The 243,793-nt window shown below is 38.4% G+C and overlaps 18 protein-coding genes across 27 annotated transcripts; 11 read left to right on the forward strand and 7 right to left on the reverse strand.

Moving 5' to 3' along the window:
- The first annotated feature begins 29,833 nt into the window (after positions 1-29,833).
- Positions 29,834-32,495, forward strand: LOC126369825 (uncharacterized). Its single transcript, XM_050014389.1, has 2 exons — positions 29,834-30,052; positions 32,322-32,495. The coding sequence occupies exons 1-2, from the start codon at positions 29,834-29,836 to the stop codon at positions 32,493-32,495; spliced, it is 393 nt and encodes a 130-aa protein (XP_049870346.1).
- Positions 32,496-61,375: 28,880 nt separating this feature from the next.
- Positions 61,376-65,696, forward strand: LOC126369728 (bolA-like protein DDB_G0274169). The gene is made up of 3 exons (XM_050014310.1): positions 61,376-61,511; positions 62,093-62,292; positions 65,284-65,696. Exons 1-3 carry the CDS (start codon positions 61,460-61,462, stop codon positions 65,431-65,433), a joined length of 402 nt encoding a protein of 133 aa, XP_049870267.1. The 5' UTR covers positions 61,376-61,459; the 3' UTR covers positions 65,434-65,696.
- Positions 65,676-81,783, reverse strand: LOC126369634 (set1/Ash2 histone methyltransferase complex subunit ASH2). 3 transcript variants are annotated; one of them, XM_050014153.1, is made up of 10 exons: positions 81,486-81,783; positions 81,216-81,394; positions 80,795-80,942; positions 78,579-78,775; positions 75,217-75,434; positions 71,266-71,443; positions 70,624-70,780; positions 69,993-70,116; positions 68,613-68,867; positions 65,676-67,402 (listed from the first exon to the last, which is right to left on the reverse strand). In XM_050014153.1, the coding sequence occupies exons 1-10, from the start codon at positions 81,638-81,640 to the stop codon at positions 67,298-67,300; spliced, it is 1,716 nt and encodes a 571-aa protein (XP_049870110.1). In that variant the 5' UTR covers positions 81,641-81,783; the 3' UTR covers positions 65,676-67,297. The 3 variants fall into 3 exon arrangements, with proteins under 3 accessions (XP_049870110.1, XP_049870111.1, XP_049870112.1); XM_050014154.1 differs by lacking the exons at positions 78,579-78,775; positions 80,795-80,942; positions 81,216-81,394; positions 81,486-81,783 and adding an exon at positions 77,350-77,716; XM_050014155.1 differs by lacking the exons at positions 78,579-78,775; positions 80,795-80,942; positions 81,216-81,394; positions 81,486-81,783 and adding an exon at positions 77,006-77,099.
- On the reverse strand, positions 71,890-74,448 carry LOC126369629 (piggyBac transposable element-derived protein 2-like). The gene is made up of 2 exons (XM_050014144.1): positions 74,205-74,448; positions 71,890-74,035 (listed from the first exon to the last, which is right to left on the reverse strand). The coding sequence occupies exon 2, from the start codon at positions 74,032-74,034 to the stop codon at positions 72,133-72,135; it is 1,902 nt and encodes a 633-aa protein (XP_049870101.1). The 5' UTR covers position 74,035; positions 74,205-74,448; the 3' UTR covers positions 71,890-72,132.
- A 531-nt stretch (positions 81,784-82,314) lies between the features above and the next one.
- On the forward strand, positions 82,315-84,437 carry LOC126369710 (chromosome partition protein Smc-like). The gene is made up of 3 exons (XM_050014281.1): positions 82,315-82,691; positions 82,845-83,181; positions 83,278-84,437. The coding sequence occupies exons 1-3, from the start codon at positions 82,466-82,468 to the stop codon at positions 83,432-83,434; spliced, it is 720 nt and encodes a 239-aa protein (XP_049870238.1). The 5' UTR covers positions 82,315-82,465; the 3' UTR covers positions 83,435-84,437.
- A 3,569-nt stretch (positions 84,438-88,006) lies between these two features.
- On the forward strand, positions 88,007-97,969 carry LOC126369683 (2-acylglycerol O-acyltransferase 2-like). The gene is made up of 5 exons (XM_050014245.1): positions 88,007-88,193; positions 91,555-91,782; positions 92,462-92,905; positions 94,233-94,432; positions 96,417-97,969. Exons 1-5 carry the CDS (start codon positions 88,144-88,146, stop codon positions 96,572-96,574), a joined length of 1,080 nt encoding a protein of 359 aa, XP_049870202.1. The 5' UTR covers positions 88,007-88,143; the 3' UTR covers positions 96,575-97,969.
- Positions 97,970-99,002: 1,033 nt separating this feature from the next.
- LOC126369599 (uncharacterized) lies at positions 99,003-128,995 on the reverse strand. 2 transcript variants are annotated; one of them, XM_050014087.1, is made up of 25 exons: positions 128,737-128,995; positions 114,834-115,016; positions 114,467-114,607; positions 114,194-114,226; positions 112,757-112,939; positions 112,267-112,410; positions 111,996-112,178; positions 111,503-111,634; positions 111,090-111,404; positions 110,589-110,903; positions 110,199-110,513; positions 109,847-110,035; positions 109,589-109,729; positions 109,056-109,376; positions 108,756-108,938; positions 105,233-105,364; positions 104,834-105,157; positions 104,269-104,457; positions 103,981-104,118; positions 102,711-103,025; positions 102,444-102,600; positions 102,202-102,368; positions 101,765-102,091; positions 101,504-101,683; positions 99,003-101,345 (listed from the first exon to the last, which is right to left on the reverse strand). In XM_050014087.1, the coding sequence occupies exons 1-25, from the start codon at positions 128,984-128,986 to the stop codon at positions 101,158-101,160; spliced, it is 5,145 nt and encodes a 1,714-aa protein (XP_049870044.1). In that variant the 5' UTR covers positions 128,987-128,995; the 3' UTR covers positions 99,003-101,157. The 2 variants fall into 2 exon arrangements, with proteins under 2 accessions (XP_049870044.1, XP_049870043.1); XM_050014086.1 differs by having other exon boundaries at positions 102,711-103,040.
- On the reverse strand, positions 107,016-108,494 carry LOC126369689 (protein PFC0760c-like). The gene has a single exon (XM_050014254.1). The coding sequence runs from the start codon at positions 108,306-108,308 to the stop codon at positions 107,304-107,306; it is 1,005 nt and encodes a 334-aa protein (XP_049870211.1). The 5' UTR covers positions 108,309-108,494; the 3' UTR covers positions 107,016-107,303.
- Positions 128,996-131,238: 2,243 nt separating the features above from the next.
- On the forward strand, positions 131,239-185,867 carry LOC126369602 (myosin heavy chain 95F). Of its 3 annotated transcripts, none has more exons than XM_050014092.1 (27): positions 131,240-131,438; positions 157,237-157,430; positions 158,888-158,961; positions 161,179-161,308; positions 162,618-162,782; positions 163,169-163,431; positions 163,849-163,998; positions 164,556-164,666; positions 165,212-165,357; positions 165,976-166,133; positions 167,105-167,269; positions 167,783-167,903; positions 168,654-168,756; positions 169,209-169,406; positions 172,527-172,751; positions 173,234-173,441; positions 173,567-173,808; positions 174,652-174,764; positions 175,086-175,193; positions 175,688-175,825; positions 176,439-176,531; positions 176,957-177,001; positions 180,856-180,976; positions 181,952-182,069; positions 182,401-182,598; positions 183,101-183,252; positions 183,813-185,867. In XM_050014092.1, the coding sequence occupies exons 2-26, from the start codon at positions 157,244-157,246 to the stop codon at positions 183,250-183,252; spliced, it is 3,732 nt and encodes a 1,243-aa protein (XP_049870049.1). In that variant the 5' UTR covers positions 131,240-131,438; positions 157,237-157,243; the 3' UTR covers positions 183,813-185,867. The 3 variants fall into 3 exon arrangements, with proteins under 3 accessions (XP_049870051.1, XP_049870049.1, XP_049870050.1); XM_050014093.1 differs by lacking the exon at positions 131,240-131,438 and adding an exon at positions 147,479-147,686; XM_050014094.1 differs by lacking the exon at positions 176,957-177,001 and having other exon boundaries at positions 131,239-131,438.
- LOC126369720 (myophilin-like) lies at positions 133,761-134,449 on the forward strand. Its single transcript, XM_050014297.1, has one exon. It carries the CDS (start codon positions 133,818-133,820, stop codon positions 134,379-134,381), a length of 564 nt encoding a protein of 187 aa, XP_049870254.1. The 5' UTR covers positions 133,761-133,817; the 3' UTR covers positions 134,382-134,449.
- Positions 185,868-186,841: 974 nt separating the features above from the next.
- LOC126369704 (trypsin CFT-1-like) lies at positions 186,842-189,600 on the reverse strand. Its single transcript, XM_050014272.1, has 4 exons — positions 189,513-189,600; positions 188,903-189,074; positions 188,172-188,433; positions 186,842-187,204 (listed from the first exon to the last, which is right to left on the reverse strand). The coding sequence occupies exons 1-4, from the start codon at positions 189,556-189,558 to the stop codon at positions 186,908-186,910; spliced, it is 777 nt and encodes a 258-aa protein (XP_049870229.1). The 5' UTR covers positions 189,559-189,600; the 3' UTR covers positions 186,842-186,907.
- Positions 189,601-195,889: 6,289 nt separating this feature from the next.
- LOC126369622 (vacuolar protein sorting-associated protein 51 homolog) lies at positions 195,890-198,252 on the forward strand. The gene has a single exon (XM_050014131.1). The coding sequence runs from the start codon at positions 196,029-196,031 to the stop codon at positions 198,132-198,134; it is 2,106 nt and encodes a 701-aa protein (XP_049870088.1). The 5' UTR covers positions 195,890-196,028; the 3' UTR covers positions 198,135-198,252.
- Positions 198,253-199,017: 765 nt separating this feature from the next.
- Positions 199,018-208,896, reverse strand: LOC126369597 (uncharacterized). The gene is made up of 5 exons (XM_050014082.1): positions 208,771-208,896; positions 207,863-208,540; positions 207,493-207,556; positions 200,425-206,761; positions 199,018-200,247 (listed from the first exon to the last, which is right to left on the reverse strand). The coding sequence occupies exons 2-5, from the start codon at positions 208,525-208,527 to the stop codon at positions 199,793-199,795; spliced, it is 7,521 nt and encodes a 2,506-aa protein (XP_049870039.1). The 5' UTR covers positions 208,528-208,540; positions 208,771-208,896; the 3' UTR covers positions 199,018-199,792.
- Positions 208,897-209,121: 225 nt separating this feature from the next.
- On the forward strand, positions 209,122-209,859 carry LOC126369732 (uncharacterized). Its single transcript, XM_050014314.1, has 2 exons — positions 209,122-209,392; positions 209,482-209,859. The coding sequence occupies exons 1-2, from the start codon at positions 209,254-209,256 to the stop codon at positions 209,706-209,708; spliced, it is 366 nt and encodes a 121-aa protein (XP_049870271.1). The 5' UTR covers positions 209,122-209,253; the 3' UTR covers positions 209,709-209,859.
- Positions 209,860-212,302: 2,443 nt separating this feature from the next.
- On the forward strand, positions 212,303-223,430 carry LOC126369640 (transmembrane protein 181). The gene is made up of 13 exons (XM_050014174.1): positions 212,303-212,327; positions 213,245-213,405; positions 213,596-213,699; positions 215,312-215,470; positions 216,891-216,993; positions 217,568-217,721; positions 217,990-218,070; positions 218,774-218,873; positions 219,320-219,447; positions 220,022-220,168; positions 220,757-220,859; positions 221,733-221,957; positions 223,245-223,430. Exons 2-13 carry the CDS (start codon positions 213,257-213,259, stop codon positions 223,373-223,375), a joined length of 1,584 nt encoding a protein of 527 aa, XP_049870131.1. The 5' UTR covers positions 212,303-212,327; positions 213,245-213,256; the 3' UTR covers positions 223,376-223,430.
- Positions 223,431-224,846: 1,416 nt separating this feature from the next.
- On the reverse strand, positions 224,847-226,815 carry LOC126369654 (uncharacterized). The gene has a single exon (XM_050014204.1). It carries the CDS (start codon positions 226,339-226,341, stop codon positions 224,926-224,928), a length of 1,416 nt encoding a protein of 471 aa, XP_049870161.1. The 5' UTR covers positions 226,342-226,815; the 3' UTR covers positions 224,847-224,925.
- A 454-nt stretch (positions 226,816-227,269) lies between these two features.
- Positions 227,270-243,545, forward strand: LOC126369637 (TBC1 domain family member 5). Of its 4 annotated transcripts, none has more exons than XM_050014164.1 (13): positions 227,270-227,481; positions 227,559-227,626; positions 228,236-228,367; positions 228,996-229,095; positions 230,055-230,171; positions 231,056-231,180; positions 231,350-231,400; positions 235,755-235,857; positions 236,656-236,774; positions 237,160-237,302; positions 238,725-238,881; positions 239,907-240,159; positions 241,179-243,545. In XM_050014164.1, exons 1-13 carry the CDS (start codon positions 227,479-227,481, stop codon positions 241,446-241,448), a joined length of 1,641 nt encoding a protein of 546 aa, XP_049870121.1. In that variant the 5' UTR covers positions 227,270-227,478; the 3' UTR covers positions 241,449-243,545. The 4 variants fall into 4 exon arrangements, with proteins under 4 accessions (XP_049870121.1, XP_049870122.1, XP_049870124.1 ...); XM_050014165.1 differs by having other exon boundaries at positions 239,910-240,159; XM_050014167.1 differs by having other exon boundaries at positions 227,271-227,481; positions 239,910-239,955.
- LOC126369687 (uncharacterized) lies at positions 231,422-233,737 on the forward strand. 2 transcript variants are annotated; one of them, XM_050014252.1, is made up of 4 exons: positions 231,422-232,415; positions 232,497-232,698; positions 232,971-233,549; positions 233,654-233,737. In XM_050014252.1, the coding sequence occupies exons 1-4, from the start codon at positions 232,233-232,235 to the stop codon at positions 233,671-233,673; spliced, it is 984 nt and encodes a 327-aa protein (XP_049870209.1). In that variant the 5' UTR covers positions 231,422-232,232; the 3' UTR covers positions 233,674-233,737. The 2 variants fall into 2 exon arrangements, with proteins under 2 accessions (XP_049870209.1, XP_049870208.1); XM_050014251.1 differs by having other exon boundaries at positions 232,971-233,716.
- Positions 243,546-243,793: the final 248 nt, after the last annotated feature.

Raw genomic sequence — 243,793 nt, forward strand, 5'->3', positions numbered from 1 at the left:
CTTTATTTGCATTGAACATAGGTACATAAAATTGGTGCTACAGGTTTAGGTTATAGTTCTCTACGTTCCACATACAAATAGGTATACAAATATTTAAATAATGTTTATAATTAAATGTAAGTGTCTATAGTGTGTGTGTGTGTGTGTGTGTGTGTGTGTGTGTGTTGTATGTGTCTTCTTCTTATCGTGCGGGTTGTGAGGTGGAATACCAACCTAATCAATCCTGGTGTCAAAGTTATTACTGAGACGCCAAAGGCCCCTGACATGGTTCATGTAACGACTACATACTTACATCAATAAGTAGTAACCGGGACCAACGGCTTAACGTGCCGTCCGAAGCACGGATCATCTTACCTTCGGACAATCAGGTGATTAGCTTGTTATGTCCTAACCAAAAAAGGGATAACAAAGTGATTTTTGTGATATGTTCCTACCGGGATTCGAGCCCGGGGCCTCCGGATCGTGAGCCCAACGCTCTAACACTGGACCACGCAGGCCGTTATGAAACTAATTGACAAGTCATAATAAAGTTTCTGCTAAAATAGGCAGGCACTCGACTAAACGAGGGGTACGACTGTTAGGGACAGTGTGTCGCTTAAGGGTCCAACATAAATGACGACAACAGCGCTCTCGACATAACACTGCAAACTCAACACTCACGACACTACATTCACGAGTGTCGCGACATCTCTTGCCGACACCTGAGCACATCAGCAACTGTCACAGAATGTTACGTTATTCATAATTAATCTGCTCCTTTCGTATGTAATTTGTTGGGACGCGCGTTTATGAGCTGCAGAGAGATGAAAGTACAGTCAATATAATAAAGAACGGTAACTCTCAATTGGCTGAGCTATACAGAATGTTTGTGACTTGATGATTCAGACCATGATTCTCTGTTTGTATCAAGTGGAATTTCCCGTCGCAAAATTCATGTTTCTTTAAATTATTTTTAATTCTATACTTTTCCGAGCCGAATCACTCCCTTTAGTATTCGTTATGTCACTTACACCCCGTACAAAGTACGTATTTTTTACGTGCTTTTGAGTGATAGAATTTCATGGAAGTGCAAATAATCACTTCCATATCATCTCAGACTCAGGATCATGGTCTGAATCATCCCTCAAAGTTTTCGTTACGATGTCACTAACACCTGTATATCCCTGGGTCTTATCTTTAGTTTAAATGGCAGGAAGGCGCTAAGAAAAAGTTTATCTGTCTCACTCGCACTGATGTGGTGACATACGGTAAGATATTTATTGTATCAGAGTGTTCGGGATTTTTATTTTAAATAAGAAAAAAATATGCCCTAACTACACAGCAGTTACTATCTACACAGCGGCTCTCTGCTTCACTTCATCATCATCAGCCCATTAACGTTCCCACTGCTGGGGCACGGGCCTTCCCTATAGATGGATAGAGAGATCGGGCCTTAAACAATCACGCGGGCCCAGTGCGGATTGATGGTTATTAACGACTGCTAATGCAGCCGGGACCAACGGCTTAACGTGCCTTCCGAAGCACGGAGGAGCTCGAGATGAAAACTTTTTTTTTGATCACCCATCCTATGACCGGCCTTTGCGAAAGTTGCTTAACTTCAACAATCGCAGACCGAGCGCGTTTACCGCTGCGCCACTGAGCTCCTCAAGTAGCTGCTTCACTTATTCTTACTTAATTACTTCTTTGTTTAATTGCACTTTATGCAGATGTAAACGAAAACTGGAAACTTCGAAGACACTTAAGACTCTCCCGTGATTTACAACTAAGTGACGCTAATCTGATGTCCAGAAGCCCTGAAGAAATCTTGGACACTATGACGAGATTAATAAAATTCCAACCTGTCCTTCTTGTCTGCCTTCTGTCGCCAACACGAAGATAGATGGAATTAAACGAAAAATGTGTATATAGCATTGTAGCTTAAACAGAATTTTTATTATATTCCATTTATTTTATTAAATACAAACTTATATAAATAGCTCAAATACACGTGCTATTAGTAACAAAATAATAATTCGAGTAGTCAGAGATATATCCATCGCAAGATGAACTAAGTACCCACAACTCACCGAGCTTTGTGTTGGACCAGCGTGATACGAGGTGAGACATATCGCTCAGGGGGGTTAAACCTAGCGGGTATGGTAGCGGAGAGTTCCCGTCTGTACGTAATATTATTCCTTATTCTACGGTTTTAGTATATAGATATACGTTTTCACGAAGTGAGCCACGGTTCGGTGGCAGGTGGCATAGTTAGATCTTCCTGCATCCAAAGAAACTTCTCTACTTATACGACTTCCAAAATCTTTTAATACTTTTGCACTTTACCCTGTACTTTAAAGGGAGGAGAGAAAATAAATGAAATAAAGTTTAGGTACTTTCATCATCACACCGCATCTTTTCACGGTATTTTAGAATAAGGCGAATGAAAGTGAAAGAGCTGGAGGAGAAAGGCATAGAAAAGAATAATACTACGTATAGAACGGTAACTCTCCGCCCCCCACCAATTCGTAGCACCGACCCCAGCCGCTTTGGGTTTTACTTTAGTCTCAAATGGCCGTAAACTAGTAAAGAGTAAGAGGGACAGGCAGACTGTCTGTCTTTTCTAGCATTTGCGTGTTAGCGGACACAGTTAAACTTCATTACCCCGATACCGACCCCGCTGGCGTGGTCGACGATTTCCCTCATTCAGCGCTTATCGCTATCGACCCAGGGTCGATTAATTCTTTCAAATATTTTTCCGCCCAGACGACGCCCTGAGCCGAGGTTCGCGCCCAGCTGGGCACCCTCAGGCCTGTTGTCTTAAACGTTGTACCGGGTGAGAGCCTTCAGCGTTCCCTATTTGTCCGGCCAAGTAGTTAATGCCATCTGCGGCAAAACTATAATAAGACACGTCAAAAAAAAAGGACACAGTAAAAATGAGATTTTTGTGTGCCGTATCCGCGGCGTGGTCTAGGCCAACATACCTCAATAGAGTACACTCATGTATGGAAATGTATATAGCAAGTGTAACTATCAAGGGTCTCTGATGATGCACGAACGTTTAAGTACCTGCAAAATTGCAGCGTGAATGCAGTTTTTGTACGGTTTACAAAACCGATTGGAAGAGTCCATTAAAAATTATGACGGATGGATATTTTTGCAATTAATCCACGATGGCTTTACACCCGGTGGATTTTTCTAATATGTGTATAAAACTCAATCGCAATCTTCTTATTAAGCAATCTTTTTTTATTAGAAAGAGTTTTCTCTATATATCAACACACCCAACTTTTCTGTATCGATTACAACAGTGCGTAAGTAAATCCTTTTTTGAGTTGAATTCACAAGTTTACATGCATACAATAAAAACGTTTAAACGAAATAATATGTACACGGTAATATCCGTACGGTGAACACAGTATTGCTTAACGATATATTTACGTAGTCACGTTAACAAACGCGTCACTCGGCTCGTAAAACTCGTAAAACGTTCTTGTATACATTTGCTGAGCTTCCGGCGCAGAGATGTGAACACATCAGGTACTATTGAACTGATATCTCACTCAATGTTCGAAGATATTTATTTATTTACAAATACTTATCTTTTGCATTACATTGAAGAATGGGTTACAACTCTCACAACCCACTAAGCAAGGACGGGACATCACTTTGTGAGACGGTCTTTTGTTTGGTAAAGGCATTGCAGGCTTGAATCACCTGCTTGTGCGAAAAAGTAAAATGATTCCGTGCAACGGAGGGCACGGTAAGCAGAAGAAGACCCCGTCCTTTGTTGTACTAGAACATTCATCATCATCTCCCTAGCATTATCCTGTTTTTCACAGGGCCCATAAGTTTTTTACAAAAGCGACTGCCTGTTTGACCTTCCAACACGCGAAGGGTAAACCGGCCCAATACAGGTGAGGTCACATACCTCCGAAAATGCAGTCGGGAATGTGGGTTTCCTCGCGATGTTTCCTCTTCACCCCTAGAACATTTTGCATTTTTTCTTTTTTTTTCTGTGCTAGAACATTGCAGGCTGAATTAGCTAATTGTCCGAAATAGTAAGACCATTGCGTGCTTTCGAAGCATCTTACTTTTCGCGCCAAACGCCTCTATCATACTGAAGCTATATGGTGGAGTATGCTCCACACCCACTTGGGTTGATTGAGGGGGGCTGTGTCTAATAGTGAGACGTATATAGGCTATTTAACAATAAATATGTCGAATAAATATTTTTTTCTTTCTTTCTTTCTTTCTTTATGTTATGTTTGGTATTGTTACCATCTTATTCGATTCACACGTGAATTTCGTTACCAAACAAAATGATTACATTGAAGAACACATTGAACACATTGATTCACTTTAAGCGATAAGGCCGCCATTTGCCATGTACTTAGTTAAGAGTCTTTTTGTAATTATTTCTCTTTATGTTGGTGCAATAAAGTGTATTTGTATTGCATTGGTGCTAATTCCTGTAAATACCATTTAATTTTATTTTAAGTTATATCTGTCATTTTCTTATCCGCCGAAAAGGAAAGGGACGGGTAATCGACAAGCATAAAATGTATGGAACACACGTCAATTTTAAACACAAATCTAAACCAACCGTATAAAAATTTTACATCAGTCAATAACCCGACACAGTTAAGTAGACAGCACGTCAAACGGATTGCATACCAGGGACGTACCTTTTTGATTCGCCCGGGTTATTCATTCATTTACTCATTCTTCCTAAAATTAAGAGCTGTGAATCATCCGTCCCTTTCCTTTTCGACGGATATGAAAATGACAGATATAACTTAAAATAAAATTAGGCGGTGTCTGCAGGAATCGGGGCCATTGTATTTGTATATCTTAAGTGCAGTTTTCACCAACACAGTTGGCTCGACCATTATAGCCGACGATACTGCTCACCTCCTATGTCGTTAGTCTAACAGAAAGCTCTGTGAGGTGTGGGTACTTAGTACATCTTGCGATGAATGTACTCTGAATACCCGAATTGAGATATAGTCGTGAGGTTATGTTATGCGTTATCTCATTGGCAATACTTGTCATTTTCGCACTTTGGGTAGCTGAATACATTTTTACGTGCGTGTTTACGACTGTACGGTGCTTGCGATCATTGTCCACAGCTATCGCACGAATACGCTCAATGGGTTTTTGATCACAATCTTTGAGTACCCACTCTTTATGTCGAACATGGATGTTTATTTTTTAAACTGTAGTATAATGTGATATAGCCAGCGGCTATTAAATATACAGGTTGTTATTGTCATAGGATGGGTGACCACAAAAAAAAAAGTTTTCATCTCGAGCTCCTCCGTGCTTCGGAAGGCACGTTAAGCTGTTGGTCCCGGCTGCATTAGCACTCGTTAATAACCATCAATCCGCACTGGGCCCGCGTGATGGTTTAATCTTTCGAACGCCGGAACGCGGATCTCGACCAGACACAATGTAAAATCTATTGTGTCTGGTATCTCGGCATATGAGAGGTTAAGGCCCGATCTCCCTATCCATCGATAGGGAAGGCCCGTGCCCCAGCAGTGGGGAAGTTAATGGGTTAATGATGATTGTCATACAGTTTGAGTTTCCACGAGTATTTGTGCATGCTCTCAAACAGGGAGCGCCGTTCGGAGCCCTGCTATCGGACTTGCACCAAAATCTTAAGTGCAATTTTCACTAACACCGTTGGTTTGACCGTTATTTATGCGATGCAAGTACATCTGACTACCCCATTACGGAATTTAGTCACGGTAAAGGTTCAGGTAAATTAAAATTCTCCCGGATTATGTCCACCATTGTTGTGCATTGAGCTTTAACCCTAAAACTTGTAACAGCCAGCAGACACTCTATTAACTGCACTATCTTGCTAAATATATCTATATTTTGTCTAAACTTGGCCCTATATTAGAACCGCAACATAAATCCGAGACAACAGTCGCTGTAAGGACGATAACATTATATCAAGCCGCTTCGATACGGTTTAACTGTCTCTTAGCCAGTTAACAGGGTTTAACTACAGTTAACTACTTACAGTTTAACCAGTAGTTACGGCGGGTCGGCATCGTTAGCCTTTTATGAACCTTAGGCCAAAGCTCGTAAGCAAATGAATACGTTTATTACTCCCATACTCTTTATTAAAGTTTATAGACACGCAAAGTAAATATTGTATAAGATTTATAACAGCAATATAAGTTTTGTTGACGGTGATGAACAGAAAAGGCTTTAGGGCGCCCGCCCATATAAGACTTTTTGTAGGACAGATAATCAGGCCGATTTTTCCTCCGATTTTGTGACCGACTCGCTAAGATTGGCGTTATATCAAGTGGTGACTGTGAATGTGGATTGGATACTGGCAATGTTAACCACATCTTTCTGGCTTGTCCTCTACATGACAATTCCCTTCTTTTTAAAAATCTTTTATTACAAAAAGTCCCTCTTCCTACATCTATTTCGGTCCTACTTGCTTCTAATGATCCTCAAATATATAAGTTGTTAGCCACATTTATTCGTGTAAATAATATTAAATTGTAGTTAAATATAATGTTTATTTTATACCTATTGATGTGTGTTAGTAAGTGCATTCCTTTATTTCAAATTTCGTAAAAAAAAACCGCACGATAATTTTAATTTTTCACCGATAATCGGATCGGTCGGGATGCACCGATTTTATTTCTGACCGACTTTTTGTAGGACGTCAGCGTTGCACTATTGCGAGCAGTACGGTTTTTCTCCTACAAAATGTCGGTCGCCGATTGTCTGACGTGGGCGGGCAGCCTTAAGCCCCTAGCACACCGAGTCGGTACTCTGAAAATTCTAGACCGGAGAACGGCATTTGTATGAAACTGCGCCACACAAGCACGCACGTACACACACACACACACACACGCGCGCAAGGATTTCAAAACACATTAAGCGTGCAGTACACGTTGGCCAAGCCTGTTGGCCAAGCACACTCAACACATTTTAATAACGGTATTCACACGTTGCCGTGTTTTATTTTACATTGTCTGTGAACTGAGTGTAACGTGTAGGCTATAGCTGGCGCTGCTAAGAATAATAAAACACTTTATTATTACTTACAACAATGAATAAAACTAAATCAATTTTATTTTATTTTTTTAAAGAACGTCTAGGGCCCTATACCGAGGTTTTTCTTGCAGCTTCTTTTTCCCGGCTATACAGGTTTTGAGAAGCTGCAGTAGTTTTAGGCGGATGAGACGTTCGTTATGCAAAAATTGACGATTCAAAGTGTAATATGTTATCTACTGAATAAAGATTTGTTTTGAATTTTGTGGCTTCTGTAACGAACACGGGACGACACTTCACTGATCGTCAGCGAGCGTTGGTTGCAAAAGGCAAACATACGCAAAAGGGCCCTGAGTACGTTGGGTGCGCTCGGCCAACAGGCTGGGCCAACAGGCTCGGCCAACGTGTACTGCTTCACGAAATTCCCACGCCCGGAACGCTCCCGGTGCCACCTCTGTATGCCGCTTGCTTAAAATATATTAACAAAGTACTGCGGCGTACGCTGAAAGGATAATTATTTTGACTGTGTTAATTAATATAATAGGTTATAACGTGTTTATTATTAATAATAGGGATAACAAGCGTTAGTAAATAGTTAATGCACGTGTGATAGATTATTAAATTTCATTTATTAAATTATCACAAAAGCGTTTAATTCACGTGTGCTCTTAATTACACGAAACTATTACGTTTAACGTTTATGTTGCATAATATGAAAATTTAAATGAAGTTGAAAGCATTTTTAGCATAGCATAAAATAATTGATATGTGTTATTATAAAGCATAAGCAATTTATATATTAATAAGTGATTTTTGCGTGAAAGAGTAACAAACATCCGTCCATACATACATACACACAACGACGTAGCGGGGGGTCGTAGCACTTTGCTACGCCGTAGCAACGGGAACAACGTGTTTTTTTTTTTCTAATTTAGAACCGGTCATGTAAAAATCGTTATTATAACATACATCGTAACGGAAACTTACGCATCTTACACATGCCTGTATCCCCGAAGGGGTAGGCCAGAGATGTGTAGTATACCCACTCTGTGTAGTGCAACAGTACTTTTACCTTGCAATAAACATAACAAAAAAAAATAGTATAACAGCGTCCCTTCTCTAAGGTCTGATAAGATAAATTGACCTTTTCTCTTCCGTGGTCATGACGAACCTTATTATGCTTTCCTTCGTTGTATGTTCATTAGCGCAATGTAAGTAACCCAATTTTTTGGGTTAGTTAATCAGACCACAGATATGTTGGTCGTGACATGCATCTGTAAAGCTATCGAAATACTTACACAAATCTTTTTCACTAGTTTTTATGGTGCTTTTCAGTAATTTTGATATATTTTTTCTTACTTGTTTATTCAATCGTTTCTATATCTTTATGTATGTGATTTTTTTTATATAACTATTATCTTATTATATATACAACATCAAATGCATAATATAAACAGCGTATATAATTCCCACTGCTGGGCACAGGCCTCTCCTCAATCAACCGGAGGGGGTATGGACCACTGTTCCACTGCGGACTTTATAACATTTATTACAACCTTAGTATGGCTGACAATTTACCAAAAAATACTTTTGTATGCAGTACCTTACGAAAAGTATTAATAAAATGTAGCCTACTCGTATCACATAAAGTATATATTGCCGGTAAATTGGTTATGGAATGTAGGAAGCAGTAGAGCTATTGTAGTTTTTTGTTTGCAGGAGTAGTAGTGAAGTAGTAGTGAAGTAGTAGTGAAGTAGTAGTGAAGTAGTAGTGAAAGAGAGTGCGGTTGAACCGGCGACAGAAATTCTCATACAAAATGCGCGTTAGGGCCTTACCAACCTCTTTCTTCTATGCCGTGGGGGCCACTATACTCTAAGCCGTAAGCCGTTAAGGAGTAAGGGAGCCCGCGTGAACTGCCTGTCTTACTCGCACGCACTGGGTAATTCGGCACACGGTAAGTATGAGATTTTTGTATGGACTGTCCGATTTGTGTCTTCGGTATCTGTAATTCCGAAAACCAAAGGACTGGAAGCACGAGCGCATATTGCGAGAAAAGTGATAAGTATGGTAATGGACGACGACCCAAGAAGAAAGTGTGGATAGTTTGTGTGGAAAGTGTGAGATACTGATTACAATGGTTCCGGCCAAGAAGTTAATGCCATCTGCGACAAATCTACAATAAGTCACGTCAAAAAAAGAATACATGCCGACCCCACTTAGAGCTTACACTCGTGTTAGATGATCTTCTTCTTATCGTGTGAGTTGTGAGGTGGAATACCAGCCTCATCAACCCTGGTGTCAGGATTATCAATGAGACGCCAAAGGCCCCTGACATGGCTCACGTAACGATTACTCACTTACATCAGTAAATAGTAAACGGGACCAACGGCTTAACGTGCCTTCCGAAGCACGTGTTAGATGATGATGGAAGCGAGGGCATTTTTTTGACGTGATTAGGTAGGTTTACCTCTGACTGTAAATACTTGCCCGGACAAATGGGGAGCGCTGAGGAGGCGGCGAGAGCGTGGTATTTACCTAGTGCTACCTTGCAGCACGGCAGAGATATTCACAATGGCTAAATGTAAATGTAGCCTTAAGAATGCACGCCGAGTGTCACTGGGCCATAGCCAGTTTCCGGCAGTTATTGCTCAGCCAAGTTTAATCCCATATCGTTAAAGTCACATCGGCGATAGTTCGCCTTTTTATTTTTCTCCGTCTTCGGTCACGTTTTCAACTTCAAGTGGAATCACGTGAGCTTCTCTGATAAGAAAAAGATCAGTAATGCCTGGAGAACAGTCAGCGCGGATTTCTGGATCGTTCTAGAACGCTCCGACGTTTGTCTCTCAGGGGTCAAACAGGTTAGAAACGTGTGGATTTCACGCTCAAACTAAATAACAGACGACGTTTGACAATCGCAATAATGAAAGCTTCATAGCAATAAATTCGACCATTTGTACTGTAGGTTATATGTTATATGTATAACTATTTGTATGTTTCGTTTGTCTATTTATAATATATAAAGTGTATTTGTGGTGAACCATAATTTTCTCATCATCATCATCAGCCCATTAACGTCCCCACTGCTGGGGCACGGGCCTTCCCTATGGATGGATAGGGAGATCGGGCCTTAAACCATCACGCGGGCCCAGTGCGGATTGATGGTTATTAACGACTGCTAATGCAGCCGAGACTAACGGCTTAACGTGCCTTCCGAAGCACGGAGGAGCTTGAGATGAAAACTTTTTTTTTGTGGTCACCCATCCTATGACCGGCCTTTGCGAAAGTTGCTTAACTTCAACAATCGCAAACCGAGCGCGTTTACCGCTGCGCCACCGAGCTCCTCAAGCATCTTCTCTTCAATTTTGTACCAGGTGAGAACTCTCAGCGCTCCGCTCGTTTGTCCGGCCAAGAAGTTAATGCCATCTGCGGCAAATCTACAATAACTCACGTCAAAAAAAAGTAGTAAAAAGTTAGTTCTGAGATACGACGATTCTTAAAATATTTTTTACCTCATAAAGTCACATATTATATTTATTATACATACATAAACTCACGCCCGCAATCCCCAACTGGGAAGGCAGAGCCACAATCAAGGACAACTTGCCTGACTGCTGATACGAAGGCCATATGAGCCAAGACACATATGATGAACTTTATAGTGACTAGGTATCAACCTATCGCCCATAACAATTGCCCATCATGTAACAAAGGACACAATCCCTCTGTCGGATTTTACGACATGCCCGGGCAGTTGAACGTGTTTTCAGTTGAGTGTTATAATTGTTATATTATATTAAAACAAAACAATATAAAATATTCGAAAAGCCTTCCTTCTAACTCGCACGAAAGTTGCTTTCCTTTGTTGATCGCTAGCAGATAACAGATAATATATTCCCTACTTCGCCAAATTCCGCACGTGAAAAGTAAAAGTATTCCTCCGAGAGCCTCATTTCCCGTTAAGCTATCTCTTCGGTAATACATTTAAAATCTCCGCAGCGATTTATTGCCATCGTCCGTGAGATTGCACACGTGTCGGGAATAAATGTATTTATTACAACGTCAGCTTCAACGGATGCCGTCAATTTTCAACTTCAACAACAGTTCTAGATTTCGATTCGGCTTGTGCTCAGCGGGGGAGAAAAACATCATAGGAAACGCATTACCCGAGAAATGCGTTTCTTATGATGTTAACTCCCACCTTCCTCGTTCTCAGTTGAGACGATCTTCCTCGATCGAACTCAAATCAAAATCGGCCTCAATGTTTACTCTAAAATGGCATGACCAAGTATTATAAGCCGCCATTGCTAGCCCTTGATGACGTAAGTGTTATCATTAAATTGGTATCTCCAACATTCCAAGGACGTAAATTTTATTCTTAAAAATTGAGTGAATCACTGACTTGTGTATTTAATTACTATTATTTGTCACATATACAAAAATAATTAAAACTGAACGTATATCTTTTACTAAAAGTTCAAAATTTCCTTGTAAAGTAAATTAAAAACATTGGACGTGGGTAATGTATTTTTTACGAAATGGCAACATAAGGTTGAATGACGTCAGCTGGGCTAACCTTGAAATGCTATCTGTCAGTTTTGTGCATACCTGGTTTTCTTATACCATAAGCATGACAACATTATTTTCGTATTATTATGTTGGTAGTATGATATGCTCGACTCCAGTGAATAAAGTCCTCAAGTACATAAATGTCAACTAAAATACTAAAAATGCTCAGCTAAGGCTGAGTCGAGTGTACACCTTAGAATACAAGCGCTGGTTTTCCCGTCGGGTTGGAAGGTCAGACAGGCAGTCGCTTCTGTAAAAAAACCGGACCTGTCAAATCTTCCAGCTAGGTAAACGGACCCTGTGAAAACGGAATAACGCTAGGAAGATGATGAACAACAGTTTTAGATTTCCGAGAATGTCGGCGTAATATAAAAAGTGTTTTCATCGGAAAAAAATCCTATTGATTTAAAAATACACACGTTCCAAATAGTAGGGTTGTGTGGGTAAACTTAATTAAATTTTAGTGTGACAGCACCGCCGAGATCCGTGTTGCACTTTGTAGTAAGTACCGTCTTTTATTTATGATAAGTGCAAGAAATATTATATATTATATCTGGGTTTAGAATTATGATTGCCATGTTTTAGTATAATTGAGTTACTTATATATATATATACATATAATACAAATACCAAAGGAGACAAATACTGAGAATTATTGAGGACAGAAAAGCCAAGATGATTAGATACCTAAAAGACACGACGAATTTATTAAAAACATCATAAAAGGAAAGCTAGAAGGAAAGAGAGGAAGGGAAAAACCAAGAAGAGCTTACATGGAACAGATTAAAGAAAAGGTTAACGTCGTGTCTTATAGGGAAGTCAAGGAATTGGCCTTTGACTGGAATGGAAAATGCTACACCGACAAGAGCGTGGCTCTTAATTTGATGATGATGATGATAATATATGTATAATATAACCATAAATATAATAATATATTATATTGTAGTAACACTTACAACACTGATATTATTTAGATATAAACTTCTTCTAACAATAAAATAAACTGATGATATCTGCAAATGAAGCATATTCTACTATACGACTCCAGTGAAATATTACGCTAAAGCATTTTTATATTTCCAGAAAAGGGAAACAGGTTAATGAAAATCCACTTAATTTTACAAAGCATTGTAATACACTTAAAAACCTTGCCTTTCACAAGGTATAGTCCAATTTAAAGGTAAGTTATACGTATAGCGAAGTTTTGAGGCGTTTTCGACGAAACGTACCGGTACATCGGTAAATTCAATTAAGTCTCCTACTTCCTCCCAAGTTATAAGATCCTGGTACTTTTTGAAGCTTACATCACGTTTTTTCTATATTTCAATTTTATCCATCAAACTCCTTTTTACCCGACTGCGGCGAAGCAAAAGGAGAGTTATGTGTTTGACCGCTATTTATGTATGTGTGTGTGAACGGCTTTTCCCTCCTGACTACAAGGTCTCAATAAATGCTTCCTGATTGTCTCTCATGCAGACACATGATAGGCTTTGTGACGTCACACAAAAAACAATATGACAAAAGAAAAATAAAGTTCATTTAGAGTTCGAGTTTTTGGCAGTCGGGTTTTAATTTTAAAACTTTTATTTAAATATTATTTTTTTTAAATATGACGATTGCCTACACCTTATATTCTTCTTATCGTGTGAGTTATGAGGTGGATTACCAACCTCATCAATCCTGGTGTCAGGGTTTATATTGTTAATAGATATGGAAGAGCGAGGCTACCTGTCATTTTTTTGACGTGACTTATTGTAGATTTGCCGCAGATGGCATTAACTACTTGGCCGGACAAATGGGGAGCGCTGAAGGCTCTCACCCGGTACAACGTTTAAGACAACAGGCCTGAAGGTGCCCAGTTGGGCGCGAACCTCGGTCCAGAGCGTCGTCTGAGAGGAAAAATATTTGAAAGAATTAATCAACCCTAGTGGGTCGATAGTTATAAGCGCTGTTTGAGGGAAGAGGTTACTTGACACAGGTATCGTGCTTCCTGCTAGGTAGGACTTAGCCGTGTCTGTGCTGCTTTAGATACACCATAAGTAAATAAATAAATAAATTATCCTCTACATCTGAAAGATAAAAAAGGTCATAAACTAAAATAAACAAATAAATATTAAATAAACAATTAAATATTCATTGCTCCGAAAAATTATTCCGCGAATCAATGAGCTGGAAAATTGCTAAAGAAGTTTAATATGAAGTTAAATCTTGTATAAATTCATAAAATAATTGATGTCTTTGATTGTTCTTAAATACTCAAAAATATGATATTGTATGTATTACAGATAAAAGCTTACCAGGCAGGCTTAGCAAGCAGACGCTTCTGTAAAAAAAAACCGGATTTGTCAAATCTGCAAGTTAGGTAAGCGGACCTTGTGAAAAACGGAATAATGCTAAGGAGATGATGATGACAGATAAAAGCTTCAATTGTAGTGTTAGAAGTAATACTTACGCCTAATTATTGTGCTGTATGTGATGTTATCGAGGATGTCTACCATATACTGATGGAGTGCCGGCGGGGTCGGTATCGGGGTTCAAGTACAGTACAGCGAACGCGAGAGTTTATATGGAACCTGTGCTCAGCGATTTCTTTCAAATATTTTTCCTCTCAGACGACGCCTTGAGCCGGGGTTCACGCCCAACTGGGCACCCTCAGGCCTGTTGTCTTAAACGTTGTACAGAGTGAGAGCCTTCAGCGCTCCCCATTTGCCCGGCCAAGTAGTTAATGCCATCTGCGGCAAATCTAAAATAAGTCCCAAAAAAATTCTGCTCAGCGGATTTATGTGTGAAGTGTACACGTGCATAACACCTCGTACATGTTCGAGGTGGTATGCGCGTGCGTCTTCTGCATTCACTGTGGTAGGCTTAAGCGCGTCCCTTAGACTGGTTTAGGGAAGCAGTCTCGCATGCCCTTCTAACATAAATCGAATCCCGTTAAATCAGCCTGGTAATTCTCACGGGGATATTGTTCCTTTAAAATATACTTAATTTGACAAAAATACGCTCAGTTCGAGTGGCATTTGGAATTAATTCAGCACTCCCCAATGGTAAACCATACCGTACTTATTTGGCACCAGGGAAGCGTTTCCGCACAGAATTATTGATTTATAAGGAAAAAGCATTCGCCATTCTTATCGTTCTAAAATGATTTAGGATGGAGATTTTGAGGTTTGTAACATTTGAGAATCTTTCCTAATACACTTACTTGGTTGGGTTATATTTACTCGACAATTACTTTTGATAACAAATTATCAAAAGTCTGAAATCAGTCGAAAACTAAACGCGCTTTGTTTTTTGAATTGTAATCTTTTTTTTCTTTACCTCTTTTTAGTTGCTATATGATTTTGCATGCTGTTAACGCACCCTGTTTGGGATGTTGACTGACCATTTTTGTTTGTAATTGTATATTTTATCATGTATTGTTAATGTCCTGTTGTGTGTTGTAATAAATAAATCAATAACATAACATAACAGCTCAGACATGTTCCGGACAGGGTAATCTTCAAATCTCGCATTAAACACATAATGCAAGCATGCCATAATAATTATAAATAAAAATGAAAGTTTAAAACTAATCTGTGAATCTGTCTCAAAAGTTTGCTTCGCTACCCAACATACGACCACGCACGGCTGTCTCCTAAATATCACTATTAGGAAGAATTTCCGAGAAAGATTTTCATGTTTCATATTTTTTAGAGCGTGGTATTTCCGTAGTTGGGTTTTATTTATTTATTTATTAAGTACTACTACATCATAATATAAAACATTAACAACTAAGACAATTACTAAAATTAAGACTTATACTGGGTGTTAGTGACATCGTAACGAATACTGAGGGGGATAATTCAGACCATGATTCTGAGTTAAAATCAAGTGGAATTTTCCGTCGCAAAATTCATGATTTTTTTAGTATTTTTTTAATTATTTTCAATTCTATACTTTTGCGATCGAAAATTCCACTTGATATTAACTCAGGATAATGAGCTAAATCAGCCCCCTCAGTATTCGTTACGATGTCACTTACACTCCGTACCAGTACATACAGGTAGCCATACAAGTAAGTATGGGGGGATGATTCAGACCATGATTCTGAGTTGATATTGAGTGTAATTTTCTGTCGGATAATTCATGAAAATTTTTGTGTTTTTTTAAATTATTTTCCGTTCCATACTTTTGCGACGAAAAATTCCACTTGATATCAACTCAGAATCATTACCTGAATCATCCCTCAAAGTTTTCGTTATCATGTCACTAACACCCTGTATATGTGTCAATTACAGTGTACATAGCATCTACAAATTAGTAATAAAATTAACAAAGCAATGGTTTTAGTTTTGGTTTTTCCAGGGTTTTAGTTTTAGACATTTTTATTTTCTTTATAATCGCACCATATGTCCGGTCATGTAGTTTTATTATTATGTTTTTCATTAAAGTGAATGCCATATGAGGTAAATCTACAATAAATCAATTCAAAACATATCGCACATAACGATGAGAAGTAAATAATAGCTTAATTACTTAGTGAAAGGAAAAAATATATTTGTGTTTGTTACTTAATAAAGTCAAGGTATGCACAATATATTCGTTCTACCAAGGTTCTACTATAGAAAGGAAAACATATTAAGTGCTCCTTTAGTACAGCGCCTACACTAGGGTCGGGTTTTCTCATAAATCTTCGTTTGCCTCTATTAAGGAGACATTACTTCGAGTTAGTGGGAAATCTACATGTTTATTGGTCGCAAGAGTTTATTTGCCTTTACAATTTGCTACGAAAATAGACAATACACTCGACGAAACTGTTTTCAGTAAGTTGAAATGTTTATGTACTTTATAATAATGTAATAAGGTTACTTTTGATTAGTTAACAATAATCGGGCTTCCAAAATAGGACGTCTTTGTTGTTTCTCCCACTGGACATCTACCCTTCATCTCATCTACCCTTCTGCTCTTTCTTGCTCAGGTGTTTTATTCTAACTAATGAAAGCAATAAGGTTTCGGTCCGCAGATGACCCGTAGACGCGATTTGGGTGTAGGGACTCTAGTAGAGTTCCTATCCGTAACCTAGATGCAAAAAAGTGTAGAACTCATTTTATCTTAGTTTACCTATGACAAGAAAAAACTTTTTCGATCACCGAATGGTGTGGCTACACTTACGCCATCTCACCAACACGGTAAAGTGCGTGCTTCGGAAGGCCCGTTAAGCCGTTGGTCCCGGCTGCATTCATCATCACCAGCCCATTAACGTCCCCACTGCTGAGGCACGGGCCTTCCCTATGGATGGATAGGGAGATCAGGCCTTAAACCACCACGCGGGCCCAGTGCGGATTGGTGGTTATTAACGACTGCTAATGCAGCCGGGACCAACGGCTTAACGTGCCTTCCGAAGCACGGAGGAGCTCGAGATGAAAACTCTTATTTTTGTGGTCACCCATCCTATGACCGGCCTTTGCGAAAGTTGCTTAACTTCAACAATCGCAGACCGAGCGCGTTTACCGCTGCGCCACCGAGCTCCTCAAGATCGCGTTCCGGCTGCATTAGCAGTCGTTAATAACCATCAATCCGCACTAGGCCCGCGTCATGGTTTAAAGCCCGATCTCCCCATCCATCCATAGGGAAGGCCCGTGCCCCAGCAGTGGGGACGTTAATGGGCTGATCATGATGATTGATTTATTTTATTTTTATATTGTTTTTTTTATGAAGAGATATTGTTACTATAATTATCTTTGCATTGCGTAAATACAACATACCTACTTACATCCCATAAAATAGCATAAAATACCTAGTTATTCTTTAAACCCACGTTTTATTGCGGTTATTCTTCACAACTGTCTCCTTTGTCTCATTTTACTATGGTCATTTACATATTACTATCGTACGCTCACAACTACCCGAGCATTCGTCAGACTTTTCAAGAAGTTTCAGAAAGCAAATATAGTTCCATACCTACTAAACTTTTTAAAATACATAATACATATATGAACTCACAGAGAGCCTAAAACCACCAGACGGTAATATCGTGCCATTCTTATAGAGCATCACACCTGTATTCCTAAAGGGGTAGGCAGAGTATATACACACTCCTCGCAGGCTGCGACATTACAGGCTGATCACCTGATTGTCCGAAAGACGATCCGTGCTTCGGAAGGCACATTAATCCGTTGGTCCCGGTCACTACTTACTGATGTAAGTACGTAGTCGTTACATGAGCCATATCAGGGGCCTTTGGCGGCTCAATAGTAACCGTGACACCAGGGTTGATGAGGTTGGTAATCCACCTCACAACCCACACGATAGAAGAAGAAGAATGGTCCGTGGTAACCATATAAGTAGGTAATCTGCCATTTACTAAAGCAACATATATTTTGATACACTTGCTGGTAACATCCTTTGACAGCTGGTACAAAGACCAAAGTTTAAGTAAGTAGCGCAAAATCTACAAAGAGTTCATATCGGGCTTATTAAATTCCCTCCAGACAACAGCTCTTTGTGGACTAAAAGTCAACTCAAGCTGTGTTACTGGCAACGTTACTTGCTACAACTGAAGTTTTCTTTGCTTTACTTCTCGTGAAAGTAAAATTCTCTCTCTATTTACTTTTCGTTGCTTTAGTCAATTACTTCGGAGAGTTAGTTGGGCAACATAGAAGTGAATTTATTTTTCCAACAGGAAATAATCTTACGGTTATGTTACGTCACAATATAATTGATATCAACTGAGTAGGTTTTCTTATAATTGTTTCGTTCAGCTGTTTATCAACTCAGACATATCGCCCCAAACATTGTATCATGTTAATATTTTTGGTAATAACCTTAGAATTACAGTTTTCTGTGTCAATGTCGTGTAATTGTGGGACATAGAAATAAAACGGGATATTTTAAATATCTTTACTCCATATATTTTAATTAGTTTTAACAAAACAAAAAAACGTCTTCCCTTATCCTCTAACCCGCAGACATCGCAACATCGACTCGCCTTTCTTACTTTTTAAAACTGCCTTACGTCCTATTCATTAACCATCCTCCATTCATACCATAAACAATCAAATTCTCATTCATTATCCTTCCATAGTATTCTCACTTTCCTACATATACGTGTATGTAAATTATAAGAAACTAACTTTTCGTTAAAATTTTGTTTCTGATGAAATGAAATGTATTTATTGTATAACTATAGGCACACATCTTTATATTTTTTAATTGATAAAGAAAATAAATAATAACAAAATAGCCGTTGTTTCTCCGAACATTAAATAAATAAATAAATAAATAAACTTGTAAGACAAGAATGTTGGAAACACGTTATTTGTCGAGTGTTGTGCGACTGTGTATAAGATCGATTCTCGGTCGTAATATCCGGACCAAGAGATAGCTACTGTGATCGACAAATAAAAGAAAAAGACAGTGTCTAACACCGCTTGCGATACTGTGTCGATGAGAAGGTTTATTTTTGAAAGCGCTGTGTGGCGCTGCCGTTAAAACTATTTCAAACAACCTAACCTTACATTTTAGTTCCTTCCGTAGAAGTTGATTGAATCATTGTAGTCTGAATTGTGTTGCTAGCAGTGATAGGGAACATGACATACCTATGTTATTTACCCACGCTATTACATTATATTTATGAATAATTATGTACCTAAGCAATGAGGAAAGAGGTAGATAATTATGACACTGAAAGTATACATCGCTATCTATTTTTTTTTTTGGAAACTACTTACCTCATTAAGCAAGAATAGAGTTTTTTTTATAAACTGAGTTGCGTGATATTCATTCCATCCACGTAGCGTAGGCACATCAAAATATTCAAGAATGCGCAGAATGCTTTTTAGGAAGCTACGTACTTACTTACCTACTATTCCATTTTTCAAGCTAAATAAAATTCATCCAGCATATTGCAGATTTTATATGTGGCCTACTTTACGAAATTGTGAGAGAGAACAAGGAGTTTTAAGTTTCGGTAATATATTTTTGGACGGGAAACTAAAAGATATTATCTTTTATGGAGGCTGCAGTTTACTACCTTTGATTTAAAAGTAATATCAACAATGGTTAAAAAGATTTAAAAGGTAATGAAAAAATTACTATTCGTTTTTATTGAAATTCAAAAACTCTTTACAGTACAATGATAAACATACCCAATAAGACAAATATATGAGACAGAAGAGGTACATTTGTTCAATAATTTCATACCATACGGCCTCCAAAAGAACTTTGTAAAGACATCTTGGGCCAATATACAAAGAAAATTCGAGAAAATCGATTGTGCTTGATTTTTTTACAGCTTCAAGGGACTACAGACGTAATTATCAGTTGTCAATTTCACCTTGATACCTCCTGACAGACAGACAGACGAACAAACGGACGGACAATAAAATGATCCCATAAGACTTCCGTTTTTCCCTTTGAGGTTCGGAAAATATTCCAGGGCCATACGACGATCAATTTAAATAATGATTGATGACGTCACATTGTATACCAATTCACGTCAACTACAAAACCCTTGATTCCACAAGTGTTCTATTCACCAATTTCATAATGACGCACTAAAAAGCAACCTTATTTATAACGCAGTCCCTATAGAGTAAGAAAAACAAGAGCGTCCCTTGTCAAACTGGCTAAATACATCATTTCGGTACGAAAGAGCCATGAGATCAAATATGACAGGAAGGGTCATCATTTACATTGAAAGTGGACGATTTCACGTTCCAGGGTTGAAATACTATGAAGATTTAAGCCCTTCACATACAGGGGTACGACTAGCGTTGCGGGAAAACTCCGCCCATGTAGTCATCCGGCCAAGTAGTCAACCGGCCAAGTAGTCATCCGGCCAAGTAGTCAACCGGCCAAGTAGTCATCCGGCCACGTAGTCATCCGGCCAAGTAGTCATCCGGCCAAGTAGTCAACCGGCCAAGTAGTCATCCGGCCAAGTAGTCAACCGGCCAAGTAGTCATCCGGCCAAGTAGTCATCCGGCCGAGTAGTCATCCGGCCGAGTAGTCATCCGGCTAATTAGTCATCCGGTCAAGTAGTCATCCGGCCAAGTAGTCATCCGGCCAAATAGTCAACCGGCCGAGTAGTCATCCGGCTAATTAGTCATCCGGTCAAGTAGTCATCCGGCCGAGTAGTCATCCGGCCAAATAGTCAACCGGCCAAGTAGTCGTCCAGCCAAGTAGTTAATACCACATAAGGTAAATCTATAATAAGTCACAGCTAACGCAGCTGATGTAACGACTATGTAACTACATCAGTAAGTAGTAACCAATACAAAAACGCTAACGGCCTCTGTCCAGTGGTTTGAGCGTTGTGCTCACGATCCGGAGCTCCCGGATTCAAATCCCGGCGGGGACATATCACAAAAATCATTTTGCGATCCCTGGTTTGGTTAGGACATTACAGGCTGATCATCTTACTATCCCACTGTTAGCCAAACGCCTCCCCTTGTTTCTGGAAGAGACTGGAACGTTTTTAAAACTATATACACACACATACAAATCACACACACACAAACACATATCTCTCTCTCTTTGTCTCTTACATTTATAAGCCTGAGAAAAAATAACTGCATTGCGTTTGATCCCAATCAGTTCTGATAAACTCGTTTCAGTCCGCCTAATGAAGAAATGCGTGTGATTATTTTATCAAAAGAAAAAACAACACAACCAAAATGAAAATTCAAGATTCAAAGCCGAGTGCAAAATAAAAGTCGTAATCAATAAACGGCTCGAATGGACCGAAATTACCAATAAGTGCGTTCTCTCAAAGGTTTATTGGTAAAATTTTGAACAAAAGCGCAGATTCAATGAGACCTTTCAAAAGGCAACATCCTACAATAAAGAAAAGGAGAGGCTCATTTTTCAGAATTCATCTCTACCTAAATCAAAGTCAAATCATTCAATGGACGATTGGATATATTCACAAAAAGGTAACCTAAAATATTAGAACAATGTTTTACTATACTAAAAACCGTTGACACTTTGGCTGTTCAAATATTTAAATATATATCTAAATTTCGCAACAAGCACAAAATATCTGATTGTGACAGATGAATGAAATAATTTTGCAACATACTTACTTTGTAATTTCAAGAAACTGTTGACAGAATTAAATCTGAATTGATACTTCTCTTCTTTAAATATGTTATTATATTGCTACTATGTAACAAAATGACATTTATTATTTTACTCAAATATCATCCCCCCTAACATTATCCCGTTTTTCACAGGGCCGCTTACCTAACCTGACGATTTGACAGGTCCGGTTTTTTACAGAAGCCACTGCCTGTATGACCTTCCAAACCGCGAAGGGAAAACCAGCCTAATACAGGTTAGGTCACATACCGCCGAAAATGCATTTCTCGGGAATGTGGGTTTCCTCACGATATTTTCCTTCACCGTGAGCACGTGATAATCATTTATGATCCAAACATGAATTCGAAAACAAATTCGACAATTATTGGTTTAGGCCTGTGCTGGATTCGAACCTGCGACCTCAAAGTGAGAGGCAAGCGTTCTACCTACTGGGCGACCACGGCTCAAAAATACTTATCGAAAATCACACAGGTGGTACCACTAACCAGGAACATTCCCATGAACGCTTCGGGAACGCAAGTATGTACCCGATAATAAAGTAACCGGGCGTGGTTTTATCTATACAACCGCGGCACCGCCTCTGTATGTAGACTCTCTTAATAATTTGCATGAAGTAAAGCAAGGTTTAAAAGTCAACAAAGCTGTGAAATATGGAAATCTGGATGAAGCACCTTCTCTGAAGCGGCAGGATGAAGTGTCGCCACCAGGGACCCACTGGGAAAATATTCTGTCTCATGATGACATGAAAAATATTATTTTATAACCCCTGTTTGCCTGCAGCTTCGTCTGCGAATTTCCAAAATACTATAAAAGAAAATTGTGTTCAAAATAATGACAACATTTCTTTATCTGATCGTGTTTCTGTCTCATTCGACTCTTTTGTTGAGAACAATAACAGAAATGCGAAATTCTAATTTAAATCATTCCCGATGAAATACCTCAGTGATGCATTAGGTAGGTGTAGCCGCGGAATTGTGTGAGCCACGACGCTGCTATTTTGAGCCAGCAGATAACCGGGGTCGCGGCTTATGCTGAGTGAGGTCTATTTATTGAGGACGTCCATCGCCACCATAATATGATCTTTCCGACCAGTATCATTATTTTCTTTTTTTATTGTCACTTTGTTTCTAAATCCGATGTTTTTGTATTGTTACTTTGTGTGGCGTCCTTTTATATTGTAATCATTTATTTCCTTCTCTCTGAATACTACACTATAACTGGATAAACAGAGCCGATAATGGTGAATGGAAGGCACTATAATACCTTAATTTTTTTTAAATCTCCCTAGTGCATTCCTGACGGCACATCTAGATATCATTTTTCACAAAAGCGCTCAAAAGCGAGCGTCAGAAAGTATGAAAAGGAAAAAAAGTGGAAAGACAAACCCATTAATCTGCTGACATTCGAGCAAAGGGTCGAGCTGTTGAATAATTCGCTAATAACTCACGATACCAACGAAAACTGCAGGTAGCGCCACTTTTGTATTCAACATTTTAAATTAGTAGTAGAAAGGTTCCTTCTTATTCGAAATGGTCTCAATTATCAGATATACATATTTCAGACATTTTTATGTTATTATTTTTTCATATAAAAATTCATAAAAGCAGTAGCAAGGGTAGGCTCAAGTAACGACGGAGTAACGGATACCTTTGAGAGGAAAAAAAGAACAAAGTAGAAGTGAAAGGTCAGGCCTTTAGCAAAAGCAGCATCTATAGTATAAAGAAGATTTAAAAGCTGTCAGTCGTCATCTCCCTAGCGTTACTTATACCGTTTTCACAGGGTTTTATAACCTGAAGATTTGACAGGTCCGATTTTTACAAAAACGACGGCCTCGCTGACCTTCCAACCCGCGAAGGGAAAACCAGCCCAATACAGGTTAGGTCACATACCTCCGAAAATGCATTTCTCGGGAATGTGGGTTTCCTCACGATGTTTTCCTTCACCGCTGAGCACGTGATAATTTAATCATTTATGATCCAAACTTGAATTCGAAAACAAATTCGACAATCATGGGTATATATAGGCCATATGCCTGTGCTGGATTCGAACCTGCGACCTCAAAGTGAGTGGCATGCGTTCTACCAACTGGTTTACCACGTCGGAGACAGACTATTTTCTTTTATTCAATTAAGATAAATGAAAAGTCCATTCCAACAGATATCAATCACATTATCGTTTTATTTGTAGATACTACTTAAGTATATGACAAAGAAAATGCTTCAACGGCTATCGCGATTTCTCTCACATTTTAATTTCCCATTCCTCATATAAATGAGGGTAGAATAAAGGCAAAATTCAAGTCAACCAAACATGAAAGCAACGGAATCTGCCTCGCACCGGATATTACGAGCCAGTTCGACGTTTTGTTTATGCAAACGAAATTCAGAAACACGGAAGCCTATCTCCAAGCCCCTATAGTGCTTTAAAATTGTTCCAAGACGGCGCTTTACATCGTATTTGTTTGAACACTGTCCATATTTACTAACATAACAATCACAAAGCATGTGAAATTAATTAAAACGTCAGTATTGAATAATTTATGGTACAGGATGTAATCTGATGTTCTTCTATCGTGTAGGTTGTGATGTTGATAACCAACCTCAACCACCCTCAGGATTACTATTGAGAAATCACAGACATTTAACTCCACTTAAAGTTCTTATTAAATATCTGTGTAGGAAACAGCCTCTGTAGTCTAGTGGTTAGAGTGTTAGGCTCAAGATCTGGAGGTCCGGGTTCGATTCCCGATGGGGACATTGTCGAAATCACTTTGTGAGACTGTCCTTTGTTTGGTAAGGACTTTTCAGGCTTGAATCACCTGATTGTCCGAAAAAGTAAGATGATTCCGTGCTTCGGAGGGCACGTTAAGCCGTTGGTCCCGGCTATTAGCCGTAAAAACACCTCCACCAACCCGCATTGGAGCAGCGTGGTGGAGTATGCTCCGTACCCCCTCCGGTTGATTGAGGGGAGGCCTGTGCCCAGCAGTGGGACGTATATAGGCAGTTTATGTTATGTTATGATTAATTTTGCATCTTTAAGACAAAAAATAATGTTTATATTGTATCATAAATATTTATTCTTCAAATCAAAGATTTTCAACCCATGTCTACTGAGACAGGGCCTAACTGACTTTTCCATTTAGAAGTCTCGCTGGATGGGACAGATGCCAGACTGGAGGTGATAGGACGGTCCCTGAAGGAATCCATTAATCTAGCTTGACACATGAATGTCAGGACGCGACACGTGGACTTATCGCGCCTTTGGACGTGCCTAAACTTTGATTTTACTCTTTAACCAACTTTAAAAAAAGGTGGTTATAGATCAAATCATTGCATAATATTCGTAGCATAGTTCGCCTTATAGTAACTACGTAAGCGCGTCAATGAAAAACCCCACTGTTTATTTTTTTTTTTTTTTTTCAAATAAACCTCGATTTGATAACTTGAAACCACATTTTTTTTACTTGGATTGAAACTAAGGTTGATTGCGAAAAGACAATGCTCAAAAATAAGGCCGCCCAAATTGTACTTTATTCATGTGTTATGTCTGATTGTTGAAATTTCAGTTCTGTGCAATAAAGTATATTTGATTTGATTTGAAAAATACCCAGGCCCGGCGCAAATTAAATGTAGTTTTACATACTTAGATAAAAATTAGTAAGTAAATAAATACTGTATTAGGCGGCATGGCCTGAATCCGTGGCTAAGTGTCTCAAATTGCTATTTTTATTTTCGCAGGCGTCATATAAATTAAATAGTGATAAAAGCATTAAATAGTTAACATTTCCATTATATATAGTATTGATATTTATTTATTATAACAATTATTATTGCTTCTATGCTGTTCTGGGAGCAAATAAAAAACATAGAAAACGTTCAGCTGCTTGTCTTCCCGGGCATGTCGTAAAAACCGACAAAGGGATTGTGTCCTCTAACATGATGGACTAATTTTATGGGCGATAGGCTGATCCCTTATCACCATAAGGTTCATCATATCCAGCTTACGACATCGTATCAACAGTGGCTGCAAGTCTTCTTTGATTACTTGTGGCTCTGCCCACCCCATTAGGGATTACGGGCGTGAGTTTATGTATGTATGTATGTATAACAATTATATGTGTATTATTATTATGTAGTTTATGTACTCGTAAGTGTATTATTATTTTATTTATTTTTATACGTACTTACAAGTATTCCCATGCTGCACTATCACGCTATATTACACAATATTCAATATCTCCTATACTTAAAGGTTGCCTGGAAGAGATTGCTACTTAGCAATAAGGCCACCTATTGTACTCATTCTATTTCTCTTTTGTTTTTTTCCTGTTTGTGCAATAAAGTATTTGTTATGTTATGTTATAGGTACATTCGAGTATAATAATGACCGTATAAGGTGGCCTTACACGAAAACGCGTCCTTTGCTAACAAAAGTCATATCCGAATGTGATATTATATCCGAACGTGGTGTTCATTATAAGGCAACGGCATGCTATAACATCTTTATTTTCTAAAGTGCCAACTATTTCACTATTTAAATACCGTTCCCCGTTTTATCTAAACAGTTATCTAAATAGTTTCCTGTAACCATCCTCACACCTAACTCTCACAAATTTAAATTCTCTCTCCCTTGAAGTCTGGTTATTAATTAAATTTAAATTTTAATATGCCTACACCATTGTGAAGTGGCTTAGCTATTATAGCCATTACTGTTTCCTTTTAAATTAACTTTCGGTATAAATTGGGGTGGTTGTTAAAGGCACTAGGGCCTTATAAAGTCATATAATAGCTGTTTTAACCCGAAAACGATAAAGAGGGGCCTGTTTAGCATACGGAGTTCGTTAAGGTTAATTACGATGCTCGCCTAACATGCTTATAATATATTTCGCCGCTCAGGCCCAAGGAAATTGCCTTATTTATTCATTTTACTCAGTTTTCTTTGTTGCGCTCTGCTAGTACAAGATAACTTTAATAAGGTTAAATTCTCTCCACGTTTCTGCAATTCTTTGCAGATTTCTGCTGGGCAACAGCCTATTAAACATTCTCTACCTTAACAAGACTAATTACTGGAAATGATTGATGTTTGAACTTGATTTTGTGACCTGTCATAGCAGTGTTCGTTAATGAAATTACAATACGTGCAAGAAAAAGATACAGCTAGTTTTATAAGTCATGCATCATAGCATCATTACGTTATTATTAATATTTATTTAATACTAAATATACAATGGTGCTAATTCCTGTAAATACCATCTAATTTTATTTTAAGTTATATCTGTCATTTTCTTATCCGCCGAAAAGGAAAGGGACGGGTAATCGACAAGCATAAAATTTATGGAACACACGTCAATTTTAAGCACAAATCTAAACCAACCGTCTAAAAATTTTACATCAGTCAATAACCCGACACATTCATTTACTCATTCTTCCTAAAATTAAGAGCTGTGAATCATCCGTCCCTTTCCTTTTCGACGGATATGAAAATGACGGATATAACTTAAAATAAAATTAGGCGGTGTCTCCAGGAATCGGGGCCATTATATATTAAAACTAATTATATAAAAATATACTAAATATATAGGCCCGCTACAAGGTGGACCGACGATCTGGTGAAGGTCGCGGGAAGCCGCTGGATGCGGGCAGCGCAGGACCGATCGTCGTGGAGATGCCCAGCAGTGGGCGTCGCACGACTGATGATGATGATGATGACTAAATATACATGTTTAAACAGTTTGTCTGCAGGAAAGAGTCTGTAATAATAACATGTGATACGTAAGTATATCACAAAAAATAGCCACAAAGTATATTTGATTTGTGTGTGATATTTAAAAGAAATTTGTAAGTATATCACAATAAGTAACATAGCATTAAATTCAAATTCAAAAATATCTTTATTCAGTAGGTAACATAGTTACACTTTGAATCGTCAATTTTTACATAACGAACGTCTCATCCGCCTAAAACTACTGCAGCTTCTCACAACCTGTATAGCCGGGGAAAAGAAGCTGCAAGAAAAACCTCCGAACAGAGTTATCACTGATTCAATGGCCCCGATTCCTGCAGACACCTCCTAATTTTATTTTAAGTTATACCCGTCATTTTCTTATCCGCCGAAAAGGAAAGGGACGAATTAACAACTGTTAATTTTAAAATGAATGAATAACCCGGGCGAATAAAATAGGCATCTCGCTTAATATGAAATTCATTTGACGTGTGCTGTCAACTGAATTATGTCGGTTTATTGGCCAATATAACATTTTGGAAGGGTTTTTTTTAATTTCTGCCTAAGATTTACGAGTACTACATAAATTTTATGGATGTCGTTTACCCGTTCCTTTCCTTTTCGACTGATAAAAGAATGACAGGTATAACTTAAACTTCACCTGTGTCACATTAAAATTAAATTGAGTTTGATTCCGCTAGAATCCGCACAAATACTTATTTACCTGGAGCTCCGTGGCGCAGCGGTAACCGCGCTCGGTCTGCGATTGTTGAAGTTAAGCAACTTTCGCAAAGGCCGGTCATAGGATGGGTGACCACAAAAAAAAAAGTTCATCTCGAGCTCCTCCGTGCTTCGGAAGGCACGTTAATCCGTTGGTCCCGGCTGCATTAGCAGTCGTTAATAATCACCGCCAATCCGCACTGAGCCCGCGTGGTGGTTTAAGGCCCGATCTCTCTATCCATCCATAGGGAAGGCCCGTGCCCCAGCACTGGGGACGTTAATGGGCTGGTGATGATGACTTATTTACCTAAACCTTGTTTAACGTAACATAAGGTCACGACTATATCCCAATTGGGGTAGTCAGAGGTACATCATACATCCTTAGCAATATGATAGCATGTACGTACCCACACCTCACCGAGAAACCGTATTTACTGCAAAGAATAAAGACAATGCAGTAGAAGCAGATTACTAAGATATTCTTTACCCACTGTAAATACTTTCTATGTTCCATAATGCAATTTTCAATTTCCTAGCCTGAATAAATATTCTACGGGCACATTTAAAAAACAAGCTCAGAATAAACTCTCTGTCTATTTTCACGTAGTTAGACCAACTCGCATGCTAATGTATATATTCAATTTATGGCCGTATTAGAGAGGTAAACGAAGCGTTCCTAGGCTTAGCACGTGCTTCGCTCACCGTGGAATACTAACCGTCCTTTTAGCAAGTCTTACTGAACTATGAAAATAATGCCTTGATTCTGTATAGGAATAATGTACCTACTGAAATACTACTGGCTATGTCCTGTAATTGAGTGCCAGAATAAAGAAAAAAAATGGTTTTGATTTTAAATTGAAAATCGAATTTAACTTACAAATTCCATTCCCAGGCAAAGGCTTCTTCTTCCTCTTCCTATTTTGTTTTTCAAAAATAGAAAAATATCCAACATAGGTATACAGAATGTTAGTGACACAGTAAAGTAACGAACACTTTGAGCGATGATTCAGACCATGATTCCGAGTTGATATCAAAAGTATGGAACAGAAAATAATTTTAAAAAACACTAATATTTTCATGAATTTTCCGACAAGATATTCCACTTAATATTAACTCAGAATCATGAGCTGAATTATCAGCCTCGGTATTCGTTACGATGTCACCAACATCCTGTATAAAATTATTATGATAGTTGTTAACAAAACCACGCAATAGACAAGCAAATTTAAACCCAGAAAAAAATATGGTCTCAATTTTTAGCCGGCATGAATAGTTTTTATAGAGTTTTCAAAAAGACGCTTACGTGGTTCTTCTCTACTTGAAAAAGAAGTGTGTCCAATAATGAACTAAAAGGGCTTATAGAGACGTATACAGAATTTTCATACTGTGCCATTTTTCGAGAAGAATTGAAGGAAACTAAATAAGAAGATATTATAATAACCCTGGGTATTTTAAATACCTACATTTTTAATAAATTATTAAGTACACCATAGTTTTTCTTCAAGAATAATTTTAAAAGAAGTTTTGATATCGAATTCCAATTTCAACTTTGATTAACTTTTGATTGACATTTAATTTATTTTGATTTCCTCAATTTTACTGATACTATGTAGCAGGAACAAATCAGCGGTATTTTTGTAGTTCTATTTTAAGTGTAATAAGAATTATATTTGTATAAAAATGGCTTGTAAGTTAGTAGCAGCTGTACGCCCGTGGTCATTGTTGCCGAGGTTACTTCCAATGAGGAGTGTTCTACAGAAACCGAAGTATCTTCCTCAAGCGATGACTGTCCGGTGCTCCGGTCTTCTGCCTCCGACGCAGTACGACACACCATTCCCTAAGAAAATGAAGCTAACTACAGTGTTGATCAGAAACTGGGAGATCATACCACTGTTCCTCACTACTGCAACCAGTATGGGAATTTTGGGCGCGTCTATCTGGTGGGCTGTAAAAAATAAGGTATGTAATATACAAATTTTCAAATTTATTTATTACAAACTTCACTATTATAACATGCATATTTCCTAAATCAATAATAATTGTGCAGTACAAAGTTTAAATAATCTATAGCTCTACTCTTTTGAATTTCGTCAGCGCACAAGTAAATACAGGGTGTTAGTGACACCGTAACGAATACTGAGGGGGATGATTTAGACCATGATTTTCAGTTGATATCAAGTGGAATTTCCTGTCGGAAAATTCATGAACATTTTTGTTTCTTTTTAATTATTTTCAGTCCCATACTTTTGCGACGGAAAAGTCCACTCGATATTAACTCAGAATCATGGTCTGAATCATCCCTCAAAGTTTTCGTTACGATGTCACTAACACCCTGTATATCAGTCCGTTCTGATATAATTATTTAAAATACCCCCTCCGGTTGATTGAGGGGAGGCCTGTGCCCAGCAGTGGGACGTATATAGGCAGTTTATGTTATTATATTTGTATAATGAAGGACTTTCCAGGCTAAATTCCCCAAAAAATATAGATGCGCTGGACAGATGTATCGTAATAATTACCTTTTTCACATTTTTGTGTACTTACATCATTATTCAAAAATATAATAATTATAATGGCAGAAGCATATAATAAAAATAATAAGTCGCTTGATATTTGAATTATGTATAGAATTTTTTGATGTCAAATAAGTTTTTCATAGTTTTCTTCTAAAAATATAACCAATATACATTTTGTCAACTCAAATACAATTCAATATACATTTTGTTGGAAATATATTATTACTCTCTTACGTGTATAGAATTATATTACTATCTAGATGTATATTACGTTTTTTTTTTGGGAACATAGTCTGGATACATTGTTTTAAGTTTACGCGGTAATTATCTAATTTAAAACACATACACGTTATTATGTGTGTTAATTACAGTCTGGATAGTATCTCATTATTTATCTGTGTTTCTTTTGTGTGCTATAAAGATTTATTGTAATGTAAATGTATTCTCGCAATGCCACAAGTCATTATTATTATTTATTTATTACATTTCGCGACTTTACAGTGCAGAAGCGCCAATGCGCCGTGAAACTTTAAATATAAACAGTATAATAAAAAACATATGAAACTTAAGACCACTAAAACTTAAGACTTTTTTATTATAAGACCTTTGATACAAAATCCCAAAAAAATGATAAACTGGTGATCAGCCGGTCACTCATATAATACTCCATCATCGCGATATGCCTCCTTATATGGATGGTTACCGCAGTATTAGGATGCTTTAAAATTCCTGTCCTAATTCTGCGATATTTTGTTTTCGGTTTTTAACTTATAAAATCAAATGCTAATCCAAAATTAAGTATAAGAATATTTTTAAAATATTGCCCATTGCCACACATAAATAGTTTTGATGATACCTAAAACGTAGCTTATAGATATGGGTACACTTAGCTAAATCGATCTGCGTTTGCATGGGGTTTTCATCGCCTTGTGCCATCAATAATTGTTTGCGCAAATCGGATGCAAATAGGATGCGCCGTGCTAGCGGAAATATGAATAAAACGTCTCTCAGGCATGCACATTTCATAATATCCTATTCTATGCACTGTCAGGGTGTTTTCATTCGTTCCAAATTCGATCCATGTCCGTGAATGATGGACAGTAGAAAAGTTACTTACACATAACCAGATGACGGATATCGGATGTCGTGCGTAAGCTAGTACCCTAGCATTATATCTTTATTATAATCTTTTAGTAAAAAGCCGTGGTCCTATACCATGGTAGTCGAACTCTTCGGATAAATTAGCATACGACCACGGCTAATTATCTAAACATCTCTATTCTGTAAAAGGGGAACAATTTTATGATGAATGATGTGATGTGATGTTGATGTGTGTTTATGATGTGCGTTAGTAGAGAACAGACGTAAATACACACAATATAGCGGTCAAACACGGAACCCTCCTTGCTTCGCCGCAGTCAGGTAAAAACTATAATAAAAATCGACTTCACTGATTCCCCCCAATCACTACCCCAAATTAAACGGAGCGGTCGAGATTGTCTACAAAGTAAAAATTCTATGTTCAAAAACCATTGACGTTCATAAATGAAATCTGTCATCTTTGTCTCACCACCTTTACCAAATGCTAGGGAGCATTTGATGTTTTCCTTTACCGCTGAGCATTTGATAATCATTTATGGTCACACAGTCTAAACAGTCTACTGTTATCATCAATAAGAATGAGTGATGTTTAGTTCTTTTTATTGTTTCAGGTGGACTATGTGATGCCACGCAAACGCAACAATATATCCAAAACTATGAACTTGTTAAACCCAACTACCCACAAGATAATCCTAATTGAACAAAAGTACGATCCTTGGCCTGAAATGCACGATGTTCTGTGTAAAATGAGAATTGCCAACCCTAAAACGAATAAAACAAAATAAAAACAACCTGAACGGGGTGTTGGGCAGAAGATAATGATTTGATCTCCAAATATAATAGTGCAATCGTTGATTGACTGAAATATAAAACATCAAATCTCTTAAGTTCTAAACCCCGCTTGAATAAAATTTTGTTTTCGGAATCTGAATGTTGTTTTTTTTGTATACTACATAAATCTGTTTCCAACAGATTCCCAAATAGCCGTCTCTACCCATTGTCCAATTACAAACCTACATATTAGTTCACTTGGGTGTTCCAATATTAATAATGATATTAATGATAATGATGAGGGTAATGGGCGAGATGGATTTTTAAAAAATAAGTTTAAAACCCGACTACGGAAAAATCGGGTACTATAAAATCGCTTTCAAATTCTTCCGAATAATAATCTTTTAGTAAAAAGCCGTGGTCCTATGCCATGGTAGTCGAACTCTTCGGATAAATTAGCATACGACCACGGCTATCTTCTAAACATCTCTATTCTGTAAAAGGGGAAAAATTTTATGATGAATGATGTGATGTGATGTTGATGTGTGTTTATGATGTGCGTTAGTAGAGAACAGACGTAAATACACACAACATAGCGGTCAAACACAGAACCCTCCTTGCTTCGCCGCAGTCAGGTAAAAACCATAATATAAAAATTGACTTCACTGATTCCCCCCAATCACTACCCCAAATTAAACTGAGCGGTCGAGATTGTCTACGAAGTAAAAGTTCTATGTTCAAAAACCATTGACGTTCATAAATGAAATCTGTCATCTTTGTCTCACCACCGTGCGCCCTGCGCCACTTTACATGGAGTAGCATATTTATCTTTATATAAATCGTTGTAAAAACATTAAGCATGGCTTCCAAATTACTGGTGAAGAGTATGCAACTACAGACGAAGTTTGCGACCGTTAAACCGTTAACCGGCCCATATCTTCCGCAAGTGCACCCAATCCGAAATATTGGACAACTTATTCCGCCGAGTCAATACGATACACCGTTTCCACATAAACTGAAACCTGGACCTTTATTACGAAAAAATTGGGAGATCATTCCCCTTTTTCTGGTCACTATGACCAGTATGGGAATCTTGGCTTTTTCTATTTTTTGGGCTATCAAGAATAAGGTACGTAAATAATCTTCTTCTACTGTGTGGGTTGTGAGGTGGATTACCGACCTCATCAACCTTGGTGTCAGGATTATTACTGAGCCTCTGACATGGCTCATGTATCAACTACTACATCAGTAAGTAGTAACTGTGACCAATGGCTTAACCAGCCTTCCGAAGGACGGATAATCTTACTTTCGATACGTAAATAATAAAATGACATTATTCGTAGATCAGTACTGTACGTCTGTCTGTGTTATATTACTTCTTGTTCTGTATTTTCACGTCTGCTGGTCGTTTTACCAACAAAATAACAAAGACACATGTCAACATGTTTACATCTAACTTGCTTCAGTGTGGTCATGGTTTTCTTTAGACTCATGTTTTTAAATAAATGTTACTTACATTAACCCCTCCGGTTGATTGAGGGGAGGCCTGTGCCCAGCAGTGGGACGTATATAGGCTGTTTATGTATGTTATGTTACTTACATGCCTTATTTTACTCATACAATATTTAAACTGAAAGACATGAAAGTGTACTTAGCAATTTTTACTTGTTGACATATTTTTCTTTAACAACCATGTTTGAAAAAAAATGCTCCTTTATTTCTTTACGGGACTTAATGAGGGACTTTCCAGGTTACATTCCCCAAAAACGAAACATAGATGGCGCTGTACAGTGCCTTTGTTTAACCTTCTAATTTCATTAATAACAGACATATGCATCTTTTACCTTTGTTTTTGGGTATAAATGATGACCCCTTCATTACACCCAGGCACAATTATATCTTCCAACCATTATTATTCAGATCAAAATAAATAAAAGATCAAAATAAAAAAAAAATCTTGCTCGTAAGGCCCGGATTTCCAGACACAATAGTTAAACAATGGGATTTGGATTTTAAAAGGACTTTGGGCCTTACGACCATATAGGTAGCAAAATAATTCTATACATAATGTGATCCAAATATCGAGCAAGAATTTTTTTATATTGCTTCTGCCATTACATTGTATTTTGGAATAATTATGTACCGGTGTAATGATAAAATAGGTACTTATCACGTTAAAGCTGCACAACGCCATCTATATTGTTTTTGGCGAACGTAGCCTGCAAAGTCCTTCATTGTAGATTTACCGCATATGCCAACTATTTTGCAAATGGGAAGCCATGAGGTGCAAGGCATCAAAATAATGTAAAAGGACAATGAGTCAAAACGTACCCCCTCTATCAACAAATTCCCGACATAAATATCTCATTCGAAGCGTCTTAGTGATTATGATTTGATTTGATTTTGATTTGATTTGAGTTACAACATAGAACACGTTCAGCTGCTTCTCTTCCCGGGCATGTCGTAAAAACCGACAGAGGGATTGTGTCCTCTAACATGATGGACTAATGTTATGGGCGATAGGCTGATCCCTTATCACCATAAGGTTCATCATATCCATCTTTGGAATTCGTATCAACAGTGGCTGCAAGTTGTCTTTGATTACTTGTGGCTCTGCCCACCCCATTAGGGATTACGGGCGTGAGTTTATGTATGTATGTATGTTGATTTGAGTTGATATTTGTGTTCTAGGGCGACTTTCTCGAAATTCGCGTGGTTTAGCCGGAATTCGGGTTTTTAGCTACGATTTTGGGTACCGCCTGGTACAACATTGTTTCAACCAAATTCGATTTTGGACAAACTTTTTTTTAATTTTATTTCTAAACCCTATGGTATTTGAAGTTATAACTAATTGGTAATATTTTTAAAGATACTAATGAAATCAAAATTAAATACAATAAATTATCTATTGGAGGGAGAGTTATGGTCATGATCCTTTCTAGACATCAAACGAATTACTTACGAGAAAATTTTTCCCAACATGCCGCTTTAGCGTGTAACAAAGAACAAGTTATATAGAACTGAATCTTTCAGGTGGATGTGCAGTTCACTCACACTCGAGACAATTTGTCTCGTACAATGGACCTTAGACACCCGGTGTCACACAAGTTGTTCCATATCAAACAGGAGTACCATCCCTGGCCAGAGATGCAGGATTCTCTAGACAAAATGCGTCAGCAGGAGAAAAAACTGAAACGAATGCAATCTAAAGCTTGCTAAAAAATTTCACGGTCCACCAGAGACTGAACGCTACCTTTAATACTTCAACTCTTCTACAGCACTCGATAGGCTGAAGCAAGGAATCTGTAATATAGCAAGCGGTCAAAAAAGGAGGAAGACTTTTCCATTCGCTTTCCATAACTATATTCGGAAGTGTCTAGTTAAACTGGCCACTCTGATAAATAACAAGGAAAGTGTTGGTGAGAGCCTACGATCGGCCAACAACCGAGATCCGTGGTGTTAACTAATGGACTCTGGTTGGTGTCCCTGTGAGTCCTCTTCATACCTCTTATTTTTACAAAGCTAGCAGTAGTAGTGAGCTGCAGTTAAAATATAACTAAAGAAGGTATAGTCTTGGATGAAGTGAAACTTTGGGCTTTTTGAACCTTTGTCTTTCATGAATACAAGCATTAAATATTCCATTTGCATTTTGTTATGTAAAGATATTTTAAACTGCTTTTGCAGTTGTGTGCTATTAAGTGCGTTTTTTAATTGGTGGGCCTCGATTTTTATAATTATTTTCTTGTTGATGTATGTTTTGTATTTGATTTGATGGAGAATGTAAATAAATATAATTCTCATTGGATATACTGTTTTTGTTATTTTATAATATTATTGCGTTTGGTCTTTTAGAAGGAAAGTGTGGGTGTGGGAAAATTAGCGTGAATTATGTATAAGCAAATTGATCTAATACTACGTAAACGAAGGGGCTTATCCCTATGGGTAGTAGAGGTTCTGCCCTTGCAAGGGTCATATGCTCGCATATTACGTGAACGGCGTAATTTTGAAACCTTACCTACTCGCTTCAGACGAAAGACTTTGCATGGCAATACGGATCTCTGGAGCCCTCACCCCAGCTCAGCTTCCCTTCTTGATGGCATAACGATTTAGGCATAAACAAAATCAGTCGGGACGAACTTACTATATTACCAAGAAACAACCATATTAACACGTCGACTGTCCAGTGATCCATATACGGGTCTTTTTTTTGACGTGACTTATTGTAAATTTGCCGCAGATGGCATTAACACTTGGCCGGACAAATGGGGAGCGCTGAAGGCTCTCACCCGGTACAACGTTTAAGACAACAGCCTGAGGATGCCCAGTTGGGCGCGAACCTCGGCTCAGGGCGTCGCTGGTCTGAGAGGAAAAATATTTGAAAGAATTAATCGACTCTAGTGGGTCGATACTGATAAGCGCTGAATGAGGGAAATCGACCACGCCGGCGGGGTCGGTATCGGAGTCCTAAAGTGTTTGGTGTCGCGAGCTGATTGGCTGCCTCTATGGCTAGAGTGATCGGGTCGTATCGTATATTACGTCCTTCGGACGTCGATACTTTTCAGTACCGTCCCTAAGCGAAATTTATTTGGAAGCCGCAACTACCAGGGGATTTTGGTGGTGCGGAGCAGAATCGAAAAACCATATACGGGTCATGACTGACTAGCTCCATACGTCCGTGACCCATACATGGGTCACTAAGAAACGACCAGGTACGCACTAAGGGCGAGTACTCCACTTGGATCCCAGGTAACTTAACAAAGGTTCAAGTAATATACAGGACTAACATGGACATTGAATAATGAAATATCTACTTTAGACTGCTTAGAACGGTTATGTCGTGTGAAAAAAAGTTAATTTAATAATAATAAAATAATAACGGTGCACCGGTTGGATTTTCGTTATTGAAGAAGTTATTTAATTTTAAGGATTCTTTAATTTGATTTTAAGTTATATTTTAATTGTAAATATTTATTAATAAATAATGTATAGAATTACGACTTTGTTTGGTACTGTACTTCTGCCGTTTCCAGAATTTGCCGTTTAAAGAATCTGCCATTTACAGAATCTGCCGTTTCCAGAATCTGCCATTTAACGAAAAAGGGGTCAAAACATATTGTATGGAGACTGTCAACGTGTTAAAAGATACTCCACTCCTATCTCCTCCGGCTGTGGGGCTATCAGTGGAGGACAGTCTGAAGGTAATTTTTATCCTAACAACCGATTGTGAATTTATAAAGCGACGAATTAAAGGTTTAAAAAAGTTACAAAACAGTCTAAATTTTAATTAAAACAGTTCTAGACTCATTTACAGCGAGGCATTGTGTTAAACTGATTACTTATTTGATTTCTTGTATAATTTAAATTACATTTAGCAATTATTATGAGACATGTAAAAAAATTAAAATAATTATGAAGTTTTGGCGGCTTTCCTGCAAGCCTCCCTTCTCATTTTGTGCAGAACTTCGTACATCTCAGGCCAGGGATCATACTTCTGTTCTATCATAATTATCTTGTGCGAAGTGGGGTGCAGTAGGTCCATGGTTCTTGAGATATTGTTGCGCTTTCTTGGCAACACAACGTCCACCTGCAACAGATTATATAAGATTGGAATTAGAGAATTGATTGAGTTACTCATCTTTGCCCGTGGTTGAGCTAGGTTTGGACCGGACAATTACTTCGGAAATGACGCTTCTAGAATACGCGCTCTACGCATTTTATTGCTTTTCTTCTTCTTCTATAGTGTGGATGTGGGTAGCATGTGATCAACTTTATCACCGACTCTGGTGTCAGGAGTTTTTATAGAGCCACACCAGTGGTTCAGTGCCCTGAAGTGGCTCGTGTAATGACTAAGTACTCAATCAAGTAACTGGAAGGCGGAATCAGAAGTGCCTTTAGATGGAATGATATATCTTTTCCTCAATGCAACCCGCAATCTTACAAATATCCATCGGGAATCGAATTCTGGTCGTTTAGATTATTAAGGATTAGACTCTTCTAACCGTAAGACCATGGGGATTGTTAACTTTAGAATACTGATTAGTTATTGACTGGCGCGATGAGATCTACACCTTCTTACAGGGCTTCTTACAGCTAAAAAAAGCACAGGACACAAATTCGCGAAAGAGGCAGGCTATGCCCAGTAGGTTACAGCAGGTTGAACAAGATTAGTTACCTTATTGTTTATAGCCCACCAGATAGCCCCAGCCAAAATTCCCATACTAGTAGCAGTAGTGACGAACAGTGGTATGACTTCCCAGTTTCTGACCAAGACTCTGGTTAACTTCATCTTCTCAGGGAACGGTGTGTCATATTGCGTTGGAGGTAGAAGGCCAGAGCATCGGACCGTCATCGCTTGAGGGAGATACTTCGTCTTCTGTGGAACACTCCTCATAGGAAACAACAGTCTGGGCAACATTGACCACGGACGCATGGTTGCTACTAACTTACACGCCATTTTTGGAAAATAACTATACCAAAATCACATGAAAATAATACTATAAAAAAACACCATGGATTTTCCCTACTTCATACCAGAAGACCCCTAGGACAAGAATATTCTTTGTCCTAGGACCAAGAAAAACTTTTGAAAATCAGATTAATATTTTGGAATGTCAACCCTTATTAGTAAAAGCCGAAAAGTCAAGTCAAAGTTGAAATTGGAAAAGGATTAACTAAAGAAGATTTATTTTACTATTTTTAGGAAAGAGATGTTTACAAAACGCATGAAAAAGACGGTTATTTTTGGACTTACCTTCTTGCGCCTGTATTCGCGTTATGATATTTGTAGTCTTAAGAAAGAAACGCGTCTGACCCCGATTCTACTTTTACAACAGAAGATGAACCTTATAAACTTGTCGCGCAAATAAAACAATATTCTATAAAAAAAAAGGCCACCCTTCATAGCTGGCGGCACATTGCGCTCCCAAGCACGAATCCTTACAAATTAATTTCGCGGACAAACCACACTTTTGTTTGCGAAGTGGCCACAAAAGGCTCGTTGAGGTGAAACAATTGGGCGGTTGGCGAGCCCCCAACCAGCTCCCGCCATTTATGTGCCCGTGTATGGTCACAAACATTTTCAATCTGTTTTATACACGGCCAAGCTGTGTCATGCCTTTAGAATGTGAGCACGATTTTTTGGCAGTGAGTTTGAGAACCTAAACCTAAATAGCTTTTATTTTTAGGAATTTTAAGGTTTAATACGCTCTACTCTGAATCGGCGTGCGTGTATGAAGCGATTGATGAATGAGGAGGAAGCAAGAGAAGTGTGTCAGGATCGAAGCAAATTCTATAGTTTCTACTTACCCCGGTGCGAAATAGGCGTGAGGTTATGTATGTATGTATGTTTAGGAATTTAAGTAAGTAACTCGTATTAGATATTCGTACTTTTGCACAACTCCACAAATAGTCTTGAGTTTCCAAAGGTTATAGAGCGCCAAGACCAGATACAAGCTACAAGCACCAGATCTAGTTACTAGTTCTCTTCTCCGTAACTAGGAATGAAACCCTTTTATCAATTTATTTTATTCACAATACAATACAAATACACTTCATTGCACCAAAATAAAAATAAATAATTACAAAAAGACTTAACTAAGTACATGGCAAATGGCGGCCTTATCGCTTAAAGCGATTTCTTCCCATAATGTGAGGAAAAAATATCAGTAAGTACTCACTTATATTATCAGTAAATAGTAACCGGGACCAACGGCTTAACGTGCTTTCCGAAACACGGATCATCTTACTTTCGAACAATCAGATCAGCCTGTAATGTCCTAAGCAAACTAGGGATCACAAAGTGATTTTCGTTATATCTCCCCACCGGGATTCGAACCCAGGGATTCCGGATCGTTACATCAGCCATGTCTTGGGCGTTTGGCGGCTCAATCATAACCCTGACACCAGGGTTAATGAGGCTGGTATTCCACCTCACAACTCACACGATAAGAAGGAGAATTTCTTTTGTCGGGAATTAAGCTAGATTCACACAGACGGGAAAACGGGATAAGCGAGCCGTCGTGCGAGATTTAGTTTTCGGTTTTATACAAAATTCCACTATATTCCGGCTCTATATGCGGCAAGCATTATTATTTTGTTTGTGCCCTATGAACACAGCAAGAGTAAGGTGCCTACAACAATGCCTTCATTCGCTACGGCGCGGAGGTCGCGTACATATTTGTTCTCTCTAACCAAACGACTCTACTGTGCAGTTTATTATAAATTAATAACTGTATTGTACGTAATTCCGACTTTGCAATATTTTTCACGTGAATTCACTGAGGAATATATTGTAGCTAAATCATTTACTGATAAAATTATTATCACGTGGTAAGCGGTGAAGGAAAACAACGTGAGGAAACCCACATTCCCGAGAAATGTATTTTCGGAGGTATGTGACCTAACCTGTATTGCTGGATTTGCCTTCGCGGGTTGGAAGGTCAGACAGGCAGGCGCTTTTGTAAAAAACCGGTCCTGTCAAATCTTCAGGTTACGTAAGATAATGATCATTCACTGACTGGCTGAAACACTGAGGGGTCTCGCCTGGTAAAACAAGGCAATACTTGTGCCTGAGGTATTCAGGTGGACGCGAGTCCTCGATGCACTATCTGAGTCTGGGAGGACTTTTACAAGTCTTTCGTGCTTTGGAGCACTCATAAAACGAATGTAGCATTATTTTTATTTGTGGCACGGCAATGAAACCAACTGTCAGGAGCCTTTGGTAGCTCAATAGTAACCCTGACATCAAGGTTGATGAACTCAATCATTGACCTCACAACCCACACGAGAGAAGAAGAAGAAGAATCGATAATGTACAATGTAAAAAATACATAAAAATAACGGACAATTTACCGTATATCATTACAGGCGTATACAGCTGAATGGAACCAAAGGAAATCAAATGCCCTCCTAAGACATACAGGATGTTAGTGGCATCGTACAGACTACTATAGGGGATGATTCAGACCATGATTCTGATTTAATATCAAGTGGAATTTCCCATCCCCAATTGTGAATATTAATCGTAACATAAGTTCATGACTAATATTCACAATTGGTCAGAGGTCTATATCTCACGGGAATCCGCTGGATTTGGGCAGCGCAGGACCGATCGTCGTGGAGATCCTTGGAGGAGGCCTATGCCCAGCAGTGGGCGTCGTACGGCTGATGATGATGATATCTCTCACAAGATTAACCAAGTTCACTGAGCTTTCTGTTGTTGTGTTTGTAGTCTTATATAATATGATAATAATCATTTTATTTACCAATTATCTTGTAAATACATTTTAGTTTGTAGTTGTAGGTTTCCTGCTTACAACTTTTTCAGTGTTTTTATAAACAACTAATAACAAACCTTATTACAAGACGCGTGGGACTAATTACTCATCACGTCTCTTATTTATATTTCTCTTTGCAGCTTTTCTTTTTAGCGTGCTCATTCAATTAACTTCATGTTTTGTTTTATTTACTTACTTATATTTTTGTACAGAGACGTAGTCAGAGTATGTTTGTGTAGTTTGTAAATTACCCGCCCTAAGCACTTGATTGATCAAAACAACAATCAATTCTTAGTTCCGAATTCAAATTACGATACATTTTATTATCCGGCCAAGTAGTTAATGCCATAAAATTAATGACAACAGCCCGGGCTTCCGTGATCATAGCTAATAATTGATTATGTGAATTAGCATTTGTATTCGGAATCAACTATAATTTGAAAATAGAATAGACGTATGTATGATCGATTCAGCGCAGCGGCCAATCAAACTCAAAAGACAACACCTACAAAGTAGTTGTTGAAATTTGAACGTAACAGAATCTTCGCAGGTGAAAAATATTTCGCGGTTTTTATGTCATTCTTTTTTCACAGTAATCGTCAGCGTCGAAGGCAAAGGATACTATCTAAGTATACTGAACTAGAAGACTGGAGGCCTTCGGCCACCTTCTCCCAGTCCAGTACTGTCTTAGGGGTTGCTGGATTATCAGGGGCGTCTAAACGGGAGCCTAGTTTTAATATAACAGGTCGGTGGTCGGATTGTAACTCGTGTAGTACTTCTATAGAACATAAACGTAAGTTTATGTTCTTTAGAAGCGCCAAGTCGAGTATTTCTGGTCTGTGGTTCAAGTCAGGGGGATATCTAGTGGGCTGCAATGGTGTTATTATATCATAATAGAGGGGCTCGGCTAGAGTTTCTAATACCCTGCCTCTTGTGTTTGTTGTTAAGCAACTCCAAGAAAGATGTTTAGCGTTAAGATCGCCAGCAATTATGACTGAATTACTGAGATTAAAGAGGGCTTCGAGGTCACTTCTAAGTAACCTCTTAGAGTTATTAGGAGATAGATAAGCCGACACTAGTGTGATTGGCTGATGTCCTGTCATGCCCACTCGACAGATCGAAGCCTCAATGTCAGTGAGGGCAGGCGGGTCTATAGGTATACAGTGAAGTGACTTTCTATAATAAATGAGAGTGCCCCCTTTGGGCGCAAAGATCCTGTCGTTTCGCACTAAATTATAATTCGCCATCTTGGGGTCGCGATTAGAGGGTTTGAGGAAAGATTCCTGCACTAATAAAATATCTACCTGATGATGTTTTACAAACTCGTGAATCTCTGCACGTTGACCTAAGATGCCATCAGCATTGAAAAAACCTATTGTAAGGGAACGCGGTTTGACTCTACTTTTATTCGTACAATCCATTATTAGGCTTTAAATTGGGACAGGGAGTCTAATAAACTGTCAAGTTGACTAAGGGCCGACTTAAAGAGAATACTAAATTCCCTAAACTGGTTGACAGGAAACGCAGAGGTCTGAGGGGCCATCGCAGGAACCGGATGAGGCGCAAGAGTGGCTGCAGGAATACCTAAGTTGCTACTAGGTTGGGCGCGGAGCGGATTTGTGGGTCGGACGATTGCCGGGGGACGAATCCATGCGGATGGACGCTGTGGCGCGAGTTTGGTTTGCGTGAGTGGCAGAGCCGGGAAATCGCGAGTAGAGTGCGAGGAAGGGGCCATATGGGCCTTAGTGGGACCGGGTTGGGAAGCTGCAGCGCGGGCTGCCCTTCGTTGAGCTACCTTATGGTGGGTGCGTGGAGCCTTGGTGCATCCGCGATAGTTCGCAGGATGACCTTGCTGACCACACAGCACACAGCTAGGGGGTTCCACCTCGTTTTTGCCTCTAAGGCAATCCGAGGTAGCATGATCACCTAGGCACTTTACGCACCTAGGCTTGGCATGACAACGCACCTAGGCTTGGCATGACAAGTGTGACAAGTTCAAAACAGGTTCCGGAGATGGAAGACCATCGCTGGAAACTGCCTACCGATATCCGTGATCTGCTAACGGAGAAAAACGCAGCCACCCGCGCATATGATTCCAATCGCACCGAGGAATGTCGCCGTCATTTGCGTCTCTTGCAGCATACTGTAAGAAAACGTATTAATGACATGCGACAGAATCGGTGGGATAATCTTTTGAGCGGCATTGAGCCCCACCACCAGGCCATCTGGCAGCTGTCTAGGTCTCTTCAAAAGGATACGGTTGTTCCTACTCCTCCTCTCAATAGGCCTAACCAACCCCCCGCTTTTGACGATGACGAAAAAGCCGAATGCCTTGCCGACAGTCTCGAAGCCCAATGTTCGCCCAGTACTCTCCCTATCGATCGTAGACACCTCTCGACGGTGAACTCTGAAGTTCAGCGTAGGGCTTCTGTACCTCCCACCGATCCTCCTCTTCCACAGGTTACTGAGGAAGAGGTACTAGGTATCATCAAAAGATTTCATACCCGAAAAGCCCCTGGCTCAGACGGTATCACGAATCGTGTCCTTAAAAACTTCGGTGCTCCCCTCATCTGCTTACTAACGGCAATATTCAACGTCGCCATGAGCAACTGCGTCTTTCCACAGCAGTGGAAAGAAGCAATTGTAATTGGTATACCAAAGCCTGGGAAACCTAAAAACGAACCTTCCAGTTACCGCCCTATAAGTCTCCTCAATACCATGGGGAAGATTTATGAGCGGCTCATATTTGCTAGATTACGGGACTACGCCGAATCCAATAGTCTTATTCCACCAGAGCAGTTTGGTTTTAGAACCAAACACTCCTGCGTTCAACAAGTGCACCGTATTGTTGAACATATCTCCAGTAGATTAAACTTAAAAAAACCTGTCGCTACGGGAGCGCTCTTCTTCGATGTGGCGAAAGCGTTCGACAAAGTCTGGCACAACGGCTTGATCTACAAGCTTTATTCACTGGGAGTGCCAGACCGTCTCGTGCACATCATACGAGACTTCCTCTCAAATCGAACCTTTCGCTACCGCGTAGAAGGGACGCTCTCGTCACCGCACCCGATACATGCCGGAGTCCCACAAGGCTCCGTCCTCTCCCCTTTACTATTTTCATTGTATACTAGTGACATTCCCAAATCCCCTAATACCGAATTAGCTTTATTTGCGGATGATACAGCCATCTATTCTTCGTGCCGTGGTCGAGTTATGATGACCGGAATCCTCCAACGCGCGGCCAATGCCTTGGGCAAGTGGTTTCGCAAATGGAGAATCGAGGTAAACCCGGAGAAAAGTGCAGCGGTGTACTTTTCAAAGGGCTATTATAACACGCCACGGTCACGCCGTCAACTTAAAATCATTAAGATGTTTGGCAAGCCGATCCCTTGGGAGGAGCAAGTCAAATATCTCGGCGCAGTCTTAGATAGACGTCTTACTTTCAAGGCCCATATCAAACGTGTGCGCGATCGCGCCGCGTTTGTAATGGGCCGTCTTCACTGTCTTCTTAACAAGCGAAGTAAATTGTCCCTTAGGAATAAGGTGAAAATCTACACGACTTGCATCCGTCCGATCATGACCTATGCAGGGGTAGTTTTCGCTCATGCGAGTCCCTCTCAAATCCACCGTCTACAGGTAATACAAAATCGTTTCATGCGGAAAGCCACGGGAGCTCCGTGGTTCCTTCGCAATGAAAATCTGCACATTGACCTAGGTCTGCCAACCATTGCCCAATGGCTCAAATTAGCTTCCAAACGTTTTTTCGATTCTGCTCCGCACCACCCAAATCCCCTGGTAGTTGCGGCTTACGTAATATACGATCCCGACGACCCGATTACTCTAGCCATAGAGGCAGCCAATCAGCTCGCGACACCAAACACTTCAGGACCCCGATACCGACCCCGCCGGCGTGGTCGACGATTTCCCTCATTCAGCGCTTATCGCTATCGACCCACTAGGGTCGATTAATTCTTTCAAATATTGTTCCTCTCAGACGACGCCCTGAGCCGAGGTTCGCGCCCAACTGGGCACCCTCAGGCCTGTTGTCTTAAACGTTGTACCGGGTGAGAGCCTTCAGCGCTCCCCATTTGTCCGGCCAAGTAGTTAATGCCATCTGCGGCAAATCTACAATAAGTCACGTCAAAAAAAAAAAAAAAAAAAAAAAAAAAAAAAAAAAAAAAAAAAAAGAAGGCAAAGGCCCTCGAGACGTGCCATTCTCCCCTCTAACATTTATTGCGTGTTCTTTTCCACCCACAGTTTTTCTTTACCTGTTTTTGTAGAACTGTAATCCGTCTTCATTTTTCGCTTTATTTTGTCTGTTGGTGGTTAGAGAAACTCTGAAAAATCTACCACCCCTTGGTGATTTAGGGTGTTTAGGGTTGCCGCGAAACTTTTTAATGTGCCATTTTAAGTTACTCAGGACATTGCCCCACAATCCACACGAGACAAACGAATCATTATCTCGTGCTGACTTTAATTATAACGTCCTTATCAACCATCGGGTCAGAGTTACTTGTCCAAAGAAATGTCTGAATAAAACGAAAATATACCAAAAATTGCTTCTGAGAAGTAGGCACAATTCCGATACTTATATCTAGAATTTAATCAAGTACTTATAATGAAAACCGCTTTACAGTGAGAAAAGTAGGTAATTCCATTCTTTCATTATAGTATGAAATATAAATAAGGCAATTTTATATTTATAGCTGACGTGTTGAGGAAAATAGCACAGGAAAATAACAGTATTATATTTTCGCGACAAGATAGATTAGGGGCGAAGAGTTCTATTTTTTCGTAATCCATGCTAATGAAATATTCTTCCACCAACATGAAAGACAGCTCTAAGGCAGCTATCACATAAAGGTGGATAATCTTACACTAAGTCATCGATACAGACGTTTCGGAAAGGTCGTTTATTACCCTTTTCAGCGCTGAAGCACTGAATCGCACATCGGATACTCCATACAAAAATATCATTGATTTTTTTTTTATTTAAATAGGTATACAAACAGTACACGTAAGTATTGCAAAGTATAAAATTCAAGTCTAAAGGTGGGTACTGATTGGTGTTACGAGGCTTAATGTAATGTGTTACACAGCGAGCGTTCGTGCTGTCAGTACAGGGAAATAAGGCGCTCGTAGCGAACATCAACACTGATTTTAAGCACATGACGTAAGATATCAAGCTCGCTGCGAATGGAACAATACGCCTCGTAACACCGGTCAGTACCCACCTTTAAGTACATTTTTGTATAAGTATGTGGCCCAATTACAGGTACACACGGCATTCACAATTACAACAACAAAACGTACTTACATACATATATCTAGGTATTATTATTTGAGTAAAAATAAATATGTATAAAAATGAAAAAGAAAAATTATAATATATTCTAAATGAAAACCGCCATAAATCTACTAAACAAACATAAGGGTTAAAAATATAACAAATATACAGGGTGTTAGTGACATCGTAACGAAAACTTTGAGGGATGATTCAGACCATGATTCGAAGTTGATATCAAGTGGAATTTTCCGTCGCAAAATTCACCCATAAATGCACAGATAAGCGGTTTTTGGGACGGGAAGCAGGAGTTTGTATGGTACCGAAAAGCGACCGGATTCGTCATAAATGGATATATACGATCTGAAATATTGCATATGGGATCCGCTTACCTAACCTGAAGATTTGTCAGGTCCGTTTTCTTTTACAGAAGCGACTGCCTGCCTGGCTTTCCAACCTGCGAAGGGAAAATTATTACAATACAAACCGTCTCTGTATGTATTGAGGTTTATTCCTAACAATCCACTTTCCAGGTTATGTTCCCTTAATAAAAATATAGCTGCTGTATAACATTTCCTTAATTTAACCTTTTAATTTAATGGATATCAGACACATGCATCTTTTATCTTTGTTTCGGGTAAATAATATAATATGATCACCCTTGATAATACACCCACACACAACACGTCTTCCAACCATTATTATTGTGATCGAAATAAAAAAAAGCATTATAAAGATAACAACATAATTCTATAAAATTCTGATCCAAATATCAAATAACATTTATTTTTATATATACCTCTGCAGTCACATTATATTTTTAGAGCAACAATAATAAAATAAGTAATTACTTACTTATGATTACGTTGGAGTTATACAGCGCTATCTATATACTTTTTGGGGAAGGTAGCCTGGAAAATCCCTCATTAAGGTCCCATTCAACACCTTTTGATGCTTTAAAGGCTGCAGTATGCATATTGATTTAATCAGCCATTTAAATAATTACCCGCTTTCATTTGCACAGGGCCTGCATCGAAATGAAGTTCAATATTCATGACCCGTCTCCGCTGAATACGAAATACTAAAATCTCTCTTCTGATGTAAGTATCAAAAGTGAAATTTACACCGTTTTGATTATTCATTCTTTTGACTCTATTTAAATAATATCCCGGTGATAAGATTTTTGTCTTAAAGCTTTTTAAGGTTCCGAACCTCAAAAGGAAAAGAAACCGGATCATTTTAACCCTATAACCTGTACTTTTTCAAGCCCTATACGTATATATATATGTATAAACTACTATGTGTATAGATGTATATACATATATAATATGTAACCTATAACTTGAACTTTTATACTTTTACTTTTTTCTCAAGGTTCAGGTTATACATAGGGTTAAAACAGATCCCGTTTTTGAATAATCAAAATGGTGTAAATTTTGTGTAAATTACACTAATAGAATAGGGCATAATAATATGTAGACTAAACTAACTATATATTCCTCTCGCTCAATCATAATTGAGAATTTTGAAACAGCACAGAACACTTTATACGTAAACTCACTCCCGTAATCGTAAAGGAGTGGGTATAGCCATAAATCTAAAGGACAATAAAGTTTCTTTTTGTAGTTTATCTTGGTGCAATTTGATTTTGAATTTGATAACTTGCAACAACTGTTGATACAAAGTCCTAAGATGGACCTTATGGTAACAGGGGATAAACTATCGCCCGTAACAATAACATCGCAGCAACCAATTCATAATGTGCAGTTAATTCACAATGAATAGAAACTAACGTGCAATATCGCTAATTGATTTCTAAATTAATTGGTGTTCATAAATGTCACGTGGCAGGTGCCTCTCGTCCGATAAAATCCATATGAATATTTGTTCGAGTGTGTATTTGTTAGCATACACGGAATTGAATTTATATTACATTTTATAAATATATAAGTATATCTATGTAGGATCCAAAACCGCAGCCACACATAGTTAATTTGTTCATTCCATATTTGGTCATAATTTGAATAAGACATGTTCTGATTGCCAAAAAATCATGGTTTGTGGTAAATTTTTTGGCAAACTGTACAAATAACAATCACAGTTCAATGATAATAAGGCCGACTATTCTTTGAATGATTATTATTCATGATTGACAAAATTATTGGAATATGTAATATCGGTCTAACAATGCCTTGCAACTCTTTTGACAAACAGTTTACACCCTACAAATAACGATCACAATTCAGTTAGAATCGAAAGTCAAATTTATGATTGATGAATGATTGAAAACTGTAACATCACTCTTCTTCTTCTTATCGTGTGGGTTGATGAGGTTGGTATTCCACCTCCATTCCATTCTTGTGTCAGGGTAATTACTGAGCCGTCAAAGGCCTCTGACATGGCTCCTGAATATCGCTCTAACCATTATAATATATTACTATTTGGTTCTAACAATACCTGCAACATGAGTCAAGAATACACGATGCGAGGAAACACCAGGTTTAATGAGTCTACCTGACGATCGGTTCGTTAGGACCCGACTGCCTGATGGTCAACAGCGCAATCAGGGAAATCGGGTTTGTCTCCAAAATGCTGGCAAATTGCAAGCGCTCATTTAAATTTCACGATAATTTCTGCACACATTGATCGTTCTGTCTGAAAGAAGCGACCGACTTTGTTAATATAAGTTCATGCCTGTGACAGCTAATGGGTTGAGCACAGCCACTAATCAGAAAGCAACTTGCAGCCACTTTTGATGTTGAAGTCCTGCGAACGCAAATGATAAACCGTACAAAACTGGTTCCTCGTTATTACAAAGAATAGTTACAATAATGATTTTTATTTGGTTTGAAATAGGACCATTCTCATCACCGACCACATCTTAAGACTTCGTATCAACAGTGGCTGCAAATTGAAGTTGTCTTTTTGTGACTCTGCCCATTTGTGAATGAAAATGCTCGAAAAATACACTCCACAATACTCGCTCTGAGCTTGAAATCGCCATAATCCCATGAGACAGACTCCGTGACATAAACTTCATGTCAATATTTCTTACTCTGGTTTCTAACCCCCGCGTTGAACAATATAGCAAACACAATCAAAAATAAACTATACATACCTACATACATAAAAGTCATTTTCGTAATCCTTAAGAACTTGGGGGACCACCGCCAACACCACCAGTAGTTTTTTTTTTTACTTATTGTAGATTTGCCGCATATGACATTAACTAATTGGCCACACAAATGGGGAATGCTGAGGGCCGGATCCGGTAGAAAAATTCAGACAACATTCCTGATTGATGGTGCCTAGTTGAATCAGAGCGTCGTCTGAAGGGATTATATTTGAAATAATTAGTAAACATCATAATTTTGACGTGACTTATTGTAGATTTGCCGCAGATGGCATTAACTACTTGGCTGGAGAAATAATTAGTGGGCCGATAGTGATAAGCGCTGAATGTGGGACCAGTAGGCAGAGCTTGCTCCTGATACTTAAGTAATTGAAATTATTCACATATCTCACAAGAGGTCAAGATGACGGGCCCTTAAGTTCCGCGTTCCCTAAAGCCGAGATGCCGGTGCATTCACTGTTTTCGCATTAGCATAATTATTTTCTTAATTTTTCTTTGATATGGAGCGTTCAAATCCCGATAGGAACATAATCTCATAATTCACTTTAGGTTCGGAAATTGTATACTGATCACCCGATCGTCCGCACACATTGATTCTACTTAGTAAATATGGACGGTTGAAGAGGTCGGTTGTTGACCTGGCAAACGACTTAGTTTATTTTATTTTCGTTTTTTTAGATAAATAGTTTTTTTAAAGAACGTGTAGGGCCCTGTGTCGAGGTTTTTCTTGCAGCTTCCTTGCTTGCTTAGCTTTGGTTTTTTTTCCTCAGTTAAACAGGTTGTGAGAAACTGCAATAGTTTAAAGAAGATTAGGCGTTCGTTATGTAAAAAGAAATGACAATTCAAAGTGTAACTATGTTACCTACTGAATAAAGATACCTAGTTTTGAATTTGAATTTGATACCGCAGAAGCTATGAATGATGGGAAAATTTGTATAATACGATTGTTGTCTCATACAATATGCTAATTTTGTGCATATTTCGGCCCCAACGGCTACGCTCCCGCGGCATCAGAAGGACTCTGTGGAAAAGTCCCAGCGCGCTGCAAACGCATTTACGATGCCGTTAGCTTGACACCATAGAATAAGGAATAACACTTTACGTATAGAACGTGTTCGTGATTATTTTACTCAAGTGTAAAGCCTATTTATACGAAAGAATAACCCGCGCGAATAAAATAGGCATCTCGTTGGTATGCAATCCGTTTGACGTGCTGTCTACTTAACTCTGTCGCGTTATTGGCCGATATAAAACTTTCAGACGGTTGATTTGGATTTCTGCTTACGTGTATTCCATAAGTAATTGTATGCCTGTCGATTACCCGTCCCTTTTTTATTCAGCGGATAAGAAAATGACAAGTATAACTTAAAATTAGATGGCGTCTGCAGGAATCAGCACCATTGTGAACCTTTATTGTTAAAAAATATTATAAAAGCATCTTTCGTAAGTAGTACTACTTACCTACCTAAGTAAGTAATAACGGTTAAATTAGGTAATGTAATTAGGAGCCCTCAGACAGCACACACACAGTTGCACGTGTTGATAATGTCAATATGTAGTGTCTGTGTAAAACGAGGTTGTTTTTTAAGAAGTGTCCGAGGTGCGCAGTACGATAACGTCAATGTGTAGTGTCTGTGTAAAACAAGGTGTTTTGTTTTATTGAACTATAGACCCGGGTAGACCGGGTAGAGGGTACAGTTAGTGGCATGTTAATAAATAATCTTATTCCGCGCCAGTGGACGTCCAACTTTAATCCAAAGCAGAACTACGGAAACTATTCAAATAGCGTCTGCGACAAAACCCAAACCCGTAGCGTGAAATTGTGTGCGTCCCAAGAGAATGGGTTCCGTCACCAGAGACAAGCCGAATGAAGATACCTCGTAGTCATATTCCGACTGAACCCTGTATTTACCTAACATGAACCCAATTTACATCCCGTGGGAATTCTTCTATCATGTGGGTTGTGAGGTGGATCAGCAACCCTAGTGTCTGGATTATTATTTAGCAGTGAAAGGCGACATTAGATTACGTACTTAAGTAAATAGTACCTGGGACCTACAGCTTAACGCGCCTTCCGAAGCACGGAATCATTTTATTTTCCAGACAATCAGATGATTTCACCTTCTTTTTGACGTGACTTATTGTAGACTGGCCGCAGATGGCATTAACTACTTGGCCGGACAAATGGGGAGCGCTGAAGGCTCTCACCTGGTATGATTTCACCCTATGTCCTGACCAAACAGGGAGTGATTTTATTGTTAGAGAATCGAATCCAGGACTAACTAACTACTGGACCACTGAAGCCGTTCTACATAAAATATACGTAAGCTCACGACCATGTCCCAATTGGGGTCCCACACCTCACCGATCTTTCTGTTAAACCAACCTAATAGGTGATGAGCCGTACCGCCGTCTATAATGGTCGAAGGCGTTGAAAGCTATACTAATACCTACCGATCGGAAATACAGGCGTGCATTATGTGTGTTTTACGTACTTAATTGGTACTTCACGTTTATTTTCGAAAGGTCAACCCCTTTACAGTACCCAAACTAAGAAATATTATTCAAACAACGTCCGTGAGACGTGAACCCGTACCGTGAAATTGCCCGCGTCCCCGGACTCCAAACTGCGTCCTAGACAAGCCTTGGGAGAATACCTTTTATTCATTTTCAGTCCCGCGACACGCGGCGTCGTGCGACGCCATACGACGTGTAAAAACACGTCACTGTGTAATGAGACAGGCGCGACATTTTCTGTTGATTTATTTTTCTTATTTTAAAATGTCCGTTGGGTAGGGTAAATATAAATTGTACTAAATTTAGGAAACGTCTGCCAAAGTTTGTTTTCCCTTTGCTATGATCAAAGAATCGTTCAAGCTAGACTGCCACGTTTGCTGTTTACTAGGCACCTAGGTAAAACTGTTTCATGTAAGACCACATCTCCACTTAGATAATGAACCTGCAATCATGTGAGATTCATGCAGATGCAGTGTGTTTGTACAGTCACGAGTAATCAATATGTACCTATGTACTTTAGTACCATGTCACATTAACTTCTTTGACATTTTGGACTGTAAGTCTCACTAAATGTCTAACTATGTTAGTGCGCCAGGGTTCTAAAGTGGGTATGATACATATTGGGTGACATTGCTCATGACTGGACATCCGTTTCAGCTTTTATTTATGTTAACGTTGGTAACCCGCCCTTTCTTTTTTGACGTGACTTATTGTAGCATATTTACCGCAAACGGCATTAACTACGTGGCCGGACAAATTGGGAGCGCCGAGGGCTCTAAACCTGGATCCCGCCAAGGTCCAAATTGACAATAAATATGATCTATATTGCCGCAAGTTGCCTTCAAACGACTTATTACTGTCTGCCCACCCCATAGATAATACGTGCGTGAGATTATGTATGTAAAATCGATATTCTAACTAATAATATATACACAAAGGCTCCAATTCCTGCAGACACCTCTTAATTTTATTTTATCTTATAAGTAAGTACCTGTCATTTTCTTATTTACCGAAAAGGAAATGGGACAGATGATTGACAAATGTTAATTTTAAAATGAATGAATAGCCCGGGCGAATCGAATAGGTACCTCTGCTGGCATGCAAACCGTTTGACGCGTGCTGTCAACTTAAGTCTGTTGGGTTGTTGCCCAATTTAAAATGTTTAGAAGTTTGTTTTAGATTTTTGCCTAAAATTTACGTGTGTTCCATACATTTTATGCTTGTCGATTATCCGTCCCTTTCCTTTTCGGCGGATAAAAAAGACAGGTATAACTTAAAATAACATTAGATGGTATGTACTGTAATCAGCACTAAAAATAAGTTTGTTACGCCTGAAATCAAGTGATGAAATCGAGCGTAGGAATACATAGTCAATGACACGGCTTGTACTCTACCTACCTCTTTAAGGATCACACACGCGAATGACGTATGCATACATAAGACAATGTATGCGTTTATAAGATCACGCCTATTTCCTTTGGGTGTAGGCAGAGACCACGGAATTTCACTTACTACGATACTGGCACACCACATAATGACGTATGTTATGGGAGAAATCTGAAATCTAAAAAGCGGCACAAAGTCGGCCAGGCATGCAAGGCCAGGGAACGTTGGTAGTAATCTTTTCTATTTGTAAGCAAATCAGTCACGAACGGAACGTGTTCAAGCCCAAATCTAACAGTTTGGGGAATAAATCTCCAACAAACGCGAAAATGTGCCGTTTGTATTTCACGGACTCGAATATACAAATATCTACACGGAACGTACTTATACACTTAGGCCTTGCCCACATAGGCCTGAAAGGACCGTGTTTGTTGATAAAAAGCTATACTTACTCACTTACTTGTATTCTATAATCCCTATTGAATTAAACAGACATCACTTCGTCAGAAGACAAACTGGAAATAGTTTTGATATTTATATCTTTAGTAAGCGTTGTAATCAAGCCTGCTTTGACTATAGATGACATATAAGGTCACCTTATATGTTACATGCTGTGTACTATATAATTAATTGCTCCTACTTTAAGATTTGTATAATTATGTATATTTCTAGTGAACTATTGTATTGGGATAGTCTTGTAAAGATAGTTCTAGAACATTGATAAATAAATAAATAAATAACCATAGAATAAAGAATACCTATAACTAATATTATAGAATAGAGAATATTTAATAAAACTCACCGGCCCGCACCAATTTGTATCGGACGCTGACCTCACCCCCTCTGAGTCTTAACATCATAAACATATCCTATACACGTCCCACTGCTGGGCACCAGCCTCCCCTCAATCAACCGGAGGAGGTATGGATCATACTCTACCACGCTCCTCCACGGCGGATTTTTTTACGGCTAATAGCTGGGACCACCTAATATGTCCTCCGAAACATGGAATTCAAATTCAAATTCAAAAATATCTTTTTAAAAATAGCTTGTTGTTGTAATTACGAATGTTGTGTGTACCTGTAATTGGAGCACATATACAAAAACTAATTTAAGACTTGTATTTTATAACTTTACAATATGTGTACTGTTGGTATACCTATCTAAATAAATAAATAATCTTTATTCAATAAGTAACATAGTTACACTTTGAATCGTCAATTTTACATAACGAACGTCTCATCCGCCTAAAACTACTCTAAACGAATCATCTTACTTTTTCAGACAATCAGTTCTGTTCTGAGTCTTACTTGAGTATAACCATGTATGTAACACCTAACTGCTTGTGACTTTGCAATGATTAAATGAATATGAATAACTTTATACTTAAATGGCCGTAGCCACTAAGGAGTACGGCCGGGTTTCCACTGACGCGGAGATGGGCGGAGAAGAGCGGAGATGTACGGATTTGACCAATCACAGCGTTCGAGAGACCGAAACACGAAGACGCTCTCTTTTCCCTCACGGTGATTGGTCGATTCCTGATCCGCTCATCTCCGCACAGCTCCGCGTCATTGGAAACACAGCCTAAGGGGATGGGCGCGCGGATTGTGTCTCGCTCGCACTCACGCTTTAAGAGGCACACATTGAGAATTAGATTTTTGTATGGAGTGCCCGAAGTGTACTTAGTCAACGCTGCTGGGCTGGGGTCAGATTGGATAAATAAATCTTACTTACACCACCTATACTATCAGGGCCGATGCGTCAAGATGGTGGACGAGAACAAGATTTAGCCATATCTACATTGTATACCTACACCGGATGCATCGGGCCCGATAGATTGGATAGTGTAATAAGCCCTTTACCAGTAATACCATTTTCGCGTAACCCATTTCGTTGTTTCCAGACGTTCGAGATGAAAGGATTAGCAACATTTGTAGTGTTACGCTCGAGAAAATCGTTAACTCGTAACACCCGAGACGGTTCCATCTCGAACAAATCCCAAATACCAACAGACCTTGCAACTGCGTGATTTCGTCTTATGATATCTCAACAACGAACTACACATGTCATACATACATAAACTCACGCCCGTAGTCCCTAATGGGGTGGGCAGAGCCACTAGTAATCAAAGGTAACTTGCAACCGCTGTGGATACGATTGCAACCATTGTTGATACGAAGTCCCAAGATGGATATGATGAACCTCATGGTGACAAGGGATCAGCCTATCGCCCATAACAATTGTCCATCACGTGAAAAAGGACTCAATCCCCCTGTCGGATTTAACGACATACCTGGAAAGATGAGCAGCATAGAAACTACATATATCTGAAAGTGTTAAGTTTTAAACATACAGCGTGAAACTTAATAGGATAGCTACATTTCGAGCAAAAACAAGGAATGAAATATGCATATTCATTAGAAATTGGTAAACACACACACACAGAACAGACATGACATAACATGAGCTTACGACTACGACTATATTAGAGTAGTCAGAAGTATATCCGTCACAAATTAACTAAGTACCAACCTCGCCAAAATGTAATCAAAGTTCTTTTAGAAATGTTAATCCAGATACATCAAAAGCTTTTATAACTTATCCTAGAGTCCTATCCGGCCGGGCAAAGTGACAAAAAAATCAAATGAATACATTCATCACGAAGTTTCCATCACCGGCTAGCGTCCAACTAATTTAAAACAAGGAAGCACCATTAAAAGCATACCGTGTAAACCACTTGCAAATTTATTCAGGACACTCATTCGCCACTCGTCAAAATAATATCGTGCCAACATTTTCATTTATCCCACTTGCTGCATTCTCGACCATGTCTCCACGTTCCAGAGTCAGTTTTAGCTAGTTTTATCAGGGAAAATATTTCAATTTGAGTATTATTCTAGCAATTTGCATTGCAGTTGCCGTTGTTTGGAAGCAACACCGCCGCGGCACAGAGTATGTGCAGTAGAGGACATTAAACTTAATCGTCCTTGATTTCTATGTCACGACACGTAACAATATTGGAACTAAGATAGTAGAGATGTTGGTTGTCACGAATGGAAACCTCGCGAAACATTTTCATTAATACACATACATACATAAACTCACGCCTCCAGTCAATCTCTGACTATGGAATTCCTTTTGCTTCGATACTGACACACTTCACTTGCTTCCTCCATATTCATCAATCGTTTGATACACGCACGCCGTTTCAGAGTAGATCATCTCACATTTTAATTATTTTTTATTGAAAATCAAAACTATACCTGCATAGACTTAAATGATGTTTATCGAGAATTTCTTTTCAGATTTACTGATAACTTATAAGTTTTATAAGTATGTTTGTTGATCTTGGGTGAGCTTACTTTCCACCGAAATCAAGTCTAATATTTAAAAAATATATAATACGTATAAAAAAAATATCTACCTTTAAAATACCGTACATTTTGTACCTATCAGTGAGCACACACAAATCCCCGTATTCTGTGCCCGGACTGACTACCCGGGTGTCCTCTGGATTTGGAATAATCACGTATTTTGCATTACGGGTGTACGTACGGCAGCCTGCATTATAGGTACCCACGTTTATATATAAATAAACATTTTATCCCGGCTCACGGCTACTCAAACATGAGTTTAGTCTGGTCGCTTTTTTACAGAAGGACTGATCCTTCTCGACATTTTTAACTTCCTACTTTAGGCCGTAGAAAATTCGTTTAATTTTGAAAATATGAAATTAATCTTAAAAACTCTGTCCATCTTTTGTTTCTATCGTGTTGGTTACTGTGTGATATACTTATAACTACGTACTTACATGAGTAAGTTGTAACCGGGATCAACCGAGTCGTTGATCCGTGTCTTCCGAACGGATCATCATACTTTCGGTCTGTCCATAGAAAGCTGCAGGTCTGCGCACCATAAATGGATTGCAGGCGAGGCTGGAGTTGGATTAACCACGTATTTTGCATTACGGTACGGCAGGCTGCTCTGTACGTTTGTACGTATGTAAACATTCACTCCCTTCATTACACAGGCCCTTGCAGCTCACGCGATACGACGGCTACTCGACAAACCTGAGGTTGTGCTTTTTTCTCGACAATTACATTTTTGTCATAACGGTCACGGTGAAATTAATAAGTAATTAGGTAGGTACGGTCACGAGTACTAATACATATTAGTATACATACGTATACACTTTGATACCATGTCACATTAACTTTTTTGACTAATTAAACCGTAAGTCTCATTAGATGTCAATTATGATAGTGCCACAGGGTTCTAAAGTGGGTACATGATATTACTCATGACTGTACTACTCAGTATTATATAAATAACGTAATACGAATGTGCGAATATTGAGAGTTATTGAGGACAGAAGAGGCAAGATGATTGGACACTTAATAAGACACTATGATTTATTAAAAACATAATAGAAGGGAAACTACTAGGAAATAGTAGAAAGGGAAAGACCAAGAAGAGCTTATAGAACAGATAAAAGAGAAGGTGAACGTCGTGTCTTCTAAGGAAGTGAAAGAATTGGCCTTTCATAGACAATTAGACAAGAATGGATAATGCTACACCGAAAAGAGCGTGGCTCTTAAATTAGTAATGTACTTACCTACCTGCACCAATCATCATCAACAGCATATACGTCCCACTGCTGGGCACAGGCCTCCCCTCAATCAACCGGAGGGGGTATGGAGCATACTCCACCACGCTGCTCCAATGCGCTAATAGCCGGGACCAACGGCTTAACGTGCCCTCCGAAGCACGGAATCATCTTACTTTTTCGGACAATCAGGTGATTCAAGCCTGAAAAGTCCTTACCAAACAAAGGACAGTCTCACAAAGTGATTTCGACAATGTCCCCATCGGGAATCGAACCCGGACCTCCAGATCGTGAGCCTAACGCTCTAACCACTAGACCACGGAGGCTGTTTGAGTTTGAGGCACCAATGAGTTACTTATTAATTTATCTTAAACTGCAGTGCAGTTTTCACTAACACAAAAGACGGCGATACGGCTCATCACCTATTACGTTGGCCTAACAAAAAGCTCGGTGTGGGTACTTAGTTTATCTTGCAATGGATGTGCCTCTGACTACCCCTATTGGGATATCAAAGTGAGCTTGTTATGTTAGTGGCAGAGTTTTTAATATATTTTTTTGCTTTTATGCCTGGTAGACGCCGCATTGTCAGCGGGTGTCAAATGATTCCTTCTTCTTTCGTTTGTCACTATTCCTTGGCTGTCGGTATTTTAAAATATAATATTTAATTCTAACAAACTTATGTTTCCATTATTCTCACAGTCCACACTTCTCGCTTGGTAATATTTTGCCTACCTAATTATAACTGCCTGTCTGTTACTTTTCCAGGCTTAAACCCAGATCGATCTATGTGAAAGGCCTTTTAAAAATTACCTAGATAGATCTAGTCTACAGATATATTTCTTCTTTTATTTGGAGGCTAAACCTACATATTTTGCCACACTATTGTTAATAAGTACGTAAGTATATATGATGAATAAGTTTATACTACCTCTTTCCCAGAACATGATAACTCGTGACTTGCGACATACCTAGACGTAACTTTATGTAAGAATTAACCGTAGATATGTCCGAAATTCTGGAGCTCAAAAGTGCCTCTATTTAAACTTATCTCAAAGAGACCTAAAGTTTCTGAGGAATGCAAACTCAGGTAAAAGTAGTGCCTTTAATTAGCAGCTCGCGAGACAGATGAAAAGTCGCACAAGTCCCGCTTCTTACTTTGACGTCTAAGACCTTAAATAATATAAAATATCAATACATAATTGTGCATAAAACAGTTATCGAGGTCTAGCCAATGAAGTTGCATACGGTTATGCATGATCTGCATTTCTAAGTGAAAAACATACAATAATTCTACCCAAGCAATGCGGAGGCGAGTCGCTAATAGGTGTAGCATGTGGGGTAGCTAATAAACACATTTTTACAAAGCTTTTCCATATCAAGTACAAGTTTATTTGTTCACGGTTAGTAGGTATAAAGTTGGAAACTTTTTCGGCACTATAACTATCGAATATGGATGAAATTGTTTGTGTGAGGCTAGGAAGATCTATCGTTACAATATTAATAGAAAAACGGTCGAGCTAGTGGAGCTCTAAAAATTTATGTTCCGTACCAACACAATACACATTTTTGATACCTACTTACATACAATTAGACACGGGACTTGACGAGACACGGGTGGATGGAGGTTGAACAAAAGCGTTAACGAAATGTTAGCCTAGAGAAGACCAGCAGCTCGGTGATCCGAAGACATTGCAGATATGGTCATGGATGAGATTAGCACAGGTCCATTCAGGGTGGCAAAATAACGAAGAAGGCTGGTGCTGTGTAGCAGGGTGTAAAAAAAGGCTGTTACCTAATGATAAATCATGCGTATGATGAGCAATGCAACCGAACAGACAACAAACCTATTTCTTTTTTTTTCGGCTGTTTCGACTTCAAGCGTTACCGTCCAAGAATATTATACCTACATTAAAATATAACCATTTCACATTTTATGGTACAGAACTCTAAAACGACATACCCACGCTTTTCATCTTCTATGCAACATTGCATAACTTTTTATATTATAAATAAAGATTCGGGTCTGTAGAGTCTGTATCGCAAAAAGTACCAATTTTTTTTTACACTTTCATTCATCAAAATATAGAACAGAGGCATTTTAAATAATATTACAAACATACCTAAAAATAATACCTAATATCCATAATACCTAATGGGGTGGGCAGAGCTAAAAGTAATCAAAGACAACTTGCAGCGGCTGAAAATAAAAAATGTATTCGACCCGCTAATTCCCGCGGTGTTGAATATAATTTATTCCATCATGCTGCTGCTGCTCCATTGTGGGTTAGTGAATTAACATTAGTAATAGGCAAACGGTAGGTACCTATTTGCGAAATATTTTACGTGCCCTTCTTTCAAATCATGAATGTACCCGGAACAAAATCTACTAAAAGCAAACTCATCAATCAATCAATCAATGACTGATCAACATTAATGAACAAACGCTGTTGGTATGTGGAACGAACTGCTCCCAATTTCGTTATTTAGACGCATTTCTGTATTTTCTATGGAATAATTCTGGAAACGTGAAATTTGTGTACGCTCAAGTCTGCATTTACTGTAAAAAAAATTGATAAAATAATTTACTTCGAAACTTGTGATTTGTGATTAAAACCAATTAAAACGAACTGTATGAATAAAATAGAAATGTCAAAGTCAAACTGACATTCGAAACAAATCGGTGCGGTGCGAGAACAGCTGATCGTTTATAAAAATAAGCTGTATTTATTGCTCAAAATTATAAAATAAATAACGATTCGCCAAAAAAATCTGCACTTATGGTTTTAACGAAGCAAATTTTACTTCCTTTTTACAGAATTTTACCATCAGGTGAGGTTATGACACAAACAATTCGAATAATGAAGTACTTAAATAACAAAAAACTGTATGTTTCTTTCTACAAAGGCTCCAAATCGATATTACACATAAATGTTTCATTTGATGTTGCCGGCATGTATAATGAGATACTGCCACCTAAACACACATAAATATTCATAAATTAAATGCTAATGAGCGTGATGGGCACATTCGGTCGAGAGGTGATAAAAGGGAGCATTTTAAATTGAGCTTTTTAATTTAGTTTTAGTAGTATAGTTTTAATCCTTATTTTTGCGTTTATTACCTATTCTTATTTTTTGTAAACTTGTTTATTATTGTTTCTATTATATTATTAAATTACTAAAATGTTAAAAAAACATTATAATTAAAAATATTTTTTAATATGAAACATGTTCGTTCTTATCTTCTTCGTTATTTTACTAAAAATAACATTAAGACGATGGCTGCACGGCTTTGCCTTTGCCTTTCCTCGCGGGGATAAACAAGTTAAAAAAATCAATCGCACAACAATCACATACATACTAAAAAAGACTTAAGTCCAGTATAGAACTCAACAACTTTTTTCTGTACAGTTTCAGGTAATGTCAGGAGCATGGCTACGAAGCCTGGAGTTGTTGAAAGTGCAATTAGGAACAAACTTGAAACAGAACTGAACACCAAATATTTAGACATTATCAATGAGTCTTACATGCACAATGTTCCGAAGGGCTCTGAGACACATTTCAAAGTTGTTGTTGTGTCTGATAAGTTCGAGGGACTTCCACTAATTAAGGTATTTTGGTTTTTTTTTAACAAATAAACCTATAGGATTAAGCAAATTTACTACAATTATTGTTTGTATCTATTGTTATAACTTTATTTTGATAAGGCCCTAGTGCTAACCTTATAATACTCAGTCATACATAACATAATTTCTGTACCGTCGGTGAAAAGTAATACAACTCGAGTTGTATCACTTTTGAGTTATTAGCACACACTTCATGTTCGAAAAATTCTCTTTCTTTCTGTCTAATTCTCGTAACTGTAGCTATTATAAATACGGAGATAATTTTTGTGTAAAGTGATATAAGTACTGTTTGTGAAGGATTCATGCTGTTATAACACGTGTAACATAATTCATCTTAACTTGCATCAAAGTGAAATGAAGATTTTCATTAAATATTTTGGTGTAAGTAAATGCAACTCAAGATATATTAAAATACACGCCATGCTTGAATTCTCACGGTCCGTGTTTAATGATATAATTTTAGTTGTAACATCAAACACCAAATTTATTTTTTCGTGAAAAGTAATATAAATTAATATATATCAAAATATTTCAGAAAATACGATCTTGGATATCAATAACATGTCGTGTATAATGATACATACAAGTTCGATTCTATGCGCCACCAGTGTGTATCTTAGGGTAACCTCCGCATAAACCTGTCTATGGGAAGCCATTTTGTCTAGAGCCACAGCAAACCATATCTGATCCGCATTGCGAATGGGTATAGTTTACGTTAGTACTTCAGACCAAACCGCCAAACTGTCATTAGTCTCCTTCCCTTAGCTCGAAGCATAGCTGTTTTACATAGTTTTCTTGATTACATGCAGGTTAAGCGGTGGCAGATTGAACGCTGCTTTCATTGCTAAGGAGGTTGTAGACGTGAAATAATAGCTCCAAATATTATCAAGCGCCAATTAATATGCAAGCCATTCAATACACGCTGGTTAGATCTTTGATGCAAGCGCCGGTAGTGGTATTTTTGAACCTACACAGCTGTAGATGATCGTACATACTTTTGGGTTTAAGGTCCCACTGGGATCCAGCTTGGCATCGGCAGCATCGGGATCTGCCACATCTTCTCAAGAGAAGATTACCAGTTTCTCAAACGCGTTGAATGGTGTAAATAATTGGTCGAGCTTTCTCGTCTTTATAAAGGGAACAACTACTCTGAACTCTGTGCACCACCGTTAAATTGTTTTTTCTGTATTTTGATTATATAAGAGAGAATTACGCACAGGACCGTGAAAAATGGAAAGAGGAAGGGGAGGCCTTTGCCCAGCAGTGGGATCTTGTAGGATAAATTAGATTAGAATAAATAATTGGAAACACCACGGGCACAACCCCTTAATTAAACCAGGTCACAAAGTTTGTAGAAGTCCCAGGAGGTATTTGAGCTTCTGAAAGGAGCTGGTTGGCTTACATAGTCAACAAAAGCACGCATAATGGACCACTTGCGTTTATGCGGAAAACTGAGCCCATTAAAGTAAAGTAACATTAGATATGGGACATTTGTCACAATAGTGGTCCATACGCGAGGATACGCGGAACGTGTGCTTACGTCTAAAGTTTTGTGGAAACGAACTCATTTAGCTTAACCATAACAGACCATGGTAAAGGTGATAAGACCTACCCTGAGGATAGCCCTGTGTAACCTATAGGTTTGAAGGTGAATCAATGATCTTCATTTTCTCTACCTATTCTTATCGTCAACATTGATTCGACTCCGTTTATGGTTCTGTCAATGTTGCGGTTGCCATTAGACCGGGAATTTTAATAATTCGAAGTATTGAATTATCAAAACCTCTGTGGAAATGCGCCCTTCGATCGCCGGGCTAGCTTTGCTCATTTTCTTCGTGATACATGTATACTTTAGGGGATTTTGATTGTGGAATGAGTTGTAATCTTTTAAATAGTTTCAGCAGGAATGAAGTAACACTAACCAGTTTGTGTGATTTTGGTTTAAAAGTACGTAGGTACATCACTTTTATCTCCAGGCCGTGCTGCCAGGCTAGCCCGAAACATTCCTTATGACCAGTCTTAATATGATTCCTCTTACCTTTATTTGTTAGGGGTGGAAATATTATCATAATTGAATTTGTAAGATGAACCAACAATGGTTTTGATTAGGGGCGTAGTGTGGTGGACAAAATGTGTTTGTAGCGGGCAGCAGTGGTGGTTTTGACCGGTTATTTATTAGTTTTGAGAGTAAAATCATAACAAAATATTTTATTATCGCCACCTTACACTATATATACGTGTACCATCTTTATATGTATTTATTACTAGAAATTCGTAAAAACATGTATCATTTTACACAATAAAACCGAAAAAATAAATCAAGTTATACCACTTGACACAAATTCGTTATAGTTTATCGTTTGTGTCAATTGATATAAGTTACGTTTCTTTACTTTTTAAAGAAAATAAATAGAATTTTGCCTTTCTACAACTTCATAAAATAAACTTTCTTCCAAGACATTTTGTTTTATGTACAATAAGACTGTAAAATTATTAATTGAAAATATGATATATCAACGATGACTTTTGTATAGTTATGTGTGTAAAAAGGTATATGTAGACTTGTATCAATTTACACAGTATAAAAGTTGGTGTCAACTGATACATGTAATTTATTTTGATCCTCTACCATTTCTGTTTAGGTTCTAAATATAACTAAATATTAGAAAAGAAACCTTCTATCATCACCTATCGACACATCTAACTTCTGTTCCATTATTCCTTATAAGTCACGAGCTAGAATATTTTTAACTTTAAACTCGATTTTCTCAAAACTTCAATTTTGGACTTGTATTACTTTTCACCGACGGTACAGATTTATTGATTCTCTCTCTGTTACACATTTCAAATGTAAAAAAAATGCTCCCATTTTAGCCATATTCTTAACCTGCAATATTTATTATAACTGATAATTTCTCGTACATTCTACTTTATAATTATTTAAAAACACTTATTTACTTACATATTTTTTTACAGAGACACCGTCTAGTAAATGATGTTTTAAAAGAGGAGCTCAAAACCACAGTACATGCACTATCGATCATAGCCAAAACTCCTGAGCAGTGGTTTGCTAGCGACAAGGTTGTAGAAAGTAGTCCAGCATGCAGAGGTGGCTTTGGGAAATAGGTAGTTTAAATCATGTTATTTAGTTTATGTAGTATTATGAGAGATGAAAATCGTGCTCAGATGTTTGGTAACACATATTTCCGACCTACAATGAGTATTCAGTAGCCAACAGCCTTTAGGGCCACCGACATAAGCCGGCATGTCGTTAGGTTTGATGTGTCTTGCGCTAGTGGAATTAGGTGTAGCTGCTCTATTACGGTTAGTATAATATTATACCATTACTATTAAATAAAATTCCAACATTAAATTATATTAAAACCTTTTATTTTGTTCTTATTACAATACTATTATTCGAGTGTATTGAATAGTATAATACTTCATAATTCATTACAACAGTAATATTTTAATTCTAAATACATCCAATAATGTTCATTTTACAACAGATGATTTTTCACGAATAATAGACCTATGATGGCGTCTTATGAGGCTGTGTGGTCCCATAATAGGTGATGCTGACCTGTGTTTATCAGAATGGCGTTTGTAGTGGTACAAATGGACATGAAATAATAATGTATCTAACCCACCTCGCCTGTATCTTACTCCACTTACAAAGTAATTCTTCCTCTTTGAATTGGGCTGTCTACTAAGATCGAGATAAATTGATACATTCTGATAAAACATTTTCTTTTTTCTGTTTTACAAGAAAAACGTAATAATAAGTCCGACATTTTATCACGTTTTTCTATGATGTCAGTGTGCTTTTTCATACAAATTCCATAGTAATTTCATGTTTTGACGTTTAGTAAAAAGTAACTGATTTGACTAGTTGAAAACTAGCCTATTCAGAGATGTTGCATAAAGACAACCGCCTATAATTTTGAATTTTTATTTTCATGTCTTTATATGTATAAAGAAATGTTTCTTAGATTCAATTTCTTTGTAGTATAAAGAGCATAGTATTTAATATTATACAGGAAGTTCATATTATTCTTAGGCGTAACAGTAAATTTCCAAAGATATATTTGTTAACTCTATTATTATTTAAGGACTGGAATACATAACTAACGCTATAATAGTACACTGGTAAGGAGCATATCAGATGCAACTGCTGTAATAGTAATATGCTGGTATATCTCATTTTTAAAACACTACTCTGCTTTCTACTAATATTGTACATTTCTCATATTTAATTTAATGTATCCTCTGTCGTAAATATGACATGTTACAAAAATGAGCAGCAGTATTTAGTGTTGCCACACTAACAATAGTTGTCCTATTTTTTTAGGTACTATTTTTTTCAATAAGAGTACTATTTTTTGGTATGGTCAAATTATTTTTTCGTGCCCATTTTTTTTTTGAGGCCGCTAGCTTGACGCACACGATGAATCTTGGATTACCGTTCGGCAACACTAGCAGTAGAGATACAATATTGCAAAATGTCTGCTTTATGAGTGAATGTTTGAAAATGTTTCTATCTGTAATTTGGCGCATATATATTTCCGTGCTTCGGAAGGCACGTTAAGCCGTTGGTCCCGGTTACTACTTATTGATGTAAGTAAGTAGTTGTTACATGAGCCATGTAAGGGGCCTTTGGCGGCTCAATAGTAACCCTGACCAGGGTTGATGAGGTTGGTACTCCACCTCATAACCCACACGATAGAAGAAGAGATTTGGCGCATATTTTTTTAACACATACATTTTCTTTTTTGAGAGTGAATGCGTCTTGGGATACCACTATATGGATCGGAATGCTCCGTCAACACTAGAAAAATATGCAGAAGTACCTATAGAGGCACTTTCAAAAATCCACTCTTATAATATGAACACTGTCCACGTTCCACATAGTTCAACAATCTCACACACAACACTGGTGTCACAACACTCGTTCATTCACTCATCACACCGGCTACCGGTGTTAGTAATATCAGAGGTTGAAGTTGTCCAGACGTAGCTTGCCCTCATTCTCCGTCAAGTAAAGTAGGTCTGCCATTGTCTGCTCACAGATCGCTTCTTCGGCTTTCTCAGACATCTGGAAAAAGCAACAACGTTAATAAAGTTCGAAATACGGGACTGGCTGTAAACATGTTGATCTCGAGGAATTTTGTTATTTATACAGTTATACAGGGGTTAGTGACATCGTAACAAATACTGAGGGGGATGATTCTGAGTTTAATCAAGAAAATGACTGGTATAACTTAAAATAAAACTAGGTGTCTGCTGGAATCGGAGCCAATACGGAGACATGTATTCCATAAATTTTATGCCAGTCGACTGCCCGTCTCTTTCCTTTTCGGACGATAAGAAAATGACAGGTGTAACTTAAAATTAGATGGTATGTACTGGAATCGGCACCATTAATTCTGTATTATAGACTACCGACAAATTTAGATAAATATGCTACCAAATTACCGACCTGTAGTCATTATGATTTGAGGAGCTCGGTGGCGCAGCGGTAAATGCGCTCGGTCTGCGATTGTTGAAGTTAAGCAACTTTCGCAAAGGCCGGTCATAGGATGGGTGACCACAAAAAAAAAAGTTTTCATCTCGAGCTCCTCCGTGCTTCGGAAGGCACGTTAAGCCGTTGGTCCCGGCTGCATTAGCAGTCGTTAATAACCACCAATCCGCACTAGGCCCGCGTGGTGGTTTAAGGCCCGATCTCCCTATCCATCCATAGGGGAGGCCCGTGCCCCAGCAGTGGGGACGTGATGATGATGATGAGTCATTATAAACAATAACAATTTACAGTGTAATTAATACAAATGACGGATGTTTGACTAAGCGCATTTTGTTTATAACTTCATAAATTACACATAGATTGTTTTACAAACATCGCTAAACCTAAACAGGTTTGTCTCGATGCCTTCTTCTTCGGCTTTCGCCACGCTTTCACATGATTTAAACAATGTCAAATTTAGTTTCTCATACTTTGCAAAACAACGTATCAAATGAAAATGAACTAACAAGCGAATGTGTGTTGTTGCGAATGTAATTATTTGCTTTTGTATTTGTGCTTAATCTTCAAGAAAAAGCCCAAAATCGGGTGGTGTGGGGTCTTGAGGTTATGTCATAAAAAGAAACATAAGCTCACAACTATACTATATCCCAATGATATAGTCAGAGGTACATCCGTCGCAAGATAAACTAAGCTTTCTGTAAGACCAATATATGGTGAGCCGTATCGTATCGCCGTCTATAATGTACATAAAGGGAAATAAAAAATGGGAAGTATCAAAACATACCGGTCGATAGGCGTATTCTCTGGACGGCGCATACTTGAAGTTGGGTCCGAAGTTGACACTGACTGTGCAGTTCTTGTGCAGTGACACAGATGGGTAGTAGCAACCCTGATACACATCTGTAAATGCCTGACCCTGACACTCCCCATTCTTGAAGTAATATATCTTGCTGCCAGCCAGAGGCTTCAGGTTGTTAAGAGATTCCTGTATGTTGTCCTTATCCTCGTAATAGAGGTGGCTCCTGAATTTGACTAGGGGCTGTGGAATAACAAACAAAATTGTTTAACTTTAAAAATAGTCCTTAGTTATATAACGTGTATCGCGGAACGTTGGATTCTAGCGAGGTAACGTAACTAGGCAGTTAGGTAGGCAGAGAAGTGTATAGTACAAAGGTATACGCCCAATCATGGCCATGTAATCCCATATAGTAAGAGACGAGCCTATCGCCATTAACCGGCACAAATCCTAAAACCACGTGATATCAATTATGTAAGATTCAAACATGAAACCAAACTCAAATTCTATTGTTTAGATCCCGAGCCGAGATTCGATCTCGTGACACTACGATATAAGTCTCCTCCGGACAGAGCTATTAGAGACCAAACACTTCCACCAACCCGCAGCGGCGCAGCGTGGTGGAGTATGCTCTATACTCCCCGGATGTTTGAGAGGAGGCCTATGCTCAGCAGTGGGAAGTATATAGGCTGTATATTTATTTCTTGAGGAAAGCTAACAGCACGGAATCTTAAATAAATACGTACAAACATAAGCTAGAATGAGGCCAATTATAAGCTTCCACACATAGAACTTAATTAAATCAAAAGAGAGTTAGGTCTACTTACAAAATTAAATAATGAAATTAAATACTCGCTGCTGAGTTTACCAATATAAAATTAGTTGCTTTTGGTAAATTTCGATATAAGATGTTTTTTGATGGTATATAAACTAGAATTAAATACAATATTATAATATATGTTATGTAATAATATTATTGCGTATGGCTAAATATTATCCGGTGTGAGTCATCTGAAAGGAGACACCATACTGTGAATGTGGTCACTTGGATCAAAACCTATCTCACATAGTGAACGAGTGCCCGGCTCCCAGGTGGCATGGCCGAGCTGCATAGTGTGAAGGATGCGACAGACTTGGTTGAGGGTGCTTAAACGTAGATACAAGTTATGTATTAAACGCACGGCACTCACACTTCGTTAGGTTCTCATGCAGGAACCTAACATAGCAGGAACATGCTAATTTACAAAGAGAAAATTAAATCAAAAAGGAATTCTGACTCTGACGGGACGAAGCTGTGCAGGAATCGACTAATCACGGATGAAAGCAGGGCTCACAAAGCCTTTAGTAAAACTTTGTTTGGAGACTCACCCGATCCTTGTAAGTGTTGGGGGTGTACTTGGTGTTGGCGTTAACTGGCAACACCACGAGGAAGCCGAGAGTGTCGCCCTCGCCGTACCCGTCGCTGTAGTGCTTGCCTCGAGACTCGTGAAACCTATCAAATATTTTTTAGTTAGTGGCATCGTAACAAAACTGAGGGATGATTCAGACTATGATTCTGAGTTGATATCAAGTGGAATTTTCCGTCGCAAAAGTATGGAACGGAAAACAATTAAAAAAGTTAATGCTATTTGCGGCAATTCTACACGTCACGTTAAAAAAGTTGGAGGAGCTTGGTAGCGCAGCGGTAAACGCGCTCGGTCTGCGATTGTTGAAGTTGAGCAACTTTCGCAAACGCCGGTCATAGGATGGGTGACCACAAAAAAAATTTTCATCTCGAGCTCCTCCGTGCTTCGGAAGGCACGTTAAGACGTTGCTCCCGGCTGCATTAGCAGTCGTTAATAACCATCAATCCGCACTGGGCCCGCGTGATGGTTAAGGCCCAATCTCCCTATCATCCATCCATAGGGAAGGCCCGTGCCCCAGCAGTGGGAACGTTAATGGGCTGATGATGATGATGATGACGTTAAAAAAGTAAAATAAAAGAAGATTATGTTCGTACCTGGTGCCCTTGCGGCTGCGCCAGGAGTATCCAAACTTGTCGTACCCGAGCGGCGCCTGCAGGTTGGCGTAGCGGCGACCCCAGCCCAGCCGCGCAGCCGCGCCCTCCGGCAGCTCCTCCACCGTCGCCTCCCAGTACCACGAGCCGAGGGACACGCCTGGAAGGACAATGAAGGGTTACAAAGGAGTTCCCCTACATACGTATGGTTGTCCCACGAGAGACCATAAATCAAGGGACATATCAGTTAGGTTATGCTACCGTTATGTAAAGAATCATACGAAGCAATAGCCCTGGCGGAGACAGCACGGCGTACGAAAGAGCGTGAGAAAAGACGCTCTGTCACTCTCACACGTGATGATTAGTCGATTCCTGCTTCCTGCATATCTCCGCTCGTGTCCGCTTCAGAAAAATTCACTTTTACCGTGTCATGTATGAACCAGTAGCGGCAAATAGAACATAGCAGACGATACACGTCCTGTCGAAATTTCATAAAAATAGCATTCCCAATTTAAAAACCTACCATTTCCAATTTAAAAAACTAGCATTTCCAATTTATAAAAACTAACATATCCAATTTGTTGAATTTTCAAATTTCTCCACTGGACCAGGATCATGTGTGTATACCTAGACATCACTACTGACCGTGCGTGGCGCGCACCATGCAGTAGCCCTTGTCCCCGGTGACGGCGAGGCGGTCCTCCGACACCTTGAGCTGCGGCGCGCGGTCATGCAGCGCCAGCAGGACGCTGCCCGGACACAGCGAGCGGTACAGCCAGCCCGGGATAGGCTTGCCACTCCACTCGTTGCTCTCGTCGAACTCCTAAAACATATACACATAAATCGTTAAAACCGTAGCACAGCCCGGACACTCCATACAAAAATCTCATTTTACCACATCTGTCATCTCATCGCACTTTCCTATGCTTCTATCCTTTTCTGCTACTCAGAACCGTCATTTGCTAGAGCGAGAGAGAGCGACCGCACGCGGCTGGATCGACGAGGCGATAGCGCACGTTAGTAAGCACGTTAGTACTCCTTAGCGGCTTATGGGCATTTACGACTAAAGTAAAACAGAAGGAGTGAGGTCGCCACCCGATACGAATTAATGCGGAGCATACGTAGTATTATTCTTCATTTTACTATTCTATGACAGGTTCAAAGATAAATGATACAATTCTAATCTAAAATGATAAAAAATTAGCCTCTTTTTCTTTATGGCTTTACGAACTTTAAGCAAGGATCAAGTAGCAATGAGTACGACTATTTAACCCTTAAATGCGCCAATTTTTAGATTTTATCAATTTTAATATATTATACGTATTACATGAAATGATTTACAGGAAAAATAATAAAAATAATAGTTTGGAATTATTTATTGTATTTTTAAGCCATAAATACAGCGTTGCAGATCTACAACATGGCGCAATATGAACATAAAAATAATGTACTTCACATAGCCGTAAATCTAGAAATATAGTGTAATAATAGGCAATTTAGGTAATTTTTATATTAATTTGTAATATGGTATTTATGAAAACAATTGTTCTTTTTGTTAAAACACAAAAAAACGCCACATTTTATACATATTGTTTGAGTGTAGCCTTTGCAAAAAGGGTACTTGCATCTCCCACGATCAGACCACACTGGCCAATGTGCAACTTTATCTAAACGAACATCTTTACCTGGTGCCGTTTGTCCTGGAACTCTTTTTCTCTTAACTTCTAGAATTGCCTTTTCAATTGAAGCATTACTGGGTCTACCGCGCTTTGTCGTCGGTGAAGAAGCACCAGAAGAATTTCCTGTATCATCTAACTCACAAAGTGTATCTGCCAACGCCAGCCTGAACTCAGCAAGTCTTAGACTTTTATGTCCCTTTAGAGCATTTATGTTTCTTGATAATATCCAAGCATTTATAATTGTCATATCGAGCATGTGATAAAAAAGTCTCATAGTCCATTTTCGACTCTTTATTCTAATTCTATAGCGTCCTATAAAACTATCCATCAAATCCACTCCTCCCATATTTGCATTGTATTCCCTTATTACCTTCGGACAGTCAATATCTACTCTTTTCTTTTGCTTTTTGTCGTATCTTTGTACAGTTGTTACTGGTAGTGCTCCTACATATGTCGATAGCAGAGTAACAGGTTTGTTGTCTTTCCAAATTGTTGCTGATACTTCAACATTATCGTAAGTGGTCGTATTTTCTTCATGAAAACCCCTTGGTATGTCTTTTTTCATTATTTTCTTTTTATCTGGTAACTTCACCTTCGGAAGCCGATTGAGCTGTACTGTACCTAGGCTATAGATTCCCTGTTTGTATAAGTAGGATACTAATGGCAGTGAAGTGTAGTAATTATCGAAATATATTATGTGATTCACTCTTCTAGGTACTATACGTGCCAAGCGAACAACAGTATTTCCAATGACGCCTAGGTCAGGTTCTCCGGGTAAGATTGTCTTGTTTTCTTCGCCACAATATACTTCAAATTGATGAGCAAATCCATATATGCTACAGATTACATAAAGTTTGAACCCCCATTTATGGGGTTTGTTTGGCAGATATTGTTTCATATAATGATGTATTTTTGAAGCACATACTTGTTCATCTACTGCAAGTCGCTGTGGTGGGGGTATCGTAGCAAATTTTTCATTCAAATGAGATATTATGGGTCGTACTTTATGCAATTTATCGTGTTGTGGATGATTTTGAGGCAAATGCTTATTGTTATCATTGAAATGGATAATTGATTTTATTTTTTCGAATCTTTTGCATGTCATTGCATTTTTTATGGAGGCATATCCATATTTATCAGACCAGTAAAGGCGTATACTTGGATAATGGATGACAGACATATAGGTGAGAATGCCTATAAACTTTCTGATATCTATCTTACCAATCAAAAATGGATTAGATACCTGCTTCTGTGTTGAATACATGTTGCTTTCTTCAACTATTTTATTTTGTATGAAATCGCTGAAAAAATATGTAAAGTACTGGTATGGCGAATCTAAAGACATTACTTCAGGAGAAAATTCAGTATTACCAGTGAATTCTAAATTGCTCGAAGGTATTTCTAAGTTTCTTTTCCTCCAAATGAGGTTACGATTAACCCTGATTCTCGTTGAAGATGTGCTAGCCGAAACAAGTTCGTTTACCAAAGGCGGATCATCTTCAGTATGATCTGCCTCCTCTTCAATAAGTGGTGGATCTGGCTCATCGTCATCCTGCTCCTCTTCATCTTCAACGAAACCTTGAAGATCTCGCGCGATCGCTTCAGAACTTTCATAAAATGTCTCCGGATCGTCTTCAGGTTCACTACCACTATCCTCTAAATTATCTTCAGAGACGTATCCAGCCTCTAAACGACTCAAATACGTTTCAATTTGATTATCAGATAAATGGTTCATTCTGTAAACAGAGATTTTATTTTTATGTATGCGACGGGCACTGTTGCATATCTACAACACTTGGTTTTAGGCAAATATGACGTTGTTTCAGTTATTAAATAAATGATATTATATCATTATCACTAATTTAAATATGTTAGTTTTACGTATGATTTATTTCAAACACTTACCTTGCGTTTTTCTAATAAAAAGACACTATCAAATGTTCACGTAAATCGGTACTTAGATGATTCGTGCAAACTACCTTCAAAATATAATAAAATACCATGATACAATTATAACAGTGTTGCCTGTTATTTGTCTAGTATTACTACTATCATATGAATAAAATTTAAAATAAAAAAAATATTAATGAAGGTTTTAAGCCGCCAGAATTAAGATGTTGTAGAACAACAACAAGGCGCATTTAAGGGTTAATTTAACCATGTTTATTGGTAATGTCGCAAAAAGGTGTTCCAAAAAAAAATTCACGGAAAATTTACGTTTTGATGTTGTTTTGTAGTTTCGTGAAAAGTAATCAATTTGAATACCATACCGATCAACAAAGGCAGTCTTTGGTTGGGTGATCGTTAAAGGTCGATTCAATAAACTTATGCGATACAATTTAAAATCTGGTGCTGATAAAGTAATGATCATGAAGTGTGCCCGTGGGAGTCCATTAGACCACAACTACCCACGACCCATATGATGAAATTCATCTTCGGTTAGAATCAGGGATCTAAAGGCATTGCATAACACATGATACATCTAAAAGAAGAAAAAATCCTATTATCGATGCCAATTTCGCACAGACTGATAAATTCTTTCTTGATCGATTTAAACTTGATCTTTCTTTAGAAAGTTGGACTGATTTGACAAAAAGCCAAATTATTCGTTGTTAATTTAAGTAGTTGTACATTTCACTACAATCCATACTAACATTATAAATACCAAAGGAATCTGTCAGAAAACGCTGCCAGAGTCTAAAAAGCCACACGTATCTGAAATTTTTGTCGAAACTTATTTGCAACTTTTGCTATTGTCACTAAGACACAAATTATTTTAGCAAAATATTGCAGATACGTCAGTTTGCAAAATCAGAGCACGATACATAGATTGAAACCCAGAGACAGGCATGGAGTATATTCCAAGGATGCTTCTACAAGTCGTGGGCGAAAAGCTGTTACTAAATAAAGTGTTTACCTGTCTAAACGGCGCATGGGGATCAGGTTCCGCCAAGATGTATCGGTAGCCGTCCTTGTTGAAGGGATGCTCCGTGGGGTACCCGTGTGAGGGCAGCTTAAGCGCCCCCACGTCGGCGGTGCGGCCCTTCTTGCCGACCGGCGCGCCCGCGTCGGCCGTGCTGCCTACTGCCGGCCGCCGCTTGCCTTGCCGACCCTTCACGTTACCACCTAGCGGGACTGGAAATGACGATGGATGTTTAGATACAGCCAGTGTAATAGCCCTTTTTTAAACTTATTGTTGTGCCCGAAAGTGTGAATCTGTGATGTGAAACTCATATGTGACGTACTATAATTACGTAGGGGGTGTGCTGACGTGCCCAAAATGTGTGTGCACGTTTTCACATAAAATTGGTTATAAGAGCCATCACAGAGCAGACTTTCCAAACTCTTGAATGACAACCTTCAATGAATCCACCAGCTGCTGTCGCTGTAGTCGAAATCGACTGTGAAGCATCATCACCAACTTGTACACCATCACAGTATGCAAATAAAGAATATTGAATATTATAGCGGCGTTCACTCACCACACGCATACTGTCCAATTTATTTCTTTAGACCTATACCCAGCAGTATATGTATGACTGTTTATGTTTCGTCTTACGAACGATGATCTATTTGGGTATAACGCCAAATTATCTTTCAAATCTAAATTCTTCAACTCAATTGCGGTAAATGTTATGTACGTGAGTTTCCTCACGATGTTTTCCTTCACCGCTGGGAACATGAATTTGAAATTAAACTTACGTCTGCAGTAGTTTTAAGCGGATGAGACGTTAGTTATGTAAAATATGTTAGGTACCTACTGAATAAATATATACTTATTATATTATTATTTCTTTAGTTGAATAGACAAACACTTTATAGTAACAACGAGACAACAAAACATAATACTCTTAGATTGGGAAAGTGTTGTCTACAATTCAACAGCGATTGTATACGGGTGTTAGTGACATCGTAACGAAAACTTTGAGGGACAATTCAGACCATACTTCACACTTTTACTTCATACTTTTTGTATTGCTTTTTCAGTATCATACTTTTGCGACGGCAATTTCCACTTGATATCAACTCAGAATTATGGTCTGAATCATCCCCCTCAGTATACGTTACGATGTCACTAACACCCTGTATACAAACTATACTTAGTTACAATAACAACTACACGAGGAACGATGTCGCTTTATCATTTGCTGACGTTTTCCTCTTACAATAAAAATCTTACATAGAGTATGTGCGTAGACGTAACTATGTATGTACGTATATTCGTTGTTGATAAGCAAGACGGAATATAAATAGAGTAATCGTAAATACACGAGGAAATCCAACGAGTCAGTGTTTTTAAATAAACTATGCTTACCTAATAACAAGAGCAATATTGCTAACTACATGTCCAGTTTGCACCCTTTGTTGCTCTATGACCAAAGGAGATTACATATTAAAAGAATTGCAACAGTAATAACGAAATATTCGCAAATACGGTTGATTTTTCTATTATGTAGAGTGATTGCCTCATTATGTAAAATGATAAAAAAAATGTTTTCCGGCGATTGTTCTCCGATTACAATCGTACGTACGGTGTACGAGCAACCATGAATAAATTCTCAAACAAATTAATCATGTAAAGAAATGGTGACTGATGTGTGGGTTTTCTACAAAACTGCTGTTTCTAATAAACAAACTTTTACTGTAACTCAGTAGATTATAAAGATCAAAATATTATGAAAAAAATGAGCAATTAAAAAACTTACGGTCCATGTCAATGCTACCGATACTAAATGAATGATAAAACTAAACTTTTCGTTTGGTGTACACAGCGATAAGATAGCGTCGCCGACGGATTATTGGTTCGTGTCTACGTATCGTCTGTAGCTGTACCCGAACGAGGTCTTCGTATCCGTTATGAACATTATAATACATAAGCCCATCAGTGTTTAATACCAAATATAAAAATGCCGATTTCCCCACAACCTCGAGATAACGAGTGTTATTGAATTTCAAATGTGTCGTGCGAACAGAAACCTGTTATCTGTTGATAACATAGCGAAAAACAAAACTGTGTCAAATATTGAAAATTGTTTGAGACGCAACTCACCCGCCATCAAGTGCTAAGTATCAGCGCGATTTAAATATAAAATCAATACTTCAATAGACGTGAAACCACAATAGCTCGCGGAGTTATCGAGGCAACATACACTGATATAATCGCATGTATATGTAGGTCCGTGCGCCAGTGTGCGACCCTCGCACGCTGTTTACAAACACCGAAGCAGAACAATGTCATTATTCAATAATGACTCCATAGTCTAGTCCAGTACATTGTGTAATACCATGCAGACACTCTTACAGTTTTTCAACACTCTTGGCTTCGATCCAATACAATTTAATGATTTTATAGTACCTACACAAGAAGGCAATGTAAGGTGACTATAGCGCGACAAAGACTGATTCTATTGTTTACAGACTATTTTTGTACTGAATCAATACGTACGAGTCGGTAGGTAATAAATAGCATCGAGTACGTAATTTATCGACCTTGACTTTTACAGCATACCGTAGAGCATCTACAATGATTTATAGAATGCCTGGAAATTCATCGTTGTATTTCAAAAATCAATTTTCAATTAAAATGCGTGCATATTCCCACAGGATAAGTAACAAAGTGGAGTTAATCTCCGGGCTGAACGGGAGGACATCACTAGCATTCCAGAGTTTGCCAATAAACGTAACTAGGTATAAAGACACGTTAAATATGTATGATGTGATGACCAAGATAAGGCTAATAAGGCTTTGTTAATCAGTAATCCATCGCTTAGGGATTTAAAAGGCAAAAATTCAAGGAGTTTTGGCAACTTGGCAGTATTTAGAGTTTGCGACATCGTTGAACCTACGTCACTCGCACTGCCATCTCAGAGAAATGGCGCCAAAAATCATTTTTTCGCGTTTGATTCCGTTCACAAAAGATTTAAAAAAAAGGTGTCTTCGTAAAAGTTAGAGGACAACATTATAAAATTGCCAGGTTTATTTCTGTCAATTTCTCCTTCGCAACAAAACATTTGCAATGGTTCTAATAGGCACTGCTGGGACTCCCCTCCATTAACTAGAGGGACTGTACTCTACCACGCTGCTCCAGTGCACGTTGGTGGGAATGCCTTTTTGGTATTGGTATTCGCGGGCCGTTTTCCCCAACTCGACGCGACGTCTCAGTAAGTAGGCGTCTACTTTGCATGATAGCTGAAACGGCTGGAGCACTCCAACCATGCAAATTTCGAAAAAAAAAACTAAATTGGTAATTAATAAAAGTGGCAGTTAAAAGAAACTCACCAGTTGCAACTCCCATGTCAGTGACTTTCAGCTGGCCCTGTTTAATCATGATCTCGTAATTGGGCTTGATGTCCATCAGGTCTAGGTTGTGTAGACCAAACATGGGGCCTTGGTTGGCATCCTCCTCGTAAGAGAACATCACTTGGATGTCCTTGATCAGTGCTCGCTGGACAGTCGCGTACCAGGACTGAGTCACCCTGGAAAATGATATTGATTGAACACTAATGTGATCATCCATCACTAATTTAAGAGCTACGCTTTTGTCGGTGTAGCATTCTCTATGCTACTTTTTAGGGAAAAATAGGGCAGTGGTTTCCCTCTTGCCTTCCGCCCCGGAGTACTCTGTCTGGCGCGAGTGGGAACTAGTATGATATAGAACGATAAATTTCCGCCCCGCACCAATTCGTATCGGGCGTCGATCTCACCCTGGGTCTTACTTTAGTTTTAAATGACCATAAGCTGGTAAGGTAGGGGGAAAACGCGCGGTACTATGTATTGCTCGCACTTACGCGTAAAACGGCACATGGTAAGATTCGAATTTTTTGTAGTATCTGGAGTGTGATATAGCCTTTTAGATGAGTAACGTTTGCGCACAATTTCCCAAGGTCCGAAAATGCATTCGGAGGTATGTGATCTAACCTGTATTGGGTTGGTTTTCCCTTCACGGGTTGGAAGGTCAGACAGGCAGTCACTTCTGTAAAAAACCGGACCTGTCAAATCTTCAGGTTAGGTAAGCAGCCCTGTGAAAAACAGGATAAGGCTAGGGGGATAATGCTGAACGTTTGCGCACAATGCAAGTGTCCTGAAGTCACAAGCAGACAAGTGGTATTGAAGATAGATACAGGGTTTGACCCACATTTAAGTGTTAATCCAGAATAGTAAAGTTATTGTAAAAAAAGTAAACATTTCCTATCCACAGTCCCATATCTACATTACAATTAGTAATGATATATTTTATATATTGTATATAATTGGATAAATTTAGAATTAGATATCAGGTAAAAAGTAGGTTACTGGTGTCTGAAGTTCTGAACTAGGCTAAGCCTGTATTTCAGATTGGAAGAAATGAAAGTCAGAGACTTTTGACTTTGAATAAGAGTTATGTAGAAAAGACAATAAGTTAAACTTTTTGTTTAGATATTGTTATTTTTACATTTAAGTTTTATGAAAATTCAAAACAGAGTAACTACTAGAAGCTTAGAGCAACAAGGTGCCCCCCTCTGCCAAAGTATTTGCCCATTTGTGGAATCCAACTAGTTTATATCCTAACTTACTAGTTGTTGATAGAAATGTCGAAGAGAGTCTACAATCTACATATTATAAAGTGATGGCTCTAGTGTAATAGTTTACAAATCATAAAGCTAAATAAAGTTATTTTATTTAGTTAAAGTGTAATTATTAAAGTGTAACGTAGCAATTTGTCCTCAATTGATTACAATAACCACCTTCATTATTGTAGTGTTTACATAAGTACATAAACACATCTTATTGTAATACACGTTGATATAATCAATTCACATATATATTGCCGTCTCGGGTAACGCACTACGCAATGGCCACAATTAAAAAGTTTACTGTACGGGGGTGGATTGAAGACATAGTGTGTACCAATGAGCCAATATTTATTTATTTTAAACCATAATGATTTTTCAGGTTTATCAATAAATCCTACTATCAACTGTTGATACAATAAAAAAGTAATGTGTTGTAGATGCCCCACATTTGTGTCATGCAATAACACTATGTAGCTACTGAGTAGCTAACCAGACGGGGAGTCACTCCGGTCTGTCAGAGGCTCATGCTACTCTACGACTAGAAGTAATAAATCAAGAAACGTAAATACTCTCTTACCAGAAACTTAATTTTATCTTGTTTTATCTTTTCAGCAATCACAGTTGCTAAAGGAAACAAAACATCTCAAATAAAAACCATATTCAAGACTATACAAGTCAGCTATTCACAGAGAGAATATAAATACTCTTGGGTATTCAAAGAGTTTGAAGTAACCTGTAGGTACAAAAAAATTAAACACTTCACTTGATAACAGACCTTTTTGAGACATTATACCTAATGTATTATTTTTAAAACATTAGCAAAATTGGAACTCATTTTAAAAAATATGAAAATATATTTTCAGCCAGTAAGAATACATAAGAAAATTATTATAGTATTAAAAACTTTTTTATAATTTATACAGATTACACCTTGGAACTCACCTTCTTGGCATGGTGGTCATGGCCTCCCAATATTGCTCAATGTAAGGAATTATCTCTCGGTCCTTGCTGAACATAAGTTTGTTACTGCCATCTTTAATACTCTCTTGGCGCAGGTTTGCTATGGCTGTGAGGCACATTTGAGGGAAAGCTGCAATAAAGATTGACTTAAAATAAATCACATATAAACTCCCGCCTATTTCCCATGGGGGTAAGCAAATTATGGAATACCATTTAAAATAAAAAAATCAAAGAAATATTATAACTGGGGTTAAATATAAAATGAGAGGATGTTCTAACTTGTTTTATTATGTGGACAAAGTAGTGTCAGGGTAATTTATTATTAGCTACTTGCAAATTATCGTTTAATTAACTTTAACTTATGTGCACATAAGTAAACAGCAATCTTGCGGTAGGTACTCACGAGCCTGATTTTTCTTAAATGTTTCTAAGCCAGTTGGAGAGCAGTTTTTGCAGATAAACAAGTAGTTGGTCATGAATGGTACCAGTTTACCAAGTTGGTACCCGATACAAGATTCATGGTACCAACGGTTGCATGACGCGCACAACAGCTCCACAATATTCAGATTCCTCTCTTTCCCGCTAAAAAATAAAGAGGTTATTGAACAAAGGAGTTGCATACAATCTCTTTGCATTTATATCAGAAATTAAAATGTTGTACATAGCCACACACCAGTAGCAGGTGCCCTGCGACTCGCCCGCCGGTTTGTTTGTTTTCTTCTCTCCATTATCAGCCGGCTTTTGAGATTCTGATAGTGAATTTTGGCCATTGTTTGAGGCAACATCTGTACCAGATTTCTTCGCACCCTCAGTAGATTGAGACGACATTTTGATTGATGAGCGTCTCGCAAATTAAAAATATCACATTAACTCATAATTTAATTAGAACATTTACAAAAAGTGTATAAATAAAAGGACAACACGATTTTTAACGAAATCACGATCGCAAAGTAGTTATTATAGCAGTAGTTTAAAAAAGTATTTCCAATGTTCTTTCCTTTTTTTAGGTATCAGTATCTCTTCGAGCTAAACAGAGACAAAATACAATTTCGACATTTTGTATATTACTCTTCAAGTTGGTTGGATTATACTATTTTTTAAGAGGGGGAATACGATAAGCAAAAGTTCATTTTTATTCTGCCCTTGAATCATTTGTATCGTCAATCCACGTCAAACCGTCAAACGCAATCAAAACCATTCATCATTGATTGACGAAGAAAGAAGACATAAAACTGATTTTTAATTTGAATATGTTTGTTTAAGTTGTTGCAATTGTTACAATAAAACCTATAGTAATAGATTTAGGAACACATAAGGTAAGTTATGCAGTTACTCCATTCGTTATCGTTATTATTATGTATGAAGTGTGTATGTCTAATCGTGTTGATTGAAGTAATTGAAGTATAACCTATCGTCTAACAGGTTCCTTAAGTCGAATCGAAACGTTTGACCGTTGACGTGACCGTGCTTGACGTTTCGTTTCGTTTCGCAAAACACAAAAGCTTCAGTTGAATTTGAAACGTGTTTGAAAGATTCGGTTTGTTTTGTTTTAAAAATAAAATATTGTACGTTTAGACTTAGTGATTATAATATATGCTCAGCGGTTTAGAAAAAAACTGATTTCATAATAGTACAAATCCGATTTCTACAATAATGGATTTTGGTACTAGTACTGAAGGACTATGTGCAGAGCTGAAACTAACTCAAGAGAATACTACTTTACTTGAAATTGTGAAGGAATTGTGCAGTGAACCTAATAGCAAGTTGTCTCCTAAACTAAAAGGAAAAGTGAGCAGAATAATATCTGAGTGTGACTTGAAGCATCACACTAGCTTACAAAGAGTCAGCACGGCAGACGATACCACTTCCACTTTATTAGGTTTGTTTACTTAGATACTCCACTAAGTTCTGTTTGGACCACTTCGTAGTAGAAGTATCGCATGTTTTTCCAGTTCCATAGTTGAAGGTTTATTATTTGTAGTTTATTATGTAAGCTTTCTTATATTATTAATACTATTTTTTTAAATTACAGGTTTTATGCATCAAACTGAAGCTGAGCTAACCTATGACGAGCAAGTAGAACTTAATCAAGCTTTCATTGATAAAATTGAGAAGAAACTTCCAGAATGTACAGCAGAATTGGAACAACTGAAGCAAACTTCAGACTCTTGTATTAAGTGTCGTGAAGAGCAATTGAAAGAATTAAAGGACAGAGATAGCAAATTAGATCTTCTTCAAGAGCAAGAGAGTGAGAAGATGGACCTAATGATGGAATGGTTGAACTTCCGAATCCAAGGAGTATCTAAATTCAGTGACAATTCAAGTGAACTTCTTGCTTTAAAAACTAAGATTTTGAATTTGAAATCTAAGTAAGTAGAACTATTAAAGTACATAAATTTATTAGATTTTATGTATCTGTAAACAAACATACTAATATAACACATCTTCTTATTTTTCTTTTTCAGAATTCTCCATATCCAAATTCTACAGAACATCTTCACTGAAACCAACCAGTCAATTAAGGCATACAACGAGATCCACAAGGACCTCAAAGAAAGTATTAAAGAAACAGAAAAGAAGATCAAAGATTATAGAGAGATCATTGAGAAAGATTTCAGTTGAAATTGTAAGGTATCTACCTACTAGAGACATTTTAATAAATAATTATTACTGTTTTGAAATCCCAAAAGGATTTTAAAGCTGTCCATTTTTAAACATGCAATTTATGTTTTTATATAAAAGCTAACTAAATAATAATATGATTTCATAGTCACCCTCCTCTATCAAGGGGGGGTGCAGTCTAGGTACCTGTGCAGTCTCGGTCTCAGCAGTAGGACATATTAGGCTTATGTCATAATTACAATGCATTAAAGATTTAATAATGTATTGTCCCATTTAAAATAGTTTATTATGCATTTCTGTAAACTGATAAATTATTTGAAATTAAATTGAACTAATGATATAATCTCATGAAAGTGATTATGGTGCTGTGTTTCACCAGCCTGCTTCTCAAATGAAGAGCACTGGTTTGGTACCAGGCTCAGTACCAGAATTGCACCAATGAGTTATTAATTTATCTTCATTGCATATTTCACTAACACAGTTGATTTAACCATTGTAGATGGTGATACAGCTCACCGCTTATCATGTTAGTGTAACAGAAAGCTCAAAGAAGTATGGACCTACACTTATTCACCTCTAGATTTAGCTCACATACATATATAAACAGCCTATATATGTCCCACTGCTGGGCACAGGCCTCACCTCAATCAACCGGAGGGATGGATTTACCTCTGTTTTGCCCAATTGGCAATTATACCTGTGAGCTTATGACATTTCTCATATATCAAAAGGATTGTTTTATTAAGTTATAACTGCTTCTATTTAGAATGCACAATTGAATTTCAATGTTTTTTTTTTAATGAAGATTTATTGTCTTGTCCCAGGCTATAAGGTTGTTTTGCTAGCAACTAAATTAATAACTTTATACCTATTATGCAAAAGTGTGACTTTCACTCATTGCATATTATTTTAACTTATAACTCACACAATTTGTTTTCCTATGTAACCTGTTTCATTTGATCATTAATTTATAAAAAGAATAATAAATTATTTATAAATAAAAGCTTTTTAAGTTCATTATTACATTACTTTAGATATTATTAGATGAGATATCTTTGCATGTAATAACTGCACAACTGTAAGTAGGTATAGGTACTAATTTAGAATCCTGTAAATAAGTAAGTAAGTAAAATATTTATTTTTCATAAAAAAATGCAGAAAATTTTGTTACACTAAAACCCCACAAAACCAATTCCTCGGTTTGTCTGTGGGAGTGGAGTTTGCTTAGTTATTATGTCTTAAAATACTAGTTTACAGTTAACTTAAAGCTAAGAGATCTTTTTCATAAGATGTTTAAATAAAGATTTACTAAATTTATTTATATTGCAGTGCCTAGGTATATCGGGAAATATATCTAAACTTTATTAGCGCGAAATTTTCAATTTCAATAATACATACAGACACTCATACTTACACACCTGTGAATTATACACACGTCTTTAGAAGCCCACATAGACTAACTTACCTGTACTAATATTGTGCAATTCAACAATATTATACACATACAGGTCAAATTGATAACCTCCTTTTTTGAAGTTGGTTAAAAATACGATAAAGTAATTGATTAGAAACCCTCTCCGGTTGATTGAGAGGAGGCCTGTGCCCAGCAGTGGGTATATATATATAGGCTATTTTTTTTTTATTAACATAGGTCTTTTGTATGTCCAGTTGCTTTGTACAAACTAATTAAACTGTAATAATAACTGTGGTACACTGGCTAGCTTCTCAAACGGGCGCCGGTTCGACCCCGGTACCAAACTTGCACCAATGAGTTACTAATTTATCGTAAATGCATTTTTCACTAACACAGTTAGCTCGACACTCTGGTCTAACAGAAAGGTCGGTGAAGCGTGCGTACTCCGTTCATTTTGCAATGGATGTACCTCTGGCTACCCCAACTGGTAATATAGACTTGAACTTATATTATACAATACAAAAACCCTTTATTGCACTTAAATCATATTAAAAATACATTAGGTATAATTAATATTAAGAGAGCTCGGTGGCGCAGCGGTTAACGCGCTCGGTCTGCGATTGTTGAAGTTAAGCAACTTTCGCACAGGCCGGTCATAGGATGGGTGACCACAAAAAAAAAGTTTTCATCTCGAGCTCCTCCGTGCTTCGGAAAGCACGTTAAGCCGTTGGTTCCGGCTGCATTAGCAGTCGTTAATAACCACCAATCCACACTGGGCCCGCGTGATGGTTTAAGGCCTAACCTCCCTATCCATCCATAGGGAAGGCCCGTGCCCCAGCAGTGGGGACGTTAATGGGCTGGTGATGATGAATACTAATTATTATGTTTTTTGGTATGTCAAATTGCTTTGTACAAACTTATTAAGCTGTTTAGATACCTAAATGTCGTTATAATAAAATATCACGCATCACGCACCAGGCCTTGACCATCACCCTTCCACCTTTGTCCAATCGCAAGTTATGAACGGAAAACATTACGCACGCTAAATAGGTAGGTACATACTTACAGATGATGTTTATGTTATCGCTTCGCATGTCAATACTATTTTATTTATATTTAGTATATTTATTATCATACTAGCGGCCGCCCGCGACTTCGTCCGCGTGGATTTCGTTTTCCGCGGTAAGAAGTTCCGATTGTTTTAAATTGTTAAAGCCTTTGTGTTATTCTGATGCATAAACTACATTATTATAAAGTTTCATTAAAGTCCATTCTGTAGTTTTTGCGTGAAAAAGTAACAAACATCCATACTCACAAACTCAAGAGCATGACTAAATATCTTTAGCAAGCCATAGTTTATGGCACGAGGTCGGTGTGCGCGGGCAAATTCGAAGTTCCTAGAGTCAATAATTATTATGGCGATAGAACTCTAAAAAAGAGACTTCCCTACTTACTGAATAGTTTTCCTGAGAACATCCGTCTAGAACCAAATAAAAGTAAATATAAAAAAAATACTTAAACAACACCTTCTAGACTCGTGTCCTAGCTAACTTATTATTCCTAGTTAACTTATGTTATTAATTGACTATTAGATATAAGTTCGTATTATTAGTGGAGACACTTTCCTGCAGACAAACTGTTTAAACAGTTTTGCAGGGCATTGACAAATTGTATTTTAGTATTAAGATTTAATAAATAAAAAAAAATAAAAAAAGTAAGAAGATATAGGTAGGTAGATTACTACCTACCTATATCTTCTTACGTCATCATCGGCTCCCTTGCGTTGCCTAGGCTAGGCTATTAAAAAGTAGGTATATCATCTCCCTAGTTATGCCGTTTTTCACAGGGTCCGCTTACCTAACCTGAACATTTGACAGGTCCGGTTTTTTACAGAAGCGACTGCCTGTCTGACCCAACACGCGAAGGGAAAACCAGCCCAATACAAGTTAGGTCACATCCCTCCGAAAATGCATTTCTCGGGAATGTGGGTTTCTTCACGATGTTTCACTTCAGCGCTGAGCACGTGACAATAATTTAAATGATCCAAACATGAATTCGAAAACAAATTCGACAATCATTGGTTTAGGAGCTGTGCTGGAAGATATAAGTAGGTATAGCAAAACTTAATATACATAATGTAATCTGTATTTTTCCAAATGCTAAAAAAATGTAAAAGAAGGTTCTCACGGTATGTTTTGTTTTGTTAAAATGATGTTTTAATTAGTATTTAGGTACCTACTGCTCACGAGTTCATTATATGACCTCAAGGATCAGATACCAGCGTCCTTTCAACTGAGATTAGGGGTACCTATTTGATTGTTTCAAATCAAAATTAGATAAATAGAAAATAATGAATAGGAAATGCATTTACGTCTGTTATCCTAATTTCTAATTTCATTAGAAAGTTAAACGAAGGGAAAACTGTACAGCGCCATCTATATTGTTTTTGAGGAACACAGCCTGGAAAGTCCCTCAGTGGTTGTAGAACTATTTGTATGGTACCTTACACACTACATCCGATATTTATAAGCACAGTATAATAAAACCACCGGATTTTCTTATACCATGTTTCTGAGTAAATTTCTACTATTTCTTTCTTGCTTTTGCATGCAACTTTTGGCCCTATCGATCGACCCTGGCCCTGCATAAGTTTTTTTAAATTTAATATCTGCAATCAGTCGCAAGACTAATCAGATTTGATGTGTGATTATTGATTAGTTAGAAGTAAAGCAACCAATGCCACCATCTTCCATAGTACTCAGCGCCCAAGAACATCCTTCCTTTTGAGCCTCTTCACCCTGTTGCTAGCTTCCAACAGCATAGTTACTAAGGAATTTGGATGGTTACTCAACCGTTCCTTATGCCTTTTGTTGTACTTTTGTCCTGCATAAGTAGTTTAATTAATTTAACTTTTATTAGGTATTTCTTTTCACAGTAATTTCACTTATTAAATGCATCTAGATTACCTAGTACCCTACTATTTAAAGTTAACGACCTTTTGAATGTGACCGTTACACTTCACTACCAACTGATAGATACAAAAGATAACGGGACGATTAAATGACGATAACAATAAATAAAATAATAATATTGCGCTTAACCGTTGAACCCTGTTGTTAGACCCTATGTGCTATCAAGAAGTGACTAATTCGTAACGTTCTGTTTGTGTGGAGGTCGGAAGACCGCTGACTAGTCGTTATCTCACCGCGCAGCTAGGCGCATGTGCGAATGACTCCTTTTTAAAAAAAAATATTTATATTTCCGCGAAGTGTCACATTAATACCTACTATAAAAGATGCTTGAAGTTGTTTGGAAAATCGTCAATGGCATATGGAGTATTCTAGTGTGAGTATTCATTTCATTATTTTATTTAGCAGTTATGTTCTGTACCCCCTGTTGAGGGGAGGCCTGTGCCCAGCAATGGGACGTATATAATTAGGCTGTTCATGTATGTATTAGCAAGAAAGCAGGAAGTAGTTTTAAAGGTTTTAGTTTTCAGGTAGCCTATTTCAGACAACTCATGCAGTAAGTACCTAATCCCAAAGATAACTTGCAGCCGCACTTAAAATGAATTTGTAAGATAGATACAAGTGTAATAAGCAGCATTTTGATAGTTTTAAGTTAGATATGATGAACTGCACGAAACCCACATTTCCGAGATACGTGACCTAAGCTGTATTGGGTTCGTTTTCCCTTCGCCGGTTGGAAGGTCAGACAGGCAGTCGCTTCGGTAAAAAACCGGACCTGTCAAATCTTCAGGTTAGGTAAGCGGACCCTGTGAAAAAAAACGGGATAACTAGGGAGTTGATGATGATAAACTGCACGGCAACATATCGCCAAGCTGTCATCGTCCATAGGTAAGTAGATATCCTAACTCGGTATAGACTACCTAGTCCAGCAAGTCAAAGTCAAAGATAGGTTACAAAAAAGACGAAGCATATTAAAATGAAAACTTCTCACAATACCTAATTAATAATTTATGTTAACATCTTAACATAAACAGACTATATACAGCCTGCTGGGCACTGGCCTCCCCTCATTCAACCGGAGGGTATATGAAGCATACTCCACCACGCTGCTCCACTGCGAGTTGGAGGTGAAATGAGAAATAATAAAAATAAAATACAATTAAATTACTTATGTACCTAAAAAAATACGATCAATTACGAAATACAATAAATGTTAAAACCATTTAATACAATTATAAAAAAATACAAAACTATAGCTACATAATAACTAACATAACTATAACATAACTATACCTACTTACATCATTTTTGCATGCGACTTACGACATATCTACCAGGAAACATAAACACTGAACGTATTTTTTACTTTAAACTAACCAACAGAGAAGTGTTAAGTACACACGTGTAGTTGAATTTGTTTGTCGAAACCTGTCTAGTGGCCTGTTAGTACGCAAACAGAACGACAATATTTATCATCGCCCTATGGTGAAAACTCCGTATTCGCATTTATACAAAATCATATTCGGATGTGATTTTTGTTAACAAAACTTCGCAATTCATCATATGATATCGGATGTCGTGTTTACGGCCACCGAAATTTACCTATTTAAATCTTTAAAAATGTTTTTACGGCCACATGGTAAGAGTTCTATGTGGCCGCAAAGTTAGCTTGCGGCCAGGGTAAACCAGTCTTGGTTGATTTTGCCACAATATATGCAGTCCAACAATGGAACGACAAGCCTTACTCGACATCAAATACTGTACAAAAGAACTGCTAAATATCCAGGGACTGATTGCAAGTTTATAATAAAAAAAAATATATAAAAAAGTTTCAAAATTCACTTGCCCGATACCTGTTGAAACGCAAACGATAGCCAGATAGCTTATCATTTAATACTTGATATAATTCCTCGAGCTACATAGTGTTATTGGCTGATAACAAATCCAAATTGATGTGTTCATGATTTAGTAAGTAAATCCTGTTTATGATCCGTTATTGAATAATATTAATCAGTAAAATAATCTTGACGGACTTTGTGCTTGTAATTAAAGAATTCTCTTCGTTAGGACCGTAGCCTTGTTGCATATCCTGGCGTATTTGGCTTACTTATCAATAGATTTGAAATATCTTTATTAACAAAAGTAAGAATACGTTTAGGTACTTACCTACAGAGTACAATGGTCACCGATAAGTTCTAACGAAGTTACTTATTAGAAAAATAAAATGGATACAAAATAAATTTTATTTATAAAAAAAATATACGGTCGAATTGAAAACCTCCTCCTTTTTGAAGTCGGTAATTAAATTACTCATCAGTTTATCAGCAGTCTCCGTGGTCTAGTGGTTAGAGCAACGGCTCACGGTCTGGAAGTCCGAGTTCGATTCCCGACGGGGACATTGTCGAAATCACTTTGTGAGACTGTACTTTGTTTGGTAAGGACTGCACGCTAGAATCACGTGATTTCCCGGAAAAGAAAGATGATTCCGCGCAGAAGGCACGTTAAGCCGTTGGTCCCGGCTATTAGCCGTAATAACACATCCACCAACCCGTAATGGAGTAGCGTGGTGGAGTATGCTCCATAACCCCTCCGTTTGATTGAGGGGAGGACTGTTCCCAGCAGTGGGACGTGTATAGGTTACTCATCGCCGCCTTATATTGAAAACCACGTAAACCTCTTTTTGAAAAATCACATTCGGGTGTGATTTTTGTTAATTACTTATAAGTACTAAGTAATAAGTTAGTTTCAATCGAGGTAAAAATTGTGGCCAGAATGAAATTAAGTAATCGTAGGAAGTCGAGGTCTATTCATGGAAATATTGGTTGATGTGTAATATTTATTTATAAATAAAGGAATTGAATTGAATTTTGTTGAAGAATATCCCATCAAAATGTGATTTTTCACTGTAAAACAACGTTATGTATATAGGTATAGGTACAGTGGCTGCAAGTTATCTTTGATTATCTGTAGCTCTGCCTATCCCATTAGGGGTTAAAGGCGTGAATTGTGTATGTGTACTTGCATATGTTTGTGAAGGGCGTATCTACCGGCATGGAAATTACCACCATACATTATTTTGTTTAGAAAAATTGGCTATTTTCATCGGAAACTTTCTAAATTGTCTTTGGCAAACATAGAATTCTCGATTATATTATATACCAGCAGTGGGACGTATATAGGCTGCTGTTTATGTATGTATGTATCATTCACATACGGTGAATCACGCAATAGAAGGTGGGTATAGTAGGCTACTGACCTGTGAAATTATTAGGTAAGTACCTGATTATAAAGTTGCCTGGAATTAATTAGTTCTCACAATTTACTAAATGCATAACTAAGTATGCACATGTTGTTGTTGTCGGCGTATCTTGTTCCTTCCCATAAATATAAAAGCTTCTGAGAAAAAACAACTTCCGACTGCGGCACAAACAAAAAGAAGGGTTATTGTATTTGACCGCTATGTATATACATATTATGTAGTAAATTATAGTGATGTTTAGGTGGTAGACGTGGTCGTATGCCAATCTGTACTAAGAGTTTGCTTACCACGGCATACGACCACAACAGCTATCTCCGAAACATTACTATTCGGAAGAATTGCAGAGAACATACATACGTAAGAGAGAGAGAGGAAGAGAGAGTAGATCGTACTAAACCTTTTCTAAGGACATCTCCAATTTGGTCAATATACTTACGTCCTATACTTATTTTTTATTTATTTTTTCGTACATTTTCAGTGGAATCTCTGAATCCCTCGGTATCCAATGGGCTCCCGTCAACCTGCCAATGGAACGTCGCCTGCAGACCCTCGGAGCTCTAGGATGGATCTGTCTGGTCCTCTTTGGAGAAATATTATGTATCTTCATCTTCCTCAAGATTGTCTACTCCGACTACTGGTGGGTCGGCGTGCTGTACGCGATATGGATGGTTAACGATATCAACATTTGCAATGAGGGCGGACGAAAGTGAGTAACAACATTACACATAATATAAACTATACGAGGTATATGCAAACGGACTAAAAAATTGGCTAGTTGATATGGAATTTTATGACTTGAATGAATATTTTCAACAACAATGATATTTAAAATTGACAAATGTTTATAATGTGACTAATTATTAGGTACTTACTTAATTCCTTGATGCTCAATAATGACATTATTTGTAATATTGTACGTCCGACATGGACATGCTGTTGAGACAATTTTATAATGTTTGAGACCTGCATGTATGTACCTACACAGCTTCTCAATAAATGTTTCTTGTTTTTGTTTCTTTGGACTCTGTGAAAAACGGAGAAACTGGGGACACTAAGGCACTATACTGCAATAAATTTATTATATATCAGGGTCAGGGGCCTTTGGCGGCTCAATAGTAACCCTGACACCAGGGTTGATGATGAGGCTGGTATTCCACCTCATAACCCACACGATAAGAAGAGAAGATTATATATTTAAATATTACTAGATACCGATAGATACAGTGTTAGTGACATCGTAACAAATACTAAGGGGATTGATTCAGACCATGTGGAATTTTCTGTCCTAATTTTGTATAAAGCGTACAATAAAGAATATATTGAATGATTGAAATAGTACGTACTCGTATTAGATACTTTATTAACCTGTTACCCTTTTCTTCCAGAATCGAATTATTCAGAAACCTTTCGTGGTGGCGACGCTACCGAGACTACTTTCCTCTCAAGCTGGTGAAGACAGCCGACCTGGACCCGTCACGCAACTATCTGTTCGCGTGCTTCCCTCACGGCATCGTATGTGCAGGAGCCTTCGGCGCCTTCGCCACAAACGCTTTGAACTTCTACAAGATATTTCCAGGAATGTCTTGCCATATGATCACTTTGGGAGGACATTTCTTAGTGCCGCTGTTCAGAGATTTCATCCTTGGGCTTGGAGGGTGCTCAGCATCGCAACAAAGTCTGATGTATCTTCTGGACAAAAGGAGGCATCAGGGGAAGTGCGTTGCGTTGATCGTTGGGGGCGCGGCAGAAGCGCTGGACTCACATCCTGGGGAATACAAAATTCTGCTGAGCAGAAGGAAGGGGTTCGTCAGAATCGCAATGAAGTCTGGGTAAGCAGCTTATATTTTTCAATGAGTCGTTAGTGATAAACATTCTTGAGGATTGTAACTGGTTCCAAGCTTAAATTTCTCTAACATCCAGCAGGCGAACTCTAATAAAATATTAAATGTTCAAGCAAGAAAGATTACGTTCTGGGGGGTTTGCCGCATCGAAGCAATTCACCTAAAAAGCAATATTGCTATTTGACATTTGTGTGCATTGCGAACTTACTTTTATATGTGCAAATGTCAAATTGCAATATTACCTTTTTAGATTAATTCTTCGATGTGGCCTTTTTAATTCGCCTGTTCTGATTCTGAGAGTGGATCTGTAACATAGATCATTTACGTTGTAGTATGTTTACTATTTTTATTTATTCATTTCATTTTATTATCAGCCAGTAACATATACGTAAGTCCAGTAGTATATACTTACCATTGAAATAAAGAAACTAGATATGATTAAAGGCGAGACATGAAGCTTAGGGTCATATCAGTTGAATTAATAAAACGATTCTTATCTCCGCGCAGTCGGTACAAATTAGTGTTTGTTGAGAACAAAAATATATGCTTACCTATGTGTACGTGTTCTTACTACCTACTACAATATTATAGAGAAAAATAACTGTACTCAGTAGGTACTAAAAAACTTTTAATTGTTTGTGCTTTTTCTCCTACTTAAACTTCTATAATATGAATTAGGTAGAAACATAGATCATAGAAAAATATTAGAAATCATTCTTATTAGGTACTTACTTATTTATCATCTTCTATCGTGTGGGTTGTGAGTTGGATTACCAACCCCATCAACCCTGGTGTCAAGGTTACTATTGAACTGCCAAAGGCCCCTGACTTGGCTCATGTAACGACTACTAACTTGCATCACTAAGTAGTAACTGGGACCAACGGCCGGAGGTCCCGGATTCAAATCCCGGTGGGGAATATCACGAAAATCACTTTGTCATCCCTAGTTTGGTTAGGACATTACAGGCTGATCACCTGATTGTCCGAAAGAAAGAGATCCGTGCTTCGGAAGGCACGTTAAGCTGTTGATCCCGGTTACTACTTAGTGATGTAAGTAAGTAGTCGTTACATGAGCCATATCAGGGGCCTTTGGCGGCCCACCCTGGACACTTCATACATACAACCTCGTTTTACACAGACACTACACATTGACATTATCCTACACGCGTATCTGTGTGTGTCACGTCCTCGCGTTCGATACATACGATTCAACTCTAAACTATAACCCTGACACCAGGGTTGATAGGGTTGGTAATCCACCTCACAACCCACACGATAGAAGAGAGGCTTGAACATTATCAAATGTTGTCCCCAGCGCCCCGCTAGTGCCAGTATTCTCATTCGGCGAGCCAGACGTGTTCAGGCCGTTCCAGAACCCTGAGAACAGCAGACTCAGGCGGTTCCAAGAGGCCTTCCGGAAGTACACAGGGGTGTCGCCCATGTTCCCCATCGGTCGAGGGCTCTTCCAGTACACCTTCGGAATATTGCCTCTGAGGAATCCTGTCACTACTGTCGGTGAGTAAATAAAATATCTACAATGTATGGTCACGAGTACTAATATGTATACACTTTGATACCATGTCACATTGACTTTTTTGAAAAATTAAACCGTAGGTCTCATTAAAATGTCAAATATGATAGTGCGACAGGGTCCTAAAGTTGGTACATGATTTACTCATGACTGTACAGCTAACAGATTGGGTAACTTCTTTTGCACGTCTAAGGAACGCTGCCATGGAAATATAATTTCTATTCCTTGTAAATAGCCAAAAGGTATTCGGTGCCTCATCGTGCTTATACAAACAACAAAACAAAATAACATTTTTTAATCACAACCCCCACTCACAAACCCACATTCTCTTACTCCCCATTCTCTTATTCCCAATAGGGTAGTTTCCAACTAAGTAGTCAAATCAGTTACTTTTTACTTTTTTTTACAAAACACAAAATTACTTTGGAATTTGTATGAAAAAGCAACCTGTGAGGTCATAGACAAACGTGACAAAATGTCGCACTTATTATTACATTTTTCTTTAAATTCACAAATAAGTTACCTAAATAGGAAAAAAAAACTTTTTATTGTCACCTTTAGAACTTTATTTCGTTCATCAGATTTTCATAATTTATCTTTGACCTAGAAAACTACCGAATTGGGATGTAGTCGTAAGCATATCTTATGTTATAATTATTATTATTATGTCTGTGTTAATTACTATCGACTAATGAATTTCAATACTACTTAGTCTTATTTTTCGTTATAATTTAAAACCTATTAGCACTAGCAGGCTCCGATCAATAGACGCAGCGAATGTTATCTACTTGTATAGACGTCATCGTACTTTACATATTTAAATGGTGTGTTCACATGCCCGCTATGTGCGAGGATCTTTTCTAATAACATTGGCTATATAAGCCACATGCGAGCACATGAACGTCGGAGTTGAAGCAGTCGCCGTAGCCGAAATCGGCTGGATCACATCACAATTCGCGACGCGCGCAGTTTGGTTGTCGTATCGCGGGGGCTACTACCGATGTACAATATAATGTCCCGTTGTACCGTATGCACCATTGACCTGCACCTTTAATGGTGCAAATGAAACTAATTAGTCTCATCTGCACCATTGATGGTGCAGGTCAATGGTGCATACGGTACAAATGTACCCATTTTAGGATTCTGTCGCACTAACATATTTGACATTTAGTGAGACTTACAGTTCATTTTGTCAAAAAACTTAATGTGACTTGGTACCAAAGTGTATACGTATTAATGCTCGTGACCGTATGTCTTCAGAGATACCTTTAGGTACAAAGTACATCATTAAGAGAGTTTTCTTTTAGCCCATTATTTCAAATATTATTGCCAAATTAAAGAAATATTTACTATCTTATCGTATCTTTCGGGTCACCCTCACCCCCGAAGGGATAAGCAGAGGTCTATAGAACACCTACTCCTCACGAACTAGGTATATTTAAGTCCCATGTAATAGAGGGCGAACCTATTGCCATTAACCAGGTATAAGTCCTGGAAACCACACGATATCAATTATTTATGATCCAAACATGAATTCAAACTCATGAAGTCGATTTTAATGGTTTCAACCCCAGACAGTATTCGAAACTACAGGTATAATGCTTTGAACAAATCATAGAAACTCAAAAAATATCGATTATTTATGATCCAAATATGAATTCAAACTCATTAAGTCGAATTCAGTGGTTTAAAATTATTACGTAATTAATTGGAGATGTCCTTAGAGGTTCAGTAAGATCTACTCTGAACCGGTGTGCGTGTATGAAACGATTGATGAGTGTGGAGGAAGCAAGAGAAGTATGTCAGGATCGAAGCAAATGGAATTCCATAGTCTCTGCTTACCCCGGTGGGGAATAGACGTGAGTTTATGTATGTATGTATGTATGTATGTTATTTACGTCTTTGGTATCTTATAGTAAATGCTATGAATAAAATGTTCAACCTAACCCCATAAAATATCCATTTCAGTGGGGGAACCGATGGAAGTCCAGAAGAACTTGGAGCCAACGGAGGAGGAAGTGAACGCTGTTCACGCGCAGTTCACCGAGCGGCTCGTCCAGCTGTTCGAGAAGGAGAAAAGCAAATACCTCAAGGACCATGAAAACACACGTCTTGTCTTAACATAATACTATTTTGGTGGAAAAGTAAACAGGTATTGTTCGGCATTCTTGGTTAGATAATCCAAGTAATAGTAGTTTAGTGGAAATGAGTCCTATACACTGAAAAAAATGGTTGCTTATTGTTTACCATAAATAGTGGCTACCCAACTATGTCTTACGTACGAATGGGCGGGGGGGTGTAGGCAGAGATGGCGGTACGCTTCGGGTGTCAAGCACCAAGTCATACAATAAAGAATAATACTGCGTATAGAACGGCAACTCTCGCTCCCCACCAGTGTCTGAGCTAAGTTTACCTCGACCCCGTCGAATATAGTTTAGACTTCTTCTGTCGTGTGGGTTGTTAGGTGGATTACCAACCCCATCAACCCTGGTGTTAGGGTTATAGTTTCGACTTGAATAGTATGGTATCAGACGTGAGGACGTAACACACACAGATGCGCGTGTAGGATAATGTCAATGTGTAGTGTCTGTGTAAAACGAGGTTGTTTGTATGAAGTGTCCGGGGTGTGACCACAACTAACACATACAACCAAAAAATACATTTAAAGCTTAATTAAACAGCAGCAAAGCAAAGCATTTAAAGCTTTAAATAAATTTAAAGCTCACGTGAAGCTTATGTTATGTAAAAAAGCTTATAATAAATAAATGATAAACATGTCTGGTATTAAATGTGTTCCTCTAGTTATTAAATAACTTGTAATGTACCCTCATTGATTTAAAAGATGTGTTGCTGTTACAGTTTCTTGTCATTTCTTCTCCTCAGCCATAACACCTTGCGAAATGACGTAAATTCAAAATGTTACATTGACCTATAACAAGTTTATCCATGATAATTACGTTGAATAAATGATTCTGATTCTGATACACATAAAATCGACCTCTATAAAGACGTTTAAGTGGTACTTGGAAGAGGAACGCCTAGGCGCACATACCGCGATCAAATCTAGGTTATTTTAAAGAAAAGCCAAGCTAAAAGTACGACGAGCATGTATGAAGAATTTGATGAGAGTGAAAGAAGCGAAAGTGGTGTGTCAGGATCGTACTAAATGGGATTTCGTCCTCTCTGCCTACCCCATAGGGAAATAGGCATGATCTTATGCACATATATATAGAAACAAGTCAAAAAAATATTAATCAAACATTTTTTTCAGTGTATCTTTTGCGTTATAGCACGATGCATAGGACAGCTATCATCATAGTATATTTTTACCCGACTGCGGCAAAGCAAAATGGAGGGTTATGTTTGACAGTTACGTTATATCTCTTTCGCACTAGGCTATACTGTATCTTTGCATCCTGCTGTCAAATTCATCATGCTAGAATACAAATAATAATCTAAGTAGTACTGGTAGATATGAGATACAAGTAGTTATTAAGAGATGTAGGGATCAATTAAATGTAGTAGATATATGCTTGTAGACCTAGCATTTATTTAAATTTTAGAACACAGGGTCTAAAATTAGATAAAGAATTTAAAAAGCTTGACATTTGCGCCGGTCCGCGGAGGTCCGTGTTGCGCTATGCATTTGCGCATATCGAGACCACTGTTTGTCAATACCAACAAATGTCAAATAGCAATATTGCATTTTTAGGTAAAAGGATAGGAGTAAAATTCTTCCTTTGCAACTGGTTGCGACGTCGGCCAAAGGAGAATTACTTCAATGTGACCTTTTCAACCACATTTAAACACACATTTAAACATTGCAAATAACAATTTAATTAATAAGAAGATTATAAGTTATTTCCAACAAAGAAATAAGCCTTCGTTTTGATTATTTTGATTATTCGAATTATATTATAAAATAGTTTACCTTTACCGATCCAAAATGTAACATTCTTCGGTGCAAGTTTAGTAATTATAATTTAATTTACTGATTCCACAAATAATATTAATAATTCAATAGGTGATAATTTTAAATAAAATTAAAAGTACTTACTTGCAAAATGTTCTCTTTATTTAGAGCGATTTTAAGCTGATAAGTAGTGATAACTACAGAACATGATCGATCTCTTTGTGATAACAATGTAGGGACCATAATTAATTTATGTGAACATATTTTTATGAATACTTATTATTACAAATTCCATCACATCTGATATGACTCAGACTGATATTTTACTTCTAATTCTTGTTAGTATTTTTGTTACTAAGTTGATATATTCTAGAAATAAATCAATTATAATTGAATAAACTGTTGTTCAAATAAGTCTTTTCTTAAGCTAAAACTTTCATTTCATTTTAGGGATCTGTTTCTGTCGATCGTAGCATTAACACAGGCGCACACACACACGCCACGCACGCTATCACGCACGCACGCATGCACGCTATCACGCACGCACGCACGTTTTTACGTACGCACGCACGCATGACGTTCGCTAGTACGCATTGACACACACTTCTTCACACTAGGCGTACCAAATAAAACAACGACGATGCTGATTTTACTATTTTTATTTATTTTATATTTACATTTTATATACAACGTAACTAATAAAGCGCTCGCTTTTCGCGCTTACTCTTTTGAGCATATTCGTATTAGCTTCACGTTTCCCTTACCGTTTTCTCGAAGGTATCATTATAATATACACACTATACATTACGAGCGGGAATGATGCAGAAAAAATCGGGCACATTACTACGTTACTTTAACCGAGGTAAGGTTACTTAAGTAAGTACTTTAAAAGCTCCGTTTTACGATCTGCTAAACGTAGCGTGAGTGGATTGCGTGATTCGGAACGTGTACATATTTCGAAAATAAAGATATATAGATATTCCTTATCGCTTCTGTTGCCGGACCTGTTAAATCTTCAGGTTAGGTAAGCGGACCCTGTGAAAAACGGGATAACGCTAGGGAGATGATAATTATTACCGACATTTGCGCTTGCCTGAACCGACGCTCCGTCACGTGGCCAGTCAAAAATGGAGTCTATATTTTGACATAAGGTTACCATGTATAATTATTTCCGGTATAGTCGACATTAAGGACAGAATAATTATGAATAAATTAGGAAACTTGGCTTTAGATTGGTAAGTCTAGTACCGTAGTAGCGTGCAGGTGTCAGTCCAGCTCCCGCCCATAAACAATCACCCAACAAAATGGAGCTCAATGACAATATCACCATACGTTTAAATAAATATATATGAAAAATAAATAAATATAATTAATAAAAAAGAAATTAAAAATAAATATAAAATATATATGAATATAATTAGAAGTAGTGTTAAAACTTTAATTATATAAAGTATTACTTGTTAAGAACGTACGCATGTATTTACTGAAAAATAAAAATTTTAGTAATGTTGATAAATATCTAAACGATTGTTTAAAAAGAGTTATTAAAGCTCAAATCACAATGATTTCTAAGATTTTGTATAATGATAAATAATGAATTACTTAAAAATATTCAAGATATTAAAGGTGAATGAAAAATTTATAAATAAATACTATAAATAAAAATATTAAACACAATATAAATATTGATTTAAAAGATGTTAGTTAGAAAGAGAGTGAAGTTGTCTTGGAGCTCCGTAAACTCAAACACAAACTTAACAAAAGGCTTAACGAAACCTAAAAGGCTATAGATTCTAAAAGTAGATAAGATCGGTGTAAATAACAGCAAAGTAGAAGACACGGATACTTAGAAAAGGCACATTTCACATTTACAGGTACCACTTTAGACACTTGACTTACTACTCAATAACAATTCACCAGCTCATAAAGTAAAGCCACGGGTATCTACAATGGCCCTGAATTCACTATCGAGAAGGTACAGTCTTAACGAAGATAACAGTACATAAACTTAAAATGCCATAAACAGAAAATGTTAGAAGTCAACAGTAAACACCAGAAGCAAACGATGAAAAAAAAAATACTGATTATAAATGATTATAACAATAAAAGAAATATGACTTGAAGAATTAAAAAGATTATAATTAGATATGCTGACTCATAGCGTTTACTGCAAACTCCAAAGAAAGTTGTCATTATTAGTAACGTTAAACAGGTCGAAATCAATTAAGTACTTCTATGTTACAATGTCAATCCAGTTTTTTGCCTATATCGAATCTTTATACTTCGAATACTAAAATTCCTCTGGGGTTTTCCACCCATTTACTTTTACATTCTGTTAGTAGCCAATTAAACCGCAAATATTCGTGCGGTGAATTTTGATCAGGTAAAAATCGTTTATTCAAAGCATCAATTGAAACTATTGAAAGTGATCTAATTTAATACCTAACACTATTTAAGAATGAATGAAGAAATAATATAATAATGGCGCGCACCCTTTTCTCTCATCCTTTTCCAAGTGTACCACTCACTAACAGAAGAAATTAATACCAGAGGATTATAGTCCGATTTCGTATTTAAATTCAAAAGAAGTCTAAATTCGCAGGCATTCGTATATTCTAAAATCTCTATCAAAAGTTTGATCCCAAGAACTTGTATTGTCTAAATCGATCCATTGTCGACCAAATCTTATGGATTGGGAAAATTTGATTGAAGCAATGGACTCGTGGACTAGCAAAGCATACGACCGTAGCCTTGCAAGTAGTCAAAATCCATATAAAGATAGTGTCTTATAGCGGCTCACGCCTGCTTGGGATGTGGCGCTGGTGCCGGCGGTGCGGGCTTGAAGCACTGAAGTAGGAAGGCAGTGTACATGACGAATGCTATCGACAGCGCTATTAACGCGTACATGAAGATGTTCAGCTCTGGCTGTCGGAACCTGTTCTTTCGCAGCCACTCCAACACTTCGTCTTCGTTCATCAAGTCACCTGCACAATTTTATTAAATAAATTAATCATTTCCTTAAGAATACAGGTATTTTTTATTACAGTTTTCCTGTGACCTTAACGATGTATAGATTTTTTCGATTAGCTGTACCTACACATCATTTTAGATTCATATTACAACTTACTTAAAGTGGACCTACCTCTGAATATACTGGGGAATCTCTTTCTAAAGTAGACGATGGCCGGCAGTTTGGTGACACCCCACTTCCGCGCGTATCGCGGGTCTTGCATCTTCACAAAAGTTATGTCTAAATTATCCGTCTCACTGTCGATGTTCTCCAACTTGTCTAGTACTGCTCGACTTTCGGGTGACTTTTCGTCTGATAAAGAGAGAATAATAAATAATACATCATGGATTTTATCACGTTTCATTCGTAATCGAACATATTAACCATACTTACAAAAATAGACAGCCAAAAATTCGTTTTCCTCTAACAGTTTGTCCAGCATTTTTCGGTTAACTTCTTCAATTTCATTTTTAATTTCAAAAACGTCCTGAGAAGTTAGCCATTGCAGGACTCTGTCGACTTGGTGTAAGTCGCCGTCGTAGAGCATCGGGACTTGCTTACGGAAGTACAAAAGAGAAGGGATGTTGACCACATTATACTTGGCTGCGGCTTCTGGGCTCGCTATCTTAACAAAATCAATACCAAACTGATCGACTTCACCATCTATCTGTTCCAATTCCTCCAAGATCTCTTCACACTCTGGACAATCTTCATCATCATCTGGAAATATTATGAGCTAAGTCTAAGATCAGCGAGAAGAAACATAAACAATCCCCCCATTAAAAAAAGTCTCGAAACGTATTATCAGTTTTTAAAGACGCTTTACTTACAGAAGAACACCACTAATAAGTGAGATTCGTGCAGCAATCGTTCTAACATCCTTTCGTTAACTGATTCAATTTCATCAGCCAACTCTCGGTTGTCGTCATCAATAAGCCATTCAAGGATTGATTCCTCGTTTTGTAAATCTCCTTCGAACAATAGTGGATTCCCGTTTCTAAAAATATATCAAAGCTAGGCACATCAATTGTCTTTTAGAATTTCAATTACTGTTCATTTAGAATCACTTTACCTAAAGTAGACCATAGCTGGGAAAGTCTTGATAGAGTATCTCTTAGCAAGTTGTGGATCTTGGATCTTTACCATATGAATGCCAAATACGTCGCATTCGTCGTCTATCTTCTCCAAGCCTTCGAGAATGGTTTCGCAAATATGGCAATTCAGTTTATCTGAAATGATTAATTCATTTATGTGTAAAAATCTTTTAAAGACCGTTCTTGTAAATTGCACATTTACAGACGAACACTACTGTACTTGCATTGTACTTATAAAAACTTACAGAAGTATACAGCCAAATACTGTGTTTCCTCAACCATTTTCTCAAGCATCACTCTTGTTATCAGTTCAATGCGATCCTCTGTTTTCTGTGTAATTAACCATTGCAACACCTCTTCCTCTTCTGCCAATGATCCTTCGTACACATTTGGTATATTGTTTTCAAAGTATACCATTACAGGAAAATCTGTTACTCCGTAAGCTTCCGCAATGGAATAATCTTGAGTCTTAACGAATTTTATGCCGTGTCTATCGCAGTCATCATCAATGTTCTCCAGTTCTTCCAAAATCCCGATGCACTGTTCGCAATCGGGTCCATCTGAAACATCCATATCTATTGCCAATTAATATGTTATGACCCAATGTCAGCAGATACTTCTTGCTATAAATTTTGTCTCAGTAGTACGGTGTCCGTGTTCAACTAGACTACTTACTAATCTAGGCAACACAAGTGATTTTAATAAAAATAAGAATGCAAACACATCTAAATAGCGAAACTATAATGTTTCTAAACATAAATGGGATAATAAATTATAAATATTAACACGGAAGTCTATAGGCAGAATACACTAGACGAACACAAAGGTCCAAAATTCGACACTAACATGAAATAACGTCTAAAAAAAGAACTCGAACGTCTACAAATAACATGCATCATGCAACATATATACTAGAAACGACGGCACAAGGGATCGCATTTACTTTTTGCCAGCTCAATTTTGTCCATACAAAATTGTATTGCAATACGCAGTTCTTGTATGATCAAAACCTGAGCAAAGTAAGGTCCTAAGGATCATATCGAAAAGGGACAAAATGCCAATAGTGCGGACTCTTGGTGCGAAAGGGATAGAAATACCCTCTTCCTGCTCTTCCTCGTCGTGTTCTATGGCCCGCTTTTTCATCGCCTTTCTCATCGCTTTTGAATTGCAAATTTCGCATAACGTTTTGTTCCCTAATAAAAGCAAGAATATTATTGTTTCTAAACTATACACATAACTTTTACTTACAACACAAGTATGTTACAACACTGATTTTCCTCTGTTCTCTTTTATTGTTAATGTAAACACTCGTTTTCAGAAACATTGACTTCGTTATTGTCCACTGACAAGGATTATAAAAATCTCAACAGAAAATTAACAGTGTTACATTTATGAAGTAAAATAACAGTAAGCTGGTAGCTGAAACTTAGTAAAATACTTATCTGATTATTATTTGATGTAGAAGTAAGCATGTATAGTGTAAAAAGGTAAAGCAATATTAATTTAGCAACTTACAGAAGTAGACCGCTAAAGAACCTTCTTCTTCAATAGTTTTCATCAGATCTTCTCCTTCAAGTGCTTCTATTACGTCTCCTGCTGGGTTTTTCTGAGTCAACAGCCAACTTAACAACTGCTGTTCATCGTACAAATCACCTGAAATATTTAATGTCGTTATATTGAACATACCTACTTAACATACCTACTTTATGGCACCGTGTTCTGTGAGGAATTTTCACAATATCATATGCATCTGATTTTTTAAACAGATTTATCCAGCATATGCCATAAGACAAATATATTTACCAGCATATATAACGGGATCCTTCGAGCCCATTTTGAAGAATAGTACAGCAGGTAGGGCAAACACTCCGAATTCTTTCGCCATCTGCTTATCATCAATCTTGACAAAGTTGATGCCAGCCCCGTCAGCATCGTCGTCTATATGCTCAATCTCCGCCAGCACTCTGGGGCACTGTTTGCAGTCATTACTGTCTAAAACATATCATATGTGCAATACAATTGGAATTGTGGCTATACCTTACGTAAAGATTAGAGTGAAAATGATAGAATACTTGTTCTTGCGTTTTTAAAATAGGTATCCAAAAAAAACAAACTAAAACAATAGTTTTGACGATTCTTTTGAGCTAGGGGAAGATAAATATAGAATTTTCCACCTTAAACAAGGTACGTTGTCGAATTCGTCTACATAGACGTTTGTAATGGAGTGGTAAACTGACAATAACTTCAAGTGACGATGTTGTTCTCAGATAAATTGTGGTTCAACTCATCGTAATTACGGCCGTATGTTAATAATCTTATACATCATATTTACTTTCAAATGTAAGCGGAATATTTATAGAAAACTCACAAAAGAATACTGCGACGTAATCCGATGTCTGCCTTATTTTCTGAAACATTTTTCTATTTACTTTCTCTATGTGGTCAGTAAGTTCCATATTATCCGGGTTCGTTAACCAGTCCAATATTTCTTCTTCATCATCCATGTCTCCGTCGTAGTTGATGTACTTTCCTTTCCTAAAATATGTGATACCAGGCGGGTTCCGGAACCCATACTTCTTTGCCATGAGCCGATCGGGACATTTCACTATTTTTATACCGTACTCTGAAGCTTCGTCGTCAATCAACTCAACGTGTCGAAGTATTTGAGGGGTTTTCGGATCTTCTTCTTTGTCTTAAAAAAGAAACAAATTAGATGGACAGTCAAATATTATGTCATTTTTGTAATTAGTAAAAGTTTTATACTCACAGAAAACCACCGCCAAAAACTCTTTTGTTTCGATATACTTGAACAATTTTTCTCTTTCTATCTCTTCTATACTCTCATCTTCTTTTTGCTTTATCATCCAATCCAAGACTTCGGTTTCGTCCAAAAGATTACCTAAAATGTTTCTACAGTTACAACAATGCTGAAAACCTATATTTACAATATTATTTACTTATAAAGAAGCCACATCCATTTCATTATATTTTGAAACTCACCAGTTTACATCCATTTAAAGGTCATGCTCGGATACAACTACAGCAATACCATGCTGACATCATTCGTGTGTATGTAATGATAAATAACTAACTTAATTATAGAAAAGTGTATTTATTTAACAAAAAATATTGACCCAGCGCTGACTCAACAATACAACGTAACAATTAAATAAATAAATAACATTCATGCGAATTTATCGGCCAGACATTACAACTTACATATCGAGAGAACGGTCACACAACGCCAGCACTGTTCAGGCAGTAGCCCTGCCCGCAGGAACTGATACAAGTAATTTCAAAATCGAAAATAGAGTACTTGTATCAGATTCCTACAGGCATTACGGCAACCAATAGTTCACATGACCTCCCAATTGTAATCCTTTGCTTCGATGAGAGAGGTCACATAAACCAAGTTGCAGAAGAGTTTAATCGAAATCAGCTTGTATGCCGATCTTGACAAATTAAGACGAACGAAATGATTATGAAAATATTTATTGCACGAAATTCTGGCATTGCGTTTGTGTATAGTCAAGTATTATTTAATGTTGATACAAAATCAGTAAAAGCTATATATTAAAATTCTAGATTGTAAAAATTCGTTTATCAAATGTATTACAAAGTAATGAGATTCCATGAAGACTAGAAAACTATATGAACATGAAATCCTTACAACAATAAGTCTTTCAAGATGGCACGGCAAAATACAATTACAAATGCCTTAACGTGCTGCTTCCTCTCACTTTAATTTCTAAGTATTGGAATCAATTTACATTTATTAACGATTTGTACACCTGCTTAAAATTGTCTCTAGAGGTCCCAATATTTAGTCACCACCATGTTCTTGAAATTATAGTAAGTACATTGACTATTGTAACGCACAATACTTTGAAAAGGATAAATCTAAGAGCTGTATTCACATCGCCTGCAGCGAATTCACTGGATATTCTAAGACACGTTTGAGCGGTAATGATGAATGTGCATGTGAGTACAGCTCAGTGCAACACGGAAGTACAACATCAATCCTGTTAAGTGCTTGCGGGGATCAAGGGACACGAGAGGTTATTGAGCTAGTAATGTTAATGAGCCATGACAAATCGATGCATCGTTAGACTAGACTAGATTGATTAGACTATTACAGAGGTGAAACCGAGCTCTGCAAGGACCGATGAATAGATAACATTCGTGTCCGCTTGATGCCTCGCATGCACGTAGCCCACTTGCAGAAATATCGTCGATACTACTGCAAGTACATCGTAACATAATAATAGTTTACCACCACCAAATATTCTCAGAGTCGAATAAACCTTTTTTTCCCTTGCCGGCTTTTTCCGGTTTGCTAAGCGCCTTGTTTTTGCCCTTGACTGGCTTCTCGGGGAGGGGCTTCGGTTTCTGCTTGTCGAGTTTCTTGTTCGGCAACTTGGTTGGCGTCGCCTTGGCTACTTTTGTCGGACTCTGAACTTTAGTGGGACAGCACTGGTAGGGTTCGTAAGTCATTTTTGGGACAGCCGGTTTCGCCCCCAATCCAATGTAGAAACAGCGATCGCCTGCAGTCAGTAAAAATCTAATGTTTATATTCGGAGCACATAGGAATCATAAAGAGTTAACTGCGAGTTAATACTGTGCAAATATCTTCTTTATGCGCCTACTGTTATGCGCTATTAATCTAGAATGATTGTTAGTAAGAATAAGACTGAAAACATTTAAACGGAAAGCATCCGCGAATGACTGCAGGCGACAGCTGGAATGTAGGACCCATGCGGGCACCTATCCTATTCGACCATGCAGATGTGACTGGGGTATCCGTGCCTCCGTGCAGGGTCACCTCTCGGGGATCAACACTATTTGTTACCTGTAAACATTCTTTTTATCCTACTAAAAAAACTATCATCTTCATCGTCGTCATCATCGTCATCGTCGTCATCATCATCATTCTTGTTGCGACGACGAACGTTTTTACCTACTTTGTTCCTTCTCCTCCTTTTGACTTTAGCGTCTTCTTCTTCATCGTCGTCATCATCCCCTTCATCTTCATCGTCGTCATCATCATCCTCTTCATCTTCATCGTCGTCATCATCATCGTCGTCGTCACCGTCATCGTCGTCATCATCATCATCGTCATCGTCGTCATCATCATCGTCATCATCGTCGTCATCATCGTCGTCATCGTCGTCGTCATCATCGTCGTCGTCATCATCATCGTCATCGTCGTCATCATCATCGTCATTGTCATCGTCATCATCGTCATCATCATTGTCATCGTTGTCATCGTCATCATCATCTTTTGATAATGCCTTTTTTCCGAATTTACCGCCAGGATAACGAATTTTTAACTTTCCAACTTTTTTCCAACTTGGATGTGCTCCAGTTGGTTTAATTCTGTTTATTCTTTCTTGAATTTTTAAGAGCTGTGCGCGTAATCTGTCTTTTTCATCATCTTCATCATCATCGTCATCGTCGTCGTCATCGTCGTCGTCATCGTCGTCGTCATCATCGTCGTCATCGTCGTCGTCATCGTCGTCGTCATCGTCGTCGTCATCGTCGTCATCATCATCGTCGTCATCGTCATTGTCATCGTCATCGTCATCATCGTCCTTATAAATTTTCTTGCCGGTCTTCGCTCCACCACGCAGTTTCTGCTTAGTATCAGCTGTTCCGGGAAACCTGACTTTCAGTGAGCCCAGTGTCTTCCATTCAGCGGGTTTAGTTTTCGAAGGGGTTTTTTTCGTAGCATCTACGTTTTTATTTCGTGATAACCCCGAGGATTTTTTATCAACATCTGCATTGGCCTTCTTTTTAGTATTAGCTTTAGTTTTTTGTTGGTGGCTATCTTCACCTGCAGGCATTAGTAACTGTCATGCAAAATGACACAGCTCAAACATCCAGCATTTAAGGCGTAAAGTAATATAATTTTCTTAAAGAAGTATAAAGAATGATGTCATGCACGTAATTTTTCTTATTTTAATATTTTAACTTTAATATAAATTACTGATAGTCTTTGGACAGATATAAAAATTCATAAATGGATGTGGATTCTTACTTTTTTGATCTATAAGCCACTGGAGAACCTTATTTTCATTCTTTAAATCACCTATAAACAGGATAAAAGTGTTAAAATAGTAAGTTATAGCATAATAGTCTGTACAGAAATCAATAAAATATTTATTATATTTTCCATCTAGAAACAAGAATTATACTTATAAAGTGAAAAATTATGTTTTTAAAACAGGTTATGAAAGTTACCTGTGCCAAAATACAGATGGTATTTATAAGAAACATAGCTAATTACTTACCGTCGTACATAATTGGTACTCCGGTTTCGTAATATACCAATGCGGGGAAACTGAAAATACCAATGTCAGATGCCAACTTTGAATCTTTTGACTTCACGAATTGAATGTCATACTTGTCTGTGTCATCATCGATTGTTTCCAATTCTTCAAGTACATCATCACATGTGTCACAATCGTCACTATCTATAACATAAATATACACAGTATAAATACTACAAAGAAGACTATAAAGTAGCAGTAAACTACTACTCTTCTTCTCGACTTCTTCATAGTACGCATTAAAGATAAAAATATACTTACAGAAAAATACCGCTAGATGTTCAACGTCTTCGATCAAATCCTTCAGAGTTTTCCTATCGACACTTTCAATGACGTCGGGCTTAGAATCATGCAGTTCTAACACCCATTTGAGAATAGCTTCCTCATGCATCAGGTCACCTTCATAAATCGTCCTGAATTTGTGCCTATAGAAGGCCAATGCCGGCAAATCAGGAAGGTCATATTCTTTCTCAATTCCTTCATCAGATGTCTTGATAAAGTCAATGTCTTTTTCTTCACATTCGTCATCAATGTTCTCGAGTTCTTGCAGGATCTTTTGCGATTTTTTGTCACCTTCCACATCTGTAATATTAAACGACATGTTATAGTTTTACTGGAATATTTAATCAACGATCACAAGAACATAGCTCACTTAAATGCTTTATTTTCTTGTAAGACTAACATCCCACCCATCCATGAGCAAACTTATTCTCAGAGTCATTCTCCATTATTCTTTTTTTTTCCGTTTAAAGAGAGGTTTCATAGAATTTTATTTTTAAATATCAGTAACTTACAGAAGAAGACAACGACGTGATCGTTCTCTTCTAAGATCTTGTCCAACATTCTGGAGTTCACTTCCTCAATTTTGCCAGGGATCTCTAACGTATCTTCATCGGTCAACCACGACAGGACTTCGTCTTCATCCTCGATGTCACCTGAAATTACATAATATTTAATGAACAAATTTTTTTTTTAAAGGTAGTTTCTAATTTTGAATTTTCTTTGTAATTTTGTATCCTCGTGAAATAATTTACTAAGAAAAGATTGCTTACCTTTGTAGATAAGTGGGTCTTTGTTTCTGAAGAATACCAGTGTGGGGAAGGTCTTGATTCCATACTTCTTGGCAAGCGACATGTCTTCAGTAGTTACGAAAATGATGCCAGTCTCGTCGAGTTCGTCATCGATGTTCTCCAACTCATCCAAGATGTTGTCACACTCTTCACCCTCTTCACACTTGCCACCTAAAAAAAGATTAGTAATGATTTCTGTCTACCGCGGAAAGAAAATGATGTCAAGTATTGAAAAATATTTTTTTTACATTTGATACATACACTTTGTTGATAAAAAAATCAAAATCAAATAAATACGATAAGTTAAACTTAATTTCATATCGCGAATACTTACTGAAGTATACGACGACGTACTCGTGTTCCTCAATCAGATCAGTAAGGATCTCATCAGTGACCTCCTCAATAGTTGCGCTATTTTTCTGTTCGATGAGCCACTCCAGTACTTCGTCTTCATTCATAAGGTCACCTTCGTATATCGCCGGGATGTTCTCCTCAAAGTACACGAGGGTTGGCAGATGGTCGATACCAAACTCTTTAGCTTCAGCTTCATTGTCCATCCTGACTATCACGATACCTTCCTTTTCTAGCTCATCGTCGATATTTTCTAGCTCGTTGAGAATTCTTATATCTTGTTTATCATCCTTGTCGTCTGTAACCGATCATTATGGTGTTGTTACAAAGTAATTTAAGGTATAGTTTGGTCGATTGAAGCAAAATTACTTACAGAAAATAACAGCCAAGTATTGAGTAGTCTCAATAAGTTTGTCCATCATCTCATCAGTAACTTCTGGGATTTCACTGTGACGCTTTTGATGTAGCAACCAGCCTAAGAGCTCGTCTTCTTTCAATAAGTCACCCTCATATACATGAGGAATTCCTCTCTCGAAGAACACCATGGTCGGGATGGTCTCAATACCGTACTCCTTGGCCTCTTTGTCGTCGTCAATTTTCACAAATGCAATGTCATTCTGATCGCATTCGTCATCGATGTTCTCCAACTCAGCCAAAACCTTTTGACTTTTCTTTTGATCCCTGTCGTCTGAAATGAATTCGAAGAACTGTATTTCATTTATATGTCAGTTCTTGACAAAATAGTTTTAGCTAAAATTATGAACTTAAATTTATCTTCGATGAATTTCAGTGCGGTGAGGTAATTTAGAAACTTGGCATTGTTTCAAATGTTCCAACTAATGTTAAGGTTACTAGGAAGTGAAAAAATACTTACAGAACAGTACAGCGACGTATTGCATCTTGTCGATAATCAAATCGAGCATTTCATCAGTGATGTCTTCAATTTCATCATTTTCGCTCTGGTGGTGGAGCCATTTAAGTACTTTCTCCTCCTCTTCTAGATTTCCTTCGTAGTATGTTGGGATACCCTTTTCAAAGTATAACAAGGTGGGCACTTTTTCGATGCCGTATTCTTTTGCTTCTTCATCATTGTCAATCTTAACAAACGCAATGCCAAGTTGATCACATTCATCATCGATGTTTTCCAATTCGTTTAATACCTTTTGCGATTTGCGGTCGTTATTGTCATCTGCAAAATAGAGTTCAGCGTTATGTCTCATGACTTAACTGTTTTTTTTTTTTTAAATTTGAAACGTTGAAAGTGAAAAGTTGAAACAAAATACTCACAGAACAGCACCGCGACAGTCTTTCCATCCTTGATCAAACGGTCAAGCATCTCATCGGTGACGTCTTCGATCTCATCCTTCTCCAACTGGTTTACGAGCCACTCCAGGATCTCCTCCTCGTTTTCCAGGTCACCTAAAAATAAAGTAATAAATATTCGAAAATCTATTTTTCTGATCGATTGGACAAATCCAGACTGGATTGGACTGTACCTGAAATTAATAATAATGATTCCAGTAGGGAAATACTACAAACAGTAGTCCAGAGCTCATTACTATATGATCATAACAATCTAGTTCGACATATCCATTTCCAAAAGGTAAAAATGTACACACTAAAAGTAATTCTAAAAGAGTTTCCGGGAAACCAGTCACTTAACATTCAAGGTCTAATTTATTTTAACAGCAAAAGATTCTTTGTAGGCGACTACAAAGTCAGCAATAAAATTTGGATCCAAACAAACTATCATCAAAAGCAAGGTTGTTTAAAAAGTTACCGTCGTAAACATTGGGGATCTGCTTCTCGAAGTAGACAATGGCGGGGATGTTGTCGATGCCAAAAGCTGCAGCGGCCTTATGATCGTCAATCTTAACGAACTGGATGCCGTGACGATCGCAGTCATCGTCGATCTTCTCAAGCTCGGCCAGGACAGTCATTGATTCGTCATCGCCGTGGTCGTCTGGAAGTATCGTTGCATAAAGTCATTAAAAGTCTGGCTAATCTCAAGTTATGAGTAAGTTTTTTTAAATACTTGTTTTGATACTTACAGAATAGAACGACAAGGTTGTCAATGTTGCCAATGAGAGTGTTTAGGGTCTTGGCAGTGACATCTTCAATGACGTCTTCTTCGTCCCCGGTGGACTTGTTGGCGATCAGCCACTCCAGCACATCTTCCTCCCTGCTCAGCTCGTCTGGCAAAATATTATATTATATTAATGGTTCAGTTCTTAAACTGCTTGAATTTATAATACCAGCGCGCGCGATAAAACATACATTTTTAGGTTGGGTGACAGATACTCAGTGTCATTTTATTCTGTGATTCGTGATATCAACCTTATCATGTAAACCTATAGAACTTAGCTCGGACAGGAATCAATATTACATAGGTATCTATATATATCCACTCGCTATGTCTCGAATAATTTGATTCGTGAATGAACACTGGGCACACTTCCTACATTTACGTAACATATCCGCTGAATAGTTCTCCAATTTCGTAATTCAAACGTCAGAAACCGTAAGAAATGACTCACAAACCTTCATAGATAATAGGTATTTCGTGCCTGTAGTACACTAGTCTTGGCAACTCTCCAAGACTGTATTCTTCGGCGAGTTCCTCGTCGTGGATCTTGACGAAGCCGATGCCGAGCTGGTCAGCCTCGTCGTCGATGTTCTCCAGCTCCTGAAGTGCTTTAGCACACTTCTTGCACTCGGGCTTATCTGCAACACGGGAAGTCAGCCCATCAAACAATTGGCACTCGCTTGCCCACCAGAGTTCAATGTACTGGAGTCATGCTTCTTCAAAGTCTGAAGCAGTGCAGTTAAGCGTGTTGAGTGAGCTGCTCTGTGTGTTAAGAGGTAAGTGTATGTGCAGGGTTGAAGCTTCTGTCGTGCAGTATTGCTGGTGTATTGGCACATTGAAACTACGTACTGTGCAACATAAATATAAAGCTACAATTGGATCTATGGTCTGTTTTACATAGGATTTGTAGATAATTCACAACATTTATACGCGAGCTCTACGATATTGTTACCACATTCTCTTCTACCAACCATTTATTGACACAAGATATCATTAAAAATACTTCGCACATTTGGTCTAGACCTTGATATAATTAAAGGACAGTTTAAACTACGGTTGTGAGCATGCTTTCAAAGACATGAAGTTTCCATGAGCTATTTAGGTCAAGGTCACCTATATATTTCTGTTTTGTAAAATAAAAGATGTCGTGTCAGTAATCGTAAAAAAAGTCTCGTTTTGATGATGGATATCAATGGGCTTTTAATAGACTTTTTTGCTGTCGTTAGTCGAGAGAATGTACGGTTGACGTGGTAGTCGTGACAGGTCGGGCCGTCAATCCCGGCCTGCTGGCGAGACGCAAATAGCTCGGCCGAAATAGCTCGCCTCACGGCCCGATAATGCAAACGCGTTTTTGATACTAGCTTTCCTTAGACTAGACAGACGGATAAACAGTCTGCGTTGGATTCCGACAAACATACCGTGTCATAAACGTAAATTTCAATCACAGGTAAAATGTTTAGACTAGTCTGACTTATACGCTTATACTACTGATTCGAATAGATATGCATACAAGAATTCCAAATTGCCAAACGCTCACAAACATTTTACACGAAAATCACAAAAGATGATTTATCTGCAAATTTATTGATTGATTTTAATTAGCATAGTGAGTCACGCTTAGCAACTTCGATGCGTTGCGCCCGCGCCAAATGTTTAATTAGCAGTATTCATCATCGAATGTTCATTTAAATAATTGAAGCTCATTTCTCATCATTCAATTGCCAATCATTTAAAACAATATTCTCCATAGCTAATCGTCAAATTCGCGATAAGCTAAAAAAAGCACGTCTGAAACATAAAAGTTACACAAATATACACTAATCTACTAAGCGAGAAGAGTTACAGCCACATTACATATAGGACTCATGCCGCCAGCCGGTGGTCTTACTTACTGTTCGACGGGCCGCAACTTTTGTGATCAGGACCTACGTCAAAAACACAGTCAAACACACGGCACAATGTACAGACGACAGCTCTTATAAACCTTCTATACAAGAAAGAGTAAGTATAAAGGCGAAGATAACTCTATTACTCACAGAATCTACAAGAATATACAGTTGGCCGAGAGTGGCCAGTAATTTTGTTAGTTGAGAAGAATGTTTGAATTTACCACGATAGCTGCTAAACCGACGTTGAACAAACGGAGGTGACCACACCATACTTACAGAAGAGCACGGCTACGTAGTCTGTGTCCTCTATGATCTTAGAGAGGATCTTCTGGTTGACTTCTTCTATCCGGTCAGGGAGGTCCATTGCTTCTAAACTCGTCAAGAAATCCAGGACGCTTTCTTCGTCCATAAGATCTCCTAGAAATGTGAAAATGTTGTAGTTAGCACTAAAATAGTTGAAACATTTAGGAATGTTATTTACTACCCTAAGATCTCCTAGTTAGAAATTATTGTGGTTTGTAATAAAATAGTTGAAACTTTCAGCCCTTGGTGGGGAGCAGAGAGTGCCTTTCTATACATAGTATTATTATTTACTTTATATTATGGTCCTTTTTTGAATATGACGACGTAGATAGGTACATACCTTCGTAAATGATCGGTTCCTTCTCACGGAAGTACGTGAGGGCGGGGAATTTCGTGATGCCATACTGCTTGGCGAGCCGCTTGTCGTTGATCTTGACGAAGTCCACGCCGAACGTGTCGGTGTCGTCGTCGATCTTCTCCAGTTCTTCCAGCACCTTGTCGCATGTCACGCAGCTCCGCGCATCTGTCAAATATAGATAGATAAAATGTATTTCTGTGTCATAGCTACAACCTCTGTCAAAAGTGTCCGCGGCGCATCTTGTCACAAGCGACGGCGTTTAATGAAAAACCGATATTGAACTTTATTTAAACAGTCATAACATCTTAATTTGAATAACCACCCACCCCACCCTTTTGGTTAGGACATTGCAGGACAACCACCTGATTTTCCGAAAGTAAGATGATCCTTGCTTCGAAAGGGTCGTTAAGCCGTTGGTCCCGGTTACTATTTACTGATTTCAGTGAGTAATCGTTACATGAGTCATGTCAGGGGCCATGGCGGCTCAATCATAATCCTGACACCAGGGTTGATGAGGCTGGTTCCACTTTACAACCCACACGATAAGAAGAAAACCACGATTCGGACGGTTTTTTTAATTCCTTGGCGAATGTGAGTACTTGTTTATATTATGTCAGTGGTCTACAGCTAGCGATTCAGGTTATATCGGAACCTTAATACCCGCATCTTACCCCTGAAGGATAGATGTCTGATTAGACCTAGTGTCTATGTCTCGTCTGTTTCAAACGATTTATGACATCATTGTCACGAACTGATGCATTATTTTCTACCTACTATCTGCCTAATAAAGCTTGTCATGGATGGATACCAGACAGTTCAGCAGGTGGTAAAGTATATTTATGTCACCCTAAATATTTTCCTAGCAGAAGTCGTGACTTCAACTGACAGTATATCACAAATACAAATTATTTTGGACTGTGTAATAGCCAGTGCAGACGGTAGACCGTGCATTGTAAAACACAACAAACCTTGAAACAGTGTATGCAACATCATTTGACTAGCATTTCCGTCCGTCCCATCCCGTTCTTCCGCGGTCCACTTACCTAACCTGCCTTTTTACGAGTGGATATACAGCATACCTTCCCGCCGCGGGGGCAGCGAGAAGCTTATGTCAAGCTCGCACCGACTAAAACCCCTCGGTATTCGCCGTCTGACCTTTCAATCCGAAGTATATTTTTTTTGACATGACTTGTTGTAGGGGGGGGATAGGCTAAATAAGATAACATAAGAGTTATTGGAGATTTGCCGTGATATTTATTACCTATCTATTTCGGCTTACAAATGTTGAGCGCTGTGGGCTCTCACCCGGTACAACATTTAAGACAGCAGGCCTGAGGGTGCCTAGTTGAGCGAGAACCTAGGCTCAGGGCGTCGTCTGAGAGGATAATATTTGAAAGAATTCGGGTAATAATAAGGATTGGTATCGGGGTTCAAGTGTGTGTTGTCGCGAACTGATTGGCTGCCTTCATACGTGTCTCCAAAAACATATTGTCGTGATGAATCTCACGATCTTGTTCTTCATCGTGAAGCATTTCAGCTTTCAAAGGCTATCAGGCTTGGCAACAACAATGGTATAGAAATAAAGTGAGAAACATACCACAATGTTAATTCTACTGTAAGAGCCAAAAAAAAGCACAGAATGGAACAAAAACACCAGAAACATACGCAATGAGATGAACGGAGTTCAAAAGAATACGACTCCTGGCACAATATTGTCTTAAAGACATTATTAGAAAGGTCAAACTTTGACTTTGAAGACCATAATTTTAAAACGACTGCAGGTTTAAAACACAATAAAGAACACAAAAAAGTGAGAAATTAAATTTAAGTACGTCTCATCTTTGTTATAGCGTTACCCCGTTTTCACGGGATCCGCTTACATCACTTGAAGATTTTTCAGACCCAGTTTTTTTACAAAAGCCACCTCAAATGTGGCCTTTTATCATAACAGGTTCGGTTCACTGTGTAAAAAGTAGAGTAATGTTTACGATCGTATTGAATAGTTCTTAACCCACTGCTGCTTGTTTTTATTACATTCCCATGCTTGGGGAAACTGATCCTTCGTTATGCCACCCCTTCGCTTCGTTAGATCGAAAAATTCTCATGAATAGGAGGAGGACTCTGTGGTTTGCCTAATAATAGCAATGCTCAATCAGAATCTTTCGAAGATAATTTTCTCTTTGTGACTTTTAATTTTATCTTTCCACCTACATTAGAACGTTAATACAATAGCTTCCCAAATGTAACAAACACCCAACACACGTGGCTAATAGGCTAGTTTCCAACTAGTCAATTCAGTTCCTTTTTACTGAACGTCAAAGCACGAAATGACTATGGAAGTATGAAAAAGCAACCTGTGACGAGTGTGAAAAAAAAATGAAAAAAATCATAGAAAAATGTGACAAAATGTTGCACTTATATATCATTTTAAGTTAAAAAGAAAAAGTTTTTGCCACCTTTAGATCTGTCTTTATTTAGTAACCAGCCGGGTCCGCATGACAACCGCGCCGCGCGCGGCGCGAATTATATTCAGCGCTTCGACCAATAAACGATACGAATGCTATCTACGTAGATGAACGTGAAACGGCTATTGGTCGAAGGCCTCGATAAAATTGAGCCTAGAGAATTTCATAATTTATCTTTGACCTAAGAAACTAGAGTTTTATAGACATAAAGAAAATATAAATAAGTACATAAAACTGAAAGCTTGCCGGAAAAACAAACAAGGAGCTGAAAAGTTAACGATAACGGACGTTGCAATGTTTCACAAATAAACTCGGTTTATGTAAATATTTCAACCATCGACGTTTTATTTACGAGTATTTACGACGGGTCCCGCGCTATTTGAATAATTTTACGCAAAGACGTAGTATACAATGTACACAATGATGTTTACAATAATTAAACACTTGTTTTAAGCTGGGGGGGGGGGGGTAAAAAAAAATTCAAAAATATTTATTTTTAGAAATTGGCTTACAAAGTTAGCGCTTTTTGAACGTCAAACAAAATTAAATTACTTACATATTATGTAACTAGCTGTAAAACTACTACCACATCGGAATCTGTAACGCTGAGGGAAAGACGTGGCCAGAAAACCTCCCAGCACAGGGCCCTAGTCCTACTGTTTCATGTTTTCCTTTCTTTTCTTTTTTTTTAATCCAGTTTGTATTACATAATTTATAGACTTAAATACAATGGTATTCCAATTACAGTCGGTGGAAGGAAAGTGAAAAATAAAGAGTTTATGTGACTTTATCACAGAAACAGTGTTTTATGAGCTCCCTGACAGAAGCAGGCCTGTCCACATACGCAGCACCCGATCACGAGTTGACGCGAGTTGACTGTTTTGTTGGGTGTTTAAAAAGGCCACATCGAAGCAATTCATCTAAAAAGCAATATTGCTATTTGACATTTGTTTGCATTGCGCACTTACTTTTATATGCGCAAATGTCAAATGTGGCCTTTTTAAACCCCTGTTCATCATACGTAAAGTGCAATTTTACATAGCATAACTCCTGTATCCCCTAAGGGGTAGGTAAAGGTGTATATAAGTAGTCTACCCTCTCCTCGCCAGCTATATTTAAGTCCCTTGTAATAGGGGGCGAGCCCATTGCCATCAACCTGGCACAAATCCTGGAAACCACATGATATCAATTATCTATGGTAAACATGAATTCAAACTCGTGGGTCAGAGCCCGAGCCGGGATTCGAACCATGGACGCTACGATGTAAGTCACGTGTTTTCTGAACTGGACTATCACGGATTAGTTATAGGATTAACGGATCCGGAGGTCCCGGTTTCGAATCCCTGTGAGGACATATCATAAAAATCACTATGTGGTCCCTAGTTTGGTTAGGTTAGGCTGATTACCCGATTGTCCGAAAGTAAGATGATCCGTGCTTCGGAGGCACGCTAAGCAGTCGGTAAATTGGTATGTAGTCGTTACAGGAGCCATGTCTGTGGCGGCTTTCCTTCCGAGAAACTGTGAAAGGCATACTTACAATACAAGGAATAAAAATAAAATTGTTGTTCAAAATTCTAGATTAAGTAAATTAAATTCATCTTTTTGGGGTTATGTATACGTTTTTACAATAAAATACCAGATAATATTTTAAATTTGTCAGAGAATAAATTTAAAGCTCACGTGAAGCTTACTTTATGTAAAAAAGCTTATTATAAGATTAATGATTACCTAAATGATAAACATGTCTGGTATTAAATGTGTTCCTCTAGTTATTAAATAACTTGTAATGTACCCTCATTGATTTAAAAGATGTGTTGCTATTGCAGTTTCTTGTCATTTCTTCTCCTCAGCCATAACACCTTGCGAAATGACGTAAATTCAAAATGTTACATTGACCTTCAACAAGTTTATCCATGATAATTACGTTGAATAAATGATTCTGATTCTGATTCTCAATAGTAGCCCTTTCGGATGAAAACACTAAAGTAGTATTAGCTAGGTGGTGACTCCTCCGAATAACAGCACCACTTCATAGATGACTCGACGCCTACTATTTGTAAAGAGTGGCGTTTCATCCACGGATGAAATACATCTGCGGATGAGCTATCACCCAAGTCGCCCTGACACCGGGGTTGATGAGGTTGGTCATTGTACTCACAACCCACACGAGAGGGATATCGATTTTAATATATAGGATTATCAATTTTAATACTAATAAACAAAAAAGACTAATTCAGTACAATTATTGATTATATTTCAATAAGATAACAATTTACAACCGTCTCAATGCGCGGTAAGAATTAGATCTGTCAAAGTGCGTAATTTTTTTTTTTTTTTTTTGTTTTGGTTTTCCCCGAAGGGTAAGGCAAAGGGAACTATGCCCATACAGCCATGTCTGACGTATTTTTTTTCATGATGATTAATGAAATGATGAAAGGTGATGATGATGAAACCTAAGCCCCCACCCTCGGAGTAGACTCCTACTCCGAACCCCAAACGAATTAACTCAAAAGTCCGCATAAACTTTTGAGTTATGAAGCGGCTTCCCAGCACGAAGCGAAAATAGGCAGATACACTTTGTTCATTGAATACTCCAATATAATAACACTCGCGAATGTCTTCCGACTAACTTAATGCGATCATTAACCACAAAACACCACTTCGTATTAATTATTTAGATTACTCAATGAAGAAAGCAACTGTCCCGTTCCCGTTTCCCGCCGAAAAGCCCAAAGTGCGTAAGCTACATTTTTTGTTTTGGTTTTCCGCGAAGGGCAAGGCAAAGGGAAGTATGCCCATACAGCTATGTCTTATGTATTTTTTTCTTAATGATAATTAATGAAATGATGAAAGGAGATGACAATGAATGATTAAACCTAAGCCCCCCGGAGCAGACTCCGAACCCCAAACGAATTAACTCAAAAGTCCGCATAAACTTTCGAGTTAATAAAGCGGCTTGTTGGCACCAAGCGAACATAGGTAGGTACACTTTGTTTATTGAATATTCCGATATAATAACACTATCGCGAATGTTTTCCGACTAACTTAATGCGATAATTAACCACAAAACACCACTTCGTATTAATTATTTAGATTATTCAACGAAGAAAGCAACCGTCCCGTTCCCGCCAAAAAGTCTCTACGTAAGCTAGTCTTGTGACGTTTATGGCCATATTGATGTATCAGTCGATATTAGGTCGATCAATTCTTTACTATGTAACAGTACCTATATAGAGTTATCTCAATAAACGAATATACTAACGTCTTAATATTGAAATGCACATAAACCCACTTCCGCAATTTCAACTGGGTACTCCAGTTCGGCGAGGTCGCATAAACACTTGTAGAAATTTTATTGTACCTATCTAAATAGATATAATTACATAAACTCACGCCTATTTCCCACCGGGGTAAGCAGAGACTATGGAATTCCATTTGCTCCATTTCATTCCATTTTATTTCCATTTTAAATATACTATAAATTAGAAGTATATAAATAATCTTTAAAAGGCTGTATTTTTTAACCATAAATGATCGAAATGTTTATCTGCGCCACTCAAGGTGTTTCTGATTTTAAATGATATAAAAAACTACACTTACAAAAGAAATAATCATCAAAATCGGTCCCCGGCAAGTTAGAAGTGAAACCCTTCAGTGACTCCACTAAGGTTTTCGAGTTCGTGAGACTTCTTGGTTTAATATTTCATGGAGTTGGAGGAGTTAAATCATTTCGCGAATGAAATGAAGTAATACAAGCAGTATCCCCGACATCCATCTTTTAAGGTTCATTATTATGATCTAATAAGGAGATTATATTACCAGTCTGGCACTTAAAATAGGCAACTTGAGTCTGTTTGAGTCAACCTGTAGTTAGACAACAAGACAATATCACAAGCCTGGCTGATAGGTTGCATCATGGGTGGCCACTGCAATTTTACTTAATTCTCTACGGAGCTAGGCTGTCTGCGACCTGGTAACCCCCAGCCCCTGAAATAGAATCTGGATCTGCTCCTGATATTCCGGACTAATATTGAATCATTAGTATTATTGTTCAAAACAAACTGAAGAAAATCAATTGTAGGAGATGAACAACGTAAAAACAAAAACAAAGTTAAATAGGTAACGTTTACATAATTATTGATAAATTTGGTTTTGCAAATTACGTATTGCTCAGCCAGCAATATCAATAAACTAAAGAGTTTCATGTTACTCAAAAATGTTATTTAAAAGCAGTTCAAAAATACCATTCTCAAAATCTTTCCCAACTCTTACATTCCCACTAGCGAAAAACAAAAAGTATGGGAGCGAAGAGTTTATATCTTTCTAGAAATAAAACAGTAAATAAACACGTGTCCTATTTCTGTACCTTAAGAATGATCAGACATCTCAATGTTCAACAAATCTAACTGCCCTGATCTACAAAGATTATCTACGTTACCTACACCATACATGTAGGTACATTAATTCCACCAACAAGTCCACTCAAATTCAAATTTCAAAAATATCTTTACAAACACTTTGTCTTCGTCGCGTCTCATCCGCTTAAAACCACTGCACTATTCTTATAAGAGAGGACTGGAGTTAGGTACCAGTTTTTAGAAGACAACATGGAACCGCTCTTGCCATAGTTAAGTAAGTAGTTAATTAATGCCATATACGGCAAATCTACAATAAGACATGTTAAAAAAAATGACATGGGTTTTCTAAGATAATGACCCCTCTCGGTCTTTAATCATAAATGACCGTAAGCCGCTAAGTAATAAAGCTGCGTTTCCATTGACGCGGAGCTGTGCGAAGATAACCTATAATACTTACACATCTATAAGTAGGTAAGTATCATCATCATCATCATATTCCTTAAGGCCGAGTCAAAATAAGTTCGCTTTAATACTGAAGCTCTACGAAATAAAGAAAACCAAAGGATGATTTAGTTTGGAATGCCTTAACTTGGATAAAGGAAATGTGCTTCGGAAGGAAGTCGGAGGCACGTAAATCGGTTGTCCCTAATTGTTTTTTTTTTCCTATAGGTTTCCTTTTTTCCTATTAGTAATTAGCAATAGATACTAGTGTTTTTATTTATTGTAGTCAGTATTGATTTACCACTACCGTAGATACAACGCTTGATACATAAATGCGGCGAAAACTTGGCGCATGTTTAGCTATACATTCGTACACAGCGATATGGAGGTATACATTCAATAAAATAGTGTCAAATTAAGGAAGTACGCATCGTCTTATTACGTATATTAGCGCGTGGTGCTTCGTAACGCGGTCGGGTTATACTGCGACTGATTGACCGGGAGTACTTGTTTTTGTGTATTTTAAACTAAAGTAATAATTTTGGGTGGATTTTACTGCGAAAATTACAATGTTTATACTTACTATGATATCATGCACTTATTAGAAATATGATGTTCCATCCTTCTTTTTTCGCTTAGAGCTTTTATTTTTGCAAGTTTTTACCACGCACTACTAACTAAAGTAAAGTACTGTCAACGTCGCTATATTAACAGTACCTAACTTTGCGTCCCACTTTTCTGATATTCAATCTACGGTAGTAGTAAATCTATGGTAAGTATTCAGCTGTTAATCTTCCTAAAAGTAAATAAATAATAGAAAGTACGCAATCATTACATGAGCTATTAAAGGGGCCTCTGGTTAATAAGCATAATAAGCACCCATCCCTGATACCAAGATTGATAAGTTTGGTAAATGTTTGTTTCCCGGTAGTGATTGCCTGCATGAAATTGCTCTAGAGCAATAAGACCGCCCAAATTGTACCTATTGTATTCATGTGTTATGTCTGATTGTTGAAATTTAGTTCTGTGCAATAAAGTATATTTGGTTTGATTTGATTGGTGATATCAATCATTCACATCACAATCCAATCCACACATCAGATGAAGAATAGAAGTACGAGTATCTAAATTACAAAATCGGTTTCAGAACGTCGAAATTTGGTACACACCATTCGATTAGACTTACCTTTTTGAAACTAGCTTCACCTCTCTACTGCTTCAACGCATTCCTTAAAATCATTTTATCACCTACCGTTATGTACCTAACTTGTTTGTAAATACATTCCGAGTCACCTTTATCGCAGCTGAGAAGCCGTTGGGCATATTCCAGACAACTTGACATTGACAATAGTCTTGTATTATTACAACTCTACAATTCATTTTGATTCATGGTCAACCAAAATACATTTTACTACCATTGGTCGTCAGTCACGCGCATTCAAGAAATAAATGCATTATAGAGCATAATATACCTAATACCCAGTGGCGGCCCTAGCAAAATATTTAGGTGATGGCACCTAATAATGGCACCGCTCAGCTCCTTAAAATCCAAAAAAAATCTATTAGTTGACGGCCACCGAAATTGACCTATTTAAATCTTTTAAAAATGTTGTTTACGGCCACCCGGTATGAGTTTTATGTGGCCGCAATCTAACCCGATGAAGTTAGCTTGCGGCCAGGGTGAATCAGTCTTGGTTGATTTTGGCGCCCCCATATTTCGACGCCCGGTGCGGTGTCACACCTCGCACCGCGCGCCCTAGGGCCGCCATTGCTAATGCCATTGATGTTACTATCTTACTATAGCCTCATACGATACCCAAAATGATGTCGCGACATTGGCAAATCCCTTGAGCCGCGTAGGCTACGGTCGGGGGTAACTCGCACATATGAAAACTGGTAGGTATGTGTACCAGTTGACACATTCGCTGGAGTTATGTGGTCGACTCGCACGAATAGCTCGATGGAAGTTACCAAAAGGACGTTAAATTCGTATATAAGATAAGGTAGATAGACATAGAGTAGAGTAAAGCATTCTTTACAAGAAATTAGAATTCTGTCCAAATCAGAATTTTCCGATGTTTTCTCTTCGTATGTTTCAGTGTTAACCTACTTTATAAAGATAGGAAGGATCACGGAATCTTTCTTCTGTTCCGTGAAAAGGATAGACAAAGTGTATCACGAACTGCAGGGATAATAGTTGGTACCGTCAGATAAAGTAATGTAGAAGTCCTCTAATGGGCCGCGAAGAACGTGGCAGACGGAAGACAAACATATCTACCGAGGTTTTTCTTGCAGCTACTTTTCCCCGGCTATACAGGTTGTGAGAAGCTGCAGTACTTTTAGGCGGATGAGACGTTCGTTATGTAAAAATTGACGATTCAAAGTGTAACTATTACTTACTGAATAAAGGTATTTTTGAATTTGAATAACACCTGGAAAACCTAGAAAGCGAATGTCGAATTATGTAGCAAGAGTGGATAAGAGTAAATATTTACACGATGCTTTCAGTTTTGAAATGTCTGCAAAAATTAGACTTTCTAAAATTACCTACTATTCTGCAACGAGTTCACACGGCGCGAAAACTGAAATAAGCGAAGAGATTGTTTTAATTCATCCGAAATGCTTAACATTTCTTAATACAATAACGTTTTAAAATATCAGAGAATTGCGCCAACGACGGCCTACTTTACATATTTTAGTTATTTTCAGTGCTCTGTTGATATCTCATTCGTTAAGGAGGAAAGGACGAGGCGATAAAAATAAACAAACATGCTTAGCACTCGTCTTTGATTCATAAAACTAAAATACAGTTTATGAAGTGTTTTCGGGTTATTTTCAGCATCGTCGACCAACAGACTTTCCCGACAGATGACTCAATATGCTGAAAGTTTTAAATAAACAGCAACGTTGAACATTATGATTGTACTGATGATAACGGGACAAATTGTGTCAATGCTGGCGTTTACGATCTTTGAGTTGTTAATTATAGCTGCAAGTGTTTTCAGTGCTTCTATTTTCTTAATGCCCCTCAGCAATCATCTCATTTGCGAATACATAGGCTAGTTTCCCACCAGTCTAATCAGTTACTTTTTAATAAACGTCAAAGCACGAAATTACAATGGAATTTGTCTGAAAAAGCACACTGTGACGTCATAGAAAAACGTATTGAAATGACGGACTTATTATTACGTTTTTTTACCCAATTATTTGGCTTATTAAAATTTAGCATTAATTGTTCATCAATTACTTATAAATCGTGTATCCGACTTTGTACTCAGAACATGAATTTAGTACTTATTTGAATTTCCGAATTTGAATTCAGTACTCCTACTTTATTGTTGTTTTGTTAATCAACAAAAACTAGGTAAATAGGTACTTATTTAACTTGTGAATCTGGTAATTGATGAACATTGATTTGTATTACATAACTACATAGATATTAAGACTGAAATTCTGAAAGAGTCGTTAATGTTTACGACAAAGTGGTTCATTTTATTGCAGATTTTACTGGTATATACGCAGGTACTGTTTTGTGTACTGCTGGCATATCATTGTCATTCCAGTACTAATTTGTAACCACGTAGTGGGAATTGTCAGTTTGCAAAATTAGAACTTCAGACTTTATGTTATTTTAGTAGCAGTTGTTGTTGCTAATTCGAACTTTAAATCCATTTGAAGAAATGTGACCAGAAGTAAGGCATAGAACACTATCAGTTGGAATCCAGAGGACCCGGGTTCAAATCCCGGTGGAGACATAATTATAACAAAAATCAGTTTGTGTGCTAGTTTAGTTACGACATTACAGGATGATCACCTGATTGTCCGAAAGTAAGCTGATCCGAGTTTCGTGAGGCACGTTAAGCCGTTGGTTCTGGGTACTACTTACTTATGTAAGTAAGAAGTCGTTACATGAGTCATGTCAGGGGCTTTTGGGCCAATAAAAACCCCGACGCCAGGGTTAATGGCGTTGGGAATCACGTCAGAACCCACATGATAGAAGAAGTTGGAATCAACTGATGAAAATCACTAAGATATAACTTCACCTTTTGAAAACTTACAGCGGCCCAATAACGATTGTTTATTTTTCTTGTTTCTCTGTGTATAATAAAGTACCTACCTACTCTAGCACAGAAAATTCCACATTTAATATTTCTGTGCGCGTAGTTCTACTTTATTTCTCGGTTCTGACGCAAACAGCAAGTAATAATGGACAGAAGTTTAGGTAGGCACGTTCCACAAGATACAGTGGCCAAAGGACAGAGTAAAATGCCATTAAAATTGGACTCTATACACAAAATAGATGAGTGTAGTTTTCGTTGGCGATGTTTGTAGTCTTTTTAAACATCATCATCATCTCCTCAGCGCGTCCCGTTTTCACGGGGTCCGCTTACATCATCTGAAGATTTGACATGTCTGGCTCTTTACAAAAGCAACAGCCTGTCTGACTTTTCAACCCATGAAGGGAAAACCTGCCCAATACAGGTTTGTTCACATACCTCCCGAAAGTCTGAAACGCATTTCTCGGGTATGGGTTTCCCTGACGATATTTCCTTCAACGCTGAACATGTGATCATCATGATCTAAACATGAAGTCGAAAATCATTGCGTTAGTGGGATTCCAACCAGCAACTTCATTGTGAGAGTGAGAGAGCGTTCTTCCACCAGGGCTACTACGGCTTATGGGTAGCCTTGTAAACGTCAAGACTGAATAATTCGAACAAATGATACAAAGTAGGTATTAAATTGAGTCATTTCACAAGATCGCGCTGGGTAGGTAAAGATAGTAATCCAGACCTAAATACCAGTCTTAATGTTACAAAAGAATAAGAATGTTACAAAAGAATAGCAGACGGAATCGGAACATCGAACATTCGATGAGAGGTTGATGAACAGAACAGGGCATGAAAAACAAATGAAGATAGGTCATCTGTAGTTAAATGCCATTTTTGCATCGATAGGAAAAATATGACTCGTAAAGAAACAGAGAAAATAGAATATGATTAAGGAGGAGTACATATTTAGTAGCGGGTTAACACAGGCGAAGGACAGATACCTAGGTACGTCTGGTGCCGGCAGTAGTAACAAAGAAGTAAAAAATACAGATTTTATGGATTCTTAAATGATTAAATTCTTAGAGAAAGAAACAATTTTCATTAATCTGGTAACTAGATTGATAACACACGTGAATTTGGATGTATTCCAAAAGAAACAGTTGTAGCAGAGAATTTTCGTAATTATGTATTTTCTGTAAAACATAGCAACTGGGCCTATTTATAACGAGACAAAACGTGGCACTGTCAAGCCGGATAGTGGTACGGAAAATTTGGATTGTAATAAACTGAATAAATCGTGTAAGTAAAATGACGACGGAAAACTAAAATGCTAGGTACTCTGTACTTAAGAATAATATAAGCTATAAGGAAACTGACGACAACCACACGTATAAGGAAACTAAAATAAATATCCAAATCATGAAAATTAAAACACTAACAGCTGCTCTACCCACATACCATATCCTGCATGTATTGCAAGCAAACATAGCGTCTACCCTTCGCAAGGTTCTCAAGGCGATTTAAAGAACATTTTGTGCGGGATTGATTCAAGTACTTCTATTTGTCAGTAATTTTTAAGATATTCCCTTAGATAAAGCCAACTATTTTCGACAAATATTGACAGCTGTTTACTTCCCACTGTGTTTTGTTTATGTTTACAATGATGCTCATAAACCGTAACCGACAAACATTACAGCACCTTGTAACTACTAAATAATTGACTGTAGTGTTCTTATTATGAAAGTTGATAGCTAGTCAGAATCTCGCAGAAGTGCCACAATAGCTCAGAACAATCTAGTGTCGCAGCCAAACGACAGAGTTGCATACACGGTCGTGGCTGACAGTGATTTATTGCACATTTTGTGTCCGCGGCGGCCGCTGCATCGCATCCTTCAGATGACTGAGAGCCGCGCTCGATGCAAGACATCTACTAAGTATATCTACCCAGACATACACAGACTCAAGAGTCGACCAAGACACTCGAACCAACACAAATTACACTTTTCTTTATAGGTGAACAAGTTGGCATGTCAGCGAGGAGAATACATCGATCTCATGACAATTGGCGACAAACAAAAATAGTCGGAATGCCAATAGCACGTAATGTAAGTCTATTTCAGCGGCACATGCGGCACACCACACTAGTTTTAGCCGAGCTCGAGCGTAGGCGCCTGGCGGGTGGCGGCCTTGGGGAAGCAGCATCGTGGAAAACGAGACTGCCGCCATTTTAGGCCGCGCCACAGCGGTCGCCGCGCGCCGGTCGGCGGCGGGTCAAGTTTTATTGTCTGCGCGGCTCGGTTGCATAATTGCTCAAGTGCGGTCGAGCCGCTCGAAAATATCATGCGTGAGCGAGCCGAGGCTGCAGCGGGCTTCCGCTCGGCTCGTCCGAAGATCATTAACTCGACGATAACCCATTTGGACGGGCGCCGTCACAGACGTTTCGACACGGCGGTCGCCCCCGCCCTGGCCGGCGGCCAGTTTTCGAAAGCTCGCAAAATTAGCGGAGACGCGCGCCGGTCGGCGGGCGGCGGCCGAGTGAGCGACGAGCACACGTCCACACCGCACTTACACCAGAACACCGCGACGAAATCCTTGTCTTCCAGCGTCCGCTCCAACTGTTTGGCGGTGACCTCCTCGATCTGGGGCTCGTGTTTGGGGGCGGGCGACTTGCGCGCGGTCGCGGCGGCGGCGAGCAGCAGCACGGCCGCCAGAGCCTTCAGCCACCGAGCCATGGCGAGGGCGCGCGCGTACTGACGCCGCGGCCGCCCGCCCTGCGCCTGCGCCGCCCCGCACTCCCCGCCCGCCCCAACCATGCGCATGCGCCGCCGCTACAAACTACAACACATCACGCAGCGCCCGCAACTCCACTCGTGCCATCTGCGCACGCGCCGACAACTACGAAACTTTGTTTACATGCTGATAATGTTATCAAAGATGCGACTTCGTCAATTCAGATCTTTAGGGTTTTCCTTGCCTGTAGGTACTCATTGTTTACATGCAAATGCACTGTTCCACCACCCTATTCTATCTAAGGTACCTAGCGCGTAGTCCTAAGATACTGGGTTAGGTAAATAAGTAGGTAGTCTATCTACTAGGTAGGTAAGGTATGTCTAATTATCAAGAATTGACTTTGCAACGACTTTGGAGAAAACAGCTATAAGCAAAAATTTAGCTTCGATCGCCATCGACTCGCAAAGAAGAAGAAGCAGGAATGTTCGTTCTAAAAGCACGTATAAGTACCTACTTTTACGTAGGTAGGTACCCATCCAGCTTCATATAAGGAGTAGTCCTTTCATTATAAAACTGGATAGGTGTTTGCAGTCAGGATAGGTTACAGAAAAAAGTAGCCTACAAAAGATTACTTCGAAGCTACCTGTTCGCTATTTCGCGATGTTCGCAAGCAACACAAGCTAAACAACAGTTCAACCAAACTACAAAAAAGAGGAAGGATTGTAGAAAGATAGGTCTTTCGAATGGGTAGACCTACAAGACAACCCAGGCGTACACTCGTTAACCCTAAAAGGGGCATGGATCATGCTTATCAGCAGTTATAGGTGCAACTACTAGATCAATGACAATTTTGATTTCTAAATTTATGTTTAATATCTATTTATTTATTAAATCTTAATACTAAATACAATTTAGCAATGCCCTGATAAACTGTTTAAACAGTTTGTCTGCAGGAAGGAAGTCTCTTGTAGTAACATACACATACATAAAATATAAACCGCCTATATACGTCCCATTGCTGGGCACAGGCCTCCCCTCAATCAACCGGAGGGGGTATGGAGCATACTCCACCACGCTGCTCCACTGCGGGTTGGTGGAGGTGTTTTTACGGCTAATAGCCGGGACCAACGGCTTAACGTGCCCTCCGAAGCACAATCATCTAACACACCTCACATCTTGTAGTAACATATAAATATATCTAATAGTAAGTGTACCACAATAATTATCTGAATTAACAATTAGTACCAAATATCTACCTACCTATAGATGGACTTGTAGGATTCAAATTCCAGACAATAGCGATCAAACTGTAGCATGTTTTGCTTCGACGCCGAGCTCAGACTGCAGTGCTTCGGACGGGTGAAGAAACTTTATGCTAGGTATCTTCATTGATCCCTTATCACCATAAGGTTCATCATATCCATCTTTGGACTTCGTATCAACAGTGGCTGCAAGTTGTCTTTGATTACTTGTGGCTCTGCCCACCCCATTAGGGATTACGGGCGTGAGTTTATGTATGTATGTATGTATCTTCATTGATTGAAGATTGAATTTGGTTGATTATGTATGAATGGCCGAAATATGGCATGATGTTGTATGTCAAATCTACTACACCATGGTATAAACAAAACCAGGTATGCTCAATCCTATGAAAAGCCGCCATTGCATGGTTATGTCATACCATGCACTACACCTCGTAGACTACACCACAGAATTCGTCTTAGGGTGATCAAAGAGAATAAAATTACTACGTTTTTATTAAACAACATCTGATAAACAAAAGATATTTATTTAAACGGAAACTGACTAAATATTGCATGCATGAATACTTTTTTGTTCTATTTCTGAACGAATCTTTCTCTGTCAAACTGACAAGGATAGTGCTGTTTTCTAATGGTATAATATTATCGATGAATTATATTTTACCGTTTTTAAATAAAGATTTTATAATAATCACATTAAAATATTATTTACCAAAATACAAACTATGTAGTCAATTGTGTGGAATTTGTAATGTATGCAAATTCATACTTCAATGAAACACAAGAAAGTGGGTTAACATTGGCTCCGTATGTTGAACTAAAATTGAATTTGAGCTTGAACACACACACACAGTTCTACATTTATTACAAAAAATCTATCAGCGTTTGTGAAATATTTAATACAAAGTAGTATTATTAACATGAATTACTCGATATCGATAACTAATATGTGTAGTACATCACTATGACAGCCGACATCTTTTCTCACTGGCCAATCATCGTCGAGCGCAAACGTCAAAGTCACGCGAGCATCGAAAGTGGAACCAACAAGTTTCCGAACGAAAACGAGTTCGTGTACTGTTGTCACTTCTGCTTCTGTCAAACAATTTTGTCAATTCCACGCGCCGCGCGGCTTTCGGACGCGAGCAGACATACGGCCACATTAAAAAAAGTTTGTCCCGTGATTGTGCAGTGTGTTGTGAAATAAAATGGATATTATTTACTAATCTACTACAATTTCATGTAAAGTGGCATTGTTAGTACTGTAATCGCTATACAGGTGAGTTTGAAACTTTTGTTTGCACTTTTGCACCTTTGTTTCGCCGCAGTTCTGTTTGATTTGCGGCTGTACTGTGTACTTAGCGTAGGTAACGTTCTTATCACATTTTACCGCTTACTCATAGCCGGAGTTCTAGCCTTTGCTGTCGTCACGCCACTGAAAGAAACCTGGCAGATTCTTATAAGAAAGTACATAATCTAAAGTGTAGGTGATTAAATTTGTCATCCCGATTATAATTGCTTACTTGCATTAACTAGTTTTCTGCAATGTAGCTTGAATGTACTATACTTAAGTATATAATTAATAAATTCCAAGATAAGTACCAAAATTGTTTCACAACTTCCAATTTCATTCTGATTGTAACTACCTATAAAAATGTAGTTGCACAGTCTTTCTTAAGTATTTGAGCCCTACATTTTAGTAGTGTTTTAACTACAAAGATCTGACATACTGTATGTAAAATTCAAATGATTTATTCAATACATAACTTCAAGAAATTTTAATGGGTTCATTGACTAGTAAATACACTTTACCCTACCTACATAATATTTTAACAAGTGTTTCATAATGTAATTCTCTATTACTGAAACAAGTTTCTATATCTACAAAAGACCGACTTATAAATACAACATCCTGTCCTACCACAGATAAATATCTTTTAATTTGATATACTTATTAAGTCAAATAGAAGTATCAAGACTTGCAAGGAAGTGCTAACAAGCTGGAAGTTTATCAATAAATTGTTTTTGTGATAATAATCAGCACTTAATGTAATCAGGAGTGATAGTGGGAATTGAAACAATCCACTCAAATCCATTGTGTTGTGCTAAACAATAAAACACAATAAACTGCATATCTCTACTGTGAAACAAAGCAAAGTTTGGCAATGCAATGGTACAAATTGTGCTAAACTGTACATTGTATAGCTTATACACCACTTTAAGTCATATTTGAATCACTTTTGGAATTTAGCCACTTTAGATTAAATGTTAAGTAAGGTAATAAACAATTACCTTACTAAAACAATAACCTTATCAAATGAACCAAACAATTACTTTATCATTTAATTGTTATCATTAATATCATTATAATAATTTCATCTCGTAATATTAATAAAAATAATGGCCGAAATATTGATTTTGCCACCACGCATTTGCATTCTATTACTGTAATCTTAACATGATGGAATAGAAGACAGAGTTTGGAAAGGCTCTAACTATTTTGCATGAGAACCACTGTCGCTGGTTTAACTCCATTCTATTTTACTACTACTTCTACAAAAAATAACTACGACAACTCTACTGCTTCTCAAACTCCATAGCCACTTTACCAACAATGTGTATTTTATGGGCTGCAGTTTTATCATTATTCTTCATAAGATACTGCATACAAAAGTAATTAATTGTTAAATAGTTTTTAACATTCGTGTGATAAGCAGGTATCTCCTTGCATGATAGAATGACAAGACGACCTTTTAATGTACTATCGCGGAGCTTCGTGTATCGTAGTTTGCGGACGAGTGGAGTCCAAAGTTAAAGTATGAACTATTTGCTCATACTTGTACGGCGCGCGTTTCGCGCTCATTGCTTCTATGCCATGCTTAAGATAGACTATTCTTGTTACTATCTGACGATAAAAGTTGTTTGTCAATACGAAACAGTAGTGCAACCCAAAAATTATAGTAACAAAAATCACTTTGTTAAGCTGTCTGTTACCAAGTTTATTTTCATAATTTCATTTTATTATTGTAACATATTAATGATTTTTATTAACTAAAATTGTGTTATTTACAATCAGTATATTTTTTATAACATCTTACATGTACTGATTATATAGCATCCACCTGATAAGATTGTCCGGTGAAGTCACGTTCCGGAAATTTCGAATACATACATGTTTTATCTTTTTATTGTTATTTTTAACAATACATTATTGCCACATTATTCAACATCTATGATAAGAAAATCGATTTTCAGATAAATGCATAATATACCTTACAGTACATTAAAAGAAAGAAACCAAAAATCAGAACTACTGGAATCTCAATTACCTAAAAACTAAATGCAATAATTTAGCGAAACAAAAACGGCTACATTTTATTGGAGGAAAAATCAAACAGAAGGAATTGACAGACTTCTGATAAATTCACAGAAAAGATAAGGTCGATTCTATGGATAAATTATTTCCCAATGAGCACTATAGTTTTATAGCGTACCTACAATAATTACAAATTATCATTCTCACCGCCAATAAACCGGCGACGATTAACTTCAATGGATTCGAACAATGATAAGCGCTATCGGTATAGTCAGGCTGATATGGGGACTGTGCTTATCACGAGGAGTTCAGTGACTACGTGTCTGTGGAGTCGTCGGTATCATGGCGGAGTATCGTGCGGGTAAAGCCGGGATCAACCGGGAGGCGCAGGCGAGGATCAACAGCAAGTACAACGATGACATCGCGCATGAGACCCTCGAGTGGATCAAGCTGCTCACCGGCGAGCCCGACAACACCTCCGGCGACGTCGAGAACCTCTACAGCGTCCTCAAGGACGGCACCCTCCTCTGCAAGCTAGTCAACGCTATTCAGGAAGGCTCCGTGAAAAAGATCAACCAATCCACCATGGCTTTCAAGTGCATGGAAAATATCAATGCGTTCCTGGAAGCCGCGAAGAAGTTGGGAGTACCTGCGCAGGAGACTTTCCAGACTATCGATTTGTGGGAGAGGCAAAATTTGTATTCTGTGGTGATATGCCTGCAGTCTCTGGGCAGGAAGGCGGGTAACTATGGGAAGCCGTCGATAGGGCCCAAGGAGTCGGACAGGAACGTGCGGGAGTTCTCTGAGGAGCAGCTGAAGGCCGGCCAGCACGTCATCTCGCTGCAGTACGGCACCAACAAGGGCCAGCAGAGCGGCATCTCGTTCGGCAACCGCCGCCAAATATGATGATATTGTTGATAAATTATTTTCTATTGTAATATGTTGCTCCAATAAATATTTTGTATTATTTTTAATGTCTCGTTTCATTGTAATCAAGGTGTGGTCATTGTGGAGTACGATTGAGTACAAAAGTTGATGATTAGATAACAAACTGCTGTTCAGTCGTGATAGTATATTTGTAGTATACGAAAGTTGCTACCTGTAATACGTATTTGATAATTTCCTTGGCTTGGTATTTTGCCATGACAACCTTTAGCAAATATCGAGGGGAGTCTCCCCAGCAAGGGATCTGCGTCATGCCCTGCGTCACTGGGCCATATCGATCCAACGGAACGTTTCTACTAGCTTATTGGCCTTTACCAGACATATATACTGTTTAAACACATTATAGCGGGTTCTTACCGTGTTAAAAATCAGGGATATTAGACTCCCGGTATTTCAACACTGTTCCAAGTGTCATGTCAGGGATATGGTTGTAATACGGTGAGTCTCATATCCCTGATTTTCACGCCTAAAGAACCCGGTATCATGAGTTTTATTTAAGATTATAACTGCGTCCAACTTTAAAAGGTACCTACCTTACCTTACCTTGTTATGACGCCGAAATACAGTGCAGGTCCCTCCGTGACTTGATAGTAAGAAGGGCTGCTGGGAATCGCATGCGCAAAATGAGTAGGGTTATTTATCAATAAATGATTAAGAACACCTGATTGTCCGAAAAAGTAAGATGATTCCGTGCTTCGGAGGGCACGTTAAGCCGTTGGTCCCGGCTATTAGCCGTAAAAACACCTCCACCAACCCGCAGTGGAGCAGCGTGGTGGAGTATGCTCCATACCCCCTCCGGTTGATTGAGGGGAGGCCTGTGCCCAGCAGTGGGACGTATATAGGCAGTTTATGTTTATGTTATGATTAAGAATCTCAAAATTACACAAACCTATCTTCACCATATAAAAAAGATAAAGTTACAAATTGAAAATGATTACTATAAAAGGGCCATCCGTTTAGTTTTTAATGTACAGTCATGAGCAATATCATGAGCAATATACCCACTTTAGAACCCTGTCGCACTATCATGTTTGACGTTTAATGAGACTTGCGGTTTAATTTGTCAAAAAAATTAATGTGACATGGTTTCAAAGTGTATACATATTAGTACTCGTGGCCGTAGAAGCTCGAGTAACGTTGCCTATATTGCATAAACGAGAAAATAACTCTGTCTGTTATGCTTTCACGCCATAACTACAAAACCGATTTTGATGAAATTTGCCACACAGCCGTCGCGTCGTAGCTCAGTTGATAGTACGCTTGCCTCTCACTTTGAGGTCGCAGGTTCGAGTCCAGCACAGCCGTAAACCAATGATTGTCGAATTTGTTTTCGAATTCATGTTTGGATCATAAATAATTTTCACGTGCTCAGCGGTGAAGGAAAACATCGTGAGGAAACCCACATTCTCGAGAAATGCATTTTCAGAGGTATGTGACCTAACCTATATTGGGCTGGTTTACACTTGGCGTCTAACTGGTCATTAAAAGATAGTAAAGGTTAGGTTTTATTTATTATATGAGACGATACAAAACTTTAGGAAAAATAATTCTATGATGAGTCCGCTTGCCTCACTCCTCTACATAATGCAAAATTATCCTTTATCCTTGTCATTTGTATTTTGCTACATTCGACAAAACTTATTCGTGATACAGCGCCATTACGTCTCTATTGCAGACTATAAATAATGCAGGTGGCAAATAAATAATGGTAGGTAAGTTACTAGTGATCTGGAGGTACGGGTTCGGTTCCCGATGGAGACATTGTCGAAATCACTTATTTGTTAAGGACATTGCAGACTTGAATCACCTGATTCTGCGTAAAAGTAAGATGGTTCCGTGATTCGGAAGACACAAAGCAGTTGGTCCCATAAAAACGCCTCCACCAACCGGCAGTGAAGCAGCGTGGTGCTCCGTGTCCCTACCGGTTGATCGAGGGTAGGCGCCCAGCAATGGGGCGTATATAGGCTGTTTATATTTAAGTTAAGTTGCTAGCATCTGGGGGGTTACATCGAAGCAATTCATCCAAGAAAGCAATATTGCTATTTGACATTTGTTTGCATTGCGCACATAATTTTATATGCGCAAATGTCAAATTGCAATATTGCTTTCTTAGATGAATTGCATCGATGTGGCCATTTTAAACCCTTTTGGCTTCACCACAGTTGGGAAAAATAGATGATGTCCAGTTTTCTATTTACCTCGCGCCACCATCGACGAGTGTCATGACGTCACCACAAACAATACGGACGTGCCGTCACGGCCGTGTCAGAGCACCCCACGGACCGGAAGGCATGGTCACGCGTCGGAGACACAGGAAGCACGGATATCCGACCCCTCGACTGATATCGCTCACACTGCGCCTGCGCCAGGTGGGCAGTCATGTTAGAAGGGTCAGTTCCGATAGCTGCCTCGAATCGTCTTTTGTTTATGTTCAAAAAATAATAATTTGTAAATTACGTTGACTGCACTAAGGTTGAACTTTTCAGCGGGTATTATTCGCTTAATAATTTAATCGCGGGAATTGCAAATTGTTTACGTATGTTTCTGTTATAAAGGTAAAACTCTGAGATAAAAGTTTGTCTCTTGCATTAGACAAACAGTTCTTGCGTGACACCAACTCCTAACTCACTAACTACTCGCCGTAAATATGGAAGAACGTTTAGACTAACGTATTTACAACGTCACACGCGTGTAAGGGAATTCGTTTGACGTAATAATAAACTACTGAACCGTCTTACTAAAGGTATATTCAGCGTTATGTTCTTAATCGCATTACACTTTTGTTACGGCATTAAGTCTTTTGTATCGTCACATAATACATAATAGTACAATATCGTGTACAATATTCCACAACCAGCACAGGCCTAAACCAATGATTGTCGAATTTGTTATCGAAGTCATGTTTGGATCATAAATGAATTTCACGTGCTCAGCGGTGAAGGAAAACATCGTGAGGAAACCCACATTTCCGAGAAATCCATTTTCGGAGGTATGTGACCTAACCTGTATTGGGCTCGTTTTCCCTTCGCGGGTTTGAAGGTCAGACAGGCAGTCGCTTCTGTAAAAAACCGGACCTGTCAAATCTTCAGGTTAGGTAAGCGGACCCTGTGAGAAACGGGATAATGCTAGGGAGATGATGACGATGATCGTATACAATATATCCTAGTCTTACCAGTTGAACTACTGTGAATTTGCTTCCCAATAGACAAATGGGTGGTAAAAATATTTCACTTGGCAGTGATGTTTAGTTTTATAGTGAAATTTAATAAAAAAAAATATCTTGCAACTCCGTTCGTGACTTTTATTTTGAAAAAGGCCGAATGGAATGAATGTACAGGCAGTATGTGGTTGCAAAGACAAGATTTTTACTTTACTCATTCCGAAGGACCTGTTTTCAAACAAATTAATTTCTTTAGCGTTTCATAATACATACATTGCAATAACTTAAATTAAAAATAATGATAAATCTTTTATATATTTACATGTTGTTAACTTGATATGAAAGTGGAAGTGTTCAATTTGATTCTACCATTATAATTACGATAGTGTCTGACTTGGCATTTCAAATGAATCGGCAAGATCGGCGTACTCACTATCGACAATGATATCGTAATGTAAGGGAAAGTCTGTGTATTGAATTTTACAATTCATGGATCAAAATTATTATAATATTATTTATTATTTGTTTTCCCCTGATTGATTGGACCAAAAAGTAAAATTCCCTTCGGAAGGCATGTTATGCCCAGTGATGTGCTCGGTAACGTTCCCAAGTAAGAATGTTCCTGTTTTAAAAACTCTTTAATAGCAAAAACACCAGCTGTTTTTTTTTCAAAATGTTCTTTCGTGTACTGTACTGTTATCCTATCTGCCTAAAGGCTAGGTAAAGCTCTTTTTATATAACTTTTGCGCCTTTTTACTGCTGGAAATGTTCCCGCTTAGAGAATGGCACATAACTGGTTACGCCTTTGCAGCGTTGGGTCTTGGCCACTAGCCCAAACACCTCCTCTAACCCGAGTACCTTCTCTTCATACCCCCTCCGGTTGAACGAACGGAGACTGGAGCTCTACATCTAGCATTGGAACTTACAAAAGGAACATATAGACATAGAAAAAAACAGACAGACACGACTGTATGTATGCACGCGTGTCGAAGTATTCTTTGTACCTGAATGTGACGTGTAGAATAGTAGTCTACTATATTTTTCCTCTCAGTTACATTGCAAAAATAATCATTAATATCATTATCTTCCGTTGGTTACGTATAATCACTAGCTCGCTGATTACTATCACCACATCACCTTTGTTTAGTCGTCATCGTGCTATTTGCTCAAGATATTACTGCTATCATTTGAGTATTTTCGAAAAGTCGTATTTCTTCATTCGCACACTGGAATCCCGTCGTTAATCTTATCCATTGCATGACGTATGTATGTTACACAACACTAGTATGTAGCGTTTTTAATAAATCAAAGTACTTAAGTCCATAAATAATTTATCCATTGATAAGAGCAAAATAATTGCAAGAGAAGTGCGTCAGGATCGAAGCAAATGGAATTCCATAATCTCTACTTACCCCGACGCGAAATATGCGTGAGTATATGTATGCTTGTATGTCTATCCATTGATGTCCATCAGCTGCATTATAAGTGTGTTGTCTTCTTAAATGAAAGTCGAATCATTGAGTTTGTGCTCCAGTTTCGGCCTCTCGTGACGTAACATCCTAAATTCCAGTTACTTCTTGCACTAAGACATCGCTTTGTTTTTCCGCTGCGTTCCCACGTAATACGATATCGATCGGCGTTGCGAGGCTTCTGTTGTCACGGTAGGCTTACTTCGCACTTGTCCGAAGGCTCCGGTACCGTTGCTCAATCGGGCCGAGATTACTTGGTAACGGGACTGATCCGCAATGATACTCGCCGGCCTGCAGTCTGCGACAAAAAGTACAGTTTAATATCCAATGCAATCTCGACCACTGTTTAGCTGCGTAGAAATATTTTATAAACGACTGCGGCAAAACTTGTCCAGTAAACGAAACTTGTAGGTATATCAGACAATCTGCAGACAAGGATTTCACTTTTTTAAATAAAGTTATGTACAGTATCAGATTACATCTACTGCAGCGTTATGTCGCGAAAGTATATCTTAGTTTTGTCATAAGTGGTATTTAGAGAAACATGCAAGTTGCAAACTGTCTTAAACCAGTTGTTTCATAAGTTTACTTGTAGTGAAAGCTTCACATTGGCCGTTTTCTCTAAGATAATCTCGAATTTACTGTGAAAACCGATGGTCTAGCCGTAAAATTATTAGTCTTAATCGCGAACCAACTTTCGTATGACGCTGGTAACAGCGTCATACGAAAACGACGAGAGATGGTAAAGCGTAAGCTTTACCATTAAAATCAGTATAGCGTACGAAATAGTACATTTGCGTGTAAGTAAAGGGTGTTACGTCAGAAGACTGGCACATAAAGATTTATGCCAAGCTAGCGAAAAGACAAAGGCTAAAAATTGTTGTAGGTGCAGCAGATAACAGCCCCGTGTAGCACAGATTTAGTCGTAAACAATAACCTAAGGAAGGTAACTAAAAGGTAATAGCGGGCGAACAATAAAATTGAGGAGACGTCACATTGCAGCCTTCCAGAACGTGACTATAAAAAATTGCTTCTTCATTAAGTAGTCATACTTCGCTCCTCACTGGCTCCATTTACTGTAACTATTACACATTTTCTCCGAAAATTGTGCAGATAATATTTGCCTATTGCGTTGTTAAGGATTTTCCCAGTAGTGCAGTCTGTCGTTTCAGGATAGGGGAGCTCGTGACTCTGCCTCAATTGATATGGCCATGTGCGTCCCCGATGATTTACTCGTTAACCTGCCATATTGATACAGATTGACCCTATTGGACCTGACATCTGTGAATGCCAATTATTTCTGATGCGCCATCAATTAAAACTAAATTCTTCGCGGTCAAGATCATCCTACGCTGTTATTCTACATAAACTCATAAACATACATAAACTCACGCCCGTAATCCCTAATGGGGTGGGCAGAGCCACAAGTAATCAAAGACAACTTGCAGCCACTGTTGATACGAAGTCCTAAGCTGGATAGCTGGCTGGCTGTTATTCTACATGTTTCAATTTAAATAAAATATATGTTCTCAATTTGAGATTGTAAAGTAATGTACTTTTAAAGAGTCAACGTGTTAAGCATTACCATTTTTGAAATCGATTGTGAATTTTAAAGCTATAATTTGCAAGGTAAATTATCTTATGTTTCTTCAGATATCTTAAGTAAATTGTTACGTTGCCTTCGGTTTTGCCATATTATTACCGGTTTCATAATTATCACGGTTAGGTATTAATATATGCTAGAATGCTATCTGGCGCTGTGCTAAAGTGATTTTCTGTTTGGATATAATTGGACAGTACAGCAGGAATAACAAAAGTTAATACGGAAATGATTCGTTCCGTGTTGTTGATCAGTTTTGTTTTCAAACAGGTATCAGTTCTGTTCATCTCGTATCGTGAGCATCAGTATCTTACTTAACGCCGCGTTACAAACAGGCGCACATACCTCATGCTTTAGTGAATATTTAACTACACGTTTGGATATCGCATTTCCAATCAGAAAAGACCTTCACTGCCAGGAACCGCTGTATTTACATAACTCGTTATATGATCATCATCGCTTGCCCTCTTCAGAAATACACTACCCGTCATTTAAAATCCAATTTGTATATTTCCCTTTGAAAAATCTACATTGAGAAATTATTCCTGGAAATGCCGGTTCAACGGTCTTCAATGTCTATCATTATCCCGTTCAATAGAAGCTGGTTAATAAAGTAACAGCTTTGTTAAATGCAAAAGCGTTAGCCGTCGCAGCAAATGTACCGGTTGCCGACCGTTGGATCAACTGTGACCGACATCTTGGAAACCAGTTTCTTGAGTACCAAATGCGCTGGGCCAACCTTGGCATTGGGGCAACTCGATGACTAATGTTCGCGTTTTTTTTCCTTCCTGCATAACGTGTAACGTGAGTTACGTGGATCTCTTGCGTGAGTCGAAAACCTATTTCTGTAACGTGATTAAAACCTTCGTTATAATTGTATTGTCGTGTATCGATGTCTGCAGCAGTTAGCGTGCTAATTGCAGGTGCATGTAAAAAAGTTGTTTCGTAATTGGCGTTAAACCGATTGTTGCTCAATTCGGGTACAATTTTGCGCATGATCACTTGCGTCAATATTTTAATCAATAAAGTCTCCTTGATTTTGTGTAACAGTTTGTGAAATTTCGTTGTCGTCTTTTTGGGTGTAGCTTTACAACCACTTAGTGCGGCCTAATTTACATGCTCTTCTTTAGATCGTTTTTGTAACCTAATGTCAACAGCTTTGTTTATGTACTAATAGCAATTTAACACTCTGTTAAAGAGTTGAATTGAAACACTTGGTAATCGCTCACCGTTGCCATTTGCGTTGTACCTAGTCCTTCCCACACACTATCATCGACTAACAACACGATAGAACCATCTAAAGTCAATCGAGAAGTTATATTTATAATAACCTCCTACATAAAATGTACATGTTTAGCATGGTAAAAGAAAGGTTCTATACAAAAGGATGTATGTAACCTATCGATTGTACGAGTAAGTAGTTATTTATAAAGTAATTATGCCCGTATCAGAGTTGACTCGTGTTTTCAATGGCTCGTTCTACAGCAGGTGTTCAACACCCACATTTACTCAATCCATGTTATGTACCCATGTGTAATCTCTGTTCGTTGCTTTATGACGAATAGAATTGTTGTTTCAATGATCATTCACTGCAAAATAAATGTTTTCTGTCCTTGAGATAGACAGATATTTTTCTCACTTTTAATCCACGTTCGGTCGGAATCGAATGCCGGAGCCGGGATTCGAAACTGTGATACTACGATCTATGCCATGCGTTTTTTTCAACAGGACTATAACGGATTGTTGCAGTATACCAATGCATTTGCATATATGCATGTATGTTTTATGTTTCCATGTTTTAATGTGTGGAATAATAACCTGTTCGTTTTAAGATGCTACCGCGGTTTCCAACATGATTCGTGAGTCTTGTTGAAATTGGTTGGCTATTCTATTGTTGCTGCTAAATTATACTGCTTTCTTTTGCGTTTTGCTCTTACCTGGTACAAAGTGGTCATACATTTTGAAGAAACGTTTTCTTTAGAGCTGTTACGTGAAAGTGCGTTCTGGAAACTTCTAGACTACCTCGAACAGCTGCTAAGACAAAAAGGCGCAAAGGTTATGTAAAATAAGAGTTACGAGTATTACTTAACCATTAGGCAGATAGGATCAGAGTATACATTACATAACATAAACAGCCTATATAAGTCCCACTACTGGGCACAGGCCTCCCCTCAATCAACCGGAGGGGGTATGGAGCATACTCCACCACGCTGCTTCAATGCGGGTTGGTGGAGGTGCTTTTACGGCTAATAGCCGGGACCAACTGCTTAACGTGCCCTCCGAAGCACGGAATCATCTTACTTTTTCGGACAATCAGGTGATTCAAGCCTGAAAACTCCTTACCAAACAAAGGACAGTCTCACAAAGTGATTTCGATAACGTCCCCATCGGGAATCGAACCCGGACCTCCAGATCGTGAGCCTAACGCTCTAAACACTAGACCACAGAGGCTGTTAAGAGATCAGAGTATAAGAAATAACAATTTGATTGAAAAACAGCCAATGTACTTACTATAGAGTTTTTACATAAGGGACATTCCCACTTTAGGAACATTCTTGGGAATGGCACATAGCTGAGCGTGTGTGGCGTAGAAAGATACCTACTATCTGGCTTCTCTAAGTACAGTGTATGGGTCACAATACAAGTCCCGCGGATTTTAATGGAACCCCCGATGATGATGATGGAGTCCCGTGGATTTTTTTTGAATGGATTTTTTTGGATGGATGGTTTTTTTATTGACAAGTCATACAAAGTCACAATAATTATATGCAGATTTGCCAGACACTGCGACGCCAGCGCCCCCAAGGCTGCGGGACTTATTTCGTAGCACGGACACTATGTAGATGTTATAAAACACAGTACCTACAAATTATTTTGTTACATTTATTCATTCAGTACCCAACCCCTTTTAATAATGTTACTTTCCACATCAGTTGATCCAAATTGGTTGCACCGTTACATTGCCAGACAATCGCCCAACATCCGAAAGGGAAATTTACGTGCCGCATAAACTATACGCTCGTAATCTTTTTGACGTAGGCAGAATAAAAAACAACTGGTAGTCACTCTTGGTATGTATGTTGCACAGTGTTATCTTATTGATCCTGTCTTACTGTCCAACCCGATAGGGTAAAGGCGTGGCTTTACATTTATACTAGCTTACCGCCCGCAACTCAGAAATAATGTAGCTTCCTACAGGTAAAAGAATTTTAAAAGTCAGTTCAAGAGGGTTAAGAAGGCCACATCGAAGCAATTCATCTAAAAAGCAATATTGCTATTTGACATTTGTTTGCATTGCGCACTTAATTTTATATGCGCAAATGTGTGTTTTATAGATGAATTGCTTCAATGTGACCTATTTAACCCCCTAGTAGTTCTTGAGGTAACATTGTACAAACTCAGTAACTTAAAACTGAATAATGTACATGTTAAAAACTAGTTTATATATTTTTTTTCGTGCTAAATGTATTACTAATTAAACCTCTAGTCAAGACTTGATGATTAACCCAGGATGATAGAAACAGAAACGAAGACACGTGAGTAAAATCTGTAAAATGTTCTGCATGTTCTATCCGTGTAGATAAAAAATATTACAACAATTTTTAACATTTCCCATGGACTACATAGCACATAAAACAATTATAATAGCAGCGACTCGCTAATTAGTCTGTGACGTAATGTGTCATTTGTTCTTGTCGCGGCTGAAAACTCATACAATCGAGAATTTTCATTGTCTAACCGAGGCTTGTAGATAAGAAGCCATTTGTAGTCTTACGTAAGATAGTCGCCTGTTATTGTTTTCTGTAATTTATCAGTTTTCGTTCACTAGATTTATATGTAAAGGTGTTTTTTCTCACGATACGACCTTGAATATAATCATAAACTCACACATATACTATAAGGATTCTTTATTGGAATAGAAATACATATTATTTATTTATTATCGTCAGAACATGTTCGTGTAACTCAGTTTCAATCTCCGTGGCCCAGTGGTTGAGCGTTCTGCTCACGATCCGGAGGTCCCGGGTTCGAATCCCGGTGGGGACAAATTACTTTGTGATCCCTAGTTTGGTTACGACATTGCAGGCTGATCACCTGATTGTCCAGAAGTAAGATGATCCGTGCTTCGGTACGTTAAGCCGTTAGTCCCGGTTACAACTTACTGATGTAATTACGTAGTTACTTAAGTCACGTCAGGGGCCTTTGGCGGCTCAATAATAACCCTGACACCAGGGTTGATGAGGTTGGTCATCCACCACACAACCCACACGATAGAAGAAGTTTCAATCTTGACAGATTCAACAGTCTGTATACGTCCCACTTCTCAATTAATCGGAGGGGTTATGAAGCATCAACCACGCTGCTCCACTGCGGGTTTAATATTCATCCTACCTTGTGATTGGCTAAAATTTTAATGAATTTACAGGAGTTGTCAATTTCAACCAATCACAGGATAGGATTTATAACTATATAAAGTGAAAACTGTCTCTGTTGGCAGTTTTAACGTTTCTGTTTTAATTTCGGTTGCTAGTTCTAGAATAGTAGGTACAGGTATCAGCTGTTCATATTGCCGGTAGTGTAACACAGTAAACATTAAACTATAAACAGATTACATTAATAACGTAGTACCTTCAAGGTCATTGGATCCAGTCTGCCACGACACTGAGTCATCTCATCTCGCATTGTGCCGTGTCTGTATTGTATACTCCAACCGTCGCTAATTAGTGCAATATTTTATTGTTATCTACACTGTTAACATTTTCTCAGCAACCTACTATATTATCAATGATTATCTAAATTCTACGCACTTTTTAGCAGATATTTTATCTAAGAGAGGCATCATCGCCTACACAATATATTCACCTAAACGTTACAAGGACAATGACCTCAAAATTACCTTCAGTGAATTAATTAAAAACACACAGATGTAGTTGTTATCAACCGAATATACATAAACTCATGACTATATCCCAATTGGGTTAGTCAGAAGTACAGTCATGAGCAATATAATGTACTCACTTTAGGACTCTGTCGCACTAACATATTTGACATTTAGTGAGACTTACAATTCAGTTTGTCAAAAAAGTTAATGTGAATTGGTACCAAAGTATATACATATTAATGCTCGTAACCGTACATCCATTTAAATATGAACTAAGTACCCACACTTCACCGAACCACAATCAACAATTACAACCGAATATAATTTACTTTCAAATAACAAAAAAAATACTTTATCAAAATTGATTATAACGAATAAATCTTGATGCTTATTGCTCAATCACCTCGACGACCACTGCTTGATTTCACGGTCTTTGAGCATGTCACTCAGACCAAAGAGAAAAAAAAATCAGCAACTGTAGCACTTACCCTTTGAACTTCATCATACAAACATAATTGGCCTTTGGGAAGTAAATTGAGCTTTGAGTACAAATCGCAACTCGACCCCGGAGGTTGGTTAATAGCAATTTATGGGTGAGTCACGCCGGCTTTTGTGACAATTTCATTGGCCACGACACGCAACGGGACAAGTATAACATGACTGGCAATTATGATTTCGATTTTGCAGACACGTTTGGCGTGTCCGACTGGAATTCACAGGACCAGGCATAACGCGATCCCGTATATCGCTCGACGATATTTGAACCAATAGAATTGGTTTATTTCTCGCGTAGCCAAGGGCGCCTATTCTAAACTTAATTTTAGTTTGACAGCTCTTAATAAGCGCATGAAAGAAATAGGGCTAGTTTTAGTCCTATCAAATTAAGTTAAAAGTAAGTTGGTGGTTGCCTACCACCAATAGCGTCCGTTCATATATCGCTTCCCGCACCTACGTACAATCATGAGCAATATAATGTACCCACTTTAGGACTCTGTCGCACTAACATATTTGACATTTAGTGAGACTTATGGTTCAATTTGTCAAAAAAGTTAATGTGACATGGTACCAAAGTGTATACATATTGATGCTCGTGCGTGACCGTACGACGCTAAGACGTCTAACTGGCGTAAGAAAGAACAAGAATCCAATGCCTAGTAAGTGCAATTTAAAAGACTAAAGATTATAATGACGATTCATTATATAGAATTGCAACGCCGTTTCTTTTTTCCTCTTTAAACCGGCCTCCTAACATTCAAATTCATATTCATCATTTCAAGTTATGACTCAGCTAATCTCACCTCAGACAGATTTTCCTCGCACCTTTCCATTCAACTGTAAATAATGAACACATAACTTCGTTTGTCTTACGAGACAAAACGAGACTGTTTTCATTTAATAATAAATGACATTTCTAAAGCAAATAATATATTAGCTTGCGAGTTGAAAGGACCATCTGTTATAGATAGGTAGTATATCTATCTATTTATATACATAATTATTCATTGTCCGTTTGTAATTGTTGTTGTTGTCATTGGATCTACCTACTCCACTCTAATTTCATCAGTCATCCCGTGATCAGGGTACTTGCAACAATCGGCGATCTCATATCCCTGATTTTAACACCCTAAGAACCTGGTATTATGTGTTTAAATTATGTATAATTGTTAAATTAAATTATGTTTAAAGTCTAGTTGTGCTGTTTTTCCAAGTAATTACTACTAGGGAAGAAAATTTCATAACCAAATCAAATACATAAGTATTTTATTGCACATAAACAAAACATACAAACATTTAGCAACAGTACAAATGGGCGACCTTATGGCTCTAAAGCAATAATCCCTGTTTACTTTAGTGTTCTTTTACTTTTGTGCGCTAATCTCGTTATCTTTTGCTTTGTGCGGAACAGCGCACTCGTTGCAATTCAGTTTCGAAATAGATAGCTTGCGAGGCGCGCAAGCGCAAGTTCGCGGTCGAGACTCGCGAGTTTATAAAAATATTAGACAAATAGTTTTATATTTATAGTGTTACATTAATGTATGTTTTAGGTGAATATATTTATTTGTTGCATTAAAGGCTTAAGTGATTTAAGTCGTGTTTGTTCTCGTGTTTCAAGTTCAAGTGTCATGTTAGTTTCTTAGAAGCGGCGTCCATCACGGTCAGTACAGACAATTATTGTTCGTGGAAAATGTCTGCAATTGTAACGTCTATCTCAGAACATTATATTTGATTATAGTTTATTGTGCTGTGATAAAATAAGTCTTATTGTTTCTCTGGTTCGTGGAAAGGCAGGCTTTGTGAGAACCTTCAGTTTTGGAAACAACCGTATACAGTATTTTGGAATAATAAATTAAATAGACGCAAAATTACATCAATAAAGAAACTACTTACTAACAAAATACCGACTTGGCAACATTATATAAAATCTAAAAATGATCTTTTTTGGGAAATATTGTCGGTTGTCGATTAAACAGATTATGTTTATAGCTTTGATAAAATTAAAAGTCATAATTATTGATAAAAAGGATATCAATTATTTAAGTGTAAATGGTTTTAGCCTATATTTGGCCTGCAACAAGTTGGTCCCCTTGTATTTCGGCGAGGAGGAACGGGAATGTTGGATAAGTAACTGTAATTGCATTAATATGATACAAATTCAATGAATGACCCGGTTACTCTCAAGAATATTGTCGGCTTGCGTGTCAGTATCTCATGCATCACCGACGATATTAACCTATAATTATATCCATTATTTAATCGACCTTCATGTAAAGTCACGAACCAAAGTGCAATGGCTCCCGATTTCTCTGAAATTCAAACTTTTTACATCTTTGACCTGAATATGAATTGGAAACGAAACTAAAAACCTAAAAAAAATGTCAACAACTTTTTTTTTCTTTGATGGGTTTGCTCTTGGCACAAGACTCGCCTGAAGGCAAGACAATTATTTAAATATGGATACCTATCGAGACCTCCACCACAACCAAGCTCACCACCTATCACGTTGATCTAACAGAAAGCTCGGATGTACCCCAATTGGGAAATCGTCATGAGCTTATGTTATGTTACCTAACAAGATTAACGAAATACCTACTATAGAATAAAACTATATGGCGATAAAATATTTGTTTCGAATATTCATTAAAAAGCTATACAGTGCAAACTCAGCGACCAACCACAGTATTCTGTCTCAAGTGGAGCTAATAACAACTATTCCAAGCATAACAATACTACTTACTACTTACTTATTTATTATTCCAAATACATAATCTTCAAGCAAGCCTTTGTAAGGCAAGTCCAAAGTGCTGTCAATCAACTAAAAGCAAATCAAAAGTATCAAAACTAACAAATCAGCGACATCAATCATCTTCTGACCTTTGCCATTTCACGGCGTGGACAAAGATTTCTTGAGGCCATTGTTAAAACCAACAACGTCGAAGTCTTAAGTCGTTGGAATAAAGTCTAGCTTGGTGTCGACCTCATGACCCTTCTGTGCCATTTCCAACAAATGGGTCTAAATGACCGACCGCACCTTTACTTTCTTTGTGTTTGTTTTCTTAGCCGATGCTATTTTTGGCGACTGTTTTACCAATTTAAAGCTTGAACTTGCCGTTTCTTCTTATGACACGTCTTTTACCTATATATTTTTTGTGGCCTGTTATCCGGTTGATATAGAAAAAGCCAAATGCCCAACAATGGGACGTAGGTATGTTAGTTTTCCCCCTTCTGGGCAAAGACATCCCTCTTTTCTCCAACCATCTTAGCTGTCATGCTCATCACCCTGCCAACCATGCCGTGTCCTTTGAAAGGTGGATTATATTCTACAAAATAAATATATTGTCTAATTTTACACCACCAAAGATAACGAAGTCAATTGATTCGTCGAGCTTATCAGAATTATATTCCCCGTCGTATCTCATTCGGTCGATAATCTTAACTTTCGCAATATCATTAGAAGGCTGATAGTATCTGGAGCGGCTATTGCCACATCCGTTCTATGATCACAAGCCAATAATTGCGCTGAGGACATGGTAAAATCTCTCTTGAATCAACCGTGATATATATCGAGTCTAGATTCGATAAGATTACTCCACGTTTCAAGTCACCGGCTAGCGGTTTTTGAGCCGACTCGAAAGAGTCGCGATTTATATCTAGATACTTAGATACCGTATCGATTTTAAGGCTTAATTTTAATCCATTATATTTATAACTAGGTGCGGTCGTATTTAAATTGTTTTTCTTGTATTCTGATTATTTATTCTCATCACCATTAATTTAAGAGTCACGCTCTTGTCGGTATAGCATTCTCCGTTCTTGTCTATCAAATGCCAATTGGCATTGACTTCTTTATAAAAAAACTTTATTTTTCCTCTTTTTTTACTCTAGCTGATATTTGTTATATTACTAGCCTGAATTGGCTCTGTTGAGCAAAGACATCTTCATCTATCCTCCTTCCACGGTCTTCCGCGAATTGCTACCAATCTGACTACCTTACAAAGTTACAACCTATAAGTCGAATTCACAGACAATCATTAAAATAACGAAACAATAGCGAAATCGAAAACGTGACGGCACTTGCAGGTCATAGTGACCCATAAAGAATCGAACTTCGTGTGTACCAACCTAACAATTGGAAATGCTATAATTGGGTTTAATGAAGTAATAATAACCGGAACAAATTGAGTGTTGTAGTTCCCACCATTCTCGCCATTACTCGCCAGTACCAGTCGAGTTTTATTATTGATAACATAACATAAGCTTACCACTAATCCCAATAGGGTAGAGGTACTTTCACGAGTACTAATATGTACCTATACTTACACTTTGAAACCATGTCAAATTAACTTTCATGTCACATTAACTTTTTTGACAAATTAAACCGTAAGTCTCATTAAATGTCAAATATGATAGGGCGACAGGGTTCTAAAGTGGCTACATGATATTACTCATGACTGTACATCCATCGCAAGATGAACTGAGTACCCACACCTCACCGTGCTTTCTGTTTCTGGTAGACTAACGTGATATGGTGATCCGTATCGCCGTCTATAATGGTTTGTTGTTATTATCTTGTGTGTATGGTGGTACTTTAGGGCGGTACACTTCAGTAAGGATTTTAACTTTTCATGTTACTTACTGGATGCGGGCAGCGCACAGTGTCGCGTCCCTTTACGAAAAATCAAAATTATCGTTTTTAAAAAATGGATATTCTAATTATGGTAACACTATCTCAAATACCCATAGTACACAAGTTTAATATTTTAATCAATGTATCTTCTATAATCTTTAGAAAAATAGCTTCATTAATTGGTATGTTGACGTATCATAAAATTGTTCAACGAATTTCTACTGTGTTCGGTGGTTGTTTTGTTGAGGTATTAGTTGGATTTCAATTGTTTTATTGTTATTATTTTATTAATTGGTGTTTATACTGATCTACTAAGTGATCAAAGTGCAAAATTCTCGGAAGCAATGAGTAAGATTTCACCATTTCTTAGTTTTGGCAAAAAAAGAATTAATTTTAGGTTCGAGATGCATTTAAAAAAAAACATGTCAAATCATGTCTATAATTTTTTGATATTGTATAGCCTATAGTGTATATTTACTATTGACAAAGTTTGATCTGCTTTTGTTTGCACATTCTTGATTTATTAACTTTTGTTTACAATAGGTCACCAGCTACTAAATAATGAATTGTTTGAGAAGTGGCTCCAAGCTGACCCAACAAGCAAAATTCCGCCACTATTCAAGTATGTTTTGGATGTTTACGAATTAGAAGAATCTCCTGTCTGATATTCAGTCAAGTATCCGAAAGTCAGTGACTGTTTTGTTTAAATGTAGCTAATTATTGGAGAGTATCTTACAGAAGTGAAATAACATTAAGAAAAAAATATAGTGCCTTTCTCAACAATGCTTTTAAGTTAAGAGAAGACGATATTAGCTACCTACGTAGTAAACAATCCATAGACACATCACAGGTTCATAGTTCAAAACGAGGAAGGCCATGCAAGGACTTCAACGAACTAAATCTAGCTTCTTAGAAGCGGAGAGTTGCAGACTTAGTAGAAGGCAGAGATCCCAGTGAATTAACATTTGCCGAATTAACATTTAAAATAATAAAAAAAGGATACAAAATGAGTTTAAAGAAAAAATGGGTCTTCTCGTTGACAAGCCTAAGCCCGAATATGGGTCGACAAATGACGGTAATACTGCTCGGACATTCTTTAGACATCCAGAACTAAACTCTGAAATCACAGGAGTGGATAAAAATCTAATAGTCAAGTTTTCTATGATTAACAGAATATTGTCAAGTGGCAAAAAAAACAATTTAGAAAAATTCAAAGAGTTACTTGCTGAGACTAAAACCCTATACATGAGTTTGTATTCTTGGTATTACATGCCGATGTCCATACATAAGGTTCTCATTCATGGAGCTGAAGTAATTTAATCTTTGCCGTTGCCTGTTGGTCAATTTTCTGAAGATGCCTTAGAAGGCAGACATAAAGACTCGAGAATTTTTACGCAAGCATCACACGCGTAAATCTTCTAGGGAAAAATGTAACAAAGATTTAATGGTCATGATGCTTATAACATCAGACCCTTTAATATCATCTATTCGTAACAAAATGCGTAACATACAGCAAAAACAAATTGATGAAGATATTATCGATTATTTATTTTAGAACCTTATTATAAAAAAAAATTGTGGCTAAAAATAGCATTTTTTTTATCTAACTTCCATCGCAAAAACCTTTTTTAATATTATTTTATCATTAAAACACTAAATATCCACAACTTGTTACAAAATTATTATCTAAATATTTTTCGTAAACTTTTGTATGGGCTCGCGACACTGTGCAGCGCAGGACCGATCGTCGTGGAGAGCATTGGGGGAGGCCTATGCCCAGCAGTGGGCGTCGTACGGCTGATGATGATGTTACTTTTACATCATCTCACAATAGTTAGCTTTCTTTTATTTATATACGTTGTGCAAAGAAATATAAATAAAATATGGTTAATTTCGAACAACAAAGCTAAAGAATCCATAGATGTAGAAGAATACTTAACCTATGTGGGAGGTTCTTCGAACACTGGAAGTCAAAAAGACAAAAGATTCTAGGATATTTTTGCGTTTACTTGCCAGAACTTGATGAATACAATAGTACAGGTATTTGTTCGTATAACGTAGTTAGGAATGAATACTAGACTTGATTCAATGAGCGGGGTAAACGTCAAAAAGGCCATTATAGGGTGCCTCAGGTTTAGTAGATACCTAGTTTCTTGATACCTCATGTCAGTGTAGTATTAACGGCCACTGGTCTAGTGGATGAGCGTTGGGCTCACAATCCGGAGGTCCCGGGTTCGGGATCACAATCATCATCACATCACAAAAATCACTATGTGATCCCTAGTTTGGTTAGAAGATTACAGGATGATTGACCGATTGTCTTCGGAAGGCACGTGAAGTCGTTGGTCTCGGTTACTACTTACTGATGTAGTAGTAGTAGTTACATGAGCCATGTCAGAGGCTTTTGGCAGCTCAATAATGACCCTGACACTTTGGGTTGATGAGGTTGGTAATCCACCTCACAACCCACACGATAGAAGAGTGTAGTATTGTGTTGTAGTTATAATTTAGACGTTTTTCCACTTTCCACGTCTGTTATCGCCTACATAACGACGTGTTTATCTCCGCTAGTGCGCTATTACGCACATTTTTTTGCATACGTTTTGCTTTTTACGCTATGCCTTGGATATTTTCTTTGTTTTCTATTCTGTGTATCTTGAAGAGAATCGTATTATGTTTTATTCGCCCGACATATTTATGTACAGTCATGAGCAATATCATGTCCCTCTTTAGAACCCTGTCGCACTATCATATTTCACATTTAATGAGACTTACGGTTTGATTTGTCAAAAAAGTTAATGTGACATGGTTTCAAAGTGTATACATATTAGTACTCGTGACTGTACGCAATTTACAATTGAAAAAGTATAATGTTAAGGCTTTATTTTCAAGCTTTCATTATGTCCGATAGAGAGAATGTTGAGTTTAGTTATTTTAATATGACGATATAGATCGAAGAATTCGCATGGACAGGATGACGACTTGGTGGTTAACAAGCTCGTCCCGGCTTGACAAGTCTTGCGGGTTCGAGTCCCGTTCGAGTTAAACTTTTTCGATATTTTTTTAACCTACTTGTGGGAATGCTGACTTGTCCTACATCTGTGAATGTGAATGTTGTGTGATATAATAATATTCAAAATATATACATCTAATATAGGAGGAGCTCGGTGGCGCAGCGGTTAACGCGCTCGGTCTGCGATTGTTGAAGTAAAGCAACTTTCGCAAAGGCCGGTCATAGGATGGGTGACCACAAAAAAAGTTTTCATCTCGAGCTCCTCCGTGCTTCGGAAGGCACGTTAAGCCATTGGTCCCGGCTGCATTAGCAGTCGTTAATAACCATCAATCCGAACTGGGCCCGCGTGATGGTTTAAGGCCCGATCTCCCTATCCATCCATAGGGAAGGCCCGTGCCCCAGCAGTGGGGACGCTAATGGGCTGATGATGATGATACATCTAATATATATATATTCATAATATCTCAATAGTTACCCTCACACCAGGGCTGTTAAAGTCGGTCATTGATCTCACAACCCACACGAGAGCAGAAGATATTCACAATTTTCCATAAACACTTATGTCTTTCTTCACGTTATGTGATAACATAAAATTTACTCATAACAATATTATGAATCAGGAAACTCCGATAAACATGTTTTGATTTTTATAGAAAGCACGACACGAACCATTACGGATCGTTTTCTTTTATCTGTCTGATAATTGATCAGTTTATAGTGCAAAAAGAAAAATAAAAAAATGATTAGGTGAAGTTTTTGTACCGGTTATAACAGATTTGTTTTGGTTAGTTCACCGACACGCTACGTGGTTTTAATTCTCAATCGTTTATCCATTGTTTTTTTTTAATATACAATAGAAAGCTATTTTGATCTAAACTTTCACGTTTTGTTAAGGCACCTTTCAGTTGCCTATTTATTTATGGAAAGCTTATAATAACACATATATAAATATAACAGTAGCATAGAAAGGTTAGTGATTGTTTAGAATATATGAATGCTGACTGGGAACTGATATTCAGCAGGCAGCCAAATTACTAAATAGTATAAAAATAGTTTATGTTTTTTTTTAAATACGTCTATAGCCCTGTGCCGAGGTTTTTCTTGTAGCTTCTTTTCCCCGGCTATACAGGTTGCCAGAAGCTGTAGTAGTTTTAGGCGGATGAGACGTTCGTTATGTAAAAAATACGATTCAGGAACTTTGAATTGCATTTGACAGTACTCAGAAGTAGTATAGTAGCCACTCAAGTTTTCATCAAAAATAATGAATTTATTAACACACACATACACACAAAGCAAAACACATATATATGAAAAATAAAAGAGAAAGCGAAAGAAAAGTGAAAGGAAGTCACAAATATTTAAAGTTACTAATAAGAAATAGGTAGATATTAGGTCTGTTGTAAAACACTATGTTTTTTTTGTAAATGCTGATATACAACAAACTAGCGAACACACACACACACACACACTAGATAACACTAGTTATTAAGTTAAGTTTTCTTTCACACTAACCTCCACGGATGTGTTAATGTCTAAAATAAACAGATTTCAATTTGAATACTTTTGACTTGGAATGAAAGAACTACTTTTTACTTGGCATGTTTGTTACTCCCAATAATGTAGAGGACTAAAATGTCAGATTTACATTAACAATGACAAATTATTCAAAAAAAAAATATTCTTCGTCTTTCGTGGTGTACCTTACAGGTAGATGACCGACCTCATCAGGATTGGTGTCAGGGTTATTATTGAGCCGTCAAAGGTCTTTGACGCGGTTCATGTAGCGACTACGTACTTAAATGCACCAACGGTTATAGAAGCCTTCTAAAAAACGGAATCATCAAATCAAATATTCAAACACATACACGAAACAATTTAAAGTATACACAAGAAAGACTACAGCACAATTGGCACCCTGCATTGGCGCAGGAAGTATTGATATTTAGGTGCGGGATTGTGCAACAACAAAGATTACATAAAATTATAAACATTCGTATCATCTTACTTTCGGACAATCAAGACAAGTGATTGAAACTGCAATGTCCTGACCAAACAAAAAGAAGACTTCCTAAAAATATATTAGAATTATCATATAAGATCGAAAACAATAAAAAAAATGAAGACAAACGTTTATAATTCAATAGCAAATTGTAATGAACAGTCATGAGCAATATAATGTACCCACTTTAGAACCCTGTCGCACTATCATGTTTGACATTTAATGAGACTTACGCTTTAATTTGTCAAAAAAGTTAATGTGACATGGTTTCAAAGTGTATACATATTAGTACTCGTGACCGAACATAGTCGTCATCTACCACCGGGCATTGGAGCAGACCTCTTCATTACAAACAGCAGAAAATTTGCACTAAACCAGTTAATTACATCCTCCGTTATGACCTGCTTCCTACAGCAACACTGTTTCCATTTTATACTTTTTTTTTTACGCGTATTTTTTATTTTTCTACGGTCGCCGCGCACCGGAACGACGGTTCAGTTCAGATAGTGTACGACCATTTTTTACAATCCATCCATGACGTAACGCGTACGAAAGTGTGTATTATGCCACGAAAGTGAGTTAATCGTATTCTCAGTTATACCTACTTACGGTTTTGATGTAATTAAATTTATTATTATGTAATGTACGTTCGTTGCGCCGCTTTTTATGCATCCGTACACTTCCTATTCCCTCTGTATTCATAGCGTGTTTTGTACTGTACCGTCGTGATGTCGCGTTCAGTGATTATTATGCATGTCTGCTTACAAGATGATGGATTACCTTCATTATGAAGTGGGTTTATTTACTTATGACGAAAAGCCTTTCTAACGCGCGCTCTACCTGTTTAAAATACTTTTTTATACCTTTCTCCTTCTAATCTCTCGTGTGGGATCTAAAACCAATGTTCGACCTCAACTCTGGTGTCAGAGTTACTGTTGAGCCACAAAAGGCCCCTGACATGGCTCATGTAACGACTACATACTTACTTAAGTAAATAACATCACAGACCGACTGCTTAACGTGCCCACCGAAACACGGATCATCTTTATTTGGAATAATCGGGTGATGAGCCTAAAATGTCCTTACCAAACTAGGGATCACAAAGTGATTTTTATGATATGTCCTCGCCGGGATTCGAACACGTGCACCCGATATTCTACTACTGGACAGAGGTCGTTAAACGGGGATTCAAATATTTTTAACAATAGAAGTATTCGGAAATGAGTCTGCATTAGTTGAATGGGGTTAATAAACGTTACACGTAGTTTTGTGCTCATGTTTCTACACATGCCTGAAGGGGTAGGGTGGGGGGGAGATTCGAAGATCAGATAGATAGACAAAATACTTTATTGAACACAATGGACACAATATACAGAAATAAGGACAACAGATACAGAGAGGCACAACAGGCTTCCTTATTGCTCCTGCAGCAATTTCGCCCAGGCAACCAATGTTATGTTATAATTACAAGCCGTAAAAAGGTTCATGTAATTTTTACCGACTTCAGTTAGACAGTCGCTAGAGGAATTTAGTACCTATTTACTGACCTATGTCTCAAATTGTTTCAGTGACAAAATGACGATCGACAAGCAAGTGGTGTGGGTGCGCGATGGGAGCGAGGGCTTCGTGCTGGCTCGGCTGCAGGAGCTGATGGGTGAGGAGGCTGACGTCATACCGTTGGACAACCGACACCCGCGCCGCGTCGCCAGCTTCGAGGATATCTTCCCCGCCGGCGACCCCACCAAGGACGTCGATGATAATTGTAAGTCTCATTTTTAGGGTTCCGAACTTAAAAAAGAAAAATGTAACCCTTAAGGTGGGTACTGACCAGTGTTACAAGGCGTATTGTACCTTTCGCAGCGAGCATGATAGGCTACGTCATGTGATTAAAATCAGTGTTGATGCTCGCTACTAGCGCCTAATTTCCCTGTACTGACAGCACGAACGCTCGCTGTGTAACACATTACATTACGCCTCGTAACACCAGTCAGTACCCACCTTTATAGGATCACTTTGTTGTCTGCCCATCTGTCAAGACCCTTTTTCTCGGGAACGCGTGGAGATATCAAGTTGAACACCTAATACTTGCCTACAAGACCCTTGAAGCTGTAAAAAAATAAAATTTCTATAAATCATCGCAATCCAAAGGCCATTTGACCCTTATTTTCTAACATTTCGCAAGGGAATCAAAAAGTAATTTTATTTATTTTTTTACTATTTTTTTTTAGTACTGGGAAGTACTAGAATTATGAAATTTGGTAAGAAGGAAAGTCTTAGTTTTTGCGTTTACAAACTTATTTGCACTTGGTAAACTAATCGCGCCCCATGTCGATGTATAGAGATAATATTTTTCCAACGGCAAAATCCATAATCAAAGCCTCCCTTAGATTGTCTTTGTTAATTAAGGTGCGGCCGACTCAAGCACCAAAGGTACGACGAAAGGTAGATTTATAGCAGCCAATTCATACATATTCTGAATCATGTAAACATGTCAAAGACAATTAATTAGTCACTTCAAGGCAATCAACTTATATTTTTTGCTACCATCAATGTTACGGTGGTAAGCAGTGTAAACACTAATCTGATACACATCAATTAAAAACCGTTTTTGTACTGAGCAAGAAGTGATGTTTTACAACGTTTTCACGGTAGATTGACCTAAACCCCCATCGTAAAAGAAACCTTATAGGCTATGGGGTTTACGGCATCCCCATGTAGACTGACCCAATAACCTTAATACACCTGCTCGTCTTGCGGAATTGATATTAATGTCATACTATACTTCCGCCCTGTTTTATTTATTAATATAATTAAGTATTAAACTAATCACCTGTCACTATAATGATTTATCATATCCATGTTGGGATTGCAACCATACATACATACATAAATAGGATATCTACGTCCCACAACTGGGCACAGGCCTCTCCTCAGTCAACCGGAGGGGGTATGGAGCATACTCCACCACGCTGCTCCACTGCGGATTGGTGGAGGTATTTTTACGGCTAATAGCCGTGACCCACGGCTTAACGTGCCCTCCGAAGCACGGGATCTACTTATTTTTAACCAACCACCAGCAACCATAGAATAAAGAATAATACTATGTACAGAACGGACACTCCCCGCCCCCCACCAATTCGTGTCAGCGCCGAATTAGATTTACCTCAAGGGATAGTGCTGTGAATACAAGATAATTATATTATGTTTTTTTCTTATCAGGCGAACTTATGTTCCTAAACGAAGCCACACTCCTCAATAATATCCTCATGCGGTACAAAAAGAACAAGATTTACGTAAGTATTGATTACATCATTATCACATCACTTTACACATATCTATACATACAGCCAGTAAGGTGTAACTCCGTCAATGGAAAACCCAAAGAAAAATCGACCTAATCGCTCTGTGAATTACACCATTGGTAATCCATAGAGGAGACCATCAAGGGGCAGACTCCAGGGATTAGTGACTATTTCCGAATGCATATAACCCGGGTGCTTTCAAGGCCAGAGTGAACAGACACCTTCCGGGCGAGCTCGCTCCATCTTAGGCTTCGTCAATGCCTTCGCACAAGTCTGGGGCCAAGTGCAAACACATCAAAGGTAAAAAAAATAGCTTTTGATTCTTACAACAACAACGGTATGCTCCGAAGGCCAATCAGCTCACGACCACAAACACTTCAGGTTAGCGAGACCCTGCCGGCGTGGTCGACGATTTCCTTCATTCAGCGCTTAGCTCTTAGCTCAGCGCAATAACCCACTAGGGTGGATTAATTTGCTTCAAATATAAACCCTCTCAGACAACGCTCTGAGCCGAAGTTTGCGCCCAACTGTGCCTCTGAATCTTCAGGCCTGTTGTCTTAAATTTTTTTTTAATCTTATCAAAAACATGTCCAAATTGGAAAATATACACGAAATTGAACCCTGTCACACACAAAACAACTCACAAAAATCTTGTTTTGTATGTTGTGTGCAATAAAGCTTATATTGTATTGTAGTAATCTCCAACGGTATAAATATTGCTTAGCCTCTTTCGTTAGCAAATGCATAACAATTCATAGTAGAAAACATGAGTCATAGTACATTAGAATGTTAGCCTTGAAGTTACGTCGTAGTACTAGTGTACAATATCTACCAATCGCAGAAAGTGGCATGGAAATATGTATTGATTATGCTCCACCGGAACCTTTGATAATGTTATAATACAGGGTGTTAGTGACATCGTAACGAACACTGAAGGGGATGATTCAGACCATGATTCTGAGTTGATATCAAGTAGAATTTCCAGTCGGAAAATTCATGAGTTTAACTTTTTCAGTTCCATACTTTTGCGATGGAAAATTCCACTTGATAGCTACTCCGAACAACGGTCTGAATCTGAGGTCTGAATCGTCCCTCGAAGTTTTCGTTACGATGTCACTAAAACCCTAAACTCACGCTTATTTCCCACCGGGGTTTTCTAATGTAAACTGTTACTGGCAATAAATTTATTTCATTCTTATTCTGTACTACTACTAACACAAGGAGCATGAACTGCCCGACCAATACGTACTACGGTAGTAATGTTTATTATTTTGTTATTGTATTCATTCTTCACTATAAGTCGTTTAATTCTCAAGAGTTCCGATTGTGTTACGGCCAAGGTACGCCGCAATTTGAATAATCAAACGCATAAGCGTAACATCAGTAATCGCCTCACCGAATAGTTTGCATACGATAAACGGTATGATGAATTCAATTATAATTATACGGTACTGATAATATAACATCGGGAAGAAACCATACTTGAGAAATGTGATGACTATGACCTGTAATTGGGCGGGTTTACCCTTCGGATTGGAAGATCAGACAGGCAGTCGCTTCTATAAAAACCGGATCTGTCAAACCTTCAAGTTACGTAAGCGGACCCTGTGAAAAACGGGATAACGCTAGGGAGATAAATAGATATAATTAATAATACTTAAAAAAAAGAGTATGCATCCCCTAAGAAGTATTTATCCACGTGAGATATAAAAATACGAGTATGACACTGTTTTAAGTTTGAGTAGGTCAATGCAATCTCTTGAAAGTATGATGAGGCACTTGAAACTGTTAGTAGGATTACAAATGGCTACGTAGTTGTTAAGAGCAAACAAATGACAAACGCCTCCCTATAATCGAATCATGTTCTTGGACCGAGGAACCTCAGGAAAAAACTGATATTACCGCTCTTAATAAGCCGTGTCAGAAGCATTTAGCGGCTCAGTAATAACCCTGACGCCATCCAAGTTTAAGCGGTTATTACACCTACCTATCCGATTGTTCCCAATCAACTTCTTATCGTGTGGGTTGTGAAGTGGAATACCCTGGTGTCAGGGTTATGATTGAGCCGCCAAAGGCCCCTGACATGGCTCATGTAACAATTAACTCACTTACATCAGTAAATAGTAACCGGGACCACTGACAAGCACCACACTCTACACTTCATCCAAAAAGCTGCATTTTTTTTCAATATATTTTTTCTTCTTACAGACATATGTAGCAAACATCCTATTGGCCGTAAATCCGTACGAAGACATCAAGGACATGTACTCGTCACCCACCATCAAGAAGTACCAGGGAAAGTCGCTCGGAGACCTGCCGCCACATGTGTTCGCTATTGGTGAGTATTTCTTACAAAGGTTTCTTCCGGATGACGGATAAAGAAGTCAAATAGGTCACAGATCTTTTACAAAACGTCAAAACGAGGAAGTTTTCTGGAGTTGGTTTCAGAAGACCACCATAAGATGTCACTTTGTTATTTGTAAATACCTACGTAAAATGGACATAGGTGGCGCTGAGTGGGTGTACACACTTTTGCCTATCCCTTCGGAGATACAGGCGTAATGCTGTTACATTTAAGTAAAATAGTTTGTTTTCTGATAACCTGACATAAGTCTCTATTTTATTTTATTTTGTCATTCGGTTATCCACCTATAGATTTTCCGTCGTATGGGTTTAAGATCGATGACCTTACCAAAGCTGGAGTCAGGGCATAGAACCGCTAAAGGACTCTAACGTCTGTAATGACTATGTACTTACTTAAGTAGATAGTAGCCTGGACCAACAGCTTCCTGTGCAGTAATTGCAGTGTTTGAAAGTGAAACCTGTGCGAATAGCTATCATTTGTGAATATGTACTTTCTGTTGACTGTTGTTGGATGACAGAGCTATAAGAACTGAGGATGTGAGATTATTATAAGTAAGAGTCCCCTAGAGGTATTCAGAATATTTAAAAGCATATAATTTTACAGAGTGGTCTAGAATTTACATAACGTTCATTCGTATATTCGTTCGAAGTAACTAGCAACCTGTTTGGCCTAGTGATGAAAGCATTTGGTTCCCTGTCTGGGTCCAATTCCAGATTAGGACATCGCCAAAATCACTTTGTGAGAATTTTCCTAGTTTGCTTTGGAAATTGCAGACTCAATCAAATGATTCTAAAGGCACGTTACGTTGGATATCTCGACCTCCTGAAAATTACTTAATGTATGCAGTTGTCGTTAGGCGTGGTATCCCAGTTGGTATCTCCACAACGGGCCTAAACCAATGATTGTCGAATTTGTTTTCGAATTCATGTTTGGGTCATAAATGATGATCACAAGCTCAACGGTGAAGGAAAATATCGTGACGAAACCCACATTCCCGAGAATTGCATTTTCGGAGGTATGTGACCTAACTTGTATTGGGCTGGTTTTCCCTTCGCGGTTTGGAAGGCAGTCGCTTCTGTAAAAAACCGGATCTGCCAAATCTCTAGGTTAGGTAAACGGACCCTGTGAAAAACGGGATATTGCTGGGAGATGATGATGCAGTTGTCGTTAATTGTAAATAATAACTTTGACACTAAGGTTAGTAAGGTTGGTTGACCTTACAAGTTACGACTTGATGGTCAGGGCAAGAAGTAACTAACACCTTGTCTTCCATTGTCAACAGCGGACAAAGCGTTCCGTGACATGAAGTCGTTGAAGCAGTCACAATCAATCATCGTGTCTGGCGAGTCCGGAGCAGGCAAGACAGAGTCCACCAAGTACATCCTCAAGTATCTCTGCGACTTGTGGGCGAAGGGCGCGGGGCCTGTGGAACAAAAAATCCTTGACGGTAAGCATTTATGATATCTACAACATGTTGAGAATAACTTCAACTACTTGCCAATATCCAACAGAGGCCCGAAGTGTCTACTTAATTTGTACGGGCATGCATTTTATTAATTTTGTTCAAAATTTTGAATCGAGACTTGAATTTTCTAATACAGTGTCATTAGTTGACGTTCCTGTAATGTAGCAATAAATAATTTATTCGACTTTTAATAACGGCACATAATACATACACATTTCTGAAAAGAAAATCGCCAGTTTTATATATTTTTTATCTATGTACCTTTTAGGTTTTTTTAATATTTACCACTGTCTCTGATCTGAATGACCTATCATTATAAATGATATAACGCTCACGCTTCAACTTCGCTCCCTTCTTTTGAATTCCAGCAAACCCAATCCTAGAAGCGTTCGGCAACGCTAAAACAACGCGCAACAACAACAGTTCACGTTTCGGCAAATTCATGGAGGTTCACTTCAGCAACAAGTACCAAGTAGTCGGAGGTTACATCTCGCACTACTTGTTGGAGAAGTCGCGGATCTGCACGCAGAGCGCCGAGGAGAGGAACTACCACGTGTTCTACCTGTTGTGTGCGGGCGCGCCGCCCGAGCTCAGAACTGCCTTAAAGATCACTAAACCGGACGACTACCAGGTCAGTTCTTGCTGTAATCAACTGTTGTGAAACTTATGGCAATACACTGTAGTGCCAAGTAGTACCAACTCGTAAGAGGTCACATAACCCAAATTTAGCTTCTGGAGAAGTCGCTTTAAAGATTACCAAGCCGGACGACTACCAGCCAATTCTTGCTTTAGTCAACTGTTGCAAAACTTATGGCAATACACTGTAGTGCCAACTCGTAGAAAGTCACGTAACCTAATATCTGCTGGAGACTCCTCCAGACGGCTGCATCAACTTCGAGAAGATCACCAAGCCGTATGACTACCAAGTAAGTTTGCTGTTACCAAGTTTATTGCGAGGATTCTACATCAAGTACCAAGTTGTTGGAGGTCACACCTCCACAAATACTTATATTATGTATGTCTGACCACCTATTGTAATATTGTCCAGTACCTCAAGAACGGGTGCACGCAGTACTTCACGACGGCAGCGTCAGAGAAGAAGATCAGCGCGAGTCAGAAGAGCAAGCAGCAGCAAGCCAAGGGAGGCTTGAGGGACCCCATACTAGACGATGTCGAGGACTTCCAACGACTCAACCAGGTGAACTATAGTTACATCCCACCATTCTACTGATGAGTATAAGCTTTGTCAATCACCTGATTGAGGAAGCTTATAACAAGCTAAGGTTGAGGTGAATTATCCTTACACATACAGCACCAACTGAGCAACGCCAGCACATTACGTTTTTTTCCAAAATTATTCATTTTATCCTGGGAACTTTTCAATTTCCTCTTATTTAATCATAACAGACTATTTCGAAACAAATATTATCGATCACGAACTCGATACTTTCATCAACGATTAGCATTTATTTTATCACATGTGAAGTTCTATCGTGTGGATTGTGAGGTGGATGACCAACCTCAGCAACCCTGACCTATCAAGGTAATTATTGAGCTGCAATGGGGCCCTGACAAAGCTCTTGTAAATATTACGAACTTACATCTGTAAGTAGTAATCGGGACCAATGGCTTAATGTGTTTAAGAAGAAAAAGGAGATGAGTTATGATGTTATTTGCCAATTCACTGGGGATTTTTTGCATTTTGTCAAGGATGCATAATAGTTTGTAATAGATCCAACCTATATCCATCCGCAGGCTTTAACTCGCGTCGGTCTGACGGAAGACGAGAAGAAATCCGTGTACTCGGTGGTAGCAGCCGTGCTACACCTCGGGAACGTGCAGTTCGAAGACGATGGTGGCGCTAAGGTAACTAAAACATTTACTTTTTGAAGCATTCGTGTTAAATTACATCTCCATAACCACTCACTGAGAAGCCTCACAGAACATTCCCGACTGGGTAAGAAGCCTTAAAGGTCCGTACTCAGGATAAGGGTAACGTCATCATCTCTCTAGCATTATCCTGTTTTTCACATTGTCCGCTTACCTAACCTGAAGATTTGACAGGTTCGGTTTTTTCCATCCCGCGAAGGGAAAACCAGCCCCAATACAGGTTAGGTCACATGCCTCCGAAAATGCTCGGGAACATGGGTTTCCTCACGATGTTTCTTCACCGCTGAGCACGTGATAATCATTTATGATCCAAACATGAATTCGGAAACAAATTCGACCTGAAAGTGAGAGGCAAGCGTTCTACCAACTGGGCTATCACGGCTCAGAAAAATAATTCAAAAAAAAAATGGGATTGGCTTTTAGTTATCTTAAACTGACTTATATTTATAGACTATCATTTTACAATATATCTTTGATCCTTACATGAATTAAGTAAATACATAATGTTGGTTTGTGTGCAGGGCGGGTGCCGGGTGAGTCCAGACAGCGAGCCGACCCTGGCCACCGCTGCTGGTCTACTAGGCGTGGACTGCGGAGAACTACGCATGTCGTTGGTATCGCGACTCATGCAGAGCTCGCGCGGCGGCATCAAGGGCACTGCTATCATGTGAGTTGATACACACAGCATATTATACAGCACATATTAACGGCCTCCGTGGTCCAGTGGTTGAGCGTTGGGCTCACGTTCCGGTGGTCCCGGGTTCGAATCCCGGTGGGGACATATCACAGAAATCACTTTGTGATCTCTTGTTTGGTTAGGACATTATAGGCTGATCACATGATTGTCCGAAAGTAAGACGATCCGTGCTTCGGAAGGCACGTTAAGCCGTTGGTCCCGGTTACTACTTACTGATGTAATTACGTAGTCGTTACATGAGTCTTGTCAAAGGCCTTTGGCGGCTCAATAGTAACCCTGACACCAGGGCTGATGAGGTTGGTAATCCACCTCACAACCCACACGATAGAAGAAGAAGATACACACTGCAGCTGACCCCATCGGGAATCGAATCCAGACCCCTGGTGTAGTCTTCAGAAACGGAGCTTAATTAATCGTTTCATACACGCACGCCGGTTCAGAGTAGATCGTACTGAACCTTTTCTAAGGACATCTCATGGTCAATGTACGTCCTAGGTCTTCCTCTGGCAGTCCTACCACCAACCTTTGCTTTATATACTGCTTTCGTCCACAACAATGAAACAATTAAACATTGTTCCACATTTGCAGGGTGCCTCTAAAGACGTACGAGGCGAATAACGCGCGCGACGCCCTCGCCAAAGCGGTGTACAGCCGGCTTTTCGACTACATCGTGCATCGCATAAACACAAGCATCCCCTTCCAGGCGTCCGCCTACTACATCGGCGTCCTTGACATCGCTGGCTTTGGTAACCACCATCATAATACATACAGGGTGTTAGTGACATCGTAACGAAAACTTTGAGGGACGATTCAGACCATGATTGTGAGTTGCTATCAAGTGGAATTTTCCGTCGCAAAAGTATGGAACTGAAATTAATTAAGAAAAACACTAAAATTTTCATGAATTTTCCGACAGGAAATTCCACTCGATATCGACTCAGAATCATCCCCCTCAATATTTGTTACAGTGTCTCTAACACCCATACCTACTTGTATGGCTACCTGTATGTACTTGTTCGGGGTGTAAGTGACGTCGTAACGAATACTGAGAGAGAAGATTCAGCTCATTATTCTGAGTTAATATCAAGTGGAATGTTCCGTAGCAAAAGTGTAGAATAGAAAGTAATTTAAAAATCTAGGAAATAACATAAGTTGCTCACGACTATATCGTAAAGTACCCACACCTCACCGACCTTTCTGTTAGACCAACGTGATAGCCGTATCGCCGTCTATAATGGTCGAGCCGATTGTGTTAGTAAAAACCGCACTATAAATTAACTTACTAAACTGCACTTTTTTTTACTTTTTTATAAGGAGGGTTTTACCTAAGGCATAACACCCTCATAATGAGGCACCAATAAAATTAAATAAGAAAATCTTGAACTAGTTTTACACTTTTCGGCTCTTAATGCCAAAATACACTAAATTAAATAGAACTTTAGCATCTGCCGATTCTGGAGACGCCAAAATACTATTTACAATACCGACATTGTAATTCCTAGACTACTAAACTGCACTTAAGATATGGTTTAAACAATCCCTAAACAAATAATTTGAATCGCTAGTAATCAAATATTATAAGTTACTTCCTCATGACTTCTATAGCTGGAAAAATCTGCCGTTAAAAATACGCTTGCCTGTACTGTTGTTTTCTTTATAGGATCCCTTATTCGTCAAATAAATAAATAGTTCCTAATTTACCTCTTATTTCTGCCAGAGTACTTCCAAATGAACAGTTTCGAGCAGTTCTGCATCAACTACTGCAACGAGAAGCTGCAGCAGTTCTTCAACGAGCGTATCCTCAAGCACGAGCAGGAGCTCTACCGCCGCGAGGGGCTGCGCGTGCCCGAGATCAGATTCGTTGACAACCAGGACTGCATCGGTAAGATACGGTCACGAGTACTAATATGTATACACTTTGAAACCATGTCACATTAACTTTTTTGACAAATTAAACCGTAAGTCTCATTAAATGTCAAATATGATAGTGCGACAGGGTTGTAAAGTGGGTACATGATATTGCTCATGACTGTACACCATTCTTACAACACGTTCAAATCCACTTGACACTTTTCGGATGGTAGGTTACAAGTTCGCGTTTTCTTGATCCATTACAAATTTAAATAGAGAAAAGAAAATGAAAAATAAAACACATAATAACGGATTCTTACCGCGTTTAAAGGAGGGATATGAGACTCCCGATACTCCACTCCGATCTCATCAGTCATCCCGTAATCATGGCACTTGCAACAGTGTCGAAATATCGGGAGTCTCATATCCCTGCTTTAAACCCGGTAAGTAAAACAATGTATAATTGTATATCTGTCTTTATCTAGTAAACAGATTTGTATACTTTTTCTTTGAACTAGCACACTACCCATTTCTGTCTGTTTAGATCTGATTGAGAGCAAGAACCACGGCATCTTCCACTTCCTGGACGAGGAGTCGAAGCTGCCCAAGCCGGACGTGGCGCACTTCACGCACGCCGTACACAAACACTTCGCCGGCAACCAGAGGTATCTTATTTTTTTACATCAACTAAACGTTTTCGGAACGGAACTTTCCGCCCCGCGCCAATTCGCATCGGGCGCCGACCTCACCCCCTCTGGGGCTTACTTTAATCTTAAAAAGACGCTAAGTAGTGAGAAAGACGCTAAGGAAGTGGACAGCCTCCGTGGTCTAGTGGTTAGAGCGTTAGGCTCACGATCTGGAGGTCCGGGTTCGATTCCCGATGGGGACATTGTCGAAATCACTTTGTGAGACTGTCCTTTGTCTGATAAGGACTTTTCAGGCTTGAATCACCTGATTGTCCGAAAAAGTAAGATGATTCCGTGCTTCGGAGGGCACGTTAAGCCGTTGGACCCGGCTATTAGCCGTAAAAACACCTCCACCAACCCGCATTTGCAGCAGCGTGGTGGAGTATGCTCCAAACCTCTTCCAGTTGATTGAGGGGAGGCCTGTGCCCAGCAGTGGGACGTATATAGGCAGTTTTATAGTGAGAAGGAGAGAACTGTGTTCAGTCCACGCGCTCTCCTTCACATTCCTGGACTGGACACAGTCCTTCTCACTTCTCACTCACGTGTGAAACATCACACGTTAAATCGTTGGTCTTAATATAGTAAGTACGTAGGCGTTACATGAACCATGGGCCTATGGTTGAATAATAAGCCTGACACCTTGGGTTGCTGAGGTCAACGACCTCATAACTCACACGATAAAAGAAGTCATTAGATGGGTGAGAGATAACACATTAATTGTGTTCACAGATTGCAAGTACCCCGCACTTCGCGGCTGAAGGCTCATCGCACACTGAGGGACGACGAAGGCTTCCTACTGCGACACTTCGCCGGCGCTGTGTGTTACAACACTGTAAGTTAACGCACATAGACATATCTAATCAAATTCTGACTCGGACGAATGAAACCGCAGCTATTAACACGCTCGTCCCAACTTGAATCGTCAGCTCTTGCTGCGTGTTCAAATCCCATCAGAGTCAGAATTTTCTTCGATTTCTTCTGTGAAAACGTGACGAAATGACGCACTCATTATAACATTTTTCTCTTTATTAAAATTCATAAATAAATTAAATAGAAAAAAAGTAAAACTTTTTTGTCACCTTTAGATCTGTCTTTATTTAGTAATCAGAATGTCATAATTTGTGTTTGACCTAGGAAACTATCGAATTAGGGTGTAATTGACACCGTACCGAATATGAGGAGTGGAATTTTCCGTTTAAAAAACTAATTTTAAAATTAGAATCACGTTTTGAATTATCCCTCTTAGTTTTCTGCTCTGCAACTAATCCTCAACTCCTCGGACAGGGTCAGTTCATAGAGAAGAACAACGACGCGCTGCACGCCTCCTTAGAGTTCCTCGTGCAGGAGTCCAGCAGCAGCCTAGTGCAGCAGCTGTTCCGCAGCTCCGACAACAACACCGCCAAGGGCAAGCTCAACTTCATCTCAGTGGGCGCCAAGTTCCAGGCGCAGCTCAGCCAACTCATGGACAAGCTTAAGGAAAACGTATGTAAACTATTTCCATGCTTAATAATAATTGAGGAAATTCTTATCTCTGAGACAATAAAAGCACTTGGCTATGGCCCGTGCCACTTGAACCTCTTTGGAGACAATTATAAATATATACTTGAAAGTAATAATAAATAATAATAAACATTTTTTCGGACAAACTACAACACACATATATATTTTTTCTATTTAACTTATTTACGAATTTTAATCAAGGACAACGTAAAAATAAGTCCGATATTTTATCACGTTTTTCTATGACGTCACAGTTTTCTTTTTCAATTCTATTCAATTTTTGAAGTATAGCTTCTGTCATCTTTGACAATTCTGCCAGTGTCAAGGTTGGAGAATACACGTGGATCCGGAGTGAGTCAAATGATCGGTGCTGTTGTAGTATCAAAGTCTAAAAAAAAAGAAAATTTTTTAGTTGTTGTTATTATAAACATACTTTCATATTTAAGGTGATGCGTTTCAGTCAGCTAGGTAACGCTGCGCCAGCAGATGGCGTTACTTCTGCAGTTTTCGTATTTTTTTCCATTTATTCGTTTAGTGTTGAGTTCTGACCCAGTGAAATGTTAGGTGGCGAAATCTTACATACATTATCTTTAAGTTAAGCTACAATTTTGAAGTATTTACTGCAGATATCATATTAAAACATTGCATCAAAAGTTGGTGTCATTTCAATTTGTGTACAAACACGAAGCTGTCACACACACATGCGAACTAGGTTAGCTATTAAAAGAGATGCATAATTTGAAGTCTACTTCTAACTTCTAAATGGCGCATTTGGTAAAGCAGTCGCCGCCATTCTTAAGTTTCACGGTTCAAACCCAAGTGCATGTTTTAATTGTTTTTACTTTTTGTATTTTTTTTTACAATTGAATTTGGCGAACCCGTCTATTTGTTACGGAATTTTCAAAAAGTATCACTTTTACCAATAATATTATAATTATACAATACTTAATGTACTTTGCACTAAAGTACCTTCCGTAATTTCCGTATTTTTTATTTTGTAAAATTCTAACAGGCATTAATCGCATCAGTGAACATGCGGCTAACTAAAAAACTACTGAACGGATTTTCATACGGTTTTCACCAATGAGTAGAATGATTCATGGGCGTGCTTTAGGGTATATAATTTATACAAGTATTTTTTTTAGTATAAAATGGTTCAAAAATGATGATGAATGTCAAACATAATTATCGTTACAAATATAGCCGACTTGGAGCTTTCGGCGAAAACGCTGCCTGAGCCCATTGAGATATAACAAAACAACGTATGGTTGAATTGTTCCTTTTTTGTAGGTCTACCGAAAAGTCCACAATATGTCATAATAATTATATTGTGTATAAAGAATTGTGTATATGTATGTATGATTTTACAAATAACGATCACAGTACAGTAATAATAAGGTAGATTTTTCCTAAATTGCGTCGGTTCAAACTTTGACGCATCGCGTTTGAAAGATGTAATAGCGCTTCAGCTCGTCCCGCAAGCACGGCGCTGATGTCGCAGTATCCGCATATAATTATTATGACTTGTCATTTAGTTCCAATAAAATCCGCGGGACTTCATACATATGTCAGTGACAGCTGGTGATAGCATGCGGGACACTTAGCAGCTAATCGAATTCCTTCTATGTTGTTTTCGCGCCCAGTCCAGACGACTTGCAGCGCATTTCTGGACTTATATTTACGCGTGGTGTTTATTGTTAGGTTAGTTAGTTCAGGTTAGGACGTCTTTTTTAACGAGGACGTTAAAAAAGACGAGGCTGGGACGTATTGAAGTAGTATTTCCATATATACGCGGCCTGAAATGGGCTGTTTCGGGGACCTGGACTGGTTGCTGTCGAACTTATTATCACGTTTTCTTGATTAAAATTCATAAATAAGTCAAATAGAAAAAAGATTTTCGTTAGTTTTAGATCTGTCATGATGTCTGTGATGTTTGTTTATTATACATAAGAATTTCAAAATTTATCTTATTTTTTTTTCCAAAGGGCAAGGCAAAGGGAACTATGCCCATACAGCCATGTCTTGTGTTTTTTTTTTCTTGATGATGATTAATGAAATGATGAAACCTAAGCCCCACACAGACTCCTACTCCGAACCCCAAACGAAGTAAGCGGCTTGTTGGCGCAAAGCGAAAATAGATAGGTACACTTTGTTTATTGAATATTCCGATTTAATAATACTATCGGGAATGTTTTCCGACTAACTTAATGTGGTCATTAACCACAAAACACCACTTCGTATTGATTATTTAGATTATTCAATGAAGAAAGCAACCTTCCCGTTCCCGGTCCCACCAAAAAGTCCGCGGCAAAGAGAATATAAATAAATCTGTATGTTGGATGGAAAAACAATTAATTATAAATGACTACTATTTAGGCCGGCAAATGCAACAACTTTTTTTTTGATTTGGTTTTCCCCGAAGGTTAAGGCAAAGGGAACTATGCCCATACAGCCATTTCATTTTATGTATTGATTTTTTATTATAATATATATTATGTCCTCTTTTATAACACGGTACTTACCCATTATTTAAAAATGTTTAAATAATATGCGTTAAAACAAAAATATTTTTCCAATATTCCTTTTCTCAGATTGTAGTATTTTTATTTATTAATACAAAATCTCTTTATAAATTGTCACTGACATTCTATTACACTTGTCAAGTAGTCAAAGCCTTTAGAGAAAAAAAAAAACTATCACGCACACAAACTAACATTGACACCACTACACGCTCAGCAAATACACTGTAATCTGCACCACTACAAATGTAGAATTGATCAAAATTGAGGGTCTGAAATATGGTACTTCTCGTATTCGGACCCTAAATTTTTGTTAGTTTGCGAAAATAATACACCAAAATATTACTATTTATCGGTTTTATAACAATATTCCTCTATCCGTTTTCCTGTAGCACTGCATCAACTTTTGTATGGAAAACGAATCACCTTAAATACTAACAGCATAGGACGTACAGTGTGCTTTTTCATACAAATCCACAGTAATTTCGCGTTTTGACGTTCAATAAAAAGTAACTGATTTGACTAGCAGGAAACTAGCCTATTTTCCTTTGACCTAGTAAAATACCTGATTTGTACCTTCCAGGGCACGAACTTCGTCCGCTGCATCAAGCCGAACTCGCGCATGGTGGGGAAGGAGGTGGAGGGCGGGCTGGTGCTGGGCCAGCTGGAGTGCAGCGGCACCATCTCGGTGCTGGAACTGATGGAGCACGGGTACCCGTGCCGCGCGCCCTTCGCCGACCTGCACCTCATGTACGCGCAGTACCTGCCGCCCAAGCTGCAGGCGCTCACGCCCAAGGTCTTCTGTGAGGTCAGTGTCACCGCCCAGTGGGTATTGGGATTTTTTCTAAGAACGCGCTTTCCGTTTTATCGGTCGCCGTGATCTAGTGATTTGAGCGTTCGCCTCGCGAGGCTGGGTTCTTGGATACTAATATAAACCGTTATCATCATCAGCTCTTGTCGGTGTAGCATTCTCCATGCTACTTTTTTAGGGAAAAATAGGGCAGTGGTTTCCCTCTTGCCTTCTGTCCCGCAGTACTCTGACTGACGCGAGTCAGGACTCTGTCAGGTTCCAGGTACACCGTTACTATACCAGTATATACGGTAACGATCAAGTTCGTCAAATTCTTGTATAATTTAACCGCTTCCAAGTCTTGAATACGATTATCAGTACATACAATGTAAAAATAACTTCATGAGACTGGCCCTAGGACTCTTGCAATCTGATTAACGAAATACAAATATAGATAACAGATTATGGATAGTTACTTACCCCACCTACATAACTTCCAGGCAATGGTGCACAGTTTCGGTCTGTCGGACAAGGACTACGCGTTCGGCGTGACGCGCGTGTTCTTCCGGCCTGGCAAGTACTCGGAGTTCGACGCTATCATGAAGTCCGACCCCGAGAACCTCAAGGCGATAGTGGATGCGGTGCTCGCCTGGCTCGTCAAGTCGCGCTGGAGACGCTCCATATTCGCCGTGCTCTCTATTATCAAACGTGAGTATACATAATCTTAGAATAAGGAACGTATAGACTGACAACTCTCCGTCTGAGCTAGGTCCTCTAGGTTTTTGTTTCTTTCTGAATCCTACATTTACATAAACTTTTCAATGCTCTTCCAGTAAAGAACAAGATAGTCTACCGCCGCAAATGCTTGATCACCATCCAGAAGTCTATACGTGGCTACTTGGTGCGCCGGCGCCACCAACCGCGATACAAGGGAGTGATCAAGATCCGAGCCTTGTTGAACAACCTCGCGGCCTTGGAGACGACGGCGGCACAACTCAAGCAGAGCAAGGACGCCATGATCAAAAATATAGATAATTTGAAGAACAGCATCAAACACGCTTGCGGTACTATCAAGGTATGTAATACAGGCTGTTACCGTACCGAATACTGAGGGATGACACACTACTCCAAAATTCATGTTATTTTTTTATTATTTTCCATTCTATACATTTGCGAGCAATAGTGTGATGAGATGAGATGTGGTGAGTGGCCAATGATGACTTTTCGACGGGAAATTCCACTTGATATCAACTCAAGAGTTGAAGAAAAGAGAACCATATTGAAGACTATAGAGAACCGGAGAGGAAATATGATTGGCCACCTGATACGACACGATTCATTTATAACAAACATTATAGAAGGAAAAATTGAAGGGAATAGAGGAAGGGGTAGACCTAGGATAACATTTATGAAACAAATAAAAAAGAAGGTGCAAGTCGTGTCGTATCGGGAGGTGAAGGTTTTGGCGGGAAGAAGAGAGGAATGGCGATTACTCCACCGACAAGAGCGCAGCTCTTAAATAGAGAGAGATCAACTCAGAATCATGTTCTGAATCATCCACCGATGTTTTCGTTATTGTGTCACTAACAGTATACAATAGTACGAGTACTGAGATGATCCGATCCGATGAGATGGGTCTGTAAGGTTTTCGAATGGCTTAGGTAGGACCTGGGCACCTGGGTATGTATCATACTCCACCACATTACTCCAATGTGGGCGCCTCTAGAAGTTAAACTGCTAGTAGCCGGGACCAACGGCTTAACTTGCCTTCCGAATCCCGGAATTATCTTTTTCTAAGAATCAGATAATTCAGCCAGCATCGGGAATCGCACCCGAACCAGATCGTGAATCCAATACTAACCAGACCATGGCGACTGTTCCGTATTTATTCTAATATTAATAATATTTACTTCGGCAGAGCAACGAGAAGATCTCCCGCGATGAAATCGACAAAATGTACACGAAACTGACTAAAGACATCGAAACACAAATGTCTGCGCTACAAAAAGCCATGGTGGATCAGAAAAATAGGTATGTTACATTCAATCTTTGAAAACTTAACATGATTTGAATGACAGCAGAACAGAAATTATAGACATGTCTCTTTCGCACCAACGGTATATAGCTTAGAACGAAAGAGACGAGAGATATGTTTTTCTAATCATGTTATGTTGTGTACCCTGAGATATTATTATAACTCAATTGCAATTTATAGATTTTGATCAATGATAACTCGAAATGTTGCTTCTGTAAAAAACCGGACCTGTCAAATGTTCAGGTTAGGTACGCTGACTCTGTTTAAACGGAATAACGCTAGGGAGATTATGAATAACTCTGAAATGTATTTGACAGGGAAGAACAAGAAAGAATGGCAAAGATCGAAGCGGAACTGCGCGCGGCTGAGGAGGCGAAACGATTGGAACAGGAGAGATTACGTCAGGAAGAAGAGAACCGACGCCTGTAAGTGAAATCATAGTTCTATGTTTAAACCTGCCAAACTTTTTTTATCGTGTGTCAGAGTTATTATTGAGCCGTCATAGGACATGGTTTATGTAACAACTACGTACTTACCAGCATCAGTAAGTAGTAACCGGGATCTTACGTGCCTTCCATCAAAATTTGACACTCCTAGCACTTGTAATTTCTGAGATTTCGTGATGAGTGAGTGAGTCAGTCAGTGTGCTTTTATATCCTCATAATGCCAAGATTTCCAGACACAATAGTTAAATAATGGGGTTTGGATTTTAAAAGATCATTTGGTCTTACGACTGCATATAGACTGCGTAGGTGCGTGTTGCGCTCGCTGCCAAAGCAACTTCCAGTGTCCTGTATTTGTTCGAAAACGACCGGTATACCTCGAAACTGACACTTTGTACGGCGGCCATCTTGTTTTTCCGCCATTTTGAGTTGTTTGACCGGCAATAAAATAATGTAATTTGACTGTGTTTATGTAGGAAAGCGGAGATGGAGTCCCGGCGCAAGGCCGAGGAAGCGGAGCGGCGGAGACTGGAGGAGGCGGACAGGCGCGCCGCGCTGCTGCTGCAGCAGGAGCTGGAGCTGGCCAACAAGAAGGACCAAGAGGACCGGGACAGGTACCCACATACTAGGGTTGAAACTAGAGATCGACCGAGCTTGACTGACTCGAATACCCAATAGGAACCGAGTATTCAAAAACAACTTGATTACTTAAACGAATACAAAGTTCATCATCCTCCTACCCTTGTCCCACTCTAAGTGGGGTTGGCAAAACATGTATTCCTCCATCCATCTCTGAATCTTTTTCTCCTTGGGAATTGAATACAAAGTTGACTAGTTAAAATTCCAACCTCGCGTCATCCCGCATTAAGACGAATTTTGATAAGCTCAGCCAATAGTGACCTGTAGTTACAGCGAATTACAACCGCGAGCGTATGAAGTTCCAATTGTCTAACAAAGTTCAAAAATCACACAGTATGTACTCGAGTCCTGCCAATACCAAAAATAGCCGACTGGGCACATCACTAGTAACAGAGGTAACTTTACCAGAGACTAATGCGGAGGTAAAGCGCTTCGCCTCCGCGTAAACAGAGATTAACAGAGCTTACACGTCCCATTGTCCCCCTTTAATCATCCAGAGGGGTACTGAGCATACTCCACTACGCTGCTCCTTGATGGCGATGTTTGGGCTAGTACAACATGTATATAAAATAATACAATATATTACAGGTTAGAGCAAGAACGAAGAGACCACGAGATGGCGGTACGGCTGGCGAAGGAAACTAACGGCCACGTGGAGGGATCGCCGCCACAACTGCGCAGGTATATACCTTTATAATGCTCTACAAATATACATAATTTGCCCAATTCAAATTCAATTCAATTGTATATTTGAATTTAGATTCGTATATTACGTGAACTTATTTTAACGACAGAAAAACGACATATCAAGGGTGTAAGGCCCAATGTCTATTTAAAAAACCTATCTCCATAGTGACTGGAAAACTGGACCTTAAGTCATTTTATCGATATTCCTTTGAATAATAATAAAGAATTAATGATACAGAATAAGAGAACTATTACAAAAAAAAAACATTGCTTATAAAGGATAGTTATAAGGTCTTGAATTTCATATGATCACTGTAAATTCGACAAGTGGTTGGCGAGTCTTCCTGTAAATAGCTTGCGATCACTACAAGCCGCAGTATGGCTCTACAGTAATACTATATTATGACATGTTTGCACAGTTTCCCCACAATGGACTCAATGAATGGCGAGAATAAGTTGAACAGGTACCGAATAGTGAGACAGTTTCTATGCACGTTGCCTGAGCCTTTATAGTGTCTGCTTTCAAAGGTATTGACCGTCTCGGGTATAATCCGCAGCGTATAAGTTGAACAACGACGTGGAATGCGCAGTGAGAAGTTGTTGGGTCTCAAAGTGCGGTATGAGGGGACACGAGGGGCGATGCGTAACCATGACAACCAATGATCGCCATTTTTGTTTTACTTATACGACACGGATACCGGTTAATTGTTACCCTATAAGAGCCTGTTTCATAGCTTGCTGGGAACAGTTCCACTACCTTTCAAATAAGTTCTGGAACAAGCGGTAAAATAGGTTTTAGATATTCCTAAATTTGTTATAAACAAGTGTCGAATTATTTAATAATAGGATTTAATTTAGCTTGACTCTCAAATATATACACGTTCATCGCTTGATCATTATTATATTCTTTAAATAATGGACATAGGTGTAATTTGCCGAAGTCCTAAGATGGATATGATGAACGACATGGTGACAGATCACCAATAATAATGGTTCATGTGGATTGGACACGATCCCTAATTGAATAGTACTTTTCAAGCCAATACTGGACGTTCTAAAAGTTAACGAATTACTCATATCAAGTGAGTGCTACGGCTACTTATATAGTCCCGTATATGCGCTAGGGGATATAAAACGGCCACATTGGAGCAATTCATTTAAAAAGCAATATTGCGATTTAAAATTTGCGCATATAATAATAAGTGCGTAATGCCGATAAAGTCAAATTAGATGGCTGAAAATGTAATATCATTGAGTAAATTATAACAAATATCCGTTTTTTTTGTACAATTTTAAATTTAACTTAAAGTCATAAGACTGAATGTCCTTTTAAAATCCAAACCCTATTGTGCCTGGAAACCTCGGTCACAAGAAGTTAAGGAATTTAGAATACACACAAGGTTACAAAAACCCGGTCGGTTACAAATGCCTATTGAAAGTAGACCCTTACTAATCTAACTGCACTAACACTCTCGCTTACTTCTCTACTGCGCATGTCTCTTCCGTAGTGCACTAATGTTACCATCGAACATCACTAGAGGCGTACAAAATATGTCGGAATACAACAGTAAAAATCACCAAACGTTACGGATTTCAATTAGTCATAAGTTCATAACATAACATAAATGGCCTGTATTCGTCCGAATTCTGGGCACAGGCCTCCCCTCAAACAACCGGAGGATACTAATACTAATTACTCCCGTAATTAGTCATTAAAAATAATTTTCAAACCCCAGTACCAGACTTGCACCAATGATTTATTATTTTATCTTAAGTGCAGTTTTCACTAACACAGTTGTCTCGACCATTACAGACGGCATTACCTCTCACCACCAATCTCGTTGGTCTGAAAGCTCGGTGAGATGTGAGTAGTTAGTTCATCTTGCGATGGATATACCTCTGAATACCAATTGAGATATAGTCGGCTTATGTTATGAGAAAAAAAAATGATTATAGGCATTTGACTACAATCTCACCTGATGATAAGTGACGATGTAGTCGAGGACGCTATATGCTTACCTAGAAAGTGCCTAGTGTGAAACATTCTTGTGCTAGGGTGGTATTAATAAACTAATCTCAGCTTCGAGACTGCCCTCAAGATCATGGCAATGTGACAGTTCTTATATAAAAACAGGGACTTGAGCATGATCTTGAGGGCAGTCTCAGCTGAGATTAGTTTATTAATACCACCCCTAGTGTGGGATTTACGAGGCTTCGAATGTAAGGATGTCTCAGAACAAATGCTGACATTAAATGCCCAGAGCCGATTCCAGAATCGGATTTGAAAGCTCAAATAATAGTGTACCTTTACTTACAATGAGAGCCAGAAATAATAAGTTTTTCCATCAGTAAATAAAAAAAATGATGTTGTTCAAAGATGAACGTCCTCTAGTGATATGTGATGGTATTATCCTTACTTCTAGTAACCCTAGCTGCCTAGTATGTAGCATAGTTGTTGGTGTTGAGAATGTAAACCATACAGTTCTCTTAGTACACACTAATTATGTCTGTGTACAGTTTCTAGGGCAAGCGGGAAAATACTTGTGTATGTTAGCGTCAATATAAAACGAAGCGTATGAGAGTAGTTCTTCGAACACCGGAGTTAATGTCATTACCATAAACGCAAAAAAAAAACTTAAAATCCAGTAAAATATAAAAGTAATCCAGTCCAGTCCAGTTAAATCTTAAATATCCATTTAGAACGTATGTAAGTTAGCGACATACAAAAGTTCTGATGCCAAGAGCGATGAATTGAAAGCCAGACCACCTGCGGCGATTGATACATATTTAAATGGTGTGCTCACATGCCCGCTATGTGCAAGGATCTTTTCCAACAAGATTGGCTAACGTCGGAGCTGAAGCAGTCGCCATAGCCGAAATCGGCTAGATCACATCATCGTCATTGACTTCCGATGTTCAAAGAACTACCCATGGCTCTGTATACACTTCTAGCGTCGTAGTGAGTGTCCACCAAAGGAGAGAGGAGTGGAAACGAACGAAGGAATCGCCCAAACACCGCGAAGGACAGAGCGACATAGCATCTCTCGCACGCGGGATTGGTCGATTCCGCTTGTTTCCTGTCCCCACTTTAGGACTTATTACACCTACCGACGGGTTAGATGCATCATGGTCACGAGTGTTTACCATGGTTACCCCCACCAACTCGCTCGAGATCGTGGTTACCATGGTTACGCCTCGCCGATTTGCTATTAGACTATAGTCCGGCAATCTCGTGCGCGACCCTCCTGCGGGGCGACAGACGGTGGCGGGGACGGGGTAGCTAAGATGTCAGCGGGTAGCAGGTGGTGTAGCGGGGAAGGGAAACGCGTGCATCTGCGCGTCAAGTACGGCAGTCTCGGCCGCGCAGCCGAAGCGGCAACACGTGCTTCATAATCTGTACTACTTTGAGGGCGACGCACACGAGATTAATATCTGAGGATGAGTGAGGCGATCTCAAGACAACTTAAGGAGGTTGTACATAAATAATTAATGAGCAAAACACGGAGAAATCAAAGAGAAGTGACGAAGAATATCAAACGGAGAGTGAAAATGAAAGCGATATGGAAATTGATTTATAATAAAACAATCTATTAATATTTTAGTTTTCCTAATAATTGGTCGTCAAGCATAATAATAAAAATAAAATAAAATAGTTCTATCTTTTTATTCACTCCTACATATATTACGTCACAAGTAAGTACAACTTATCGCAAGATTTATTCTGGCACACTTCTCTACGTGTGCAGCCGTGTTCTAGAATGTCAAGATGATGACGCGCTACCCCGTCCCCGCCACCGTCTGTCGCCCCGCAGGAGGGTCGCGCACGAGATTGCCGGACTATACACGATCTGATTGGTAAACGGGAGTTGGTGGGGAGTAACCATAGTAACCACCCCTGACCTTGACGCATCTAGCCTGTCGGACAGATAGGTGTAATAAGCCCTTTTTGTGGACACTCAACCTTATGCTTAGTGTCGCGTTTAGTGATACGAAATGTTGACTTGCATATGTCGTTATCCTTTTTCCCACATGCTCTAGAAACTGACTTTAACTACAGATGGTGTGGTCTCACCTTTTTTCTTCTTACTCACTATTTTTTGAAGTATAATTAGTTTCTTTTAATAAATTTTCACGATAGACAATTGATAAATGATTAAATGTTACTGTAATTAACTTTATATTCATTATTAAAAGTAGAAAGTATATAATGTTAACAACAATTATGAGTTACCTACGCTAAAGAAGAATGGTTGAATAATGATGTTTTACTTGTATTATCTCAATGATGCTTGCATGTAACGGAACGTGGTCTGTGTAGATCGGAACGCGTGAGGATGCAACAAGCGATGCAGGGTAAAGGGAAGTACGATCTTTCCAAATGGAAGTATTCAGAACTACGGGACACTATCAACACTTCCTGTGATATTGAACTGTTGGAGGTATGTACTCAGTTTTTGTTTGATTTCATTATACAGGGTGTTTTATTAGTGACACCGTAACTAAAACTTTAGGGGATGATTCAGATTCGAAGAATTCATGTATTTTTTTTTTTTCATTCCAAAGGATTTAGTTTGTATGCAGCTTAAAGCACATTCTGGGGCCCAAAATATTGAAAAACTAAAAATGACATGAATTTTCCGACAGGAAATTCCTCTTGTTATCAACTCAGTATCATGGTCTGAATCATCTCCCAAAGTTTTCGTTACGGTGTTACTGTCTCCGTGTATATTTACTCAGGCCCTTGATCTTTAATATTGTCGGTCAGAGCCACCAGTAATTAGAAGACAACTTTGGTCCAAAAGTCCAAACATGATGGAAAGTAATACAGCAAAAATTTTTTTCTACTTCTTAAACTTCAAAAAGGGCGAAGATGCCGTAAAGAACCTTAGTGTAATATTTCATGTACTTAAACCCAGCGGTTAAGTTTATACGTTAACCGATCAGGGGGGTCATGTTACTCAGTTTCTATCTTGGCTGATCATCATCATCATCACCAGCAGGAAATCGTCCGCTGCTGGACATGGGCCTCCCGCCAAGGCTCGCCACAATTACCAATTTTCTGCTATGCGCATCCACCGGTTCCTCAAGACCTTCAGGAGGTCATCGGTCCACTTTTGTCTATCCTGACTGATGGAATCCGTCTTTTTCCTCTAATCCTTTTATCCCCTGTTGGGATTTAAGTCTCGAATAACAACAGATTTCCACTCCTCGTGATCTTGAGCTGTCGACATGGCATGGGAGCAAGCTACAGAGGCTGCAAAAGATAGAATACGTTATTGGCTAAAATTTCTGTAAATAGACAGGGTGTGGGAACCAATTAAAATCGTTAGTATTTTAATAGAAACTACAGAAAGTTATACTATTAGACACTGCTTTCTTTTTATTGATATATAATTAAAATACGTCCCCAACAGGCGTGTCGTCACGAGTTCCACCGCCGACTGAAGGTATACCACGCGTGGAAGGCAAAGAACGCGCGTAAGACCACCATGGCTGACCAGGAACGCGCGCCGCAGTCCATCATGGATGCCGGTTAGTACTATCTCATTAAATATACCTAGCTCAATTAGAATGACAACAACGACACAACAATATAAGCTTTCAACTATAAACCAATTGGGGTAGTCAGAGGTACACCCATCGCAAGATGACTTGTGACAAGATGACCTCACCGAGCTTAGTATGGTAGTGTAGTCAAAGATAAATTATGAGATTCTGATTTGTAAATAAAGGCGAAAAAAACCTAAAACTGACGAAACAATTTTCATGCAAATTCCATACTAATTTCATGTTTTGACGTTTATTCAAAAGTAACTGATTTGACTTGTTGGAAACTAGGCTATTGAACGTAACTTCCTTGCAGCAAAGACCCCGCGTCTGCCCCAGAAGGGCGAGATCTTGGGCGCGCGGCACCGCTACTTCCGCATCCCGTTCGTGCGGCCGGCGGCCGGCGCCGACGCGGCCGACCGCCGCGGCTGGTGGTACGCGCACTTCGACGGACAGTACGTCGCCCGCCAGATGGAGCTGCACCCCGACAAGACGCCCGTGCTGCTGCAGGCTGGTGAGGCCCCGCCACACGTTACACTCACATAACATGATCAAAGACGAACTAAGTACCCCCGCCTCGTCGAGCTTTCTGTTAGACCAACGTGCTAGGTGAGCCGTATCGCCGTCTACAATGGTCGAGCCAACTGTGTTACTGAAAACTGCATTTAAAATAAATTTATAACTCATTGGTGCAAATCCCATATTCTACCGGGGTCGAACCGGCACTTCCCGTTTCAGAAGCAAGCCGGTCTACTAGAGGACCACAGTGACTGAACTGAACTGTCAAACTAGTCATTCATAAAAACTTTCATGCAGTCAGGAATAATGAAACCTTCCACCGATAAAAGAATTTTGAAAGTCGTTTCAGCAGTTCCGGAAATTACTCCTATATTTTTTTTACAACTTATAAATATTTAAAATTGCTTCCTTATAATATGTTTTTTGCAGTATATATTCAAACTCCCAGCGGGATATTCACTTTTGGAATATCTTCATGTATTGTATTGTATGTGCAGGTGTGGACGACATGCAGATGTGCGAGTTGAGCCTCGAGGAGACGGGGCTGACGCGCAAGCGCGGCGCCGAGATCCTGGAGCACGAGTTCGAGCGCGAGTGGGCGCGCAACGGGGGCGCGCCCTACACGCCGCCCGACCTGCGCAAGCGCTAGGTACAATATACGGGCTCACTTTACTTTTTTAATCTTTATTTAATTTCTACACGAGATATGGAAAGTCTTGGCAATAGACACTAGCAGTTGGGAGTCTCGCGCTCATACGAGACCAGAGTGGCGTCTCGATTTGTCTGCTGGAGTGTCAAGACATGAAGACATGAAGTGTCAAGCCTTCCTGGAACTTGAAGCAGAAAAGGCTTCGCTTTCAAACTGAAGTGGGACTGACACGTTTGTTGGAAGTATCCGGAACGATGGGCACGAGTCATTATTCACTGGACACCTCAAGGCGGTACAGATGCCGCGGTCCGAAGCACGGATCATCTTACTTTCGGATAATCAGGTGACCAGCCTGTAAGGATCACAAAGTGATTTTCCGGGTCTCTCAACGTTCCACCGCTGGACTACAGAGGCCGTTTATAAGTTATTTTTTAGTAATAATATTGCAAAAAATATGTCTTTAAAGATCTCATTTCCACGGGGTCCGGTCACCTAATATTTGACAAGTCCGGTTTTTTACAAATAAAAATAAGTATATAAAGATAATTTTCTTTTTTCAGGTAACAGTATTCGTAACAAGAAGCTAGACTCCGACGTCTTACTGATCGAAAGGAACTCAGTGCTAGATGTGCCTTCGGAGGTCCTGCGAGTATTTAGTGCAATATAAAGTAATTCCAAGTTACATACACAATTAACAAAATATTATAATAAAGCTCTTTCAGTTCGTCTTGGATGTGGCAGTTTATTCTTATATAGTTTAAAGTGCACTATCGAGGAATTAAATCTATAAATCTTATATCTATCTGTTATAAAACATATATAATTGTCCGTATTAACCCTCGTTTGCCGAGCGATATGTGTCAAACAAGTGTCCTCACAGACTTTAGCCCAGTTCGACGTCGACAGACCTCGCCCGACTCCAACTATATGACAATAGGGTAGTTTCCAACTAGTGAAATCAGTTACTTTTTAAACGTCAAAACACGAAATTACTACGGAATTAATAAGAAAAAGCAACCCGGGACATCATAGAAAAACGTAATCAAATGTCGCACTTATAAAAACAATCATAAAAAGTTAAATAGAAAAAAAACCAGCACCAAGTCACTTTCAGATCTGTCATTATTTAGTAATTAGAATTTCATAATTTATCTTTGACCTAGGAAACTACCCAATTAAAGTTATAGCCCAGTTACACGAGTAATAAAATATCATTCAAATGTGGGCTTTAAGCCTTGCGATATAGTTTATATTGACAAGCAAGCTTCCCACCATCAGACTGCTCGGTAATTGACGCCAGCAGTCGTGTTGGTATAAAGCGTTAAAGCAAAGGCGCGTAAGTGGGCTACGACCTTTAGATTTCGAGAGGAGTCTACCGACGTCGTCCATTACCGGACACAAGTCGCCCGACAAATGTCGCCTAGAGACTAAGCTGTAGAAAGCACTTATGCTGGTTGCAAACAAGAGCTAAACTAAATTTGTTTCCATAGTTGTGTCATAGAATAAAAATTACTACGAATAGAACGGACACGTTTACCTCAGCCTCACTTTAGTCTAAAAGCCCGTAAGTAAGGAATACGGGACCACACTGTCTGTCTCCCTCTCTCTTTTACGTTACGTCTAACAAGCTAAATACGACATTTTTGTATGGAGTCTCTGAACTGTGGTAGTGTGCAGACCGCAAACATAAAAACAGCGTCAACTATGCGAGCTAAGGCAACCTACCTTTTCTTAGATCTTGGTGTGCAACCGGCATAATGGGCGATTTAGCTAAGCACTATGATTTGTAATCCATTTTAGCATAGTATCTCGACAAACACGCATAGCTGCATGAGTGTTATTTTTTATACGGACGCATTATTTTCTTTCTTCATAATTTTAACTATTTTAACACACTAAACCATAACCTTTTCTATCAACTTAGCAATATCGTTCAACTTTTTTCATGATTCCAAGATGGCGGTAGTAAATGCAACTTTAGTTCACTTTATTATTATTAAATAGGTGGAGAATTGTTTTTCTCATCTTGTAATTATTTAGGGAAAAATATTTTCTACATTTCCATTTTATTTATGAAAAATACTTTTTGGTAGTTTGAACTGTGATTATTTTAAGTGCATAATGAAATGTTTATTTTTGGCGCGTTTACCGTAAGTACTAAATTATATTACTCAACATTAGTAGTATTTCTGGTGTATTTTACGGGATAGAAACTGAATGCTTTTTGTCACATTATGTATTTTCATGCCATTATTTTAGTGTTTTTTATGTGATATGATTTCCAGTTAAAACTTTGTTTTTAACGAAGAGTATTTATCAATAACATTCCTATTTATTAATTAATGGTATTTTCGATGACAGCTATGTATTATAGTAACGTTGTCAGTATTTTACTACTGATGTATTTTATTATCAGTATTTAAGAACATTCCTAAGTATTTTGTTAAAGCATCTTAGTATTTGTGAAGCCTTGAATATAGCGTCCGATGTCTTTCATGAAGTACAACGTAGAGAATGAAATAAAGTGCCTTATTGTTCCGATGCCGCTAGTAGATACACGATCACTATTTTATATGATATTCGTGCTTTACCAAATAAAATGTACTATAGAAACACTCCTGTATTTTTTATTTTCGATCCTTAATTATTTACCAATCATGGCGTCAATAAAATACAACAGCCATAGACCACAGTGTGATGCATGGTATAACTGGTATAACACAACCGGCCGGCACGGCAACCGCGCCGCGCGCGACGCGAATTACTTCGTGGGCTTTGACCAATAGCCATACGACGACTATCTAACGTAGATAGCATTCCCTGCGTTTATTGGTTGAGACCCTCAATATAATTCGCAGCGCGGTTGTCATGCAGACCCTACTGGGGGGTCTTTCTTAGATGAATTGCTTCGATGTGGCTATTTTAACCCCCCTGGTATGCTCAAAAGTTAACTAACATTTCAAGTTTAGCCGCGCTGACGTCATCTCACCGTCAGTTGCCATTTTGTAAAAAAAAATATGATTTTAATTTACTTTGCAAAGCAATTTTGAACTTTTAGTAAAAGTATTACAGTTTCACTGATTTTTATATATACGACGAGTGCGAGCATACCTTGTTTTGTTATACCATAGTGTGACGGATGTGGCTTGACTTGGGTAATATATCTTGGCTGACTTTGCTAACTGACGTATCTGTCAATTTTTGCTAAAATGATCTATCTGTGCCTTATTGACAATTGCAAAAGGTGCAAATCAGTTTCCGCGAAAATTGCAGATACGTCAGTTCGCGACATTAGCGACGATTTTATGGGTTATAATTGACATGTGTTCCATAAATTTTATGCTTGTCGATTACCCGTCCCTTTCCTTTTTCAGCGGATAAGAGAGTACATAATAACGGGTTCTTACCGCGTTGAAATGGGGATACAAGACAATAACAACACAACAATGGATAACAAAATGACAGGCATAACTTAAAATTTTATCATGTTTTTAGGAATCAGCGCTAATGTACAGAAAATAAGGAACAGGAGAGGATATTACGAGATATTTTGTTGATAATTTGAGAGTACAGAAAAAATAGTCAAGAATATAAGTACTTAAATTAACATTTATTTAATTTAATCATCATTTGCCGGCGAGGCAAACATTGTCGTTTAAGAATTGGCGACGATCCAAGCGGAAGAGCGGGAAACGCGAGCGTTGACGCCGGGGTAGTATGGGTGGGCGCACTCGTCGCCCCAGGAACAGACGCCGACCACGACGTTGTTGTGTAGGAGAGGACCGCCGGAGTCGCCCTGGCACTGGTCGCGCTGCCCAACGTCCAGCCACCCGGCGCACACCATGTTGTCGGTCACTTGCAGCCCCAGTTGGCGATATCTCTGCACGCACACCGCCTGGTTCACAGTCCAGATCTGAACGTGGCGCAGCTGCTCCGATGTAGCACCGCCCGTCTGAAATTTGAACATAACATAAGCTCACAACTACATCCCATTTGGGGTAGTCAGAGGTACATACACATTGCAAGATGAACTAAATACTCATGGCTCAGCGGGCTTTCTGTTAGACCAACGTGATTGGCGGTGAGCCGTATCCCCGTCTATGGTCGACCCAACTGTATTAGTGCAAAAGCGTAAAAAGTGAAATTTAAAAATCATCGTTAACTTTTTATGGCTTACATTGTACAAAAACGTACTTTTTGAAACGGTTTAACGTTTCGTAGATTCAGACTTTTTTTAATATACATAAGCTGACATAATAGAAGGACAAATTGATGAGAAGAGAGGAAGGGGTAGACCTAGGAGAACATTTATGAAACAAATAAAAGAGAATGTGCAGGTCGTGTCGTATCGGGAGGTGAAGGTTTTGGCGGGAAGAAGAGAGGAATGGCGATTACTCCACCGACAAAAGCGCAGCTCTTAAATAGAGAGAGAACCTGAAATAAGGTCGACTACTTATATCCGAATTGCGGTTGTCAGAGGTAAATCTATCGAAAATGAACTACACACTGTAGGTCCCATCTTAATTATATTTGTGACATGTAATAAATTAATATGAACCCACACCTCACCGAGCTTTCTGTTAGACCATCGCAATAGGTGGTGAGCCGTATCGCCGTTTATAATGGTCGAGTTAAATAAAAACATGGACTTGAGCATGATCTTGCGGGCAGTCTCAGCTGAGATTAGTTTATTAATACCATCCTAAGTATCTCTTTTATTTGTTTCATAAATGTTCTCCTAGGTCTACCCCTTCCTCTCTTCTCATCAAGGTTAACGTCGTGTCTTATAGGGAAGTCAAGGAATTGACCTTTGATAGACTGGAATGGAAAATGCTACACCGACAAGAGCGTGGCTCTTAAATTGATGATGATGAAATAAAAACGAGTATGTAAACGAGTTGAGTATTAAAAAAACGTACAGAAGTGCGTCCCCATCCGATAGCCCAGACGACTTGATTATCTCCGAGGTTGTAGTTGGCGCCGGCAATGCTGGCGGGGGCGACGACGGTGGGAACCCATGCGATGGTGCCTGACACGCGCAAGATGGCGATATCATTGTCTTGGATCGCCGAGTTGTAGCTCGGATGTCTGATGATCTGGGCCGTGGTGAACACACTGCCGCCGCTGCTCGCGAATGAAGACCCGATACGACTGCGCCATTGAATCGGCAAAGACAGCATTCTGCAAAAAATAAGCCCAGTAATTAACACATAAATATAAGCTACATCCATCGTAAGATGAACTACCTAAGTAGCTACCCAAGCGAAAGTGGTAGGTGGCAAGCGGTATTGCCGTCTATAATGGTCGAGTAAACTGTGTTTGTGGAAAGTGCCCGTAACATAAATTAATAACCCATTGGTGCAAGTCCGATACCGGAGTTCGAATCAATGCTCTCCGTTTGAGAAGCAAGCCGGTGCACCGTAGGACCGCGGACAGAGAATCACCTAATAAACTAATATAAGTAGGTAACCTATGCTAAATATGTGATACTTAGGATGGTATTAATAAACTAATCTCAGCTGAGACTGCCCGCAAGATCATGCTCAAGTCCATGTTTTTATATAAGAACTGACACATTGACATGATCTTGAGGGCAGTCCGGAAGCTGAGATTAGTTTATTAATACATTAGTCAATGCAATAAAACTTACACGAAGCAATGAGCAGCACTGAGGACAGATCTATTGTTGATGATGGTGCCACCGCAGGACTGTCCAAAGACTCCGGCTCCGGACCACGACGCCAGCAATGCCACCGCAAACGGGTACTGGTTGACTGTAGTTACTGAGCCGCCGACGATCCTGTTTGGGTCGTGGGGGAAAGCTGGATAGGAGAAAAAAATACGCTCATTAGCTTCTACCAGGATTCTTTTTCCAATACTTCCTCCTACCAGTCCTGCAGGAAAGCGTGCAGGGCATCACGCAATGGAGGAAAGCCTTTGCCCAGAAATAGTATAATACCTTAAAGCAGGCCAAAATAAATCTCTTTTACCATATTTGCCGTTTGAAAGTCACGACTTACGAAACAGATAAAAACAGTAAGTAAGTCAAGCTGGAAGTAAGTAAGGTAAACAGAAAGTAAGGAAGTAATTACTTAAGTCAAAATAATGAGATGCTCTCCGTGGTGGCTCTATCTAGCTAAGTAGAGACAAAATGCACACATATTCGGGACAGCGAAGACGGACTGAAATTTTAGTAGGAGAGTAATTTGATGTTAGTATAATCTCAAAAGAAAAGTTTAATAAAAAAATCGCAATATTACCCGCCACAGCGGCAACGCCGAGTAACAACACTAAACCAGCTCGCATATTGCTTCTCTTGAAAACTATGACATGAATCCTCACGGGCCCTTATTTATATTACTAGTACTTAACTTAATTATATTAATCTTATCTCTTTATTCTGTGATTTATAAACTGATTAATTTGTATCATCAATATCATCATAGATCATGTCGAAAGAACATTGTTATTGCAAAACGTAGGTTACACGTAGATGCGTATTGAGTAGGTTTTTCGAACACCGGAAGTCATTATCATTAACACGCAAAAGTATATTGACATCTTGTCTTTTTGGAAATATCCCGTTATTCACAGGGTCCGCTTACCTAATCTGAATATTTGACAGGTCCGGTTTTACAGAAGCGACTGCATGTCTGACCTTCCAATCCGCGAATGGAAAACCAGCCCAATACAGGTCACATACCTACCTACGAAAATTCATTTCTCGGGCATGGGGGTTACCTCACGAAACCCACATACATTAATTATTATTAATTATTGCTTATTCATTCAAAAATATACAGGGTGTTAGTGACATCGTAACGAAAACTTTGAGGTTTCCGTCGCAAAAGTATGGAACGGAAAATAATTTAAATAAGCTCTAAAATTTTCATGACTTCTCCGACAGAAAATTCCACTTGATATCGACTCAGAATCATGGTCTGAATCATCCCCTTCAGTATTCGTTACAGTGTCACTAACACCCATACCTACTTGTATGGCTACCTGTATGTACTTGTATGGGGTGTAAATGACATCGTAACGAGTACTGAGAGGGATGATTCAGCTGATTATTCTAAATTAATATCAAGTGGAATTTTCCATCGCAAAAGTATAGAATTGAAAATAATTAAAAAAAACTAAAAAAATAACATGAATTTTGCGACGGAAAATTCCACTTGATATTAACTCAGAATCATGGTCTGAATCATCCCTCAAAGTTTTCGTTACGATGTCACTAACATCCTGTATTTTCTCTGTAGGTTTAGTAACATACTTACACTTTAGTTTTACACAATGAATCGTCATTTTTACATAGCGAACGTCTCGTCCACGTAAAACTACTGCAGTTGCTCACAACCTGTATAACCTGTGTGTGTCTGTGTAGCCAGGGAAAAGAAGCTGCAAGTAAACCTCGGCACAGGGTCCTAGACGTTCTTTTTATACAATTTAATAATTTGGCTGCCTAATATTATTTAGTTGCCAGACAGTTAATCCCATGCTCAGTGGCGGCCCTAGCAAAATATTTAGGTGGTGTGAGACCTCATAATGGCACCCCTCTGCTCCTTAACCTCTTAAGACCGAGATTTCCAGACACAATAGTTAAACAATGGGGTTTGGATTTATAAAGAACATTCGGTCTTAGGAGGTTTACGGCTTAGTTTACGGCCACCGCAATTTACCTGTTTGAATCTTTTTAAAATGGTGTTTATGGCCACCCGGTATGAGTTTTATGTGGCCGCAATCTAACCCGATGAAGTTAGTTTGCGGCCAGGGTGAACCAGTCTTGGTCGATTTTCCCGACGGTATTCGAATCCGGGACCTCCGTATCGTGAGCCCAACGCTCAAGTGAAACGACTAAGAGGGAAGGCATCCCGCATCCAAGTTGTAAATGTTTGTTTCCTTTTGTTGGTTGCCTGGAAGAAATTGCTCTAGAGCAATAAGGCCGCCCAAATTGTACTGCATTCATGTTATGTCTGATTGTTGAAATTTTAGTTCTGTGCAATAAAGTATATTTGATTTGATTGATTTCATTTGATTTGAAGGCTCTTAGATTTGGTTCCGCGATTGCATCAACACTAGCAAAACATTAAGGTGGTGTGTGTGACACCTCAAAGTGGCGCCCCCTCTGCCCTTCAAAATACAATATTTTTCGATTAGGTTACGGGCACCGAAATTTACCTAAGGTAGACTGTCTTGGTTGATTTCGCATCGCATCGCTCGCATCGCCCTAAAGCCGCCATTGTGCATTAAGCTTTAGAGATGTACAGAAAGTCTGAAACGTTGATTGATCTTGGCATGAACGGACATTACTCAGACAAACAAGATCAACTAAAGTTACGCAATCAACCTACGAGTATGTCGTAACTCTTTCTACACAAAACAGGATGGCCAGATAAAGATTTGCCTACGTTGGGAATTTCCTATCGGCGAATAAGGCGATAACTGTAAAACTTCGGATTTTCCTTCAAAAACATAGGAAGGACAAATGAGCGATCATATCATATCGTCGACCGATATGTAAAACACGTGTAGTGTGGCCTATTATTAAGTAAGTAAGACGATAATATAATAGACGTACGTTAATAGATAGATAGGTATCAATGAATCATTAATCTATTTATCATTACAACGATAAATACCCAACCCATGATTTATTATTGAATGATTCTGGTTTACCAAATTGTGTACCTCTGTCGGTTTCTTAGAATTTCGATTAGCCATCTATTTGTTTGAAGAGGATATTACCGAATTCGATTATCAAATTATCAGTATAACGATCCGCTGAGGCCGAGACGGATTTTGACGAGACCTGGGGGGTTAAAATGGCCACATCGTAGCAATTCATCTAAGAAAGCAATGTTGCAATTTGACATTTGCGCATATAAAAGTAAGTGCGCAATGCAAACAAATGTCAAATACCAATATTGCTTTCTTAGATGAATCGCTTCGATGTGGCGATTTTAACTCCCCAGATCATCAGACTCGGGCAATAGAATGAAGAATACCATACGACCTCAACTCAACCTCTTTGGGAATTACTGTACTCCAAATGGCCGTAACCCGCTAAAGAATAAGCGTCAGCGCGCTCAGACTGTCCCATTCGCCCGCACTTACACGGTTAGACGGCACACGGTAAGAATTAGATTTAAGTGTGGAGTGTCCGGTGTGTGTGTACCCGCCTGGAATTATCCTCTTCTCTCGTATGAATTGTAAGATCAGTGACCGGCCTCAATAACCCTAATGTCATATGCTCTTGTAACGCCTGCATACTTACATTTTTAAATAGTAGCCGGGACCGACTGCTTAACGGATCATCTTGCTTTCGGACTCAGCGTGATCAGCGTGCAAGATAAGATATTTATTGCAATGTCCTAAGCAAACTCCCTAGTTTGGTTATGTGTCCCCACCGGGATTCGAACCCGGAATTATAACGCCTCAACCCGCTCTATTGCACCGTAGTAAGTTTATGTATTATGTAGACTACGTTTCTTTTACGTCACCATCATTGCAATACAAGCTAGCACATAACACGATTCTATAAGATGTGCCGCCGTTCACCGCCGTTGGTCCCGGGCCCGCGCCCGGCTTGAACACCTCCACCAACCCGCAGTGAAGCAGTGTGGCGGAATATGCTCCATACCCCAGCTGAATAAGAGGAGGTCCGGGCCTCCTAGCAGACCTATAGGTATACATATAGACTGTTTATGTTATTTATACGCTGTTATTATTGTATCTTGTACGGTACGGTATGATTCTATTCTATTTTCTTGTTTGTGAAATAGTACGGTATGATGTTTAGCTCATCAAAAGCCTTCCTGTCAAATCAAAAAAGAAGGTAGGTGGAAATTAAAATATTCAGGATGTATGGGCTAAGTTCTCTTTGCCTGCCCGAATGGGCCAATGCCAATGGGCAAATCGAAAAAAAAGAAACGTGACGTTGACTCGGTTGACTGACTGGGGAAACTGTAATGCACGACCATGATAAAGCCCAACCGAGTAATGTACATCCAAATATTCCGTGACCATATGTACACGGATTATCATCGCGTACATTCCGTGGCTGCGAATTAACACCTTGGACAAAAGCGACACAAGGTGATAAAGCCCATCCAAATATTCCGTGTACACTTCCTCCTATTGGTCGATCGCGCTCGTCGCCTATTGGTTAATTGATCAATCTATTATTTGTGGTTGTGCTACGTTTACACGCAGTAGGAATGTACTCTATTAAGATATAGCGAGAGAAACGGTGTCAAACAGGCTTGTTGGTAACCTCGTTTGTTTTTTATTCTATTTTTATACGTTTAAATAAATGTACGAACAAACGAAGAGCCGTTAACTTTTATCACAGTATGTTAGTATATCCTAATAAACCAAAGCTAATAAACAGTTTATAAAAAAAAGTCTGGAGGTTTGAAAGTTGTTTTATCAAAATGTTTGTCAGGACTTAAAGTTTGTGGACAGGAGCCATGCTTACCAGCTGTTCACGTTTACAATAATACATAAACTCAGTCCCGTGCACAATCCTTTGTGGGGTAATTAAATTAGAACCATTTGTTATAAGACAATTTTTGATACAAATCTTAAGTCAGATATGGTTGCCCAATCCGTAAGCCAGGAAAATACCCGAGAAGACAGGCAATTGAAGATATTCTACATTTTTGTATAAATTGACCGGTAGATTAACAAGGATTGGTTATGTAGATAATGGATTGGTTAACAAACCATTCCCTCATACTAGACTCTTTTTGTCAGAAAGAACCCAAAATCATAATTGCCCAGTCCATATGACCCAAAGTCAGGAATAACACAATTTCGCTGTCTATTTTTACAATATGCCAGTGCAGCGAAGACAAGCAACTGAAAATATTCTATATTATTTTTACAAGACTAATAAGGATTTTGTAAGGATTGGTTATGTGATAATAGATTGGTTAATAAACCATCACCCGACATGGGTTAAGTCTTGAAACCTGGCCATATAATATAATACAAAATAAAATGAAAGTCCAGTCATTTCAGTAGGTAATTAAATTTACACATTTGAAACAGTTTATTTTAATATTTTATAATTACTTTTATAAGAGCATATTTATATATTTATACCACAGACCAAGTAGAGATGCTACGCACTAGACGGTAATGTTCCATAGTAAAAAAATTGCTCTGTGGAAACTGCTCTTATAGAACATGACAGCTCTTTTTTTAAATTGAATTATATGCCTTGGAAGTTAGTAGCTTTGGTTGGTAGCAATTTTAGCCTTTTTCAGCCTAAATCGCCTCCCCTTTTCACCCTATAAAATTTATTTATTTTCAATTGGAAGGGGAATTTGAATATGATGAGTAGTGCTATTTATTATTTTATTTTAGGCAATTATTTTGATATTGTTTCACTTTCTATATTTATCTACAGATAGAACACAAAAAAATAATTCCCTCAACAGAATGGACTAGGTATGGGTGTGGCGTTGTAGGATGTTTATTTGTTTCTGTCGATTTAGAGCTGTTGTGAGGTTATTATTATTTTTTTATTTTGTGTTTCTTATTTCAGATGCACCCATTTACTCCATTCCTCGACGCCCTAGATAAAGAAAGCGGGTGATTGTCACGAAAAAAATCTGACATCAATTTGTGCAAGAATGTACTCTGATTACATGAGATCCAAAAAAACAATCCATTAAAAAATAAAATAATAAATAGCACTACTCATCATGTTCAAATTCCCCTTCCAATTGAAAATAAATAAATTTTATAGGGTGAAAAGGGGAGGCGATTTAGGCTGAAAAAGGCTAAAATTGCTACAAAGCTACTATTTTTTTATTTTGGTTTTCCCCGAAGGGTAAGGCAAAGGGAACTATGCCCATACAGCCATGTCTTACGTATTTTTTTTCTTGATGATTAATGTAATGATGAAAGGTGATGATGATGAAACCTAAGCCCCCACCCTCGGAGTAGACTCCTACTCCGAACCCCAAACGAATTAACTCAAAAGTCCGCATAAACTAATTAAAGAAACAAAAAAAAAAGTCCGAATTAAAGAAACGAATTAAATAAACGAATTAATAAGTAATGAAGCGGCTTGTTGGAACGAAGCGAAAATAGGTAGGTACACTTCGTTTATTAAATATTCAGATATAATAAAACTATCGCCAATGTTTTCCGACTAACTTAATGCGACCATTAAACACCATTTCGTATTAATTATTTAGATTATTCAATGAAGAAAGCAGCCGTACCGTTTCCGTTCCCGCCAAAAAGCCATATAATGTGGTCGGTTTCAACAAATAAAGCTGAGGGCACTATTGGGCCTATATTTTGTCCTTGTCTAACATTATGATAATAAAAAATTGCCTAATGTAGCTACACGGTTAACTAATTAAAACGACGCATAGCAATGGAGTTTTGTGTCTATGATACTGACCCCTGATTGGCTGATAGAATAGGTGGCCGCCATCTTGGCTTCCAATTATTTGGATGTACATTACACGGATGGGCAATCCGTGTACGGACTGATAATTCGCAGCCAATATTTCCCGACCATGGATTGTACACGCACGTATTCCGTGTACATTGTTATGTACACGGATTATCAGGTCGTACATTACGTGGATGTACATTAACCGGACTCGACTGACTGTTGACGATGTTTGACACTTCACAATATTATTGGACTTTTATAATATTGGTGTGAATTTATTTAATTATTTCCAAGACACATAAAATAATACTATACGAATATATATCTAATAATTTAACTACAGCCCGCCACCACAATGGCCGAAGTTAAAGAGAACAGTGAAAATCCCCTCGATATAGATGGAAGTAACTTCAATCCCGATTTGTACCTAGATCGTCTCATGAAACATGCAAATTTAAAGCAAATAATGGACAAGGAAGCTGAAATTGTTACCCAGAGTCAGTTTCTGCAATCGGAGATGCAAACTTTAGTTTATGAAAACTATAACAAGTTCATTTCAGCAACAGAAACCGTAAGAAAAATGCGTTCAGATTTCCAAATCATGCAAGAAGAAATGAATAAATTGAGCGACAACATGAATAAAATAACGACATTCAGCGCACAGATTTCCGAATCATTAAAAGAAAGTGGTAATAATGTAAGTAGATTGTGTGGGACAAGACAGCTGCTGGACAAATTACAATTCTTATTTCTGCTGCCCTCACAGCTAAATAAAGCAATCATAGAAAATCGTTACGCAGACGCCGTCCACGACTATACACACGCTCAAAGAGTCCTATTGAAGTATGGAAATCAACCTTCATTTCAAAGCATCCAGACAGAATGCTATGAAATAATTTCTGAACTAAAAAAAACTTTAAGAGACAGATTACTCAATCCTGACGCATCTGCATCAGAGCTTGTTGAAAGTGTAGGGCTGTTGAGACAGCTGCAAGAAACTGACTCATCTCTCCAGGACATATTCTTAAACTGTGCTGAGAATAGACTCGATAAACATTTGCAGACTTTGAGTGCAATGGTAGAGATCACAGACATTTTAGAGTGGGTTGAAAAATGTAATAATTCACTTCTAGCTGATATAGGTATTGTTATATCATGTTATCATGAATTATTCCAGAATAGTAATACTACTCTCCCAGAATTTGCTAACAAGGTTATGACCCAAGTATTCCACTTATTTGAAGAAGTCATGAAAAGGCCAGAAAACAATGGAACAGAAATCTTGGTAAGAGGTCTAGATAAGTTTTTTAGAAAGTTGCAAGCAATGAGAGAAATAATTTCAAGTGATACAATGTCCGATAAGGCTGTAGAGGTCGTAATTCAGTGTATCAACCAGAAGGCTACAGGGCAGTACCAATCTATACAGACTCAGTTCAAAGACAGCCTAATGAGAGTGAGACAGTCTCTCGCCAGTAAAGGCACAGAGAATGCGGACCTCAAAGATATCCTGAATTCTCTACAAGTTTATCTGATGCAGAAAGTTCAAGCATCACTTCTAGATCTTATGGCATTCCTACAAAATAATCTGTCATTCGGTTTGAAACCTTGGTGTGTGAAAGCGGTTGCTGATGCCTGTTGGATGGTAATCTCGGAGACAATGGTCAACTTATCCGACATGGTTAAGAAAATGGCTGGGCCTCAAAGCTCAAATAACATTCCATTTGAATTACTCCTAATCCTAGCCAAGTTATGTCTGGAGATGCAAGAGAATGGAGTGACCACACTGCACAGTCATCTCCTGAAACTTTTGGAGGAAGCAGCCCCTGGGGTGACGATAGAGAACCGCGACACGAGCGGCGTGACCGTGTGCCTGTCTAGTGCGGCGCAGGCGGCGCTGGACGCGGAGGTGGCGCACATCGGGCAGACGGCGGCCCAGATGCTGCGCGTGTCGGTGCTGGCGCGAGACTGGCTGCGCGCCCCGGAGCCGCGCGGACCGCGCGCCGTGTGCCGCCGCGTCGTGGAGACGCTCGCCGGCGCCGACGCCGCCGCCGCGCAGCTGTTCCCCGCGAGCGTCAAGCCGTCGAGCGACTCCAGCCGACGTACTATCTGGTCGCGGACGACGACCGCTTTCTCGCCGATTAACCGGCTGTTCTCGGAGCGGATCGAGGTGTTCGGGCCGGCGGGCGCGGACCGCGGCGCGCTGGCAGAGGGCGCGCTCAAGGTGGCACTGAAGGCGCTGGTGGAGTGCGTGCGGGTGCGCACGTTCGGGCGGCACGGGCTGCAGCAGCTGCAGGTGGACGCGCACTTCCTGCAGGCGCGGCTGGCGGCGGCCGCCCCGCCGCGCACCGAGCGCCTGCTCACGGCGCTGCTGGAGGACGCGCTCGCCTCCGCGCAGCTGCGCTGTGTCGACCCGCAGCTTATGGAGCCCAGCATAGTCGACATTATATGCGAGAGAGGTTAAACCAACCATTTGAACGGGTTAGGGTTGCCAACGTTGATCGATAGTTCGGCAACACAGCATGTGTATATTTCGCCTAAATTATGTATGTGTATGAAATAAAATAAAAATACATTACTGATTTATTTGTATTATATTTAACCCATAAAATTGCATCATCATCATCATATTAAAAATAATGATATCCATCTACATTATAAAACTCTTTAAATGCTTCTAAAACATAATTGTATTTTACGAGATGACATACAATTTGTATTTTCGAAATCGATTAAAATTATTTTTCATTAGTCACGAATTATCATAAACATTATATTAAATTAAAAACAACATAATAATTATATTACCATACAAACAGAATGTATATAATTTTGGTCCTAGTTCACTAGTATTACAAAATTGAAACAGTTGAAACCGCAGCAATATCTTTGAAAGTTTGCGCGGGCGGGCACAGTACAGCCGCTGATACATCTTTCAATAATACAATTATTATCTTTTCCTATATAATTAAATCCCGCACCAAAAAGCTCCACAATTACTAATCAAAAACTCCCACTTGCAATTTGGAAACTACAACATAGAGACCTGCAATGTATCAACTGCAAATATTAGACATTTGATGAGTGGTGTATTTTTATATAGACACATATTTTTAAAATTACACGGATACAATTATTATGCCTACAGTTAAAAGGTAGGTGAATTCTTACACATAACATATAACAACTTAATGTACATACTCTTAATACAAGTTATTTGATAATGAATTCTTAACTTGATAACTGATTATTGACCTTCATTCCAATATCTTGTATTTAGAGAAACATCTCTAATATTGGGTTGCTGTAGAAGCATTCCTTCTGTATTCACAAATTATTGATATTCATATTCTTTAAAACGCCACGAGTTACTCGTCGGTGTAAATACAATTTATATTTAGTCGAATTTGAGCTTCAGACGATAATCGTGTAAAGCAAGCGACCTCGTAATTGTTCCGACACAAAATCACCATATTGCAATTCGGGACGCCAAGTCACGCTTTCCGCGCTCGCGCCATGCTTGTCACCAACATCAACGAACGCATCAATTATAACTACATAGTCCATATATTTGATATAGAAAATCGGTAGATTTAGCTATGTTAGCTCATTCAATATTTGGCTGGGGAAGTCAACATAGAATTCATCAATGTCGCTCATCTCCACTTTCATTAATTAAGACTTAAAAACAATTAGACCTCATCTACAAAAGTATTTCAAACCAGTAAATTAAATAATCATCTACGTGTGACGCACACGAAAATACAAACTGAAATTGCACTTTCTACAATAACAAAGGCTGACTCTTAATACTAACGAAAACATAAATATTTTACTCTTATAAAACGTCTAAATAGATCGAATTGACAAAATTATAATCTATGATTTTTAGTTCGCTCATTTACATATCATAGACAAGATCAACGCTGCAACATTACCAAAAATATTATTCGATGGTAGATCACTAGATTTGTAAAAATACTTCTATATATATTACATGGTCCGTCTGTTACATTATTGTGAGCGTCGCGTTGCATTTTATCTAAAATAATCTAGCGATTCGTCTATTCCGTGCCCGGCTTCCGCTCCCGAATAATTCAGTCCTGCCGCGCCCGCGCCGGCTCACTTCCTCAGTTTATCTATAATCTTTTTCATTTTCTCGGGCACGGGCACACCTCGGTGCGCGGCCGACTTTCGCGCCTTCAAAGCGGACGTCGCCCCCGCGGGAGACGCGTCGCGGACCGAGCGGCGCGCCGGCTTCCCGGGGGGGCGGCCCGGCTTGCCGGCGTCGCTGCGGGCGCTGGACTTCCTCGAGTCGGTGGCTTGGGGCTTGCCGCCGTCGCTTCGGGCGCTGGATTTCCTCGAGTCAGTGGCTTGAGGTTTGCCGGCGGACGCGGACTTGCGCGCGGCGGGGGCGGCTGGGGCGGCGGGGGCGAGCGGGGCGGCGGGCGGCTGGTCGTCGAGGCGGCGGCGGCGCACGCGCGGCGGCGTGTGCGCCAGCGACGTGTGTCGCGCCAGCAGCGCCGCGCTGTTGAACAGCTGCCCGCAGTCGCAGCGGTGCTCCACCTCCCCTCTGCCTGTAATCAGTCACTTTACATTTAATATTGCCCTTCATGGACACATCGGGTCGAACGGATCCAAATAAGAATAAAAACTATTATTCAAAGCCGGATGTAAACTATAGTTGAAAAACTGTGCATTTTATGATAACTAAGGACTAAATCGTTAATAAAGAAAATTAAAACAATACTCACGTCGTTTAATTTCTTTCACAGGCGATATTTTTTCTTTGTGTTTCGCTGTTACCGATTTTCCTAACGACTTCCTCCTCGCTATGCCGCTGAGGGTCTTTCGCTTCTCGCCGAGCGGTTTTCTCTTTTCCTTGGGTGTCTTTTCTGGCTCTGTGGTCTGCGTAGGCTTTTCAGGGAAAGAATATTTAACATCACTGTCGTCCGAATCTGTAGAAGACACGGGCTCCACTTTTGTATTTCTTGAAGTGTTTACTTGTGTGTTGATTATGTCACTCTTCTCAGTCAATTTTGCCTTTAAACGTGGAATCTTAGGTGGATGTTGTAGCGAGGTTCGCCTCTTTACTAAATCTTTGGAATTCGGTCTTTCGATTTGAAGAGAGTTGCGTTTCCGCGCTTTAACTTTCATAAATACTTTCCCCTTCAAGTTTTCTTCAATGAAATCTGGATTTAACATGTAACGTACCTCGTCATCATCACTCGACTCAACTGCCGCACTTTCAGGCACGTTGTCGGGTGCAATATTGGGTTTGTCTCGTTTTATCACAGGTGAAGAGCCCTTGCCTTTTACAAATAATTTCTTTTTGGCCGCAGTAATAACTTTGAGTGGAAGATCGTCTTCGGATTTCGGTGCCACTTTCTTAATTTTATGTGGTATTTTTGGCGCATTTTCGGTAGCTTCCGCAATAGAGCTTATGGGTTCTTCAGAATCTCTCTTACTGGGCAAAGTAATTTGCTCCGAAAGCTTCATGCCATCCTTAGATAAACTGGCTTCTTTGTCTGGTATTTCTTGAACTTCTTTTTCAATAACAGGCACCGACTTATCATCCATCTTTTCGGAAGTGGTAACCTGTTCGATATTTTTAACAGCCGGAGTTGGTTCAAGTTCAACTTCAGTTGCCTTTTCTTTATCAGTTTCGCTTTTTTCGGTAATATCATTCTTATTTTCCTCCAATTGCTTAGCTTGTTTCGCAGCAGTCTGTTTCTTTTTCCTTTGACAATTTATTGAATGTTTATTCAATGAATGCTCATTAGGAAAGACCATGTAACAAAGGGGACATTCATGGATAATATCTTTCGTGGATAGACTACTTTTAACACTCTTAACACTTTTATCATCTGATTTGTCAGAACTTGTTTCCACATGTTGTTCTCTATGTTCGATTAATTGATGCAAATTTCGGAAAGGTTTCTTACAAATGTCACACTTGTAAGGCGGCGTAGGTGACCCCTTCTCAGCACTGGGCTGAACCTGAGACGTGCTCTTCTGTTTGTTAATGCATGAATGAGTCGCGCGATGTTCAACCAGATGGTGTAATTTTCGAAATGATTTATCGCACTGCTCGCAACGGAATGCTGCACTTAAATCCTCATTTTGCTTAGAGTCCTGATCTTTTTTGCTTTTGTTGTCTACGCTTTGCTCATAAGAGCTCTTTCTAGATGGCCTAGACGGAGCATTATTTTGATTATGTATTAGTCGATGCTGCACTAAGTGATGTAGCATCCTGAATTCCTTCTTGCACACTTCGCAACTGAAAACCGACTTATCACCGACTTGGGCATCGGTTTCTGCTTGTTTATTCGCAGTTTCTTTCTTATGAAGTAGTTTGTGGTTTACCAAATAGGATAACTGTCGGAAAGTTTTACCGCAGTGTTCACAAGAAAGCATCGATGTTTTATACTCAGCTTTAGTTTTTGTCACTTTTTTAGATTCTTGTGATTTCGCGTTTTCACGTTTCTCAGCCCTTTCTTTCATTGGGGTATCTTCTATGACAATTATGTCTTCTTTACCATCAGAGCTTTTTTCCTTAGATTTTCGCTTTTTCGGCGTACTTTTCTTTGGTGCCGAGTCTTCTGAATCTACATCATCATCATCATATTTACTACTTATAGATTTGGAATCAGAGTCCCGCAGCCTCGATCTCCGAGTGCTTCGTTTGTCAGAGTCGGAGCGGTTAGGAGATGGTCCAGTGCAATGTTTTACATGTTTGAAAACAACATTTTCAGATCGAAACAGTTTATTACATATGGGACACACAATGTTTTCGTTTATTTTTCCCATAGTCCAGTTTTCTCTAATCATTATGTCATCTTCATCAGAGTCATCTTCGTCCGTAGTAAACGAATCTTTCTTTTGTTTGGCATCAATAAGGCGAGGCCTCTTCTGTGGGCTCGATGCGTTACTTTTGGCTGGGGTACCTTCCGGCAAAGGGTACTTTCTTGGCCGACCGCGGCCTCTCTTCACGGTTGTTACTTGCTGGCTATTATCAGTGCTAACCACAGCAGGACTAGCTTTTAAGGTTTCGGATTGGGTTTCTATTAATTCAGCGGCTTTAACCAAGTTATCTATTGCAGAAGCAGCATCTTTGTGACTAACAACAGCATTATTCTGAATTGCTGTTTCTTTAAGTGTATTTTTAGACTGATCCTGTTGACGCATAGAATCTTCAGCCACGTTACTACGGCCGAGTAGATATGATTTTTTCGGCACGAGAGCCTTAGAATTCTTCTCCAATTTAGTATCTTCAATTTTTCGTTTCTTTTTAGGTGATTCATCTATTGCTAGATCTCTTGGAACAATTAATTCTAATTCAGGTGTTTCAACTGGTGTCAAAACTTGTTTCCGCTGATGTTTACTTTTGACTTTTGGTTCATCTTGTGTTTTGATTTCGTCGATGGAGTCGAGAACATCAGAGTCGAGTGAGTCACCAACACTATTAGTGATCGACTCGTTATCTAATACTTGTTTTTTCATCGGTGATAGGTCTCGTCCTCGTACGTTTAATTGATTTTGTGGGAAGGCAGCATTGGAATCCAAAAATACAACTTTCACAGGTTTATCCTCAATTATGGTTATAGGTGACTCCATCGGGCGTTTTGTAGTAGTCAGCGCAGACTGATAAGCTAATTGCAATTTTGATTGATAACTTTCTTCGTTAACAGGCACAATCTTTGAATTAATTTGAATGGTGTTCATTGGGTTACTAACCATTATTGGTTTTTGCTTTGGAAGCACCACAGCTTTGGATTCAAGGGGAACTACTTCATTTTTGGCGTCTTTTTTATTTGTATCCTTAGGTACTACACTATGTGTCACATTATGTTGTTTATTGCCTTCAAAATTAACAGTCAGACGATTTTCATAAGTAATAGAGTTTCTTCTCGCAAACTGCTCAAAATCTTTCTCAGTGATGATAGTTTCTTTCTTAGAAGCATCAATATTTCTTTGTTCTGCTACTTTATCGATAGTTGGTAATGCGACAATTTTAGACACTATATTTTTTGGTTTTAAGTTAATGTCTCCAGTAATTGGCTCATGCTCAATAACTTCATCTTCAGAGTCCAAGTCTATGATAGTGTCCTGAGTAGTTTTTTGAACAAATGGTACACTTGGCTTATTATTGACCTTGTTAGCAGCTAACTTCTTGCAATCCGCTTTTGCATATGTTTTAATATCGCGATGATAAACTTTGGGCAATTCATGAGGGGGTCTCTCTATAAAGGGAATTCCGTGTAATTCATTCATTTTCGACTCTATGGCGTCCAATGCCGAAGATTGTTTTTCTTTCGGTTTGATATTATCGACAGAAATAGATTCCGATTTGTGTTTTATAACTTCCTTTGGTAAACTCTCTTTATGTGTGGTAGTCACAGCTCTATTTATAATACCTTCTATAGTTTTATCGATTAAATCTTGATTATTTATTTCTTTCCGCTGTGGTACTTCTTGTTTATTGACACTTAAAGTACCCACTGTAGCTTTAGGAAGTACTTTTTTACTTGTCTGTGCTATTTCAGTCTTTACACTTGGTTTAGGTAAAGGTGGTTGTGGTTTCTTTAACACTTGTGATTCTGTTTTCACAGGTACCTTGGTTTCACGGGAGGCAGCGGGTTTATTTATAAATGTAGGTGCCTCATTCTTAATGTTTAGTTTGGAAGCTTCTTGAGTCTTGAGAGATAAGGCATTACATGCAGACTGCCTTTGGCTATCAATTTTTTTAAGTACATCCCTTCTATTTAGATCATTTGCCTGCTTTAACGACTTAGTGTTGGAAGACGTAGTAGGAATCTTAGTTTCCTTTATTTTATTTAAAAACTCTTGTCTGTTTGCTTCAGTCCATTTCCCGAAAGGAACAGCAATATTACTGATTTTAATAGGTTGTTGGTCTAAACTTGTAGTTTCCCTCTTAATATTAGGTTTAGTTTGGCTAATTATTGTTACTGCAGATTCATTTATTTTTACATTATCATTCGCGTTGTCTTTGTGGTCTTTTATAATTTCCTTTTTATATAAAATTGTCTGCTTAGCGTCTTCTTTTTGCTTTACAAGTGTTTCAGTCACTCCTTTATTACTCTGTTTGACTTGCTCAATTGAAATATTTTGAACAGATTTTGGAATAATTTCTTGCTTATTTTGTTTAACTTGGTCTTTAGTAATATTTTGTCCAAGTTTTTCTGACATTTCTTTATTTAACTGTTTACCATCATCATCCTTTAAAATATTGTGTGACCTTTTTTCAGAGACTTCTTTAGGTATCTGTTTGTCTTTGGAAATATTCTGTGTAGATTTATCAGAAATATTTATGTTTAAGTGTCTGTCTTTGGTTATCAAAACATCTTGAGTGGCTTTTTTAAAGACCTCTTTGTTTATCTTGTCTAGTTTTTTCAAAATATCTTGTGACGGCTTTTCTGAAACATCTTTACTTTTCAGGTTCTCTTGCTTTTCCAAAACATTTTGTACAGAAACTTGTTTGCAAATGTTATTATCTTGCTCTTTAAACATACTCTGTGTAGCTCTTTCAGAGACTTCTTTATTTATGTGTAAGGCTTGGCCTTTTGTAATGTTCTGTGCTTGCTCAGATGCCTTTTCAGACACTTTACATATTGGTTTGTCGTCGTCTTTCGTAATTTTGTTTGGTGGGTTATCAATGTCTTCTTTTTTATTGGTTTTCTCCTGTGCTTTTGTAATATTCTGTTGAGGTTTCGCAATGGATTCCATAATGTTCTGTTTATCTTGGGCTTTGTGACCTTTCTCGACATTTTCTCCTTTCTCAGGGTGATCATTTATAGCAGACACAAAACTTTTCGGGACTTCTAAGGTAGATTGAGTTCCTTGTTTAAGTTCTTTTAAATTGTCTCCTTTGGGATTCTCCATTTTATTTGCTGGTTCTGATAAAGCAGTTCCAGCAATATCGATAGGATTTTGCGTTTCATGGGGCTGACCTTCAGGATTTATATCTAAATCTTTGCAAGATGTTTCAGAGCTATCCCTGTTTATCTTAGAATCTGCGGCATTTTTAGGTTCAATTTGATTACCCCCTTCAATGTCTGTTTCTTTCTGTGAATCAGTTTCTTCAGGCAAATTAGAAGAAGTTTGTTCTAAACTAAAAGCCTCTTTAATTTCGGTTTTAGTTTTGATTTCCGAAGCTTCTTGCGCGGAAAGAATCTGGCAACTCTCAGGCTTGCTTACTTCCAAACAAGGTTTGGTAGTCTGTATATCCTTTGAGGGAGTTATATTAGAATTATCATCTTTAACACAGATAGTGCCATCCGGTAATTTATCACATAGCTGATTTGCATTTTCAATCATATCAACTTTCCCGTTTTCCTTAATCTTATTATCTATATTTTCCTTAATATTTACTGTAGCACTTGTTACTTTCTGAGTTACTCCAATATCAACAGTTTTCTCTTCACTCTTTGGAGTATCCTCTACTTTCTTAGATATATCTTCTGTTTCAACTTTTGTACAGAATTTAGGTATGTCTACTGTGTCAGTCATTTCAGCTCCAAGTTCTTCTATGATCTGTATATCCTTTTGACCCGCATTCTCAACTTGTATGTCAACTAGTTTCTTTGAATGATCTTCTTTAGTCTCAGTTACAATGTCTGGTTTCTCTATTTCACATGTATCATGTTCAGGCTTTAAGTCATCGTCTTTATTTTTAGTCAGTGAATCTGTTGGTCGCTTATTACTGCCATCTGTATGCACTTCAATAGTTTTTACATTGTCCAAATGCCTATTGGGATGTAACTGCAAGTCCACCATGGTCTTAGTCAGAGGTATACCTTCCTTGTTGGGAGTAGAATGAATAACTGGAGATTTACGGGTCTCATTCAATTTCATTGTCTTTCCAAATAAGTTTATTTCAGATTTGGTTTCAGGAGGTACCAGTTTGTTAGTGGGTTCCATATCATTACTTGTTGTAGGTGTCACTGTTTCCTGCTGTAAAGGCTTCTTCCTCTCTACAGACTTATTTCCAGTTGGATCATTTATGACTTTGTTGATGTCTTTAATGGGAACATGAGAAGCACTCTTTTCAACAGTCTTTGCTTGCGAGGGCTGAAAAATATAATAAAATGCATATCACAATAATAATACTATCAAAAAAAAAACAGAAAATTTAAAGTCTTTTATAAAACAATTAAAATTATTTCTACTAAATAAATGATTTCATAATATTGAAGTTTTAAGTTTTATAATGACCAAGATATACAGATTGTTGGATAACATGCTTAGGTAAGTATGTTGTATTGTGTATTTACTTGAGTACTTTATTTCATTTGTATTGTTAACAAATCATTATCGTTAAGTTAATAAATAATAGAATTTTAAAATATATATATAATTTAGACTGTGCTATATATTATCATATAATAATTTTGCATGTGTATAATAATTTTGTTACCTTTAACTTATTTAATTCATAATTTTCTATGTTACTTAATAATATTGTTATAATGAAACTGTTGGCACCTCATATGTTGATGTGCCCTTGTAGGGTGTCACATGTACCTAATACCGTGTATGTTACACCTAACTGCTTGTGAATTTGCAATGAATAAATGAATATGCATTATATATATAAGTTATAATTCAAGTAAAGAAGCGTTTTATTAGAGGAAGTAACATTTACTTAATGGAATCTGCCAACTGATATGTTGCCACCATGTTGTTTACTCGAGGTCTTCTTGGTAGAGTGAAATCAGTGAGTGTATGATTTGTTACATGTTTTTACTAAATAAATTAGACTTAATAGTAAATAAATATATTAGGAATAATGAAAATCTTACCCCTTCTTTTGGTACTTCAATTTCTATTTCTTCATAAACTTCTAAATTTCCTTCCTCATTTTCACTGTAATGAGCAATTAATAAATTAATGAATTATGGGACACTCTGTATTATTTATTATTTCTAATGTATGTATGCAAGCAAAGGCCAAAAATATCATTGAGCTCATATTTACTGAAGACAATTAAATATCAGTATCAAGAAGTTTGTATGACTCTTACTATTTTTATACTTCATAGAGTGTAATTTTTTCTTCAATAATATTTTATTCTTTCTCTTCCAAAATGCTAATTTAAGTTAGACCAGTATTGATTGAGTAATAGTAAAAAAACAGATAAAACATTTGAATACAGTTTGTAAAGGTACTCACCGCACTTTCAAAAACTTGAAGCTGGGTTGTTGTGGGTCATCCACAGCAATCTGCACTGCAGCCAGCTCCTCCTCGCCCTCCTTGCGGTACAGGTACAGTCCATTGCCAATATCTATTGCATTGACATTCTTCCCATCAATCTGCAGCATCACCTCAGTATCCTTACTAGCAACAGCCGCCTCACTATCCATAGAGTCAGTCATATCCTCAGATTTTTGAAATGGAATCCCAGCATTCTCCATCAATTTCATTTCAGGATTAGACTTATCATCAATTTCAACAACATTATCATCAATAACGAGTTCATCACCATCATACGAGTTATCATTGTCGTCAAATATAGCCACTCCTCCTGATAAAATATTGGCTGCTTCAATTTGTTTACCCAATTTGTAACTATCTAGCAGATCATTCTTTTTCGGAATCGGCGACAGGTTAGATATGAGTTCGTCATTTCCAGTGATCGCTTTATCAGGCTCGGCAGAGGATGCTAAAGAGACATCTTTTATTGGTGAAATATCAAATGAGGAGTCTTCTTCACCCAAAGAAAAGTATTTGGAGCTTTCGTTAGCGGTAATGTAGGCTTCATTTGGAGAGGCTGTACTATCCAGAGAGGAGTCGCGCGAGCCTCCGGGTTCACCCCGCAATTGAACAAGTCTATCCATTTTCACACCTCATCTGCCGTGATAAGAGATTAAATATTTCGTCAAAAAGTACAAATTATGTGTAAAATAGCACTAAAACAGTGGTATACAGAAATAATCGAAGGTTATTTTATAGCGCCTAGGTCAATAGCAACAATTTACAGAGAAACTTTTTAGTAGAACAAGCGATAATGAAACTGTGACACTTTTGATAAATACCTAAATTAAAGAATAATATCGAGTGATATTAATGAAATAACTTACAGATGTTAACGTTAATGTAGTTTATACGCAAAAAACAGAAGAAAACAACGTTTTGCTAATATTTTTGTGACAAAATTTATAAAACAACACAACAGCAAAACATCAAAGATTATAGTTGGATTAAAGATGGACGCCAAATGCCAATGTTGCCATTATTTTTCTAAATGTTTTGTACTATGCATGCACCGATTTTTCATTCAACATGGCCGATCTGCAATCCGACTGAGTAATAATTGGGTCGTGAATAGACACCATTCTGCTTTATTTATTGATCAGTATATTGTTACCACATGTTAAAAATAACTATATTCAAAACATAGGTATTCAAAACCAGAAAAAAAAGAAGTCAAAGACACTTTGCTTTTTTACTTTTTCATTGAGCTGCTCGTTATTTTGAAAAATATTTTTGTTGATGTTTCAAGTAGAAGACTCGTACTGTGGTTATCATTTACTTACAAGTGAAGTGAAGAAGAAAGTTGAAAAATGGCTCCAAGAGAAACAAAGTTAACGCCAAAAGTACAACGAGTTATCGTTAAAACAAATACCACGAAAAAGCCGACCTCTTCGACAATTAAAAAACCGATGTCCACTAGAAAGCCGATAGAACAAACTCCCCTTAAAGGTATGTAATACGATGATTTGCGACATGATAGTTATTTCCTGGTGAAATCCTAAGTATGAAACTTAATTTTGGGTATTTTTCTTTTACAGTGAATAACGTAAAAATGAACATGGGAGATAGATCAAACTCGACGATGACGGCTGCGACTCCAAGGCCTAAAGAGAACAAGCCAGTTCCTTGTCCTGGCAGCGTTACCAAGAGCGCTAAAAAGTCCTGGAAGCGCCGTCCTAAGCCTGCACACTCCGGCGTCCCAGTTCCGGAGAAAATGAAGAGGATTCTTCAACAACAACTCCAAGACTCTGACTGTAGTCTTTGAACTACTTCCAAAGAAAAGGTAATGACTTGAATTGTGCTAGAAACATAAGAGTTCATAGAAAACATGTACTGAATTACACTTATGTACCTATGTAAGTAAATATGGTAGGTATCTACTGAGAAAATCAAAAATTTCTCCATCTTTGTAAATATATATATTTTTGATTAAACATTATACCTGGTTAGATGTAGCTTTTTAGTCATATTAACAGTTACTAAATAAGTAGATCTAGACAAAAGGTGTTACAGTTTTGTAAACTAAATATTGATAAATAAATTATTTGATACACTTTGACATAGGCGGTACAGGAGTATGGCAATAATACCTACTTGTATAGTAAAAAAAAATATGATGATAATAATTGATGATAGATATGATGACAGTAATCTATTTATATAGCTACACTAATTATTCTTATAGTACCTGTATCTGCCAAATAACAATAATATTAAAAGAGGGGATAATTGACAACATTTGATTTGATTTTTTTTTGTACCTCTGACTACCCCAATTCGGTATATGTATAGTATATGTGTAATTGTGAGTTTATATTATGTTATATTACTACACAACTGCATGTTTCCACTCATATATCTAATCTGTATTTTCTTAAATAATTACCTATAACAGTTATAATTATATAACTGTTATATTGTTCTGTTGTGTTGTATTTTAATATTAATTATAATACACACAATTATTAATGTAAATAATTTAGTCTAAAAAGAGACTGATTTTAGAGTTATGTTTTACAAAATATTCACAGTTTCACTTGTATAAATATATCTTTATCATTTAATAGTGTTTTTGAATAAACCACTATGTCCGTCAATGATCCCTTGGGCAAGGAAACATCCTGAGAAAGTATCGGATAGTGCTTGCTTAGATGAATTGATTCTGTGTGGCCTTTTAACCCCCCTGTTTAAATGTTCCATAACAATCACACTCAGTGTTCTGAATGTTTCTCTGTTGAGTAGGTATTTATATTCCAACATTTACCTGAAAAGTTATCATCTTTCTCTACCTACTTGTTGTGATGTGTTGGGTTGGAAAGTATTTAATAATGATTTATAGGTATAATATTTCAAGATTTTTAAAAACATTTTGGTTCATTTGAAATGCACATTATTTTTGTATATTTATTCAGTCATGTCATGTATCATTCAGAAATGATTTTACATGTTAAATAACAACTTTTCTTGATGTAAAGTAAATTGTGCTCCTTTTTTTATGAAAAGGAACATGTCTTGAAATTTTAAATATTCACCTAGTTATAATATTCATCAACAATTATCAAATTATAGTTACGCAATAATTATGTATTTTTAGTATATTTTAGTATATACAAAAATATTTTGCTGCTGAAATGCTGGCCATTAAGTAAAATAACAAATTAAAATAATATCTAGTGCCATTAAAAATATGTTGGTTGATTAAAATTAATTTCTAAAAATTATCTTGTTTTTTTTTAATTTTTCATATTCTTTTCATAATACTTTTATAAATAATGAATTTTATAGTCAACGGTCTGTAGTACATACTGCATTTTAAATTGTGATAAATATGATATGATCACAATAATGACGTATCGACACTACCTAGTAAGCGGCTAACCAGCGCGCAGCAGGCAGCGACGCTGCATTCCATTTCATTTCGCATTGTATGTTTATCTATGGATTATCTCCACAAAAGACTATAATGTTTAGCGTAATATTATTATGTTCGCATTTGCAAGACTAAGAGTCTGTCGCATTGCTTTGACTGCGTTAGTGTGAACTGTCCCTAAGGGTTTGTTCGCACTACATCCGATCCGAGTCCGTCAAATGACGGATCAGGAGTGGTCGTAGAACTATGTGTATGGTAGCTAACGCACTACAAAGTAATTATCTACTATGCGTCATTCTCGGACTGGGATCGGATGTAGTGCGAACGCACCCTATGACTGCGGCACGCGCATACTCCGTTAAACATAGCTCGAGTAATTTGACAGCTGTCAGAACTCTGCATTTTCCTAATGTGCCTCGTTTGTATAGTAAATTTCTGTCCTGCTGTTAAAAAAAGCGTATGAAGTTATTTTAAATAAGCAAAGGCTTATAGTCTGTATGCGATCTACCTGTATACCGTGTCTTAGTAGCTAAGCGCCAAGGATGGAGTTGCCCCACTTATCGTGGTTTCGCGTTTTCCTCCACCATCTGTCGGCACCTAAGGCACGCGCAGTGGTCAGACTAGACATCCTCAATTGGACTCTGTCCAACATAACTTGATTAATTTGACAACAGGACAGAAAGATAAGCGTATAAGCGTACATCTACACTCCAGACACTTCATAAATACATACCTACAAAAATCTAATTCTTACCGTGTGTGCTGCCTTACCGCGTCAGTGCTATAGTAACAGACTGACTTACTTAGCGGTTTACGGCAATTTAAGACTAAAGTAAGACCCAGAGGGGGTGAGGTAAATTTAGCTCGGCACTCGATACGAATTGTTGCGGGGCGGAGAGTTACCGGTCAATGCGTAGTAGATACATATTTATTCTTATGTTAGAATCTAGTGCGTATCAGGAAATTGATCGGCTCTGACATTTGTGAAATAAATCAAGCTATATTTAATGGAGTGTAATATGCCGTATTAAATTGACATAACGATGCAGATATAACTAAGTTACCTATTTGTTGTGGAGCATCGTTACAAAATTAACAGGATCTGATAGCTTATGGGCAACAAAAGAATCATTTTACACAACAAGAGCGCGATGTACCTACAAACGCACGATATTCAAAAGCTCTACATTTACAAAAGCACGACATAGAAAAGCGCGTCATGCAAAAGAGTGACATACAGGAAAAATGTAGATAGTAGGTACCTCTATCGCAACTAATTCGCGCGCTATTTTTAGAAACAACAATTTAAATGCTTATAATTGTCTTAAACAGGTTGGTACAGACATTTATATGTTTAAAAGTCTCACATATTCAGAAATAATCGCTTAACGTAATAGGTGAGGTACAAAAAGTCAAGAAACAAAAGAAAATACTTTCTATGTCGAAATGGTCGAAACTATTACAATTCGCGCCATATTTTTAGAAACAACACTTTGAATAACAATAATCTTCTAAAATACAGACATTTATAATAATATAAAAGCCTTACATTATATTCAAAACTAGAAGTGACTAGCGAGCAACCTCGCCACCTTTGAAGCGCTTCAGATTCAATCACAGTGAAGTGACCTAGGGGTGAACTGCGTTTTAAAATGCATTCATTGATTTCATAGAATATCTAGTACAGGTAATATTTATTACTAGCGAAATATGATGGATGTGCTCGTACTAAATCATTCCGAGAGTAAGAATCGAGTTGCCTGCCACGTCACCCTATCAAGCGTCGTCTCCCTAAAAATCAATAATTTGCTTGTAAACAAGCCCTCTATGTGGGGCAAACAGTTATATTATTATTCTACTATTTTTTACATGTAACCAACCCAGTTTTGTGTTTGTTTCTTTGTTTGTTATTATAGTGTATTATTTATTAGTGAAATATAGCGATGGATTCCGCTAACGTAGGATATTCGTATCATTTGCCATTGGGCGGCTGGAATTACAAGATCCGTAACACGCTGTCGCAGTTCAGCGATTTGTTTAGCGAATTCAATAAATATATCGCCCCCGCATATCACCACGATCGTTGTGAAAGGTAAGTGATTGTGAATATCATTCTGAACCAGAAACATTCGTTTTTTAAATTTTAAGTTTGCGGATAATACGCAGTAGTGATCATACCTGTCGTAATTCGGTGGCATCTGGATTATAAATAAAGTTTTTCAGACTTATTAAGTTCTTCTTCAATGACATAATCGTAATTCATGTGGTGTTTGATTTTTCAGATCAGTTCAAATGCGAGTATACTCGATGCACAAAGGCGAGTTTGTGATGGTATTTGTAGCGTTTTTCGCTTGTTTTGGTTTGGGTGTTTTCATAGGATTAGCAGGTGAGATACACTACGCATTCTATAATTGTTTATTTCTAATACTTTCCTTACAAAGTTACGGAAGTCATTTACCTACCTACAGGCCTATTTCTAGCCTCGATATCGAACTGCAGGCCTAGCGCACTATGTAAAGCGCGACGCTATGTAACGCGAGATAAAATAAGGTCGTTCGTACAAGCGTATACCTAATATATTTTAAATCATATTATTATTAGAAGAGCCAAGATATAGAAAAAAATAAGTGACGTCAAAATATTTTAAATCATTTCCAGATATTTTAGAATAGAATGGAATAGAATAACTTTATTCCCAAAACAGTGCAGTACAATAGTAGAGAAGATAAAGATAAGTATACAAATCAAAAATACACTGCCAGGGAAAAGGGACTGACTCAGCATGTTGTTGCGAAGAATAGTAGAAATACCACTCTTAGCAACACTGATATTCTGCCAGTACCTAAGTTACGCTTATAAATACTTTGAACTATCGTGCCAACAAAAAGTGTCGGGATTTACTTACAATAAATAAGAAAATAAGCAAATATAATTATGAAGAAAATATATGAATTAAGGGATTACGAAAAATATGAAAGTATTAGTCAAAGGTAGATAGTATGCCAAGGGGTTAAAGTATACATAATAGATACGACAAATAAACAGATTTTCATTTCTTATGACTCCGCTAGTCGCTTGTACGAAGGACCTCATTAAAATTTTATCTCGCGCCCCGTCGTGTCGGGCTTTACGTAGTGTGCTAGGCCTGCTGAGGTACCTATCTAAATTTGAACCTTCGGAGCTGCGGTACACGGATTAAGTGTTACACACCGACCTCTTAGATAACGTCGCACCTTGTAAGCGCGGCTAGTGAACGTTTAGAGATTCTATATTCTCAGGGCTTTAAGAGAGCATATCCTATATAATACAAATCTAGGCAAAGGCCTTCCCCTAATCAACCAAAGGAAGTATAGGGCATACCTACCACCACCTGTAAAATGTGCCGTCCGAGTCATCTTCGAAGAGTCATCTTGAGTCTGATGAAGTGTTCTTACGAAACGATCCTTTGTTTCATTCAACAATTAGTCGCCCAAAGTGATTTCGACAATGCTCCCAAAGTGAAATCGTACCCGGACCTCCATATCGTGAGCAACCACTAGATCATGGAGACTGTTATATCCTTAACTGTTTATCGTTAGTTATATAATGTGCATAAATATATTTAATCATCTACCAGAACATTTAAAAAGTTTAAAATTTAAAGATTTTACAATTAAGTTAAAAGACTGGCTTGTGGAGAAATGCTTTTACAGCGTCAAAGAATATTTAGATTGTAAATTTTGATGTTTAATTTAGATTTTTTTATTTTGGTGTTTTGTTATTTTAGTTTTAATATTTTATGAATATGGTTAGCTTAAGATATTTTATTAATTGTTATTTATTATATAGGCAGTAGTTAACGTAATGTAACTTGTTCCGTTCTTTCATTGTGTATGCTTGAAAAAGTAGAATTTGGTGATACTATTTTTATGCACTGTAATCTGCAATGTACCTAACCTGATTTCATGCAATAAACGTTTATTATTATTATTATTATTAACATAAAGAATATTTTCTAGGCCCCTCACCAACATCGACCACGTCAGTCCCGGCCACAAACGCGCTCGCCAACGCGAGTAACATATACCAGGGACCCTTCCACCTGCGAAGCCCAGCGCTGGGCACGCGCGTCCAACAGTTGTGGCTGCTAGCCGAAATACTGACTGATAACAACGATGGTAAGCGTACTATAAGCTTTTTTGACGTGACTTATTGTAGATTTGCCGCAAATGGCATCTACTGGACAAATGGGGAGCGCTGAGGACTCTCACATGGTACATTTAAGACAATTGGCCTGAGAGTACCCAGTTGGGCGCGAACCTGGGCCTAGGGCGTCGTCTGAGAGGATAATATTTGAAAGAATTAATCGACCCTAGTGGGTCGATAGCGATAAGCGCTGAATGGGGGAAATAGTCGACCACGCGTACTATAAGCATACCCCGGAGACTCCATAGAAAAATAATATAATTCTTGACGTGCGCCGCCTTACCGACTGTACCCGGTGGAGCGAGTTAATCCACGCGCGACTTTACTCCTTAGTTTGCCGCCATTTAAACTTAAGTACCTAAAACCCAAAAGGGGGGTGAGCTCTAGCTCGGTGTACCCTTGACCGCTTGTATACCTTAGTCGCTTTCAAGCTCTGATTTGAACCAATGGAATTGGTTTATTTATCTCGTAGCCAATAGCATTGACTTATACATCGGTTCACGCGCATATACGAATGCTATGCTACGGCTAGCCCTCGTAGCATGCTACACGCGTATGCGCGCGTAAACTGCGAGTCTTCTTCTGCTCACTCCGTTATGAATCACAGATGATCACAGGCATAAGTTTATGTATGTGCTATAAGTAGCACTCGAATAACACAATTATAACTGTTTACCTCTGTTTTAATAACATAACGATAAGGTACTTATTGCGCCGTTCTTTTAACACCGTACTTAACACGAATCGAGCGAGACATCGCTCAAATAAATCTACGTAATTTCGTACAACATAGTTAGGTACTATACACACATAAATTCACGACTAATTCGTAATGGGGTGGGCTGAACCACTTTTAATAAGAATTCGGAATTCCTGAGATAGGTATGTAACAAAATGTGAATAAAATAATACCACGTTTTCATTTAAGTTAATATTTATTCATCTGAATCATCTAACGTATCGCTACAAAAACTTAAAGAATCTTCGTCACTGGTATCTCCGACTTTTATAATAAAATCTTTCTAGCTAGTTCTCGAGCTTGAAAGTGAATTATTGTTTTTTTTGCTTGAACACGCGACGAAGATGCAATCGTAGCCATTTTTAAAACACAATAGTAATAAATTATGTGAGCGAGATTATAATCGATAAACGCGGTCGATACGGACTCGTGCAACACTAAGACTAAGACGCCGCGGGGACTGTGCGGGTGTGCGGGGCGACCCCGCCTCCGCGGCTCACCTCATGCCCCGATTGCCATGTCGACCTGTCGTCAACAGTAGTCCTGAATTACTTACCTAACAAACATCATATAGGAATGTGATTTTTTAAAATGTCACTTACGAGGTTTAAGGCGAGGTTTTGTAAATTAAAAAATATTTGTTTTCGTTTCAGAGGAGATATTCGACAAAAGCTTCCAAATTAGTATATCTATAGACGGAGTATTAGGAGACCATAGTACCGTAAATCTTGTTCCTGAGAGTGAAAGTACAAACAGGTATGTTGATTATTTGTATTATTATTGCATATAAGTATTAGGATTACGAAAGTGGTATACTTATAAGGCGAATGTTATTGGTAGGGTTGGCAGAGGAAGACCGTATTATACAGGGTGTTAGTGACATCGTAACGAAAACATTGAGGGTGATTCAGGTCATGATTCCGAGTTAATATCAAGTGGAATTTTTCGTCGCAAAAGAATGGAAAGGAAAATAATTAAACAGAAAACACTTAAATTTTAATGACTTTTTTCCGACAGGAAAATCCATTTGATATCAACTCATCCCCCTCAGTATTTGTTACGATGTCACTAACATCTATACGCACTTGTATGGATACCTGTACGTACGTGTACGGGGTGTAAGTGACATCGTAACGAATACTGAAGGGGGTGATTCAGCTCATTATTCTGAGTTAATATCAAGTAGAATTTTCCATCGCAAAAGTATACAATTGAAAATATTTCATACAAACTCCCGTTTTCCGGGTCGGAGCGCTCTCTGTGTCGTACCTATATTGAGCGTTAAGTAGTATGTAATATAAAGTATATTAAAAAGTATTATTTGTTCCAGAACTCAGCATTTGAGGTGCAAGAAGCAAGTATGTGAAGAAGTGATGGTATTGCACCTCGGATCTCTGGAGTACACGCATTATGTCCTCAACATACGCTTCTACGGACTCAAAGAGTTCCACAAGCGCTATTGCATTAGGGAAATTGTTTTCTATGTTAGTATCGTTGGTACTAAGTATTACCACACCCCGGGCACTTCATACAAAAAACCTCATTTTACACAGACACTACACATTAACGTTATCGTACACGCGCATCTGTGTGTGTGACGTCTGACGTCATACGATTGAAGACTAATGTAAGACCGAGGGGAGCGGGAGCGGAGAGTTGCCGTTCTATACATAATCAAAAGACACTCTCACGTATTTTTCGGGCGTTTCATTTTTTTTGACGAGAAGTGTAATATAATTTCTTTGATTTCAGTTCAAAACGTACAACCCATCGTTCACGCAATTAGAAACGTGGTTCAGATTTATTTTTCTATTGACAACTTTCATTATATCGGTAAGTGTTCCTATAATTATACATTACTACATCCTATGTGCAATTTTCACTAACACAGTGAGCTTGCTTGAGCTAATGGTCGATCATTATAGACCGCGATACGGCTCTTATAGAGAGCTGGGTGAATCTTCAGATGGATGTACTTCTGATTGCCCAAATTGTTAAGTCCAAGTGTGTGCCTATACTTAATTATGAAACGGATAATGCTAATAGGCTAGTTTACAACTAGTCAAATCAGATACTTTGTACTCAACGTCAAAACACGAAATTACTATGGAATTTGTATGAATAAGTAACCTGTGACGTCATTGAAAAACGTGACAACATGTCGCACTAATTAAAATGAAAAAAAAAAAAAAAAAAAAATTAAAAAGGGTTTTATTTCTGTAAATCTATAACAAACAAGTTACAGGGGCTTCCCTAAAACTACTACTACTAATTATTACATTCTTCATTATTAAAATTCATAAATAGGTTATTAACTAGAAAAAAGAAAAGGGGTTTTGTCAGTTTCAGATTTGTCTTTATTTAGTAATCAGAATTTCATAATTTATATTTGACCTAAGAAAGTACCCAATAATAATAATTAATTGCTTTAAATTATTAATTAATTATGCATGATATTTATTAATCATCATCATCATCAGCCGTATGACGCCCACTAATTTATTTGGGTCTTAATAATTATTTTTTTAATTAACAGTGCTGGTTCGCCCATTCACTTAGAAAATACGCGACTCAAGACTGGGCTATCGAACAAAAGTGGCTGTCAATATTGTTACCATTGCTACTACTTTATAATGGTAAGTCCACTCTTCGTTACTACAAATTCGTCGTTAATGATCCGGAGGTCACTATTGCGCTGTGTACGTGAGAGAGATCGACTGCAGTCACTTACCTAAATATACAATTTTATTAATATCAACGCTTGTCAGCAGACCGTAGCCGTAACGTGGAGCCTGCATAACGCCCTTGACGCGATGTTTAGAACAAAAATAATTAGTTTATTTACCTACAGCGCGTAAAGCGATGTCCATGCTACGGCTATTTATATTACACTTGGGGCGTCACATGTACCTACTTGCTATGTAACACATTAACTGTTTGTGACTTTGAAATAAATGATTACATCAAAGTCGTAAGACCGAATGTCCTTTAAAAATCCAAACTCCATTGTTTATCTATTGTCTCTGGAAATCTCGGCCTTAGGAGGTTAAATATACTTAGCTAATTAGTAATATACTTGTAGATCCAATATTCCCGCTGCGGTTAGTGTCGGCGGGGTGGTTCGCCCCACTCGCAGACACGGCGTTACAGACCACGTTCTTGGCCGCCATCTTGTTGTCCTGGCTCGCACTTTACCACGGTCTCAGACAGGTAAGTTACGGTATATACAGGATGTTAGTGAAACTTTGAGGGATGAGTTGATATGAAGTGGAATTTTACTTCGCAAACCTATGGAATTGAAAATATTTTTAAAAACTACAAAAAAAAGCAAATTTTGCGACGAAAAATTCCCCTTGGATTATTAACTCAGAATCGTGAGCTATTCAGCTCATCCCCTCAGTGTTCGTTACGATGTCACTAAAACTCTAACTAGTTGCTAATAAGATCCAAGACAGAATGTACTTAATTTAATTTTAATTTGACAGTTCTGATAATAGTGCCATCCTTCTCTTAAGAAAGCTTACATAGGACAATGTCAATATATCTATAAAATATTTCGGTAAATTGAAGGGAGACATGTGCCTAACAGTGGGACGTGTATACGCTGTTTATGTTATGTATCTATAAATATAATAATTTAAACTTAATAATAAAAACTAGCTTCTGAAAGCGATAAACTTAAAACTCTTGTCTTCTCAGGCATGTCGTAAAATCCGACAGAGGGATTGTGCCCTATCTATCAGCTTGTGCTGCTTCGGTATTATCTTGACATTTAACATTGCAGAACGAGCGAAGTTTCCTGTCGTTCTACGTGTTCAAGCTGGTGGTAGTGGGGATGGTATGGCTACCAGCGATGGTGGTAGCTGTGTGGCAGAAGTACTACGCCTTCGATGATCCCACATACAACTATACTACGAACCCCAACTATCCCGTAAGCGTGGAGAAATGTGTACTTATTCGGGACAGACTCTCTACACTACTACACACTACACTACTACTACTAAAATGATAGCTCGCTATCATGTCGGTAGTAGGTGTGTAGTAGTGTAATGTGTAGTAGTGTAGTGTATTAGTAGTGTAGTGCATTAGTAGTGTAGTGTATTAGTAGTGTAGTGTATTAGTAGTGTAGTGTATTAGTAGTGTAGTGTATTAGTAGTGTAGTGTATTAGTAGTGTAGTTGTATAGTGTGTAGTATTGTAGTGTGTCTGTCCCGCTTTTACTGAAATTATTACCTATACTTAAGGTTGCCTTGGAAGAAATTGCTACCAATAAAGCCGCCTTTTGTGCCAATTGTTTGTCTGTAATTGTTCGTCTAGTACATAAAGCACCTAACAGCTAATACATTTAGCATTACAGATTCGGTGCTGGCGCCCCCTGCGGTGCGTCGTTTGTGCCAGTATAGATACTCCTTTGTAATTTGTCATGCCACTAGAGAAAGCACGCAAATTCTACAGTAGAGACTAGTAGTACACGCCGTAGCCAGAATAATGACAGTAATAATTATTGTTTTGCCTTACAGATCATTAAGATAATGTTCTTCAGCGCGGTCACGCTGTACTTCCTCTACCTACTAGTTCTGATAGTAAAAGCCTACAGTGACCTAAGAAATATGCCTTTTTTCGGTAAGTATCCTTATTGTTTTCATACATAACACACATAAAGTAGCCTATAGGTCCCACTGCTAGCCACAGACCTCCCTTAATCATCCGGATGGGGTGTAGAGCATACTTCACCACGCTGGTGAACGGGTTGATGGTCTAAGGGGTGGGCAGAGCTAAGTGATCTTAAGACAACCTACAACCCCTGCCCTGATCATGCAATCACGTCGTATTTCGAACTACTTCTGTACCCACTAACACACTCACAACACGACAACTCCCTACATCACCTTTTGCTTAAATTGTGGTGCACCGCGGATCTTTTTATGTCTACCTACGTTATTAAATGTAAGTACAAAATGTTAGCATACTGTGAGGTATGGGGCCTGGAGATCTGTAATACAGGCCTTGAGCCTAGTACGGACTCCAGCTCTCATAAGGAACTAAAATTGTATTTTACGTTTTACGAAAATTTGTGTACCTACCTACCTTGTGAGAGAAATAAAGAACTAAAGAACTGATGAACCGTATGGTGATAGTTGATCAGTACGTAGTCTATTACTTCATTCTGCCTCCACGGTACCGCAACCTCGCCACTTTTAAACCGAGGACTTCGACCAATAGACGCAGCGAATGCTGTCTACGCAGATAAAAGTCCGGCTATTGGTCAAAGCCCTCGATACCCGCTGCGGTTGCTGATGTAAGTACGTAGTCGTTACATGAGTCATGTCAGTGACTTTGGCTGCTCATTAGTCCCCACACAGGTTACTCATCCATCTCACAGCCCACATGATAGAAGATGAAGTAGTGCGACGTCACCCTTATGAACCTTTTTTTTTTATTTTATACCTACTTTGCAAGAAGTTTTGACATTATTGACCCGTATTTTTTTTTCAGATATCCGTCTTCGGTGCCTGTCAATAGTAGTAGGAACAGTGACATGTATCACGACCATATTAGCGGTGCAGGGATGGGGTCCAGCGGCTTTACAGGACCACTGGGCGTCGCAGCCGAAGGTCCATTACGACACCTCGGCACCTTTCATGGCCCTCTATGGACTCTTCAACTTTAAACTGTACATCTTAGCGTATCTTTTCTCACCTGGAGGAAACTCTATTCATGGTAAGAAAATGTCTTATGTTATATTTCGTTTTCTTTCGTACATTACTTACGCCCATAAAGGTGATCAACTACTTTCGGTGTGGACCTTCGTTTATTTTATAAGTTTAGATTACAAATCCTGATCATTTAAAGGAAACAATCCATGTATTCTGGTCGTGACTTATTGTAGATTTGCCGCAAATGGCATCAACTACTTGTCCGGACTTGAGCAATGTTGGCTCTCACCCTTAATTCCTCAGTCAACTTTTGCTCAATGCGACATGCTCTAAAGTCAAATAGTTGAACGCGTATTATTATCTTCTGCAACATAGATTACTCTCAACTTCAGAGATTACTCTCTTCTTCGCCTAACAATGTCAATCCAATCGTATCAAAAGTGGCTGCAAGTTGTTATGATGACTTGAAGCACTCCCTTTGGGATATAGGCATATAAACATTTTTTGTTTCGCAGTTATACCTACTCTACTGTTCTAAGTCCAAAATCGTAATGTCCTTTTCACTTCTGCATTAGCTTCTGGCGACGTAATCGCGTTCTCGTAAGTTGTGTAATAGCTGTATTAAGATTCTTATAGCAGCTATACAAACACAAAAAGACACAAAGGTCAGGCACTGTTTGACGCAAGCGCACAATCTTGTGCGCCCGCGCAATTCAAATAGCGCGCGATAAATCACCTGTATTGGGCGCTTACGATTGACGGCGTGCAATTATTATTTTTTATGTTTTTTTATTAGTGCCATCTACGTTCGTAGGTAAAGGTGGTACGGTTAAGCCCGCTTCATTGAAGCCCACGATATTGATCCCGCCTCGCGCGCGATATACTACCTATGCTATGCCTCGCTGATAGCAAACGATAAAAGGTTGAACATTTTGGCAGACGTGTTCTTTTTTACCCGACGAAACAAAAAGGAGGGTTATGTGTTTGACCATGTATGTATGTGTAACTTCTACATCACTTGTCAGAATTTATCAAATGAGGTGTCACTAGAACCGTCTTAATTGTCCGGTGGTTATAAGCTATGGGACGTTACGCTAAATTGTTGTATTGTGTTGGGTATCAAATGAAAGGGCTTAAGGAATGCCAATCACTATTCGGAAGAATTTCACAGAAAAGAGAATATTTTCTTGTTGCACACTTTTTAGTGCGTGATTTTTTCCTAGTCGGGTATTAGTTATCAAACTTATATTTTTTTTGAGCCATCTGTTGCTCCTGCCTATAAAGACTTTTCACAATTATCCAAGTGAGCCTATTTATAAAAATATACTGAAATCAAGTAATTTATTTTCAGAAACGTCCATAACGAAAGACAACCCGGCATTCTCAATGATAAATGACTCTGATGAGGAAGTAATCTATGGCTCGGATGAGGAAAGCCGCCGTCCGCTTACCTCCAACCACAGAGTTAGCGACGAGATATGACTCCATAGACAAACCTATTTTTTTCATATATGTACTTTTTCTTGTTATACAATTAATAAAAATTAAAGAGGGTAGTTTTTGTTTCATTTATATACATTAATATCAGGTGTTCAAAATGTTGAACAATTTAAAATATATTTCTAACCAGAAATTTAAAACTTACGCCGCCGTTTCGACTAATATTATTTTATTATTATAATGTTTTTTCTAATAATACCGAAGCGATTTAACCCGACATCTCGCCCTGATGATGTAATAAATAATCGTTACGTAATCGATGATACAGAAGCGTTACACATTCTTCACAGGCTTTTATCAGGAGGTAATCGACATTGTGGTGTTTATAATTCTGACTTTATACAACTTCTGTTCAGAAATTTAAACACCTTTGATCTTGCTTGCTTGGGCGTGCTGTACACACAAAAAGACCTTCCGGCTTGACCAAGCAATTTGCAGCCAATTATTTACTCAGTTATATTTATAACTGAGTTATAACTTACTCAGCTATATTTATAACTGAATTATTACTTACACAGTTGTAAATATAACTTATTATTTGCTGTTATATTTATAACTTGTGTTATTATTGAGTTATTAAATTATATTATATTAAAGGGTTTGTGATCCAGAAATGTGCATTTTACACAAAATGTGCACTTCGCAAAAGGTGTACCTCTCAAAATGCACACTTAGCAAAAGGCGCATTCAATGCTTTTGTGAACTGCACATTGTGCGGTTTGATGCAGATATTCCTAGAAGTAGGTGACACACACATACGACAAAGCCTTGAGTTTTTTTTACAGTTTATTGTTTCAGTGAACTTATATACACAATAGAGAAAGGCATAGTCCTGTGATTTAAATGCATTAATTGTCATCTCTAATGCTAATTCATATTACATAACAGGCACAAACAATCTGTTTACATTTACATTCTGATTATTTGAATTTTGGGCAGTCATCTGGGCACCCTGTATTATATGACCGTATTCTAGCAAATAAACATAATTATCTTTAACAACTATTATCAATCTGAGGACAGAATGATTGCCATTAAAAACAAATTAATTTTAAACACAATAAAGTATTATCACCAAAGCTAAGTTTTCATGTTGTTGGATGAAAAAGTAATATTATTAAAATTAATAAGACTGTTAACAGTACAGGGATGAGGCCAACCAACGACCAAAACTGACTTAAATAAACAAAGTATAGTATGCAATGTCACAACTAATTATTTAAACCCTATTTATCAATAAGATTCAAAGTTATGCTTCCAGCATCTTCTGTCAACATGGTGAGTATCATTATGTTACCTATATTATACAAGCCTCATGCACATTTTAAATCTTTGTTCTCAAGTGTTTTGGACTACCTATCTCATATTAACATCAAAACCTATTAGAGATTTTGGTTGTGTAATGTTATGGTAGAATTTAGGCATTCTACCAGTAATAAATTAAAGATTTCACTGAATGTTTAAGTTTTAATCGTCATGAAGTAAAATAAATAGTATTAGCATTGTTCCTAATATTACAATAATATGTTAATTCATTCTAAGGATATAGTCTGTAAGTTGTTGAGTGTGTGTGCAATCAAGATGACGGGATGCGGGTGCAATATGGCGGCGGGCAGCGGGCGCTGGCGCGCGCCACAAGGCTCGGCGGGCAGCGCCAGCGGCGTGGCTGCCGTGCGCCGCAGCACCGCGCCGCCGCGCATCACACACGTCACCCCCGCGCGCGGGTCGCAGTTCTCGTTCACACTAGGACTTTCGTCATCAGAACACAGATCAATCACTTCACACTCTGTATCGTTTCGTTTTAACGGATCCCTAACGTCCGTCTCGTTAGGCTGATCACAGTCAAAACCGTCCACAAACACCACATCTTTATCTTCTGTATACTCCATTTTCTTTTCAGATTCCTCTCTAAGCTTGTCGATGTATGCCTGCATGCTCTGCATTGACATTCTCTGTACGTCTACGGAGATCGGTCGACACTTTAGTAGAAGCAACTGTGCTTTTAAATCGAGTATCTTCTTATTTCTCTGATTTGGGAATACATGTTTACGATTCCAGTAATCAATGGGCCGTCTGTATCTGATGGGAAACTGTTGATTTTTGCTTTTACTAGCTAAATTTTTACTAATAGGCGTTGAGGTGCAACAATACCTTTCAATTCTCTCTCGTGTAAAGCTCAAGTCTCTTTGAGCATTTGTTTTCGCATTTCGGATGTAAGCCAATGAGGAAAATGGATATGGCGGTCCACGGTCAATATTTGAAACACTTCTTGAGTGTCTAGGTTTACTTTGTGAATCATCACAAGTAGAAGTAGCTTCTTCTGCTTGATCACCAGCTGGCATTAGCTTCAGAGCTGAAAGAAATTCAGGCAGTCCTCCACGACATGTACTACTCGGCAGATTTTCATTATTACACAGTCTTTCATGTGCTTTCAAAACATTGAAATTATCAAAATGACTGTCACAATTGTCACAGAGATATATGTCGGTAGATTTGAGCTGAGGTTCATCATCTATCTCAATAGGGGTGCCTTTATCATAAAACAAGTTTTCATTTCTGAATGTTACCAAAAGGCGACTGTTGGGTCTATAATAGAGAGACGTGGTGTGGTCGTGATTATCGACATATCTGAGCCGATTGCGCGGGTAGCGGGCCAATTGTGCCGAGAACACTAGCAGAAAAGCACTCTTGTGAAAGTCGTAGCATTTCCTCACCAGGTTCTTAAGTCTTCCCTCCCAGTCCTTGGGCACGGTGTCGGGTCGAACGAAGGGGTGCGAGAATGCTACATCGCTCGGCCACCACGGCGGCTGACGAATGTCACGAGCCGTGTCGTGCCCCCAGGAGCATGTCACCATGAATGTGATGAACTTCTCCAGCTCCGCGGCAGTGATCTTTGACAGCGCCGTCGGGTTGCCGTTGGCAAACAAAAGCGGCAAATTGGCGATCATGGTTCCCGCTGTGGCTTACGGTCATCGCAGGAACACAGTCAGCGCTTGCGATGTCGTTCGGCGCAGGAACACCCTAACGGTTAATCTTTTCCACTGCATTGTATAGTCTCAAAATGAAACTTTCACATCACACAGAACTCTTCACAGACGCTGAAATGCAGATACGAATCCATTTTTGAGATGAAAAAACTAACAAAAGCTCACAAAATCTACAAGAAACGAGCGGGCGCGTTCAGTTCAGTAACTAAAAAGAGAAAGATCCATAGATCCCTAGAATCTTTCTGTTCTATTCTTTGCACGCACACAGACTTAGCACAGAATTAAGTTGGAACAAAAAACAATATTTGTGGAATTTGTGGATGGACTACAGACTACACAACTACAGGTAATCAGGCACTACAGGCAACTTTTTTGCGCAGTATTAAATATGCCAATCCCGATCTTTTTGAGTCGAAAAGGTGACAAAGACAATGTGAATAATTAAGGCTGGAATTTCTTTCTACATTTTTATATATTTTTCTTTGAGACTTTGTAACAACCTGTAGTGTAACTAAATTATAGTTCATATAATTAAATCTTTTATATTAATATATTTAAGTGCAGTATTTTTTATTACTGATATTATATCGGTGCGTTTAAAGGTAGCTTTATCATAATAAGTGGTATTTTAAAGTAGCCTAGGGCAGCCACAACATACGGTACGTATAATTTAAATCTGGAAATGTAATAATAATAATAATATCTTTATTTCGTACCATTAAAGCCTTAAATAACCCTTTTTTGTATATTTGCCCTAAATGGCATTAACTACTAGGGCAGACAAACATCCCTGCCCATCTCTATAGATGGCCAATTTAGTACCCGGAATTTTCCCAAAATACCGGGTAAATTGCTGTGTAGTTCATCTGACATCTGTCAATAAATTTTTAACTCCAAGTAGGTATTTTTCTGCCAGTTTCAGTTTATTGGCCTTTCTTGGATTCTTGGGTCAGATAGTTTCTGTAAATTATTTCTTATAAGAAACTAATTGAATGAAACTATTTGTCGTATTCATATCGATTTCGGTCTTTAAGTATTTTAAGTGTTCATTTTAGTTAAATGTATAAAATATGTTCGAGTAAAATATAAACTTTGAGAATGGTAAGTGCCTTTACAGGTAATTATTTCTTAACTGTAAATTTAATTTAATAATTGTTGTTTCATTGACCATTGTGCAGGAACAGGATATTGTTGATGTTCCTTTGAGCTCTCCAATTCTGAACAGTGTGGAAACTAAGGACTACGCGTAAGTAAACATGACTGTTATCATAACTGATAATTCATATCAATCAATTCATTCTCTTTGTTTAGCTTTTCTTTCTTACGTTGTGTTATTCACGAATTTCTGAGAACTTTAAACAAGTATGTTCTACTATTAATCCCTTTATGAGTTAGTGTGTGAGTCATTATGTCATAAACTATTTCTCATATAACTTATTTTCACCTAAAAAGTGTTTTTCTTTTTAATTTTATCAAATTTAACTCTATAGTTAAATTAAAGGCAAGTTATTTAATGCTAATAAACTCATAAATATTACCTACATTTCTAGTTTGTAATATAAAACTCACCTCAAGTTAAATTGTACTAGGTATTTATTCTCACCCTCAGTACTCACCTCAAAACCAGTAACAATCGAACACTTTATATGTTCTAGTTTTATTTATATGTCAACAGCAAACAATACAATATTATAATTCAGGTAGACAACTTAAATGCTTTTGCTGCATTTTCCCAATGGTGGGAGATTCCACCAAAATATTTTTTTTATTCCGGCTAGTGTTGACAACTTTTAAAAATATTTTACTTGTTTAGAGTTGGTATAATATAAAATACATTTTTTTTATCTTGTTACAGATTGAGTCTGTCATGGGGAATAGAAAGCCTACGGTATTCAGCCATGCAGTTAAATTTACCTCGTCCACGCAGCCTCGCCTGGGCAATTCTCTTGCAAGTTATACCACCTCCTAGTGATGATATTATAAAATGGTTTGAATAGATATTTTTTGTCTAATGTTTTACTTTGCATTAACTGTAGTTTTTTAAACATTGCTAGATAACTGGTCTTGTTTGATGATACATATTTCACTATAAAACTTTACTATTGTTTTAACATTAAAAATAATTACTACATTATTATTAGCCTACCAACCAGCTAATCATTATTGGGGAACAGTACTGTCCCAATTTTTTCTCAACTTTTCTGTTAAGCTCTGTGTAGAAATTAATTATACACATAAATTCCTTTTATGTTTCAAGATTAACACACCAAACACAACTCTTTGTTTTTTGACAAACTTGCGGGGTCTGAATGACAATCGCGCCGCGTGTCTGTGGATTATACCAAGTGTTTCGACCAATAAACGCAGCAATTGCTATCTACGTAGATAGCCTATTAATCTATTGGTCCAAGCCCTCGATATAATTTGCGCCGCGACGCGGTGCGGTTGTCATGCCGCGAGGGCGGGGAATATAAAAATAATCTAGCAGAGTAAATAACAGAGCAGAGTATTTATTTAAAAATTATAAATATGAGTAATTTAACAAAATATACTAAGGAAATCTGTGTACAAGGAAAACTCAGGATGAAATTGTGTGTTGTATATTTTGTTGGCAGTCTCAAAACACATAGGAATTTCTACAATGATTTAAAATCAAAGTTGTCAATGGATCCACGTGCTGTAGTCGGCGACGACCCTCTGTCACAAAATGATGAGGTAATTATGATAATTAATTATTTTTAAATTTAAATTATTTTTTTACACATTTAAGGTCAATATTACACCTAATTAGCCACTATCGTGAGTCAAATGTTGGTGACCTTCTGTAGGTAATAAAGGATATTATAAATATTTAGATTGGTGGCTCTGTAAATAATTTATCTCAGATGCCATAAATCTGTATCTTATCAATCATTAACGCAACTAATTGCTTAATCAAATATTCTCTACCTCTCCGTTTTCTTCTTTACCTACATATTGCCTTTATTTACATTTTATAAATCAACCAATATGACAAAACAATGTTGATAATGAAATTACAGAATATGTCTCAGCATTGCAGCTTCTCTTATCTATTACAGAACTACAATAATACTACTACTACTACAACTTAATAATCATATTTGTTGTTCTCATAATATTATTTCTCAATAATTGCTAAAGGGAAGAAGGAAGGAAGGAAGGAAGGAAGGGTATTGAGGAAGGGGAGTCCTTTGCCCAGCAGTGGGATCCTGTAGGCTAGATTAGATTAGAATTCATAATATTTGAGAAGCTCGGTGGCGCAGCGGTAAACGCGCTCGGTCTGCGATTGTTGAAGTTAAGCAACTTTGGGTGACCACAAAAAAAAAGTTATTCATCTCGAGCTCCTCCGTGCTTCGGAAGGCACGTTAAGCCGTTGGTCCCGGCTGCATTAGCAGTCGTTAATAACCACCAATCCGCACTGGGCCCGCGTGGTGGTTTAAGGCCCGTACTCCCTATCCATCCATAGGGAAGGCCCGTGCCCCAGCAGTGGGGACGTTAATGGGCTGATGATGATGAGGAATAACTTCAGTATCTGTGTATTGCGCAGAAAATCATGTTTGTAGCAGTTCTGACGTTTTGCCTTCATATATCTCTAATTCTCGATAGTCTGTTACACAAAAAATTCATCGTTTTCGTATGTTTTACATCTACAGAGCGCATGGAAGCAGCATTTTTGTGACAACGAACTCCAAGCGCTAATTCTGCAAGATGTGGTGCGGACATTCCCTGATGAACCTTATTTCCGAGACTCTAAAGTGCAGAATCTTATGGTAAGAAATCTATAAATTCAATAATAAATAGGTAGTGTTTATGTGTGTGTTATCTACTACTAACTTAGTCACAAGATGAATGGTTACTAACTAAATATGGTTTTATGCTGAAATAATAGCTTAGTATTGGATATTAATAACGATTATAATAAAAAATATGGTTTTCCAAAAAGTCTTGACAATGTAACACTGAATGTTGGAGAAGTACCTAGAAGCTTGTATAAACCATTGGGTTTATATAAACCATATACATTGAAGCAATTCATCTAAAATACAAACTATTGCAATTTGAAACTTGCACATATAAAAGTAAGTGCACAAATGAAAAATTGCATTTTTAGATAAATTTTTCAAAAAACCTCGTTTTACACATACACTACACATTGACGTTATCGTACACGCGCATGTGTGTGTGACGTGGGACGCTATACGTTTGAAGACTAAACTAAGACTAAGGGGGTGAGGTAAATCTAGCTCAGCCGCTGGTGGGGGGCGGAGTGTTGTAGTATTATTCCTTATTCTATGCCCCCAGACAACATATTGGGTTTATACAAGCTATATATTATTTTTGATCACGGTGTGGGCAGGACACATAGCGAGGAGAACCGATGGCCGCTGGGGCGGAAGGGTTCTAGAATGGCGACCACGTGTCGGACGACGCTCAGTGGGTAGGCCCGCTACAAGGTGGACCGACGATCTGGTAAAGGTCGCGGGAAGCCGTTGGATGCGGGTAGCGCGGGACCGATCGTCGTGGAGATCCTTGGGGGAGGACTATGCCCAGCAGTGGGCGTCGTACGGCTGATGATGATGATATATTATTTCTCCTACATTCATGTTGTCAACACTTTTTGGAAATCCGTATTCTTTTTTTTTTAATCCCCTAGGTATCGGTTCTGTTCTTTTGGGCACGCTCGCACACCGTCGGCTACCGGCAAGGCATGCATGAGGTCCTGGCGCCGCTACTGTTAGAACTTTATATAGATAGGAAACACGCCCCAACTGCACTCTGGTAAGTTTATTTAATAATATTTTAAAGACGCCAAAAAGTGTGTGAGTGGGTGAGTAGGTGAGTGAGTGGGTGAGTGAATGAGTGGTAATTTTTATATCAACATTATAACTTACAAATATTAAATGTAAGCTTTCATTAGAAATAACATTGAATGTTTGTTATATTACAGCAATACATTGAAATGCTTTTTGGATGAAGCATATTTAGAACACGACAGTTAGTAAGTACACATTTTATAGCATTTTATAATAAAATTCAAAATAAACCAGTATGATATGGGAATTTAAACATTGCAAATAGGATTCCGTAACAAAAATATTCTTCTATCGTGTGGGTTATGAGGTGGATTACTAACTTCATCAACCCTGGTGTCAGTGTTACTATTGAGCCGACATAGGCCCCTGACACGACTCATGTAACGACTACGTACTTACGTCAGTTAGTAGTAACCGGGACCAACGGTTTAACGTGCCTTCCGAAGCACGGATCGTCTTACTTTCGGACAATCAGGTGATCAGCCTGTAATGTTCTAACCAAACTAGGGCCCGTATTTATAAACCGATCTCAATACCGCTCTCAAGAGCGATATCAACTGAGTCACTCTCAAGATGTAAACAGCATCTTAAGTGCGACGTTAATTAATAGACGAATATTGAGCGCGTATCACATGATATCGATCTCAAGTTCAGGATCTCAAGTAAACGTCCTAATTGAGTGAACTATAGACCGAACGAATCAACGTTTCGTTCCTGCTTTAAAAAAATATTTCGGTTTAGGGCTTCAAACATATTAAAAATTGTTCAATTCTTTACTAAAATGTTAAAATTATTATAATTCAAACGTAGGTTATTTAAATTAATTATAAAAACGGTCATTTAACGTTTTAAAAATAATTTGTTATGATTTCAAAACGCAATGCGTAGTGAAAACAAAACGCAACAAACATCATTCTCAAAAAAAAAGACGCGTCCTTCGCAACCACTTGTTTTGTTTTTGTATAGTTTAGACTTTAGTTATCAATAATAAACGTAAAGTAATTACTGTCCATAACGATGTCAACAATTAAGAAGCATATTTTTACTCCCCTCGAGAAGAAAACTTTTTTGGATATATTGAAAAGATACTCCTCGGTGATAGAGAATAAGGATACCGATGGCGCTTCATTACGCGCAAAAAATGAAGCTTGGGATATTGTAACCAGAGAATACAACGCAAGCCCTCATGCTACCAATCAGGTAAACAAAGTTATTTAACCTTTGGTGCGCGATTTCCTCTCGCTTTTTGCTAGTTTTTTATAATTGCATCCTTGATTTTAGGTTACAAATAAACAACTTAGGAGATTGTGGATGAACCTCAAGCAGCGGCAAAGGGAAGCACTGACAAAAGAACGTCAACATCGGCTAGCTACTGGAGGAGGGCCTGCAACCAGTGATGCAGTTGTAGACCCAGATGTGTCTGAGGTGGCCCCTGCTCTAATAGTTGGTATCGATGATGCTGTTGACTCTGATACAATTCCAGGTAAGTAATTTTCTTCTAATATAGCATCACGCCTATATCGCCGAAGGGGTAGGCAGAAGTATATAGTAAATACAAAATCACTACTTGCCAGCTATGTTTAAGTCTGAGGGGTGAGCCTATGGCCAATGGTCTAGAGCCAGAGCTGGGATTCAAACCTGGCAGTATGTTGTAAGCCACACATTCTCCAAAAACAGCTATCATCAATTCTATCATTTTTAAATATGTAAATTAGATCTTTTTTATATTTCTCTGTTTAAATTACTTTGTTCCAGTAACCGCTGACCTTGCCGTCCAAGAAGTAAATATGGACTTGCAGCCCGTCTCTTGTCTTCCCTCAACTTCTTCCCAAATACCATCCACCAGTGCATTTTCTTCATCACCATTCCCATGCGCTGTTGTTACACAAGCACCACTTGCCCTTGCCCCAACCCAGACAACATTGACACCACCTCCACCTGGAGTAGGTCCACTACTGTCTCTCACTGCAACCACTCCACCACCAGCTCTCCCTACAACCACTCCGCCACCACCTCTCCCTACATCCACTCCACCACCACCACCTCTTACTGCTTCCACTCCACCACCACCTCTTCCTACATCCACTCCACCACCACGTCTTCCTACCCCACCTCCACGTTTTCCTACTCCACCTCTTATTAACCCATCAAATACAGCTACCCAAACTTTTCAAAGGCATAAAAGTTCTATTCTGGATAAGGAATATAAAGACAGACAGAGACGGGCTAATGAGATTCATGAGTTGGAGGTTTTATTGTTAAGAGAAAGAATAAGAGAAGCAAAGGCGAGAGCAGACCTCGCAGAACTTCAACTGCAGCAGCAGTGTTCGTCAGGTACATCAGTATTATCTACTTGCTCATCATACTATTTTAAAAACTAGTATAGCTTTGTTAAGTCCTGGTATAATTAATAACACTTTTCATCTAATTTGTTTCAGATACTGCAACTGATGCCTGAAGAGGGGATGTGGCATAATATAATAAATGGAATATTGTTAATTTATTAAATAAAAGCATATAAGTCAATATATAAAATATGTTTTATTAAATAATTTCAAATACTATTCAATCACAAAGCACTGCTCATAAAGATTATTGGTAATAATTTTCAACAATTGAATTTCTAATTAAAAATCCAGTGCTAGTGCTTGGTATTAAACTATCTGTTTCTTCTTGTTCATCATTCTGATTCTCATCAAAAACCATGACATCATTTAAAATTAATGACAAGTTGTGTAATACCGCACATGATACAATTATATGAGAAACAGTTGACAGTTTGTTACCTAGGCCTCTAGATAAACAGGGAAACCTCCGCTTCCAAATGCCGAATGTTCTTTCCACAACATTTCTGGTTTTTATTTGAGCTCTATTGTACCGTACTGAGGGAGCATCTTCGGGGGCAGGTCTTATAGGTGTGAGAACAAAAGGTAGTGTAGGATACCCATTGTCTCCGACAAGTCTTCCATTTAAAATACCCTGCGTGTATTTTATGTAAACTGATGACATTTGAAATATCCTAGAATCGTGCATGCTGCCTGCCCATCTGGCTACTATGTCTAATATTTCCCTGCGGGGCCCTGCAACAACCTGGACATTAATAGAAAAATCTGATTTCCTATTTCTAAAGACTTCATGGTGCTGGCACCCTGGTGTTGATACAATTTTAACATGGGTACAGTCAATAGCTCCATCGATCCCGGGAAGTCCAGGCCACTGTCCATGTCTACCCATCTCTTTAAACAATTCTCTGTTTCTGTTAGCCTCTGCTCCTCGGGGAAACTTTATGTAGTGTGTATGCAATTGAGCTAGCAACTTTGAAACCTTCGTAATAATATTTGAGGCGGTAGGCTGTGATATGTGCAGTAAGTCTCCACAGACTATCTGAAAAGGCAAGGTTTGTGTAAGTCATTTATGTAAAATTAAATTACTTCCTATTACTAACTTATTCCTGTCCTGGACACAGGCTTTCTTTCATTTACTCGTTCAGAAGGATATGGTGCATTGCTCTACTGTATCCAGACCTCAAGATGTTCAGATACATAGTAATTTCGGTGTTCATTGTGCTGTCACTTACACTTTTTAAAGACAAAAGTAGAATAATTAGTATTGAATAAATTCTAGCTTACCTGAAATGACGCTGTAGCATAAAATCTCAGAGTTAATAAAACTGCTATTTCCGGAGCAATCGGTAGACCTCTGTTGTCCTGTTTTTCTAAGTCACTTCTCAGTAACGATGTTATAAACAATACAGATTCTTGGCAGAATCTGTATCTTTTCTGGAACCGATCCGCTCGCATTTCAAAGGGATTTTCGGCGTCCCTGATATAAACTTTTGGCAAACGATACGCATCTTGCCATAACAAATCGTCGTAATGATCTAAATCGTCGTAATAATTGATTTCTTGTAAAATATTTTCTAATTCCATTATCGCGAGATCACAAAACCCGCACTCAAGTCACGGTTTGACGGCACTCAGCAAACACGATCTTAAGTAACATCTTGAGAGCACTCTTGAGAGCCGAGTTTCGTTTATTAATACGGCGTCACTCAGTTGATATCGTAACCCTAAACGCGCACTTAAGTTCCGTTTATTAATAAGGACGTCATCTTAAGAGCTCACTCAAGATAGATCTCAGAGATAAGAGCGGTTTATAAATACGGGCCTAGGGATCACAAAGTGATTTTTGAGATATGTCCCCACCGAGATACGAACCCGGGACCTCCGGATCGTGAGCCCAACGCTCAACCACGAAGGCCGTTCACAAAAATATTTAAAGTACCTAATTGCAAATATAAAATTCCAATCATGTGGGGGCTCAATGCATTGTGTGTGGGTCTAATATACGTACATACAAAAAATCGCCCGTAATCCCTGCCGTAGAGACAAACTTAATCAAAGACAACTCGCAGCGACTGTCGATACGTAATCCTAAGATGGATGTGACGAACCTTATGGTGACAAGGGATCGAGTTAACGTCTTAGAATATGGGGTTAAACTATGTTATTACAGCGTCTCATTGGTGTTGTGTTCCAGTATGTTGTTCAGTGCTGTGATGAAAGGATTAGAGAAGTTCTACACGACGGGAGACGCGGTGCCCAGCCCGAGCGGGAGGTTGCCGCCGTCTAGGCATATACATGTAAATATTATCACAATTTGACGGTTTCACTACGATAAATTATAATCTACCGAAAAATAATGCGTTAAATTGTAAGCAGTATGATACGGTTCACAATTTTTCGACAGTTCACAATCGCGAGATAGATTATAATCTAACGTTATATACAATTTACGGTGACATATATAAAACTGGCTGTGAGGTGGCGAGACGATTGATAAACCGACAATTTATTTCATAAGCAGTGATGTGCATCTTTTAATTTGTTTTTTTTTTAATAAATAAATAACCGTATCGTTCCCGTGTCATCACGTTATTTGAATTATTTCATGGTACGTGACCGTAATAGGCTAGTTAGTTATCAACTAGTCTAATGAGTCACTTTTTACTAAACGTCAAAACACGAAATTATTAAGGAATTTGTTTGGAAAAGCGCGCTGTAATGTTGTAGAAAAACGTAATAAAACGTACCTTTTTCTTGATTAAAATTCATAAATAGAAAAAAAGACAATATTTTATGTTTGTCTTCATTTAGTAATCAGAATTTAATAATTTATCTTTGACCTACAATATTACCCACTTATACCTTTTCACCGGATAAGAAAATAAACGACAGTGTGCCTCTGCCGGATCTGCATGACAACCGCGCCGCGCGCGGCGCGAATTATATCGAGCGCTTGGACCAATAAACGATACAAATGCTATCTACGTAGATGGACGTCAAACGGCTATTGGTCGAAGCGCTCAATATAATAGGCCCGCGCGCGGCGCGGTTGTCATGCAGACCCGGCTGGTTTACAAATTATATTGTTTTTACAGAGTCCAAACGAAGTAGTGCGGTACCTAGAGCGCATACGGGAAGAACATTTAGTATCATTGGACTTGGAATTGGCGACACATCTCGATAGGTGTAATATTACCATGGAGCTTTTTGGAATGTGAGTTGTTTTACAGGGGTGTTAAAAAGGCCACATCGAAGCAATTCATCAAAAAAAGCAATATTGCAATTTGACATTTGCGCATACAAAAGTAAGTGCGCAATGCACGCAAATGTCAAATAGCAATTGCGCATACAAAAGTAAGTGCGCAATGCACGCAAATGTCAAATAGCAATATTGCTTTTTTTGATGAATTGCTTCTATGTGGCCTTTTTAACCCCCAGTACATGAATTCATGTTTCCAGGATTTGTGCGCACTTACGTTGTCACTAACATTCTGTACAGCCAGTTTATGTAAAGAACTCGAAACAGAAAATGAATGTTATGTCTGTTATGTATGTTATATTATGTTACTTATGTTACGTATGTTATATTTATATTACAGACGATGGGTTCGGCTATTATTCGGCCGTGAGTTCATCCGCAGTGACTTGCCGCAGCTGTGGAGCTTCATATTCGCAGACGGGCCTCTACTGCCACATTTACATTACATGGTGCTTGCTTTACTACTCGCGCTAAGAACTTTATGTAAGTAGAAATTATAATTAAATTACACTTCAAGAAAAAAGAATTAAGTAACATTTATTGAGAAGCTTCATTTGTATATTGTTGTATTTAAGTTTAGGGGTAAGAGGAGTGTGTGCGCCTGCGTTTTGCGCGAACGTCTGCGCACCTTAACATATCCTGCGTACCTGACCGCTTCCATATGTAATACAAACAGGACTTAAAAAAAGAAAGGAAACATGAAACAGTAGGAGTAGGGCCCTGTGCTGGGAGGTTTTCTGGCCACGTTTTTCCCTCAGCGATACAGCTTCCGATGTCGTAGTAGTTGTACAGCCATTTACATAATATGTAATTTAGTTTTCTCCTATCCTGGTTACATGTTGTTTCTGTAATCATCTTCTCTCGTGTGGGTTGTGAGGTGGATTATCAACCTCATCATCCCTGGTGTCAGTATACCGTATTTTATTGGTTTAATACTTGTTTCTTGAGGTACACAAGAGGTACCAAATGTAAGGTACATATATTGGTTAACAGTACACCCGCGGTTCTGACATCACGATGGCGGGTGTACCTAATATTCAAAATATTATTGTATGGACGTAGATACACCCGCGGTCCTGATATACACGACATGGCTCATGTCAGGACTACGTACTTACATCAGTAAGTAGTAACCGGGACCAACGGCTTAACGTGCCTTCCGAAGCACGGGTCATCTTACTTTTCGAATAATCAGGTGGTCAGCCTGTAATGTCCTAATCAAACCAGGGATCACAAAGTATTTTTTTTTCGACCCGGGACCTCCGGATCGTGAGCCCAACGCGCAACCACTGGACCACCGAGATCGTTTCTGTAATAGACCAAAAAACACCTACAAAAACAAGTTTTATATAATGACAACCAATGGTTCATAATTCCACCACTGATTACAAATAATTCGCTCGGCTCAGTGACTGCACTTTTGCTCTTTGATTCTACCTCTGACTATCTGTTAGGTTTGGGGTGTTAGATTCCTAATGGCTGTGAGGGCTGGTTATCTGAGGCGAAGGCTGAGATTAAAACGTCCAGAAGTAGACAAAATTCACTGAATTTAATTAAATTCGTACAAAAAAGTGTTCACATTACAGTAGTTGAATGGAGAGCAAAAACGGAAGGGGAGAGACAAAAATGTTGTCACACTAAAAAATATAAATTTAATCTTGGGGTTGCCAACACTACCCAATATAGTCAAATCAACAATTATTGTACAGAACTAAATTTCAACAATCAGACATAACACATGAATACAGTACAATTTCGGCGGCCTTATTGCTCTAGAGCAATTTCTTCCAGGCAACCACCAAAAGGAAACAAACATTTACCTACAAACAACTTGGATGCGGGATGGTGCAACAAAAAAAAATATAGTCGTCAGCTTATGTTATGTTGTTCTTAACTTCTTACCAGTATTAGACCCGGACCCAGGCTGCGTGCTCTCAGCGCTGATGCGGCCAAGTGCGGTGCCTGTGACGCATGTGTGCGCGCTGGCCTTGCACCTGCGCGACCCGCTACTACACCCGCGACCCTCGCCCTATCACTTCCATGACACGACCAATCACAATAGGTGAGTTTCTTGTCTCTTTCACTCATTTATTTATTTATTACATTTGCAACATAACAGAAATCCATACCGTCACAAACAAGTTTCCACATAATATAAAAGCCATAAAAATAAAGCAAATTATATAACAGAACACAGCAACAGCCTCCGTGGTCTAGTGGTTAGAGCGTTAGGCTCACGATCTGGAGGTCCGGGTTCGATTCCCGATGGGGACATTCTCGAAATCACTTTGTGAGACTGTCCTTTGTTTGGTAAGGACTTTTTAGTCTTGAATCAGCTGATTGTCCGAAAAAGTAAGATGATTCCGTGCTTTGGAGGGCACGTTAAGCCGTTGGTCCCGGCTATTAGCCGTAAAAACTCCTCCACCAACCCGCAGTGTCCCCCCAGTACCCCTTCCGGTCGATTGAGGGGAGGCCTGTGCCCAGCAGTGGGACGTATATAGGCTGTTTATGTATATAACAGAACTAACAGTCATAACTTGTTCAAATACCGTCCTACTGTCACGCATCACACACGCTATCGTACTCGCAAACAAGTGGCAAGTCTCATACCTACCTCTCGTTCATCTACTCTGTTCAATCATATCCGTCTTCTTTCATTTCTTTTCTCTTTCACACTCGAATCCTGTATGTTTGTCTCATGTACTTGTCTCTTTCTTACTCGTTTAACTTATACCTCTATGATGTACTCTCTTATCTACTACACTTATCCTTCTTTCTTACCTACATTTTTACTGTTACTTGGGAATCTTGGAGTCTAAACAAACATCAATTTAGTGCTTTGTTGGACGTGAATTTGTTGCACCGCGTACTCTGACTAGGTACTATCATCAATTCACATACATTCCGTAGCACTTCTCGCTAATAGAAAATGATAGGAAATATAGAAAAGGGTGATGACGTGCTGAAAAACGTGGTTTGCCCTTAAAGAGTTTTCACCACAGGAATTCCCACTTTGGGAACATACTCGGGAATGGTGCATCATTAGCTAGGACGCGTCATCTAGCACTGAATCACCTGTGGCTTCAGCAGCGGCGATTCGCCGGCGGGTCGCAGCGCGGAGCGGGCGGGCTGGGAGGTGAGCGGCGCGCTGTCGGGGTCGTCGGGCTCGGAGGGCGTGGAGGGGCTGGCGGAGGGCGTGGCGGAGGGCGCGGACGTGGCGCGCGAGCTGGCGGCGCTGGCGCTGCTGCGCGCGCAGCTGCCCGGCGCCGCCGCCGCGCTGGCCGCCGCGCTGCCGCGCCCGCCGCCGCACGTGGCCGCGCCGCTGCGGCACGTGCTGCAGGTGCCGCCTCGGGGACCGGGCTGGCTAGGCCACGTCGACAATATTTCACATTTATTTGCATTGTGCAAATGTCAAATTGCAATATAACTTTTTTAAATGACTTGCTTCGATGTGGCCTTTTTAACCCCGCCGTTCCGGGACCGAAAACATACAACACTTTCAGCTGCTTGTCGACACAGGCGTGCCGTAAAGTCCAGCAGGACTGTGCCCTTTCTAATATTATGGACTAATGTTATGGGCGATATACTGAGCCCTTGTCACCATATGGTTCATCATATCATCTATGGCAATACTGCAAGTTGTGTTTGATTACTTGTGCTCTGCCCACCCCATTAGGAATCACGGTGGTGTATGTATGTATATATACCGCTAATTAGGTCTTTCTCGGGAATGTAATTAGAGGCACATCCATCGTAAGATGATCTAAATACTCACACCTCACCGTAGCCGTATTGCCGTCTATAATGGTCGAGGTACCTGTGTTAGTGAAACAACAAACACAATACAACAGAAAAACAACAAATAAGCATGATCTTATATATAATTACAGTATGTAATATAAGCATATATATAGTACGCAAATTATAAGTTGAATCATGATATAAGAAGACCGGTATGCTCAATCCTATGACAAGCCGCCATTGCTAGCCCATTGATGACGTAAGTGTTACCATTAAATAGGCATCTCCAACATTCCAAGGACGTACATTTTATTATTGAAAATTAAGTGAATTACTGACTAATGTATTTAATTACTATTATTTGTCACACATATAAAAATCATTAAAACTGTACGTAAATCTTTGACTAAAAGTACAAAATTTTCTTGCAAAGTAAATTAAAAACATTAGACGTTGGTCATTTATTTTTTACGAAATGGCAACGCAGGGTCGGATGTCGTCAGCTGGGCTAACCTTGAAATGCTTGCTGTCAGTTTTGAGCATACCTGGTCTTCTTATACCATGAGTTGAATTATATTACTAATTAAGAGACAGTTTATATTTCGTCCATTCTTTCAGTTGGCTGCTCTCCTGCAATGCAGAAACCACGCGCTAATCGACGTGGAAACCGCGTTGGAGGCGGCAGAGGGACAAGACACGGACAAAGTGGGAAAACGACAGTTAGTCCCGGTCTCCATGATAGGGGGGAGGCGTGTCGCTTCAAGGCAACCCCCTCCTAAACCAGTGAAATTGAAAGAAGTGCAACTGAAAGTGTTTCATCAAACCGAGTGTAACGCTAGTACAAGCGACCTGCCCTGTTTGGACCCTCTCAAACTAAGAACAGAGTGATTAAGACGGAAAATTATGTTGTACAGCTATTACCATTAATTACTCAATTAAGATACAGACTTTCTTTTGAAACTGGTTAATACATAATCGGTATTGTGAAGTAAAAAATAATGTACAAAGACATTAGTGCCGATTCCTGTAGACTCCAAAAGAGAAAGGGACGGATAATTGACAGGCATTTAATTTATAGAAATTCTTAACAAGCCTTTGAAAATTTTCTATTAGCCAATTATCTGACAGAATTTAGTTGACAGCACACGTCAAACTGTCAAACAGGTTGAATACTTGGAGGAAGAATGAGATAGGTATCCTATATCCTTTCTCTAAGAGACCAGAGAGAACAGATCCCTATTTGATTCGCCCGGGTGAACGAATACATTCATTTACTCATTCATTTAAAATTAATAGTCAATCATCAGTCCCTTTCCTTTTCGGCGGATAAAAAGTGAAAAGTATAACTTACAATTTGGACAGAAGGCAAGAGGGAAACCACTGCTCTATTTTTCGGAGGATGCTACACCGACAAGAGCGTGGCTTTTAAATTAAATTTAGGAGGTGTAGCAGGAATTAGGACCATTGAATGTAGATAGTGTTAGTGAGAGAAGGCTTCCAATCGTTGCTGCTTTACGAATGGTTTGGTTGTTGGTATGTGAAATTAAGAATTTATCAAAGATGCAATTATTATTAGGTAATAAAATTAACACTGGAGCAACGTGATGAAGTATGCTCTATATTAACTTCGTTTTCGAGGGAAGGCCTGTGCCCAGCAGTGGGATTTATAGGCTATTTATGTAATAAAATATACAAAACTCGCTTTTCTAAAAGTGAAAAAAATAAAATGGTTATCGCGTTTTGTACTATCTCGTAGTATCCTATTCATAGTTATTGTATGATCTCGTATTTCTTACTCAGAAGTATGGTGCAATATTCATCTATGTCTGCCCCACTCTATTGCATTTTACCATATATTCCGTAGGATGATTAGAATGACAATTGACAACAGGGCAGGCATATACGTAGTACATCGCTTAGCGCGAAACAGACGAGAGATGTCTCTTCTCGATTTTGGTGCAAATAATCTTAATTTTTTGTATATTTTTGAGATTGTATTAGTTTACGTAAAAACATAGTGGTGCTTGTTCGGGCGGGCATAAACTTAACCTAATTTTAATTTGACAGCTCCTAAATTGTTGTCGTCCTTCACTTACAATACGTGCCAGAATGAGATGCAGCTAGTTTTAGTCCTGTCATATTAAGTTTGTGGTTGCTTAAATCGACACTATTATAGACCTTATCCCATTTCTTTTAATTTCATAGTCAATAAATAGATAGAAGGAACACAAGAAAATAAGTAAAAGACTATTTTTGTCTGGATTTTAGAAACGTTCTTGAAGGGATTTTTGTATCCTATGTTTTTCTAAAGTTTAAGTTATAATACTGCCTGGAATATGTTGATTATTTTGCTCAGTTGTTTTGTAACATTGTGAATTTGTGATAAATATTTGTATTATCCATTAGGTTGAAAGTTCACAAATTAAATATTATATCGTTAGTTATTTATTACACTGTGCTACATCAACATAAAGATTTTATTTGCATTATTAGAATAAGTGTTATGTAAAATATAAAAAAGCATTTCTAAATGTAAGTCTTGTATTTCGAATAAGAATTTATTTTTGTGTTGCCAATTTACTTATGTATGTTAAGTTATGCCTTCCACAGCCTTCCATTGAACAAATCATGTGAAATGAAACATATTTAGGTAAAGATAGCTTATATTCTTGGATATTAAAAAAAAACCATACCATTTTTGCACGTTATCAGACGTTACGTTTACGATGGCACGATAACTATCATTCATTGGACACTATGCTGTTTTATCAGAGCATTTTTTTTTTACTTTAATATACTTAATTCATTAAATTCTGCATTCTACAATTCCGTTAGAACTATTGCACTGTCACAAACTAAGAAAATTTTGCGACTATTTTTTAGTTGCATTTTGTAATGGGGTACAATCAAAATAATATAGCAAATATAGAACGTCCATGTGTGTAAAGTCTATCTTGTTAATGACAATAAAAAACAATGCATCAACGGTATTTTATTTCATTTCATACCTATAAATTAAGGTTCTAGAGATTTTTAAATGGGAGACAAAAATAATTCAGAACTGTCACTTCCGGTCTCAATTCCGTTACGATCAATCATTTTTCATACAGTAGGTGGTTACGATACGAAATATTTCACTATATAATAAAATTATATATTAAATGTAACATGATGAGACGTAAGAGAGTATAAAAAATATAATCATTACGTTTTATTTAATGATTATAAAAAAA

The sequence above is a fragment of the Pectinophora gossypiella genome, chromosome 9 (genome assembly GCF_024362695.1).
Source record: "Pectinophora gossypiella chromosome 9, ilPecGoss1.1, whole genome shotgun sequence".
Classification (NCBI taxonomy): domain Eukaryota; kingdom Metazoa; phylum Arthropoda; class Insecta; order Lepidoptera; family Gelechiidae; genus Pectinophora; species Pectinophora gossypiella.

Bases quoted from the DNA above. Each gene is read 5' to 3' on its own strand.
- LOC126369640 (XM_050014174.1), top strand. From the start codon at position 213,257: ATGGATTCCGCTAACGTAGGATATTCGTATCATTTGCCATTGGGCGGC. The intron at 217,722-217,989 runs GTTAGTATCGTT...CTTTGATTTCAG, and splicing joins TTAGGGAAATTGTTTTCTAT to TTCAAAACGTACAACCCATC. The intron at 219,448-220,021 runs GTAAGTTACGGT...TTAACATTGCAG, and splicing joins TTTACCACGGTCTCAGACAG to AACGAGCGAAGTTTCCTGTC.
- LOC126369732 (XM_050014314.1), top strand. From the start codon at position 209,254: ATGGCTCCAAGAGAAACAAAGTTAACGCCAAAAGTACAACGAGTTATC. The intron at 209,393-209,481 runs GTATGTAATACG...TTTCTTTTACAG, and splicing joins AGAACAAACTCCCCTTAAAG to TGAATAACGTAAAAATGAAC.
- LOC126369720 (XM_050014297.1), top strand. From the start codon at position 133,818: ATGGCGGAGTATCGTGCGGGTAAAGCCGGGATCAACCGGGAGGCGCAG.
- LOC126369683 (XM_050014245.1), top strand. From the start codon at position 88,144: ATGCTTGAAGTTGTTTGGAAAATCGTCAATGGCATATGGAGTATTCTA. The intron at 91,783-92,461 runs GTGAGTAACAAC...CTTTTCTTCCAG, and splicing joins TGCAATGAGGGCGGACGAAA to AATCGAATTATTCAGAAACC. The intron at 94,433-96,416 runs GTGAGTAAATAA...TATCCATTTCAG, and splicing joins GAATCCTGTCACTACTGTCG to TGGGGGAACCGATGGAAGTC.
- LOC126369622 (XM_050014131.1), top strand. From the start codon at position 196,029: ATGGCCGAAGTTAAAGAGAACAGTGAAAATCCCCTCGATATAGATGGA.
- LOC126369599 (XM_050014086.1), bottom strand. From the start codon at position 128,986: ATGCGCATGGTTGGGGCGGGCGGGGAGTGCGGGGCGGCGCAGGCGCAG. The intron at 111,635-111,995 runs GTAACTTTTTAA...CTTTATTTTTAG, and splicing joins GATCCCCAATGTTTACGACG to GTGACCTGGAAAACGAGGAG. The intron at 104,458-104,833 runs GTGAGTTTTCTA...GATATGTTTTAG, and splicing joins TTACGTCGCAGTATTCTTTT to ACAGTAATGACTGCAAACAG.
- LOC126369654 (XM_050014204.1), bottom strand. From the start codon at position 226,341: ATGATCGCCAATTTGCCGCTTTTGTTTGCCAACGGCAACCCGACGGCG.
- LOC126369710 (XM_050014281.1), top strand. From the start codon at position 82,466: ATGGATTTTGGTACTAGTACTGAAGGACTATGTGCAGAGCTGAAACTA. The intron at 82,692-82,844 runs GTTTGTTTACTT...TTTAAATTACAG, and splicing joins TACCACTTCCACTTTATTAG to GTTTTATGCATCAAACTGAA. The intron at 83,182-83,277 runs GTAAGTAGAACT...TTTCTTTTTCAG, and splicing joins ATTTTGAATTTGAAATCTAA to AATTCTCCATATCCAAATTC.
- LOC126369689 (XM_050014254.1), bottom strand. From the start codon at position 108,308: ATGCCTGCAGGTGAAGATAGCCACCAACAAAAAACTAAAGCTAATACT.
- LOC126369687 (XM_050014251.1), top strand. From the start codon at position 232,233: ATGTCAACAATTAAGAAGCATATTTTTACTCCCCTCGAGAAGAAAACT. The intron at 232,416-232,496 runs GTAAACAAAGTT...CCTTGATTTTAG, and splicing joins GCCCTCATGCTACCAATCAG to GTTACAAATAAACAACTTAG. The intron at 232,699-232,970 runs GTAAGTAATTTT...ACTTTGTTCCAG, and splicing joins TGACTCTGATACAATTCCAG to TAACCGCTGACCTTGCCGTC.
- LOC126369629 (XM_050014144.1), bottom strand. From the start codon at position 74,034: ATGAACCATTTATCTGATAATCAAATTGAAACGTATTTGAGTCGTTTA.
- LOC126369728 (XM_050014310.1), top strand. From the start codon at position 61,460: ATGGTTTTAACGAAGCAAATTTTACTTCCTTTTTACAGAATTTTACCA. The intron at 61,512-62,092 runs GTGAGGTTATGA...TTTTCTGTACAG, and splicing joins TTACAGAATTTTACCATCAG to TTTCAGGTAATGTCAGGAGC. The intron at 62,293-65,283 runs GTATTTTGGTTT...ATTTTTTTACAG, and splicing joins AGGGACTTCCACTAATTAAG to AGACACCGTCTAGTAAATGA.
- LOC126369704 (XM_050014272.1), bottom strand. From the start codon at position 189,558: ATGCGAGCTGGTTTAGTGTTGTTACTCGGCGTTGCCGCTGTGGCGG. The intron at 189,075-189,512 runs GTAATATTGCGA...TCTCCTATCCAG, and splicing joins CGGCGTTGCCGCTGTGGCGG to CTTTCCCCCACGACCCAAAC. The intron at 188,434-188,902 runs GTAAGTTTTATT...TATTTTTTGCAG, and splicing joins AGTGCTGCTCATTGCTTCGT to AATGCTGTCTTTGCCGATTC.
- LOC126369602 (XM_050014092.1), top strand. From the start codon at position 157,244: ATGACGATCGACAAGCAAGTGGTGTGGGTGCGCGATGGGAGCGAGGGC. The intron at 167,270-167,782 runs GTAAGATACGGT...CTGTCTGTTTAG, and splicing joins TGACAACCAGGACTGCATCG to ATCTGATTGAGAGCAAGAAC. The intron at 176,532-176,956 runs GTATATACCTTT...ATGTTTGCACAG, and splicing joins TCGCCGCCACAACTGCGCAG to TTTCCCCACAATGGACTCAA.
- LOC126369825 (XM_050014389.1), top strand. From the start codon at position 29,834: ATGAGGAGTGTTCTACAGAAACCGAAGTATCTTCCTCAAGCGATGACT. The intron at 30,053-32,321 runs GTATGTAATATA...TTATTGTTTCAG, and splicing joins GGTGGGCTGTAAAAAATAAG to GTGGACTATGTGATGCCACG.
- LOC126369637 (XM_050014164.1), top strand. The intron at 227,627-228,235 runs GTAAGTAAACAT...ATCTTGTTACAG, and splicing joins GTGGAAACTAAGGACTACGC to ATTGAGTCTGTCATGGGGAA. The intron at 230,172-231,055 runs GTAAGAAATCTA...TTAATCCCCTAG, and splicing joins CTAAAGTGCAGAATCTTATG to GTATCGGTTCTGTTCTTTTG.
- LOC126369634 (XM_050014153.1), bottom strand. From the start codon at position 81,640: ATGTCGTCTCAATCTACTGAGGGTGCGAAGAAATCTGGTACAGATGTT. The intron at 78,776-80,794 runs GTGAGTTCCAAG...ATCATTTTCCAG, and splicing joins ATGACCACCATGCCAAGAAG to GGTGACTCAGTCCTGGTACG. The intron at 67,403-68,612 runs GTATGTTTTGAT...TGCTTTTTCCAG, and splicing joins GAGAATACGCCTATCGACCG to ATGTCTGAGAAAGCCGAAGA.
- LOC126369597 (XM_050014082.1), bottom strand. From the start codon at position 208,527: ATGGATAGACTTGTTCAATTGCGGGGTGAACCCGGAGGCTCGCGCGAC. The intron at 207,557-207,862 runs GTGAGTACCTTT...TGCTCATTACAG, and splicing joins TTCAAGTTTTTGAAAGTGCG to TGAAAATGAGGAAGGAAATT. The intron at 200,248-200,424 runs GTGAGTATTGTT...GACTGATTACAG, and splicing joins TGTGAAAGAAATTAAACGAC to GCAGAGGGGAGGTGGAGCAC.